Source organism: Nothobranchius furzeri, chromosome 12 (assembly GCF_043380555.1).
Source record: "Nothobranchius furzeri strain GRZ-AD chromosome 12, NfurGRZ-RIMD1, whole genome shotgun sequence".
Lineage (NCBI taxonomy): Eukaryota > Metazoa > Chordata > Actinopteri > Cyprinodontiformes > Nothobranchiidae > Nothobranchius > Nothobranchius furzeri.
This window is the reverse complement of record NC_091752.1, coordinates 33,477,467-33,759,165: the sequence shown is the minus strand read 5'-3', so window position 1 is coordinate 33,759,165 and position 281,699 is coordinate 33,477,467. Positions and strand designations below refer to the sequence as shown.

The 281,699-nt window shown below is 42.4% G+C and overlaps 6 protein-coding genes across 11 annotated transcripts in view; 2 read left to right on the top strand and 4 right to left on the bottom strand.

The window, feature by feature from the left end:
• Window positions 1-28,767, top strand: part of col17a1b (collagen, type XVII, alpha 1b) — a 38,908-nt gene extending 10,141 nt beyond the window's left edge. For both annotated transcript variants that reach the window (XM_015944886.3, XM_015944888.3), the window contains 43 exons: window positions 1-79; window positions 169-231; window positions 331-489; window positions 581-673; window positions 749-793; window positions 1,015-1,158; window positions 3,238-4,014; window positions 4,164-4,214; window positions 4,313-4,330; window positions 4,429-4,455; window positions 4,558-4,602; window positions 4,690-4,794; window positions 4,889-4,951; window positions 5,606-5,641; window positions 5,761-5,814; window positions 5,893-5,928; window positions 6,016-6,078; window positions 6,222-6,257; window positions 6,411-6,482; window positions 6,568-6,594; window positions 6,699-6,734; window positions 6,835-6,870; window positions 6,943-7,023; window positions 7,134-7,169; window positions 7,264-7,356; window positions 11,415-11,495; window positions 11,633-11,674; window positions 11,750-11,809; window positions 11,892-11,951; window positions 21,873-21,899; window positions 22,042-22,080; window positions 22,167-22,283; window positions 22,358-22,477; window positions 22,555-22,665; window positions 22,802-22,933; window positions 23,000-23,119; window positions 23,206-23,376; window positions 23,570-23,719; window positions 24,077-24,304; window positions 26,058-26,222; window positions 26,308-26,388; window positions 26,457-26,540; window positions 28,365-28,767. The exon at window positions 1-79 is cut by the window's left edge and continues 5 nt beyond it. In XM_015944886.3, coding sequence (XP_015800372.3) covers window positions 1-79; window positions 169-231; window positions 331-489; window positions 581-673; window positions 749-793; window positions 1,015-1,158; window positions 3,238-4,014; window positions 4,164-4,214; window positions 4,313-4,330; window positions 4,429-4,455; window positions 4,558-4,602; window positions 4,690-4,794; window positions 4,889-4,951; window positions 5,606-5,641; window positions 5,761-5,814; window positions 5,893-5,928; window positions 6,016-6,078; window positions 6,222-6,257; window positions 6,411-6,482; window positions 6,568-6,594; window positions 6,699-6,734; window positions 6,835-6,870; window positions 6,943-7,023; window positions 7,134-7,169; window positions 7,264-7,356; window positions 11,415-11,495; window positions 11,633-11,674; window positions 11,750-11,809; window positions 11,892-11,951; window positions 21,873-21,899; window positions 22,042-22,080; window positions 22,167-22,283; window positions 22,358-22,477; window positions 22,555-22,665; window positions 22,802-22,933; window positions 23,000-23,119; window positions 23,206-23,376; window positions 23,570-23,719; window positions 24,077-24,304; window positions 26,058-26,222; window positions 26,308-26,388; window positions 26,457-26,540; window positions 28,365-28,417 — 4,116 coding nt within the window. In that variant the 3' untranslated portion in view covers window positions 28,418-28,767. The remainder of the gene's footprint in view (window positions 80-168; window positions 232-330; window positions 490-580; window positions 674-748; window positions 794-1,014; window positions 1,159-3,237; window positions 4,015-4,163; window positions 4,215-4,312; window positions 4,331-4,428; window positions 4,456-4,557; window positions 4,603-4,689; window positions 4,795-4,888; window positions 4,952-5,605; window positions 5,642-5,760; window positions 5,815-5,892; window positions 5,929-6,015; window positions 6,079-6,221; window positions 6,258-6,410; window positions 6,483-6,567; window positions 6,595-6,698; window positions 6,735-6,834; window positions 6,871-6,942; window positions 7,024-7,133; window positions 7,170-7,263; window positions 7,357-11,414; window positions 11,496-11,632; window positions 11,675-11,749; window positions 11,810-11,891; window positions 11,952-21,872; window positions 21,900-22,041; window positions 22,081-22,166; window positions 22,284-22,357; window positions 22,478-22,554; window positions 22,666-22,801; window positions 22,934-22,999; window positions 23,120-23,205; window positions 23,377-23,569; window positions 23,720-24,076; window positions 24,305-26,057; window positions 26,223-26,307; window positions 26,389-26,456; window positions 26,541-28,364) is intronic.
• A 1,089-nt stretch (window positions 28,768-29,856) lies between these two features.
• slka (STE20-like kinase a) lies at window positions 29,857-58,961 on the bottom strand. Of its 3 annotated transcripts, none has more exons than XM_070542016.1 (19): window positions 58,882-58,961; window positions 51,066-51,230; window positions 49,492-49,540; window positions 48,956-49,105; window positions 43,526-43,598; window positions 43,186-43,380; window positions 42,922-43,003; window positions 42,659-42,790; window positions 41,179-42,375; window positions 38,754-38,884; window positions 38,266-38,389; window positions 37,801-37,980; window positions 35,240-35,332; window positions 32,014-32,143; window positions 31,711-31,835; window positions 31,427-31,621; window positions 31,013-31,138; window positions 30,727-30,840; window positions 29,857-30,630 (listed from the first exon to the last, which is right to left on the bottom strand). In XM_070542016.1, the coding sequence occupies exons 2-19, from the start codon at window positions 51,150-51,152 to the stop codon at window positions 30,484-30,486; spliced, it is 3,330 nt and encodes a 1,109-aa protein (XP_070398117.1). In that variant the 5' UTR covers window positions 51,153-51,230; window positions 58,882-58,961; the 3' UTR covers window positions 29,857-30,483. The 3 variants fall into 3 exon arrangements, with proteins under 3 accessions (XP_070398117.1, XP_015800376.3, XP_015800377.3); XM_015944890.3 differs by lacking the exon at window positions 58,882-58,961 and adding an exon at window positions 58,045-58,397; XM_015944891.3 differs by lacking the exons at window positions 35,240-35,332; window positions 58,882-58,961 and adding an exon at window positions 58,045-58,397.
• Window positions 58,962-85,899: 26,938 nt separating this feature from the next.
• Window positions 85,900-256,140, top strand: LOC107376010 (SH3 and PX domain-containing protein 2A). Of its 3 annotated transcripts, XM_070542551.1 has the most exons (15): window positions 85,900-86,236; window positions 148,386-148,466; window positions 194,921-194,996; window positions 196,196-196,272; window positions 196,843-196,934; window positions 199,465-199,563; window positions 202,778-202,809; window positions 216,125-216,253; window positions 234,639-234,752; window positions 237,911-237,994; window positions 247,700-247,817; window positions 247,900-248,228; window positions 250,665-250,714; window positions 251,084-251,203; window positions 251,338-256,140. In XM_070542551.1, the coding sequence occupies exons 1-15, from the start codon at window positions 86,165-86,167 to the stop codon at window positions 253,258-253,260; spliced, it is 3,396 nt and encodes a 1,131-aa protein (XP_070398652.1). In that variant the 5' UTR covers window positions 85,900-86,164; the 3' UTR covers window positions 253,261-256,140. The 3 variants fall into 3 exon arrangements, with proteins under 3 accessions (XP_070398652.1, XP_015800369.3, XP_015800371.3); XM_015944883.3 differs by lacking the exon at window positions 199,465-199,563; XM_015944885.3 differs by lacking the exons at window positions 199,465-199,563; window positions 237,911-237,994.
• Window positions 104,601-106,051, bottom strand: LOC107375806 (N-acetyllactosaminide beta-1,3-N-acetylglucosaminyltransferase 3). Its single transcript, XM_054750340.2, has one exon. The coding sequence runs from the start codon at window positions 105,670-105,672 to the stop codon at window positions 104,728-104,730; it is 945 nt and encodes a 314-aa protein (XP_054606315.2). The 5' UTR covers window positions 105,673-106,051; the 3' UTR covers window positions 104,601-104,727.
• On the bottom strand, window positions 120,511-123,774 carry LOC129166832 (N-acetyllactosaminide beta-1,3-N-acetylglucosaminyltransferase 3-like). Its single transcript, XM_054750339.2, has one exon. It carries the CDS (start codon window positions 122,348-122,350, stop codon window positions 121,253-121,255), a length of 1,098 nt encoding a protein of 365 aa, XP_054606314.2. The 5' UTR covers window positions 122,351-123,774; the 3' UTR covers window positions 120,511-121,252.
• On the bottom strand, window positions 137,552-140,483 carry LOC107376009 (N-acetyllactosaminide beta-1,3-N-acetylglucosaminyltransferase 3). Its single transcript, XM_015944881.3, has 2 exons — window positions 140,019-140,483; window positions 137,552-139,752 (listed from the first exon to the last, which is right to left on the bottom strand). The coding sequence occupies exons 1-2, from the start codon at window positions 140,024-140,026 to the stop codon at window positions 138,567-138,569; spliced, it is 1,194 nt and encodes a 397-aa protein (XP_015800367.1). The 5' UTR covers window positions 140,027-140,483; the 3' UTR covers window positions 137,552-138,566.
• Window positions 256,141-281,699: the final 25,559 nt, after the last annotated feature.

Genomic DNA, 281,699 nt, shown 5'->3' with positions numbered 1-281,699 from the left:
GGCTTCCAGAACAACCTGGCACCCACCTCATCGGGCGTGCTCACCACAGGTGGCACCAACATAAACGCACACCTGGCAGGTACTGCAGCACGTCTGGACGTCACCAAGTACTTTTAAAGCTGTAGTAAAACAGCAGTTTGATTATAAACGTTGTGTTTGTATTTGCAGGATACGGGGTGCAGAAGAACGTGTCCAACGGTGGAGGTGTCATCAGCTCTGGAGTCTCTACAAGTATGGAAAGTTTCTTCTCTTTTCTGGAGGAAAAAAACAGTCAAATCTTGTAACAATCGTCAAACTTAAACAACTCCTGTCTGGATCTCCTATCATCAGTGACGAGATCCCAAACTGATGACATCTATAAGAGGGACTACAGGTACGCGGCTTCTGAAAAGGAGAACGCTCCAGCGAGGAGAGATGGAGAGATGCTCATTCTGGCCAAAGACAGCGGAAAGCAGTTCACCACCAGCAGCGGTGTTCATGTCGGAGGAGGTGAGTTGTTAGGTTTGTACGTCCCTCTGTGGTAAACCCACCTGTTGTGGACTGTACCTGCTGCATGGAGAATTGTCGTTTCCCACTGCAGGCTCACTGTCAGGAGATTCCCTAAAGAAGGAGAAACTTATTTCCAGCTACATCGACACGGGCACACTGAAGACAGACACCGGCAACGCGTACTGTGAGCGACCGTGAAGCCTTTTGTTTTGTTTTGATTTAAACAACGAAGGGTGACATTTTTCTGTTTTTGTGTCAGATGGATCATCTGGTGTTCTGATGAAAGACAAAGCGACCTATGCAGGTACTTTTTTTTGTGCTTTTATGAACAAATCACCCTTTTTTCCACTAAAACACCAATAAAGACCCAGATTTGCTGTTTTTCTTTAAAAACTGAATATTTTGAGGATTTTTTTTGGAACTTCTGATCAAACCATAAAATAAAAAGTTTCAGATTCGTTTGAGAATGATTGACAATATTTTAGTATTTAGTTTAGGGGTTTGACTTTCCCCTCTGTTCCTCAGAGATTCACCGGGACAGCGGCGTCTGTGGAGGCGGGGGATTCTGCTGCTGCTCCGACTCGTGCTGCTCCTGGTGGAAGTGGCTGCTGGGGTTGCTCCTCCTCTCTCTGCTTCTGCTGGGGCTCCTGTTTGGCCTCATTGCACTGGGTAAGGCCGATTAATACGACGTTAAAAGATTTGCAGCGACAGGAGGGATATAAAGTTCTCCCCAAAGATAACACCTCAGCAGTCCCTGCGGGTTGGAAGCAGGAGACTGGGAGTTATTGTTTCTTAAATCATCAAACTGCATTTCAGCTTTTTCAAGCTACTGAGAATTACTTCGCTGTGATTTGAGACAGTGCATGCAGTCGTTTCCCTGGAAATATGATCTCTGCAGGCTCTCTCACTCCCATAAAGTCTGGCTTTCATTGTCTGTGGAGCAGCCTGGCAAATTGTTGCCTGATGACATCAGATAAATCTAGTTTTTTACTCCCTGCAGAGCGAGACTTGTTGATATGAAGCGTGTTTGTAAATGCACGGAAGAAGATCTGTAATACAGATGTAGCAGTGAATCTATTATTTATTATTTTAAGGATACTTTTTAGTGAAATAGGTTTCTCTACGGACATAAAAATCATTTCAGATCATTACTTTTGGTACCTTTTGGTCTGTTTTTCCTGTGAAGAATTAATGTTCCCTAATATTAGAGCTTTAAAGTTTGCAGAAAGCGAAGCATACCAGAGTTTATAGGATTAAGAGAGCAACAAGCCATAAAACAAAAGTCTCTTTCAGAATCACACACGAAAACAAAATGTTCTAGAACACCATAAATTCTACTCAAAACAGAGTTTTCTCAAAGAGTCTATTTCATTAGTTGCATTAAAAACATCATGTTATAAATATTCCCCAATGGGAAAGTTTTCCACCGATAGTAAATAAGCGATGGTTAAGTTGCAAACAGAAACTCTAAAAAAGTCAAAGTGTAGCTAAAGCAGGAGAATGGGTTTTGAATTTGACAGAAAGGATCCCACGGGCCCTTTGGTACCAGTGTCATCACACATCCACATCTCAAATTATTATTTTTGAGTGAAGTGTCTTGAAAAAAAAAGATTAATTCTACTATTTTGACATTTAAACTTACTGTTTTTTAGCTACGGTAGAGACAGCATTGAAGAAGGTTAAAAAACCAGTAGTCAGTTTGACTTTAGAAAGAAAATATTATTTAAATTTTGTTAGAAATGTCCAAATTAAATGCTAAAATATACATTGGGAGCAGTGCCCCCCCCCCCCCCCCCCCCCCCCAACCTGAACCCGAATCTCCTTTTGTTTTCGGACGTGTCTCCGTCGTTGCAGTGGCTTTCAGGAGCTTTGGTTGCCGGGTGGTCGAGCCTTTCACAGCGGAAAGCCCTACACTTGCCGGTGGACAAAATTTTGTCCCCTGCACTTTTTATCATCCAAAACAATATTATGCTAAATTAAATAGTCACTGGTTGAGCATTGTGTTGAAGCCTGTTTCCCATTAGAACCATCCACAAGCTCATCTATTGGCTCTGCTGATACGTGCTTTTTACGTCCATGCCTGTGGGACTCCAGAGACAGCTGATAGATACCGGCAGTCTTAGCTGAATGAGGTGACTTAGGTATCTGGTTAGGATGCCCTTGGACCCATCTTTGGTGCAGTTTTCCGGGCATGTCCAACTGGGAGGAGACCTAAAGGAAGACCAAGGACATGCTGGAGGCACAATGTTTCCCAGCTGGCCAGGGAATGCCTTATTCCCCCAGAGGATCTGGCCCAAGTGGCTGGTGAGAGGCAAGTCGGGATCTCTTTGCTTAGGCTGCTGCCCCCGCGACCTAACCCCGCATAAGCGGATGAAAGTGGATTAAAAAAATGAAAATGGGTAGATGGATAAATGCTAAAAATCGTTTTATTTTCCTCTCTGTTCACGGGAGCCTAATGACACGATGCCGTACGTTCTATAAACGCCATGCGTAATTTATTTAATCCTGTTAAAACAAACATATTTGTATGTATTTGTAGATATTTTTATGGTTTGTTTGCAGCCAAAAATTGTTTTGATGAATATTTATAAAACAAGATGATGCAGGACAAGAAGGTGCAGGCCCGAGTGAAACAGGACAAAAGAGAATGTCAATGAAGATTAACGTTTAAGTAAAAAGCAAGGGTTTAAGACAACATTTATAGTTTGTTTTGTGTGAAATTGTCCAATAAAATAATTTTTTTTCCAGCTGAGGATGTGAGGAAGCTGAAGAGCCGAGTGGCGACGTTGGAGTCCTCAGCCGCTGCTGCTCACACCAGCCGTCTGTCAGGAACAACTAATGATATCACTTATGTTGGTGGTGGGGGGGCTGGTGGTACTGGAACAGACAACACACTCATCCTGGGACTGGGAGGTGGAGGTGGAGGCTCAGGCTCGAACACACGAATCATTGCTGTTGGTGGCGGTGGCTCCTCCGGTGGGAACAGGGTCGATGATGGCACAATTCTTGTAGGAGGTGTTGGAGGGGCTTCAGGAACGGGTACCAGTGTGGGTGGTGGTACTGGTACCAGTGTGAGTGGCAGTGCTGGTGGTACTGGTACCAGTGTGGGTGGTGGTACTGGTACCAGTGTGGGTGGTGGAGCTGGTGGTGCTGGAACCAGTTGGAGCGGCAGTGCTGGTGGTACTGGTACCAGTGTGGGTGGCGGTGCTGGAACCAGTTGGAGCAGCAGTGCTGGTACCAGTGTGGGTGGTAGTGCTGGCGGTGCTGGAACCAGTGTGGGTGGCGGTGCTGGTACCAGTGTGGGTGGCGGTGCTGGAACCAGTTGGAGCGGCAGTGCTGGTACCAGTGTGGGTGGTGGAGCTGGCGGTGCTGGAACCAGCTGGAGCGACGGTGCTGGTGGTACCCGTTTTGGTGTCGGAACCGGCCTGGGGACCAGTGTAGGCGAGAGATACATCGATGATGCCGTTCTTATGATGACCATGAGGCGTTTGTTAAGATCTGAGATGCACTCACAGGAATTCAGAGGTACTGCATTAACACACACACACACACACACACACACACACACACACACACACACACACACACACACACACACACACACACACACACACACACACACACACACACACACACACGTTAGGTTTACTAAGAAATCCCGTTTTCTCTTTCAGCCATCCTCACATCCTCGGTGCAGGGAGAGAGAGGACTGCCTGGACCCAAAGGTAAATCAAAACAGCATTTTTATGAAAACCAAACACATGATTGATTGTTACTGTGAAAGAAAAGTGTTTCATTTGTTCATCTCTCTGCCTTTTCTCAGGTGACTCTGGATCTAGAGGTTTGAATACGCAATAATTCACCGTTTTAAAACTAAGTTTGCAGTCAGATTAAAAGAAATCGTCACAATGAAATTATCTCATGTTTGTCTTATTGCAGGAGATCCTGGCATTCCTGGAATTCCAGGTGGGCGCTTTCTTTAAGTCACCAGACACATTTAATGATTTATATATTCGTCATCACCAGCATCCCTTTCCTGACTTTAACCTTTGACCTCATGTACAACAGGTTTGATGGGTCCTGAGGGTGCTAAAGGACAAAAGGGAAGTCAAGGTAGCGGGAGTTCTTCAGTTCAGATTCTGTGATGTCATGTGTCCGTTGATGGGTCGTGTGTAAAAGGTGTTTGTGCTAACTGATCAGGTGAGCATGGGCTGGAGGGTCCACCAGGTGTCAGGGGTCGTGAGGGTCCACCCGGGCCTAGAGGTGACCCGGGACCTTCAGGTTCTGCACTTAAAGGAGAGAGAGGTAAAGTCGGACTTTAAGTAGTTTTCTGAGAAGAGAGTAACCTTGATCGGAAAACAAATATGGAATCTCTTGTCTTTTTTTTTTTTTTTTTCAGGCGCTCAAGGAGAACCTGGACCTCCTGGACCCTTGGGACTTGGTGGTGCTCCCGGGCCAAAAGGTGACCCTAACGGTCCGATCAATGAATGAATAAATAAACTAAAACATTTATTAATGGGAGGTGTAAACCCTAAAATTAACACCAGATGGCAGTGTTGCATCAGTGAGCGTGGAGTCCAGAAGGTGGAATCAAATGACAGCATGTATCCACTTGTTCCCCACTTGTTTTAAAAATGTAAACTGTTTTAATAATGTTTAAAGGTGTGGAACACTGATAAACCTTTTTTAAATAAACAAAAAAAAAACATTCATAGTCTCCCCCATCTTGGGTCACGACAACGAGGAAGGCTGTTGTTGGTTTAGCGTCCAGGAAACAGCAGAGAACGTGTTGACTAATAGAAGCTAGCCATTAGCATTAGCAACCCCACCACACCACAGAACTCCTCCAGGCTTGTGTTATTTGTGGAGATAAAACACCAATGTTGCAGAGCAAATGGAGTCAGTCTAACAGAGTGGGATGCTTCCAAACCACGGCAGCATAAAATAAAGATGCATTTCATAATTTAGAATGTTCTTGTGGTAAAAAAAAACTCATTTTAGGGCCTAAAGGAATTAAAAGCATTCTCAGTTAGCCTTTTGAAATACATTTTATTTCATAACTATTAGAAGTGTATAAAATACAGTGATTAATGTTTGATTATTATTATTTTTTTAGGTGCACAAGGACTTCCTGGACTTTCAGGGCCACCTGGTCTGTTTATTTACTTTTAAATTTTTTTTAAAGATTTCTGTTCATTTTAATTAATTAATTTATTTATTTATTTATTTTATAAACAAGCTAAAATACTAATATTTGTGTTGGTTTTCCAGGTCAGCCAGGTCCTCAGGGTTTCCGTGGTGAAGCAGGACTTCCTGGGCCTAAAGGTGGGTTGTACACAGACTTTGGTGACCTGCTAAAGTAGTTTGATGTTTTGAGTCACTCACACGAACCCATCTTTACAGGCGACAGGGGGCTTGCAGGATTTCAAGGCCTTAAAGGTTTGTTTTAGTTCCATCCAGTTCTCATGAGGATTTGGGGTTCAAAGTGTTTGTTGACCAGATTTATAATATTAATACTTGTTTTAGGCGAATCTGGTTTTCCAGGTCTACCAGGACAAGCAGGAGAGAAAGGCTCTAAAGGATCAATGGGTGAGTCCCTTTATTATAAATGTTTTTAAATGATAATAATATCATCGTGACAGAATATTTCCTGGATCTTATGAGTTCATTGGAAGCATTAAGATGGCGATGACCAAACATCCTTCAGTAGCTTTTTTGTTTTTCATCATCAGGACTTTCTGGGCAAGATGGTGAAAAAGGATCTCGAGGTAAATGACTCTAACAAGTCTAACTTTAAAAATAAGAACACATAATTCAAAGATGTGTTATTTTAGTGCTAAACCAAGTTTACTGTTAACATTATTTTAATCCCAAAGTATTATTCTCAAATAATTTATACTGAAGTTACTTTTGAACCTCAGGTGATCAAGGACCTCCTGGACCTCCAGGACTCAGAGGTCCTACTGGGCCTCCTGGAGATGCTGGGCTTCCAGGTAATCCAGCTTTTAGCCAATGGTATTGTTTGACCCTAACAATGAAATCAAATACGTGATTAAACGTATTGACACCTCTCCTCAGGTACAGCCGGGATTCAAGGACCACCAGGTGAATGTTCATTCATAATTGACCCTCATATTTCACTTTTCACTGATTTCTTTCTCTTTTTTGGTTCTTCTCAAACTGATGACGTTCTTTCTGTCTGTTATTAGGAATTCCAGGGAATCCGGGTCAACCAGGGGTCAAAGGTACAGCTGCTGTCCACACACATGTGCTTTTTTTTTACATGAAGCATTCTTATTGGTGTGTTCTGCTGCTCTGGATCTGACATCTGCTTGTGTGTTCAAGGTGATCCAGGCCAGCCAGGAAGAATCATCAATGCAGGTGAGTGAATGTTGTAAAATGTGTGTTTTGACACAACTTTGAAATGATAACTCATGAATTTCCTCCTCTCAGCTGGTTCCACCTCCATTGGTATCCCGGGACCACCTGGGCCCTCTGGTCCACCTGGCCCTGCGGGACCTCCAGGATTATCAGGTCTGACTCTTTATTAGGAACCTCAAATATTCATTTTGCATCATATTCCTATTAGAAGTACATCATTGCATTACATTTGAAGCTATGATTTTTATAAATGACCTCCTCAGGTCCTATTGGCCCTGCTGGTCTGCCTGGCCCAGCTGGTAGGTTTCTTAGATTCTTTAAACTTTAAACTTTGATTTACATATTTTTATCTGAGAGGCTGATTGATGCTGTGTCTTGTTTGGGTCTTTGTAGGACCTAAAGGAGACAGGGGGTATAAGGGAGACCAAGGAGAGTCTGGAATAACCGTGAGAACTAGTGGAAGTATAACCTCGTCCACAGCAGAGAGTGAGTCCTTTTTTAAAGACCTATTTTTTACTTGAAATGTACTTGATCGGTCACTCTGAGTTTCACATACAGGCTAAATGTGAAAATAGTCTTCGATCCCTTTTTCCTACATTAGCCGCTAATAGAAAATAGATGGGGAAACATTCACATACCAGTTGTTTGTAAAATGAGCTCACCCATCTTGACTTGCCACGGGCAAGGCTGTCCAGAACACAGCAGAAAACGTCTCTACCATAGACATAATACTCTTGGACCTAGCACCACCCATGTCTCTCTTAAAGTCTAAATGAAGCCAAATGGGCGAGCTATTTCCGCCATCTTGGCCGTGTCACACGTCTCGTCACACCCAGACAATCCAAAAATGGGAAAAGATGGGGAGGTAAGAGTGGGGCTGTGAGGGTGGGAGCAAATGATTGACACCTAAAAGCTCTGAACCAATGTAGCTACGAGCTAACTGAGCTAACCCTCAAAGCTAACACAGAGCTAGGAGCTAATATTGATTGTTAAGTTACAAGCACAGCCACCGCGATCAGAGCCGGGTGCCCTGGCTGCATACACAAGCTCATGTTCAACTCCTTCGCCATGGTCAAAGATCAGCGAAGGATTAGCTACATGTTAACCCAAAGCTAACGGAGGTTTTTGGGTGCAATTAGCGAGAAAAGCATGGTTGAGCTACTCTAAAGTGAAGCAGCATCAACTCAAAGAGCTGCAGTGTTTCTGTGGTCTGTTTCAGAGAGCTCCACAGGCAACCACTACAACTTCAACCTTGCAAGGAAGCCCCGCAGTTTGGATGCCCTGGGAGACGGGAGCAGGCGGCCGGCTGGGCTTAGCAGCTGTTCCCGGCTGGGAGACAGGGGAAGCTGGGCACTTGCGTAGCTAGGCTGCCTCCAGGAGGCTGGAGTGGCATATTCACAGATCTCAGATCACAGGATTGATGATGCCAAAGGGACAAAAACATTACCAAATCTCAGCAAACCTCCCTTATGTAGCGGCGACCTCGCAGATCTTTGATCGCATTGGCCCAGCGAAGCCAGGAAGCCCCCATTAGCCTGTCCAATCAACACTTTATATTTTAACCCATCTTTGACCAAGCAGGGCTATGTTACATGCAAATGAATAAACAGCATTTTCCCCTTTTCAACCAGAGAAATAAAGTACAGATGTGCAATTTTACTTACTGATGAAAATGTAGCAGACTTCTTGTCTGACTCCATTCTTCTTCCGGCTCTCGGAGGGTGCAGACACCTTTTTCCTCCTCTCCGCCATATCTTACACTCAAGGCCCTTTGTCTGTCTCTGTGTGCTGGGTGCATGGCTGCTTCTGCATTTTTTCTGGAAACTGGAAACTGAAATCACTAAAATGGATCTCGTCAGTAGGTCATTCAATGCGATTGATAACATTTTTTCAACGATGAGAACGGGAGAAGGGGCTCCCGGATGCCCCTCCGGGACAGACCCAGTTGTACACATCATGGACTCCTGGAAACAGTGAAACTTGATTTGTTTATCTCAGCTGTCTGTGGAGGACTCTGAAGACGTGTGGATATTCATGGTGTTGGTGTCAGGTTTCTTGCTCATTGGCCTTGGAGGCTACCTGGCTTACCGGAAAATTAACGAGCTGTCGAGGAATATTGGCCTGCTCCCGGAGCTTAGAGATGGTTTGCACCGCGCTGTGAATTCACAGACTCACATAATTGTTGAGATGAATCGTAAGCTTGGAACTTTGGCCGAGATTCATTCATTGGCACAAAAGATGGATGCCATCAAGGATAGAGTGGACGAATCAGCACGGATTGGGATAGCTTAATGTCCATTATTGGGATTTCGAGAGGTTGAGGACCAAGGAACTTTAAGAAAGAGAGGAAATTATCTCTGTCTGGCCCCAAAACAATTTCTAATCAGAATCTGGTGCCCTTGAGCCTACAAGGCTCCAACGAAAACTCCCCCATCAGAAAATATGTGGAATGTGCCATTGCTATGGCAACTCAACTCTGTCTCCTATCCCAGCCTGGGCGGGACTGCAGGAAGGCCACTGAATCGTTCCAGGGTCACTGCAACCCTCCAACCCTCAATGCTCCTCCCCCTGTTCAGACTGGGGTGACAGGCACTTCTTGTAGTGGCTGCAGGAACTGAAGTGTGGATAGTCCCAAACCCACCACCCCTTCTAGTGGACACATATGTTGTGTGATGTCTGAAGTCTGTTGCATATTTGTCTGAGGTGGGTTTTTTGCAGAGCAAAGCCGCTCTCCCGGTGGAGGGTAACTCTGAAGTGCCTTTTTTTCCTCCTCCTGAACCAATCCTCATTTACAGCTGGGCGGACACTGTGCAAATTTTTCACTTTTTTGAGCCGATTTTCCACTCGTGCGAGAATCCACAAGATCGGGGCGAGTTTTGTGCTGAGCGTCGTGTAGTATACAGGGGGTTATGAGAAGTGATTAACACCACGTGAGCAGCTACCGATCAGCAATCGTGAGCTCGCATGGACTTCTGGAGTGTTTGATATTTTGCTCATTCCTCGTAAGGGCGCAACTAAAGTTCAGAGAGTGAAAATAGCCAAACAGCTATTAACGTGAGGCCCAGACTGAGGCCTTTCCCTGAGCTAGCCGCTAGTGCTAGCTCTGACACTCATGCTACCTATCAATCAAATCTAATTATTCAAAATTTCAAGCATTTAATTACACTTAAACAGAAGAGTTACAATAAACTCACCTCCTGCAGAGTTGAAATTAGATCTAATAAACCTAAAATTTTATTTTGAGCCAGGCTGTAAATATGTTTATTTCTGCTGTGAAGTTGGCATTTTTAACATGGGAGTCAATGAGAATTAGCTTGCTTCTGGTGCCAGCCTGTAGAAGATGAGGGTGGAACTGCAATTTCGTCACTTTCGTGTTGGGATCAGGTCTGGGTCTTTGTAGTTCTCCCTGGGTCTTGACTAGTAGAAGCTAACTGTGAGCATTAGCATCTCCACCACACAGCAGAGCTCCTCCAGGCTTGTGTTATTTGTGGAGATAAAACATCAATGTTTCAAAGAATACAGAGTAGAGTTGTGTTGCCGTTGTCCAAACTTCAGGAAATAAGACTCCAAAGCCTATCGTCTGGTAACTTCTAGCTCCCAAAACAAGAGTGCCAAAGCCGTTCCCAGCATAAAAATCACCTCATAAGGCATTAATTTGTACTGAACTGAGATCACTTTAGATGAATTGAAAAAAAATTAGTGAACTTGGTCTTTAAGGATTTTCACAAGTGTGCAATTTTTGAAATATCTATTTTGCACAACATGATCTGATACTACTACTTAAAGCAGATGTGATTTGGAACAACTGACCCCAAACTAAAATACTGGTTTCCAGGTACTCCTAAATGTCTTGTCCACAAAGAAACCATAGTAGTTTTTTTTCAGGAATACAACCAGTCACTCTGTATATGCATGCAGCTCGTCAGCAGCAGAAAGGAAATAGATGGGAAAACGATCGGGTCAGCAAAAGCCAGAAAGCTCTTTGTCACAGGGAGAATTAGTATTCATGACTTAATCTACCTTGGCTTGTGACCACCCATGGGATGTTTTTTAATTCATTTAGGAGCCAAAAGAGAACAGAGGCCATCTAAGCTAGTATGAGCTAACCATAAATAACGGTACTGCATGTTATCAGTAGAGATAATCCATCAACGTTGCATTTTTTACCCAAGAAAATATATTTTACAGTAGTCACATTACTGTTAGCCAATCAGAAGTGAGATGTTTTTTATATCACTAATTTTAATGAGTAAAACTTGTAATCCTGTCGTTTATTCCCACTCCTAAAACAAACTTTAATCCCCTGAAACAGGAGTGCCAGGGCTTCTTACAGTCAGACATCATCTCACAAGACATTCCTTCATAATTGAGACCACAGGAAAATACTGAATGAGACCTTTAAACTGGCATCAAGACGTGTAAAACCAAAGAAAATCAAAACTCACACCATGTGGGTTACAAGACATTTAAATTAATTGAATAAATTTGACTTCTAGAGTTCCTCAGTGGAACTGATGTGTCTTATTGTTGTTTATCTGCTTTAGGACAGCTCAGCTCTAGTGGAGGCTCATTGTTGCTCGGCCCACCTGGCCCACCCGGTCCACCTGGGCCTCCAGGACGTCCAGGTGAGAAAGACATAACCCTCTTTTTAAAGCCTGCTTAATCAAATAAGACAATTATTTGAGACAGTAGAAATAACCCACTCACTTATAAGATCATTTCAATATTTAGTTGGGTGTGTTTCTGAAAATGCATTTATTAGGTGATTCGAGGCAAGGACCTCCAGGACCACCTGGGCCTCCAGGCAAGTGTCAGTTTCAAAAACAAATTCATAGTATTTTATGACAAGAAGCTCATTCTTTGACATTTTGATCCTTAGGTTATGGAATACCTGGACCTAAGGGAGAAAAAGGAGATTCAGGCTTTGCATCCAACTCTGGTAAGATCTAAAGACGTGATCTGTTCTGGGTCAAGCTTAGAACATGGTCACAGAATGGACTTTAACTCCACTTTTGTTATAGGTACAGCTTATCCTGGACCACCAGGACCACCAGGACCACCTGGGCCTAAAGGATCAACAGGTGATTGAGATTGACGTTTATGCATTGTCATCAGTGAGAGTGACACACATTTGACTGTCTTCACACACTTTCACAGCACACATCCAGTTTCTCTCTCTACAAAGAAAAAAAATGTTTGTCTATTTGAGTTACACTTTGCATTGTCCCACTGCAGCTCATTCATAAGGAACACAGGGGTGCCGCCCTCCCCGACTTAGGAAGAGAAAAAATTCTAAAAAGTAAATAAAACTAAAATATTTATTTATATATTTACTATAAATGAGCCTGATACTTTTACTGTGCATGCCCACATGCAATCTGAATTATTTACATAAAATTTTCACCAGCTGTTTTTCATTAGACACTCAAGTTTCTTTCCTAGGGTGCTGGAAAAAGCGCCCCTTAAATGCAGCTAAACAGCAAATCACATTTGGTTGCTAGAGACGACTGGTGAATTTTAGGCTAATCAGTGCTGATAGAGTGGCATATGAGTGCACGTGTTATTAGATCAAAAACCAATAAATACCCATCTAGTAAACATACACAGACATTGATACACATATATTTTTTTTCAAAAATTATACACTTTGCTTCAAACAACACAACACAACAAATGCCAATACCGGTATATATATTTTTTGATCTCTATCTCTCTCTCTCTCTCTCTCTCTCTCTATATATATATATATATATATATATAAACAAAATTCAATTAAAGTAACCAGTAAGAAAATAGAAATGCAGATCTTGTCATGACTCGAGGTAAGTGCTTAACCCAAGACATGCAGAATCATCACACATAGTCCAAAGCAGTAAAGTAAAAGGTCTTTATTATAAAAACGGGAACTGAAACCACACAGGGAAGTCCTGTGGGATGAGCAATACGGCTCGAGTCTCTGAAATGCTCAGGTTGATGAGGAGATGAGGAAGCCAGGAAGGACGCTGGGCAGAGGGTGAGAGGTCCAGGAGAGGCGAGGTAGCAGAGGGAAGCCAAATAGGAGCAGCGGAGGAGGATGGGACGTGATGTGTGTTATCCAGGGAACAAAGACAGCGAAGGTGAGTAGATGAGGAGAGGATCCTGAGTGGAACAAAAACTAGGCGTGAGGGATAATCCAAATCGTAATCCAAAAACACAATCCGAGGTCATAAATCCAATGGTCAAACACGAGTCAAAACACGAACAAACTAGATCAAGGTCAAAGGCTGGTGCTACCTAAACTGGTGCAATCATCCGGCAAAGTGATGTGTCTCCATCCTCCTTTTGAACCCGCGTCCCTGATTGGAAAATCTCCTGCAGCTGCCGCTCCCCCTGCTCCTCACCTGTGGAGAATTAGCTTAGAGTCTGGTGAGAGGAGAGGGTGTGACTCACCTCTGCCCAGGAACATGACAGTGTTCCCCCCCCAACCCAACCCACCCCCCCCCCCCCCCAACCCCCCCAACGGACGCCCCCGGCGTCCTAGCACCGGATCTGGAGGCCTCGAAGTCCGAGATGAGAGAGGGGTCCTCGATGTTGGACCGAGGAAACCAGGAGCGTTCCTCCGGGCCGTACCCCTCCCAGTCCACCAAATATTGAAGACCCCGACCACAGGGGCGAGAGTCGAGGATGCGCCGAACCTTGTATACCAGCCCCCCTTTGTAGAGCTGAGCAGGAGGAGGCGGAGCCGGAACCGGGCACAGAGGGCTGGAAACGACAGGTTTAACCAGGGAGACATGGAACACGGGATGGATCCGAAGAGACGACGGGAGTTCCAACCGCACGGTCGTCGGGCTAGGGACCGCCGCGACCTTGAAGGTACCAAGGAACCTAGGAGAGAACTTCCTGGTGGCCGCCTTCAGCGGGACATCTTTGGACGACAGCCAGACCATTTGACCGGGAGAGTAGGTGAGAGCAGGACAACGGTGTTGGTCAGCCAGTCGCTGATTCCTTTCTGCGGTCCGCTGAAGAGCCGACCTCGTGGTGATCCAGGTGCGGCGGGCCCGACAAAGGAACTGAGGAGTGGTGATGGTGGCATCTGTATGAAGGGGGAACAGAGAGGGCTGATATCTGAGGGAGGACTCGAAGGGAGACTGACCTGTGGCGGAGGAGACATGGCTATTATGGGCATACTCGACCCAAGCCAAATGCTCACTCCAGGTGGACGGGTTGGTGGCACAGACGCAGCGAAGCATGGCGCCCAAATCTTGGTTCATCCGCTCGCATTGTCCGTTGGTCTGTGGATGAAACCCCGAGGTCAGAGCCACCTGGACTCCCAAGGCGGTGGCAAACTCCCTTCAGACACGAGACACGAACTGGGGGCCTCGGTCAGAGAGGATCTCTGTTGGGATCCCATGCAGATGAAAGACATGTTTAATTAAAAGCTGGGCCATGATGGCAGATGTAGGGAGGGCCTTTAATGGCACCAGATGACAGGCCTTGGAGAACCTGTCCACAACAGTTAAAATGACACTAAAACCATGCAAAGGTTGCAACCCACAAACAAAGTCCAAGGCAATATGGGACCAAGGACGGGACGGCACTGGTAGGGAACAGAGTAGGCCTGCTGGAGACTGATTGGTACCTTTCTGTTGGGCACAGACGTGGCAGGCCGACACATACTCCTTCACATCTCTGTAGAGGGAGGGCCACCAGAAAGATCGCCTGATCAGAGCCACAGTACGTCCTACTCCAGGGTGGATTGAAAACCTCCTGGTGTGAGCCCAGTGAATAACCTTTCCTCGTAGTGCCTGGGGAACAAACAGTCTGTTGGAGGGTCCGTTACCTGGGCCAGGATCCACCTAAGGGCCTCCAGGACCTGGTCTCTTATGGGCCAGGTTACTCCAGCAACGGTGCAGGAGGCAGGCAAGATGGTGCTAGGAGCCATCTCATCTTCAGAGGAGTGCTGGCGAGACAGAGCGTCAGGCTTTGTGTTCTTTGATCCCGGTCTATAGGACAAAACAAAGTTAAAGCGGGAGAAGAACAAAGACCACCTATACTGTCGAGGGTTCTGTCTCTTTGCCTCCTTGAGATAGATCAGGTTTTTATGATCAGTCCAAATGATAAATGGTAGTTCAGCCCCCGCCAGCCAATGTCTCCACTCCTCCAAAGCCAGTTTTACTGCCAGTAACTCCCTGTCCCCCACGTCATACCTGCTCTCGGTGGGTGTCAAGCGCCGTGAGAAGAAGGCACACGGATGAAGTTTGTGGTCTTCTGGGGATACCTGAGAGAGGACTGCACCAACCCCGGTGTCAGAGGCGTCCACCTCCACAGTGAACTGCTACTTGGGGTCTGGTCTGGAGAGGACTGGGGCCTCGGTGAACCTCCTCTTCAGAGTCCTAAATGCGGCTTCGGCTTCTGGAGACAAGGAAAAGGGCTTAACAACAGAGGTTAGAGCTGTCAGAGGGGCTGCGGTCTGGCTATAATTGCAGATAAACCGTCTGTAAAAGTTTGCAAAGCCAAGAAATTGCTGCAGTTGTTTCCTGGTGGCAGGGGTAGGCCACTCCATCACTGCTTGGACCTTGCCTGGGTCCGCCCTCAGCCATCCACTTTCTAAAACAAAACCAAGAAACTTAACTACTGAAACATGAAATTCACATTTCTCGGCTTTTACAAATAGTCTGTTCTCCAACAGCCGTTGGAGTACCATCCGAACTTGTTTCTGGTGTTGATCAATGGACCTAGAAAAAAAAAATCAAGATATCAAGATATACAGATACAAAGTCATTAATGTAGTCCCCCAACACTGAGTTCACAAGTCTCTGAAACACCGCTGGAGCATTAGTGAGGCCAAAGGGCATCACCAAATATTCAAAGTGCCCCAGGGGCGTCTTAAAAACTGTCTTCCATTTGTCACCTTGGCGGACTCTGACCAGGTGATATGCATTGCGGAGATCCATCCGCGTAAAAACGGTGGCATCTTGCACAGGTTCAAAGTTAGACGAAAGTAGAGGGAGCGGGTACTTGTCCTTCACCGTTATTTGATTTAAACCCCTGTAATCAATACAAGGGCGAAGCCACCCGTCCTTTTTGGCCACGAAGAAAAAAACAGCTCCCAGAGGCGAGGTGGATGGCCTGATTATGCCATTGGCCAAGGCCTCAGTAATGTATTTCCTCATACTGTCCTGTTCAGGTTTGGACAGACTGTAGAGGCGGCTGGTTGGGAGCGGAGCTTCTGGCAACAGGTCGATTCCAATGTCAAATGGACAGTGAGGTGGCAACGTGGCTGCTTGATCTCTACTGAACACTTACTGTAAGTCATGGTACTCACTTGGTATCTGGGTGAGATCGGGCAGCTCCACATGAGTCTTTTCAGAGTCCTTAGATCCAGAGGAAGCAGAGGTCAGGCAGGTAAGATGACACTCCGGACTCCAGATCTCCACACGGCTTGATCTCCAGTCCAAACACGGGTTTTGTACCCTAAGCCAGGAATGGCCTAGAACTACTTGGTTCTGCGGGGAGGGAAACACAAATAATGAGATCATCTCCGTGTGGTTACCTGAGACCTGGAGCTGGAGCGGTTGGTTCCGGTGGGTGATTGTGGCCAGGGGCCTCCCATCCAGGGATGACACCGTTAAAGGTTCCGGCAGTGGATCAGTAGACAGTCCCCAATCCCGCACCAGTTATGGGTCCACCAATGACTGTTCACATCCTGAGTCTACTAGAGCAGTCGTCTGGTGGCGACGACTGTTAACAGTCAAAGCACAGTCAAGAAAACGGGAGGTTTCTTTACCTGAAAGACTGCCCACCAGAACTCCCGGAACTACTGGTGGGCACGCCCTTTTGACGCCGCAGGGCAGGTGTGCACCATGTGTCCCGGTTTTCCACAGTAAAGGCACAAACCTTTACTGTAACAATGTTGGCGCTCCTCCGGAGTAAGGTGGGTACGTCTCACCTGCATGGGCTCCTCGGGTGAGTCCAGAGGAGGAGACCAATGGGATGGACGATGTGCTGCAGGTGGTGAATGATCCCTAAATGGTGTCTTCTGAAGCTCCCTATGTCTCTTGTCGATAGAGATGCATAATGAGATCAGTCCGTCCAGGGTTGATGGCTCGGGGCACAGAGCCAGCTGGTTCTTTACCCGATCGTTCAGAGATTCGATGAATGCCGCTTTAAGGGCATCGTCCCCCCATGATGTCATTGCAGCCAAGGTCCTAAACTCCAGAGACATGTCAGCCACTGACCTTCCCTGCGAGAGGTGCAACAGTCTTTTTCTGATGTCAGTGGTGGTCTCGGAACTGCAAAAAGTCAGTTTAAAATCCTCCAGAAAGTCTGGGTAAGAACAGACAGGAAATTGGGATTTCTACTCTTAGCCTCCGCCCACCGAAGTGCCTTGCCTCTAAGAAGTCCAACAATAAACGAGATCTTCATTGAGTCAGTAGGAAAAGACCTCGGGGAGTCTTTGAACGCTAGGTGGCACTGTAGCAGAAACCCAAAGCAATCCTCGAATTCACCGGAGAAAGTCGGACATTGCCGAGGAAGAGCCCAACGGAAGTGCGTGATTTCCAGAGAGCAGAGCGCCTCCGGTCCAGGTGAAACCACACCTCCCGAGGCGTGTGCGTGTAGTTCTGTTCCGAACGCCGGAGCGGCAGCTGTCGCTGGAGCGGGAACGGAACTCGAGGCTGTAGAGGAGAGCTGCTCCTGAAGCTGCTGCAGGACGGTCTCCAAACGTTGATAACGTTGGTTGATGATATTCAGCTGCTCCATGAGGACGGGAAGTGTCTGCTCTTGTTGGGACATCCGGGTAGCCAGATCCGCGAGTGCTGATTCCACTGGGTTAGATGTGTGGCTGGATGATTCTGTCATGACTCGAGGTAAGTGCCTAACCCAAGACATGCAGAATCATCACACGTAGTCCAAAGCAGTAAAGTAAAATGTCTTTATTATAAAAACGGGGACTGAAACCGCACAGGGAAGTCCTGTGGGATGAGCAATACGGCTCGAGTCTCTGAAGTGCTCAGGTGGATGAGGAGATGAGGAAGCCAGGAAGGATGCTGGGCAGAGGGTGAGAGGTCCAGGAGAGACGAGGTAGCAGAGGGAAGCCAAATAGGAGCAGCGGAGGAGGATGGGACGTGATGTGTGTTATCCAGGGAACGAAGACAGCGAAGGTGAGTAGATGAGGAGAGGATCCTGAGTGGAACAAAAACTAGGCGTGAGGGATAATCCAAATCGTAATCCAAAAACACAATCCGAGGTCATAAATCCAATGGTCAAACACGAGTCAAAACACGAACAAACTAGATCAAGGTCAAAGGCTGGTGCTACCTAAACTGGTGCAATCATCCGGCAAAGTGATGTGTCTCCATCCTTCTTTTGAACCCGCGTCCCTGATTGGAAAATCTCCTGCATCTGCCGCTCCCCCTGCTCCTCACCTGTGGAGAATTAGCTTAGAGTCTGGTGAGAGGAGATGGTGTGACTCACCTCTGCCCAGGAACATGACAGATCTTTACTGTTTTACTTTTAAGTTAAGTACTTGTAATCAGTAATTTTATTTCAATGATGGCAAAATACTTTTTCTATCAATGATTTAGGGAAACTTGATGAAAACACAAGAACTCATTCCCTAAGTAAATGGCTTTCGAGGCTAAGAAATCTTTATATGTGTTTTTAGGTGTAACTAGTTAGCTAGTGAGCAAAACATGCATGCCACTAGTTACCTAGTAAGGTCTGCAACACCCTCACTAGTTTACTAGTGGGCGTTTTGGGTCCCTTAAAGCAGGACTTCTCTGACCTAGAGAAGAAATTCTACCATTTCCCGACTCAAGACCATGGTCTCGGATTTAGAGGAGCTGATTCTCATCCCAGCTGCTTCACACTCAGCTGCAAATCATTCTGGAAAAAGATCACAGTCTGATCAAGCCAACAGGACCACATAATCTGCAAAAAGCAGAGACCTGATCCGCCACCAAAGTGGATCCATTCAACACCTTGGCTGTACCTAGAAATCCTGTCCATTAAAGTTATGAACAGAATCCGTGACCAGAGGTGCAAAGTAACGAATTACATTTACACACGTTACTATAATTGAGTAGCTTTTTTTGTATATTCATACTTTTTAAGTTGTTTTTAAAAGCTGTACTTTTACTTTTACTTGAGTAAGTTTTTAAAAAGAATTGTAATTCGCTACATTTTAAATAATATCTGTTACTGAGTAAAAATAAATTATGGGCTTAATAAATTAAAAACATTGCGTGTAGCAGCGTCGGAACAGAAAGAGACACCTGTACACACTGCACATACAACATTCCTGACAATTACATTCACGCACTGTGGTCCTGTCCGGGAATTTTGGGGAAGAGTATGTGAAGACCTGTCAAAGTGTCTGAAATGTCATATCCCAACCACCTCCTCTCTCTGTTTATTGACCTAGACGATGTCCCGATTGAAACATCTTAGGCTCACGTGGTTCTGACTGCCATATGCATCGCTAAGAAAACTATCCTCTTGAATTGGAAAAATAGAGATACTCTTTGCATCAACCAGTATAGAAATCTTTTATTAGATCATATTACACTTGATATAGCCTCTGCTTCTACTTCAAATCAATCTCTCTGGGCTCCTTTGATCGGTTCCATCACATATCGGCTGGAGGGCACTTAAAGCACTGTGATTTATTATCGTGTGATTGTTCAGTTAAACAATGTTGATTATATATTTCTTCATCAAGTTGACACAGTGATAGCTTGATCTTGTTGTATTGTTGTTGTGTCCCATTTTTTTGTTTGTTTTTTGTTTTTGTTTTTTCTTCTCTCTTTCTGCAGGTCTAGAAGCAGACTCTTGTTCATTATTGTTTATTTTTGTGGAACCCCTCCCCCCCACCCCACTTTTTGTCTCTTCCTTTCTCTTTCATCTCTGTCTCCGTGTCTGGTCGGAATTAAAAAGCATTCAAAAACAATAACAATAAAGTTTTAAATATCAGGCATGACATTAAAAGCAGACGCTTTGATGCCCCACCATTAGAGTAAATCTGTAAGGCTTGTCACCAGCAACCAGACATCAATTCTGTTAGCTTCACAGCCAGAGAGGACACGGGCGGGGGGGGGGGGGGGGGGGGAATGAAAGAAAGAGACACCTGCATGAGCACCGCGTCTAAACCGTGGGGGGTGTGGGTGTACAAATTTTGCTCAAAAACATCAGTTCAGTCCCTGTGATCCACTCGCTGTTCACCTCCTCTCTCCATCCTCTCCTTCGGGTTGCAACCTTCATGCACCGGTGCTAAGTCATCAGAATTCTGCTCGGTTCGGACTCTGTTCCGTGCTTGAAATGTGTTTCCTTACCGCTCCGCTCGGCAGCAGCAAAATAACGTTTAGCGCTCATAACAAGCGGATTCTCAGAGCTTTGCTCATAAAACAGAAGACCTGCAGGCCTCTGTGAGTTAAAACTTCCTGATACTATTCAGGTGTAAAAATGGAGCTCCATCCCTGTGTTTGAACTCAGAAAATGCTTCTTGATGCCACAGATATGTGATGATTTAGCTTGTTTCTCTATTTTACTCCAGAATAAGAGATTAAATTATTACAAAAGCAGTTCAATGCAGTTAAATTAGTCATGACGTGTGTGTGTGTGTGTGTTACACATAAAGAACTGCATGAGACAGCATGGTTTCATCAAACCCATGCATCCTTTATCTTGGCTGAAGTAATGGCTCAGAAAAATAACTTATATTTCATAAATAATGACATCTCTGCAGTGTTTTTGATAATATTTTATCTTATATTGTACCGATCTTTGGTCTGGGAGGTGTAACTTATCATGATACAAGCCTTTTAAAACATGTTAAAGTTTTACAAGAGGAGATAAATGCATGAATTTAAAGTTCATGTTTGGAGACCAACCTTCACAGTTTGAAGGCTCACGCTGGTGAGGAGACACCATTAGTTCTAGTAACATCTGGGCTCCCAAGGCCTATTCTGACAGGATGGACGTTACTGGACCCTTAAGGATTCCAGTTGGATGATTGGAGGACTATTTAGGAGGATTGGAATGAACAAACTGATTTCAGTGGTGAAGGGTTAAATGAGTGAGTGAACCCACTACCAAGGATGAACTCTGCTAACTTTAAAAATCAGCTGCTCTAAATAAGAATGAAGGTCAGAGAGGAGCTCTAGGATGGACATGGATAAAGGAACTGTAATGTAGAGGTAAAGTAGGGCAGGGCCTTGGTTAGCATCTGTAATACGGTCCATTTGAAATGTTTGAATTTCATTTAGCTTGTTATGTTATGCTACAGGTTAGAGCACAGTCTCATGTTAGAGTTTGTCATGAAAACATTGAGATGTCTCACATAATGATGGCATCTAAAAATTAACTTTTTTTCATAATTATGAATAATTTTAATCACAATTGAAATGTACCATCCAAGAAAAACCTCGTCCAATCAATGTGCACGTCCTGTTCTCACTGTTGAATAGAAATCCTTCCATCAAACTGTGTGTGTGTGCGTGTGTGCGTGCACACACGAACATTTTGTGAACTGGTGTTGTGGTTTTGCACTGATGTAGCCATCTTTACGCTGATAAAAATGTAACTAAGTAATTTTTACTTTGAGTACATTTAATTTACGACACTTTTTACTTTTACTTGAGTAAAAATTTAGGCAAGTACTTTTACTTGTACTTGAATAAAAAATTATCAAAGTACTGGTACTCGTACTTAAGTAGGAAGTTTTAGTATTCTTTCCACCTCTGTCGGGTGACAAAGGGCAGCCTTGGCGGAGTCCAACTCTCACCGGGAACGAGCCAGACTTACTGCCAGCAATGCGGACCAAGCTCTAACACCGCTAACAGCTATCAGCAGCTAGCTACATCGCATTCACATCTTACGCAAAAGTGACTAAAACTGAACTTTCTCTCCTAGAATGTGTGTGTGGTTATTGCCACACCTTAAAAAAATATCACTGAAGATTTTGCAAAAGTTGACAGCCCTGTATTTGTTAATTCTTCATTTTGACATGTCTGTTATTATTTTAGGTGCTCCTGGACCACGTGGATACACAGGTATTATTCTTTAATATGTGGTTTATATTTAAACCCAGATTTCTTAATGGGGTTATGAATAATTTATAAATGTCACAATCAAAGCCTTCCATGTACAGATATACTTAAAACTGGCAATCAGAAATTTCTTTTTAAATCAAAGGAGACACTGGAGCTCCTGGAATTCCAGGCACGTCAAGAGGTATGAATACTAAATGTTCTTTTTTGCTATGTGATTTGACAAATGCTATTTTTTTCTTGCTCAAATGGTTCATGATCTTGTTCCAGGTTCAGTCTCAGTCACCTCAGGTCCACCTGGTCCACCAGGTCCTCCTGGTCCTCCAGGCCAGCCAGGCTCTTTTGCTTCTTCTAGCGAGATGCGGCAGTACATAACAGACTATCTGAGTAAGTGTCTTTCTAAAGAGAGGTTACAGGTTAAGAGAACAGTTTATTGATGTGTTTGGATATGTTCCATACAGGTAGATACAGACTGAGTGGTATGCAAGGTCCTCCAGGTCCACCCGGACCTCCAGGACACCCTGGAACCTTCTCAGGGTCTCTGGAGGACATTTCTGCTCGTGTCATTGCGTACCTGCAACGTAAGAACTTGTATTAATACACGGGTGATAATTACAGTGTGAATGTTGCAGCTTACATCTGTATTTTGTTAACACAGGTTCAGATTCAGGCTTCCGTTTTGGTGTTCAGGGTCCTCCAGGACCACCTGGTCCACCTGGACCTGTCTCTGGATCTCTCACAGTCAACGCTCTGATCACCATGCTTCAGCGTGAGTACAGCACATTTCCTAATGGGGCAGGACAGCATGAGATTCATGTGGATCCACCACATCTGGAAGTTCTTCATTGGTTTCACTTTGAAGAAGAACCGTCCTAAACTGTGTTTCTCTGCCGTGATACGTCTAGGAGACGATGTGAGACGATATTTGTCTGGACCACCAGGGCCGCAAGGACCCCCAGGACCACCAGGGGGTCTTTCAAAGACTGCAGAACACACAATAGAACATGTTGCCACGTATATCTTTAACATCATGAATGGTAAGTACAGTTTTTAAAATGAACATCATAAGTTGTGTCAATCCATCAACTCATTGTTCTTATCAGAGAAAGGGATTGCTAGAGGTCCACCAGGGCCACGGGGTCTTCCAGGGCCTCCCGGAACTCCAGGTGCTGGAGGATCTGGCTTCACAACTGCTACGATTGACTATTCAGCACTGATCAGAAGTAAGATCCTCTTGAATTGAAAAGTTACCAAGAAACGGTTAACATAAGCTAGCTCTGTTGTCTTTGTTATATCTTTATCTTCTTAGATTCAGATTTCCGATCATGGATCACTTCTGCTGTACAACAAGGCCCTCCTGGTCCTCCAGGTGTTCCAGGTCTGCCTGGTCCTCAAGGGCCCCCAGGAGTCTCAACTTCCACTGTGTTTGGGTCAGGAGGTCGTGGCTACAGCTTGGAGGAAATTCAGCGGTACTTGCAGAGTGAGTTTAGAAGGAACTAAGAGGAACGTATTTATTTAGATCAAAAGATCTACTTTGCAGTCGTTTTTTTTTAAGGTCAGATTAGGATTGGAAAAGTTTGATTTTCATATCTGGAGATAACGTCAGCAAAAACAAAGGCTAAAGTCAATGATGAAATTCTTCTTCATCATTTATTTGTTCTGGAATATTTCAGGTTCAGGATTCAGAGGTAATCCAGGCCTTCCTGGCCCTCCTGGTCCTCCAGGTCCACAGGGTCCCCCGAGTACTCTGACTGGATCCGTTTCCTACAGTGGAAACTTCCCACGGGAGAGCATTCGCACCGAAATTCAAGAGTATTTGACCAGTAAGCTTCTAACACAGAGACAAATAAAGTCCTAAAAAAATGTCCTTTGGACGAACACAACCAATGTGAAGATGTTTGACCACGATGCAGAATTTAGGCATAAAAACTGTTTATGAGCTTTCTAACAGCAGTCAGGCACAGTGGTGGAAGGCTAATGATTTGGGCTTATTTTGCAGTTAGATGCTGGGCACCATTGAAGCATTAATGAACTTTCTGTTTGCAAAGTAACTTCAGAGCTAAATAGGAGGGTATTTCTATGACAAATGAAATAATGTCCAAAAAACCTCAACTAAAATAAAACAGGTCCATGCACTTGATTTTTTTGACCAAACCTAAGAAGTTAACTGTATCCTTCAGGTGATAATGTTCGACGGGCTATTGTTGGCCCTCCAGGACCCCCAGGTCCTAGAGGTCATAAGGGAGAACGTGGAGAGCCCGGTTATGCCCAGAGCTACACGCAGAGCCAGAGCTACTCACAGAGCGACTCTCGCTACGGCCATCATCGTACAGACATCGATGTAAGCAAGCTCGCTGAGACTCTGGACTATTCCAGCGTTGCCACGAAAGTTACAGACTACATCAAGAGTGAGTCAAGATTCATCAAGAGTTTGATTAATGTTTTTTTTTTTTTTTTTACATGGGATCAACTCTGTGGGGAAGGACATTATTAGATCTGATTTAATGTTTTGATTACAGGGAGTGCAGAATTATTAGGCAAGTTGTATTTTTGAGGAATAATTTTATTATTGAACGACAACCATGTTCTCAATGAACCCAAACAACTCATTGATATCAAAGCTGAATATTTTTGGAAGTAGTTTTGTTTGTTTTTAGTTTTAGCTATTTTAGGGGGATATCTGTGTGTGCAGGTGACTATTACTGTGCATAATTATTTGGCAACTTAACAAAAAACAAATATATACCCATTTCATTTATTTATTTTTACCAGTGAAACCAATATAACATCTCCACATTCCCAAATATACATTTCTGACATTCAAAAACAATACAAAAAAACAAATCAGCGACCAGTATAGCCACCTTTAGTTGCAAGGACACTCAAAAGCCTGCCATCCATGGATTCTGTCAGTGTTTTGATCTGTTCACCATCAACATTGCGTGCAGCAGCAACCACAGCCTCCCAGACACTGTTCAGAGAGGTGTACTGTTTTCCCTCCTTGTAAATCTCGCATGTGATGATGGACCACAGGTTCTCAATGGGGTTCAGATCAGGTGAACAAGGAGGCCATGTCATTAGTTTTTCTTCTTTTAGACCCTTTCTTGCCAGCCACGCTGTGGAGTACTTGGACGCGTGTGATGGAGCATTGTCCTGCATGAAAATCATGTTTTTCTTGAAGGATGCAGACTTCTTCCTGTACCACTGCTTGAAGAAGGTGTCTTCCAGAAACTGGCAGTAGGACTGGGAGTTGAGCTGGACTCCATCCTCAACCCGAAAAGGCCCCACAAGCTCATCTTTGATGATACCAGCCCAAACCAGTACTCCACCTCCACCTTGCTGGCGTCTGAGTCGGACTGGAGCTCTCTGCCCTTTACCAATCCAGCCACGGGCCCATCCTTCTGGCCCGTCAAGACTCACTCTCATTTCATCAGTCCATAAAACCTTAGAAAAATCAGTCTTGAGATATTTCTTGGCCCAGTCTTGACGTTTCAGCTTGTGTGTCTTGTTCAGTGGTGGTCGTCTTTCAGCCTTTCTTACCTTGGCCGTGTCTCTGAGTATTGCACACCTTGTGCTTTTGGGCACTCCAGTGATGTTGCAGCTCTGAAATATGGCCAAACTGGTGGCAAGTGGCATCTTGGCAGCTGTACGCTTGACTTTTCTCAGTTCATGGGCAGTTATTTTGTGCCTCGGTTTTTCCACACGCTTCTTGCGACCCTGTTGACTATTTTGAATGAAACGCTTGATTGTTCGATGATCACACTTCAGAAGCTTTGCAATTTTAAGACTGCTGCATCCCTCTGCAAGATATCTCACTATTTTTGACTTTTCTGAGCCTGTCAAGTCCTTCTTTTGACCTATTTTGCCAATGGAAAGGAAGTTGCCTAACAATTATGCACACCTGATATAGGGTGTTGATGTCATTAGACCACACCCCTTCTCATTACAGAGATGCACATCACCTAATATGCTTAATTGGTAGTAGGCTTTCGAGCCTATACAGCTTGGAGTAAGACAACATGCATGAAGAGGATGATGTGGACAAAATACTCATTTGCCTAATAATTCTGCACTCCCTGTAAAGCTGGGAGAAGGGGCTTCTTTCCCCCCTGGCTAAAACTGATCACAGTTAGGTCACAGTTCATACCATTTGTCCTGCAGATCAAGGCCTCCTGCAGCAGTATATTGCTGAGGGTCCTTGGAGGGCTAGCGTGCGAGCAATTCAAGGCCCTCCTGGTCCACCAGGTCCTCCTGGCCCAGTCGGTTACAGTCGTGTCATTGGCACTTATGGCAATGTCACAGCTGACCTCATGGACTTCTTTAGAAGTGAGGATACTTTTTTTTTTCAATTTCAGTAAGCTTAGCTCGAGATTTATTTGCTAAATTCTTGCATGTTTTTGTTCCTGCACAGCTTATGGCACCATCCCTGGCCCTCCAGGCAGCCCTGGACCTAGGGGAGACAGGGGGTACCCAGGGCCCAAAGGAGACAAAGGTACATAGAACAGAACTGAAACAGTTTTCATTTTAACTACCATCACTGATCTCTTCGCTTGATTACAGGTGATGCCGGACCGCCAGGTTTACCTGGAATACCAGGAGCTTACACTGTCCAGATTCCCCACAGGGTGCAGAAGAGGGAAACAGGTGAACTCCGTCACATGACACCATCAGCTCACATCAAAATATTCCTTATTTAAAGCTTCAATAGCAAATGTGCAAAACAAGCTAGCTTTTTAACACAAATGTGGTCCCAGAACTCTCACCCCTCCCGTTGGCCTGACACCAGAACCTGCATTTCCAGAGTAAGCGAGAGAGAACAAAACACCAGTTGTCGTTTTCTAGGTCCAAACGTCTTTTGTTGTCCATGACTTCAAATGGTGTTGTTCTTTTTGGGACTCTGGTAGTTTGTCCTGAAGTTGAAGTGGTCATAGCCGGCTGTTTCTCTGGTATTAAGTGGAGAAAATCTCACACGTGGTGTTCTGTTGCTAAATACGTAATTGCATAATGATTGAAATACCCAGGTAAACGCATAAGTGTGGTGCTTTGATGAGGCTGACAACTGGATGGTACAATCGTTGGTTTTGGACAAAATCCACCTTTTGGAGCTTTTTACCATGTAATATTGTTATTTTCTCATGAAAAATACCCCCAAACCCACTTTTGGCTGCATTCATGCACTTTTCTTTCTCAGCTGCAAGTTTTCATATTCTGAGGTAGGACCTGCAGACACAAAGATGGAAACTAAGTGTGTCATCAGACCTCTCTTCCCCATGAAACTAGTTTCAGATCTGAAACCCGACTCCCCTGGAAGTAGGCCACTTATGCCCACTTTCTCAGAGTTGCGAGTACTGAGCGGTTGATTTTATGCTGCAGTTAAGATTGTTTATGTTTGACCGTCATTTCATAGATGACTGCTTTAAACCTCCACCAGTACCAGATGGAATATTCTGACAAATTACTTCTGCACTGGGTGATAAAACACCACCGACAAAACATGCGTTGTCTACAAAAATGCACGGAACGGCCAGCACAGAAAATGTGTCTTAAGCCTTATTTAAACTTCTCCGTCTGGGTCGGTATGTAGACATGCAATGCCATAGTGTGTCTGCGTTCTCCGACGGGCTCGCAGAGGCCGACGGAGACATGCCCACCTTTTCAACTATCCATCAAAAGTGACCGAGATCGCAAGCTTGTGATTGATCAGGACGCCGCTTCCTTTAAATTCAACAGCAACGCCATTGGCCCCTCAAAAAAGATATTTAGTGGGAGACACAAAAAGATTGAAGAATGCCTCGGATGAAAAAGTCTGAAAATATAAACGTTCATCCACCCGTGACTGAAGGAGTACAAAGATATGCAGCAAACATTTTATTTTTGGATGGAAATAACGAGAAACGTGGGTTTAGAGGTACCAAACGCATGAAGAGGTGGAGGAGAATTAGGAACAAATTTGTCTGTGTTAAAAAGTCTCTGAAATACATTAAAACAATGTAAACTTAATAGTAAATACAATATTGTGGACCAGACATGTGACTAATTGTGGCAGGATACCCCAGATTAGCGTTATGCCCTCTGTTGTCCTGGCAGGGGATTGCTTTGTAACACTCCCCAGGTGGAGAAGTCCGAAAGAAAAATATATCCGTCAATGTGTGTGCGTCTCTCTTGCAGAGCTGACAGAGAATTATAAATTAGGCTTTAGGCGACTAACGTTTGTAATAGATGATGGAGCACCTGCTTTGCATGCTGATTTATCATATATTGGGCCCACCTTTGCTCTCAAAGGTTTAAAAAAGCCAGATCTAGCCCCTTGAAGACAAAGACAAGATAACCACTTCATCCCCACAATATGTTTCTTGTTGTACTAAGTTAGATTGTTAAGAAATGTTGAAAAAGAATGTTTTAAGATAGATTAATTGGCAGATTTGCCATTGTAGCGTTAACATTGTTGCACCTTGTTTTCTTCTGCAGGTAACAAAGTGGGTCGCCGCAAGGAGCTTCGACGTCACACCAGTGGTGGCTGAAGTGTTTATTATGGGATGGTGCCAAATTCTTCTTCAGCTTTACTTCCTTTTTCTTTTAGATGTTAAACTGTACCAAAGTGGTTAACCACACTCCATACTTCTGACCTTCCTTCATCCAAAAAGTTGATTTGAAACAATAAAAATGCATTTGTCTCTTTGAAAAATGTTATTTTCTGAGGTTAGTCTGTTTGTGAGTTAAACTGTTGTTTTTACATGCGGGGTGTAAAATGTTTACTTTGCTTAGACACTTGCGTTGACTCTACCAGGGGCAGCTTTGTTCAAGAGATTATGTATCATCAAGCAATAAGTAGCACTTGCTTTTCATTTTAATGACATCTTTTTAAGATGGTGTTTATATATATATATATATATATCTGAGATGTGAGGATTAGGCTGTATTGAGGACTATATAACATTTTATTTTGTATCCATCATGCTTTTGCCCCATATCAAATTCTAATTTCCACATTAAACCCATAAAGTGTCCTTATTTGAACTCGACTCAGTCTGTCAGAGGGAGAGTCATTTTAAGAAGGTTATTGAGATTTACTTGAAAGGTTTATGATTAAAAGCAAGATATTAATGATGTATTTGAGATGGTGACTCAGATGATCAGTAGGACGAGCCTGATTCAATTGTATATTTTTGTGTAAGAGCACTGAATTTGATAAATATTTCTGTACTGCCTTTTGAGTTTTGAAATGAATAAATTATAAACATGATTTAAGTTCTGATCACTATATTTGCTAAACAATAAATCTATTTTCTAGACTTGTGAGTCTTGATATTTTTATGACTAATTTGATCTTGAAAAATAAATAAAGTCAAATAAACAGTGAATATTTTATTTACAAGAAAATGTATAAAGATTCATTAAATGCATTTGACCTGACATCTAAAATGCATAATATGCATAACGGCAGGGTGACAAATCAAAACGATACAACAAATGAAACACATGGACTAAATGGTGCCTGGCAGTTCAAATGAAAATCCAGCATCCATAAGAAAAATGAAGTTGATGTTAGTGGATAAAAATTAAAACATGCTCTGATGATATGTGGAGACAAAATAAGCAGACATACAGCTGAGGGCTTTTCCTCGTTAAACGCTGAAGTTCAGAGATCAACAGCACTGGACTTCAGCTCAGCATCAATTACAGCATTGTTGTTTCAGCAATAAACATTCAAATATCAAGACGAGGATGTAAAAGAAGTACTAAAAATCTGCCCAGTCTAAAGATGAAATGATGAAAACTTACAGCTGCGTACTTCTTAGTTAAAGCAGCACCTTAACGTCCAGGAACTCAAACTTATAATTTTTATAAAACGTCTGTAACCACTCAGCATGGATTCATCTAAACAATAGGGATGATTTAAAAAGGGGACTGAAAAGATTGTATTTGTTAAATAATTATTAGATATTTAATCTCATAACAGTTTTTGGTAACAGTTAATAATTGATCTTCATATGTATGCAGCACAGAACTCGGTACATTCTATTAGACATCTTATGATGCTTCTTTTTTTGGACTTTCATAACATTAAACACAGCGCACAGAAGATCAGACGTCAGATCTACAGCTTTTTCTGTTCATCTTCCTTCACAAGATCAACTTTACATGCAGCCAAACTAACTCTCACAGTCGGTTTTAATGTGAAATGATAAAAAAATAATCTTAGCATTTTGTGAACAGGAATCATAACCAGTTATTGGAGTGCAAAACATTCAGTTTTTCAACAGCGAGTAGTTAAACAAGAAAGGACCTAAATGCTGGAAAACAAATGCACGAGGCACTGGAGATAATTCACAGGCGTGACTGAATTCAGCTTCCAGTTTCAGATTTCCCCTCATTATAAAAATCTGAACATGCTCAAAAAGTGCACAATACATTAGGTATTTCCCAGAAAGCTGAGAAAACCTCATGATGGACGGTGTGTAGGCACATCATGCTCACTAATGGTAGCAGAACTGACATTCTTATCTTAACCGGTGACCTTAAGGAGGATGCAGTGAGCACAGATGAGTGGGACAGCAGTTTGTTTACTTGAACATTTACACGAAGGCTATAAACCGGAGTTCTGCAGGTTTGGGATGGGGTAAAATTTGGACACTCGACTCTGGGTGGTGGGGTTAAGGCATTCGGATTCACCGCTCATTTTGAAGAAGACTTCCTGCTCCTGCAGCTTTCTGGTGAACTCCTCCTCCAACGCCTGCAGCACAACCAAACAGCAGAGTCAGACACCGAAGGCCAAATGCAAGAACTAAAATAAGTTCTTCATTAAAAATCACATGGACATTAAACACACCTTCTTCCTAGGTCTCAGCTTTTCCCTCCAGTCCTTTATCTCCTGGCTGTGCTCTTCATCCAGCTCCTTCAGCTTCTGAGTCTCATGCTCGATTAGAAGGTGGCACTTCTCATTCTGAAATAAGAGAAAGAGAATACAGTAATAACCTATTTCCCATGAATGTTTATTAGGCATCAGGTGTGTGTGTGTGTGTGTGCGTGCGTGTGTGTGTGTGTGTGTGTGTGTGTGTGTGTGTGTGTGTGTGTGTGTGTGTGTGTGTGTGTGTGTGTGTGTGTTGTTTCCAAACCTGCAGCTGCTGCAGCTCTCTGATGTTGGAGTCACACTGCAGCTGCAGATCTCTCATCTGGTTCTCGTGTTTCTGTTGTTGATGAAGTCGCTCGTTCTTCTGTCTCTTGTCCTCTTGTGATGCAAACTGGAAACACAAACAGCTGTAAAAACACTCCACCCCCTGAAAACACCACAGCATGTAGGGATTATGTTGTTCTCCAACACACAACTGCTCTCAAATAAACAAACCTAAAACAACATTTGGATCAATAAAACCCTTAAATCTTGTAAAACAGTAAACATAATTTAATCTTCCACAGGTCAAAATAAGCAGTGTGACTTTTAAAATGTGCAGACCAAATCCTAGACGTGGCCCTGAGCCAGGAGGATGTTCTGTGGTTTGTTACAGCAGCAAACCTAGAACAACATCCACCTGTTTGACCCGCTCCCTCTCCTGCTCCGGGGTCATAACTGCTGTGACGGTGATGCGGAGGCTCTTCTTAAACATGGCCATGCGAGTCTTTGCATCACTGCGTTGGATCTTGGGAAGACGAACCCTCTCTTGGTTTTGTTTGTTCTTCAGCTCCTCTATCAAACGCTGGTTGTAGCGCTGCATCTGCTCCATTTCCTAAAAACGCACACCAGGAAGAACAACTATGTAGTTAGACCTGTGTGTGTGTGCGTGCGTCCGTGTGTGTGTGTGCGCTTATGCTCTACCTTTTCATGCCGCTTCAGAAGCTGATGCCTCTGCATGAAGTACTGGTCCTTCAGCTGCTGTTTGAGCAGCTGGTGCTTCTCCTGCAGATGGCGCTCCTCCAACTCCCACATTGCTGCCTCTCGAGCTGCAGGATACATGGAAGCACACAGTCACTGGTTGGCTAACCAGGTGTGTGTTAGCTGGTGATGTATGCATGGATAAAAACAGACGCAGGCTGTGACACATCTGTAATTAAAACAGCAGCGACTTCCTCTACTGACTGATAATAACTCAGACCCAGCTCTTCTCTGATCTTCTCTAACCTCTCAGCAGCTGCTGCTTGTGATTGAGGCAGTCCCTCTCGATGGTGGCTATCTCCAACTTATGTTGTTGGATGATTTTCTTCAGAGCTCCATCCAGCTCCTGCTGCTGCTTCTGTAGGAACTCCTGCTCCTGTGGAACCAGACAGAGAGGACCACCAGTCAGGTACGTCAGTATCAACGTGTCCAGAAAACAGTAAAATGTGCCTGGAATAAATCCAGATTAAGTCAAAATAAATAAAAACACTTCAAGCTCAGTTCAACACAGCACCGGAGCTTCACACCATCCACTGGACTCAGAAGAAGAGACACTCAGATCATGGATGGTGATGATCCACAATGAAAAGAAACGAAATGTAGCAGTAGCTCTGATGTCAAGACCACGTTTAGCTCCACAATTAAACTTAGAGTTCATGTTAATGTACAAGTGCCTCATTTCTAGGACTGTAAAAATGATAGACGTATGAAAAAGAAACGCTAATCCTTCTGTCTCTTAATTCTAAATGATTCACAAATATGTGGAGAAAAAAAACAGTAATCATGTCAGGGACACTCTGACTAGAAGCTACACTATGGACAAATGTTAAAACTTTTTATGAGAATCCAGAATTATTTGCAACTATTAATTATTTTTATAGTTTAACATTTTATATCCAGTAGCAAATTATAGGTTTTACTCATGCATGAATAAACAGAACTACATTATAATGACACAGTTCAGCTAAATGTCACGAAGGCATTTGAGCATCTTTATGTGAATAATAAATAGCATAATTTACATTAATGTGCTGATTTTGCACTGGAAGGCTCTTGCCTCTTCAACATAATTCTTAATAAAGACATTCCAACAGAACTGACTTAGTGATTTTCAGGCACCCTGGAGGACGGAGATATTCGGTACGAACACGGATTCATATAGGAGTGATAAACAAGTGCAGCTGATCCAGTGTAATGCAAATGATCCCAGGTAAAACACATAGACCATTTGTAGACTGGTGGAGGAAAAGTACTGAGCAGGAGCGGAGAGGGGATAAAAAACAGATCCACTGCACAACAACAGCGATAACGACTCGGTAACAACAAAAGCGCCCATGCTTATGTGTGTGAGCCATCATCAACCATCCTGTCACTTGACTTCACACACATCTAAGCATGGGCCAGAGACGAGGAGAAAACGGGGTGGGGCACTTACATCCTGCATCTGAGCGTTGAAGAGAGCACATGAGGATAAGTGAAAAGACTGTATCATAACCTGGGTCACTGCCTGTGGAGGAGAGCACACGGCGCACTCGCCCTGATCAGGGTCAGAACACACACACACACACACACACACACACACACACACACACACACACACACACACACACACACACACACACACACACACACACACACACACACACACACACACGCGCGCGCGCACACACACACACAGAGCAGTTCTTCCTAAGTTACGTAAGACATGGGTGTTCCACTCTGGGTCAGGCTGAGTTTGTTGGCTAAATGTTAGGAGGAAGTAACTGAGTTAGTTATTAAGACACTTCTGGTCGTCACATGCATGAGAGCAGCTCAAAAGAGCAAAGAGCTTCTACTCCACTGGCTTGGCGAGGTTAATAACTGAAACAGCCCTTTTTAGAGGGCAGAAAAATAACTCCTAAAGGTTGGAGTGCAGATGTCCACTGATTTATCTGCTCCGTTACTGTCCTCTGTCCTGAGTAGATCCCATGTGGACGCTTTGTCTTCAACACACACTTCACTCAGCTCTCCTCTGACTGGTAACTCAAGAGTTTTAAAAAGATAAAAGTTGGTGAAAGGTAGAAAAACATGAAATGTTTTCTTTTTTTGCTTTTGTTCCATGAATACAGAATCAAGCTAATCAAAAGCATTTTTCTATATCAGGTGATAAATAACTTAAGGTTAATGAACCGTTGTGGTTGTGTGAATTATACTTCTTATCTAATCTACTCACATAATCACATGATTAGCACATAAACATTTATGATGTCATTTGGATTATCTGACTAAAGAATTTTAAATTTATACCAGAACAAGTCAGACCGAAATGTTTCACTGATTTAATGATTACATCTGGAATTTCACTAGCCTAGACATCTAGATGGACAGCAGCCAAAGCAAAATGATTTTCCTCTGCACGTCGGAATAACCACACTCCTTTAGGTCCTCCATAGCCCTGGCCAGTCTGGTGAACACATTCTCACACCCAAGGCGTCAAATATGATGCGTGTGACCAAGCCTCAATATATGATGAATCGGGACGGCCCAGCGCGTCAGGATACGGCGATCAGGGACAAACTGCTGACGTAGCGTCCCAGAGCGTCGGTATCCAACGCTGGTGCTGAGACGGACATTAGAACTACTTGTGAACTACTTAACCTTCCCCTCACCCCAATCCTAACCTTAAGATCACAGTTTATGGACCTTAAGGTTAGGATTGGGGTGAGGGGAAGGTTAAATAGTTGAATAATGCCCGTGTGACTGCGCACGTCAGTGACGCCAGTGGAGCCACGTGACCCAGCGTGTCCCTGATCATTGCATCCTGACGGGCTGGGGCATCCTGATTCGTCATATATTGAGGCTTGGTCACATGCATCATATTTTGATGCCTTGGGTGTGAGAATGTGTTGGTCTGGTGGCCGGCCAATCACAGCACTCTATATTACCGCGACCGAGCGAAACAAAGACGGTGTCGGCTCATTTGAAACGGCTTTGGAATCAACTTTGGACTATTTAGATTCGGGCTCGTCTTCAGGGCCTGGGGCAGAAACAGGTACTCACGTCCTTTCTTTAGAAAAAGGACATATTTTGAGTATGGCAGACTGCCCCGTTCACCGACATCCATAGCGCCGAGTATGTCACGTCGTTTGTTGTCCAATAGCATACGGAGACAGTTTGAAAAACAACCTTATAGGATGGCTTGCCAGGCTGGAATTTCACATGAAAATCCATCTGCCAAGGGTACGCAATCCTTTCATCTAGAAAAGTAAACGCAAAACAAAAAGACAGAAATAATAACTCTGTATATAAAGCTGCTCTGCACAGCACTTTGGATTGTGTCCACATCAAACTGAAATGCATAAAATGTGAAACTCTCCTACAAAACTGAATATAACTAAGAAGCTAAACTCAAAGAAAATGGAAATGATTGGTTTAAATAAGTCAGGTGGAGAGAAGAAGAGAGAAAGTTACATCTGAGACTGTGACGCTTTACCTCTGAAGCCTGGAGAAGGGACAGGTCCTCTTTTAACCGTTTCATGAGCTCTTTTCTCATGTGTCTGGGTGTCTGTCCAGCTTCCTGAAAGGCCTACAGTAACGTAGAAACTAGGTGATCCTGTTCCCTCTGAAAACCGGATAAAGCTGGCCAACAGGAGACATGCACAGCCTACTTTGAGAGGACAGCTACGACATCCAGCCACCAACGGATTTCACCTCGACATGCGCGTTTTTCCACAGCCTCCCTTTGATTCTCCCCTTTCAACCATTCAAAATTTAAGGAACACCAGGATGTTGTGACATCACACCAACACACAAATTTCACTGAAGCATTGCAGAAGATGTTAGTCTCAAAAGCAGCTTTGCTACCTCAAATTTAAGTCTCGCAAACACTGATGTGATTATTATGACAGGAAATTAGAGAAGCAGAGTAACTGAGCTGGAATGTTTACCAATTTGTCCAATTAGCTAATTAGTTAAAGTAGTACTTTACTCATATTTGTTATTCATTTGCAGCGGTCTAGTAGAAAGTGTCTTGTTAGTTGTACGGGGGTGTGTGTGGGGGGGGGGGGGTGTTTTGAGAGATCGGGTGCACCAGTTTCAGGAACTAGAATTTGGATTCTTATTTCCTGATATTTGGACATCTGGCCTCTGATTGGCTAACAGAAACGCGTCTCTACCACTGACTCTGCTCTGCAACGTTGATGCTTCATCTCTGCAAGTAACAAGTCTGAAGGAATTCTGCTGTGTGATGGAGCTGCTAATGCTAACAGTTAGCTTCTACTAGCTGAGACATTCTCTGCGGTTTCCTGGACGCTAAACCAACAACAGTCTTCCCCATCACGAGTCAGGCTGGGTAAGTCCATGAATGTTAAGTGACAGTTTGACGTTGTTCTGTCAGCCTTTTCAAATCCTAGAGTTTCACCGTCTATTTTCTATCAGAAGCCAGCGTTCCCAATAGAGAATGGGGGAGGGGGGTGTTCATCACTGTGCGGTCAGCTTTCATGTATCTCATGTGAGTGTGTGTGTGTGTGTGGGGGGGGGGGGGGGGGTGCACACGCAGAACGTTTAGCTTCCGTGCGTCTACCGTGAGAGCGATGCTTCACTTGCGCAGCGCCATGCCTGTGTAGCAGAAACGCTGGAAGCTAACGCAGGAGACAGAAGTGGGAGACCATGTTCATAGTCTGCTTGCATGAAAAACTCAGAGTGACCCATTGTAATCAGATACAATATTTAAATAAATGTTTTTTCAGTGAAGTACCACTTTAAAATAAATTATGTCAAAAAGGGTTTATATCACAATTAGTCCAAAGCACAGTGTTAACATATTTAATGAACATTTTGCATGGAATAATTATGAGAAATAACCTAAGAGGATAATCATTTTCCCTAAATAAACATCTTGAGACAAGTCCATGTCAGTTACTCTGTTACAAGGAACCCAAAAGGAACCCAACAGCCCTCCAGAAAAACCGTACTCAGCCACACATGGCCAACCCAAACGCATTCATTCAAAAAACAAAAAGACAAGATTACTTCACTACATCGAGTGAATTTCAACAATGAATGTAACACTGTAACTCATTCACTGCCACTGACGACTAAAGTCGTCATTTGCATTTTTTTACAGTTTGAGCATCGGAACGAGCCCCCGTGCTGAGAGAACAAACATCTCAGCTCTAAAGCCGATCTTCATCCACATACGTCACATGCCACGTGATCAGGAAGCAGAACATCCGTGTGTTAGGAGATCGTTTTGGGTCGTTCCTGTAAAAAAAAAAAAGTGAGGCGCGAACCGGAAAAGCGTCTGCCTATCACAATTCGACAACGGATTACAAAAGAACGGATAAGGCTCGAAACACACGGATGCTTCCTGATGTAAGAGGTGAGTCTCCTCTTTGTTTTGGTTGTTTTGGCATCCACATCATGCTAGCGCGCAACGTTCTGTGACTCTTAAAAAAAAAAACAGTAAAAACGGTGAGAAATGCTGGCAGCGAAGGCGGTTAGCGATCAGGAAACGGCTGGCAGTGAATGAGTTAAAAACAGACCTGCACACACAAAGGCTCAATTAGCTACAGCTTAAAGCAAAAAGGTGCAATGGTTATTTGTCTTGCAAGAATTAAATAAATAACTGAGCTTAAAACTGAATAAGCAAAAGCACAACACTCAGCAAATGGCTGCAAATGCGCATCAGAAGCCAAAAACGTCAACTGCCTTTGAAAAAGATGCACACATACAATCTTATAAACTGTAAATAACACCAAGTAAAGCATTTAAAAGGAGAGAGGTTGGAAATTCCAGGGATGAGCAGAAATAAAAGTTATGGGACAGAAAATTATTTGTCAGGAGGAAACCAGAAGGAGAAGCTGGATTAAGCAGCATCATGGAGAAGAGATGGATCAGGCTGTAGACACAGGGTCGAGCACCCCCACAGAATCAGCACAACAAAACACGTTAAGCCAGGTTTTAAACACCAATGAAACAGATCAATAAGACATGCAGCCAAAATCAGACAACTAAAGACACACCCACGCAGAATCGGCCATGCCTGGACTGTACCTCCTTCTTCCTGTTCTTCAGCATGTTTTGGAACTTGGACAGCTCTTTGTCTTGGTCCGTTTTGATGCGTTTGGCTTCGTCTCGGAGCCGGCTGGTATGATCCTGTTCCAGACGCTCAATCGTCTGTTTCTGCTTCTTCTCCAGGTTTTCCACCTCTTGGTCGTACTGACGTTTCTTTGCCTGTGAAAGCAAGAGATACTTTAAGACGTACAGACCAGCAGACCAAGTTGTTTTGAGAGGCTTTTATATTTCTGAAGTCTAAATATCTGAAATTTGCTTCCAATAACTTATTAAAACGTAGATTTCCAGTGGAAATGCAGAATAATAGAAAAAAGATGTGCTTTGCCATTAATTTCCTCTTAAGTCCTCTTAAAATCAGATCAGCTGAGATGAAGTAGCTCATTTATGAAGAGTTGGGTGGAGGTGGGGGTGTTACACCACAGCGATACAAAGAAAATGACTCACAGTTGTTTCCTGTTCAAAGCGCCTGTAGATCTGCTCTTTCTGCTGCTGCAGCTTGTCGCTCAGCTGCTGCTGGGCCCTCTGCTCCTCTTTCTGAAGGAGGCGCAGCTCTCTCAACTCCTGACGCCTTAAACAACAAACACAGATGTCAAGAGGAGCACACATTCACTTCTTTATTAGCAAATTTCTGTTTTACTCCACATCCTCTTCCTGCTATGCCAGGTTTGAGCGTTTCTTCACTGTTGCTTACTTAACCCTTTACATTACTGGGACCAGTTCATGAACCAAACAGAAAACTGAAGGACAACACTTGCAGCACGGCGTCTTTAAAAGGTAACAAAGGAAGCCAGTAACAGAATGTAGAATCCATCATGGCCAATAACCCGTCTGGCGTTTGTAAAAGCAACATGGACTATTTTAGGCAGGCGTGCTAAACGGGTCACTCTCCATATTTAGACCAACTGCAGATCAAGCAGACTGGATAGACATACCTCAGGAACCTCATCTCCTCACTCTTGGCATCGTTGTCCGTCACGATCTTTGACGTGGTCACACTGACTTCCACACCATCTACCATGAATTTGCGAGTCTTCTTCAGAGTCTTCTTCTGACGTTTTGACTCCTACCAGAACACCGGTGTAGGTTTATGAGATAATAATAATAATACATTTTATCTAAAAGCGCCTTTCAGAACACCCAAGGTCACTTGACAGAAAATACTTAATAAAATACAATAAAACAACAATAAAACGCAAACAAGAAAAACAAAGAGAGTAACAGTTCAATAAAATCAGAGGTCATAGGCACATTTAAACATGTGTGTTTTGAGTTTGGTTTTGAACAGGGTAAAACTGTCGATGTTCCTGATGTCTGGGGGAAGTGAGTTCCAGAGACGAGGAGCAGAGCGGCTGAAAGCTCTGCTCCCCATGGTAGCGAGACGGGCAGAAGGAACCACAAGATGGATGGAGGAAGAAGATCTGAGAGAACGGGGGGGGGGGGGGGGGGGGTTAATCTTTATAAGGTCTGAGATATGTGGAGGAGAGAGGTTATGGATTGCTTTGAAGGTATGGAGGAGAATTTTGAAGATGGACCTGAATTTAACTGGGAGCCAGTGAAGCTTTTGGAGAACCGGGGTGATGTGGTGAAAGGAAGGGGTTCTGGTGATAATACGGGCTGCTGAATTCTGGACCAGTTGCAGTTTATGAAGGAGTTTGTTGGGGAGACCATAAAGAAGTGAATTGCAATAGTCGATACGGGAGGTGACGAGGCTGTGGATGAGAATGGCGGCAGTGTGAGGGGTAAGGGAGGGGCGGAGACTGTTTATGGAACGTAAATGGAAGCATGCTGACTGAATTATGTTATTAATGTGAGCTTGAAAAGAAAGTGAGCTGTCGAGGATGACACCCAGACTCTTGACGTGAGGGGAGGGGGAGACTATGGCGCTGTCAATAGTTAAAGAAAAGCTGTCAGATTTGGAGAGGGTGGATTTAGTACCAACTAGAAGAAGTTCAGTTTTATTGCCGTTGAGTTTGAGGAAATTAGAGGTGAACCATGATTTGATTTCTGAGATGCAGAGTGTAAGGGAGGATGGTGGGAGAGTTGAGTTGGGCTTACTGGAAATGTAGAGCTGGGTGTCATCTGCGAAGCAGTGAAACTGGATATTGAATTTGTGGAAGATGTTGCTGATAGGAAGGAGATATACTATGAAGAGGAGGGGCCCCAGGACAGAGCCCTGGGGCACACCTGACTTGACAGGGGAGGGTTCTGAGGAAAAGGATTTTAACTGGATGAACTGAGTGCGGCCAGTAAGGTAAGATTGAAACCAGCGGAGGGGAGTGTGAGTGATGCCTAAGGAAGAGAGTCTATTGAGAAGCATGGGATGAGAAATGGTGTCAAAGGCCGCACTCAGATCGAGGAGAATGAGAATAGAGATTAAACCAGAATCAGCAGCAGTGAGTAGGTCGTTAGTGATCTTGATGAGAGCTGTTTCTGTGCTGTGGTGGGGACGGAAGCCAGACTGAAACTGTTCATAAAGGTTACTGCGGGTGAGATGGGAGTGCAGCTGAGATGCAACAGTTTTCTCTAGGACTTTGGAAATAAAGGGAAGATGGGAACTGGGACGGAGGTTATTGAAATCATTGGGATCTAAACCAGGTTTTTTTTAGAATAGGGCTGACTGAAGGGGACTTGAATAGGGAGGGGACCGTACCAGAGGATAGTGAGGAATGAATAATGGCTGTTATAAAGGGGAGCAGGGAGGAAAGGCAGGATTTAACTAAAACTGTTGGAAGGGGGTCTGATGGACAGGTGGAAGGTTTTGATTTTGATGTAATCTAATAGTTCTGAGGGACGGGGAAGTTCAAAGGAGGAGAACGGAATGGAGGGTTCAAATAAATCAGGAGAGGGAGGAATGAGGTAAAGAGAGATGGATTCTATTGACCTTATCATTAAAAAACTGAAGGAGAGAGTTACACGTTTCTGAAAAGATGGATGGGTAAGGAGTCGGGAGGCTGAAAAATGCTGTTCATGATGGAAAATAATGTCTTAGTATTGCTGGAGTTGGAGGAGATGAGACCGGAGTAATACTGAGATTTGGCATGGGAGATGGAGTCCTTGTAGAGAGAAATCTGAGCAGAATATAAGTTTTTATGGATGGTGAGACCGGTTTTCTTGTAGTCTTTCAAGACTCCGGTTAGTAGCTTTCAAGGAGCGTAGGGCAGGGGTGAACCATGGAGCAGACCGAGTAAAATATACAGAGCAGGATTTGATGGGAGCAAATGAATTAAGGATAGAAACCAGACCGTTATTGTACTGAATGACAAGATCATCAGGAGTAGAGGACAAATTTGGGGTGATGAAAGGACCAGGACAGTGTTGATATTTTAGTAACATAGGCTGGAGTTCAGACTGGGTTACCTGCATAGATATGGAGCCTCCTTCTTTGCTTTTGGACAGGAAGCTGGAGATGGACAGGTTAAGGTCAAGGCTGTTGCTGTCGGCAGCAGAGCTGCTTCCAGAGTCAGAGTCCTTCTCCACATCTAATTTGGTCACACTAGGACTTCCGTGCTCCATCTTGGTTTCTGAACCGGTTTCACTCTCTTGGACAGAAATGGCATCTTGGGAGGTGTCATCTGTGCTAGAAGCTTTCTCCTTATCTTCCTTGACAGAGTCGTCTTTAGAAGTAACCGCTGGCTCAGAAACCTCAGATGCATCTCTAACTTCTTCACTGACTGTGTTGGCTTCACTTGGTGCTTGTTCTTGTACTTCACCCTCCTCTGTTGCATGATTCTCTTGTGAAGGTTGCTCCGGCTCCTCTGGGACATCACCCTTCCTCTTTTCCTCTGACTGACTCATATTTTCTGATTCAGCTTCAGCGGAGGACTCTTCCACACTTGTCTTGATATCTGCATCTCCATTTACATTTGTGTTTAATAAATTTGATTGTACATCCTCAGAGTCTACGTGTTCAGCTTCGACACGGTTCATGTCTTCCATTCTGTCCTCTGTCACTTTGGGTATAGAAGTGTCATTATTTGAGTCTTCAGGTTCTTCGTTAGCCTGAGTGTTGTCCTCTGATTTTGCTTCCATTTGTGTTTGTGTCTCTTCAGGCTTGTCTTGTGATTTTTCTACACATTTGTCATCTTGAACTTTTCCTTCTTCGCTTACTTGGCTTATTTCTCCCTCCACTACTCTGTCCTCTGTCTCACTGTGTTCTTCTACATCTTTAACACCTGTGGTAGGTTTTTGGGAATCTACGAGTTCTTTTGGCTCAAACAACACAGTATCGATGGAAACCTCTTCAGTTTGAGCTCCTTCTGGTTCAGCACTGGACAACACTTGTGAGCCAAGGTCCTTGCTAGTCTCTATTAGTCCAGAAGCCAAGTCTTCATTACTGGCATCAGACACCTCATTGAGCTTTTCATCCTCATTCTTATCTATTTCGCTTGCTCCAAGCCCTTCATCAGAGAGCTTATCGCTGGTTCGGTCCTCCACCGGCTTGGCCTCTGTCTTTTCTGTAACCGATTCAAGGTTGGAGGGAGTTGGTGGGACTTTGTCCTCCTCTGAGCTGGCCATGCTGACATCTGAAGGTCCTCGCTTGTGTCCAGGAGCCATCTGATGTTACAAAAGCACAAACAAAGGCACTTCATCAGACACTGACAGGAGCAGAAAAAAAGTTTAGCAAAATTTGCCACAGCTAATCTCGTAAAGGAGGACAGTTCAGGCTTTTTAGACACTGAGCAGTAATAGCAAAAAAACAAACACAAAAGGCCGCTCTGTACCAATTCCAACAGAAGGGCATCAAATGCATCTACCGCTTGATGGCTACATCCTGCATCTTGACCCAAAGCAACTGACTGGTGTCCTTTTGAGGAGGATCACAGCCCCTCCTACCCACCACAGGTGTATCGGGCTCTTCCTCCTCCTCTTCCTCTTTGCTGTCCTCAATCTCCTCTGTGACTTCAGCTTTGGCCTCAGCTATAAGCTCTCTGAGAGGTCTGCTATCAGTTACACTAGTGACAAAAGGATGCTGCAAAGACAATACAGAAAAAATTCAATTTGCAAAATAAACACAAGCTTATGTTTTTGAAAGATTGAATGCAGGTACATAGCAACCATGTAGATTGCACAAAAACCCTTGTATTGTGAGATAAGACCAACCTGTAGGAGCTGTGCTGCGCTCGACCTGTTGTCAACATTCTTGTCCAAAGCTTTCCTCAAAAAGTCTCTAAATTCTGGAGACCTTCCAAGAAAAGAAATCACAAGTGTTGTTGGCACACTTCATGCTTTATGAAATCATATTTCTGTTAAACATCAGATCTCCACGTTAAACACTTCACACATCCTCATCTCAAACCTAAAAAAAACAACAAAAAAAACCATCCCACTGGCCCCTCTCTCATCATGATTAGCACACATTCTCACCAGCGAGAGGGCTGCATGAGAGTGGGTGGCTCGGACTTGGCTATTTTCAGTAACACTCTCATGGGATTCATCTCGTGGTTGGGTGGCTCGATCTGTGCCAGCTCGATGAGTGTGACCCCGAGGGACCAGATGTCGGCCTTGTAGTCGTACGGACGGTCTTTGGACGTTTCACACATCACCACCTCTGGTGCCATCCTACAACAAACAATTATAATCCGTTTGTTATTGCACTAACCAGAATTTCAGTTGCAAATGTATTATTCTGTAGGACTGAAAGAAGGCGATCCAACAATCAAGTGCATACTAAGACATTGATGTAAAGAGAGGTTGTTTGACTCACCAATAAGGCGTGCCGATGAAAGAATGTCTTCTTTGTAAAGAGTTGGTGTTTTTAGCAGACACCCCAAAGTCAGCTGGAAGTAGAAATGAGTAAAACTACTTTATTTTAGTATTTAGAAGACAAACCTGCTTCACTTGCTTTACTGTTTTCTGCCTCCTGTGTTCTTCACTGACTACTAGTTAGAGGGATAAAAAACATCCATCCTAGCTTGATAATTATTGTTTGCCAGGCTCTCTTGTGACCCTCTGCCTACAGAGCATGAGTCATCAGGGAGAAAGCAGTTATGAATGCTACAGCAGCAGCATGAATACTTCTATAAAGTTATGTAACCAAACCTGATGCATCATCTTCCACAATAGGTAAGAAATGTATAAAAAACTCAGTACACAAACAGCTTCACTTTGATTTTATTAAAGGTGTGGTTCACTCATTTAATCAATACATTTGCAGTGATCTCTAGTAGGAATAAATGCCTTATAAGTCATACTCTGGATTAGGGCTGGACAATAATTCAACAATGATATCTTTATGGATGGACGTGTGGTGCGATAAAAAAAACGGGTCGATAAAAAGTTTGATCAAAAGAGTTTCCTTTCTTTTTTTCATTAAAGCCTATTAGGTAGCTTAATACTAGACTCCCAACCAATCAACATCAGGGTTATTCCTGGCTCAAACTGAGGCAGAGGTGGTACCATCCAGACCATTCGCCAGCACATGCATACTCTATGCATTCAACTGCCTCACTTTTTAAAAGACTAAATATTTTCTCGTTAAGTGTTCTAATCTAAGCTTCTGTTGATTAACTGAATATTCCATTTGACAACGTTTCAAGTGAAACAAAACTGGTTTTCTGCTAAAAAATATGAAATAAAACAACAAAATTATCAGGCTGAAATAACAGACTCTTAGTATAAAAGGCTAAATAATATGCATTAGATTGGTGTTTAGTTCCCTTTTTCCCCCATCTGATATTTATAGTTTAAAATATTTTTAAAAATTTGACCTACATTTCAGTAACATTTTAGGTTTGTATTAATAAAACTCATCTTAGTCAACATGGATCCAGGCATGCTCCATCATCAAGCCCTTCCCTCTCAAACTAAACAGACAGCACAGGACTTAAACAAGACAGGCAGCAAGGAGAGGCAGAGGAGATTGTCCTGAAATAATAATATGGTTTTACGAGTCTTTTACTAAATTTGTTATGGGAGTTGAGGACAGTTCTTCAGCTGACAGAGCTGTACATTTGTAGGCTTTCTCGTTTTTTCTTCCCATTTCGTAGCGCTGTTACAGGGCTGTGGCCGACTGGCCGGTCTCTGCCGCTAACCCTTAGCAGTAGTGATGTATCGGTCCTGAACGAAACAACTCTTTGTAGAGTCGGCTCTCGAGAGTCTCGCTGACGGGGAGGGTAGGAAGCAGCATCCTTCATATCAGAAGTCTCCAAAAGGATCACTGCTCACGCCCGCCTTTGTTAAAATAAAAAACGACAGAACGGACTTCTCTGCATGTCTTTTGCCCACATGCTCGAAGATTTGTGTTCCCGAGAAGTGTGTGAACATGTGGAAAGCCAAATGTGACCCACAGTTGAAGGAGCCGAAGTGAGTGACACACACACACACACACACACACACACACACACACACACACACACACACACACACACACACACACACACACACACACACACACACACACACACACGCGCGTGTGTGCTTCCAATCACCGTGAGATGGGGGTGGCGCATGCACAGAATATCAGGGGCATTTATTATATTAATGTGAAGGGACATGTAAATATTGGTGGGAACAAATCTTTCAAACAGGAAAGAAATAAAAAGCGCTACAGAAAAGTGAGGAAATGAGCGAAATGATGATATGAAGACATTTTCAGTCATGTTTGTAAATAACACTGTATAATTGTGAATAATGTGCAGCAGCTGAACCTTCAATTGAAGAAAATCATGAATTGAACAGAAATCCTACTTTCTGCTAGAAAAACTAACACAATTCAGTCTTTTTCTGAAACCGTTCGGTCCCAGTAAAATAAAGATGTTTAAATAAAATACTGAAGTTAAGTCAGTTTTTTCTGTTCTTTATTGAAACTAGTTAATTGAGGATTAGCATAAAGTGGCCAGGGCTGCACCTAAAATAAATTTTCTACATTTAAAACAATAAAAATTTTCAATAATTATCGATATCGATCAGTATGAATCATTTTTTTATCAATATGCTATTCAGGGTTTCCCCCAGAAAATGAGTTAAGCCTGGCGGATTCGGCCGTCGGGGGGTGGGGGGAGGTGGGGGTCGCACGCTCCCTCCTGCAGCGCTCCTCCATGAGGGGGGGTTTGCACACGTTCCGCTGCTGTTTCTCACCAGTATCAGCTGATGGAGGGCTCTAGTTTCGTTGCGCCGTTCATGTCAGCGGACACGGTAGGGTCGGGGAGGGGCATGATGCTTAGCCTGGCGGGTGGCCAAGCAAAGCATGGCGGGCGCCAGGCTTATAAAGCGCTGGGGGAAACCCTGCTATTTTTCTACATTGCCCGGCCCTACTCTGGATACAAGAAGTCTAAATGCTGACAGTGTTTGTCCTGAGGACGTTTATATTTCAGATCACCATTGCATTTTCTTTAACTTGTCAGTTTCTGCATTCCCACCTCCTGCTCGCCGTATGGTTAGTTCTCGTTTTCTTAATGAGAGCACAGCTAGCAATTTTTCTGCTGCTTTTGATCCACCCTGTTCTTCTGATACCGACCCAGATTCCTTAACTTCTCAGTTTAACGAGCACTGCCTCTCCATTCTGGACAACATCTGTCCTGTCAGAACCAGATCAGTTCCTGCAGTGAACCCTACTCCCTGGTTTAATGACAGCCTTCGCAGCCTAAAGCGCCAATGCAGAAAAACTGAGCGTTTGTGGAAGAAAACCCATCTCCACGTCCATCTGCTGCACCTAAAGGATCTTCTGACATCCTTTAACTCTGCAGTCAGAGACGTTAGGGTTTCCCATTTCTCCAACCTGGTGTCCCAGAGCAAAGGGAAACCCAAGGTGCTGTTTAACACCATCAGCAGCATCGTCTCTCCTGCCACTCCTAAAGCCTCCATCCAATCTGTTGCAGACTGTGAGAACTTTCTGTCTTTCTTTTTGGACAAAGTCAATAAGGTTAGATCTAGCATCTCTCCTTCAGCCTTATCGCTGCCTCTCCCAACTCCAACCAGGCCCATCATCCTAGATAGCTTTGCTCCTGTTTCTTTGCCTGAGTTAACCAAACTAGTTAACTCTATGAAGACCTCTGCATGCCCCCTCGACATCTTACCCTCATCTTTGTTTAAAAGTGCCTTTCAGTCCATCGGTCCCAGCGTGCTCTCTATAATTAATGTTTCTCTGGTTTCTGGTCAGGTCCCTGCTTACTTTAAGAACGCTGTAATCCACCCGCTTCTTAAAAAACAGAGTCTCGACCCCTCTCTCCATAGCAGCTTCAGACCCATCTCTAAACTTCTGTTCATCTCCAAGATCTTGGAAATGGTTGTGGCTAAACAACTCATTGCTGCTCTTGATGAACATAACATCTATGATAGCTTCCAGTTAGGTTTTCGTAGAGCTCATTCTACTGAAACAGCTCTTCTTGGGGTCTCCAATGACCTTCTGACCCACAGTGATGCAGGGGACTGTTCTGTTCTGGTCCTGTTGGACCTGACTGCAGCCTTTGACACTGTTGACCATCACCTGCTACTGGAGAGGCTGAGAGACTGGGTAGGCCTATCAGGATCTGCTCTGGAGTGGTTGTCCTCTTATCTCTCTGAGTGCTCCTTCTCTGTGGCCGTCTCCAAGTTTAGGTTCTCCACCACCACTCTTACCCATGGTGTCCCACAAGGTTCTGTGCTGGGGCCTCTACTCTTCCTCCTCTATCTGCTTCCTCTTCAGCACGTCCTGAGCTCCTTCAAAGGAATCTCCTATCATCTTTATGCAGATGACATCCAACTGTACATCTCCTTTAAGCCCCATGAGATGTCTAAGCTGCAGCTGTTACACACCTGCTTAGACTCTATCAAAACCTGGATGGCTGGGAGCTTTCTTCAGCTGAATGAAGATAAGACTGAGATCCTCATCTGTGCTCCAGACAAGCTGGTTCCCAAAGTCAGAGACTCTCTTGGTTAGCTTGCTTCTCACACCAAACCTTCTGTCAGGAATCTTGGCGTGACCTTTGACCCAGCTCTTACCCTGGATTCTCATGTCAGTTCTCTTGTTCGCTCTTCCTTCTTCCATCTCAGGAACATTGCTAAGCTGAGTCCCATTCTGTCTCGCTCTGAACTTGAGACAGTTATCCACACCTTCATCTCCTCACACTTAGACTACTGTAACTCTCTTTTCACGTGTCTGAGCAGAACCTCCCTGAACCGTCTACAGGTGGTTCAGAATGCCTGTGCTCGGCTTCTGACCAAGTCCTCCAAACACACCCACATCACCCTGCTTCTCCTCCAGCGTCAATGGCTGCCAGTCAACTCCAGGGTTCATTTCAAGATCCTGGTTCTGGTCTATAGGGCCTTACATGGACAAGCACCATCTTACATTGGTGATCTTCTTAGTCCCTACACCCCCAGCAGGTCCCTGAGGTCCAGTGATCAAAGCCTACTGGTTGTGCAACGCACCAGGCTAAAGACCAAAGGTGACAGATCATTTGCTGCTGTGGCCCCCAGACTCTGGAACTCTCTCCCCCTGAGCCTGAGATCAGTGGACTCAGTGGTCTCCTTTAAAAAGCAGCTGAAGACTCATTTGTTCAAGCTGGCTTTTGTATGACCTTCTTCACCACTCTCTCTTTATTCTGCTCTCCCCAACAATTTCACCTTCCTCAGGATCCACTGATTTCCCTCTTTCCTATTCACTCTCTTTCTTAACATGTTTTCTTTTAAATCGCAATTACTTATTCTTGCTCATTTTGAATATATTTTTAAATATTTTCTAAGTGCTTTTTTATATTTTTACAATTTTTTATATTTTTTGTTTTTGTGAAGCGCCTCGTGATTTTTATCTTGAGAGGTGCTATAGAAATGATATTTTCTTCTTCTTGGTTTCAGGATCTGGAAGACTGCCAGATCAAAGTTGAGCTCCAGAAAGCAGGATTTGGAGTCTTACTTCCTGATATTTGGACATCTCTCCTTTGATTGGCTAACAGCAACGTCACTCTACCACTGACTCTAATTACTTTGCAACTCTGATGTTTTATCTCCACAAATAACACAAGCCTGAAGGAGTTCTGCTGTAGGGTGGAGTTGCTAAGGCTAAAGGTTAGCTTCTACTAGCCAAGACGTTCTCTGCTGTTTTATGATGATTAATTCCTTGCAGTTTCACAAAGCTTGGTGTTGTGCACTTTTACTGCATAAATTATTCACAAACACATAAACACCAAGAGATCCAGTTAAATGACGATTATTTTACCTAGTTTTACATCTCCATCCAAGGAGAGGAGAATGTTTCCAGCTTTCAGGTCTCGGTGGATGACTTTGTTCTCGTGAAGGTAAATCAACGCCTCCAGCGTCTGTCTGCACACCACTCGGATCTGAGGCTCAGTCAGGGGCCTCTCCAGTTCTGAAGACAAATATGAACATTAAACAGAGCTATATTGGCGATACATCCTCAATAGAATCTAATGGCATGTGGAATGGCAAATTCTCCCCATATCAAATGTTAGTAAACAAACTGAGCCAAGTCAGACTGACTTTTCATGTTAACAATAAAATTGGCATTTTCTCTTCAGGATTTACAGAAAACAGTCACTGAGGGCATAGGACTGGGATAATCATGCTATGAAACATGAGATGCAATAATTACACAGTAGGAATGGCTTCTCAAACTGATAAGGGAACAATTCCCACTGTGGAGACTTTGGGATGGAATAGAAAGAGTTGGCTCTTCTGAATGGAGCAGAAAGAGTCACTAAAACATAAGTTTCATTCAGCTCATGAGGGACATACCCAGCATGATGGCGTCGACCGCACCACCGGCACAGAACTCGATCAGAATCTGCAAAACAAAACCATAAAAAGCAAGTTAACATACTGCAATGAAGTAAGCAACATGACCTTTAATACACAAGAAATGCCATTCTGTTATTGATCACACCACAGAGACATCGAAAGGAGCCAATCAATCAGATGCTAAACATGCACTCTGAGCAGCTTCACACACGTTTCCATTTTAACACAATCAATTGTGTCCGCTCCCGTGAGATTAAAACATCACCAGGGATCTTATTACAAACTAGGGGAAGGTATAAGGATCATTTTCCAAGCTTTAGAAATGACGCATGAGAAGGATCTCAGGGTTACAGAGAGTTTTAGGAAAACAACCCCAAACACTGATCTGATGGAGAATGTGAAGTCGACTTCATGCCTTGTTTGTTTATGTGTTGTGCTGAAAGAATCCTGGATGGGACAGCTTCATGCTGCCTTTTATAGAAGCAGGTATGACGTTATCGACTGCAGTCAAAAGTCAGTTACTGGTGCCAAAAGGATGGAACAAAATAATCAAAACCATGATCAGGTGAAACCTATGGGTTCAAACAAAGAAAAGAAACAAACCTGTTCTGCAGAACACGTTATTCATAGTCTCTAATCACACCATGGTAATCTAATCAAAAACCTGACTGTCTTGTTTCTACAATACACACATATTTGCCAGAGCAGAAAAACTCAAATATATGATAAATTATCTGACCAAAGAAGAGGGAATAACACATTAATCACGCTGCTTAAAGACAAGAGGCCAGAATTATGACCCGCTGCACACAGCCATGAATTATTCATACGCACTTTCTCCGGCCACCAAACCCTCTCCATTATCTCCCTATAGTTGTGGCCAATTCACAAGGGGCGGTCACATGACACCACCTGACAGGACGTAATTGCTCTGGGGCCTCTTATGCCTCATTCCCATCTGTACCTGGTCGGTCCTGCCCGGATAGCTCCAGTCGGCCCCAGCCTGACTCGGTCGATTCCACACATCCTTGCTTGGATATGCAAGGAATGCGGTCAGAGACATTTTCAGTTTCTAAGTAATCAGCATGATAATGAATGATAATGAATTGAGCATACCTTAAGCCCATGTGAGCTGATTCTACCCACCAATCAGAGCCTTGCTCTAATGGAAGGTGTGAATTTGCTGACTGATAAGCCGGCTTACCAGTCAGCAGTGGGCGGGCTTGGCCCTGGTCAGCCTGAAGCAGACCACTTCAGAAAGAGAGCTGAAAAAGAGTCTTGTTGCACCCTGAAAAAAGGCAGGCCACCAAGATATGTAAGCAAGCTATGCTATCTGGGCTGGGCCGACCAGATACAGATGGGAATGGCCCATTTGTGCCCTCAGAATGAGACCATGTATTAAAACTGAGCACTCGGCTCAGAATTAAACTGCTGGATTAGTGAGGAGAGGTACAAGTAAAATAAATGTTTGCAACCATTTGAATGGAGTCTGAGGGCTGAAACAGGGTCAAAGCATTCACAGTAAAGAGGTGAAATAAACAGTTCTCTCAACTGAGAACTGGGTCACTCACCCAGAGCTTGCCTTGAAAAAAAAAGGCATCCAGCAGTTTGACGATGTGATGATGGTTGCAGGAGGCCAGAATGTCGATCTCCACCATGTAATCCTCCAATTCATCCTCTGTCTTTGTGTCGATGACTTTAGCAGCAGCCAGTGTCCCATTCTGCTTGTTCTGCGCCTGAAAAGCAACATAAAACAGTAAAACATGGTGTAAAATCTGAAAATACACAAGACAGGAAGTGGAATCTAATGGTAAAGATTACTTGGTAGACAAGACCACAACCCTGTGTGACGGGTCAATCCTGGTGCATATTTAATACAATCATTTTACAAAGTTATGATGTCTTTGTGGGTGATAATCCAGCTGCCTTTGGTCAACAAAAAATTAAAGGTGCAGTGTGGATATTCTTCTAGAGCTTGTTGCCATTTGGCTTGAAATGCTCTTCACATACTGATGGAAAAGTCGTTGTCGTCTTCCTCTGCTTATCCGGGTCCGGGTTGCGGGGGCAGCATCCCAACTAGGGAGCTCCAGACCGTCCTCTCCCCGACCACCTCCACCATCTCCTCCGGCATGATCCCAAGGCATTCCCGGACCAGATTGGAGATGTAACCTCTCCAACGTGTCCTGGGTCGACCCGGGGGCCTCCTGCCAGCAGGACATGCCCGAAACACCTCCCCAGGGAGGCATCCAGGAGGCATCCTGACCAGATGCCGAAACCACCTCAACTGACTCCTTTCGATCCGGAGGAGCTGCGGTTCTACTCCGAGTCCCTCCCGAATGTCCGAGCTCCTCACCCTATCTCTAAGGCTGAGCCCGGCCACTCTATGGAGGAAACTCGTTTCGGCCGCTTGTATCCACAATCTCGTTCTTTCAGTCATTACCTAAAGCTCATGACCATAGGTGAGGAATGGGACGTAGATCGACCAGTAACTCGAGAGCCTGGCTTTCTGGCTCAGCTCCCTCTTCACCACGACAGATCGGCTCAGCTTCCGTATCACTGCAGATGCTGAACCAATCCGCCTGTCGATCTCCCGATCCCTCCTACCCTCACTTGTGAACAAGACCCCAAGATACTTAAACTCCTCCCTCACTTGTGAACAAGACCCCAAGATACTTAAACTCCTCCACTTGAGGTAGGACCTCTCTCCCGACCGGGAGTTGGCAAGCCACCCTTTTCCGGTCGAGAACCATGGTCTCAGATTTGGAGGTGCTGATCCTCATCCCAGCTGCTTCACACTTGGCTGCGAACCTACCCAGCAAGAGCTGAAGGTCAGAGCTGGATGAAGCTAGGAGGACCACATCATCCGCAAAAAGCAGAGACGAGATTCTCCTGCCACCAAACTCGACACACTCCACACCACAGCTGCGCCTAGAAATTCTGTCCATAAAAGTAATGAACAGAACTGGTGACAAAGGGCAGCCCTGGTGGAGTCCAACCCTCACCGGGAACAGGTCCGACTTACTACCGGCTATGCGGACCAAACTCACGCCCATCTGGTACAGGGACTGAATGGCCCTTAACAGAAAGCCACCCACCCTATACTCCTGGAGCGTCCTCCACAGAGTGCCCCTGGGGACACGGTCATAAGCCTTCTCCAAATCCACAAAACACATGTGGATTGGTTGGGCAAACTCCCATGCCCCCTCCATCACCCTTGCAAGGGTATAAAGCTGGTCCACAGTTCCACGGCCAGGACGAAATCCACATTGTTCCTCCTCAATCTGAGATTCAACTATCGCTCGGACCCTCCTCTCCAGTACCTTGGAGTAGACCTTTTCAGGGAGGCTGAGGAGTGTGATCCCCCTATAGTTGGAACACACCCTCAGGTCACCCTTCTAAAAGATGGGGACCACCACCCCGGTCTGCCACTCCACAGGCACTGCCCCCGATGACCATGCAATGTTGCAGAGACATGTCAACCACGACAGCCCTACAACATCCATAGCCTCGAGATACCCAGGACGAATCTCATCCGCCCCCAGGGCTCTGCTGCTGTGTAGTTGTTTGACTACCTCAGCAATTTCTGTCCCCAAGATTGGACAGTCCATCCCCAGGTCTCCCGGCTCTGGTTCTTCCTCGGAATGTGCGTAGATGGGATTGAGGAGCTCCTCAAAGTATTCCTTCCACCGTCCGACTATAGCCCCAGTTGACGTCAGCAGCTCCCCATCCCCACTGTAAACAGTGTGAGCGAGATGCTGCCTCCCTCTCCTGAGGCGCCGGACAGTTTGCCAGAACCTCTTTGGAGCCGATCGATAGCCTTTTTCCATGACCTCACCAAACTCCTCCCACGCCCGAGATTTTGCCTCGGCAACTGCCACTGCTGCACCCCGCTTGGCTATCCGGTACCTGTCTGCTGCCTCCGGAGACCCACAGACCAGCCACGCCCTGTAGTCCTTCTTCAGCCTGACGGCTCCCAGAACCTCTGATGTCCACCAGCGGGTATGGGGGTTTCCACCACGACTGGCACCGGCCACCTTGCGACCACAGCTAGCAACAGCCCCCTCAACAATCGCAGAGTGGAACAAGGCCCACTCGGAGTCAATGCCCCCCACTGCTCTCGGGACGAGGTCAAAGCTCTGCCGGAGGTGGGAGTTGAAGACCGTCTTGACAGGTTCTTCTGCCAGGCGTTCCCAGCAGGCCCTCACTATGCGTTTTGGTCTGCCAGGTCTACGCGGCATCTTCCAAAACATACGGCCGCAGGTCAGATGATACGACTACAAAGTCTATCATCAACCTGCGACCTAGGCTGCCCTGGTACCAAGTGTACCGATGGGCATCCTTATGTTCAAACATGGTGTTCGTTATGGCCAAACTGCGGCTTGCACAGAAGTCCAAACACGTAACACCACTCGAGTTCAGATCAGTCGGGCCATTCCTCCCAATCACACCCCTCCAGGTCATGCTGTCATTGCCCACGTGAACATTGAAGTCCCCCAGAAGGACAATGGAGTCCCCTGATGGAGCACTATCTAGCACCCGTCCCAGGGACTCCAAAAAGGGTGGGTACTCTGAACTGATATTTGGCCCATAAGCACAAACAGTCAGGACCCGTTCCCCGACCCGAAGGCGCAGGGAAGCTACCCTCTCGTCCCCCGGGGTAAACCCCAACACACAGGCAGAGAGTCTTGGGGCTAACAAAAAGCCAACCCCAGCCCTCCGCCTCTCACCCGGAGCAAGTCCAGCAAAGGAGAGTGTCCAACCCCTCTCAAGGACTTGAGTTCCAGAGCCAATGCTATGTGTCGAGGTGAGTCTGACTAGATCTAGCTGGTACCGCTCAACCTCTGCCACAAGCTCCTGCTCCTTCCCTGCCAGCGAGGCAACGTTCCATGTCCCAAAAACCAGTTTCCTTGTCCGGGGATCGGACCACCAAGGCTCGCCGCCTCGGTCTACCACCCGATCCACACTGTACCGGACCCTTCATGTTCCTCCTGTGGGTGGTGGGTCCACAGTTGGATGAGCCCATATATCCGGTTCGGGCTGGGTCCGGCCGGGCCCCATGGGCGAAAGCCCGGCCACCAGGCGCTCGCTCACGGACCCCAACCCCAGGCCTGGCTCCAGGGTGGGACCCCGGTAACCCTCCGGGCCGGGTACTCCGACACCTTGATAGTTCATCCATGAAAGATCCACTGAACCGTTCTTTGTCTCACCCTTCACCTACGACCAATTTGTCATGGGACACCCTACCAGGGGCACAAAGTGCCCCAGACAACATAGCTCCTAGGATCATTAGGGCACTCAAACTCCTCCACCACGATAAGGTGACAGGTTCAAGGAGGAAACCAATAAATTAAATGCTTTGTCAAAAAAGGTGTACATTTAATCGCCTTTTACACTAATAATCCTGGAGAAACATCATCCAGTAGTTGTGGTCTCATTCTTAATGATTGGATCATGATTCATGACCCATCCATTAAAGGGAGACTAGGCAGTTTTGGCTTGCTTGTAGCAACCCCTTGTGTCTGTTTAGTAGTACCAAAAGTAAAACTTATCTCCTCGCTGTTCATTCATCTTTTTAACACCTTAATCTAACAGCTGAAACATCTCAGTAGCTCTGAAGTTGCTACTTACAAGTAGGGTTGCCAGGATTAACAGGTTTACCTATTAACCACGGTGTGAAACGCTGTCGTTAACCCACCATAAGGACGTCTCTAACACCGCAAATAAAAAAAAGATATTAGCGGACCAAAGCAAAAGTGAAACTGAACAAATGCATCCAGCTGAACTAGGATCAACAACCACCGGGACTGCACGCAGACAAATTAGCTCCAGCTGAGTCAGATTACGTTAGTGACTGAAAAGATTTAACAGCAATAGAACAATCCAGTGAATGACAGTCCCTATTGTGTTTTCTACGTTCCCCCCTGTATCTGTCTACAACAAGCCTGTACGGCAAGCCATTTAAATATTTAATCAACTACACATCAGTAATTCCTGCTCTACGTAGCAATAATATAATTTATCCTTGTCCAAATAATATTCTTACTGATTAAATTTGAAACGATATGAACAAGTAGAAGTTACATTTAAGTAATAAGTAATATTCATAATAACAATTGCAATGGTAGGAATTTAGCATCTTAATTAGTTAAGGTGTCTCATTCTTCAGTGCTAACCCTGACCAGTTGTCAACAATTAAACCTTTTTGTCTTTTTACAGAAACTCAAAAAAGGTTATTAGGCTAATATAATTAAAAGGTGTAGTTCACTGAAAAAAAACATTTTTAATGATTATTTGTGATAATCAGTCATTCTGCGTTTTCATGCGGGCTGAACATGAAAATAGTCTCCTACACCTATCTCCTGCATTAGCTTCTAATAGAAAATAGACGGTGAAACTTTAGGATTAGAAAAGCCCGACAAATCTACGCCACACTGTAGCATTCATGGATTAACCCATCTTGACTTATGATGGGGAAGGCTGTTGTTGGTTTAGTGTCCAGGAAACAGCAGAGAACATCTCGATTCTCTGACTATATAATCGTACCACTAAAATTTATAATCATTGCAACTCTACTTGCAAGTGGAATATTCCAGACACAGGGGGCAATGGGGGTGAGTGGCCTTTCATTTACCTTGTAAATAGTTATTTTAGAAACATACTGGCTCAAGAAAATGATTCATAAATGTATAGAAGTTGTATCGTGTCTTTTTAAACTCCCCTCTTGCCATTTCTCTCATCTGCACATACCACTCACTGAATGAATCATGAGATTTTGTCTCAGAGCAGCTGAACAGGAATGAGGCTAGAGAGCCAGGCTGCCTAGTGTAATAAAAACTGTTCAGTTCTTTTTGGAAATTTCAATTAAGGAGTTGTTTTATATGATGTTTAGAATCTGGACCTGCTTTTGTTGGTAAATGTTTAGGTGACAGAGCTGTTAACTGTGAACGCAGCCTGACCTCATTTGGCTGGCAGAGCCATCGGTCAGTTTGTTACCTCGACAACAAATGTGTGTGTTTAGGAAAAGTGAGTAGGAGGAGGTTCAGGTTGGGTTCTGGAAGTTTTGACCAGTTGTCTGGGGTTTCCCAGATTGTTGGTAGCATTGAGCAGCTGTAATTTTGAAGTCAATACAAAACCAAGAAAGCTAAAAACAGCCTAATTTTTCATTGCAACGCCATATTAGCATTTAGCTAGCATACTAAACTGTTACAGTGGTTTCTGTCCCTCACTATAAGGCAGTTCACTTTTCACTGCCTTGCTGATTTTTTTGTGCAATTTTGCATGTTTTTTTTTGTGACTAATCTACATGTGAGAATATGTGGGAAAAATGACACAGCTCTCACTAAATCACCAGTAAATGATTTACTAAATACTGCCCAGGAACACTGAGATTACTCACTGTGTATACAAACTTTTATGCAGCCAGAGTGAGGTGGTAAAATTAACACACCTCTTTAGTTTTAAAACACAATACATTATGTACTGCAGCATGTCAGACCTATGTGGAAGTTAAAAACAACCTTTTCCACCATACCTAAATGCAGCCACCTAATGTGAATTTTTGCGTTAATAAATACAATAATAAAAACATGACCCAATAGAAAGTATCTTCCTTTTACCACTTTAATGCAGTCAATGTAACATCACCAAATTTATTTTGTCTATTTTAAAGCTTAAGCTGGCAGAAAACTAAATTGTGAGTCGTCTGATTTCCATTACAGCTAGTCAAACTGCTTAAGAGACTAGAAAACAAATGAAGGCAAATTAAGATTTATTTGATTACAATAGTTTACACAACTATAAGACGTTATTTAACATGGACACAACACGAAACCACCAAAAAGTGAACCAATTTCTTCAAATTCATAAAGAAAATGTTTCAGGAAAAGAGGAAAGCAATAACAGGTGTACATATGATGACATTAGGTCTATTTGTTATCAAATAACAGGCTTTTGTTATGATGAAACACATTCTCAGGTTAGCAGAAGTCATCAGTTAGCTATATTTACAAAACACCTAACAGTATGGGGATCCATAAGCTACTGAACAGAAAGTCCAGAGGCATAGAGAGAGTGACTACTTTAAACAAATGCTGTGTAGTTTTAGAGAACGGCTCTGTGTCCTGTGATCTCTGGGAGGCGGATTTAACAATATACTTTGACATTTTGAGGTCACGTTTCATTTGTTGCAACGAACCACGCCTTCGGCATATTTTTTTCTTTACCAAAGGCAAGTGAAACACATCAGAAAGTCACGTTTAAACGTGAAAATAACTGTTGTAAACAAGAATGTTAATTAAAATGTAGAATGCTGTAAATTTGTTATCTTTTTTCACATTTCCACACATGGAAAGTTTACACGTGACTGTTTTAGTGGAATGAATAAAAGAAATTTAGTCATGGGCCTTGACTTTAGGCTGAGGCCTGACCAAATGTTGAGACATCTTTGTTGTCATCTTAACATCAAATGACTTCCAAAAGCAACGCAATCGAGTTTGTTCATAAATGGGCGAGAAAGCTAGAAGGCGGATGTAACGTAACACATCAACTTACCTTGTACACTTTGCCAAAAGCGCCATCTCCTAGCTCCCCAATTATTTCCCAAATGTCTTCTGGATCGACGTCTCTGTGAACATGTTCATACTGCTTCTTCTTTTTTTCGGGTAACTTAAACATCTTCCAAAAATTGAAGAAAGACATGTTTTCCTTCTGACGTGAAGGACTGTGGACGCAGTCAACGAAATATAGCGGACCCTCCAGACGCGGAACTCGAGCGACTATCAGAATAAAAGCATGCGAGCGCTAAACGAATGCTGACAGGTCGATATCAGCTTTGATAATGTCAATTATAACTTCCCTCGACAGCAGTTATTTACAACCACATCATGGCTAAGCCCGTCACAGACTCAAGCGGTGCTGGAGTCGTGGGGTAGGGGGAGGGAAGCTAGCGTTTCCGTTTCATTCAAACAAGAATCAACTGAACCCGAAAAGAGCTAAAGCATTACAGCTATCATGGCGACATTTATGTCATTTAACGGTACCCGGGTTAAACGGACAGAACACCGACCTCATGCTTCGGTTGGCTAACCGCACAGAAGTTAACGGACTAGCATCAAGTTAGATTCCAAGGAAGTAAGCTTTTCCGCTGGACTTTCAAAATAAGATCAAAACTCACGGATACTTTCAAGCGTAAAATGAAATCGAACTGAAACGTTTTTTGATTTTAAAGCGAACTTAAACTGTATTGGAAATTAGTTTGTAAAAGCACAAATAAGTTTTCCAAGATGTTCTGCATTTTGAGGTTTAAATGTTGGAAACAAAATTCATTTGCTCAAGTATCCACAACGTTCCACCAACGTCATTATAGTCTTTAAATTAAAATGTACTCACTGAGACAGATTTTCTGCATTTTTAACGAAATTTGAAACAGAACAATTTGCTTGCAAAGACAAGTATGTCTGTTTCCGTTCTAATCCGCCCTCATACTGGTTAACTTGATGCACAATGGATCTATTTCCTGGATCTTCTCTGTGTTCTAGGGGTATGATAAGCCGTTGTAGCATATAATGAAACCACACAATCGTTACCGTTACTGTATCAGTCATTCTGTCTGTTAGGAATGTCATTCATACTATTAAAATTTGGAATAAAAGCTAATCATCTTTTATTGTACAGAAAAGAAAAAAGATGCTCCTTAATGGGAAATATGTAATAAAATCTCTGCATGTGAGACTAGGGAAATTTAAAGCTACAGTGTGTAATATTTTTACCAGTTTACTATCAAAATCTGTGTAACCCGTTCACATATTTGTGCTTTTTCATTAGCATTTCTCACCAACGTCAATTCTAAATATTCCTCTCAGCTTGAAAATTTACATTTTAAACATATAAATTGTGGTCGACGCTTCATTGTCATGTGCCATCTTGAAATACAATAGCTATATAGGGATATAAGCTTGTTATGCTTTTGTGCTGAAAGAAACAGTGGAGGGCAGCAGTAATCCATGGAAACATGGGGTCTGCCATTTCAACTAAGAAGAAGACAATTGTTACACTGTTGCTGTACTCATGTGACAGTGTGAGTGTCCTGTCACAGTGTCCCGATAGATCATGCGCCCTGGCTACTTGGCCAAGGGGATGTCCCTTTGGCTGACTGGTTAGAGCGTATGACTCTCACCCGGGAGTCTGGGAATCGAATCCTGCCCGGGCCCTCGTTTATCCACCTTGCCACATTTGGCGTTGTTGGCAGGATCCATGTAGTACTGTCAAGTAGGTCCATGGATGTGAAGTTTGTGGCACCCTGCGCGGGAGCACGAGGACGTGCTTGTGGAAAGAGGGGGGAAGATGTGACAGTGTGAGTGTCCTGTCACAGTGTACCGATAGATCATGCGCCCTGGCTACTTGGCCAAGGGGATGTCCCTTTGGCTGACTGGTTAGAGCGTATGACTCTCACCCGGGAGTCTGGGGATCGAATCCTGCCCGGGCCCTCGTTTATCCACCTTGCCACACTCAGTTAGTTTGAACAACAAACAACAAAATCGAAAGACACATCAAATTTGTCAGGTTGTCATCATGTCCAATACTCGGCAGCCGTATGAGATTCCTGCCTGCTATTAACTCGACACCAGCCTCCAAGTGGTGTCCCTAACTATAAGTCCCCTCAATGTGCTAATTTTTCTTTACTTTGTATTAGAACTCCCAATCTCAATGTATCAGTTCTTCTTCAAGATGCCTCATAAAGTTCCTTCTACTCAAGTCTCTTCCCCTTCCGCAGTCTGCCATCTCTCTCCCAACATGCTCCAGCTCTCCTTTGCTAGCCGATGGCTAACAGGCAGCCATCACCACTGCGCCTCACACCAGCATTCATCCGTTAAGTAGTGGCTAACAGGCAGCCAGTGATGTCTGCTCTGTCTCTACTGTGGCTCACGCCAGCGTTCATCCGTTAGCTGGTGGCTAAGCGGCGGCCAGGGTTGATTACTTCACAGCTGCTCCCAGATCCATGTGACACCAGAACCCTTGGCTGACGCCACCCCTCCTTTGTGTGTGAATTGGTGATAGATTCAAGGCCCGACAGAAATTACATGCTTCCTGCAGGACTGGTAGGTTGATATATATCGTCATAATTCAAAAAAATGTAAACTGCTCAATCGTAGTTATATGCTTTGTTTGGGTTAAGCTAGAGAGATTCGAAATTGATTATACTATCAAACTTGTGCTATAAAGAATGGACTAGAATGGCTACAGTGAAAGCTAGATGTTGTGGACATGTTGCCTTTTTGATGTGTGTGGGCTACCATAGCTGCAATGCTTACTCCAAACAGCATATGGTGCTAAAGACTTGAATGTTTTTTGCCATGATGTCAATGGATTTCACACATGGTCTTTAAAATATCTAAGCTTCATATGAAAACGCATTTACATCAACCCTTTCACATAAAATTGCCAACCCTAAACTTTTTCTAGTCAAAAATAGACTGTAATTATGTCCCGAAATAGTTTCATTCACAAACAACATATTAATAGCGTTGATACTGTTTTGGGCACAAGCTTTCAGTAAAGGAACACAGATTTCTAGAACGATTATCATAAAAACTAAATTCTAAAAGGATGAACTGAACTCTCATTTTTGATATTTAAAAAGGACAATTTAAAATGCATTATTTAAATGCAGTCAGTATGAAACAATGGCAGCAAACCAAGATGTCCCAATATATATACTCTAAAACATGTGATGACATTTTTGCCACCACTCAATACTTGACATCTGAGTTTAGCTTAGTAATAACTCTATTTTTAAACAAAATAAAATTTCCTTTAAGTTGAAAAAAGTAAACATCTGAAAGCAAACATTAAAAAAAATGAGCAGACTTGTAAAGATTTGGTTATCTGAAATGCTGATCAAAACTCGGACAGAAATTATTTTTAAGCTACCTGAAACATTCTTTCTAAATTCAGAACAGCTGAAACGATAACACATATGTCATACTTTTATAGGATAAACTGTCTTGCCCTACACCAGACCCTTTTGTCACCACCACGCATGCGCCAACCCATACCGCAGTCATCGTGAAGAGGAAGTTTTCATTTTTTTTATTTTCATTTATCCGTGTTTATTTAGACAAATAGTTCTGGCAGAATTGCAATTTAATCAGAATAATCTCATGCATTTAAGTTAATTAATATCAAAACAAACATTTATAATTTTTAACTATAAATGTGAAAGTGTAAATAATTTTTGTTAACATAACGCAGCTAAATAATGGCATTTATGCCTGGTGTGATTCTTGGAATGTTCGTGAAAAGTTTTGATTATTTCTTTTAGTTGTTTTTTTTTTTGTCTTGACATTTTAATGATATTGTATGGCCTACTTGAGCTTTCCCCCATTACTTACAAGAACATGTTTTCCCACTTCTTCATGTTTTACAGGTACACTGTTCTATGATTAAATGGGTCTGGATGGCATTTTTGAATCCCTTGTCTTACAACTTTTACTATTGTCCTACATTTTGTTTAGGTTTGTTAAAAGTAAACTGTTAATTACTTCCAAAACCTGGATGAAGAACAAAAATCACAATGCAAACAGTGCAGAATTTAGCGGAACATCAAAAAATCCCAGAGATTATGTGTAAATTAGCTTTGCGTAATTCCTTCTCAACCCAATAGAGGGCAGCAAAATCCTTTGCCACAGGCCAGATGAAAGAGTCAAATTTAAATGTAATTCTATGTCTGCTGTGTTTTTAATTGGTACCTGAACATGTAGTAAATAACCCTTTGGAATCAACAAATATTTTTTTCAATGCTCTTTATAGGAAATTATTTCATGAGAATCGATATGATCAGGTGATGAACAATACATTTTTTCTCCTAATCCACTTTTAGGCTGCTGTAGCCTTCGAGAGCACAGGGGATGCCTTTGACCTTTGTACAGAGATATAGTAATCTTTAAAGTCTTTGTGAAACAGATTTGAGAAAATACTTGCTCTTGTTTTGAATTTATGTTTAAATGAAAATGGACCAGTGACTTTTAAATGCATTTCTTAAACGTTAAGCCATTTCACAACCTGTTTTCTTTAGAAAAAATAGAAAATATTAATATTTTGTTTAGAGTTTTTTTAATTACACACTTCCTAAAAATGTCAGTTTTTCATCAGTGTTGTCAGTTTAGTTTTAGAAAACATCAGGAGTTTCCGAGCACCTACCAGACCAGTACTCAGAGGTAAAATGAGAACAAGATGTCTGCATATTTTGCTTTTTGTTAATCTGACATTAAAATGTAGGAGAGGCCTTGTGAGTCGGGTTCTTACAAGAAGCACACTGCAGTTTAAGGAAGACAAGCAGGTTTTGGGAAATTAAGTTGACTGACAAGTTTTATGTACAGACTGTCAAAATGTTAATCTCTTTTTCTTGTTACTAGAAATTCCCTGCTATCTTTCTTTAGTAATGCCTTGAAACACCCTCTGTAATACACTGTACTAGTTTAACTGTTTGGTTTACATTACATCTGTTTTATTTAAATTCTCTTGTTCATTTTATTTTATGATTGATTTTTGTCTGTGAAGCACTTTATGATTTCTGTCTGTGACAAGTACTATATAAATAAACTTCTCTTTCTTATTTACCCAACCAATATTTGTTTATTTGACCATAGGGCAGGTCAAACAGAATATTCATCATTTAAATGTAAGGAAAAATAAGGTATGCCGGACATTATTATTGTTCAATGAGCTAACATATAAAGTACACATGTTCATACTCACATGGTGCAAGAACATATTTTTCAGAGACATTTAGATTTGGTATGTTCAGATCATACGGTATAACACTAATCCTTATTTTGGGATTTGCTGTGCATCAATTTCACATGCTTCTGTCAAATCACATCATGTCATCTGTTCCAAGGCTGATTGAAAAGCTTTCAGATATACAGTAGTCACTGACCGCAGACAGGTAACCTGCTGTAACATTTCATGTGTGTAGTAAGCTGAGGCAAATGTTTGTCAGAATTTAGAAATCTTCAAAATGTTTCTTATTTTGCCACCTTTTAATTTTTCTAATCAAATAATCAGTAATTAATGTTTGATGGTTTATCTTGGTAGTTGATGTTACTTTCTCCATCTGTTCGAACCACCAACCGCCATAATGATTAAAGGCACAATATGTAAGAATAATAGCCTGTGGTCAATTTAGGTTACTGCAGTCCATTTTCCTAAGCAATAAAATTATCGATTTAATCACTGAGTCAAGTGTGTTTGAGCAGAGAAACCACTAAAACGTGATGCAATTTCCCCATTGAGGGACAAATAAAGGTATTCTTATTCTTATACCAGCCTTCCAGAATCAGCATTGAATACCCTGATCTTGTCACGCTGAGAGCAGGAGGTTAGGACCCAAGATGCAGAACACCCAGAACAACACGAGGCAGAAGCGGGTGTAAAAATAAAAAGTCCTTTTATTAGGATGGGGAACAAAAATAAAATCCAAAAGGGCAGGAAGCCAAGCCAAAAATCTAAACCCGACAAAACCAAAAGCTCACTTTCCGAGCAGATAACTAGAGACCAGGTGGGGGAACAAAACAACGCTGACAAAGACAATGGACCAACAAACACTGAGGGACAAGACAGGGTTTTTAAACACAGAGGGAAGCAATCAGGGGAACAGGTGACAGGTGTGAGGAGTGAGGTCAGGAGGGAAGACAGGTGCATTAATAAACTAAATGGGGAAAGAACTTAAGCAGAGGGGGAGATAGACCATAACCTATAAAACACTAAATAACTAAACCTAAAGACTAAGGGCAAAGATAAACAACTAATGACTAGAGGGGTGAGGCAGACGAATACAAACCAATAGGAACTATAAGGGATGAGGGAAGCCTAGAGGGAGCTGGGGAACACAAGGAGACACATGAGGAGAACCTGAAGTGGGCTGTGGAAGTATAAGGACACACAGAGCACAAGGGGACACATGAGGGGAACGCAGAGGAAGAACAGGAGGGGGCTGGGGACCAAGGGGACACAGAACATGACAGATCTAGTGTGATGTCTTTGGCAGACGCAGGACCCCAGGCCAATCTGGCAGCCTGAGCAGATCTGGTACCTACACCCCATCAGAGCCAGAAGATTTTAGATGACAAGAAATAGAATTCATATACAGTAAGTTGATAAGTATATAAATACATTGTTATATCTGGTGTTAGCACTCTTGGGTGTTTTACAGTTGGAAGTACTTACTACGTGGTAATACTGTAAATCCTCTAATACAGGCCCGGGCCTGTATTTGACTCAAGCTCATCAAGCTCCAGGCCTTTATTGGAAGGAGGGCCAGTATTAGAGGCAGGCCTCTATTTCTATTTGAGCAAAATGAACTAATGGTTCGTTGGAGTTTTTGACAATTAATATTGCGCCCACATTTTCAAAGTTAAACACATTTCTTTTAACAACGGTAGTTCCTGCTTCGGCCCTCTCCCCCCTCCCCCTGCGCAGCGCCGCAAACTCACTGATGCGCCTGCAGCCTCTCGGAGTTCCTGCTGCTCTAAACATTAAAATAATTATTTCATTTTCTGTTCCTCACTTCTGATTACCTTCAATGGTGTCTGTTTGTTGCAACCACCAGGTACAAAAACTTACTTGTTTTTATTTGACTATTTTTCTGTCCTGCCTGTTTATTATCTTCCTGCATCTCCTCTCAATCCTAAAGAGAAACTGCTACCTGGGTTCATATATATTCACCTTATGAGTTACCTTTGAACTGCAGTTCTAAAAGATCTACTGACCGCAAAAACAGCGGAGTGCTTGCTGCTTGGCGGCCGCATCAGTGATCGGTGCGTCACCGGATGACAAGGTGATGCGCCCTGCTCCACAGCGAAACGCATCAGGCGCAAATAAAAGAGAAAACATTAAAGGAAATGAGCCGACATGAACGATCGCGTGTAAAATTAGTTTTTGAGGTGGCGACACCTGATTTGATAATGTTACTGTGGCCGTGCTCAGGACGCAGATCTACCGACCGCAAAAACAGCGGAGTGTTCGCTGCTTGGCGGCCGCATCAGTGATCGGTGCGTCACTGGAGGACAAGGTGATGCGCCCCACTCCACAGCAGCGAAACACATCAGGCGCAAATAAAAGACAGAAAACATTAAAGGAAATGAGCTGACATGAATGATCGCGTGTCAGTACCGACGCTCTGGCACAGCGCGTTGCCCCCCCCCCCCCGAGCGCAGGAGCTTGTCATCTGCTGACAGCAGGCTGCTATCTTGTCCGAGGACTGCATCTTGCCGGTCATTATCACGTGACAGCGACTAGTCGATGACAGGCATAAAAAGTCACTATAGTGAAGTCGACTAGTTCATACAACCCCTATTGCTCCCCAGTGTTCTGCAGCATAATCAGCACGTTCTCTTTGAACTTGATATCAAATTTTCGCCGCCTCTTCGTCTCCGCACCTGCCAAATCGCGGTCTGTCACTGGCAAATCAAAAGTGAGACAGATGACACAACCACCCCCCTGTGGTACATGCTTGTTACCACATTTCACTCGGCCACAATAAAATACCGGCCATTATTCGCCGACTCCGACACCGGCCAACATGGACGTAATTTTGGGGGGGGGACAGGGGGGACATGTCCCCCCCACTTTTTCCAAAGTCAAGTTTTGACCCCTGCACTTTTTACCATCCAAAAACAATATTACACTATATTAAATTGACACTGGTTGAGCTCTAGGACCAAGCAGAAAACAACCGTTTGTGCTGAAGCCGGTTTCCCATTAGAACATACTGTAAAGATACCCCCCACCCCCGTGTCCCCCCCACTTCTAAAGTGAAAATTACGTCCATGCCGGCCAACATATGATACCCGGCCATTAATTGAATACAGGCCTGTATTAGAGGATTTACGGTATGTCTAGAATTAGAGAAAATGTGGTTGTTTGCTCTTTGCTGTTAGCTTGATGTAATAGTTCTGAATGACTCATTAAAGGAAGTAAAACGTCACAGTTTACTCATTATTTACTTCACTCACACATTTCACAGTAATATTGAGTGGTTGGTAATTAAGAAAGTAGCTTGCTTCACCTGATATTAGAGAAAAACAAAAAGATGCCGTGGCTTCTTAAAGGTACAAGTCATAACTGGGTAGCTCCTGTTTACTGGCTTTGGCTCTTTAAGCAACTCTGGAGCTTTTTGTCTGCTGGTGTTGAATTACAAATCCGAACATTGCAGCTTTCATTCATCAGAGACATGGCAACCTCACAAACTCATAGATTTTAACCTTAATATGTCCCTCTTTAAATTTTTTTGAAAGGAGAAAAACTTACAGCCCCCCAGCCAGCTGAGAATGTAATCTCTTTCAACATTACTGTCTTCAATATGATTGAGACATTAGATTGTTCTGTGTTTATTTCATTGTATACTTCTTATATATTGCTCCTTTAACTTTGAGCAAGGTCTAATATGCAGATAGATCTAAAGGTTTCCTGGAACCTTCAGTACTATTACAGCGTGCTTTCACAGCTTACTTCTGATTATTATTCTTTTCATTTTATTTTAGCCATCATTTTGCAACGTTCTAAGTTCTGAAATAACGGTAAAAGGTTAATTTGCAAACACAGATAAAAGCCTTTTTAAAATCAAAATCACCTAACTTTATTTTGATTGATATCAGCTGAAGTAAATAATGAAAAGATGTACGTTTTGATAATGTATAAGAACAGGCATCTGTTTTTGCAATTGAACTCTTCAGCTGATAACAGCTTGTCACAGCAGGTCAAAGATGCATGTCAGAGATGATGTTCCTGCAGGACGTGCTGCAGCTATTTGTGTTTGTAATCATAATTATTTGTTAACAGTGAAATGATAATCAGAGAAACGTGTTCATCTTTGCATGCATGACTTACTTTTTCATGAACAGTGTCTCCAGTTTGTTGGTCTACATGTTTTAGCTTTTTCCAATGTTCAGCCTTTATAGGCAATCTTTCAGCACTGTGTAATTGCTTTTACGGTCCTTGATCCAAACTTTAAAATGTTTCACGTCTTCAGAACGCATTCAGATGTTATAGCTTTCTTTGTGTTCAGATTTTCATGCAACAAATTACAAAAACGTCAAAAACCTAAATAAAAACACTAAATTGGATGTTTTTGTGGGGGAAAAAATGTGTTTGATCATTACAAAATTTTCTAATGCTTACCACTGAAGCAATCATAACACAACAGGTTGTACTCTCAAAAATGTACTTTTGCTTAAAATTTTCTACTTAAAATGATACTAATGTGGTGTATTTACCTTTGTTTAAATCTGCGTCAAGATTAAATTGTTTATGACCAACTCGAGTGACTGGTGGAGTTTAATGAGTCAATCAACTTTTATGAAACAATATCTTTTTTTTTTGTTTGGTCTGAAATTGAAAACCAGCATTGCAGGAAGCAGAGTTTCGTGAGAAGACAAACACAGGTTTAGGTGATCACAGCGGTAATTTGAACTGTTGCTACATAGATATGTATTTTTCGGGACAGGAAGTTAATAATTCCAGCTAGTGACACACTCAGTGACCTTTACTTTACAATAAAGTACACAAAACTGTGCTTTGCTACTACGAAATGACTTAGAAGGTAATGAGCAATGAACCAGAGACTAATGGGTAGTTAACCAGTATTATTGGTAAAAACACCCACCAGTCTTATTCATGGACTAATGGGTAGTTATCTAAAGAACAGAAGAGGAACGAATCATTACTTACTCAGTACCTAGCCATTACCTACTTTTGTGTCCCTGGGATGTCATTTTTTCACTACTTGCTCATCCACAGCAAAACACAATGAATGTTCTTCAGTTCACCACAGTAAAAGTCTAGACCAAGGGTGGACAATCCTGGTCCTCAAGGGCCACTATCCAGCAGGTTTTAGCTTTTTCTCTGCTTAAACACACCTGGTTTGAATCTGCTGGGGATTAACAGGCTGCTGTAGAGGCTGATAACCTGCTGAACAAGTGATTCACCCAGGAATCAGTTGTGCTGAGGCAGGAAAACCACTAAAACATGCTGAATAGTGGTCCTCGAGGATCAGGATTGCCCACCCCTAGTCTAGAACAGTGGTGTGACCTGCTAGACAAGGGTTTGTAACCTGCTGCTCTGGAGCTCAAACAACAAATCTCTTAGTAGATATTGACAAAGAAGGATTTGTCTTCTGTAGAAATTTATCAAAAATTAGAAAATGTTTTTTTTATAAAGGGTACCATAAAACATCTTAAGCTTTGCAAAATATTTGGTTAAAAACGATCAGTTCACCAATATTTCTATAACTTAATCAATATCTAATGTTTTTGTATCTTTATGGAAACACTATTTTGACTAATGACTAATGACAGTAATGAATTTATGGGATTTTTCACAAACAAAATTTATTACATTAGAAAAAGAATCTTTAGCATCCTCCCTAATGCAATTTCTTTTTCCTCAGTAAGTGAGGCAGCATCAGAGATAACTCTAGAACCTCATTTGTATTTGAACTATTTAGCTTCATCTAAACCTTCAACTTCTATTTTAGATCCAATCCCAATCAAATTATTTAAAGATGCATTTCCTTTGGTTACTGCCCCCATTTTAGATATGATCAATCTATCCTTAGTAAATGTATATGTACTGCAGGATTTTAAGGTTGCTGTAATCAAACTTCTACTTAAGAAGCCTTCTCTGGATCCAGATGACCTCATCATCATCATCATCATCATCATCATCATCATCATCATCGTCATCATCATCATCATCATCATCAACCTTTATTTATGAAGCATATTTAAATGGCGACAATGCCAACCAAGGTGTTTTACAAGACAACACATCATATAGACCAATAGCTAACCTTCCATTTTTATTGAGGTCATGCTTAATAACAACATCGTCTATCATAGCTATGCTGATGACACCCAGATATATAGGTCCTTCTAAAAAAATTAGCATATTGTGATAAAGTTCATTATTCTCTGTAGTGTACTGATACACATTAGATTTTCATATATATTAGATTCATTACACACAACTGAAGTAGTTCAAGCCTTTTATTGTTTCTAATATTGATGGTTTTGGCATTCAGCTCATGAAAATCCAGTACTCCTATCTCAAAAAATTAGCATATCATGAAAAGCTTCTCTAAACGAGCTATTAACCTAATCATCTGAATCAACTAATTAACTCTAAACACCTGCAAAAGATTCCTGAGGCTTTTAAAAACTCCCAGCCTGGTCCATTACTCAAAACCGCAATCATGGGTAAGACTACCGACCTGACTGCTGTTCAGAAGGCCATCATTGACACCCTCAAGCAAGAGGGTCAGACACAGAAAGAAATTTATGAACGAATAAGCTGTTCCCAGCGTGCTGTATCAAGGCATCTCCTTGGGAAGTCTGTGGTAAGGAAAAAGTGTGGCAGAAAACCCTGCACAATGAGAAGAGATGACCGGACCCTGAGGAAGATTGTGGTGAAGGACCGAGGTGCCGCATTCCCCAGGTCAAGCCACTTTTGAACCAGAAACAGCGGCAGAAGCGCCTGACCTGGGCTACAGAGAAGCAGCACTGGACTGTTGCTCAGTGGTCCAAAGTACTTTTTTCGGATGAAAGCAAATTGTGCATGACATTCGGAAATCAAGGTGTCAGAGTCTGGAGGAAGACTGGGCAGAGGGAAATGCCAAAATGCCTGAAGTCCAGTGTCAAGTACCCACATTCAGTGATGGTCTGGGGTGCCATGTCAGCTACTGGTGCGTCCACTGTGTTTTATCAAGGGCAGGGTCAATGCAGCTAGATATCAGGAGATTTTGGAGCACTTCATGCTTTCATCTGCTGAAAAGCTTTATGGAGATGAAGATTTCATTTTTCAGCACGGCCTGACACCTGCTCAAAGTGCGAAAACCAATGGTAAATGGTTTACTGACCATGGTATTACTGTGCTCAATTGGCCTGCCAACTCTCCTGACCTGAACCCCATAGAGGATCTGTGGGATACTGTGAAGAGAAAGTTGAGAGACACAAGACCCAACACTCTGGATGAGCATTAGGCTGCTATCGAAGCATCCTGGTCCTCCATAACACCTCAGCAGTGCCACAGGCTGATGGCCTCCATGCCACGCAGCACTGAAGCAGTCATTTCTGCAAAAGGATTCCCGACAAAGTATTGAGTGCATAACTGAACATAATTATTTGAAGGTTGACTTTTTTGTATTGAAAACACTTTTCTGTCATTGGTCGGATGAAATATGCTAATTTTTTTAGATAGGAATTTTGGGTTTTCATGAGCTGTATGCCAAAATCATCAATATCAGACACAATAAAAGGCTTGAACTACTTCAGTTGTGTTTAATGAATCTAATATATATATATGAAAGTCAAATGTTTATCAGTACATTACAGACAATAATGAACTTTATCACAATATGCTAATTTTTTGAGAAGGACCTGTACCTAGCCTTATCACTTAGTGACTGTTGGCCACTGGACTCATGTCAGTGCCTAGAGCAAGTAAACGTCTGGATGCAGTCAAACTTCCTTCAGCTAAACAATGGCAAAACTGAAGTTACTGTCTTTGGCAACAAGAAGGATAAAATGGATGTTATTGCTCAGCTAGACTCCAGGGGAATAAAGACAAAAACCCAGATTAGAAATCTTGGTGTTGTTATTGACTCGGACCTGAGCTTCTCTGGACATATTAAGGCTATAACTAAATCAGAATTTTATCACCTTCATCACATATCAAGAGTTAGATGTCCCATGTCCTGACTCCTGACCAGGCTTAGAGAAACTTATTCATGCTTTTATTTCTAGTCAGTTGGACTATTGCAATGGTCTCCTAACTGGTCTTCCCAAAAAAGCTGTGAATCAACTGCAGCTTGTTCAGAATGCTGCTGCTAGAGTCTTCACAAGAACTAAGAGAATGAAGCACATCACTCCTGTTCTTAGATCTCTACACTGGTTACCAGTAAACTACATAATAGATTTCAAAGTGCTCCCACTAGTTTATAAATCAATCATTGGCATGGGACATAAATACATGTCAGATCTCATTCCTGTATATACACCCAATAGGGCTCTGAGATCCCTTGGTAACAATCAGCACGTAGAACCATGGGTCAGAAGAAAACATGGTGAAGATGCATTTAGTCACTATGCTGCTCACATATGGAATCAGCTTCCCCTTGACCTCAGATGTGCCCCAACCCTAGTGTTGTTTAAAACAAAACTAAAAACCCTAATTAGCTCATCAACATTTTAAAAGCATTGTTTCTCATGTTGCATTATCTCCACTGCAATCTGCGCTGTAACTTTGTCTTCCCCTTTAGCTCAAAACTATATTTTTATCTATGTGTATTTTTATTGGTGTTTTTATGTTGTTTTCATATCATATCCTCTGTAGGATTTGGTAAATTGAGTGCTTTAAGAGCTCAATATATTACCTCTACTTATGATAAATAAGCTGTGATGTTCTATATAAATATAGAATATCAACCTGCTTGGTCTTAGGATATTTAATCAGAAGATTCTAGGATTCTTTGTTTTATTCAGGGATTGTAAACACTTCGTTTTGATTTAAGGAACGAGTCAGGTTTGTAAAAGTAAGAATTTATTTCCCAAACAATTAAAACATGACACGTTAACTAATATTTACTGTGATGGTTGAATCTAGATGGAGGAGATGTGGTATATGTTGCCTATGTGTGAATGTGATGTTATCAGAACTTCCGCATCTAGGAAAGCTGAGTTCTGGGTGTAAAAGAATTTGGTTTGCGTTAAGCTGTGAAGTTGATTCTTATCAAAAAGCATCAGACGCAATCACGCTGTGTTCTACCTCACCCTTCGGAGCCCCTCTTCACGGATCCGGAGGTCATCGAGGTCGGATGATCTCTGAGCACCCAGGTCCAGTAGATTGACCACAGCGCCAACTTCTCCAGTCCGGAGATGTCGCCAGGCACACAAGTTGGATGGAACCGTTTGCGTCTAGACTCTTAAGGAGTCGGAACAAAATCAGCTTTGTTCTGCAGGAACCGTTCGCTGTGTCAGCTTTGCAACAACCTTGACAGAGTGTCAGAGGCTGCTTCTTAGTTAAAGAGACTTTACCACGGACGGCCGTTTCCATAGCTTCCTCTAGAACTCTGTAGAGCTGGAACTCGAACGAACGAACTGCTAAATCACCAGAGTGATTCTGTTTTACAGTTTTTTCGATTGCTAAAACTCGTTTTTCAAAACTGTGCGTTTCTTTCAAAACTGCACACACAAAACCCCAAAACCCCAAACATAACACACAAATTCCTAAACCGTGGCTTCCCTTTGCAACAAAATGTCACGAACTCCTCCAGCTGACTGCATTCCATTCATTCCTGCCACTAACGTGGCGACTGACGTCATCACGCCGACACTACTTAAGGAAGTGCCGGCGTTTCATTCATTGCTCAGTCATCGTTTCTCACCAGACTTTGTATCGAGTCTCCAGGCTTACCAGCCCTCTAAACCCTCAAACTACACCTTCAGGAGATAACCACGCCGGCTATCTCCATCTCTCCGCGTCTGGGCAACAGAACTCTCAGTCACGCTTCAGATCTGCCAACGAACCTGACAGGATGACTGAGCCACAAGTTGACCCAGCGGAGTTCGCGCGTCTGCGTGCCGAAGTGGCTCAACAGCGCGCAATCTTGGATCAGCATGTGGCAGACATGAACCAGCTCCGTGCCATAGCTGATCGCCAAGCCACCAAGATTGAGTCACTCACCGAGCTAGTACTCCAGCTGACCACCGCTCTGCAACGTCAGACCGCAGCTGTTCCTGACAGGATGGAACCACGCCTCAGCCTTCCAGAGAAGTGGGACGGAACCAGGGGATCCCCGGAGGGCATGTTGGCGACCCTGGCCATGACTTTCGAGTGCCAGCCGGCACGTTACCCCACATCCTGCTCTCGCGTCGCCCTGCTGACCTCACTGCTGACAGGTCGAGCCGGTGAATGGGCGGCGGCTCTTTACAATCAGAAATCTCCTGCCTGCAATGACTATGAGACTTTTGTAAAGGAGATGAAAAAGACTTTTGTGCACCCCAGCAGCGAGGTCTCGGACGAGACGCGGCTGCTTCAGCTTCGCCAGGGCTCCCAGACGGCGGCTCAGTACACCTCTCGCTTCCGGACGACAGCAGCTCGGTTGAGGTGGGATGACGCCGCCCTAAAGGCAGTTTACCTGGAGGGACTGTCACCGAGAATCCGGGAGGGCATGATCGGGCACGAGGTCCCAACCTCCCTGGACCTGGCAGTGGATCTGGCTCTCCAACTGGACCGCTGCATCCTGAACCGGCCGAGCACCATGTCAGTCCCCGTACACACCAGGACGTCACCCCGCCGGCCGGCTCATCAACCGACGGAGGAGCCGATGCAGCTGGGACATCTTCCCCCTGAGGAACGGGCACGGCGCTACCAGGAGGGAAGATGCGCTTACTGTGGGGATTTGGGTCACCACCGTGGCACGTGCCCAAAACGACCGGGAAAAGGTCCCTCCGGGTCGGAGTAGGAGCTGTCCCGCCCGGAGTCTCCACTTTTCCGGCTCCACACCGAACCACTCTCCCGGTCTCCCTCCACCTGGACCAAGGCCCGACCAGACTGGAGGCACTTTTAGACACTGGTGCTGCGGAGTGTTTTATCGACCACGGACTGGTTACTCGGCTCAATATACCCCTCACCGCCCTCGACCGACCCATTCCCATGACCTCTGTGGACGGCCGGCCCATCATGCCGTACCCTCTCACCCACCGAACCCAGGGTCTCCACATGACTATTGACCAACACCGGGAGACCCTCCACTTCCTGCTCATCCAGGCTCCGGCTACGCCTCTCATCCTGGGTCATTCCTGGTTCTGCCGCCATGAGCCTCACATCTCCTGGTCCACCAGTAAAGTCCTGGCCTGGGGCACGGGTTGCCATAACCACCGGGACTCCCCTGCACCTCGGACTGGAGCAGCCCCTCCCACAGACGTAGACCTGACGCTCATCCCTCCTCAATACCACGACCTCGCTCAGGTCTTCGCTAAAGAACCCACTACCAGGTTATCTCCTCACCGACCCTACGACCTGGAGATCAGGCTCCAGCCCGGCACCACCCCCCCTCGGGGTCGCTTGTTCTCCCTCTCTCCGGCGGAAACCCGGGCTATGGACAATTATATAACTGATGCCCTGCAGAAGGGATTCATCCGTCCCTCAACTTCCCCCGGGGCCGCGGGGTTTTTCTTTAATAAAAAAAGAAGGAGGGGGATCTCCGGCCCTGCATAGACTATCGAGGGTTAAATAAAATAACGATCCGGGACCGTCACCCTCTCCCTCTCATGGGCACCGCTCTGGACGCCATCACACAAGCCGCAGTGTTTACTAAACTGGACCTGCGCAGCGCCTATAACCTCATCCGTATTAAGGAAGGCGAGGAGTGGAAGACCGCTTTTATCACGCCCACTGGCCACTATGAATATTTGGTGATGCCTTTTGGACTCTGCAACAGCCCCGCCGTCTTCCAGCGGTTCATCACAGATGTGCTGAGAGACATGTTGGGTCGCTGGGTCTTTGTCTATCTAGATGACATCCTCATCTACTCCCGCACGGCCGAAGAGCACATCCGTCATGTTCGAGCTGTTCTGTCCCGCCTCCTGGACCATGGACTTTACTGCAAACTGGAGAAGTGTGCGTTTCACCAGGAGTCCACCTCCTTCCTGGGTTTTACCATCTCCTCCCGGGGCCTGAAGATGGACCCCCAGAAGGTTCAGGCCGTAGCTCAGTGGCCTCTACCCACGACCCTGAAGCAGCTGCAAAGCTTCCTGGGTTTCTCGAACTTTTACCGGAGGTTTATACGCAACTTCAGCTCCCTCGCAGCACCACTGACCTCACTCACCAAGACCACCAATCAGCCTCGCCCGTTTCGCCTTACTCCAGAGGCTGTCCGTGCTTTCCATGAGCTGGTCGGACGTTTCACTAAGGAACCCATCCTCCTCCACCCGGACCAGACCCGGCCCTTCGTCGTGGAGGTGGACGCCTCAGATGTGGGAGCGGGGGCCGTTCTCTCGCAACGGGGTCCAGACTCTAAGCTCCACCCATGTGCCTACTTCTCCCGGAAGTTTTCCCCCACACAGCAGAACTACGGGGTCGGCGACAGAGAGCTGCTGGCAATAAAATGGGCGCTGGAGGAATGGAGGCAGTGGCTCCTGGGGACCACCGATCCCTTTCTGATCTGGACCGACCACCAGAATCTCATTCATCTACAGACTGCCCGCCAGCTCAACCCACGTCAGGCTCGGTGGGCTCTCTTTTTCGAGCCGTACCACTTCCATATCGCCTACCGGCCCGGCTCCAAGAACCTCAAGGCGGACGCTCTCTCTCGGCGTTTCGCACCAGATGCCGCCCCCCCGGAGCCTCGGACCATTCTGCCGACTCAACGCTTCCTGGCCTCCCTCCAATGGCCGTTGGAGCAGTCCATACAGGCGGCACTTCCTGGCGATCCAGCGCCGCCGGAGACCCCACCGAACCGTCTCTACGTTCCCGCCTCCTGCCGGCAAGAGGCGCTCACGTGGGGGCATTGTTCGCGGCTCGCGGGACATCAAGGACAAGCCCGTACCCTCCAGTTCCTCCGTCGGGCTCTCTGGTGGCCGTCCATGAGGAAGGACGTCTGCGAGTTTACAGCTGCATGTGATGTGTGTGCTCGCTCCAAGTCCTCCAACCGACCCGGCGCTGGAGAGTTGCAGCCTCTCCCTGTGCCCAAACGGCCGTGGTCACACATCGGGCTGGACTTTGTCACGGGACTGCCGGTGGTCGACCACCTGGACACTATAATGACTATCACGGACCGTTTCTCCAAGGCCGTGCACTTAGTGGCCCTGGCCGGCCTCCCCACTGCCAAGAGAACGGCCGAACTGCTCCTGGAACAGGTGGTGCGGCTCCATGGTTTCCCTCAGGACGTGGTTTCCGACCGAGGACCCCAGTTCGTCTCACGCTTCTGGAAGGCGTTCTGTCGCCTGGTCGGTGCTTCCACCAGTCTGTCCACTGGATACCACCCGCAGACAAACGGTCAGACAGAGAGAGCTAACCAGCAGCTTGGACGCTACCTGCGCTGCTTCGCTTCGTCCCAGCCGACCTCCTGGCCCCGCTTCCTCCTGTGGGCGGAGCTGTCACACAACCTCCAGACCTCCTCTGCCACGAGTCTGTCTCCCTTCGAGACCTGTTACGGTTATCAGCCTCCTCTGTTTGATCATCAGGTGCCGGAGGTGGAGGTCCCTGCTGCCCAGACGCTGGTCCGCCGCTGTCGGCTCACCTGGATCCGGGCCCGTGCGGCCATCACCCGGGCCAACACGGAGTATGCCCGTCAGCATCGCCGCCGCCACCGGCCTGGCCCCGTCTTCCGGTCTGGCGACCAGGTGTGGCTCTCCTCCGCTAACCTGAGGATGCCGGCTGGCTCCCGGAAGCTCACTCCTCGCTTCCTGGGTCCGTTCCCTGTCCTCAAGGTCATCAATCCAGTCACCTGCCGTCTACGCCTCCCGGCTACTCTCCGGATCCACCCGGTCTTTCACGTCTCCCAGCTTAAGCCGGTGATCTCCTCTCCTCTCCACCCTCCACCGGTCCGGCTGCCTCCGCCCCGCGGTGTTGAGGCGGATCGCACCTACACGGTCCGCAGGATACTGGACGCCCGCCGCGGCAGTACCTCGTGGACTGGGAGGGGTACGGGCCTGAGGAACGCTCTTGGGAGCCCACGAGCTCGTTTGTCGATCCTGCCCTGCTAGCAGACTTCTGGGCCCGCCGTCCTGGGACTTCGGGTGCCGTCCCTAGAGGGGCGGGTCCTGTCACGAACTCCTCCAGCTGACTGCATTCCATTCATTCCTGCCACTAACGTGGCGACTGACGTCATCACGCCGACACTACTTAAGGAAGTGCCGGCGTTTCATTCATTGCTCAGTCATCGTTTCTCACCAGACTTTGTATCGAGTCTCCAGGCTTACCAGCCCTCTAAACCCTCAAACTACACCTTCAGGAGATAACCACGCCGGCTATCTCCATCTCTCCGCGTCTGGGCAACAGAACTCTCAGTCACGCTTCAGATCTGCCAACGAACCTGACACAAAACCCTGCCATCACATATCGTAACATGTTCCCAAAATGGAACACGTGTTTTCATTTGGTAAACACAGCCACATTTTCACATGACACACACATACCATTCATTGCTTAAACACAAGTAGCCTTTGGGTGAACACTACCAAGCATGGAAAGAACACTGAAGAGCAAAACTGAACACACAATTGTCTAAATGGAACACAATGAATTACACACTGAAAGTATGACAGTGGCCACTTTTCTCTGAGACAAACATTAGACATCACACACATTTTGGGACAAAACATTTTATTTTTACAGTCCCCCCCCCCCCGGCCACCCCCACCCCACAGATTTTGACAGCTGTGTTTTGACAGCATGGTGGTGTGAAATTGACATCAGAGTGTAAGGGAGGACAATCAGAGAGCTAATATGATAAGGCAATCTTAAGTAGTGATAAATGGAGTCAGGCGATTGGGAATTAAAGTAGAGGTTGTGAAATTCGTGCCTCATTTTTGATTTTTGAGTTTTAGCAATCGAAAAAAACTGTAATATTCTCATGTTATGATTTTTGTGGCCAACCGGAGGTTGAAATGTTGAAGACATGTTGGCTCTCACCCTGTTTGTGACCTTTTAACCCTTAACCCCAAACAGTGTGTGACGAGTCTCGGGGTCAAGCTGGATGCTGGACTCACGATGGCCACACAGATAAACTTCGTAGTGAGGTCTTGTTTTTATCAGCTTCGTCGCCTTACTCACCTCCGGCGAATCCTGAAACGGAGGCATTTGGAGTCAGTCATTCATGCCTTCATTACCTCTCGCCTGGACTATGCAAACGCCCTCCTCGTTGGTGTTCCGGACTCTGCCCTGAATCGGCTGCAGGTTGTTCAGAACGCTGCTGCCAGGTTCTTGACGGATACACACAGACGTAGCCACATTACCCCTGTCCTGGAACATCTTCACTGGCTCCCTGTCATTTTCAGAGTGCAGTTTAAGTTACTGACTTTTGTTTTTAAAGCCCTCAATGACCTGGCACCTCCCTACCTCTCTGCCCTTCTCACTCCATATGTGCCCACGTGCACGTTGAGGTCGGCTGACCTTTTGTTGCTGTACACGCCTGCGGCTGAGACTCTAATCGCGGGGGGATCGAGCATTTGTCCATGCTGCCCCAAAGCTATGGAACTCATTGCCCATTGGAGTTCGGCAGGCTCCATCTCTGGTGGTTTTTAAATCTCGTTTAAAGACCCACTTTTACACTTTGGCTTTTAGACAGTGACTCGTTTTAGTGTTTCATTGTATCATTGTTTTAACGTGTTTTTAGTATTCATCATGGTTTATCTGCCTTTGTTTGAGATTTTTATCCTTTGTTTTAGCTCCTTGTAATGGTTGTGTTTTGTTTTAGCCTGTGCAGCACTTTGGGCAGCTCCCATGCTGCATTTTAAACATGCTATATCAATAAACTATGCTATGCTATGCTAATATTACCAAGACAACCTCAGAAAACACGCCTTCTTTCAGATACCGGATGCTCTGATCTGGGGTAAAGAAATATCTATGTGTCACGCATTTAACTTAACTTTACTTTGTCCTAAATGAACCTTGTGTGAGTGTAGATGATGATGGCCTTGTCATACTGATCATGGACATAATTTGGGGGGGGGGGGGCATGTGCCCCCCGCCCCACTTTTTCCAAAGTCAAGGTTTGACCCCTGCACTTTTTACAATTCGAAAACAATATTACGCTATTTAAAATTGACACTGGTAGAGCTCTAGGACCAAGCAGAAAACAACTGTTTGTGTTGAAGCCTCTTCCCCATTAGAGCAAACCTGGGCATTTTACGGCCCGCGGGCCACATACGGCCCTTTGGTTGACTTTGACCGGCCCGCGTAAGGTTAATTGGAAATAACAAAATAAATGTATTTTCTCATTTTACCTCATGCATGGACTAAGGCTGCATTGCTTTTATTTTGAAGTTGTTTTTTACGTGCACAATGACGCAATACGTATAGCAACAAGTGCCCGCGGTTGGTGATTGTAGCCCCCAGAAATGTCCGCTCATGCAAAAAAAAAAAAAAGAAAGATGCCGGCAGGATTTTCAACAAAAATTGGACTGCTAAGTATTTTTTTTTTTACTGAAGTCGGAGGTAAAGCCGTGTGTTTCGTTTGCGGGGAGGAGATTGCCATGTTTAAGGACTACAATTTGAGTCGGCATTACAACAAGAAACACTCGGAAAAATACAAGAACTTGTCTGATGCTGAGAAGGCACGGACATCCGAAGCTTTGCTAGCAAAGTTGCAAAAGCAGCAAGGCTTTTTTACTAAGCTTCACACATCCAGGGATGCAGCAACCAGGACCAGCTTTGTGATATCCCACAAAATAGCTAAAAACAGCAAGCCGTTTTCGGAGGGAGAGTTTGTGAAAGAGTGCATGGTGGACTCTGCCGTAGGGTTGTCACGGTAACCGGTATAGCGGTAAACCCCGGTAAAAAAGTTGACAATAAAAATAACCGTCCAGTTTTTAAAAAACTAAATTATCTCGGAGGGTTTACCGTGGCCGCGGTTTCGGCGCGGTGACCCTTACCAGCCACCGTCGCTTCTGCTGAAGTTCCCGCGGCGCGCACACGCACTTTTTAGTTCGCAACGGCACCAAAACTTTGAAGCTGAAATAATGGCCGAAGGAGGAGACGGCAGCGCCCAGGATATCCATCAGCCCTCAAAGAAGACTAATTCGGAAGTATGGGCATATTTTGGATTTCTGAAAAATGCTGAGGGACAGTTAATAGAAGACGGCTATCCCGTTTGCAGAACGTGCAGGAAACAAGTGTCTGCAAAAGGCAGCAACACTTCGAATCTAATGGCACATCTGCGTGACCATCACCCACATCTCTACAGCCAGTGCAAGGTAAGTTAACATTAACATTTTAGCTTAAATGCATGACGCGAGGACTTTTGGTTGAGGGAGAATGCAACGAGTCACTATATACTGCAGCCGCAGCGCCCTCTGCCAGCATTTAAACCGTGTCACGGACACCCTGTTGCTGGATGAAGCATCTTATTTGTTGATGATGAAGAGAAATATACAATTAGTTCCTTGTCATTGATTTGTTTACTTATTCCATGCCATTTATACTTGAACATTTGGATTTGATTACATAGTGTAGTAGTTATTTTAGTCATTTGTTTAAAGTGGCTATTTATTTTAAATACATATTTTTTAAGGTTGACTTGTACAGTGCTCAAGTCAAGTGTGGACTGGAGTTTTAGATTTTCATTTTGATAATGAAGAAAACAAGTATATGAGAAAACAAGTGGTGTTTCTTTGATTTGTTTACATATTGTTTATGTTTTGAATGTTTGGATTTGTATAATTTAAACCTGCACTGACTACTGTAACATGTTCCAGAAAAAGAAGCTATTTGTTCCTTTACTTGTGAAAAGTTGCACTTTTGCTAAGGCTTTGTGTTATTTTAGGTTTAATAAACACTGTTAAACCTTTTCAGAACTATTTCAGTTTGTGTACAGGACTATCAATGCTTTCTGAACATATGCAACACCGTTTAAAAAATACCGCGATAATACCGAAAACCGTGATAATTTTGGTCACAATAACCGTGAGGTTAAATTTTCATACCGTGACAACCCTACTCTGCCGCACTAATATGCCCTGAAAAAAGGCGCATTTGAGCAAATCCCGCTATCCAGGTGAACCGTGACCAGGAGGCTCGAGGACATTGCGGGGAACCTGGAGCTTCAGCTGCAACGTGAAGTGGAAAGTTTTGACTTTTTCCTCATTGGCCGTAGACGAGAGCTGTGATGTCCGCGACACAGCCCAGCTGCTCGTATTTGTCCGGGGGATAACGGACTTCAAGCTCACAGAGGAGCTGGCAGCAATGCGGTCGATGAAAGGGCCAACGACAGGGAGTGATCTTTTTACAGAGGTAAATGCGTGCATGGACACTCTGGGATTGAAATGGGAGAGAATGTCAGGTGTCACAACAGACGGTTGTCCAAATCTTACAGGGAAAAATGTCGGACTTTAGAAACGCATGCAAGATAAAGTGACAGAAATCGATGCAGATCAAAAATTGGTGTTTTTGCATTGTATTATACACCAGCATGTGTTGTGCAAGTCAGTGCTAAAAATCAACCATGTTACTGATGTTGTTACTAAAATGATAAGCTTCATCAGGGCGTGGGCAACGAATCACAGACAGTTTGTGGCTCTTTTGGAGGACTCCACACAGCTGTCAGATGGCTCAGCCTGGGGAAAGTGCTGCAGAGGGTTTGGAACTTGAAAGCAGAGATTCGAGAGTTTTGCGAGAGGAAAGGCAAAGACATTCCAGAGCTCTCAGATGAGGATTGGATGGCAGATTTTGCATTTGCTGTTGATGTGACTGCACTGTTGAATGAACTGAACACCAAACTGCAAGGCAAGGGCCTTTTTGTTCATGAAATGCACTGCCTCGTGAAGGCCTTCATGAGAAAGCTGCAGTTTCTTTCAAGTCAACTGGAGAGCAACACTCTCACTCGCATGCAAACCCTGAACGAAGTCACACCATCAGCTGATCACCTCAGCAGGTACTCATCCATGTTAGGAGCATTACATGGTGAGTTTTCAAGGCGTTTTGAAGATCTCAGAACAATTGAGGATGAAATGCACATGATTTCCTCTCCCTTTACCTGCAGTGTGGATAATGCACCCAGTGATGTGCAGCTGGAACTCATTGACCTTCAGTCTGATGCAGTACTGGCAGAGCACTTTAAGTCAGGATCTCTGCTGGATTTCTACTCTTCTCTTAAGGAGGAGAACTTTCCAAACCTGAGGAGACATGCTGAGAAGATGTTGGTTCTCTTCGGCTCTACCTACATTTGTGAACAAACATTTTCAATGATGAAGTTTACAAAATCCAGGTATAGATTCTCTCTCAATGATGATCATTTGTCAGCTGTGCTTCGCATCTCCACCTCAGACATTCAACCTGACTTTGATGCACTCGTTAAAGCCCAGCAGAGACTAGATTTTTCTCACTGAATAAGAAAAAAAATCACTTACACAAAATAAGGTGTTTGGACCAAAAATGTAGGCAACTAGCAGTGAACTGGGACACTTTTTTTTAAACCTCTTTCTTAAGATCACAGTTCAGTGATTTTATTTTACAGACGATACTGTGTGTCTGTAGAATGCTAAGAACCTCTTTCCAACAATATTTGAAATTCAAAATGTGTTTTGGAGTGAATGTGACTGAAACTGTTAACTAATATAAGTCACAAATGTTTAACAAAAACCAAATGTGCACACTTTGTTTACCATTGCCTTGGGAAATTTGAATAAATCACATTTTTGTAAGCCAACCTCACTTTTTCCTTTTAGCTCATTTATAACTACTCTTACCAGCTTGAAAAAACAATGGTATTTACTGCTTTTTATAAAGAAATACCATTAATATTATGCATAATTGACTTCAGCCTTTTGGCTTGGCCCTCCACAGTATTTTCTGTTTCTCATGTGGCCCCATGGAAAAAATAATTGCCCACCCCTGCATTAGAGCATACTGTAAAGATACCCCCCCCCCCCACTCCCACCCGCTTCTAAAGTGAAAATTACGTCCATGTTACTGATCCATATATAAATTCATTTCACAGATTAATGAAAGCATTTCATTTATATTATAATTATTATAAGTGACAATGAACAAACATTTATTTATTGATTATTTAACTTATAAGTTTCAAAAGTTCTTCTGTCTTGTGCTGTGAATAAAAACCAGTCTTAGATAAGAGTGAGCCTGGAAGGGACTTGAAGCTACAGTCGATTTTAGCTCCAGTTGGAGACTTGTGTCTCCAAATGACCGATACTGAAGAGGTGACCTGTAGATTGAAAAACAGACCATTTCCGGAGGCTACACCTGATAATTGCAAAGCACATTCAATTGCCTCAGTGTTTGAAATGTGCTCTATAAATAAAGCTGCCTTGCCTTTATTTTTTCTCTAAGTGTTTTTCTCCCCAGAAGAAGCTACAATGGTGATCTGCTGAGCTGTGGTAGCCTCATGGAGGGGGGCCATCGGCTAGCACACTGCTACTAACCACTTAAACATTCTCCCTCTCCTGATAACTCTCTTTGACATGGACTGTGCTACTACTAGTTGACTTGCTGAATTAATTATAAATTCACTAAGATAAAAATGACGAAGTTTCTCTTACTGAATAGAATATTTACTAAGAATCATAATATAGCCCAGGGGCGGATTTAGGACTGAAGAAGATCCGGGGCTTAACACACGCGCGCGCACACACGTAACACGCACTAGTCTTTTCATTAAACATTCGGGGCTTGAGCCCAAGTAGCCAGGCCTAACGCCACCCCTGATGTAGCCATAGAAACACTACTTGGTATATATGTTGTGTGTGTATGTTTGTGTTTAAGGTCATGTGGGTGTGTGTGTGCGTCTGCTCTGCCTTCTTGATCCCAAGTGAGTCATGGCGGATGGCTGCTTATGCTGGGCCAGAAGCCTCTGGAAGTTTCTTCCTGTTAAAAGGGAGTTTTCCTCTCCACCGTCGCTACATGCTTGCTGAGTATGAGAAATGCTGTAAAGACTCTGACACTGGTTAGTGACTTGATGCCATCTGCTGGGTTCCTTAAATAGGAAACATTTTTCTGACTGGCTTAATGTTCAGGGGTCTCATTTATCAAACATTGCGTAGAATCCTTACTAAAACCATACTTAAGCTCAGCAAAATAAATGTACTTACGCCAAGTAGGTTTGTGATCTATCAAACATGGGAGTACGCACAGCTGCACGCAATCTCCGCTTCATAAACCTGAGACATACGACAATGTTTCTCAGCTGCTTTTTAGTCACATCCCGCCCTCACCACGCCCACTTACTGCCGTAAATAGTCAATGCAAAGTGCCTTGTGGATCTCATGCATATACATAAGCCGGCTGTTGCAGCATTCCACCAATGACGATGGCGACTGTAGATCAAGGCAGATCAAGGAAGCGCAATTTCACAGAAGCAGAAATTGAGGTACTTGTGGGTGAGGTGGAGAAATGAAAGGAAATTCTTTTGCAAAACAAATGAGAGAAAATCCACGGAGTGGCACAGCGTTGCTGAAGCCGTCAATGTTGTGAATTCTTAGGAGAGATCTGTGGTGGATATAAAAAGATGGTCCAATCGGGATTCAATCCCCAGACTCCCAGGTGAAAGTCATGCACGCTAACCAGTCAGCCAAACGAAGATCTCCCCTGTTCAACTAGCCAGGGCGCATGATCAAGTGGGTCACAGTGACAGGACACACACTGTCACAGACGCATGACATTCTGTCTCAATCTGTCCCCCTGCTGATATTCTGCTTTCTGTATTCTGCGCTTCAGGCTGTGTGTGTGTGTGTGTGCGCGCGCGCATGCTTATGTACGTGTGAGTGTGCATGCATGTGTGTGTATGCGCGCGTGTGTATGCATGTGGGGGGTTTTGTTCTGTGTGAAAACGAAGCAGTACAAGTGATAATGCTGCAGGATTTCATAATTTTATCCTTCTCAGCAGCAGCACTGCAGGTGTTCTCCATGTCCAACATGTGCGTAAGCAATGTTCTTAGTCAACTTATAGTTGCACACATTTTCCTGCTAAATTTTATTTCATAAATCCCAAAGTTTGCGTGGAAAGTTGCTTATGCAGTTTTCCGACCCCGTTTGGTGCGTAAACAAGCTTGATAAATGAGGCCCCAGAACTGCACTGGAATGTTTACTATGTGAAGTGCCTTGAGACAACTCTTGTCATGATTTGGCATTATATAAATAAACTGAATTTAATTCACTATATTTGTACTATTATTAGAATTCCAACTTCTCAACATTTAGACAATAATCTAGAAATTATAAATAAGTTTTATCTTGCAGCTGGGATGAGAATCAGCTCTCGAGAATATGAGACCATGGACTTGAGTCATTCTATGGGTCAGGAATTAATTGCTGCCCCATGTGGATGAGTTTAAGTATCTCGGGGTCTTGTTCACGAGTGAGGGAAAGATGGAGCACGAGATCAGTAGGCGGATTGATGCTGCTTCTGCAGTACTGCAGGCATTGTACCAGTCTGTTTTGGTGAAGAGGTAGTTGAGCTGGATTAATTTATGAGTCCTCAATTCAAAATGGATTAACATAAAAAGCACAGCAAACATTGGCTCATACTGAATTTTCAAATATTTCTAAATTTACATTTGGATCATTTATGTTTTTTCCAAGGGGTTTCTATCAGACTGAGGCTCTTCACTGAAGCAGCTTGGGTCACTTGTAACTGAAGGGTCCTCCTGGGCGTGAAGTGTGCCCGGGTCCAGCTGAGGAGGGACCGCCCCTGTTCCCCTCCTGAGTTCAGCCGCTCCCCCGGCTCTAGACAGCCCCTCGTCGGGGGGAGGAGATCTTCGATCACTTTTATTGTCAGATTTCAGGCTTCAGAAGCTCCAGATCAGAGACCACAAATTCGTGGACTTGGATGTCTCTTTTAAACCAGTTTGAGCTATATATGCATTTTGACCGTTTTTATGGGAAAACGTCGTCTGCAGACTTTCTGGATTTAATTTGAAGTCCTGTTTGAGGTGTGAAGATGCAGTTCCGGACCGTGCTGGACGTGAATGTCGTTGACGTGCAGAAGAGAAGGAATCCCTCCAAACACTATGTAAGTCTTTAAGCTCTTGTTTCGCGTTTCTGTTGCTGTTTTTCGTCCTGCAGCCTTTATCAATGCGGGTTAATCGTTTTTTAATCTCTCTTACTAAAATAGAAGCGATTTCGCTTTGTTGATTCAACTCTTTCTGCATAATCAACAGCTAGAATGAACCGAGTGGCCTTTACAATCTGAAGAACATGTTTCCCTCAGACTCCACCTCATCCCGAATCCTTCTGTCCTCATAGACTGGGTTTCCTGCTCTGGAGTATTTTATTATTATCTGTTTCGACCCGCTGTACTTACCCAGAGACTTGTTTTCAAAGTAGCATACAAAAACAATAATTATAGCAACACATATTTACCTTTTCAGAATAGTTTGGTAACAAAGATGCACACCAAACAAGAGCAGGTTTCAGGATTTAAAGCTGTTTTGAACAAATGTCACCAGTAGCCTACCAGCATTTTTTGATATTTAACTTTTATTCTAATAACTTAAAACATTTATTTTTATTCATACAACGCAGTTCTTAATAGTATTTTACATGCATTGTCTTTGAACAACAAGGATGTCCAGTGGCGGTCCGTCCGCCTGGGGCGCCATCCAGAGAGGAGCGCCAAACTGCGCCCACACCACTAGGGTGGCCAGAACCCAACTTGCTAAATGTGGACAGAGACTACTCAATGTGGGACAACGTGAAGTTCCTATGTAATGAGGAAAAACAAACAAAACATATATTCTGCCTTTTAGCCCTAACATCACTGTTACATATACATACAATTAGTATCCTTCTTATCATCATATATTTCTTGTATATATTTTATTTGAATTCAACATGAACAAGCATACAGCAAACACTTTACTATTTCACAGTTTCTCTCACGTTACCACAACATAACTCAGGCTCTTTGGGCCTTCTGCAGTGGCTCTGATCATTTTAATAATATAGATAGACCCAGAATAATAAAAAAAAAATGCAGGTTTAAGCAGCTTTTCAGAGTTTTCATTGAATGTTTTTCACAACAGAATGACAGTAAAAGTAATATTTTTAAGATCTATTCATGTTAGTTTTTAATTAACTTTCCACTAAAATCTGCATCTCGTAGAAAAAATATCTATACTTTTTTGCTATTTTTTCATAATTCAGAAACAAAACGTTTTTTTAAACAACACATCTCTTCTAGATTTTAGGTTAGAGAATAAACATCAAATTCTAATCACTAAAAAAATTCAGATCTAATCTAATAAAAATTACTTTTTGCCTAAAATTTCTGAGAATAAGAGATCAAAGCTTCCATTTATCCTCTCATTATTTCTTCACTGTGCTTTAAGGGCTCAGCATGTATGTAGGTATCTGAAACCGCAGCACCTTGTCTGTTAGAACCTCCACTCAGGGCCGGCTTATCATTGCAGGGGCCCCTGGGCACAATGTGCTTAGGGCCCCTAACCCCCACACCCCCACCCCACCCAGCCTCCTCCAACATTACTGTCACCCAGTAGCACTTTTTAGACATTTCATAACATTGCCAGTATTAAAAATCACTTACTTATGTTGATACAAAAGCATTTACCTCCAGGTCAAAATAGTTTTATAACGTAATCACAAACACTCATACCTGATGATTTTCCTGTTGTGCCTCACTCATTTGTCTTTCTTCCTCTGTCCTCTCTCCTTTCTCCTCTTTTTATGTCTCTCTCTTTCTCACAGCGCTCATGTCTTCTCTTCTGTCTGTACTAACAAAAATGTTGTCAATCTGTGGGACAGTGGGTGCGAATGAGTCTGCTGTAAAACAGATCCCACTGTCAAACTACAACAGAAAGTAATGCAGGATTATTTAAAAGATTATACAGTTATTGAAAAGTTTGCAAAGAAGTAATATCTGCATGTTTTTTGTTTGTCTCCTGCCTCCTTCCTCCTCTTTTTGTTTCCTATTGTTGGTCTCCTCTCTTGCCTTCAGAAAACTGCTTTCTGGCCTTTCTATTAGTAAATTCATTTACAATGTCATCAAAGTCCAATTTCCTGACAAGCTGAGATTCAATAGCCATCAGTGACAGTGCACTGAGGCGCTGTTGAGTTTGTGTTGTTCTCAGTTCATTTTTTATTCTTGCCATTTGTGAAATGATTGTTCCCCTTCTCAATTTGTAACTGGTAGAGTTTGAAAAATCTGCAGGGCCACAAACACATTAGAGAAGCTGGACTGTAGACTGTTTTTTAGTCCAGAAATGATCCTGGTTATATTTATATTACATAATTCACGTGGACTCTGCTGGTATTATTTTGAGGTGAGAGGCACAGATCTCTGATCGTTGACGTGCTCCAGACAGCTGCGTCCTGAGCACGGCCACAGCAACATTCTCAAAGTGTTGCCACCTCAAAAACAAAGTTAACATGCAATCGTTCACGTCGGCTCATATCCTTTCATGCTTTTTGACTTTTATTTGTGCCTGATGTGTTTCGCTGCTGCGGAGCGGAGCGCATCACCTGTTTCGTCCTCCTGTGATTTCACCTCACTGGTGCGGCCGGCGCGCACTCCACTATTTTTGCGGTCGATAGATCTTTTTGATCTGCAGTTCAAAGGTAACTCATAAGGTGAATATATATGAAGCCAGGTAGCAGTTTTTCTTAAGGATTGAGAGGAGATGCAGGAAGATAATAAACAGGCAGGACAGAAAAATAGTCAAATAAAAACAAGTTAGTTTTTGTACCTGGTGGTTGCAACAAACACCATTGAAGGTAATCAGAAGTGAGGAACAGAAATTTAAATGATTCTTTCAATGTTTAGATCAGCAGGAACTCTGAGAGGCTGCAGGCGCATCAGTGAGTTTGCGGCCGCCGCGCAAGGGAAGGGGGAGAGGGCTGAAGCAGGGGAACAGTATGCAAAACCTACTGTTGTGAAAAGAAATGTGTGTTAACTTAGAAAATGTGGGTGCAATTTTAATTACTTGTCAACTTTTTTCTCCAACGTTAAGACTGCTGCACAAAAAAAAAAAAGACTGCTGATTGTGTGTGCCCCCTTATGTCTGTGGGCCCCTGGGCCTGTGCCCAGTTTGCCCTTATTATAATCCGGCCTTGCCTCCACTGTGTTTAACATGGACCTGTCTAATTACTGGAAAACCTGCTTTTGACCTCTCATATCAGACTCTGCGCCGAAACATGAAAGAATGACAGAAACAACAAAGACTCTGTCGAGTATTTCTGAACACGTTTAATTCACGAGTTTGCAGCATTTTCTCCTCCGTGCTCACTCATGCTTGTTTTGGTGGTTCGGGCGTGCTCCACATACGCTCCGAATCTGCGATAAAATCCCGCCTCCGTTTGATTGACAGCAACAGGCAGATTTTTCCACAGTTTCTTCTACAAGGTTGAAACTCGAAACGGGAAACTGTCAATAATGCGGGACATGAGTCTCAATTTGCGGGACATGTGAAAAGTAATGAAAGTGTGGGACTGTCCCGCACAAAGCGGGACATCTGGTCACCCTACACACCACCCCAATTTAGCCAAAGAAAAAGAAAAAAACATAACGTTCTGCTGTCCATTTATATCTGCATTCTGCAGTATAAAAAAAAATATAAAAAGAGATTACTCCAATTTACTGAACCAAGCTAGTGATATTCCCACCCAGCTCTTTTCAATCCTATTCTGAGCTCGGCTGCCTGCCCTGTTCTTATCAGAACCTGCTAGCAGACACATGCGGGAGAATGGTCAGGTTCTGTGTATGAACCAAAGACAGCCTGACCAGCCAGCCCATGGGTCTGGGAACACTTCTATTCAAATAACCCCACCCCCGAGAATTCTAACCAAGCCAATCAGCGCTGAGCAGCATAGACTACATTTACATGCAGCCAATATCCGGGTTATGATCGGGTTAAGGTCGGTATTCGGGTTTCTGAGTTGATCAGAATAACCCGTTTACAAGCATAAATAGAAAGAGTTACCCCTAACTTGCATAACCCGATTTAAATGCGGACGTTGGGGTAGCGTCAGGACGTATGGACTACGTCCAGACGCAATATGCGTCATTTCCGGTTCTTCTTGTTCCGGTATCCGTGAAAACAACAACATGTTTCCCAGTTCGGAAGAGATAGCGACCGCGTTTGTTTGCGCTTTAGTTTCCTCGTCACTCCAAAAGTGTGGTGCTGTGCCGCGACTCGCCATGTTGCTCCCAACTTGTTGTTTACTTCCGGTGTTCTGGCGCATACAAGACATCTCGCTACTCAAAAGACCAAGATTCCTTGCAAACAGAGCATGTGCAGAACACACGCTTTGATGGGGATATCCCGATATGTGTTTTCACAACCAAACATTCGGGTTAGAAAAGGGTTACCCCAGGTGTATGAGCATATCCGGGTTTTTGGCGGTGTTTACATGAACCTGCGGAACCGGGTTATTGTGAATATTCTGGTTTTAAAAGGGTTACTGGCTGCATGTAACTCATAGTCACACACCACAAAGCTGAGTTTCAAATAAACATTCAAGATGGCGTTTGAAGCAGAGTTTGCTGTAGCCCGTTTTAAATGACTTGAATATGTCTTTAAAACCACAACAAGTAGAAGTGCCACAAGCCTTTTTGTGCGTTCCAGTTGTCCTCAGAACTTGGAATTTCCGAGCAGCAAATGACGTAACAGGCTTGTTTTGCATTCCAGCTTCCAACTCGGAAAACATGGATGCCACCAGTGTTATTGAGTACTAAACCAAAAAAAATTTTTAACCAAGTATTCTCTGCATCTAAATAATAGTGACACACATGCCCTTCGACAGTTGCCACATACAACCAAAAAAACATTACAAAACAAAGGTTAAAAATATAAACGCCAGGAAAATAAAAAACATAAACACTGGCGGCAATGCAAAGTTTTTCAACAACGTAACTATTGATAACAACAATAAACAACTTATCGGTGCTGTTAAATAGCAAAAAGAAAGAAAACAGAACATATAAATGGGAAAAACATAAAGATAATAATTACTTCCTGGCAGCACTGGGCTCAGTCATCTTTAAATTTGGGGTCTCTGTGTCTTCTGAAACCTACGAGCTCGCAGCTTGGAATTCCAAGTTCATTGCGTCATTTACGGCTAACTTATCTTGGAAAAATTTGTTCCCAGGACAACCAGATGTTGGTGCCAGACACCATTTTTGACTACAGCTAAAAAACTACAGCGTCGCGCGGTACAGTCGGCATTCCCGCCTTTTTTCTGATGAGTTATTTTTGAGTTGGCTAGTCCTGCCCCTCATGCGCCTCTCTGCCTGTGAGTAACCAGACTAAATCTCTGTGTAGAAATAAACAGAGGACGAGTCTGACAGGCTAGGCTACCAAAAACGGGTATAAACGGCTAAACCACCGAGGACGATGCAGCAGCAGAAGTCACAGACGTCATTTTGAGAGAAAGAAGAAGAAGAAAATAATAATAATAAACAAAGGTACAAAGGAGAGAGGTATGTACTTTTGATTAGATTTTTTGTACTTTTCAAAATCTCCGATTAGCATAGAACCGTAGACTACTAGCCAGCAGTAGCTAAATTATCATCATGTCATCGAGTTTAGTAGCAGTCAGGGTGTCACGTCACAGTCTGTTGTGTCTCACACCAGTTTTTCCGCTACCTGCAAACCTGCCCTGTGTCCCAATTTTTTTCCCCAATTTTACCCCCTTTTCCCTATCCTTTCCCTATATTCTCCCTGGAAAATCCCCCACTTACTCCTCACAGAGACCCGACAGACAGGAGGAACTGTCAGAGCGCTCTGCACCCTGACACCGATCAGGGGCGCAGACGGTAGCTGGGTTCATCGTGTTGCTGTCTGGATAAAACACGTTCTCCTACCACTGATAAAGAGCTGCTGGTCAGCGTGCAGGAGACTGAGAAGACGTTTCTTCTGATGTTGACATGTTGGAACTATCTTCAGCACTTTGAATCTTCTTTCTTATGTTCCAGGAAATTAAAACGACAGAGCTATCCAAGTCAGATGTGATAGTCAATTTCCAGTTCCTGTCAAATGTTTTATTATATCTACCCCTTAGTATTTGAATAGGAATAAAAAAAATTAAAAGATTTTAGCAGCTAGAACAGCTTTGTACACTCTCTGCATCCAGATTATTTCCCCAGATGTCCCCTGGTTATCAGTGAGATATAGTTTTATAGCTAACTGCAGAAGAAACTACAGGTAAAACTTCAAAAAGTAGAATATGGTGCAAAGGTTAATTTATGTCAGTAATTCAACTTAAAAGGTGAAACTAATGTATGAGACAGACTCAACTTGCAAAGCCTGGTATTTCAGTCTTAGTTACAATTGTGACGATTATGTTGTACAGCTGATGAAAACCCCACATTCAAAATTTCAGACATTTAAAATATTACATGAAATCAATAAAACAAAACTAAAATAGAGAAATATCAGATCTCTGAAAAAGTGTAATCATGCATCAGTTCTCGGGGCCCCTTTTGCTTTTAATGAATTAAATTAACTTTTGCACCATCTTGTAATTTTCTGAGTTTCACCATGTGCTAACCTCAGTGCAGATAAGGGTATCACTGTGTGGACTCACTAGAGGCGCAGCTGAACATGTGACAGTGATGAGCTGTCACACTCTTCTTATATAATAGTCTAGGACCGCCCCTGAGGATGTGAGTAAGCAATAAAAAGTTTAAAACATAATTTTTAACATTTATAATAGCAAAGAACATGCTCCGTAAACATAAAAACTATTATATTACTGCACAGTTAATGACATGCTATTTCCTATTGTTAATGTACAAGTGCAAAATCTTGGTGATTTAATTTACATATTTGCAAATATTAATCTACAACATGTGTTTCACATATTAATCTACTGTCTGTCAGTTTTTCAAAATAATTTGAAAAAAGAAAGAAAAGCAAAACACCAGGACCCATTCAGCTCTCAAATCCCTCACAGTGCTCTCATAAAAAGAATCCATTAACCATTCATTGCAAAGCCATCAAGTGCATTAGAACACATTGTGTCTAAAGGGCTGCAAATTACAACCATAAAAAGACTAACTGTTACCCCTCCTTTCCACCAGAGCCGTCAGCAGCAACTTACTGCAGCAGCACGTCTTGCTCGCGAGTCGCGTACGCTGCTGCTTGGCCCTTCCCATGAGACGCGAAGCAGCAGGGGAGCAGCTGTCACCGACAGAGCACGAAGTCACGTGACATTAGCAAAATCACGTGTGACTTTGTCAGCAAACACAACAACAAGCAGGAGTAATCACTTCAGTAATCAACCTTTCGTCGTCCATTATGGAAAAACAAAGGAGACCGCTAGCTAGGTGATAACTTTTTTTTAAGTAAAACAACCAGAAGGCAGTACGTTTCTTTATTCTGAAAATCTCTGGAAGCTTCGCTCCATTTCCCGTCCGATTTCCTGTCTTTCCTTCCCCAAAAATGTTGAACTTGATCCGTTTCAGAGGCGTAGTGTGTAGGAAATAGAACCGGTGCGTAAGGGCCGCGACATGCTGCTCCTGAGACGTGGCCGACTCGCGCTGCTGACGGCTCCGGTGGAAAAGGTTCTGTTGACCACAGCGGTTCCTATCAGCAGCTATGACGTGCTGCTGACGGATCCGTCACAGCTCCGGTGGAAAGAAGGGGTAACCCCCAAATTCCACTACCTCCGCTCCGACACGAACGCCGGAGCAAAATCGGTCCCGTTGTAGTCAATCAGAGCAATTCCACTACTGGGGCCGTGCTCCGGCAGTGCGGCGCCGTGCGCTGCCCTCTGTTCCGGCGTCCGGCAAAAATAGAATCGATCCTATTTTCGCCGGACGCCGGAGCACCTCCGCAGTAAATGGACAGAAATCACAACTGCCCAACTGGAAAAGGAGCAAGCACAACTTCCGTTTTTCACAATAAATCGATAAACAAAAGGCGTTTTTTGTTTCATATGCACAGGTTTAACAACTTTTAACAACTATCAATGGCGGCTGAAGTTTAAATGCATAAAAGTAAGCCATAAATACAGTTTCTACTATCAAAGTAGTCACACTTTGTTGATCCAAACACTGCTGATCTCTCAACACAAATGATGGGCAGATTAAACAGTTCATGCCGATGCTTCTCCCACACAACGGGTGTTTGGATCTAACTTCCACGTTTATTGCTTGGACTGTATCGCAAGATCTCGAAAATCCCACGCATGCTTGTTTGCCCACCTCAGGTCTCCGCACCGGAGCGGAGCCGTTGTAGAGCGGGTACCAAGAAAAATTGAGTTCGGAAGCGAGTGGCTGCGGAAGGCGGAGCGGAGCGGAGGTAGTGGAATTTGGGGGTAAGTCTTAGTGCAAAGTGTCATCTTTAAGTGACATTTGCACAAGAGATCATACATTTAATGTACTTAGAAAATGTGCAAATAAACATTCTTATTGCAAAATACAATTTTATACAAGTAAATCTCAAGCTTTCAGTTTTAATAAGGTTTAGTGGTTTAAAGTCAAAAGTACACTAAAAGAAGGCGTGCAAAACTGAGCTACAATATTTCCACAACAGCGATCAAGATGGAAATTGAAAAACAAGCAGAAATCAGATTAGAGCTGTTGACGGATAAATGGGGAGAGAAAGGCTCAACACTACAATGGCAAATTGGGAAAACAAATTAGCTTAAACCATTTTTTTCATGCCTCTTAACAATGTTATAACATATTATAGCTTTACATATATTGTGTTGATAAGAAAAAAAAGAGGTTCTCTTGCATTTGCCTAAAAATCTTTGCCAATAACACATTTTGGACCAAAAGCACCTATTGGACCATCTAGTTGTCGGTCTCCCCGAACCACCACTCTTCCCCTCCATTCATTACTAGATTGAACATTTAGCAACAGAACACCACTGGTGTGAGACGTTCTCAGATCAGTAATACCAGAGAAGGAGAAGCAGCCGGCTACTACCACTCCAACTTGCCGTCACGGACAACAAAATACGTTTATACCAAGAAAACGGCAACTGGTGTTTAGCACTATCTGGTATTCTCTGGCAATGTGGGTTTGCAGTTCCAGCAGAAGCATTTCAGGGAAGATACCCGAGAGGAGGTGCGAGTGTTCCCTGACCGTATTTCCGTTCAAAACCTAGCTGTTTGGCAGATTTGCTATAACAGTTTTTATCTGAAAGATTCACCAGACAAATAGCCCAAAGCTTCTGGGAATCATTTTGTCTCACTTTCTAAAGTCTCTGTGGTTTTAAAGTCCATATGTATTGGTTAGTAAACTGTTTACTAAGAAAAAACAAAAAATAAATGGAGTGATTCTCACATTAAAAAAATCCAGCCAAAAACATGGCACAGTACAAAACCGATTGGACCATTCGGTTGCCTGTATCACCACACTTCCACATTTATGTGGGTCCTCCACTCATTACTCGCTTGAACATTTAGCAACAGAACACCACTGGTGTGAGAGGTTCTCCGCTCAATAATGTCAGAGAAGGAGAAACAGTTGGCTGCTACGATTTAAACTTTAGGACAAAATACTAGAATCCCAAAACGAAAAACACAGTTTGAAGTCAGACAACAGCGACTGGTATTTAGCACTTTCTCTTTTAGACTGGAAATGCAGGTTCTGGTATCAGGTGGGATGATAACCGACAGGAGGGGTGAGTCTTCCGTGACTGTGATTAAACACTAGCTTGTTTTTGCTATTGCAGCTTTAAACCAGGCTGAATTCTGTTGGCTCTTATTAAACACATGCTTTAGGGGTAGAGTCATGTGTCTCTGCCCCAAAACCCAACAAAACATTTCACTAGGACTTAACAAAATGCATGCTGGCTTGAGATAAAAAGCATACATACTACTTCATGTTGAGACGTTGAGATGTAAGAGTGAATTGATCATCAAGTCATGAAAATTTATAAATGGCTCACAAAATCGTAACCAGTCTTTTCCATAATTGTCAAATTCTTGACAGATTTGCCAGATCCTATGTTTCCGTTCTGTCATTGTGGTCTAGTTACCAACAAAACGACATAAGGTTAAAAGCAAATAATATAGTTTAACACCTCTAATTTCTTTGAACAATTTGGGAAAAAGTCTCAAAGAGTAAAGTTATTTTACTTGGGACATCTGGTATTTGGCTTTTCAACCGATATCAGACATACTGTCATGTTCTGTGTCCCCTTGGTCCCCAGCCCCCTCCTGTTCGTCCTCTGCGTTCCCCTCATGTGTTCCTTTGTGCTCTGTGTGTCTCCTTATGTTCTCCAGCTCCCTCTAGGCTTCCCTCATGTTTCCTCCTAGTCACTTTATTTGTATTAGTCCTCCTCACCCCTCTAGTCATTAGTTGTTTATCTTTGCCCTTAGTCTTTAGGTTTAGTTATTTAGTGTTTTATAGGTTATGGTTTATCTTCCCCTCTGCTTAAGTTCTTTCCCCATTTAGTTTATTAGTGCACCTGTCTTCCCTCCTGACCTCACTCCTCACACCTGTCACCTGTTCCCCTGATTGCTCCCCTAAGTGTTTAATACCCTGTCTTGTCCCTCAGTGTTTGTTGGTCCATTGTCTTTGTCAGCGTTGTTCTGTCCTCCTCTAGTAACTCAAGGTCCTTGGCTTGGTTTTTGTCTTGGCTTCCTGCACTTGGAAATTACTCATCATCCTAATAAAAGGATTTTTTCATTTATTCAACCGCTCCTGCCTGAGCCAAACCTCCTGCTCTCAACGTGACACATACTAATACAATCTTGGTGCTTCATTTCCAAAACTGATTTAAACCAATACCAGTATATGTGGGGTCCCTATATGAGTGAGAAGAGAAGTAGCTGAAGAGTTCGTAGACTAATATCTGCATGGTATGTAAACGTTGAGTCATTAAAACAGTAAAAACAGATCATTTCTAATATTACATTTTAATACCCTTATTGGCCGCTAATAGTAGTAGGCCAATAATATCGAACATCCTGAAAGTGTACCAATAAAATATTAGATACCACATTTGAGTTTAGGGAAAATCTTTCTAATAAAGCACTGCTCTACCTGTGACAGTAAAACTGTATGGCTTGTCTTTGGCACTCAGACATCAATTCTGATTGCTTTACATGAATGGGACACAAACAAAAAAAAGGTCATTTTACCATTACAAAGAATTAGTATATTTACTAAGTCTTCCAAGAAGAATATAATGTCAGCATCTTGAATTATTTATGTTACTGCAAATGGCTTTCTCATTTATGTGTAAAATTACATCAAGCCTTTTACTTCCTGCTTATCACATGATAGTACTTAACCTCGGGAAAGTTACCAAAGTTGTGCTGTCATACTAACATTTTTATATAGATAATTAAATAACATCTGAACTGTTTTGTGAGTGATTAAAATAAGTTTAACACACATTATAATCATTTTTGTAGAAGTTACCTAAAAGTGTGAAACAATACAACTGTTAATGTATATTTGTTATAGTTACCTTTACATGATTGTATAGTGATGCAAGGAGATGTTGAAAATCCTGATTATTGCAAAAATAAGTCTGTAAAGACTAGTGACTTCAGAATTTCAGTGAGCCTGACAGTTACTATCTTTAGACTGTTTTATTCCACAGCATAGGAACTTGATGCAGGTAGAGTAGGAAGCATTAAGTCACAGCTATACTTTATTTACTTCATTTACATGAATGAGTTCCATGCTTTAGAGCAGGGATTCCCTAAGTGTGGTGCACTCTTGAGGGTGCACGAGGTGTATATATATATATGGGCTGCATGGTGGCGCAGTTGTTAGCACTGTTGTCTCGCAGCACGAAGGTTGCAGGTTCGAGACTCGGCTGCGGCCTTTCTGCGTGGAGTTGCGTGTTCTCCAAATGCATGCGTGGGTTTCCTCCGGGTACTCCAGTTTCCCCCACAGATCACAACATGCCCTATAGGTTATAAATTGTAAGTCACTTTGGATAAAAGCGTCTGCCAAATAAATAAACATAAACATATATATATATATATATGTGTGTGTGTGTGTGTGTGTGGAACTGTAATGGTCTCAAAGACCATTTTGCAATATGCAGATGCAAATAAGAGAATAACTTTTTCCAATGAACTCTGAAAAGAGTCATGGCCAAAGCCAAAGACAATAGAGACAAAACAAAACAAAACAAAACAAAACAAAACAAAACAAAACAAAACAGTAGATTCAAAGTAACATGCAAATGACTTGGGTGTGTCCTTGTAATCTTTGCATATTATCGGTTTTCATACTTTTATTTCCTGTAAATCAAGTTCAACTTTAGCTGGTTTTGAGAAACACTTAAAAAAAAGAACTATCTTAAAGGTCAGCTTTGAACATTGACATCACATATATGATGATTCAGAGAAGAAAATTTTAACCACTTTTTTTGGTTTTTGAAAAGGCATCAGTTGTCATGAGAGCTCACCTTGACACCTGACACTGTTAAGTACACACTTAAGGTTTAAACATTCAACGACATCTAAGGAAATGCCTGATAGTTTCACTTGTGCAATAATATCTGGTGCTTCTGATTTAGATTGTTTGACCTTGAGGAAATGATAGGTTTCTCAATGTGAACTCCTTTATTAACCCTCCCACTGTCTTTATGGGTGACCCCGCGAGGAATGTTGACCATTGAGCAGGATTGATGGTTTATCCCTTGAGGTCCATGTGGCAGGGGTGAGGTGGTGCTCACTCCTCACCCCTGCCACATAGACCCAAGGGATTAACCATTAACCCTGCTCAACTGTCAACTTTCCTCGCGGGGTCACACCCATTAGGATAGTGAGAGGGTTAAAATATGAGTACTTCTTTTCTCCACCTTAATCTCAACAACACTTGAATTCTCAGAATCTAGGGTTGTTTCTCAATATGCATACTTGTCCAAACTTGTGTATGCAGGTCCTTATGAAACGTCATCAATGATGGCCCAAGGACTGTTCCAATCCTAAATATGCATAATGGCAAGTTTGCTCAATGTTCCCAGATGTGTTCGTGCTCCGCCCATTGTATCGAAGATGCATCCTCGCATCCTTCTGCGGACTTGGGACAGCAAAGTTTCCCATAATGCATTGGGTCGCAAACCGCGAACGTTAGAGGAGAAAGCTAATAACTGTAATGTTTTATATTAGAAACATAAATAAAATAATAAAAAGTTGTCTGTTATTGTAAATAATTGTGTGCAAACTGTAGATTTTGATGTGTGCTTGAGTTTCACTCTTCATGATCCTTCAAAATGCTAATAGCTAACCCACTATCAAAATAAAAGCACTGTAGCTCTGTTCTGATGAAAAAAGCTTTTTTCATTCAATAAAGAGCAGGAAATGGTAGTATTTTATTAGTTGTGATAAAAGTGGGCCAAGTATAATGCATATAACACGTTTTCATTGTTATTTTATTATTTAAGGAACAAACAAGACTTTTATTTTTTGTCAGGTCATTTTTTTAATTGTAGCAAGAAGCAACACGTGTTGCCAGGACACAACAGAGTACGGTTCTGTTCCAAATGTCGTACTCGTCCTCTCGTACTTGGTAGAACAGACTTTCTGGTGTCCCAGCCAAGAATGTACTTGTCTAGTACACAAGAACGTACTAGGGCCGTTGAGTATTGAGGAACGGCTTAGTGTTCTTGGACTTAAATGTTTTATTCTGCTCAACTGACCTGCTGTAAAAATTCAGGTTTAACTTTAACTTAACAGTAGTACTATACTGTATTAGGAAAACCTGTGTTGAGGGTCTGACCTCATGAGGAAATTACTATGCAGTGATTTTCTCCAAAATGACTGCGCTTAAATTGCTCTGAAAAGCAAATAATCACATCAGCGCCAAGAAACTTCATTTCCCATGATGCTTTGCACACGTAAGCATTGGGATGATGTCACCGCCTAATACCAGAAACACGTTCTGCGGGAGGCGGGAGCTCATGGACGCTTTCCCGCGAACTCAAGCTATAAATCATCAACGAAACAAAGAAACTTCGTTCTTTTGCCCAGGATACCTGGCGGTAAGGACACGCTTGTCGAACGCTCCGACTCCCTTGAGCACGCGGAAGCTCTAAGTGCCCAAGTTGAGCCACGCAACCGCTACAAAGCCACTCCAACTCCATCAGGATCTGACTGGGAACGAGCGGAGCTCCATCCAGCTCTCAGAGACGCTGTAAGTTGTCAAACTCAGCACAAAAGAAACTTCGTTCTCTTTGTGTCCAGCCCGTAGAGAAACACTCATGGAGAACGCCAAACACTCACGGAGAAAGCGACAACTCCATCAAACCGACGGACGACGCCAAACTGCGGAGAAACACGGAGAACCGTCAACTCAAAGAGTGAGGGACGCTTCGCTCTTCTGGTGATCAGAAACTCATCTCTTTCTCTCCTTCTTCTTCCGTTTCCTCTATAGTCCAGAATAAGCAATAAAACCGCGCTATTGCTTAAAAAGTAGCTTCATGTTTTCCTCTTTTGTTCCCAAACACGTCCGTCGGGTCATTTTGAAAGAATAAACTGCTTATTAATCATTGTTTGGTATCTTTAAATGTTTCCTACTATGGCCAAGTGGTTAAACTAAAAGATATTAATTCGTGATTAATCTTTGGTGAAGCTTCATGATCATTTTGAAATGTTTTGAGTGATTTTAAGGTTAAGTTACTACTGGTTCTAAGTGCTTTGGAAGTTAAAGTGCAAGTTGCCACCCCCACTTTAGCCAGACAAAGGGGTCAGCCATCTTGTATTCAAGACTCCATTTTGAATCCATACACACGCACACACACACACACACACACACACACACACACACACTCTACTCCTTTGTGAGAACAAAGGACCCCATTCATACATCCTCCATCACACGCAAAAACATCCATCTTCAATCATATCACGTGGTTATTATTCATTTGTTCCATTGTTTATTCATTTGACAAATTGTTAATTAAACGTTATAAAATTCAGAATTTTGCCTCCCGTAGCTTTGTTGTGTCGAAGAGAAGTCTCTGCTCCAAGGATTCTACGAACTTCAAGAAAGACTGATAAGAGTTTTGGATTCAATTTTTTCCCGTTTGAAGGGAATGGTGCCCCGTATATCTAAGAATATCTTAATTAATTAATAAATCAGTAAATATTCTCATATTTACAGAATTTATTGAAGAATCCAAAAGTAAGTTGAAGCTTACGAATTGTTCGCTCCTAATAACCCCAACACCTGCGATGATCAATAAGTGATTAATATTGTGATGACGATATGATTTGCAATAAATAAACAAATACTTAACTCAAAAACAAAAAAAATTAATAAATCAAAAACAAAGAAAACAATTTCTAATGACTAAAAATATCATAAAAAATGGGAAAAGCAAAAATTCTGATCAAAAGATGTGAGGAAAGGGAAAAAGAAAAAGAAATCAGTGGATCCCGGGAGAAGCAGAATGAGCAGAAAGAGCAGAACAACGCTAACTCAGCTGTTTACTCACCATCCAAATTAAGATCCGTCTGCATAGGGGGCGGGTATCTAACCCATAGGAGGATCTTTGTTGACAACCTTTTAAATCTTTGTGCGCACGCGTGAGGGGCTGGGTGGCAAAAAAAAAAAAAAAAAACCACACAAAATGACCTGCTGTCAATACGCGATGAAAACCTTTAAGAGAGTTTGCAAGCGAAATCCCTGATATATAAACATTTAACCTCCTAAAGACAGAAGGAGACTTAAAGAGAAGCTTAAAATCTGTATTAAAGACAAAATTAAAGTTATTATAAATTCGTATGAGCTCTGAGATGATGAAAAACATTGGTCCCATTCGCCTGTGTTCTTTTCACAAATCTACTGGGGAGACATTTATTCCTATTCAATTGAAAGCCCTGGAGCCTTGACTTACAAAAAATTAAAGGCTTTCAAACATCTGGAGGCCTATGATTAATTAGTTTTAAGGAAAGCTGAGCCGATCTCTCTTGAAAACAGAAAGCTGTGGTCATGCTAATAGCAGCAGTCAACTTCAACAAGCAGTCACAGCGTTGTTTACATCACCTGTGGGTGACAGCCAAAGAAAACGGATAAATCCTCACTACAACTACAAAGCCGTGTAAGTCTTCACTAATCAGTGTGTTTATATCTTTCTTTATTTTTATTATAATGATCGTGGGTTGAGACTCCCGAATCAGCACGGGAAAATAACATGACTCTGTGGATTTAACAATACACGAAGATGAATGTTTTTACAAACATCTTCTCTAGTTAATACTTAGTCACAAGGACAAATGAACAAAGAGCCTCACAATCTGTCTGCTGCTGCAGGAGTCCAGGCTTTCTTCGGACAGTTCTGGTGGCTTCTTATCATCTCTTACGTATTTTGCGATTGTTTACGAAGTAAATTCCAATAAAACTTTTTAGTCAAGCCTCCCACGGCCGAACAACCAACCACACAGCAAGAAAGATCCACCTGCTTTGCTAAATTCTCCTCCAAACATGCAAAACAACCAAATTATCGGCAAAATATGTTGTTTCTGGCCACACATTCTCGTGATGCAATGCGAGGAACATAAACATTGACGTTACCAAAGATAAGAACTCACCCAATTGGCCAAATGTGTTAAGGGCTGTATTTGATTTGTCAAAAACGTCATGCTTTCGTTTGATTGACAAAATGTGTTATGTGCAGCAAACATTTCAGCTGTTATAACATTCATTGCAGTTTTTTCTGTTCTTTGCAATATGCGTAATGCGCATGCTGATATTGCGATGACGATACATAAGCAATGTATTGTGCAGCCCTACTTAATAATGACAATAAAAGACATATTTTCTGTTATAATTCCCCAAAATAGTTTAATAAAAATACACACTATACAAAATCATGTGTCATGAAATTAAAATTTGTCATGTTCTGTGTCCCTTTGTTCCCCAGCCCCTCCAGTTCCCACTCCAGGTTCTCTTTTTGTGTTTCATAGCACCCTTTGTCCTTTGTCTGCGTCTCATTTATGTGTCTCTTTGTGTTCCTCATTTGTCCCCTGGTCTTCAGCCTTCCAAATATATCTCTCAGGTCCTGTGTTCCTTTAGTCTTCTCCAGTCATCCCTCTGCAGTGTTTATAGTTTCAGCTTTTCATTTTATTAGTCTCTTTTATATGTTTTGTCCCACCAGTCTTTGTAGTTCTTCTTCCCTTTAGAATATTAGTTATGTGGTTGCTTTTCTTGTTTTTAGGATTTTTCTTAGGTCATGTGAGTTCCCTCCCTGATTAAGTATTGCTTTCACCTGGTCCTCTCCCCACACACCTGCAGCTCATCTGCCTCCTATCATGCCCCAGTTTATTTAAGCCCTGTCTTGTCTCAGTGTCTTGTTGGTCCATTGTTGTTTATGTCAGCGTTGGTTTTGTCTCTCCCTCTTGGTCTTTGGTACTTTGCTCATAAAGTGAGCTTTTGGATTTATTCCTTCTTCATTTTTGTTACTGGGTTTTTGCCTCCTGCCCTTTTTGGATTTTTATTTTGTCATCCAAAATAAAGGATTCTTCTTTATTTAACATTTCTGCCTCGTGTCATCCTGGATCTGCATCTTGGGTCCTAACCTCCTGCTCCTCAACGTGACAAAATTATGGTGTTCACGACACGTGTATACAAAATTTGTGATATGTTAACTTTTATTGTAATAACTTAAAACAATGTAATATTTTTCAACAACACATACTTCTATAGTATTTACACATTAATTATTTCACAGCACAAAAACATACAACAGCAACAAACGCATATAAAAGCAATAATTTACAGTGGCCTCTTATTTATCGTGGGAGTTATGTTCTAAAAAAAACAACAACAGACAAAATCTGCTAATTAGTCAGCTTCATTTTTTACATTTATTATAAATTACTATTGAGGTCACACACACGCACGCACACACAAAAACACCAGAATGTCAGTTTCTCAGCAATTTTGTTTCCCGCATGCTTGCATGGGTAAACAGTTTTACATGCACACACTCACTCCAGCATTTCAGGCTCTCATTCACGTTGGTAGACTCTTGTCTCCTTCTCCTTTATACAAAGATGCAGGAGCACTGATTATTAATGTCCAAAAAACATTTCATTGGGACTTTGGGAAATTGTGTCAACTTGTGATTAAATAAAAGATCTTCATGATGAGACTGTGTGATGTCAGAGCGATCAAAGTTTGTTCAAGAGAATGTCTCACAAAATGGTTAACTAGTCTATTTCAGAATTGCTATGTTCCTAACAAAATTCTTAGTAGTGCCAGATTACATGTTTTGGTTATATCCCTCAGTGTTATTGTGCTTATGTCCATTTGAGAATAAAAATTACGTAAGTTTAAAAACAAAATAATTTATTGGATCGACATTTTTAACCCTCCCACTGACTTTATAGGTGACCCCACGAAGAAAGTTGACCATTGAGCAGGATTGATGGTTTATCCCTTGAAGTCCACATGACAGGGGTGAGGTGGTGCTCACTCCTCACCCCTGCCACATGGACCCAAGAGATAAACCATCAACCCTGCTCAATGGTCAACTTTCTTCATGGGGTCATCACACCCGTTAGGACAGTGGGAGGGTTAAAATACAACCAGGTGAAATGTCAAAAGAAAGAGATTTTCATTATTTTAACAGTTGAGTACCACACTTGATTTTGGGGTTGTGTACTTCATGCCACAAAATATATAAACTAGCTGGAGAGAATTTGTGTATCACAAGTACTTCTTTCAAGAAACAAGGGTGATATTTGTCAACCGTTCTGGAGGGAATGTACCATCCAAGTGTACTCACACCCATATGAGTGGTGGGTTTAAGTTTTGCTGCATCCAAACACATCCCCATGTAGACATCGTCAATCGGAAGTATTTCAACGGACTTTGACTTCTCATAAATGACTGAAGCAGTGTAGCCAGACATGAGGTAACCCGCACCACCGCAGTAAGCAGGGTATGAATTTCCATCATACACCTGAAGTGGAACAAAGTACTTGCTTTGCGGCCATCTGATAGGGCCAGCGTTTTCAATTACTTGCCCAGTAAAGAGATGCTTGGTTCCATTGTTGTCCTCGAGGCTCTGAAGATACTCCACCATGTTGTCCGTGTGGGCGAAGACATCATCATCACCATTTAGCAGGAAACAAGCATGTGGACAGCGTCTGTTCATCCACTCCAGGAAAAGGATCTGCTTTAGAGTCAGGTTGAAAAGTGATTCTTTGAAGTTCCACTGGAGAATGTCTCCATGTTGTTTGTGCTCCAGTGCAAGGAGTTTGTTCAGCCTTTCTTTGTCATATCCATAACCATCTGTTCCTGAAATGAAGATCGTTTGAATCTTCTTCCCATTATGTGACCTCTCCTTAGCCCAGGTCTTGCGCAGCACCTCTCTGTGCTCAAAGTTGTTGGGGGGACTTTTAATAACTAGCAGTAGAAAGATGTCTTTGGGCTTATCAGGTCGTCCACATTTGTGAGGGAGGTCCAGGATAATGGGAAAACTGCGACAGTGACGATAGTAAAGAAAATCCTGAATCTGATTAGAGAGAGATCCAAAGTTACTGACATTCTCTGCATTCATATTTGGCTCACATTTTGGTGGTTGTGTTTCTGGTTCTGGGGTGGTGGCATTTTTTTCTGTGAGTGCATATGTCTCCAATAGGCTGGTTGTGTTGAAATAATCATCAGGAAAAGCACTTTCAGGCTCCGTATAAAAAATAACTATTAAAAGAATTCCCAGCAGTGTAACTGTGGCGATGATGTTTTTCACCCCATATTTTCTGAAAAAGAAAAAGAATAAAACCTAATCAGTGTCTAACAGAAACACATTTATCTCTGCTTCTTTCATTCACTGGAGGGTTGCAGGTTCTCATACTGCTCAGTTTGTCACAGTCATTGTTTCTTTGGGCAGGGCACTTCACCTTCCTTACCCTCTGGCAGTGGTCGGAGGGAATGGTGGTGCCATTGTCTGGCAGCCCCCACTCTGTCAGCGTGCCCCAGGGACGCTGTGGCCAAAATGTAACTCAGCACCACCAGCATGTGAATTCACATATTTATACATGTGTGATATTTATACATGTGTGTGAATTAGTGATGCACCGATATGAAATTTTTGAGCAGGTACTGATATCCGATATTAAGATCACTGTTATGGCCGATAACCAATATTTGCCGATATCAATATACTGACATTAATGCATCTAAAATCAGCAGATTTTTGTACAGAATGAAATTTATTAAAGCTGTATTTACATTATGTACACACACCACACACACATTTACGCTTCTGAGATGGTTATAATCACTATTCACATGACTAAATATATACACATCACCCACCTCGTCCTCTGAAACAGATAAACAAATGGAGACGAGATGGAAAAAATATTGGTTCTTAATATAAGCTCGATTTTAAATATCAGACCGATACCGATATGTCAAAAAATGACTAACATCGGCTGATACCGATATTGTCCATCCCTAGTGTGAATGGGTGAGTGAGTGTTGTGAAGCATCATGGGAGGTCATATGACTCTGGAAGATGTTTTTATCATTTTAAAAGTTTAAAGGTATTCATGAATTGGAAAAGCAAAGACACTCTTTTTTTTTCTTGTAAAATACAAAAACCTCTTAGCTGAAAGCAAGTGTTTTTGTGCAGCCGAAAAGACGGGACATCCGTAGCCCACATCGGTCGGTACTGGGACAGGGAGGTCCGCGCTGGGCTCCGAAGACCCGTGGTGGGGTTTAAAAAATTAAAGGCAGGTTTCTGGAACTCAGATCACAGTCAGAACCAGGTCAAAACCGACCACCAGAAAAGACGCGTGGCTCAGCAGGCCAGTGGAACTGGTGTCTGGGTCGGAACCAGATCAGAACCACCGCCTGGATCACCAGGAGAGGATGCGTGGCTTTTTAAAAATACCTGTGAGCCAGCTGAGCTAGTTTCTGGGTCAGATCCAGCTTGCAGAAGCCCGCATGAGCTCCAGAACCGGATGACAGGCGTCTCTCTCCCTCTCTCTAAGCACTAAACTACGTTACGTGAACGGATATTAATGAGTATGAGATAGCTGACAGATGCTCATTAGTTTATTATTGTCAAGTATTAATATTATATTAACTGACCAATGCTATTTTAATTGTCTGGTACATGTTAGTAATCTGTATAATATTGTGATGATAGCACACAAGTTTGAGGTAGCATCGTTAATTCACCTGCTGCTCCCCTGCTGCTTCTCCTCACATCGCAGCATAATCCCTCTGTTTTGGCCGATCTTTTCTCCCTCTGGTTTGTCTCTCTGCTCTGTTCTCTGCTCTCTGGGGCATGCAGCAAACTCATAAGCTTTACGGCTTTGGTCCATCATAAGCAGAATTATAAACATTTAAAGTTTCCTCTGTGTCAGAGCCGGCATTAGAATTCACATTTTTCTCTGATTAGGCTGACAGGACTCCCTCAGCTGACGACATTTGGTTTGGCAAAAAAAAAAAAAAAAAAAAAAAATCTCACAAAAATGACTAAAAGCCTAAGTGATTTATGTATGTGTACTGGAGCTGAAACGATTCCTCGAGTACCTCAAATAATTAGAGTATAATAAAGCCTCGAGTCAAATTCTCTGGCTCGAGGCTTCGTTTTAAAGGGACTTTTTGGACTTTTGAGTTTTTATCCTCGCGATTGCCCCTTCAGGCCAAAAGCGTAATGGCAGCTTCAATAGTAGGCTTGTGCATGAGGCGCGCATGCTGTACGTGCACACTCCTTAACGAAAATAACATCTGAGACAGTCAGCTCCGTGTGTGTGTGTCCTGGACAGAAGAACACAGCAAATTAATAAAAATAATGTGCTTCTATCTCTGCAGCTGCACTTTCTCGTCGGCCAGCCGAACATGCAGTGTGTGTGTGTGTGTGTGTGTGTGGCCTGGAGGACAGAGGACAGGAGAACACACAGCTAATTAATTACATAATTTGGTTCTGTACCTTTCTCTTCAGCACAGCCGACAAAGGTTTATGATGGGCGACGGTCAGTCCTCCTGCATGCTCAGATCATTCCCTCTCCTTGCTTGAAAAATTGTTCCAAAATGAAAGTTGAACCCACAACTTTTTTTATCCGTGAATTCAATGCCTTTCGGCGAGTCTCAAATAAAAATTTGGGCGGTGTTAAAAAATTTGGGCGGTGTTAAAAAAATATCATTAATGTTAAAAAGAAACTCCAAATAACAAACTGTGTTTACACCCGGAATCAAACCCAGGTCTTCTGCTTGAGAGTCAGACGTTTTACTAGATGAGCTAAAGCACCAGTGACATTCATTGCATCTGTAACATTTATATCCTTAATGACAGCTGAAACAACGTCAATCCAACGAAAATAGCTATTTTGTTGTTAATTTGCAGGAAATATCTAGAAGAAAGTTCTACAGAAAGTAGCTAAGGGTCCTCAGAAATGTAGCTAGGTTCATCACTAGGCGTTTGGAACAGCGACAAAGTCGTTGAGTTGGCACTACCTCACTCTCTGCTGCTAAAGCTACGGATAGCAAATGCTACGGGCTATGCCTGAGCGTGAACGCGCATGAAGCAGCCTGCTCGACCCGAGCATCTCTCTTTTTCTGTGATTTTACAGAAAAATGGAATCACAGTAAAAATGCCAGGGCTCATTCTACAGGACCAGGGCATTGCAGGAGAATGTATGAAGAAGAAATTTATTATTTCTATACATGTTTTGACTGTCAAACTTCCTTATAGTCCCTTTAATTCATGTTTAATTAATTCATGGCTTTGCAATCGCCCCGGGTCATGTTTCACCCAGACCGAAATAAGTGATGCACATACACACTGCACTGAATGCACACGTGAGTAGCGAATATAACTTGACTTTCTCTTAAGCCATGGCAGACAACGTGGACCCTGGTGGAGTGCGAAAAAGACAGAAAATGTCAAAGGTGTGGGACCATTTTTCACGTCGTAAGGCGGAAAACATAGTCCAGTGTATATACTGTAAAATGGATTTTGCCTACCACAACACCACATTCCTCGATGCTGCAGCACCTGACCAGGAAACAAGCACATGTAAATGTCACTTCTGCAAGCGGACTCGGAGGTCCGCTATATGTTCTGCGGACACTGTGCGACTTTTTCATTTGTAGCACTCAGTTTCAGCTCACACTGCTTGTCTGGTAGCAACATGTCGGACCTAAAAATGTGCTAAAAATAGCATTTGTTACACAATAAGTCAGACTTTTTATTGTGTTGTTATGTCTGTTGTCCCTCGGGATTGCTGCAGGAGGACACAGGTATTTATGAGAGTGGTGGAGGAAAACGAAAGAAAGTAAATAAATGTTTTGTGATCAGTATAATTTGACATAACCACAGCAAACATGCTTTCTCGACAATCCTTGTTATTGTGTGAGAAAAAAAGTGTAGAAATTAAAACGGACGTGTGTTAATAGGGAAGTAGCTGGCGAGCTGTTTGCGCATGTGCCGTGAGCGGTTCTGGTGCCGTTTGGGCCGCAGCCGCTCGCAGCTAGGGATGTCTCGATCAGATTTTTTTGCCCCCTAGTCCGAGTCATTTGATTTTGAGAATCTGCCGATACCGAGTCCCGATCAGATACTTTCAATACATAAAAAAAAAAGAAAAAGGAAGAAACAGTTTCAGAATGTTCCTTATTTTTTGTTTAATTACCTTTTTATTTTAAATTTTAACAACAGATCACTTCTGTGAGGTAGCCTGAATAATCAAGTAATAAATAACATAAATTTTTCACTTTTGGACTTTATTGCAAATATAAAAAGTCTAAAATAAAAACAGATAGCGCTTCAACTTAAAATACCTGGCAGGGGTCTATTTTGCCTCGGCCCCCAAAATGCTTAGATACGTCCCTGGTCATGGGACGGAGCTTTGAAGATGATCTGAATTGTATCAAATATATAATTACTACATGCTGATAAATTATTGCTTTATACAGGTACAAACCATGGTGCAAACATGTAGTGGGATCAATCTACCTACATTTTATTTTTTAAGAACTTTGTTTTATTTTCTTGGTTTTTATTTTCCTGTCGTGTCTGTCTCTGATCTTCCTGCATCTCCCAGTCCTCCAGAAAAACTCCTGCCTGCATCCTTCTTTTTCACCTCACAAGTAACTTTTTAACTAGCAGATCAAATTGATCTATTGACCACAAAAAAAGCGGAGTGTGCGCCGCGCTACCCGGCTGCGCCAGTGACGAGCGCTGCAGCGGGGTTAGCGCGAGCGCGGCCACACGTCATGCTCAAATACAGACAGAACTTACCAGAGAGAAAATGAACGGACACGAATGACTGTGTGCTAATTATATATTTTTTGGTGACGCCACTTAGAAACTTAGAAAATGTTACTGTGTGCAGAACGCAGCTGGAGTTCATGAATAATCAGCGGTCTGCCTGCCGCTCTCTGCATCTCTGCTCAAAAGAACTACGCTGAGTCCATATAATATAGGTAGAAACTGGATCTCTTTTGTGCTCCTTCTGGATGTGTAAGTTAAGGGCATCAGGGGAGCCTGACAACCTTTAAGCAGAACCAAGTTGCTCTCCTGTAATTTGAACCCAGTATCCAGTCCGGATCGGGGCTTGGATCGGGAAGTAAAGCCCGAGTCCCGATCATCCGATCAGTCTGAAACCACGTGATCGGGCCGATTTCCGATCATGTGATCGGATCGGGACATCCCTACTCACAGCGCTACTTCAGCAGTTATCCTCCTAGTTTTTCTGGCTTGCCAGGCTAGTAGATTCTCGCACGAGGGGAAAATCGGCTCAGATTGTATACTTATTTTTTGCACAGGTATTTGTTTACTGTGAAGTTGAAGTTCTGAAGTTTTGAAAACTAATTTTGAATAAAACTGGAAGAATAACTGGCAATTGCTTGCTCATTTTAAGAGGTTTTCATATTTTATAACATGCTATTTGATATAATGGTTTACAAACACAAAAGGGTAATTTATTAGAGTACTTGATTAATCGATAAAAGATTAGAGTACTCGATTACAAAAATATTCGATAGCTGCAGCCCTAATGTGTACATAAAAAAAACAAGTTTCTATTATGTTTCTCTAAACATTGGCTTATGGGAATCTCTAACTTGCAATTTGCTCTTTAAAGAAAAAATGTCAGCTAAACAAGAGAATGAATCAAAACCAGAAAACACATCAGAGGAACACCAGTGGAGGGCAGTTTTGTAGGGGGACACAGGGAACTGGTTTTGCAAGTCAGAGCCACTAAAGAAAAATGAATAGAAAGGGCTAACAGGACGGAATATTTTTAATAATGTAGAGGTTAACATGTAACAAAGCGGCCACAACAGCTGAGTAGATGCAGTCTCGATTTGTTCATTTCATTAGCAAATTACTTTACCTTATTTCTGTATGACACGGCAAGCCTTTTGAATCCTTCCCACTTTATGACTCTACTCTTAATTTAATTTCTACAACATATGCATTTTTGTGAATACCAAGATCATTTAGACACTTTACTTATCCTGAAGTAAGACTTTGCTTAGAAAAAAAACCTTTCAATCTGCAACCTCGATGAACTCACCACAGTTACGTTTATGCACACACATGTATATACAGACAATTAACAGCTGAACAGTTGTGAGAGGTATTAAAATAAATGTAACTGACATAAAAATTTAACATGTTAAACTTTTTGTAAAAGTCTCCCGAAAGGGAAAAGCAATAAAAGTAATAATCTATGTTTACCTTAGCATGATTGTACAGCGATACGAAGGGATGGTGAACATCCTGCTGATCATCCCAGATAAAGGTCTATAATGACTTCAGACGTTCAGGGAGTCTGGCAGCTAGCTTTGTAGGCAAACAGTTTTATTTCACAGTATAGGAACATGGAACAGGTAGAGCAGGAAACATGAAGGCTGAGCTGCTAGGTAATGGTTTTATTTACGTGACTGACCTCCATGGTCTAAAGATTGTCATTGTGTGTGTTTATTTCCTTTGGTATGTGGTCTTACAGCTCAAGTGTGTGGTGACAGTGCCATGCCTCAGGTATCTTTCTGTGAGTCAGCATCCTTCTCCTAAAGAAGGTGGAATGTAGATGTAGGATATGACAGATATATTCTACGAAGAATATTTTAATTACTCGGAAAGGGAAAAATTTTGTTTGCGTGCAGCGTTTCAAACCAAACTGCTTCTAAAATGTTCTTTTCAAAGGTTCTTTCCAAATTCCTAAACAATACATGGAATTTACTGCATCTAACTTACAAGTTAAATGTTAAACATTTACTCAAAATTAGAAAACACTGTTTTACATCAGTATAGGATTTGCATAAAATAGTAATAAAGTCCTGGAACCTTGAAGAGACTATTTGTAGTTTTTACCATTATTCTCTGAAAACATCCATCGAAAGGTTGTTGAAAATGAATTAAATGATACCCAGTTGTTTAATTATTGGCAGTTTAGTAACAAATCGGGTCTAAACTACATAGGAGATTTTTAATTTGATTTTTTTTTAAGTAGCACAAACAGCAACCGGCAAGCGTTGTAGTCAATGACACAATGTTCACTGTCCCAATTCAGCAATTATTTGCACACTTGTTTACTACCACTTGAAGCCTTTCTTGCATGCTTCCTCCAAGTGCAATGATTTAGGTATGTACTGCCCCCTAATAGGGGCGCAAATAGGATTTTCAAACTGGAGGGGGACAAAGTTCCAATGTACCCTCCCCCAAACACATATACACACACCACATACACATACACAAACTATTATTGCAACAGCCTTAACAGAGCTCAGTCAGTTTGTGTAATTTCATCCAGTGGTTTACGAAAAACCTAACACTTTTATATACGTGTTTGAAGCCATTGTGCAATGGAACGCTGGCAACAAAGCTCTGCCTGATCAACACTATCCAAGTCAGTCATTTGTTATTCCCCCAATCGATTACTAACCAAAACCTCATGCTTTATGCAAAACATTAAATTATTTTCAACATACCAATCTTTACAGAAAACATAAAAGCCCTAAAAAACTGCACATAAAATATATTTAAAAAACAATATTCACTTATAGAATTGGCCATCGTTTGAATTTGAACAATTTCGATTCCAATTCCCATTCATTCCTTGTTTCAATTCCGGTTCCTATCGATTCCCGATTCCGATTCTTTCAAGACATGACGTGCTAACCACAGGTCCTACTTGATGAAATAATCTTAACTTCAACATGAATTTTAATTCTATGAACAACATCACTTTCATTTAGACAAAAACATGTTTTGGAGAAAAAAAGACTTGCAGCACAATCAGTGTGTTTGTTTCTGACCACAACCAAAGTCTGGAAGAAGCCTCTGGGATGAGAGGCTAAATGTCTCCAACATATCCAGAAACGTCCAGCTGTTTTCAGCTAAAACTCTCAGGATGATCATGTCCAGGATGACTGAGAACTACACCTCCATGCTGCAGCAGCATTCAGTCAGAACAGAAAATGAAACTTAAATGTAGCTGCTGTCAGTAACTATCTAACAGATTTTAAACATTAAAACTCTCAACAGAAATAGTTCAGAAAGGAAATTAAAATGTTCACAATGTTGTGTGTGATTTAAGCTTTGGAACGAGCTTCCTCTCAGCATAAGGGCCTCCACCTCTGTTGCGGTTTTCAAGGCAAGGCTAAAAACCTACTTTTATGATCTGTCTTTTAAAGGGGCATTATGGAAGTTTGACAGCCAAAACATGTATAGAAATAATAAATATCTTCTTCATACATTCTCTTGCAATGCCCTGGTCCTGTAGAATGAGCCCTGGCATTTTTACTGTGATTGCCTTCACAGAAAAAGAGAGCTGCTCGGGTCGAGCAGGCTGCTTCATGCGCGTTCACGCTCAGGCATAGCCCGTAGCATTTGCTATCCGTAGCTTTAGCAGCAGAGAGTGAGGTAGTGCCACTTTGTTGCTGTTCCTAATGCCTAGTGATGAACCTAGCTACATTTCTGAGGACCCTTAGCTACTTTCTTCAAGATATTTCCTGCAAATTAGCAACAAAATAGCCATTTTCGCTCTGAACCGTTCTTTGAACGTTGTTTCAGCTGTCATCAAGGATATAAATCTCACCGATACAAAACACGTAACTGGCGCTTTAGCTCACTTATTAAGACGTCGGACTCCTGTGCAGAAGACCCAGGTTCGATTCTGGATGTGAATATAGTTTAGTTAGAGTTTATTTTTTACATTAATGGTATATCTTTTACAGTTAAGCCTGGTTTATGCTTCTCCGTCAGCTCCGCAAGGGACAGACACGCACGGATTGATGGAAGCTTTTTGCTCTTTTACTTCTCCGTCTCCTGGAGAGTGTTGCAAAGCAATTGCCCGGCAGGACCACAGAGGGCGTAGCGCTGTTCTGTGGTATCATGTCATGTATCGGTCCAAGATCGTGTGTTTATATTGTGTTTTTTGTGTATATAAGAGACTTTTAACACAGACATATTTGTCTCTCATTCTCCCACCGCTTCATGCGCTCCCCACCTCTAAACCCACGTTTCCTGTCATTTCCGTCCACAAATAAAACACTTGCTGCTCATCTTTTCACTCCTCCAGTCACGGGAGGATGAAACGTTCATATTTTTAGAGTTTTTTCGCGAGGCATTCTTCAAGCTTCTCCGTGTCTGCCGCTAGTTAAACTCGGCTCTCTTTGCAATGGCGGCGCTGTAAACAACAGCGGCGTCCTGACCAATCACAAGCTTGCGTAATCCGTTTCGTTCGATGGATGTTTAAAAAAGTGGGCTCGACTCCGTACGTACTTGCGTGCCTGCCGGATCCCTACTCAAGGATGGATAATGGCGTTGCCTGTGCTCCGCACTGACACAGACGGAGAAGCATAATTCAGGCTTAAGATGCCCAAATTTTTATTTGAGACTCGCCGAACGGCATTGAATTCACAGATTAAAAAAGATATGGGTTCAACTTTCATTTTGGAACAAATTTTCAAGCAAGGGAAAGGAATGATCTGAGCATGCAGGAGGACTGACCCATCTTAAACCTTTGTCGGCTGTGCTGAAGAGAAAGGTACTGAACCAAATTATTTAATTAATTAGCTGCGTGTTCTCCTGTCCTCTGTCCTCCGGGCCACACACACACACACACAAACACACACACACACACACACACACACACACACACACACACACACACACACACACACACACACACACACACACACACACAAACAAGGGACTGTCTCAGCTGTTATTTTCGTTAAGGAGTGTGCACGTACAGCATGCGCGCCTCATGCACGAGCCTCCTATTGAAGCTGCCGTTACGCTTTTGAACTGAGGTGGCAATCGCGAGCATAAAAATTCAAAACTCTGTAAAGTCCCTTTAAAAGGATTTTTAAATTAATGTTGATTTAATTTTTTTTTCTGCCATAAAATTGCACAGGGCACAATCAGGACAAAAATAAATAAGAAAAAGAAAGAAACAAGATGATCACAAAAACAACTCTTGATTCCTAGTAGGGTTGAGCCGGATACTCATTTCAGACGAGTATCCAGTACGGATGAGGCAGTTTTTTACGCGTACGAGCATAAAACGAGTAAAACCTTTGAAATTCTGTGTGAATATCTGTGTTCGTGCTGAAGGAAAATCCTCATTGGGTAACTGACGTATTCACGCTCAATGATTGGCCAGTCACATAGAGCAACCGCCCCACCCTACAAACAAAACCATCAGACGGCGCAACTGCTTTCCCACCCACACGCGCGCACGCACGCACGCACGCACACACACACACACACACACACACACACACACACACACAAAACAGCGCTCCGCCACTGCCACACAGTTAGAGTGGATGGTTTTACATGAGCCACAGATTTAAGTTGTGTGTTTATTTATGAAAACTATGTAGAATCCAGTTGCACTAATAAGCGCCAATGGAGCCCAGTTTTGGTGAGAGTTAACGTGATGAGCAGCTCCTGTCTATCGGGAACGGCAGGCGAAACCAGGACCTGACTGGGGAAATTCCCAGTGGGCCAGTCTGTTTTGTGTTTTTTTGGTCCTGTGTTCAGTCACGCCTCTGTTGATCACCTGCTGCTGATGAGAGGATTTCTCCTGTCAGTGTGGAAGGAACAGGTAGGCTGCTGAACAAGCTTTTGTTCCTAGAAACACTTTCTATGCCCAGACTGTAGTGACCTGTTATTTATACTTTTATAATTAATATTAAGTGAATGCAAAAAACCCACAGGTGATGGAAATGAAGATTAAATAAGCCTGAATATTTTCTCCCACAGACCAGGCAACATTTTTCCTGTCTTCAACTGTCCAATTATGGTGAGCTGGTGCAAATTGTAGCCTCTCTTTCCTATTTGTAGTGGAGATGAGTGGTACCCGGTGGGGTCTTCTGCTGTCGTAGCCCGTCCGCCTCAAGGTTGTGTGTGTTGTGGCTTTACAAATGCTTTGCTGCATTCCTCGGTTGTAACGAGTAGTTATTTCACTCAAAGTTGCTCTTCTATCAGCTTGAATCAGTCGGCCCATTCTCCTCTGACCTCTAGCATCAACAAGGCATTTTCGCCCACAGGATTGCCACATACTGGATGTTTTTCCTTTTTCACACCATCCTTTGTAAACCCTAGAAATGGTTGTGGGTGAAAATCCCAGTAACTGAGCAGATTATGAAATACGTTATTTTTTTTATTTTGTGATCAAACATTTTTTTCTAACATTCTTGGCATTTTTCCCCACACAAAGTTAACAAGGTGTGTGTGTGTATGTGTGTGTGTGTGTGTGTGTGTGTGTGTGTGTGTGTGTGTGTGTGTGTGTGTGTGTGTGTGTGTGTGTGTGTGTGTGTGAAGTACACAGCAATGCACATTTTCCCGTTTTTTAGTGGCTCAGGAGCGTGCAGGTACATTGTGTGTCACCCACGGAACTGAGGCTGAGGAAATGTCAATGGTGGTTATCCAGAAAGTAGCTAAGAGTTACTAGAAATGTTTCTAGGTTGTTCGCTAGGTACTTTTAGGATTTAAAATGTCAAAAGGGGGTCTGAAAAGCAGGTAGAAATAGCGACAAAGTTGCTAAGTTAGCAAAACTGTGGGAGGAGCGCTTGATTTGCAACTCGAAGCAGCGCAAGAGGGAGGAGCAAATACTCAGCTTGCTTTGCTTTTATAATCGTGCAAAACTCAGATCTTAATTGTGATTAAAATTCTACTAATTGAGTAGCCCTAACAAGACCAACAATATCACTGCTCTCTCACCCTGCTCACCCCACCTGTGGGTCCAGTCTTTTGCCAGTTCAGTGACGGTAAAGTAGCGTCTCACTCTCTGAGGAGCTCCAGAGCGAAAGAACCAAACTCCGAAAAACACTATAACTATAATAATAATAATAATAATAATACATTTTATTTAAAAGAGCCTTTCAGAACACCCAAGGTCACTTGACAGAAAATACATTCAGAAAATACATTAAAACAGCAATAAAACCACAATAAAACACAAAGAAGAAAAAAACAAAGAAAGAAACCGTTCAATAAAATCAGAGGTCATAGGCAGATTTAAACATGTGTGTTTTGAGTTTGGTTTTGAACAGGGTAAAACTGTCGATGTTCCTGATGTCTGGGGGAAGTGAGTTCCAGAGTCAAGGAGCAGAGCGGCTGAAAGCTCTGCTCCCCATGGTAGCGAGACGGGCAGAAGGAACCGCAAGATGGATGGAAGAAGAAGATCTGAGAGAACGGGATGGGGTGTGAATACTTATAAGGTCTGAGATATATGGAGGAGAGAGGTTATGGATGGCTTTGAAGGTATGGAGGAAAATTTTGAAGATGGACCTGAATTTAACTGGGAGCCAGTGAAGCTCTTGGACAACGGGGTTGATGTGGTGAAAGGAAGGGGTTCTGGTGATAATACGGGCTGCTGAATTCTGGACCAGTTGCAGTTTATGAAGAGGTTTGTTGGGGAGACCATAAAGAAGTGAATTGCAGTAGTCGATACGGGAGGTGACGAGGCTGTGGATGAGAATGGCGGCAGTGTGAGGGGTAAGGGAGGGGCGGTTTATGGAACGAAGATGGAAGTATGCTGACCAAATTATGCTATTAATGTGAGCTTGAAAAGAAAGTGAGCTGGGAGACTATGGCGCTGTCAATAGTTAAGGAAAAGCTGTCAGATTTGGAGATGGTGGATTTAGTACCAACTAGAAGAAGTTCAGTTTTATTGCCGTTGAGTTTGAGGAAATTAGAGGTGAACCGTGATTTGATTTCTGAGAGGCAGAAGGTAAGGGAGGATGGTGGGCAAGTTGAGTTGGGTTTACTGGAAATGTAGAGCTGGGTGTCATCCGCGAAGCAGTGAAACTGGATAATGAATTTGCGGAAGATGTTGCCGATAGGGAGGAGATAGACTATGAAGAAGAGGGGCCCCAGGACAGAGCCCTGGGGCACACCTGACTTGACTGGGGAGGGCTTTGAGGATAAGGATTTTAAATGGATGAACTGAATGAACAGTAAAGCATGTTCTAGTTTTAACCTGGCCTACTCCACCACACCTGATTTCAATCAGCAGGTGATTAACCAGCTTCTGCGAGCCTGAGCTGCTGCAGTTGGTTCAACCACTGAATCAAGTCTGCTGGAACAATAGTGCGCACAGGGAGAGCTCACTGTCATTTACGGGAACATTTAATTTAACCCAAAAGGGTTTTAGACAGTAACTATTTTTCATATCAAACAAATATCAGTCCGCCTGTCGGCTAATCCCTGCTGGAACGAGTCTGTGTTTTGTCACAACTGTTGTTCTCCGACAGGTGCACCTCTGACCGTTGTGCAGTTTATTGGTTCACAGATGTGCAGTTGCACGTGTCACAATTAGTACACCAATAAGTACAAAATATATGAAAGTACGCTAGTTGCTACAATGCAACAAAAGAGAGGACATAAACTTTATTTACAATGTCCGTCTGTCCATGATGCTGAAATAAAAAGTTGCATCACCTGCATTATTGGATGATTTGATTAACTAGATAAAACAACTAGTTATTATTTATCAGTGACTTTATGATAAAACCTAATGTTAGCTAAAAGTTAATGATTTTGGGGCTTTTAAGAGGAGATTCTTTCAGGAAAACCGATCTCTGGAACACACGCCTCGCATTTATAAATAGGTATCTCGTAAGAATGCATTAAGTATCTCGTTCCCAAGCATTAAGTATCTCGTGGGAACGCATTAAGTGTCTCGTTCCCACGCATTAAGTGTCTTGTGGGAACGCATTAAGTATCTCTTGGCCACAAGTTAATTTTTTTCCTCAAAATCACCAGACGAGCTCCGTAGATTTCTCTACAAGTTGTTTAAAGCAAAAGTAAAATGTAAGGTTTCATATAAAATAACTGCTGAAGCAAATAGTGGCTGATGTAAACAGAATATGAAATGCGGAAAGAAAGAGAAAAAAACACCTGAAGTTGCAGTTTTCCAGTTTTTGCATTACATAAATTAAAATGGGAGGAAATTATGAAAGACAAAAAAAATGCAGCAGATGTCAAACCAAAGAATAATTAATTACAGTGAATAATATGGCTTTTTAAATAATTACTTTTACTGTGATTAATGATTGTACAGATAAATAAAAGATTTTCACGAATATCAAAGTCAAAGTCAAAGTCAGTTTAATTGTCACTTCTGCCACATGTACAGGACATACAGAGAAATGAAATTACGTTACTCTCAAACTCTCGCTGGATAGAAAATAAACATTTAGTATAAAATATTGATCAGACTGATCGTTCTGTTCTTGTTCCGTGTTTCTGCTGCAGCTTTTCTCTAACCAACCGACTTTAGCAACGTGGATTGTTTATTTTTCCACTAAAATTGAAGCAACTTGACTGTTGATCCTGACACATTAAATTTCATATAAAATGTAAAGCTACCTTGCCTCATATTTGCACAGATTTAAAATCTCTACATCGGATAGACTTCATCAGTGTTTAAAAAACACTTTTTTTCAGACTTCACCATAACCTCCTCAGACCCTGAATACTCCTAATCTGGGGTTCCCTCACTCGAATCTTTTATTCTGCTCAACCCAGACCTGCTGTACATATTCAGATATTTGCTTTTAATTGAAAATAAATAATAGTAATAATATTAACAACAAAATAAAGACATATTTTCATGTCACATTTTCCCAACACAAAATGCAAACTAAAGCAATCTCATGAGGTTAAAGTTGTGGTTTTGAGTGATGGAGACATACACTCAAATCTGATGAACTTTTATTGTAATAACTTCAACAATGTAAAATTTTTCAAAACACAGTCCTTGTTAATATGTTCTACGTTCAGTGTACATGTTTCTAAAAAGCAATGAAATAAATAAAAATTATTAAAAATAATAAAGTTAAATCAAAGTTTAAGTCCCATTAGTCATTATTACATACTGGTGAAATGACATCTCTGCATTTGACCATCCCCTTGGGGAGCGGTGAGCTGCAGCAGTGGCTGCACTCGGGAACCATTTGGAGGTTTAATCCCCCAATCCAACCCCTTAAAGCTGAGTGTCAAGCGGGGAGGCACTGGGACCCATTTTTTAAAGTTTTTGGCATGACCCAACCATGGAAAGAACAGGCTTCTTACTTATTTTTGTTGTCACACATTTATGACACGACTGATGACACAACTTTTAATGGCTAATGTAAAAGTGCAAGTTTGATATTCACTTCTATGGTCCACCACTTTATGTTTTATACAAACTAACCAGATTGCTGGCCAACAGAGATTAAAATGATGGCTTTATCTGAATGATTAACTTTGCAAATAAAGCTTTTTCCCTCAGTTTTAAAAGTCTGTCTTTGTTTTAAAAGTCTTCATGTTTTGGTTAGTAAACTGCTTATTTAAACCATTAATTTCGTGCCTCATAAAGAAGAGGAGAGGAGCCATGTGTCACACTACCTGCCAAAGTAAACTTCACAAAACATTTCACCGTGACTCCGGAAAATCGTGCCAGCTTGCAACGGAAAGCATAAAAACGTCTTCTTGTTGAGACTGTGTGGCAAAGGAGGCATGGAAGTTTGTTCTAGAAAATGGCTCAAAAAATCTTTCTCAGTCTTTTTCCAAATGATCAAATTACCAGATTACATGTTATGGTTAGTAACATCCCTCTGTTATTGTGATGAAAAAAGTAATAATTTTATGCATTAGCATTTAAAAATTAACAAAAAGGCTTTTAAAAAAGTGATTTTAACCATTGAACACCACACTTGATTTTGGGGTTGTGTACTTCATGCCACAAAATATATAAACTAGCTGGAGAGAATTTGTGTATCACAAGTACTTCTTTCAAGAAACAAGGGTGATATTTGTCAACCGTTCTGGAGGGAATGTACCATCCAAGTGTACTCACACCCATATGAGTGGTGGGTTTAAGTTTTGCTGCATCAAAACACATCCCCATGTAGACATCGTCAATCGGAAGTATTTCAACGGACTTTGACTTCTCATAAATGACTGAAGCAGTGTAGCCAGACATGAGGTAACCCGCACCACCGCAGTAAGCAGGATATGAATTTCCATCATACACCTGAAGTGGAACAAAGTACTTGCTTTGCGGCCATCTGATAGGGCCAGCGTTTTCAATTACTTGCCCAGTAAAGAGATGCTTGGTTCCATTGTTGTCCTCGAGGCTCTGAAGATACTCCACCATGTTGTCCGTGTGGGCGAAGACATCATCATCACCGTTTAGCAGGAAACGAGCATGTGGACAGCGTCTGTTCATCCACTCCAGGAAAAGGATCTGCTTTAGAGTCAGGTTGAAAAATGATTCTCTGAAGTCCCACTGGAGAATGTCTCCATGTTGTTTGTGCTCCAGTGCAAGGAGTTTGTTCAGCCTTTCTGTGTCATATCCATAACCATCTGTTCCTGAAATGAAGATCGTTTGAATCCTCTTCCCATTATGTGACCTCTCCTTAGCCCAGGTCTTGCGCAGCACCTCTCTGTGCTCAAAGTTGTTGGGGGGACTTTTAATAACTAGCAGTAGAAAGATGTCTTTGGGCTTATTTGGTCGTCCACATTTGTGAGGGAGGTCCAGGATAATGGGAAATCGGTGACAGTGACGATAGTAAAGAAAATCCCGAATCTGTTCAGGAAGAGAGCTAAATTTCCAGAGTTTCTCTGCTTCCATGTTTTGCTCACATTTTGGCTGGAGGAGTTCTTGTGCTTGGGTGGTGGCATTTTCGTCCTTTAATTTATTTGCATACAATTCCTGGTTGGTGTTGAAATAATCAGCAGGAAAAGCACTTTTAGGTTCTTTTAAATAAACAACCATGAGGATTCCCAACAGGGAAACAGTGGTGACGATGTTTATCACCTTAAATTTTCTGAAAAAAGAAGAAAGAAAATGAATAGTGCCTAATTATTATTTAAAAAAAAAAACTTTTTTGCAGTTGCTTTCATTTGAAGGCATCTCAGTACATACGTGGAGCAATGATGCTCTTGTTTCCAGCTGCTGGCTGAATATCTTGGTGCATTTAGTGAAAAACAATGTTGCCTTATTGCTATGTTCTAAAATTAAAAATAAAATAATGAATAGTGAGGGCCAACTAGATAAATCTTTTTAGTAATACATCTTTATGTAAAAACTGACAAGTTCACCTACCATCACAACTAGATTCACTAGGTAAGTTTTAGTAAAAGTAGAACAAGCATCTTGATTTATTTTTATTTATGCAAATAACTCCACCATAATTTTATTTGACATTGCAAGCCCTTCAAATCCTTCTTATAATTTAATGCATCTTTAATTATTTTATTTTTATTTCCACAATTATGCTTCCTTTTGTGAATGCTAAGATCATTTGAAAAGTGGACTGCTTTCTTAACCCCTAAAACCCGAGGGTCCCCCAGGCGGGGGACTCTGTGACGTTAGTTCCTTAAAGCTGCCCCCAAAATCAGGATCAAATGCCACAAAAAAGTCCTTCTGGTTGGAAGAAAACTTTTTCTAGCAACAATAGCATTTTTTTTTCTAATCTCAACTAATTTCTCTTGGTTAATTTTTTATACAAACATCTGTTTAACAGTTGAACTGTTATTAAGGGTATTAAAATAAATGTAACTGACATAAAAATAATTAGAACACATTTATTATCTTGCTTGTAGATAAAAGTCACATCAAAGGGCATAATAAAAGTAATGATTTGTAGTAATTACCGTAACATGATGGTAATGATGTGATGAGAAGATGGTGAACGTCCCGTTGATTATTCCAGATATAGATCGGTAGTGACTAGTGACTTCAGAGGCTTGGTGAGTCTTACAACCACTAGACGCTGACAGTTTTATTTCGCATCACAGAACCTAAAACAGGTAGAGCAGGAAGCATCAGGGCTGAGCTTCCTGTCATTGTTTGAATAAGATGAATTCTCTGGAGCATGCATGTCCAAAGCGCAAGCTGGGGACTGTGTGCGGCCACTTGCATTTCTAGAATGATGAATTTAATCTCTTCTGTAGGCTACTATAATGTTTCCCCATGCAAAGCAGGTTGAATGTAAGTGTAGCATTCAATGAAAAGATACATATCAACAGATGTTTAATGAATCTGAAAAGGGACATTTTTGTTTAAAAGTGAATACTTGTTTGACAAACTGGTGATTTTAATGTCGAAATAACTCACTCACTCGTTCATGATCTGAAATCTTGCGAGGGTCAGCGTGAGCTGATGCCCAACTTCAGCAGTCTTAGTGAGAGACTGGAGACACCCTGGACAGATTGCGAGTCCATCACAGGAACAATCAGTCACACACCCTCTCACACCTGGGGACAGTTTAAATTCTCCACAAAACCTGAAATGCGTGCATTTTTTTGTTTGTAGGGAAAAACTCAGGCATTCCTGAAGAAAACATGCAAAGAGCGAGTGAGATTTGAATCTGCAACTTTCTCACTGCAAGGCAGCAATGCTACCAACTGCTTCACCATGCAGCCTACGAGAAAGTAACCGTAAATCCTCTAATACAGGCCCGGGCCTGTATTTGACTCAAGCTCATCAAGCTCCAGGCCTTTATTGGAAGGAGGGCCAGTATTAGAGGCAGGCCTCTATTTCTATTTGAGCAAAATGAACTAATGGTTCACTGGAGTTTTTGACAATTAAAATTGCGCCCACATTTTCAAAGTTAAACACATTTCTTTTAACAACGGTAGTTTCTGCTTCAGCCCTCTCCCCCCTCCCCCTGCGCAGCGGCTGCAAACTCACTGATGCGCCTGCAGCCTCTCGGAGTTCCTGCTGCTCTAAACATTAAAATAATTATTTCATTTTCTGTTCCTCACTTCTGATTACCTTCAATGGTGTTTGTTTGTTGCAACCACCAGGTACAAAAACTAACTTGTTTTTATTTGACTATTTTTCTGTCCTGCCTGTTTATTATCTTCTTGCATCTCCTCTCAATCCTAAAGAAAAACTGCTACCTGGGTTCATATATATTGACCTTATGAGTTACCTTTGAACTGCAGCTCAAAAAGAGCTACCGACCGCAAAAACAGTGGAGCGCTCCCTGCTTGGCGGCCGTATCATACAGTCCGAGCAATAAACGCGGAAGTTAGATCCAAACACCCGTTGTGTGGGAGAAGCATCGAAATGAACTGTTTAATCTGCCCATCATTTGTGTTGAGAGATCAGCAGTGTTTGGATCAACAAAGGGCGACTACTTTGACAGTAGAAACTGTATTTATGGCTTATTTTTGTGCATTTAAAGTTCAGCCGCCATTGATAGTTGTTAAAAGTTGTTAAACCTGTGCATATGAAACAAAAAACGCCTTTTGTTTATCGATTTATTGTGAAAAAAGGAAGTTGTGCTTGCTCCTTTTCCTGTTGGGCAGTTGTGATTTCTGTCCATTGACTGCGGAGGTGCTCAGGCGAAAATAGGATTGATTCTATTTTTGCCGGACGCCGGAACAGAGGGCGCCGCACTGCCGGAGCACGGCCGCAGTAGTAGAATTGCTCTGATTGACAACGGGACCGATTTTGCTCCGGCGTTTGTGTCGGAGCGGAGCGGAGCGGAGCGGAGCGGAGGTAGTGGAATTTGCGTCGGAGGACAAGGTGATGCGCGCAGCGCCCCGCTCCACAGCATGCAGCAAAACGCATCAGGCGCAAATAAAAGACAGAAAACATTAAAGGAAATGAACTGACATGAACGATCGTGTGTTAAATTAGTTTTTGAGGTGGCGACACCTGATTGTGGCCGTGCTCAGGAGGCAGATCTACTGACCGCGAAAACAGCGGAGCTCTCCCTGCTTGGCGGCCGCATCAGTGATCTGTGAGTCGGAGGACAAGGTGATGTGCCCTGCTCCACAGCAGCGAAACACATCAGGCGCAAATAAAAGACAGAAAACATTAAAGGAAATGAACCGACATGAACGATCGCGGGTCAGTACCTACGGTCTGGCACAGCGCGTTGCCCCCCCCCACCCCCCCCCCCCCCCACGAGCGCAGGAGCTTGTCACCTGCTGACAGCAGGCTGCTGTCTTTTCCGAGGGCTGCATCTTGCCGGTCATTATCACGTGAAAGCGACTAGTCGACGACAGGCATAAAAAGTCACTATAGTGAAGTCGACTAGTTCATACAACCCCTGCTACTGCTCTCCAGAGTGTTCTGCAGCATAATCAGCATGTTCTCTTTGAACTTGATAGTGTAATGACCTGGCTGGGGTTGTAAGCCAGGTGCATTCTGGGTATTGTGTTATATGTGTTTCCTATCGTTCTGCTAGTTCCTATGTGCTGATTTGCGTGTTGTGTGAGTGTTATGTAAGCCACAGGGAAGGTGATGTGTGTTCTGTGGAGTGGGTTGAATTAGCATGGTTAACTGACACCGTGACTCTGTGTGGTAGGAGCATGATAGAGGATCGTGTCTGTAGCGTTACAAAGCGTTGAAGAAAAAGTCTAATAAAGGTCTGTGTGAACCCCTACTGCCTCCTGCTGGTTGATTTGGGGACTATAACCCTGCCGCTGAGATGCTCGTTTTTACTTGTTACTACATTCCACCCGGCCACAATAAGAGACCGGCCAATATTCACCTCCGCTGACTCCGACACCGGCCAAAATTGGAGACCCGGCCTCTAATTGAATACTGGCCTGTATTAGAGGATTTACGGTAAGCAGACATACTAAGCTGTTACTGCACCATATTTAAAGCTGTGGAGCACCATTTAGCAATTTCCAGATATAAATAAATAACTTTCACTTTGAACTCTGAAACGACACAATGTCATGGCTAACTGAACCAAGACTCCTATTTTGAGAGAGGTAATGGATAAAAGACTGAAGAAAAATGTCTGGAGCTGGCTTGCCTGAAGACTGCTGGAGATAAGCACCAGCCGCCCCCCCAACTCTGTGGACAAGTGGGTAAGAAAATGGATGATGGATGCTGGTTGCTGTCATTTCTGCAACTCATCAGTTTCTATATTTTTGTTTCCTGTAAGTCAAGTTAAGATTTTGTGGTTTAAGCAACGTTTCATTTTTTTGAACTCTTAACTGTTTTCTTTAGATCTGTGGTGAATCATAGAATAAATCTTGAACTGATGGATAGGCATGACATTTTTTTTTCATTTTATAAAAGGCATCTTCATTAAATGGGAGCACACCTGACACTTTAGTGCATACTTCAGGTTTAAGCATTCAGCTAAGGACGTAAAAACACTTTTTTGTTTGTACAACAAAGTCTATTGCTTTTGGTCTTGGCTCTTTTAAAGGTGTGGATCACTGGAAAAACCACTAATACTGTTCTAAATAAATGATCTATACATTATACAGACTATAAATGCTGTGTTTAATATGCAAGTGTAAATGTTATTTTACAATATTACCACAACCAAATCATCTTGTGGTGCATTTCCTGTTCCTTTCGGGCGCAGCAATCTCTACCATAGACCTATATTAACTGGCGCATGCGCGCTGGATCCCCCCCCCCTCCAATACAAAGAATAGGAGAGCCTTTGGTCGCAAAGGTATTGCGACTGAAACCGGGTGGTGTCTCAGCTCAGAATGTTCACCCAGAACTGGAAGCTCTCCACAGTTCACCATTCTTTTTTAATTCATATTTTTAGCTCATTGGTCTTTCTTTGTTTTAGAGCAACTGAGAGCACCTCGTGGAGTTTTTATTATAGAGAACCAAAATAATGATAGAATGTGGCATCAGAGACTTGTAAACACACTCCAGCAGGTTAAAAAGCACAAAACAGCTAGGAGTCACTTCATTGTAATATTCAGACATTGGATTACACAAACCAAGTTTTTTTTACTATAACATGGATTATTATGACCAAAAACCAGCAAAAGTAAGACTGAATTTACACTTTTGACTTCATGAAATTGGCATTGTTTGTTTTGCTGCTGAGTTTCTTGAGTTTTGCAGATAGAGTAATGGTACTTACAGTGGTGTAAAAAGGAGAGTCAAGAAGGAACTGGCTGCAGCACGCAGAAAAGGGGCGGTGTCGGGCCAGTTGTCAGACTCATACCATATTTGGAAAATGCAAAACTTACATTCCAGAACTGAAGGGGGGGCGCTATAACTAACACAACCTAATACGCACAATGGAGGACGGAGAGGTTCGTTGATTGAACAGTTTTTGTGAAGGTTCCATATCATGAAAAATCAACTTTTAGAAACTTTTTACCATGGGATGTTGTCATTTCCGCATAAGAATATTGGTCAATGTAAAGCATTTTCCTGCAAATGGGAGATAGTAGCCCACTACCTGGCATTTCTCCTCCCCATGAGGCTAGTCGGGTCTCGGTTCTGAAACCTGGATATTCTGTGGATATTTTGACAAATTACTTCTGAAATTAATTCTACTGGAACACCGCCGTGAAAACAATACATCCCATCTACGAAGACACACACGATGGCAAGGGGTATGTGTACTAGACACCATTTTCATTGTGTCAGATTCAGTAGTGTAATGGTTACAGGGTCAGACTGGAGCTTAGTTTTGCAGATTGTCATCTCCCAGTCGCGGTAATAACTATTTTTTTTTCTATTTAGCAACACTTGACATTATTATGTTTTCAATCCTTTATTGGTAAATTGTTTAAAATATAAGGACTAATCTGTTTGTTCTTTACTTTTTTGTCTATTTAGCCAGTGTGAGTCCATGTGTGAACAGTCTCAACTAAAATGCTGCTTGGAAACGACCAAATTCAAAGATCTTTAAAGACATAAAATATTTAGCAGAAAAAAAAACTAAAATATAAATAAATGAAATCTGTTTCAGCTAGCTAAATGAATTACTGCTGACACCACCTAGAGTTGAACCAGCGTCAGCAGAGGGCGAAACAAAACAAAAGTCAAACAATAATGCCACTGGACTACCATTGACAATAGAAATGTATGCTTGGAGCGGCCATTGGCAAAGATTCGCTGAAAGGGACCTTTTCAGTTTGGGATATTAATTCAGACCTTGTCTTGTAGTAAATTATATTTATCTTGCTTAATTTGAACATAGAACAGAGTATTGACAATTGTAAACTAGTAACAGCCGTAGTTCATATGGGTCTGACAACTGACCCAACAGCACCCCTTTCAGCTTCGGAACGTAAGTGTTGCATTTTCCAAATATGGTATGGGTCTGACAACTGGCCCGACACCGCCCCTTTCTGTGTACTGCAGCCAGGTGTATTTGGGAGAGTCTGGGCTTTATTTTTAATTGCTTTGATCAATATGATCATGTTGTATATTTGCCACTGTGTGTTTTTCTTGATATGTGTTTTTAGCTTTTTTCAGCCTTTTTATTTTAACGCCATTGTTGAGGTATCAAACGTGGATTCAATCATAAGAACGGTAATTTGGCTTCCCCGGAGGTGTTATGTGTTTAGTGCATCTAGCATCTACAGACGGCACCCCCCAAAAAAAACCGATCTCCAGCCGCTACTGGTACGTATCATGGCATGTTCGCTCAACGTTCCTGGATGTGTTCTTGCTCCGCCCATTGTATCGAAGATGCATCAATGCATCCTTCTGCGGAGTTGGCACAGCAAATATCCCACAATGGATTGCGTTGCAAACCATTATACTCTCAACATCAGAGTAAGCTCGTAACTGTAATGTTCTATATTAGAAATACAAATAATGAAAATACAAAATTGCCTATTTAACTAGTGTGTGTAAGCTGTAACCTGTATTTGGGTTTTACTCTTCACAATCCCTCAAAATGCTAATTAGCTAACCCACTATTAAAATAAAAGCAACGTAGCTCTTGGTTTAAAGAAAAAGAAACATTTTTTATTAATTTAACATGCTTTAAAATGCTGGAATTGAATCAGTTTTAATCAAAAGTGGGCCAAATGTAATGCAAATAAAGTTTTCATTGTTATTTTGTCATTTAGGAACAAATTAGACTTTCATTTTTATGTCAGGTTGCTTGTTTAACTGTAGCAACAAGCAGCACTTGTTGCCATGACACATCAGAGTACAGTTCTGTTCCAATACCTTCCTTGCTCTCCCATACTCGATAGATTTGTACCTTGGAGCCTGGTGATTGTGTAGATGTGTGGCATAGAATATGAGAGCCAACCTGATGACGTTAGAAGTACGAACAACCCAGGTGTCAAATGGATGAATGGATTTTAACCCGGTGTGTGAGTTGAACAAAAATAACCCAAAATAACCTAAAATAACTAATATTGGGTTAAACAGTTCATGGGGGAGCATTTGAACAGTTGTGCCTAAAAGAGCATGCCTGCCGAGATTTGCATGCCCTGTTATGGGAAGATGCATACGAGTAACAAGGCAGCTTTTTAATATGTTTCTTATTCGTTTGCTTCCCTACAAAATGACGACTATTGGCAGATAAATAAAATAAATTATGGTTTATTTAAAAATAATAATAATAATCTTTAAAACATTTGTAATTTTGAATCGCATTCCTGGTTTTTAAACAAACATCAAAATTGTTCAAGCAAGCAGACACACACACACACACACAATCTAATAATGTGTGTGTGGGTAATGGTATGGCTGTGCCAATGCTTTTAATTGGTGTGGGAGGGATAGGAATGAGGGTTATTTAGGGTCATTTTAATCTGAAAAGCACTTTGAGTTGCATTTTTGTAGGCGAAGCACTTTATAAATAAAGTTTGATAGATTGATTGCAGCCGGGGTATTCAATTCCGGTCCTGGAAGGCCGATATCCAACATGTTTTAGTAGTTTTTCTGCACTTGGTTCAGTGGTTGAATCACCTGTGCAGCAGTTCATCAGGCTCTGCAGAAACCTTTTAATCACCTGCTGATTAGAATCAGGTGTGTTGAAGCAGAGTTAAAACCAAAACTTCGTCTTCGTCTTCCTCCGCTTATCCGGGTCCGGGTCGCGGGGGCAGCATCCCAATTAGGGAGCTCCAGGCCGTCCTCTCCCCGGCCTTGTCCACCAGCTCCTCCGGCAGGACCCCAAGGCGTTCCCGGACCATATTGGAGATGTAACCTCTCCAACGTGTCCTGGGTCGACCCGGGGGCCTTCTGCCGGCAGGACATGCCCGAAACACCTCCCCGGGGAGGCGTCCAGGAGGCATCCTGACCAGATGCTCAAACCACCTCAACTGGCTCCTTTCGATCCGGAGGAGCAGCGGTTCTACTCCGAGTCCCTCCCGAATGTCCGAGCTCCTCACCCTATCTCTAAGGCTGAGCCCGGCCACCCTACGGAGGAAACTCATTTCGGCCGCTTGTATCCGCGATCTCGTTCTTTCGGTCATTACCCAAAGCTCATGACCATAGGTGAGGACTGGGACGTAGATCGACCGGTAAATCGAGAGCCTGGCTTTCTGGCTCAGCTCCCTCTTCCCCATGACAGATCGGCTCAGCGTCCGCATCACTGCAGACGCCGAACCAATCCGCCTGTCGATCTCCCGATCCCTCCTACCCTCACTCGTGAACAAGACCCCGAGATACTTAAACTCCTCCACTTGAGGTAGGACCTCTCCCCCGACCCGGAGGTGGCAAGCCACCCTTTTCCGGTCGAGAACCATGGTCTCAGATTTGGAGGTGCTGATCCTCATCCCAGCCGCTTCACATTCGGCCGCGAACCTACCCAGCAAGAGCTGAAGGTCAGAGCTGGATGAAGCTAGGAGGACCACATCATCCGCAAAAAGCAGAGACGAGATTCTCCTGCCACCAAACTCGACACACTCCACACCACGGCTGCGTCTAGAAATTCTGTCCATAAAAGTGATGAACAGAACCGGTGACAAAGGGCAGCCCTGGCGGAGTCCAACCCTCACTGGGAACAGGTCCGACTTACTACCGGCTATGCGGACCAAACTCACGCTCCTCTGGTAAAGGGACTGAATGGCCCTTAACAGAAAGCCACCCACCCCATACTCCTGGAGCGTCCCCCACAGGGTGCCCCTGGGGACACGGTCATAAGCCTTCTCCAAATCCACAAAGCACATGTGGATTGGTTGGGCAAACTCCCATGCCCCCTCCATCACCCTTGCAAGGGTATAGAGCTGGTCCACAGTTCCACGGCCAGGACGAAAACCACATTGCTCCTCCTCTATCTGAGATTCAACTATCGATCGGACCCTCCTCTCCAGTACCTTGGCGTAGACCTTTCCAGGGAGGCTGAGGAGTGTGATCCCCCTATAGTTGGAACACACCCTCAGGTCACCCTTCTTAAAGATGGGGACCACCACCCCGGTCTGCCACTCCCTAGGAACTGCCCCTGATGACCACGCAATGTTGTAGAGACGTGTCAACCATGACAGCCCTACAACATCCATAGCCTTGAGATACCCAGGACGAACCTCATCCGCCCCCGGGGCTCCGCCGCTGTGTAGTTGTTTGACTACCTCAGCAACTTCTGCCCCCGAGATCGGACAGTCCATCCCCAGGCCTCCCAGCTCTGGTTCCTCCTCGGAATGCGCATTGGTGGGATTGAGGAGCTCCTCAAAGTATTCCTTCCACCGTCCGACTATAGCCTCAGTTGACGTCAGCAGCTCCCCATCCCCACTGTAAACAGTGTGAGCGAGTTGCTGCCTTCCTCTCCTGAGGCGCCGGACAGTTTGCCAGAACCTCTTTGGAGCCGATCGATAGTCTTTCTCCATGGCCTCACCAAACTCCTCCCACGCCCGAGATTTTGCCTCGGCAACTGCCACTGCTGCACCCCGCTTGGCTATCCGGTACCTGTCTGCTGCCTCCGGAGACCCACAGACCAGCCACGCCCTGTAGGCCTCCTTCTTCAGCCTGACGGCTCCCCGAACCTCTGGTGTCCACCAGCGGGTACGGGGGTTGCCACCACGACTGGCACCGGCCACCTTACGACCACAGCTAGCAACAGCCGCCTCGACAATCGCAGAGTGGAACAAGGCCCACTCGGACTCAATGTCCCCCACTGCTCTCGGGACGTGGTCAAAGCTCTGCCGGAGGTGGGAGTTGAAGACCGTCTTGACAGGTTCTTCTGCCAGGCGTTCCCAGCTGACCCTCACTATGCGTTTGGGTCTGCCAGGTCTACGCAGCATGTTCCCTTGCCATCTGATCCAACTCACCACCAGGTGGTGATCAGTTGACAGCTCCGCCCCTCTCTTCACTCGGGTGTCCAAAACATACGGCCGCAGGTCAGATGATACGACTACAAAATCTATCATCGACCTGTGACCTAGGCTGCCCTGGTACCAAGTGTACCGGTGGGCATCCTTATGTTCGAACATGGTGTTCGTTATGGCCAAACTGCGGCTTGCACAGAAGTCCAATAACAAAACACCGCTCGAGTTCAGATTAGGTGGGCCGTTCCTCCCAATCACACCCCTCCAGGTCAAGCTGTCATTGCCCACGTGAGCATTGAAGTCCCCCAGCAGGACAATGGAGTCCCCTGATGGAGCACTATCTAGCACTCGTCCCAGGGACTCCAAAAAGGGTGGGTACTCTGAACTGATATTTGGCCCATAAGCACAAACAACAGTCAGGACCCGTTCCCCGACCCGAAGGCGCAAGGAAGCTACCCTCTTGTCCCCCGGGGTAAACCCCAACACACAGGCAGAGAGTCTCGGGGCTAACAAAAAGCCAACCCCAGCCCTCCGCCTCTCACCCGGAGCAACTCCAGCAAAGTAGAGTGTCCAACCCCTCTCCAGGTCTCGGGTTCCAGAGCCAATGCAATGTGTCGAGGTGAGTCCGACTATATCTAGCCGGTACCGCTCAACCTCTGCCACAAGCTCCGGCTCCTTCCCCGCCAGCGAGGTGACGTTCCATGTCCCAAAAACTAGTAAAACCAAAACGTGCTGGATAAAGGCCCTCTAGACCTGGAATTGAATGCCCCTGCCTTACAGGCTGTACTCAGAGAACAAAAAAGCCCACAAACCCCTGGCCCAGCAGGACCAAGTCTGTGACATCAGATCTGTGCTTCAAATGGCAGGATGTGGTGTCTTATTTCCTGACTTTTAGATATCCTGCCTCAGATTGGATCATAAAAGCAACACAACTCTACCACTAACTCTCGCTGCTCGGGGACATTGATGTTTTATCTCCACAAATAACATGCCTGGAGGAGCTTCTGCCATTTGAGTGAGATGCTAGCAGTTAGTTTCTGTTGACCGAGACGTTCTCTGCTGGTACTGGACACTAAAAACAAGAGCCTTCCCCAACGTGAGTCAATATGGGTAAGTCCAATTCAGGGTGTGATGTAGAACTGTCAGGCTTTTCAAATGCTAGATTATCACCTTCTAATTTCAATGAGAAGCTGAATGCAGGAGACAGGTGTAGGAGACTATTTTCCTGTTCAGCCTGCACGAAAAAATCTGATTGACTGATTATAATCAGAAATAATTGTTTTAAAAATGGTTTTTCAGTGAAGTACACCTTTACCTTTATATTTTTATTTTATTTAACCTTTATTTAACCAGATGGGTTGATTGACAATTTACACGACAATGTGGCCAAGAAGCAGCAGCAACATAAGGAACTTTATATCAAAGAACAACAGTCAGATAAGATAAATACAAACAAGAAAAAAACAAGACATCGTCATCGTCTTCGTCTTCCTCCGCTTATCCGGGTCCGGGTTGCGGGGGCAGCATCCCAACTAGGGAGCTCCAGACCGTCCTCTCCCCGGCCTTCTCCACCAGCTCCTCCAACAGGACTCCAAGGCGTTCCCGGACCAGATTGGAGATGTAACCTCCAACGTGTCCTGGGTCGACCTGGGGGCCTCCTGCCGGCAGGACATGCCCGAAACACCTCCCCAGGGAGGCGTCCAGGAGGCATCCTGACCAGATGCCCAAACCACCTCAACTGGCTCCTTTCGATCCGGAGGAGCAGCGGTTCTACTCCGAGTCCCTCCCGAATGTCCAAGCTCCTCACCCTATCTCCAAGGCTGAGCCTGGCCACCCTACGGAGGAAACTCATTTCGGCCGCTTGTATCCGCGATCTCGTTCTTTCGGTCATTACCCAAAGCTCATGACCATAGGTGAGGATTGGGACGTAGATCGATCGGTAAATCGAGAGCCTGGCTTTCTGGCTCAGCCCCCTCTTCACCACGACAGATCGGCTCAGCGTCCGCATCACTGCAGATGCTGAACCAATCCGCCTGTCGATATCCCGATCCCTCCTACCCTCACTCGTGAACAAGACCCCGAGATACTTAAACTCCTCCACTTGTGGTAGGACCTCTCCCCCGACCCGGAGTTGGCAAGCCACCCTTTTCCGGTCGAGAACCATGGTCTCAGATTTGGAGGTGCTGATCCTCATCCCAGCCGCTTCACACTCGGCCGCGAACCTACCCAGCAAGAGCTGAAGGTCAGAACTGGATGAAGCTAGGAGGACCACATCATCCGCAAAAAGCAGAGACGAGATTCTCCTGCCACCAAACTCAACACACTCCACACCACGGCTGTGCCTAGAAATTCTGTCCATAAATGTAATGAACAGAACCGGTGACAAAGGGCAGCCCTGGCGGAGTCCAATCCTCACTGGGAACAGGCCCGACTAACTACTAGCCATGCGGACCAAACTCACGCTCATCTGGTAAAGGGACTGAATGGCCCTTAACAGAAAGCCACCCACTCCATACTCCTGGAGCGTCTCCCACAGGGTGCCCCATGGGACACAGTCATTAGCCTTCTCCAAATCCACAAAACACATGTGGATTGGTTGGGCAAACTCCCATGCCCCCTCCATCACCCTTGCAAGGGTATAGAGCTGGTCCACAGTTCCACGGCCAGGACGAAAACCACATTGCTCCTCCTCAATCTGAGATTCAACTATCGAGAAACAAGACAAAACAGTTAAACACAAAAGACATAAAAAAGGCAGTCCTCGTATACAATATGTACAAGCAATCAAAACAGACTTAAAACAATCTTTAAGCACTCAGAGTCAGGCACATTGATCAGAAACTACTGATTGTAATGAATTATTGAAGGTAGATAATGGAATGTAGGTAGTGAGCTTTAATGATTTTTGCAGCTCATTCCAGTCGTTGGAAGCAGCAAACGCCATTTGGGTGGCCAAAGTTAAAAAATGACAGCCTAAATAACAAGGGATGGCTTTGAAATTTGATGGCAAAGCGGCCCCTCTTTTCTGTAAAATCTAATCTAGAATTTGCATTTTCTGGATGTAAAATAAAAATCTGATTATTGCAGAAGTCATTCAGCAAATGTATTCAAGTTCGTACTATTGGAAATATGCAGAATCATTGTGGGGTTGTGGGGGTTCCCCCAGCACAGATCTGCATTTCTACAGAGCGGATGCAGGTGGAGTGGGTGGATGAAGACATGCTTGTAAAGAAAACGGAGTAACGTCGGTTATGCAGACCTGGTTTGGGTTTAAGGAGTCTGATGCTGAGCAGAAAAACATCCTCAGTCAAATATTCTGGGTGACAGAAAAGTCCCATTTGTGTTATTAGCTCATTAATGCAAATGACCTTCCAACCTTTCTGTACATCTTCGGTGATTTCGTTTTAACAAAATACCCTCAAGTGTTTCAACTTATTTTCCCATTTTAATAATAAGCCATAATATAGAGCTCTGTAATAAAACACTAGTCTTTTAGTGTTAATAATATAAATTTTATATAACAATGTAGGGTGTAGGAACTTGAGTGATTTAAGAGCTCAATAAATATATTACCTCTACTTATGACCAATAAGCTGTGATACTGTTTAAATGTAGAATCTAAACTCTGCTTGGTCTTTACTGTGTTTATCAGAAGATCTAGGATTCTTTTTATTAAGGAATTGTACACACTTTGTTTTGATTCAGAAAAGAGTCAGGTTTATTAATGTAAGGATTTATTTTACAAACAATTAAAACACGACAAGTTAACTAAGCATTTCCTGTGATGGATGGAACTAGATGTGAGGCATGAAAGCTATGTGTGAATGAGATGTCAGTCAGAACTTCCTTATCTAGGAGAGTTGAGTTCTGGGTGTAAAAGAATTTGGTTTGCGTTAAGCTATGAAGGTGGTTGTTATCAAAACACATCAGACGCAATCGGTCATGTCTACATACCCACTCGAAGACCCTTGTGATAGATCGGAATGTCGAAGTCCTCGGACTTCCAGGCACCCAGGTCCCTAGAAGAAACTGCGGCCCCACTAAACCTGTCTTAGAGTTGTCTCCAGGTCACAACAGATGGATGGAACCGTGCGTCTAGGACTCTTAAGGAGTCTAAACGATATCAGCTTGTTCTGCTGGAACTGTTTGCTGTATCAGCTTTGCAGGTGCAAACAGATTTTGACGACGTGTCAAAAGCTTTGATGGTTAAAGAGGGTTTTGCTTCAGCTGGACCGTCTGAAGCTTTCTCTAGAACTCAGAGATCACCCGAGAATGATCCAGTTTTGATGTTCTCATGTTATGATTTGTGTAGCCAACCAAAGGCTGACAAGTTGAGGAATATTACCAAGACAACCCAGAAACACGCCCTCTTCGATACGGAGGCTCTGACTAGGGTAAAAGACTATTTATGTGTCACGAGTTCAACTTAACCTTACTTGAGCTTGTGTGAGTGCAAATGGTGATGACCTTGTCATATAAACAACATAACATTCATTTCAAACTTCAATCACTGAGCACAGATTAATGAAACATCTCATTATATTATATTTATAAGTAGCAATAAATAAACATTTATTTAATGATTATCTAGCTTATACGTTGTAGAAGAAGTTCATATTGAGTTAGGATATCATTCTTGATTTAGCAACTGATCCGAGCTGGAGTGTTCCTTATATGGAGACATGAAGACCTGAAAGATTGGACCTTGAGGAGAGAATGTTATTGTTGACAATTGGTTATCACGTGTTCAGAGCTGCAGAGACTCTGAGCTCCAGCTGACGGGATGAAGGCAGGCCAATTTAAAGGGGACACATGCAGTCTTGTGTCTCCTTTTTGACCAGATGTTGAATGGTCAAACTGTACCTAAAAACTGACCATTCCTGGACGTTACAATAATATAGTTATTGTTAATAATTGTAATAAATTACTTGTATAATAAAATTGGTATTATTAGATAAAATGCACACCAGACAAAAGCAGTTGTTTGGCATGAATAATACTTGCACCCAAGTTTTATGATATTTTTACTTTTATTGTAAAATCCTGAACACCTTCCTTCTTAGTATAATATCATTAGTATTTTCTTCAAGCAATATACATTTCTCTTAACAATAAAAATAATAAAGATCTTTTTGTCTCAGTTCATAAATTCATTTTGGTGTTTCAGTCCACATATATCTTGTTGACATAGTTCAATTTTATAAAAAAAAAATTCAACATTTTTTTCTAAATTCTATTCCTTAAATCTCTTTGGCATTCTCATCCATTGTCATTGTGCTTCTGTCCATGTACACACAAAAATAACATATTGTTAAACACAAAATAATTAAATCAATCCACATTTTAAAGGTTGGGTATGGAACACAAAACACAAGCATGCCATCTAGTGTGTGGAAGTTGTAGTTGCAACAATACAACAAGGTTTCCTGCCATTGGGACACCAGGTTTGCTGCCGATAAGTGAAAATTTTTATTTGGGTCCATCTGTTGTTGGCTTCACCTAAAATCACTCTGATTTTAGATCTTTTATTGTTGCTCCTCTTCTCAGAATCAGAATCAGAAAAGCTTTATTGTCAATGCTCCAGCGTCCTGAAGCAAAGAAATTAGATGAATTCTGAGAAGGATAACGACATCTTCTGGGCTCAGAAGCGGCTGCTTGACTTGCCGAGTCCGCCATTTTCCGCAGTGCCATCCTTGATGTGGTGAGCGGACTGTTTGGCAACCCGCAATGGCACCCTCTCCAGGCTGGTTGATGTAAACAAAAACCCAGTGTCGTGCCCGTCGAAAGAAGTATTTGATTATTTTTTTTACTTAAAATAGGGCTTTTAAAGGAAATATTGTAATTTCATTCTGCACACCTCAAAATGCCCTGCGGAGGTATTATTTTTTTTAAATATAGCTTTTTAATAAAATGCTCCATATTCAACCTTCAACATCTTATGAAAATGTCTCAAAGATCAAGGTCAAATGTATTTATCAAGCACATTTTACTGTGGCTCAACCCAAGGTGCGGTGCAAGACACGGCATTAAACTACGCTCTTAAGAATAAAGGGATTCCACCAATTTAACAATTGGACTCCACACTTGAGTTTGGGGTTGTGTACCTCATCCCACATAATATATAACTTAGCTGGAGGGAATTTGTGAATTAGAAGCAGTTCTTTGATGAAACAAGGGTCATACTTATCAATCATTTTGGAGGGAATGTACCATGCAAGTGTTCTCACTCCAATATGAGGGTTTGGTTTAAGTTCTGCCGCAGCCAAACACATTCCCACGTAGACATCATCAATAGGAATAATTTCAACAGATTTTGACTTTTCGTAAATGACTGAAGCGGTGTAGCCAGACATGAGGTAGCCCGCACCTCCGCAGTATGCGGGGTAAGATCTTTCTTTATACACTTGAAGTGGAACAAAGTACTTGCTATTCGGCTTTCTGTTGGCACTTGCATTTTTGATGACATGTCCAGTAAAGAGATGCTTGGTTCCGTTGTTGTCCTCGAGGCTCTGAAGATACTGAACCATGTTGTCTGTGTGGGCGAAGACATCATCATCACCATTTAGCAGGAAACGAGCATGGGGACAGCGTCTGTTCATCCACTCCAGAAAAAGGATCTGCTTTAGAGTCAGGTTGAAAAATGATTCTCTGAAGTCCCACTGGAGAATGTCTCTATGTTGTTTGTGTTCTAGAACAAGGAGTTTGTTCAGCCTCTTTTTCTCAAATCCATCACCTTCTGTTCCTGTAATGAAGATCGTTCGAATCTTCTTCCCATTATGTGACCTCTCCTTAGCCCAGGTCTTGCGCAGCACCTCTCGTTGTTCATAGTTCTTGGGGGGACTTTTAATGACTAGCAATAGAAAAATGTCAATGGGCTTATTAGGTCGTCCACATTTGTAAGGCAGATCCAATATTATAGGAAAATTGCGACAGTGACGATAGTAAAGGAAGTCTTGAATCTGATCGGAAAGAGAGCTAAAGTTCCAGACTTTTCTCGCGTCCATATTTGGCTCACATTTTGGTGGTAGAGATTCTTGGTCTGGGGTGATGGAATTTTCTTCTTTTTCTCTATTGACATATATATATTTTAGATCGGTGTTGGTGAAATAATCAGTTGGAAAAGCACTTTGAGGTTCTTTAAAATAAGCAACCATTAAAATCATTCCCAGCAACAGGGTTACTGTGATAATGATGGTTTTCACTTTGAAATATCTGGAAAAAAAAGAGAAAATGAGTAAACCTTGGTCAACATCTAACATTTATGTCAGTTGTTATTTAGATTTTTGAAACCTTTCCTCTTAAGATAGATAAATATGAAACAAACAAACAAACAAACTGTTATTAGAATAATTAAAACAAATGCAACCAAAATAAAAATAAGCGGGACACATTACAGTCTTGTACAGCAAAGAGGGTGAAGTAAATAAAACAACAATCAAACAAGGCTATTAAGGTGTATTAATGCATGGAGTAATTACCTTGGCATGACTGTGGAGTGATACGATGAGGAAAAGTTAGCTGATGATCCCCCGAAACAAGATGATAATTGTCTAATGTTATCAGAGGTTTAGTGAGTCTGACAGTTACTGACTTTAGACAGTCGGTTTTCTTTCAGAACATTGTGAAACAAAAACAGGTTGAGCAGGAACGGCCAGGGCTGAGCTGAGAAGCCCGCATTTTCTTTGGCTTAATCTGTCACAAGAGTACTCAGAATCTTCTGCTTCAAGCTAGTTCCAGTCCTCAGAGTTTTAGTCTAAAACAGCTGGCACTCAAGAAAAGTATGTGCTCTTACAGCTCAGGTAGATGGTGGCAGTATTATGTAATTCCCACATTTACTTTTATGTGAATCAGCATTTTTCTAAAAATATAATAGAATAGAAAACCCCATTCATTGTTACTTGGTAGGTCCTTCCAGACTTTAGGAAACACTAACACTTGTTTAATCAATGTGTTTGTGTTCTCTAGTAGGATTGAAGGCCTTATAAGTTGTACTGGTGGGGGTGCACTGCTATACCAGCTTCAGGAACTAGAAGTGTGCCACACCACAGCTAAGTTTCAGACGGTAGGTTTTGGAGATTTATTCCCTGATTTTTGGACATCTTGCCCCAGATTGGCTAACCAGTGTTTGTGAAAACCTTTGAGCCGCACCTGCCAAACTGGCAGATGTGAGAGTGTTTCATGCTTGACACTTTTGAACTGTGAATGACAATGTTCTCGAGCTTAAGATTTGTAACTACTGGTATTTGAAATTGGGTTTTGACCTCTGACCTTTACTTACTATGCATATTTTTATTTCGACAGTAATCTGTTGAAATAAAAACAAAAACAAAAAACCATCAATGTGTTCTTCTGCCAATTTCAGAAAATGAGGATTAGACAGTCCCTCTGCTTAGAAAATAAACAAAAAGAATTTATCATAAAATTATGAGATTTTTTGAAGAATTATTATGAAACATCAGACTACATATGAAAATGTTTCTAAATGTTGTAATGGTTTATAAAGGGTTATTGTGAGTAATGTTGTAACGTAATGTTAATGTTTCTTTAAGAGATGTGGTGGCTGATTGAAGAGGGAAAGTGAAAGCTGGAGATGTGGGTTTATCTCAGCTGCTAGTGAAACTACTCTTATAGGCTGAAAAAGGAAAACAGTCTACTACACCTATCTTCAGCATTAGCTTCTGACAGGAAATGGATGGTAAAATGCTAGGATTTGAAAACCCTCACACTGTGATGCCACACAGTGAATTTGCATTCATGGCCTCACCCATCTTGGCTTTGCCGGCCCACTTGAAGGCTTTTTTTTATTTGCAGAGAGGAGAAAGAGCGGAGAGTATGTTAGTGGTGGTGACTTTGAAACATGGCAGAACGTGTTCCATTAGCCAATCAGAAGCAAGGTGTGTGCATATTGTAGCGAGATGAAGGTTCTCTGATTTGTGCCAAAGGTCACATTTGCCCACCTGGGTCAAACAGTACTTTGAATCCACAGATTAAACCCAAGGAGCCACAATGTCTAGCCAAGATCATAACATCATCTGCTGTTCCGTCCCAGAAGAAGGACACTTCAAGCCACGATGATAATAATGAAATAATAATTAATAAACGTTTGATTTTTTTACTGTTTAAATAATCATTAATACATGACCACTTGGTTCAGATATAAAGGTATTTTAATTACATGAAATGGATTATTATGCTTTGGGTATTATAATGATAATTATTATAATGATTAAAGATGTGTTCAGCAAAGAAGACCTTCACTGTCAGCTAACACAGAGTTCAGATAAACAATAACTGCAGCACATGTTTTTTGACGCATGACCAAGCTTTCTTCCGGAGAGAGAGGGAGGTGTTCTGAGAGAGTTTGGTAAAACTAACCATCACAGATTTCACGTCCAGTTCTTCAACCGACACCACGAGGAAAGGAGAACGGCCGTCTCCTTGACCCTCTGCAAGCTATTCTGTCATGCCGACAAGAATGGCTAAAGAACAAACCGTAAACCAGCTAATGCAAGACTCTCCCAGAGTCATTGATTTCTGAAGTTAAGTTAAAAGATGAAACGTGCATCTGCCAAACGCTTCGTACAGCCGTGTACCCAGGACATCTCTGGACCGGACCATTGGCACTTGCGTCTACCCTACCAGCCGAAGTGCCACCTTGGATGAACCCATCCTTCTGATGTCCGGATCCGCAAAGGGGTCCTGTTTTGGGTGAGGTAGAACACAACAGATGACGTTTGATGCTGTTTTCTCTAAAAATAACTCCGTTATCTGCAAAACATAATTTCATCCAGAACACCTTCCATTCCCTCTGAAAGAAACCTTCTGAGAACTTCATTCACGCATTCAAAACTCATCATTCTCAATTTTAGCTCCGCCCAACACAGGTTTGCTTTTAAACAAGTAATATCAAAGCTGTTAAGGATTGTTATAAAAATTGCCATTTACGAATTGTCCTTTTATGATTGTTGTTCCAAATTTTTCAGTTTAAAAATTGTTAGTAAATAAATTTCTTCATTTTTAAACTTGCCTCATTATTGAAACGAAACACAGAAAAGGGTTGCATTTCCAGTTTATCGAATGAAATGAATCTTACTGAATCTTCTGTTTAATAAATAAACTTTGCTATGAATTTAAGCATCTTAAATTAATATTTCACACCACAACAATATCATAATGGGCAATTCTGCTGTTTGCAGCTCACCTCTGCACCAGTTAATGAAGTTACAAGAAGGGGGATGTCGATCATAATGTCACAATTAATGTCACAATCACAATTTTCTGTTTGAAAATAAAACGTGTTAGTAAAGTGTAAAAACTGGCTAACAGCAACGTGACCACTGAAACAGTTTTCTTTGCAACGTTGATGTTTTATCTCCACAAATAACAGAATCTTGAGGGATTTCTGCCATGTGGTAAAGCAGCTAATGCGTTAAATGTTAAGTGACAGTGTGATGAACTGTAGATCTGTCAGGCTTTTCAAATCCTAGAGTTTCATCGTCTAATTTCTATCAGAAGCTAATGCAGGAGATAGGTGTTGGAGACTATTTTAATGGTCAGCCTGCATGAAAAACTCAAAGTGGCCGATTATAATCAGAAGTAATCAATATTTCTTAGATTAAAAAAAAAATCTTTTCAGTGTCCGCATCTTTGAGCTTCAGCCTGTACCTTTTCGGTCATAACCTATGTGAAAGTGTTTTGGCTCTTTTACAGGAGGAATCAGGAATTGTGTTCATGATTATCCTGTTCTGTTTTCTGATTGTATCCTGTGCAATGTTATGATTGAATAAAAAAATAAAGTGTTAATTAAGCATCTTCTTAAATAACCGAGATTTCAATTTCAGTCAAAATTATTGTCATTCTCATTTTGCCATAATCGAGCAGCCCTACAATTATGAAATGTTCAGAATCAAATAAATAATATCTTCCTTTGTATATTCATCCCGTGTTCGTCTTCGTTATTCATGTTCTTGTTCTTTTTTTACACAGTTTAGTAAAAAATAGTTTATTTACCTGACATGTTTCAGCTAGTATCTCTAGCCATCATCAGAGATCGCTGGTGTTGATTGCGCCACTTCCTTTTATCCGCGGGCAGCAGAGGATGGTGTTGCCCTCTACTGCCCATGTCCTCCTTGCTGATGACACTGTCCCATGCATGATCCAACATGAATACTCCTTTGTCTCTGTTCATGGTTTGTGCCCAGATCTCCTTATTTCTATCGCTTTCTTGATCCATCCATCAAAATAAAAAATATGGATCAAGGAACAAGAAAAAGAACATCCTCGATGGGAAAAAAGAAGAAAATGGATAAATAATATTTTCACTTTTTCTAGTTGAAATCGACTCATTGTCGAGGCTAACTGACCAATGATCAAAATATGTGTTTATATATCCATCCATCCATTGCCTGAACTCGCTTGTCCATGTAGGGTCGTGGGGGCACTGGTGCCCATCTCCAGCGGTCAATGGGCAATCAGGCGGGGTACACCCTGGACAGAGTGCCAGTCCATCGCAGGGCAACACAGAGACATACAGGACAAACAATCGCGCACACACACACACACACACACACACACACACACACACACACACACACACACACACACACACACACACACACACACACACACACACACACACACACACACACACACACACATACACACACACACACACACACACACCTAAGGACAATTTAGACAAACCAATCAACCTAACAGTCATGTTTTTGGACTGTGGGAGGAAGCCGGAGTACCCGGAGAGAACCCACACATGCACAGGGAGAACATGCAAACTCCATGCAGAAAGATCCCAGGCTGGGAAGCAAACCCAGGACCTTCTTGCTGCACGGCAACAGCTCTAACCACTGTGCCACTGCGCAGCCTGCTTTTATACATATTATACCATTTTATAAAGACAATAGACAAAATGTTGTTGATTCAAAACAATATTCAAATGTATTCAGTTGTTCACTGAGACTTTCACAGCTCTTTGGTTTCCAGTAAGTCACGTTTTTTTTTAATTTTTTTTCGAGGTGTAAACATTCGATCACATTTAAGGAAGTAAAATAATTATTTCATTTGTACTAGGGTTTCTGTGGTATGTCTGATCCTGGATGGTTTAAAATAGTTTAGATTTGGTGGTCTGTTGTTAATAATAGTCTTCTTAACATAGAGTGACGTTAAACAGATGTTTTGTTTATCACATTTTCACAGGTTTAACTTTATTGTCAAAGTGAAACAAAATAAACCATAAGGTGTGCCTCAGCAAAACTGGGGAAATAAATTAGACCAACCTCTTCCATTGAATTGATTAACCTGAGACCTAGAATCAATCACATCATCCATCTCCTGCTGATCTCTTGGGATTTGACCCGGATGAGAGGTTGAACTGGGAAATCCCCAGGAGGAAAAGGATGCAGAGAAAAATTAAATCTCCTCATCTATGAGGTAAGCAACCAGCAATGCGTGTCCGACTAAAGAGAGGAAAGAAGCAACCCTTTGTCTTTAGCTCATGCTGTTTAAGTATCACTTCCTGCCAGTGACTCTGTGGCACATGGGCTCTGAGTAGCACTGACATTTTGTTTTAGTTGCATTTTGAAGTCAAACAAATCTATCCTTATGACTACCTGTCCTGGTATTTGAACTCAATCAACAATTCATGTATTGTATTTAATTGTTATGGATCTGCAGTGAATGGATGTTTTACACATTGTAACTCATAACCTGTGGATTCAGTTCAGGTCAGGAGCGGTGCTAGGACACAGAGCTGGGCTTGGGCACAGGCATACGACATGCAACGTGTGCTAATACTGTAGCATATAACATTTGTCTTGAAACAGCCTCCCTGTTCCAGCATCTAATACCAAATGTCCCTAAAGGAGCTGATCAGAAACCTCAAGTCTCCCACCAAGTTTTAATTGAGTTGTTTTTACTGATAATGCAAATCTTTAATCTTAAAACTTGTCATGCTCTGAGAAAAGCAGCCGTACATAATGAGAGAGAGGTTTGTTTTCATGGGCATTTAAAGTGTAATTCTGTTTTTTTGGGATTATTTTTGAGTGAACTGACCTGGGTCACTTCGGCTCCATGTTTCTAATTAATCTGACAATCTGTTGAAATTGTTTTGATCTCATTCCAAAATCACACATTTAGGTGCAAACACCCAATTATTTCATCATCTTTGTCAGTTAGAATAAGATGTGTCATGCAGCTACATCTTTCACACACACAGTATTTCCTGCTTTTCATACAACAGGAAGATGCCAAGTTTTAAGCCTAAATTATACTTCTCCGTCTGTGTCGGGACGAATGCACGCAACGCCATTATCCGTTCTTGCGGGCCTGCTGGAGAGCCCTCGCAAGAACAGACGGAGTTGAGCTCTCTTTTCCAAACATCCGTCCGTCGTGACGGAGAACGCAAGCTTGTGATTGGCCAGGGCACCTCTGTCGTCCACACTGCCGCCATTGCGTCCTCAAAAACATAAAGAGAGCTGAGGATAACAAGCAGCAGACACGGAGAAGCTTGAAGAGTACCTCGCGAAAAAACTCTAAAAATATGAACGTTTAATTCCCCCGTGACTGGAGGAGTGAAAAGATGCGCAGCAAACGTTTTATTGGTGGACGGAAATGACAGGAAACATAGGTTTAGAAGTGGCGAGCGCATGAAGAGGTGGAGGAAGATGAGTGACAAATTTGTCTTTGTAAAAAAGTCTCTTAAATACAAAAAACACAATATAAACACACTATCTTGGACCGGATACATGACAGGATACTACAGAACAACGCTATGCCCTCTGTTGTCGTGGCGGGGAATTGCTTTGCAACACTCCCTAGGAGATGGAGAAGTATGAGAGCAAAACGTCTCAGTCCGTCCGTGCGTGCGTGTCTCTCCCTTTTGGAGCTGACAGAGAAGTATAAATTTGGCTTCAGGGGTGGTGACTCAGGAAGGGGTAGCTTATATTAGATGATGGTAAATGGCCTGTATTTGTTTAGTCATTCTTAGGGTTCTTCAACCCCCCAAGGCACTTAACAGCACAATCAGTCATCCACCCATTCACACACACACTCACATGCTGGCGGTGATGAGCTACGATGTAGCCGCAGCCGACCTCTAGTGCACAAAAGCAAGACTGCAAAGCATTGGCACAACCAGTCCGTCTGACCACCACCAGCAGGAAAGACGGGCTAACAGCACCACTCTGGCGGGAGCCAGGATCGAACCTACAACCTTCCGATTACCAGACAACCCGCTCTACCTGTGACTGCTGCCCACAGATTATGTCAGCTAATACTCTGGTTACTTTTCTGGAGGTGATCCAGGCCTGTTTATGTACTCTGTACCATTTTTCTGCAGAAGGTACAATTGGATGGCTGCCTCATCATTTTTACTGAAGTACAGTTGTGATAAAGTTAAAGCGAGTGCCGTAACTTGCTCTCCGAGAAACTCTCCCCTGTGAGGAAAAGGACCAGCCGAGTCACGGCCCAAAAACCAACAGCGATCACATTTCTTGTTTGCTGAACAGTAATACAAAACACATTTTAAAATAACACAAATTAGACAAAATACACATGAACATAAGAAAATACATTTACAAAAACTGTTCACGCACAAAAAGTTATGTTATACACACTGGAGCAGCCTGAGGTGACGGGCAGTCACTAAGCTTCCATGAAGTGTCCTCTTTGGGGGATTTTGGCAAATCATCAGCAACCTGATGCAGAAGTAGTTTTAGGAACTTTCTGCAATTTCAGGTTTGCAAGTATTATATGGAGAGGCCGACAAATGGAAATATGCTTTGCTTCCTCTGCAGGATTGTTGTGTTATTCCAGGAATAAAGTGCAGTGCAACTTCAGAGGCCTTTCTGACATCCCAACTTGCTCATGGCACGAGTTAACCCTCAGAAAAGTATAAATGTTTGTTCAGGAAAATGAAACATTTATCTTGGAAATCTTTCAGATGTGTTTTGTTTATTATGCGAAAGAAGTCTGCGGGTGAGATGATGATCTTTTTTTGTTTGTTTCATTACGTTCAGGGAAGTTTTCCTGAAATGCATCTGTGGTGTTGCAAAAAAGTGCTATAAACTGTTGACATAAGGGATGCCATTTGTTTCCTCGTTTAACAGTGCAGATTCAAGAGAATCGTGCTAAAGCGCAAGTGGAAAGGGGGAAGGGGAGGGGGAAGATGAAAAATAATAAGATTACAGGTAGACACACAAAGGCAGTAAGCAAATATTGTAACCTTCAACCACTGAAAACAATGAAACAAACGTAAATATTAGTCTTCTAAATTTCTGTGAAATATCCTTTTAGTTAGTTTATTTGAGCCCTGCAGATCTGTGAAGATCTGACCTTTGTTGGATTACATGTTGGGTCTCCTTGCAGCACATACCCCCAGCAGGGCTCTGAGATCCTTCAGCTGGTAGAACCCCAGGTCAGAACCAGGGTGAAGCTGCTTTTAGCTACTATGCTGCTCACAGATGACATCAGTTTCAAATGTGCCCCTACTCTAGAAACGTTTAAATCAAAATTGAAAGCTTTCATGTATTCATCAGCCTTTGAATGAATGTTTTGAATGTTTTTTATGCTGCACTAACAGCTCACCTTTCAACTTGACCTTATTTTTTCCTTACTTCTAAATTTCTAACTTTACCTGTATTTAAATTTGGTCTTAATTTTATTTGTTTTCATTTAAATTAGATTTGGAAGTCTGCTGTTTTATGTTGTCACGATGATTTTAACGTTTTATTATGCTGTTCGGGCTCCTGGAATTGCTTCAGTGCTATATAAACAAAGCTGCCTTGCCTTTGTTCCTAACATGCCATATCTGTTTGTGCTTTCTTTACCAGGTGTATCTTATCAATGTAACTTACTCTGACTCCACTTCCTTTGTCATCTACCGAAGATACAGCAAGTTCTTTGAGCTGCAGGTACGTCACATTTGTTAAACTAAAGAACGCCCTTAACAGACTGCTCAGCTGCGGCTCTCCAAAGCCATAAAACTTGACATTTTCTGTTTCACGTCATCTTGATATGCCTATTTAATAGTGCCGTATGAGGTCAGTTTGACCCCTTGGTCCCTTTTCTTAGCTCAGCTGCTGCAGACTGTGAAAGGTTTCTTTAGAAATGGGAAAATAGGGGAAATCCAAGCAGCAGATGCAGGAAAAAACATGACCTCAGTCAGAATGCATAATGTTGCATGAGGATAAAGTCTCCCGGATTTTGTGAATCAAAGCCTACGTGGATATATCTGCAATCCCAAGTTTTAGTCAATACAATAGGAGCCGTTTTGTCCCATACTTCATTCTAAACCTATGTGCAGCTCTTAACAACAAAACTAGGGGCTTTACATGAGATTTAGCTAGTACTTTTCTTCCAGACTGCTTTCTACAGCTCTGTGGCTCCGATGGGCTGGTTGCAGGAAACCCTTTGTTCTCTGGTCTCTTGCTAGTAGCCAGGAAAATCCAACACTGCTCTGTCTGTTTGAAGCAGAGCACCTCTCCTGTCTTCTCTATGGCTCCCTGCTGCTGAGCTGTGTTTGTCTGCTGATGGTAATTCCTAAAGAACAACAGTCTGCAGCTGTTCACACAAACCTGTGGGTTTTATTTTCTCTTATAAAAAAATGACTATGACACTGTTTAGGAAACTCCTTCTTCTTTTTTAATTACCTTTTCTTAATTATAGTTATCCACTACGGCATCTAGTAACTGACCAGAGTCTGACCACAGCTCCAAATCTCTAATGTTGACCTTTTTTCATTTTTTAAATACAGGTGCTGGCCAGTAAATTAGAATATCATCAAAAGGTTGAAAATATTTCAGTAATTCCATTCAAAACGTGAAACTTGTACATTATATTCATGCAATGCACACAGACCAATGTATTTCCGATGTTTATTACGTTTAATTTTGATATTTATAGGTGACAACCAATGAAAACATCAAATCTGGTATCTCAGAAAATTAGAATATTCTAAAGGCCAATGAAAAAATGTTTGTTTCTCTAATGTTGGCCAACTGAAAAGAATGAACATGAAAAGAATGTGCATGTATAGCACTCAATACTTAGTCGGGGCTCCTTTTGCCTCAATAACTGCAGTAATGCGGCGTGGCATGGACTCGATCAGTCTGTGGCACTGCTCAGGTGTTATGAGAGCCCAGGTTGCTCTGATAGTCGTCTTCAGCTCCTCTGCATTGTTGGGTCTAGCGTATTGCATCCTCCGCTTCACAATACCCCATAGATTTTCTATGGGGTTAAGGTCAGGCGAGGGATACCATGGTCCTTGAACCAGGTGCTGGTGGTTTTGGCACTGTGTGCAGGTGCCAAGTCCTGTTGAAAGGTGAAGTCTGCATCCCCATAAAGTTGGTCAGCAGCAGGAAGCATGAAGTGCTCTAAAACTTCCTGGTAGACGGCTGCATTGACCCTGGACCTCAGGAAACAGAGTGGGCCAACACCGGCAGATGACATGGCACCCCACACCATCACTGACGGTGGAAACTTTACACTGGACCTCATGCAACGTGGATTCTGTGCTTCTCCGCTCTTCCTCCAGACTCTGGGTCCTTGATTTCCAAAGGAAATGCAGAACTTGCTTTCATCAGAAAACATAACTTTGGACCACTCAGCATCAGTCCAGTCCTTTTTGTCCTTGGCCCAGGCGAGACGCTTCTTGCGCTGTTTCATGTTCAAGAGTGGCTTGACACACGGAATGCGACAGCTGAATCCCATGTCTTTCATGAGTCTCCTCGTGGTGGTTCTTGAAGCGCTGACTCCAGCTGCAGTCCACTCTTTGTGGATCTCACCCACATTTTTGAATGGGTTTGTCATCACAATTCTCTGCAGGGTGCGGTTATCCCTAGAGCTTGTACACTTTTTTCTACCACATTTTTTCCGTCCCTTCGCCTGTCTGTTAATGTGCTTGGACACAGAGCTCTGCGAACAGCCAGCTTCTTTAGCAATCACCTTTTGTGTCTTGCCCTCCTTGTGCAAGGTGTCAATGATTGTCTTTTGGACAGCTGTTAAGTCAGAAGTCTTCCCCATGATTGTGGTGCCTTCAAAACAAGACTGAGGGACCTTTTAAAGGCCTTTGCAGGTGTTTTGAGTAAATCAGCTGATTAGAGTGGCAGCAGGTGTCTTCTATATTCAGCCTTTTCAGAATATTCTAATTTTTTGAGATACCAAATTTGGAGTTTTCATTAGTTGTCACTTATGAATATCAAATTTAAATGTAATGAACATTGGAAATACATTGGTCTGTGTGCATTGCATGAATATAATGTACAAGTTTCACGTTTTGAATGGAATTACTGAAATATTTTCAACCTTTTGATGATATTCTAATTTACTGGCCAGCACCTGTATAATCAAATCTACATGCTTGCTAACCTAAAGAGAATACACACATTTTCTAAGGATAGAATAGAGGCAAATAGGATTACAGAATGCCTAATAGGGCTTGTGATCACACGTGATTACGCATAGCATTCTGGGATGTGCACAGACATGGTGGCGGCATGACGGGTGTAAACAAACCATGGAAAAAAAAGTACGTTGCAGAGAAGAAGCGGATTTGAGTGAAAGATGGTGTTAAACAACATGTAAAAATCCCCAAAAGGATGCGGAATATACAGGTATATGTTAAATAAAGACATTGAGGACTGGTATGTGGACAAAATCAGGGTTATAAATGGTTTGGATCCATGTGAAAGACCCAAGACTGGAGCACCGACGACAGTGTTGCCACCGCAGCTCTGCACAACAGACATTTTAGCCTTTCTTGTTTGTGGTGTGAGTGGATGTAATTGTCCTGATGAGATGTAAATGTTTCATTTGCTGGTTTTTGTAGTAAAGCAATCAAAATTATCATCCCGCAGAAGAATTGTAGTAGGAGAAGTTGTGTTGTGCGTCAGTGTGCCCGCATTAGCTTACCGGTATGCGTGTGTGTGTGTGTGTGTGTGTGTGTGTTGTGTGCGTGTCGCTGTTGAAGGAAAGAAACAATGTATAAAAAATCATACATCATCTGTAACTTACCAGAATGAAAATACTCCAGAAGGTGATGTTTGATCGCCTTACAGCTGCGATCCAGGTGAGCCGACGAGACTTTGTAATTCTAGATACTTAGTCTCGTGGCTGTGCCTCCAAGCAGGAAAATGGTGAAAAGTTAGCTAGTTTTCCATCTTTATGCCCCTGGTGATGACGTGCGTCACCCCACAACACAGCAGCTGTTTACCATTGTTGAGTAAAAGGTGTTTGAACTGTTTTCGTCCAGTTGAGCTTTCAGAGTTATCAAAAATATTAGTTTCATCTAAACCTTCAACTTGCATTTTGGAACCAATCCCAACCAAATTATTTAAATATGCATTTCATTGGTTACTGCCCCCATTCTAGATATAATCAATCTATCCTTAGTAAATGAAGACATACCACAGGCTTTTAAGGTTGCTGTAATCAAACATCTACTTAAGAAGCCTTCTCTGGATCCAGATGACCCAATGAATTATAGACCAATATCTAACCTTCCATTTTTATCCAAAGTCCTGGAGAAAATAGTGTTCAATCAACGATCTGTTTGAAGAATTTCAGTCCAGTTTTAGAGAGTTTAACAGCACTGAAACCGCATTAGTGAAAGTTACAAATGATAATCTCATGGCCTCCAATCTTGTGTCTGTTCTAGTCTTGTTAGATCTCAGTCCTGCTTTTGACACAGTTGATCACAGTGTTCTTTTAGAAAGACTTGAACATGTTGTAGGGATAAAAGGAACAGCGCTAGGCTGGTTTAAGTCCTACCTGTCTGATAGATTTCATTTTGTAAATGTACATGACTAGTCTTCATACTCCAGGGTTACTGGTGGAGTACCACAGTGTTCAGTGCTTGGACCAATTCTTTTTACTATATATATGCTTCCAATCGGTAAAATCATTAGACATCATGGGATAAACTTCCACTGTTATGCTGATGATACTCAGTTATATTTATCTATTAACCCTGATGAACCTAATCGGTTAGGTAGATTACAGGCTTGTCTTGTGAGACATAAAAAATTGGATGACTCAAAACTTTCTGCTTTTAAATCAAGACAAGACTGAAGTTCTCATCTTTGGACCCGAAATTCAGAAAAAGGAAATAGCTTAGTCAGTCACCTGACTTGAACGGCATTAAATTAGTCTCCGAGAACAAAGTAAGGAACCTTCGTGTTATCTTTGACCAGGACATGTCATTCAAATCCCACGTTAAACAGGTTTGTAGGATTTCCTTTTTCCATCTTCGGAATGTTGCTAAGATTAGAAGCATACATTTATTACATCACAACTGGATTACTGTAATTCATTACTCTCAGGCAGTCCACAGAATGTAGTTAAAAGTCTTCAGCCTGTCCAAAATGCTGCAGCTAGAGTTCTGATGAGAATTAAAAAGAGAGATCATATCTCTCCTGTCTTAGCTTGCCTACATTGGCTGCCTGTTAAATTCAGAATACAGGTCTTTCTCAAAAATTTGCATATTGTGATTAAGTTCATTATTGTCTGTAATGTACTGATAAACATTAGACATTCATATATATTAGATTCATTACACACAACTGAAGTAGTTCAAGCCTTTTATTGTTTCTAATATTGATGATTTTGGCATACAGCTCATGAAAACCCAAAATTCCTATCTAAAACAATTAGCATATTTCATCCGACCAATAAAAGAAAAGTGCTTTTAATACAAAAAAAGTCAACCTTAAAATAATTATGTTCAGTTTTGCACTCAATACTTGGTCGGGAATCCTTTTGCAGAAATGACTGCTTCAGTGCAGCGTGGCATGGAGGCCATCAGCCTGTGGCACTGCTGAGGTGTTATGGAGGCCCAGGATGCTTTGATAGCAGCCTTAAGCTGATCCAGAGTGTTGGGTCTTGCGTCTCTCAACTTTATCTTCACAATATCCCACAGATTCTCTATGGGGTTCAGGTCAGGAGAGTTGGCAGGCCAATTGAGCACAGTAATACCATGGTCAGTAAACCATTTACCAGTGGTTTTGGCACTGTGAGCAGGTGCCAGGTCGTGCTGAAAAATGAAATCTTCATCTCCATAAAGCTTTTCAGCAGATGGAAGCATGAAGTGCTCCAACATCTCCTGATAGATAGCTGCATTGACCCTGCCCTTGATAAAACACAGTGGACCAACACCAGCAGCTGACATGGCACCCCAGACCATCACTGACTGCGGGTACTTGACACTGGACTTCAGGCATTTTGGCATTTCCCTCTGCCCAGTCTTCCTCCAGACTCAGGCACCATGATTTCCGAATGACATGCAAAATTTGCTTTCATCCGAAAAAAGTACTTTGGACCGCTGAGCAACAGTCCAGCGCTGCTTCTCTGTAGCCCAGGTCAGGCGCTTCTGCTGCTGTTTCTGGTTCAAAAGTGGCTTGACCTGGGGAATGTGGCACCTGTAGCCCATTTCCTGCACACGCCTGTACACAGTGTTTCTGGATGTTTCTACTTCAGACTCAGTCCACTGCTTCCGCAGGTCCCCCAGGATCTGGAATCGGTCCTTCTCCACATTCCTACTCAGCGTCCGGTCACCTTCTTCTCGTTGTGCAGCGTTTTCTGCCACACTTTTTCCTTCCCACAGACTCCCCACTGAGGTGCCTTGATACAGCACTCTGGGAACAGCCTATTTGTTCAGAAATTTCTTTCTGTGTCTTAACCTCTTGCTTGAGGGTGTCAATGATGGCCTTCTGGACAGCAGTCAGGTCAGCAGTTTTACCCATGATTGTGGTTTTGAGTAATGAACCAGGCTGGGAGTTTTTAAAAGCCTCAGGAATCTTGCAGGTGTTTAGAGTTAATTAGTTGATTCAGATGATTAGGTTAGATGGAGTGTGCTGTTTACAGTAGTAACAAGCAGCACGTAAGGACTCACATTCCTCCAATGGGGCGGCCACATCGGTGAAGATGAGTGGGTATATGCTCTACCATCCTGGCACTAGTTTTGCTACATAGTCGTCATCTGCTGTAAACTGGACACACCAGCGCCTTGCAGGGTGTGGTATCAGTTGTTACATTTCGTTGGCAATTTAGATGTTTATTTTATGATGAAATTTAATAGAATTTGTAATATTGCTGCACTTTCCGGGATGAATATGAGGCTCTCATAGGGATTTATTTTCAATTTAATTGTATATCTGCTTGCTGGAAGAAAAAAGGAATCACATCAATCACAGCTGTCATGTCCTGTCTCCTGTCCATGTCATCCTGTGTCCTTTCCATATCCCCTTGCCATTGTCTCCCCAGCATCCATTTAATTTTTTCTCCTAGTGTGTCCTTCACCCTTGACCCCCACGTTCTCCTAGATGTGTTATGCCCTTAGATTTCTTCATTCAGCCGTATTATTCATCCACAGTCGCAGTTACTTTTAGCACTGTTCTTTCACAGTCCTTTTGGTTTCTTCTGTCATTCCCTGTTCATGGTTTAGGTTATTCTCCCAGCAATCTAGTTTAGTTGTAGTTATGTTTTACATTTTATTTGTGTTCTGTTCCCTTAGTCCAGTGCTGTTTTACTTAGCCATCTATTAGTGTATTATGTCAGCATGCTTGTGAAGGTTTTCAGTCATCCAGGTCATGGTAATCCAAAGGGTTCAAATGACGGCAACTGGACTTCTTTGGTTTCTTGAAGACTTTTCACTTTTCATTTGTCAATTCTAACTGGAATATGGGAGAGTCGAGCTTATAAGCTGTAGCTGTCTGTTGTCGAGCTGAAACTACTCTGCGTACCCCACCTCCCCATCCCTTGATGAGTCGTTAGCCTCTGTTGAGAGGGAGTCATGTTGATTAGATGCAGGAAGGTGTGACCTAGACTGAAGCTGCTTAGAAATGAATAGAATTTCATTTGCAGACTCATGGTCCATAACTCACTAAAAACATACAAAAATGAGAACAAAGGCACAATAACAGGAAGAAAAGCAAAACTAGTATTTCAGGAGGCAGTTAAAACAATGTTTCCAAAGTACAGAAGTGTACCGCATAGCACTGTTTTCACTCAGTCAGCAGTGAGATTACACCATTGTCAGATGTATTCAGTTGACAGATTAGTACACAAAATCCCTTAAGACAGCGTTCAATGTGCTGATACCAACAGAGACAAAGAGTTCACTTGCACTAGTCCATCTGGGCTTTTTAAACATGAGTATCATTGAAAGCCACTTGTAGTCTCTGAAGGCTGGCTTTTTTATAGTTCCACCACTAGTGAGCTGTGTACAGCAAAGTGCAGTATGATCGAAACAAATGAACTTTTATGTCATTAGAGCAAAAACCTAACTTCTAAGAAAGTAGGTTTGCTTGTGCTTATGACACCCGGCACTGACGGTAAATGTCCTCATCATGCCAAGCAATCTGTGATCACATGACCCAAATATTTTACTTCATCTGCAACTCTCAACAGATTGTCAGACAACTTAAAACCTGGAAATGTCATGCACTTGTCCTCTTTGGTTTGACAGATCAGAATAACACTTTTAGCCGGATTGTACTTCACATCATGTTGTTCACTATAGACAGAGCACACATTAAGGAGATGCTGAAGACCAGCTGAACTTGGGCTAAACACCACTAAGTCATCAGCATACATTAGGTGATTTACTATTGCTCTTCCAATCAAACAGCCATTTCTACACGTTTAACTGCGTGGAGTGGTCATTCATGTAAAAATTAAACAGTACAGAGACAGACAAATGTGCAGACAAATCAGATTCAAAGCTGCATTACAGGTACTGAAATGGTTAAATCTAAGCCCCCAACCTTCATGTATGACATAGGGCTTGTTCGAGATGAGCCAGTTCTGTGCAGATTAGATCATCGGTGATCGGCGCGCAGTGCATGCCGGTTAGATTTGTGTCCGACTTGACGCCGACTTGCTCTGACGTCATGCATATGTAACCCAGAAGCTAGAACCTTAATGAGGTATTAACTAATTGGCTTACTAATATGATCCATCCTCAATTTAGATAAAATATAAAATATAAATTAAGGAAATTAACAATACTAATTAATAGATATCTAATTAACTAATAGATAATTTCATAATGAATTATTGGAAGGGTGAATAACTAAAATAACGAGTTTAATATTAAACATCGGTTAAAACAAGAATCTTGAACATCCCTAACAGAAACAGAAGAGGAAAGCTGTATACTATTGGTCCAGGTGGGAATCTGAAATTTCATTGGCTGAGAGAAATAAGTCCCGCCTCCGCGAAATAAAACCGTGCGACGCAGCTGAGCGAGAGGAGAGACAAACGGCTGTGCAGCACGCAGATACAGAAAGCAAAGACTGAGCGGTTAGAGAGAGAGAGAGAGAGAAAAAAAAAACAACGGTCGAGGCCGTGAAGAACCCTGATTTGGGTGCCGCATAGATAGAGGGAGAGGCGGACTTGACTCCTTCTAATAAGAGCTAGGAACTTGGAACCAACGCGGTGAGTAAAGAAAAAAGAAGAGAAAAAGCTAACGATGCAACTTAAAAAAAAAGGAAACTTAAATAGCTTATCAAATTAATTCCATTCTTATAGATTTGTGTGGAGACGACAGAGTGAACCAATCCTCTGTAGGAGGGAACCGTTGGAGCGCGTTGGTGAGTGAATGAGATTAAATTCAGTAAATTATTAAATTCAAAAAGCTAATTACAGCAACCGAGGTGACAGCAGTGGGCTGCTAGACGTTAGATCCCAGGAGTTAACATCTCAAACTACCAGTTAACGGTGGTAGGGCATATAGGAGTTAACGGCTCAAACCGCCAGTTAACGGCGGTAGGGCATATGGGATTCCCAGGAGTTAACGGCTCAAACCGCCAGTTAATGGTGGTACGGCCTAGATGTACAAGGTCCTCAGGGGCGTTATAGCTAACGCCATAGAATTAGCAATGCGTCCCTTAACCAAACATTTAATAATAAAAAAAAAATAGATAAATAAAAATAAATAAAAGCTAACTGATTAGGGAGGAATTATTTTACAAAGGTGGACCAAAGGACCAGAATTTATATTTTGTTGAGTTTTGTTATAGAACATTTTATTTATTTATTTATTTATTTATTTATTTATTTATTTATTTATTTATTTATTTATTGTGTTACAGATATACAAGGTGTCACAATGCTGTATAGAAACACAACTAAATGTATCCTTGTTGTCATGAATGTATTTCTTGTTGAATAGTGTAGAGTAATAGAATCTAACTGAGCCTATTGAGCTGAACAATTGTTGTCATATGTAATTATATTTCCAGAGCTACTGAGAATTATTTTAATAGACAATCAAATTGATGTTATGTTAGTTGAACTGTGAACCCAAACATGATTGGCTATGCCAATAGAGTGAAGCATTTGTTTAAGTCTGTAAGACTTTATGCTGTGATGTGGCGAGAAGGGTCGATGCCAACTCGCTAACAGTCCTGTTGTTTACAGGCTGGGTTTTTTTTTTTCTTGGGTTTGATCCCGACTCCTATGATCACTCACTTGGAACGAGAACTGGATTTCTTCCTGACGAGGGAGATGGCGAGCCTTAACCACTGAACGAACCAGGACATCTCAAGTAACTGAAGAGCAGACTGCTCTCTTCTGTGAACAATCTCAACGGTGTGGTAGGAAAAAATCGCACCACCGGACTCTGACTTTCACCCCAAGCGTGGGGATTTGACTTGACGCCGGCTGACTTGTGACTCATATGATCAAATCTCATACCGACCATTTTACTATTGTCGATTGTTTTCATCTGTTTTTGTGTGTTATCTTTATGTGTTATATTTCCCATTATTATTAAAATTTAGTATATAAACCGTTTCATGCTATACCCGTGACTCCAGTCATTCTTAAACAACCTCCAATTCTCCCCGAACCTAATTATTGGCCCATTTGTTTATTTTTTCTTTTAATTATCTTATTGTATCCTGTAATCCGGTTACATAAAACTTGGCGAGCCAGCCAGGAGAATTGTAGAGTTGTTACCTTAGCTAACCATTGACTGACATCATAAGAGTGCCTGGAGGTCACAGTGGTTTGCCATTTTGGCATTATTGGTACTTTTGAGTGTTTTAAAATGGAAGTTGTGAAAACAGAAAAGGTCAAAGTTTCAAATGCTGTTTTAATCAGTGGGTTAACTGATACAGACCTTGATAACGAAGTCTTTGGGTTTATGGAAGGATTCGGACCAGTTAACAGGCGCATTAAGTTACCAAACTGTGATCAGATTATTGTGGAGTTTCAACATGAAGCCACTGTTAAGGAATTAAAGAAACAATGTTTACCCTATGACAAACCTTGTACTAGGAACCCAGATGTTTTCTTTCATATTCAAGACCTAGCCAGCGCGTACAGTCTAGAAACTAGCACATCTGCCACTGATGCCTATCTGTCAGAGCTCAGGGACATAGCTGCGCGTAGCAATCAATCATTTAAAGACCTTCTAATGGAGGAACTGGCAAAAATTGGGGAATCTTTAGGAAGGGATACCCATGCATCTGAACCAGTCACTGAACTAGAGCCAATGCTCCATAGTGACCAAGTTACATATTCCCTGCCTTTAACACCAGAAGTTAACTATATGAACAACTCAAAGGACAATTGTCCACCTACAGAGACTGGAAAACAAAACCCTTGCATTCCACCAAATCTTTTAAACACACCTGAGGTTCAGCGAGTTATTGTGGAACACATTGTTAAAAGCAGTGAGGTTATCCCTCCGCCTACTTCACAATACAGACTAAAACCGTTCTCAGGGCGAGTTCCACACCCTTCTTTTGAAACTGACTATGATACTTGGCGTAGTAGTGTAGTGTTATGCATAAATGATCCTTCACTCACCAAGTCCCAAATTGTACGAAGAATCGTGGAGAGTCTGTCAGCCCCAGCAGCGAGCATCGTTAAAGCTCTTAGTCCAAAATCCGACCCGGAAACGTACCTTGAACATCTCGATTCAGCTTACGCAGCTGTCGAAGACGGCGACGAGCTCTTTGCTCGCTTCTTAAACACAAACCAGGACAGTGGTGAAAAACCTTCCGATTACTTTCAGAGGTTATACACCTTGTTAAACCTAGTTATTCAGAGGAATGGAATTTCCTCCAGTGACGCCGACCAGCAGCTGCTCAAGCAGTTTTGCAGAGGCTGTTGGGACAGCTCGCTGATTTCAAACCTGCAACTCGGACAAAAGAAAGACAACCCGCCTCATTTTACAGCACTTCTCCTCAAACTGCGCACTGAAGAAGACAAACAGGCTACTAAAGCAGCACGCATGAAACAACACTTAGGGGCACAACGAACTAGAGTGTATTCAAATGTGCAAACAACATGCTCTCAGAGTAAAAACACTTGTGAACTGGAAATAGATGATAACTGTGATGACTTACGCAAACAAATCGCTGAGCTCAGGAGCCAAATTGCACAGCTTAAGGTTAACAACACAGATAAAAAGGCAAAGAAAACTCAAAAAGAGTCAAAACCCCGTGTGGGGACTAAAATTCCAGATGAGCCCAAACAGATTCAGCAGATAACAGCAGTGGTGCCCAGACCAAAGCCTGGATACTGTTTTAAGTGCGGAGAAGATGGGCACATAGCTTCTAGCTGTAGCAACGAGCCAAATCCAGCACTAGTTGCAACTAAAAGACTTGCTCTTAGACAGAAGCAGCGCGAGTGGGAGATGTCAAAGCCAATTGCTCAGTCTCCTCCTTTAAACCGGTAGAAGCTCCTATCGTGGGACAGATAGGTGCTAAAGTAGAACCAAGTCCCTCTAAGGAAAGGACAGAGAGACTTTTTTGCAAGCCAGTTCATGCTCATTCAGTGCCAAAACTTCCCAAAAGATTAGTGGGTGGGCGATGCACAGCTACAGTCTCAGTTAACAGTGTTGAATGTAATTGTTTACTGGATTCAGGGTCCCAGGTAACCACCATTGCCAATTCTTTTTACCAAGAACACTTACCTGACCTCTCAATTAAACCCATCAGTAATCTGTTAGAAGTCGAGGGCGCAAACGGTCAAGCAGTTCCTTATTTAGGATACATAGAGATAAGTGTCACATTTCCAAAAGAGCTCGATCAGTCTGGACTTGAGTTACCTACCCTTGCGTTAGTGGTTCCGGATATAAGCTCAAACTCTGATACACCACTACTCATTGGCACAAACACACTCGATCCTTTGTATGAGCAATTGTCTGCCAATAACTTACCTGATTCCAAGGCACTCTCTTATGGGTACCAACACGTGCTAAAAGCCTTAGCAGTCAGAAAAAAACAAAGCAAAGATGGACGAGTTGGTGTGGTGAAGCTTCGAGGGAGAACCCAAGAAGTTCTCCCTGCAAATAAAAAACTGTTACTAGAAGGGTTTATGCAACCCAGCCAAAACAAGCATGAGCCTTATGCACTCATTGAACAACCCACCAATGGTTCTCTACCAGGGGGTATAATTGTAGACTGTTGCCTCATTTCCTTACCTTCACATGGTCCATACAAAGTACCTGTTGTACTAAGAAACGAAACTAACCATGACATCACATTACCCACTAACTGTGTGATCGCTGAGTTAGTTAAAGCCGATCGTGTTATGCCATATCCAGAACCTGACAAAAGTGATCAGAAAGTACTTGCGGCGTGTAGTTCGCAGCAACAGACTTCACCTTCAAACCCTCCTCTCAGTTTTGACTTCGGTACTTCGCCCTTGTCCGAAGAATGGAAAGGGAGGATCACCAACAAACTTAACACTTACTCCGATGTGTTTTCGCACCACGATCTTGATTTTGGTCATACACAACAGATAAGACATCACATCAACTTAAAAGACGAGACCCCATTCAAACAGAAATCTCGGCCGATCCATCCACATGATTATGAAGCCGTGAGAAAACATTTGGAAGCCCTCTTGGAAACCGGTATAATAAGAGAGTCGGAGTCTCCATTTGCCTCACCAATAGTGGTAGTTCGGAAAAAGAATGGTGAGGTACGTCTATGTATAGACTATAGAAAGCTTAATCTGCAAACCATTCGCGACGCATATGCCCTGCCTAACTTGGAGGAGTCCTTTTCTGCTCTCGCTGGATCACAGTGGTTTTCTGTGATGGACCTCAAGTCAGGTTACTATCAAATAGAGATGTGTGAAAAGGATAAACCTAAAACTGCTTTTGTTTGCCCGTTTGGGTTTTATGAATTTAACCGTATGCCACAAGGAATAACAAATGCTCCAAGCACTTTCCAACGGGTTATGGAAAAGTGTATGAAGGACATTAATCTGAAGGAAGTGTTAGTTTTCCTAGACGACTTGATCGTCTTTTCCAACTCCTTGGAAGAACACGAAACCAGACTTTCTCACGTTCTTGAACGGCTTAGAGAATACGGACTCAAGCTATCACCAGATAAGTGTCGTTTTTTCCAGACATCTGTGCGTTATCTTGGACATATAGTATCTCGAGATGGCATAAAAACCGATCCAGATAAGGTGGAAGCACTCAAAACATGGCCGAAGCCTCAGACTTTGAAGGAACTCCAATCTTTCTTAGGATTTACCGGTTATTACCGACGCTTCGTTAAAGATTACTCAAATATTGTCAAGCCACTAACATCTCTCACGGCTGGTTATCCACCCAAACGGAAAAACTTTAAAACACCACCATGTAGATCAAAGTACTTGAACCCCAAAGAACCCTTTGGGAATCGTTGGAGCCAAGACTGTGAGAAGTCCTTTCAAACTATTATTGAAAAACTTACCACTTCGCCAGTTCTTGGCTACGCTGACGCAAAACTCCCATATCTAGTACACACAGATGCTAGTACGACCGGACTCGGTGCAGCGCTATACCAAGTGCAAAACGGTGTCACACAGGTAATCGCTTATGCAAGTCGCGGTTTAAGCTCTAGTGAAACTAGGTACCCTGCGCACAAGTTGGAGTTTCTAGCCTTAAAGTGGGCCATAACAGATAAGTTTCATGACTATTTGTATGGGAACACATTCACTGTCATTACTGATAATAATCCGTTAACTTACCTCTTAACAACGGCAAAACTCGATGCAACGAGCTATCGTTGGCTAGCTGCGTTGTCCACCTATAATTTTGACATCAGATACCGTGCAGGTACACAGAACGTTGACGCGGATGGCCTGTCTAGGAGGCTGCATGATAAACCTGAAGACAACTCAAAATTCACTGAGGAATGCCAACGACTAGATGAGTTCCGATCTCATCTTTTATCCTCTGTCAAAGAAGTCGAGCTTCAACTTCAAGCCGAAGCAGTGAAGGCAACATGCCAAAAGCACATGGTCTTGGATGAGACTGATTCTCCTTGTGGTTTAGTTCTGTTGAGGGTCTGACCTCATGAGGAAATTACTATGCAGTGATTTTCTCCAAAATGACTGTGCTTAAATTGCTCTGAAAAGCAAATAATCACATCAGCGCCAAGAAACTTCATTTCCCATGATGCTTTGCACACGGAAGCATTGGGATGATGTCACCGCCTAATACCAGAAACACGTTCTGCGCATGTGCGGGAGGCGGGAGCTTGGAGCTTTCCCGCGACTTCAAAGACTATAAATCATGAATGAGACAAAGAAACCTCGTTCTTTTGCCCAGGATACCTGGCGGTGAGGACACGCTTGTCGAACGCTCCGACTTCTTTGAGCACGCGGAAGCTCTAAGAGCCAAGTTGAGCCCACGGGACCGCTGATCTGCTCGTTTCTGCTCCCCTCCAGCTGATGTTTGAGAACAAAGGACCCCATTCATACATCCTCCATCACATGCAAACACATCCATCTTCAATCATATCACACGGTTATTATTCATCTATTCCACTGTTTATTCATTTGACAAATTGTTAATTAAATGTTATAAAATTCAGATTTTTGTGTCCAGTAGCTTTGTTGTGTCGAAGAGAAGTCTCTGCTCCAAGGATTCTACGAACTTCAAGAAAGACTGATAAGAGTTTTGGATTCAATTTTTCCCCGGAAAAAGGGGAATGGTGCCCCGTATATCTAAGAATATCTTAATTAATTAATAAATCAGTAAATATTTACATATTTACAGAATTTATTGAAGAATCCAAAAGTAAGTTAACGCTTACGAATTGTTCGCTCCTAATAACCCCAACATTTTAATTGGTGCCCCGTGTGAGGCTTGGATACACAGAGATTTCTATCCGGCACAAACAAACAAATAAATCCAAAGAGCTTGAATTAAAAATAATCCGTTGTTCAGCCTTGAACCAGCAACAGAGTGGTGCTGATTTTGCTGAGCAGGAAGCTGCATCGAACTCTCACCAGTAACTCAGTGCTTCTTTAAAGGTGCAACGTGTAATTAATTCTGGTTAACCTTTTAGGTTAAAATTCAGCTTTTCCTTAAAGGTGCAACGTGTAATTAATTCTGGCTAACCTTTTAGGTTAAAATTCAGTTTTTCCTTAAAGGTGCAACGTGTAATTAATTCTGGCTAACCTTTTAGGTTAAAATTCAGTTCCTCATTAAAGGTGCAGCGTGTAAGTAATTCTGACTAACCCTTTTAGGCTAAAATTAACTGCTAATTTAGCGACTTTAACTCACAGTGGCTATTGTAACTAACTGAAACCTTCACTCAAAGACTGATAACACCTTGTTTGCTAATATTCTGAAGGAATAACTAGCATATTTAACACTGCAAGTGTTGTAAGACGTTGCTACGGCAACGCACCAGCTTTTGCTAAAATACTGAAAGGAATAGTATTTTAAGCGTCAGTCACGGCATTCCGTGCAATCTTAAAACGCTAAAACCTGTGCGCACAAAGGTTAATTTAGTGTTTTTCTGCTACAAAGCTAGCAGTTGCTGCCCAAAAGGTGCAGCTTGAGCTATCTGCAGAAGCTCTACTAGGCTATTTTTGGTTCGGTTGTTAAAATGGAGGGACAGAGTAGTGACCTGACCAACTCCCAGCAACCAGGTGGCGCTGCGGCCCACGACTATGAACCTGGCCTACTTTCTGGACAAATATTGTCCAAACTGGTCGCGGTTGCTCGAGAACCCGACTACCCTTCTAGGGATTTCACTGAAGAACAGCGTAGCGTCGAGCTAGAAGCTGTAATTGATCAAATAGAAAACCTGGATGGTACAAAACCAATCCAGGTTCACTTAGCTAAGTTAGCCCTGATCCTCTATCAGAGAGGACTCCAACGTGGTCAGAAGATCATGAACCTCCAGAGTATGCTAGCTGAAAAACAGCGAAATGGAAGGCTGATCGAGGAAGACGACACCCGCACCGATTCTGGGGAAGATGGGGAGGAGACCCCGCCCCCCTCTGCTGATGACAACAGACAGTGGGAAGGGGGGAAACACCATGACTCTCTGGACGGACGCACGCCGCAGGGGAGAGATGAAGCTTATCTGTCCCAACCTTCGGCCCCGTTCCCTACACACACTATAGGGCATTCAGGACCACCTAGGGGCCGAGGGCAATTCGCCCTCGAACCCCAGGTTGGACCACCACCCTCATCTTCACGGCCTTCTCAATCAGTGAGAAGTCGACCGGCTGAGCGGCACCTCTATTTAGACCGCTCCCCCAGTCCACGAAGGGTGCAAGGTGCCGATTGGGGTTATGCACCCCAAGCTGCACCTCAACCATCCACCCATCCTAGCTACTCCGGTATTCGGCATGCCGGTAACCAGCTGCATGACAGAGCATACTACGCAGACGTGCCCCGGGAGGAGGACCTCCCAAGACACCCACGTGACGTGCCAGCAGCCCGCCACAACATGCCGAACCCCGATTTGGGCCCCAGGAGTCAACATTGGGAGCCCAGAGCACACCAGCGATATCCAGCGCCTTCTGAGACAGACCGTGGGTCAGAGTCAGAGGATGACGCGCCGTACCGTGAGTCAGGGCTCCGTGTACGTCAAATTGAATCGCTAGCTAAAGACATAGAACGCTTTGATCCTAACACCAATGAATCCAACGTCGACGATTATCTCAGGGAGATAGAACGTTGTCTGCTTGATCTTCCAGCACCCTCTTCAAGGGAAAAGCTCAAGCTAATTTGGAAAACCACATCTAGAACGGTGCACGGTTTCATGGAAACTCTACCACCTGACATTCGTGATCGGTACTCCTCGCTCTGCCGAGCGTTGAGAGATGAATACGCCACGTATGCAGACTCTGCGTCAGCTACAATGGGGGCCTTCTCCATCAAACACGGGAGGAACGAACCCCCCAGAGAGTATTATCGCCGACTCAAAAGTGCTTATTTCCAAGGTCGAAACGGCCCTGGGCTCGAGGAAGACCCTGCCTTCAGATCCCTGTTCATTCACAACCTGCACGAGTGTGTTCGCTCCGAAGTCTCAATGTATTGTCGGATGAAAAAACTGACAACTCAGGAGATTAGGAGATACGCTCAACAGGCTTGGGAAGCCGGCGGAAAGCCCCAAAAGCCTGACGCACATCACCGCGTCATGCACCTAGCTCCCGACGCCGAGCCGCGTTTGGAGCTTGAAGGCACAGAAGCTCCACCCACTAAGCCAAAATCTGCTAAACCTAGACCTGTTAAACCGCGAGAGCAGTCCCAATCTCCTCAACAGGGGAAGGGGGGTGCTGATTGGCCGCCTAGGTCTGGACAATCAGACAGGAAGTGGCCCAACCAAAACCAACGGCAGGCAGGTCGGAACAGTGGAAGGTTTAAGGAGCGCCGCCCACAGGTAGGTCCCGAACACAAGTCCGCAGGTGAGTACTTGACCAAAGCCGACCTCCAGGAGATGTTTCAGCAGTTCCTAGCTAAACAGAAGGAACAGCTGAGATCTGCAGAAGAGACCCCTGCACCAAAGTCTTCTTCTAAGAAGCCAGACCCAGAGCCAACGTCCGCATGACTAGGCGTGGCTCAACCTCCCAGCGTGGCCAGGACCTACCTGATCAGCTGGGGGAACACTACTGATAGATCACAGGAGTCTCCTGAAATCTACCCCCCAGAGAAACCTGATACTAAATTTCTGAAGTTCCTTGGTGACTTAACAAACCATGATCATGCTCGCCGTTTGTACTGTAGCACCAACGTAGGTGGATGCATACAGGTTGATGCTCTGCTGGATACCGGCTCAGAAATCACCCTGATGTGCTCCACGCTGTTCCATCGCGTGTCTGACACCATGCGGTCACTCGGGAAACCAGTCCAGGTAGAGCCCTGTGACCTGAAAATCACCAGCTACACCCAGACCCGGGAGTGTATCACTCACCGGGCGTGGCTGGATATCACCTTCCAAGACATGACTCTGGTTCACCCGTTTTATGTCTGCCAGCTAGACACTGAACCACTTCTCATTGGTCAGGACCTGCTTGAACGTCTAGCTCCCCTCATCGACTGCCAGAAGGGTCAACTGTGGGCCCAGGTGGACACACCTAAGCCCTGGAACCCAGATAGCAGCCGACCATCCTCCATTCTTGAAGTCAGCATAAGTGAGCCGCAAAACCCTTGTTCCAAGGTCATGCCCCTCCCTACGGCTCCCACAGACGATGTCCGCCTGCAAAGGCATGAAACCGCTCCTGGAACTCCGTTCCGCACACATTCATCTTTTCTCTGCTCGCTGAAGAACGTCAGCCTGCAGCCATATGCACCACACATAGTTGGTGGTCTTACCATCAACTGCACCCACATCTCAGATGCTCGCCTTGCTCTTTGGTCTGAAAAGTCAGCCATCAGCCAGCAGACGTTGGAACACCTGCGTCAGAAGGACCCCCTTCTGGTCAGTGTGACACGTAGCCATTGGCTCTTGTCACCTACTTGGCCGCAGAGGCTCCTGAAAGCGCCAGAGGTCTGCTCTCTGACTATCCAACTTGGAGCAAGACAGCTCACACATACATTCAGCATCATACCACAGCTTGATCCACCTGCACTCATTGGAGCAGATCTGCTGGTTCGACTAGGTGCCCAGCTGGACACTTGCAATCAAGTCCTTTGGGCCCGGGCCACACCTTCCTCTGAGCCTCGCTCAGAAGGCCGTGAACACTTGCTGTCCGGACAGACCATTCCACAGGCCTGCCGTGCAGTGGTTGAGGCCAGCACGGTTCTGCCCCCACTGGTCAAAGGAGTGCCTGTTCGTCTAACTCTGATGAAGCATCAGAAGCTGCCAGGCACACAGGCCTTCTTCCAGCCATCACCACACTTCTTGGAGCTCAACTTAGCCGTCTGTGGCACGCCACTCTTGGAGCTGAACAATCGTTCTGCCTACTTGTTGGTCGAAAATCCGACCCGGAGTCCTATCCACATGCCGGCAGGAAAGCCCTTGGGCATGCTGATAGATAGCTCATTCCATGACTTCGAACTTTCAGTCCCCGTGATCGGACAACTTCCGTTGTTCTTGAACGACAGACAGGTTGGTGTAGACACATTCAGTACTTTCCCTTCACAAATGATTACCATCAAGCGGCATGAAGCCCTTCCTGAGGAACCCATTTGCAGTGCAACCTTAGATACTGACAGCGGTCAGTGTCTAACGGTTTTTGCAATAAATACTCAACCCTCTGAGTCACCGGTTGAAAGCCCGGAACACCAGAGACCCTCCTCCTCTGAACCTTATGACGGCTTCGAGGCCGAAGTCAGCCAGCAGCTTGACAAAGCGGATGCGCTGGAGTCAGAGGAGCAGAGAGCAGAGCTTAGAAGCCTGTTCTATGAGTTTCAGTCCGTCTTATCCAGGGACTCCCTGGACTGTGGACTCACAAACCTGCATACGGTTCGCATTCCGACGAACCCGAATGCCCCTCCTACTTTTGTACGTCAGTACAAGATTCCCCTCGCTGCTTATGAGTCGATCCAAGAGATCCTCGATCAGCTGAAGGAGAAAAACATCATCAGAGAGTGTAACTCCACTTACAACTCTCCCATCTGGCCGGTTCTGAAACCGACTGGAAAATGGCGTCTCACCATAGACTATCGTGCACTGAACAAACAAGTACCTCTCTCCAGGTGGCCTATGATCCATTTAGATCAGGAGCTAGCCAGAGTCAGAGATGCTCGTTTCTTCTCTACGGTTGACGTAGCCAACGGCTTCTGGACCATGAAGGTTGAGCCGGCGGACCAGTATAAACTGGCTTTCTCCTTTGGAAATCGCCAATATACTTGGAACCGCTGCCCCTTTGGCTACTCTAACTCACCTGCCGAGTTCAACATCTTCCTCCACAAAGCCATGTCAGATGCTGCTTCCAGAGGGAACCTCATATATGTCGATGACATCTTGATGAGGAGTCGAACCTTCGAGGAGCACCTGGCTGAGCTCCGTCATGTGCTGCAACAGCTCGCTGACGCTGGAGCTAAATTGGCGATTCTCAAGGGACAGTGGTGTCGAACCAAAGTGGAGTATGTTGGACTGCTGGTTGGCCCTAATGGAGTCGAGCCCCAAGCGGGACGCATTAGAGCCATTCAGGACATCAAAGCCCCAGCTAATCTGACTGAACTCAGGAGCTTCCTCGGAGTCTGCAACTACTCCAGACAGTTCATTGAGGAGTACGCTGAAACAGCGAGGCCCCTCACTGAGCTGCTTCGGAACGACACACCTTTCGTGTGGGACAGACCCCAAGAACTCTCCTTCCAGTTCCTAAAACAGAAGTTGGCGTCCGCACCCTGTCTGGCTTACCCAGACAAGGATAAAGAGTTCTACATAGAGGCTACTTTCTCCTCTCACTGCCTGAGCGCTGCTTTGAAGCAGAAACACGATCAGGACATGAGAGTTGTGGCATACGCCAGCAAGCCTCTGAGCAAGGTGGAACTCCAGTTCTCAGACTGCGAGAGAGCTCTCCTCTCTACAGTCTGGGCCGTCGAACACTTTCGTAGTTACATCGGTGGACAGAAAGTGATCATTGAAACGTGTCATCAGCCCGTCACCTTCCTAAACAGCCAGCGTCTGCGCGAAGGAAGAGTGTCAAACAGCCGCATTGCGACGTGGATGATGGTGCTCCAAGGATACAACATTGAGGTCAAGTATGGTCAGAACACCAAGCTAGCACTAGGACAAGGGCTAGCAGGCTGCCAGCACTGTGACTCTGACTCCGTCATGGCCCCCCTGGACACACCTGCCGCAGTCTACCCAACCGCATCCAATCATCGCTACTTTGATGAGAATGTTTGCCAAGGGCTTCCGAAAGTTTACACTGACGGATGCGCCTACCTTCACGAAGGCCAGCTCCGTGCCGGGGTTGGAGTCGTTTGGGTGGACTGTGACACTAAGCAACCAAATCACTACCGGTTGGGCCAAAAGTCTAGTCAGTACGCCGAAATTGCTGCAGTGTTGATAACCCTCCAGCAGGCGGCAGCCTTGGACATCACTCAAATCGTCCTTTGCTCTGATTCAAACTACGCTAGACACAGCTTCATCTCTCACTTCCCCATGTGGAAGGAGAACCACATGAAAAACGCCAGGAACAGAGACGTGAAACACTCGGAGTTATTCCTAGCGTGTGATCTGCTCACCACTGAGAAAGGCATAATGGTCTACTGGAAAAAGGTCAAAGGTCACTCCAGGACCCTAGGTCCAGAGAAAGATGGTAATGACGAAGCTGACCGCCTTGCTAAGCTCGGTGCTGACCAGGGAACCTGCTGGGAATTCAAAGACGAGTGGCTTCCACCCAAGGCCGTTCACGAGGTCTGCGCGATTACTCGTCGCCATGCTAAACAGGCAGACGAACCTCAGAACGTTGGGGTACCCGTGTTTCTAGGCAGACAACCACAGGACGCGGACTTAGTCACCATGCAGGAACAAGATCCTGACCTGAAGCTCATCCGCGAGCTTCTCCAAAAGGGCCCGATGCCTGAACAACCGTCACCACCTACTGGCGCAAGCCGAGATTTGGTAACCCTGCATCGTCAACTCGCGCACCTGAAACTACAAAACGATTTGTTAGTTTACATGCGTGACGATCACAGCCCGCCGCGCTGGGTTGTTCCACTTGACCACAGAGGAGTCATGCTTGCCTACGCCCACGACACTCCGGTTGGAGGTCACCGCGGAGCAAAAGCTACCCTCGCGTCACTGACAGAAGTAGCATATTGGCCGTCGATGTCCAAGGACGTACACAGCTATGTCCAAGGCTGCCTCGTCTGTGCCCAGTTTCAACCCTCCCAGCCGCTTGCTAGAGCACCACTGCAACGCAGGGGAATAACCTTCCCTTGGTCCCACCTGCAGATCGACTGGGTTGGACCGGTTCCCAAATCAGCAAGAGGAAACAAATATATGCTAACTGTAACTTGCAGTTTCACAAAGTGGGTGGAATGCCTTCCAGCGCCAAACGATACAGCCGTCACAACCGCTGTACTGCTGATTAACCACGTTTTCAGTCGATGGGGACTTCCACTCTGCATTGACTCTGACCGAGGAACTCATTTCACATCCAGTGTAATGACGTCCCTGTTTGAACTTCTGGGAGTGGAAGTGAGATTCCACCTTCCCTATCACCCACAGTCATCCGGACAGGTCGAACGGATGAACCGCACGGTCGTCTCTATGTTCAAAAAGTACGTCTGCTCCACTGGGAAGGACTGGGACGTCAAGCTCCCTCTGGTCCTGATGGCCATACGGTCCACTCCACAGAGATCCACGGGGGTTACGCCCTTTGAGATGATGACCGGCAGACTGATGACTCTACCACTGCACCTCCTGTATCACCCAGAGGATGTCAGTGTTGCCACTGCCTATACCGCTCATCAGTATGTGGCAGACTTGAAAACACACCTCAGAGCTACGTTCGCGCACGCTCAGAAGAAACTGGAGACCAACGTAGAAGGCGCTAAAGCCTACTACGACCAAAAGACAACCAGCCGCGAATACGAGGTGGGTGACAAAGTATTCTACTTTCGGTTCGCCCAACCGGCACGCAAAGCTAAGAAGTTCCTGCCCTGCTGGTCAGGACCATTTGAGATCGTGGCAAAACTCTCTCCAGTTGCATACAGGTTACGCATCACCAAAGCGAGACAGGAGCCTGTCTACAAATGGGTGCATGCAAACCAAATCAAACCCTACGTCAAACCATCCCCGCGGGTACAGAGACCAGACTCCCCGCAGGAGGTAGACGTAGTCGCTACATAGTTCTATGCATGGAAATGGAAAAGGGGGGAAAGTGCACGTTTAACCCACTAACATGTACTAACCGACAAAGAACCAGGCCCCCCCCCCGCCGTCACTTTCACTAACCAAGAGAAACTCCTTCCTAGACCGCTAACAGGATGTACCTACTAAAACCTTACAGGGTGCTCTGGTACCTATTCTAGGCTCTGATTAATGAATCTCTACGTGCAATCAAGACTTTGTCTGAAACCATACCTCAGGATATTGTGTACACACGAGTGGTGAGAGATTTGATGTAGGACCTGCTCAGGGAAGTAAGTTCCACGCTGGACAGCTTGGTTGAAAGTCGTATTTCCCCGTACTTACCCCTCTACTGTGCACCTTTCACAAATCCACCTAGCGTACAGCCTAAGTAGTGCAATGCCCATTCACGTTAAAAAAAATTAGAACTCGGTTTCCTGTTAAACGTTCCCATAATTGTGACACCTCACATCTATAGGTTTAAGTCGATGCTGAACATTGGTATTTGAAAGGACGGTAGGCATTTCCACTTTGAACTAGAAACCTGACACTCCATCACCTCAACCTCGAACAGCATGACTCAGAGTTTGAGATCATGGACGCTTTCCTGGGTTATAACTTTGCCTTCGATTTAGAAATTGACCAACAATTACTGATTGAAGGAACCAAATTTGTTAAGTTCACACAAAACCCGCGTGAACTTACTTTGACGCCCAAGACGCTACATTGACAAATTATACGACTTTAATCTGCACATTGGTCGCCCTGGGGAGGGAATGGCTCATCACGGCCGTGATAGCTTATTCCGCCTACAGGCGTGTTAAGAAACTCCAAGATAAGATGCACTTGCTCACCTACGGTGTGCCTCGTGACCGCGTTCTGGGAGACTCCAAGCGTGAATGTACCACACCTGTCTAAAGGGGGTGAGCAACATTTTCTTTGTTATTCTGTAAACCTAAGAGTAGTTCTCAATTTAGTCTACCTCACATTTTTATCTGAGTGTTGCATTATGTCACATTCTTTATAAGCTACACACTGAATGTATGACCTAAGAATGTATTTTATGAGACCTCAAGGTTGCTATGAATTTTCTTGGATGTTATATGTTACATGTTTTTTTTTGGGGTTTTCTGTATTTTTGTTTCTTACTTGGTCACATATTGACTAGTGGTTATGTGCCGGCCCAGCTCAGTCTGTCAATGACTCTGTCTGACACACCAGCACATTGTAGTACCTCTTAGTTTTATGGTCCTTGTTTTAGCCCAAAGACTGTCCTGATCCACCCTTTGGACCAAAAAGGGGGGAATCTTGGGACCACATAGGTCAATGCGCGTTTGCGAACTATGGACCTCGTACATCACCGCGTGATCCATAAACTGAACTGTATGGCCGGCGGTGAGATGCCTTTGTGTCCACTCGTGGAGTTAACCGCCCACCGACCTTCCTCCTTCTACACTACTACCTCTCGCATGGACGACATCATCATTGCGTACCACCTGCGTGAGTGGCTTCTTCTCGTTATGCGCGTTGGGGACTATCCCGTTTCCTATCCTCTTTGTGCCTGACAAAGACAAAGACCAAAGGCGCCAGGATCCAAGACAAAGACCAAAGACAAAGGCGTCCAAGGAGACCAACGTCCTAAGGAACAAACCCACCTGTGCTTCCGACAATCAAGTCGACCTACGTTCATGAGGAACAAACCCATCTGTGCTTCCGACGATCGAGCTTTGGGCGCGATCCCCGAAACCAAAAGGGGGAATGTTGAGGGTCTGACCTCATGAGGAAATTACTATGCAGTGATTTTCTCCAAAATGACTGTGCTTAAATTGCTCTGAAAAGCAAATAATCACATCAGCGCCAAGAAACTTCATTTCCCATGATGCTTTGCACACGGAAGCATTGGGATGATGTCACCGCCTAATACCAGAAACACGTTCTGCGCATGTGCGGGAGGCGGGAGCTTGGAGCTTTCCCGCGACTTCAAAGACTATAAATCATGAATGAGACAAAGAAACCTCGTTCTTTTGCCCAGGATACCTGGCGGTGAGGACACGCTTGTCGAACGCTCCGACTTCTTTGAGCACGCGGAAGCTCTAAGAGCCAAGTTGAGCCCACGGGACCGCTGATCTGCTCGTTTCTGCTCCCCTCCAGCTGATGTTTGAGGACACAGAACCCGCGGAGGGAAACAACAACTCCATCCAGCTCTCAGAAACGCTGTAAGTTATAACTCAGCACAGAAAGAAACTTTGCTGTCTCTGTCCAGCCCGTGGAGAAACACTCGTGAACGCCAAACAACGGAGAAAGCATCAAACCGACGGATGACGCCGGAAACTGCGGAGAAAAACGGAGAACCGTCAAGTCATAACAGCGGGGGACGCCTTGCTGCTTTGGTGATCAGGAAACTCATTTTTTTCTCTCCTTTTCTTCTCCCGTTTCCTCTATAGTCTCAAATAAGCAATAAACCGCGTCTATTGCTTAAAAAGTAGCTTCGTGTTTTCCTCTTTCGTCCCAAACACGTCCGTCGGGTCATTTTGAAAGAATAAACTGCTTATTGATCATTGTTTGGTATCTTAAAATGGTTTCTGTCATGGCCAGGCTGAAACTAAAAGATATTAATTTGTGATTAATCTTTTGTGTTGTTTCATGATCTTTTGAAATGTTTTGAGTGATTTAAGGTTAAGTTACTACTGATTCTAAGTGCTTTGGAAGTTAAAGTGCAAGTTGCCACCCACACTTTAGCCAGACAAAGGGGTCAGCCATCTTGTATTCAAGACTCCATTTTGAATCCATACACACGCACACACACACACACACACACACATACACACTACTCCTTTGTGAGAACAAAGGACCCCATTCATACATCCTCCATCACATGCAAACACATCCATCTTCAATCATATCACACGGTTATTATTCATCTATTCCACTGTTTATTCATTTGACAAATTGTTAATTAAATGTTATAAAATTCAGATTTTTGTGTCCAGTAGCTTTGTTGTGTCGAAGAGAAGTCTCTGCTCCAAGGATTCTACGAACTTCAAGAAAGACTGATAAGAGTTTTGGATTCAATTTTTCCCCGGAAAAAGGGGAATGGTGCCCCGTATATCTAAGAATATCTTAATTAATTAATAAATCAGTAAATATTTACATATTTACAGAATTTATTGAAGAATCCAAAAGTAAGTTAACGCTTACGAATTGTTCGCTCCTAATAACCCCAACAGTTCAGTCACTTGCCATGTCTGCAGCGGCCATTCCAGACCTATTCCAGTTGGAAGACAATAGTGACAGTTTCTTTGCTGTGCCCAAGTATAACCATGCTGACCTTGTCTCCTTGCAGAGGAAAGATCCAACCATTGGCCGAGTCATTCAGCTGCTTATGACTGACAATAAACCGCCAACTGATACTATTGCAGAACCCCCGGTGGTTCTTAACCTTTTGAGAGAGTGGAAACGGTTTGAGTTTCAAAATGATTTACTGTACCGGAGACGCCAATTAGGACCAGAGACATCATTGCAGTTAGTCTTGCCTGATTCATTACGTTCAACAGTCATGCAAAGCCTACATGATGATATGGGGCATCTTGGGGTTGAACGTACGACAGATCTCATTCGGTCCCGTTTTTACTGGCCAAGAATGGCTAGTGATATCGAAATCAAAGTTAAAACTTGCGAAAGATGTATCCGTCAGAAGGCCCTCCCTGACAAAGCTGCTCCAATGGTGAGTATTACCACCACCAGACCTATGGAGTTAGTTTGCATGGATTTTCTCTCCATAGAACCAGACAGTAAGAACACTAAAGATGTCTTAGTGATTACAGACCATTTTACAAAGTATGCAGTGTCCATCCCAACCAAAGATCAGAAAGCCACCACCGTCGCGAAGAACCTGTGGGAACATTTTTTAGTCCACTACGGGTTTCCTGAGCGTCTTCATAGTGATCAGGGACGGGATTTCGAATCACGTACAATCAAGGAACTTTGTTCTTTACTTGGTATCCGTAAAGTCAGAACGAGCCCTTATCACCCTCGTGGCAACCCCGTTGAACGGTACAATCGTACATTACTCAGCATGTTGGGAACTTTACAAGCCACTGAGAAACATCACTGGCGCGATTTTGTAAAACCACTTACTCACTCGTACAATTGTACAAAAAATGACGTGACGGGATACTCTCCCTACGAGCTAATGTTCGGTAGGCAGCCTCGGTTGCCTATAGATATTGCCTTTGGGTTACCGCATTTGAACAAGCCCTCTATAACTCATTCTCAGTATGTTAAAGAACTGAAGAGTCATCTGGAACAGAGTTATGACATTGTCATAAAAAACTCTCAAAAAACAGCGAGGAAGAACAAAGAACGGTTCGACAGAAACATTCGTGAGTCCACACTAGGTGTGGGAGATCGTGTTTTAGTCCGAAATCTTCGCTTAAGAGAAAAGCATAAATTAGCAGACAAATGGGAGCAAACAGTGTATATAGTTCTCAAACAGATGGAAAACTTGCCAGTATACACTGTAAAACCAGAGAACGGAGAAGGACCCAACAGAACACTCCACAGAGATCTTTTACTGCCTTGTGGTTTTCTCTCTTCATTAGAAAATGAAACAGAACGCGTTACGAAACCTAGCAGACCTCATACAAGACAGAGTTCAGCCTTAGAACCTGACCCAGATGAGCCACTTGACGAAGAGGTAGATGAGTTTTATTACTCTGATCTTCCACAAGTGCTAAACCGACCATCCTATCAAATAGCGGTCACCTTGCCAAATAGGGAACTCATAGCAGATTCAGGACCGGTAAATAATATTCAACAACAAAACACACTATCCTTACACACAGGGGATCGCAAGGAACCAACCTTAGCTGGTAATGAAATTGCTGAATTGTCCTTACTTGACAAAGGCATCAACACCGAAACATTCTTACCTGACAGAATGAGTGAAACTGCGACATTCTTACCTGAAAGAGTGAAAGAAGCAGCAACATACTTACCTGAAAAAACGAAAAAAAACGAAGTATACTTACCTGACGTAGAAACGGGGGATGAAACTAACACAAACCTACCTCAATTGGATGGTGTCCTAAAGTCGCAGCAACGTGATGTAAGTTTTGAACCCATCATACACGATCAGACACATACATCTGAAAAGACCAAAGTCTTAGAGAATAGCTCATCAGCTCTGTCGGAAACAGAGAGCTCACTTCGTCCTGTCTCAGTTGAGAATCAAACCGAAACGGATGAGCATGATACTGTGCAACCAGAGATGTATGTCAGGAGATCTGAACGAAGTAGTCAGCCTCCTCAAAGACTAACTTACTCTCAATTGGGCAATCCACTAGTGACCGTAGTTAGGTCCCTTTTCCAAGGACTTAATAAAGCTTTTATTGACTCTCTTACTCAAGAAGTTGTGTACCCCGTAGAAACAATGCACAGGGACGTGCATGATATTTAATGGGGGAGGATGTAACCCAGAAGCTAGAACCTTAATGAGGTATTAACTAATTGGCTTACTAATATGATCCATCCTCAATTTAGATAAAATATAAAATATAAATTAAGGAAATTAACAATACTAATTAATAGATATCTAATTAACTAATAGATAATTTCATAATGAATTATTGGAAGGGTGAATAACTAAAATAACGAGTTTAATATTAAACATCGGTTAAAACAAGAATCTTGAACATCCCTAACAGAAACAGAAGAGGAAAGCTGTATACTATTGGTCCAGGTGGGAATCTGAAATTTCATTGGCTGAGAGAAATAAGTCCCGCCTCCGCGAAATAAAACCGTGCGACGCAGCTGAGCGAGAGGAGAGACAAACGGCTGTGCAGCACGCAGATACAGAAAGCAAAGACTGAGCGGTTAGAGAGAGAGAGAGAGAGAAAAAAAAAACAACGGTCGAGGCCGTGAAGAACCCTGATTTGGGTGCCGCATAGATAGAGGGAGAGGCGGACTTGACTCCTTCTAATAAGAGCTAGGAACTTGGAACCAACGCGGTGAGTAAAGAAAAAAGAAGAGAAAAAGCTAACGATGCAACTTAAAAAAAAAGGAAACTTAAATAGCTTATCAAATTAATTCCATTCTTATAGATTTGTGTGGAGACGACAGAGTGAACCAATCCTCTGTAGGAGGGAACCGTTGGAGCGCGTTGGTGAGTGAATGAGATTAAATTCAGTAAATTATTAAATTCAAAAAGCTAATTACAGCAACCGAGGTGACAGCAGTGGGCTGCTAGACGTTAGATCCCAGGAGTTAACATCTCAAACTACCAGTTAACGGTGGTAGGGCATATAGGAGTTAACGGCTCAAACCGCCAGTTAACGGCGGTAGGGCATATGGGATTCCCAGGAGTTAACGGCTCAAACCGCCAGTTAATGGTGGTACGGCCTAGATGTACAAGGTCCTCAGGGGCGTTATAGCTAACGCCATAGAATTAGCAATGCGTCCCTTAACCAAACATTTAATAATAAAAAAAAATAGATAAATAAAAATAAATAAAAGCTAACTGATTAGGGAGGAATTATTTTACAAAGGTGGACCAAAGGACCAGAATTTATATTTTGTTGAGTTTTGTTATAGAACATTTTATTTATTTATTTATTTATTTATTTATTTATTTATTTATTTATTTATTTATTTATTGTGTTACAGATATACAAGGTGTCACAATGCTGTATAGAAACACAACTAAATGTATCCTTGTTGTCATGAATGTATTTCTTGTTGAATAGTGTAGAGTAATAGAATCTAACTGAGCCTATTGAGCTGAACAATTGTTGTCATATGTAATTATATTTCCAGAGCTACTGAGAATTATTTTAATAGACAATCAAATTGATGTTATGTTAGTTGAACTGTGAACCCAAACATGATTGGCTATGCCAATAGAGTGAAGCATTTGTTTAAGTCTGTAAGACTTTATGCTGTGATGTGACGAGAAGGGTCGATGCCAACTCGCTAACAGTCCTGTTGTTTACAGGCTGGGTTTTTTTTTTTCTTGGGTTTGATCCCGACTCCTATGATCACTCACTTGGAACGAGAACTGGATTTCTTCCTGACGAGGGAGATGGCGAGCCTTAACCACTGAACGAACCAGGACATCTCAAGTAACTGAAGAGCAGACTGCTCTCTTCTGTGAACAATCTCAACGGTGTGGTAGGAAAAAATCGCACCACCGGACTCTGACTTTCACCCCAAGCGTGGGGATTTGACTTGACGCCGGCTGACTTGTGACTCATATGATCAAATCTCATACCGACCATTTTACTATTGTCGATTGTTTTCATCTGTTTTTGTGTGTTATCTTTATGTGTTATATTTCCCATTATTATTAAAATTTAGTATATAAACCGTTTCACATACGTAGGCAACGATAACCTCATGAGATCAAGGTGGCTGCAGATTTTGGAGCAAGGTGCTGCAGTTGCTCTCCCTCGGCTGCAAAACCTAGGGGATGACGGGAAACACCTGGCTCTCACCTGATCTAAGATCTGATTGGTTCACATTTTGATCCAAACATCCAGTGGTAGAATGCAATTAATTGGTCACATGTGTTCTGTAAATCATGTAACGTTGATGATAACTATATAGGCCATAAGGAGAAATGATTTGTGTTCTTTTGTCACGTTTCCTATGAGCACACTAAAACTACAGCTGATAACCTTTACTTATTATTACAGTCATGTCTCCATATGCATTATATTATCCACAAGCATGTGAGGATGTGTTTCGGTTGCTAACAGGCACCAGAATTAAAATAAAAAATTAAACAAGAATGAACTCTAACGCAGTATCTTCATCCGTCGTCACCCGCGAGATACACTTGTAGGGAAACGCCGACTTTCAGCCACCCCCTCTGCTGTGTCCGTCTGCTCTCGTCTGTTTTCCAGGCGAGGCGCTGCTCAACTCGAACAAGCCCATAGATAACTTCTTTTACTCCTTGGATGAGAAGCAAAACGTCTTCAAGAAACCAAAGAAGTCCAGTTGCCTTCATTTGAACCCTTTGGGTTATTCTTTCAGTATTTAGTTCTAGTGTCTTAATGTTTTATCTGATTCTGTACAGCCCTCTTGTGTTTTTGTATTGCCTCCATTTCCCATAGTTCTGTTCTGTCTTTCTGTTTTCCCTCAGCGCCTGTTAAACAATCACACCTGCAACAATTCAGTAATCATCACACCTGTTCCCTTTTTCTCATCGCTGCCTCACTCTATTTAAACCCTTTCAGTCCTCCACTCATTGTTGGTTTCTTGTGGTTGCATCCTCATGTCTTCATCTTCCTCTTCATCTGCCTGCTCGTCCTCATCCTCATGCTCTTGACCACAACTTTAAAATAAACGTTTGGATTTTTGAACCTATCTGGCTGCCTCCTGGATTGACCTGCATTTTGGGTCCTGCTACAACATCCACCAATTAAATGACAACAGTGTTCTTCCCTTTATTGATAACATTTAAAACAACTTGACAAACAATATGAACATGGGTTTTATTGTTGTTTTAGTGTATAGTTTACAATATGTGCTTGGAGGAAAGCAACAGTTTGCAAGACTGAGACTCTAGTAGCAGATAATAACTGTTAGAGACAGTGGGTGTTTCTCAATGTCAAGGCGCCTGGCCTTCTTGTGAGGCCAGGCGCCTTGCTTACGAGGGCACTGTCCTTCCTTGGTCAAAGAAAGTGGTTAAATGGAACAGGCTTGCATCATGTGACATGAAGACGTTATTTTTTATACGTATTAGTTTCAAAATAAATATAAAATGAGCCTTTTACTTTTTAACCCTCCCACTGTCCTAATGGGTGACCCCGTGAGGAAAGTTGACCATTGAGCAGGGTTGATGGTTTATCCCTTGACGTCCATGTGGCAGGGGTGAGGAGTGAGCACCACCTCACCCCTGCCACATGGATGTCAAGGGATAAACCATCAATCCTGCTCAATGGTGTAATGGTGTGAAAATTAATTTAACATGCTTAAATTAATAGGAAAGGTTATTTATTAAAAAGAAGATTCATTAAGATTCTTTTCATTTGATAAACTGGAAATGCTACCTTTCTGTGTTTCGTTTCAATAATGAGGCAAGTTTAAAAATGAAGAAATTTATTTACTAACAATTTTAAACTAAAAGATTTGAAACGACAATCATAAAATTACATTTCATAAATTGCAGTTTTGATAACAACCCTTAACAGCTTTGATGTTACTTGTTTAAAAGCAAACCTGTGTTGGATGGAGCTAAAATTGAGAATGATGAGTTTTGAATGCGTGAATTAGGGCTGAAACGATTCCTCGAGTACCTCAAATAATTCGAGTACAAGAAATCCTCGAGTCAAATTCTCTGCCTCGAAGCTTCGTTTAATTCATTTTTAATTAATTCATGGCTTTGCAATCGCCCGGGGTCATGTTTCACCCGAACTGAAATAAGTGACGCACTTACACACTGTACTGAATGCACACGCGAGTAGCGAACGCAACTTAACTTTCTTTTAAGCCATGGCGGACAATGTGGACCCCGGTGGAGTGCGAAAAAGGCACAAAATGTCAAAGGTGTGGGACCATTTTTCACGTCGTAAGGCGGAAAACGTACTCCAGTGTAAATACTGTAAAATGGATTTAGCCTACTACAACACCACATTCCTCGATGCTGCGACCTGGCCAGGAAACATCCACATGTAAATGTCACTTCTGCAAGTGGACTCAGAGCCTCTACAAGATAATGCATTTTAGCCTGTATTTCTATATATTCTGCGGACACTGTGTGACTTTTTCATTTGTAGCACTTGGTTTCAGCTCACACCGTACATCTGGTAGCAACACGTCAGACTTAAAATGTGCTAAAAATAGCAGTTTTTACAACATGGTGGACTTTTTACTGTGTTGTTATTGATGTCCGTTGTCCCTCAGGGTTGCTGCAGGAGGACACAGGTATTTATGAGTGGCGGAGGAAAACGAAAGAAAGTAAATAAATGTTTTGTGATCAGTATAATTTGACATAACCACGGCAAACATGCTTTCGACAATCCTTGTTAGTGTGAGACAAAAAAAAAATGTGTAGAAATTAAAACGAACGTGTGTTAATAGGGAAACAGCTGGCGAGCCATGTTTGCGCATGTGCCGTGAGCGGTTCTGGTGCTGTTTGGGCCGCAGCCGCTTGCATTTGTTTACTGTGAAGTAAAGTTGAAGTGCTGAAGTTTTGAAAACAAATTTTGAATAAAACTTGAAGAATAGCAACACCTAGTTGCAGGTCAATTCAGGTGGAGAGCAGCACACCGACATCTTTGCCTGATGATCTCAGCTCTTTTTATACTCGGTTCAAGTCTGATAATCACGTCCAGCTCCAGGAAATAAAATCAAAATTAAACCCTGGGAACCCTGCATTCAGATTCAGATTTACCATGCAGGAGGTTGTGAAAGCTCTTAAGCAGACTAAGGAGAAAAGTGCACCTGGCCCAGACCACATCAGCAGCAGAGTTCTCAGAAAGCGTGCACAGCAACTAGGGGGTGTGTTTCAGACCTTGTTGCAGAGCTTCATGGATAAAAGCACAGCTCCCCAGCTTTGGAAACACTCTACGGACATACCCATCCCCAAGACCAGCAGGGTTAAGGCTCTTAATGATCTTCGACCTGTGGCTTTGACCTCTTTACCGATGAAGGCTATGGAGAGGATCCTGAAACATCACATTATTGGAGCCTTACACCCTCAGTTAGATCCACTTCAGTTTGCGTATCGGAAAGGGAGAAGTGTTGTTGATGCAAAAACATTCATCTTAGACATTGTGCACAGGCATCTGGAGATCCCAAACTCTTCAGCTAGACTCCTGTTTGTTGACTTCTCTTCAGCGTTTAACACCCTGCAACCTCACATCCTGGCTGGCAAACTCGCTTCTCTTTTTCACCTGGATGATCAGATAATCCTATTGATCCTGGATTTCTTAACTAACAGATCACAAAGAGTTCTGGTTAACAACACTCTCTCGGACCTTCTTTACACCTCTACTGGCACCCCACAAGGCTGCGTGTTGTCTCCTCTACTCTTCATTCTCTACACAGATGACTGTAGATCCATCCAGTCTGACAGTTATATGGAAAAATACACTGATGACACTGTGCTCCTGTCTCTTCTGTCAGGCCCTACTGTTTACCATGGGCAGGTCCTGCAGGAGTTAGTGGATTGGTGTGACACTGCATGTCTGGAGCTGAATGTGACCAAAACTAAGGAGATGGTAGTGTCCTTCTCAAACAAACAGAGAGCGCTGGTTACTGCTGCCTCCACTATCATTCATGGACAGCCAGTGGAGCTGGTTGAAGAGTATAAATATCTAGGGACCACCTTTGATCACCTCCTGAAATTCGCTTCCAACACTGAGGACATCCTCAGAAAGTGCCAGCAACGACTCTACCTCCTGAGGAAGTTGAATTCATTTGGAGTCAGGAAGGACATTTTACTGACTTTCTATTATTCTTTTATAGAGTATTATCACATTTTCCATCCCCTGTTGGTTTTATTCTGTCAGCCTGAAGTATAGAAACCGTCTACAAAGCACCGTCAATGTATGCTCTCGGATCATTGGACTACCACTGCGAAACTTAACTTCTCAATGTGACCAGCATACAGGAAGTTTAGCACAGAAAATCATTAAAGACCCATCACACCCTCTTCATACTGTTTTCGAGTGGCTGCCCTCCAAATGCTGACTTCGATGCCCATGCTGTAAAACACAGAGGAGGAGAAGTTCCTTTGTTCCCAGAGCTGTGCTTCTTCTTAATTCTCAGTGCAGATGGGGGCGTGTGCATTACTTGTATGTGTGTGTGCATGTAGTTACGTGTATGCATGTGTATTTGTGTGTGCGTGTGTGTGTGTGTGTATGTATGTGTGTGTGTGTGTATGTGTGTGAGCCAAAGGTTTACTCATTGTTGGTCATTCACATGTGAGGTTATGAAATGAATGCGTATATAGGTTTTATGGGTTTTGCAAATGTGTAAATTGGTTGTGTTTTTAGAATTTAGAGATTTTAGTGCCGGCTGCTTCTCAATGCTGTCTCGAATTGCCCCTCAGGGACTAATAAAGTTGTCTTGAGTTTTGAGTCTTAAATAGTTTGGACAAACAAATCCAAAGCGTGGCGTCTGTGGGTCTGAATTGGCAACTGCTAACCCCAGCACTGCAAGTCCAAACTTGGCGGCCAATCTCAGATTGTTGAGCAGAGTTGATCGATCCGGTGAATAACACTCTCGGGTTGGAGCTAAAAGCAATCACATAATCCGTTTCTGTGGTTCAAGTAAAGAGAGTTGTCACAACAACTGGTTGCTGGCTCGTCGGCTCCTTTGCACGGCTGGGCGCGGCTGCCATTTTTATTGGAAAATACACAGGTTCAAAGTTCATTACATTGAGTGTTGATTGGCTGATCCATCAACAAGTCTTGTTTCCTTTATAAATAAAAGCATACACATATACAAATATTCAAATAAACATTGCGTCAGAGCACACAACTCAACACTCCCACTTGCTCTGTGGTTAGTGTCCAAATAACAAAACAGTAAACTTTGTCAGCTTTGATGTTGTAACTGGTTTGGTCATGATATCAGCGACCATCTCTTCTGTTGGACAGTAGATTATGTCAACCTTTCCGTCTTGTAGAGTTTTCCTTATAAAATGATATTTGATATCAGTGTGTTTACATCTCTGTCTTTGAACAGGATTCTTTGCTAGTGCCATAGTGCCTTGATTGTCCTCATGTATTACAGGTGAGATGTATACACACTTGTCCATGTGTTCAAGAAGCTGTCTGAGATACAAACATTATTTTACAGTTGCTGCTAGCGCCATATACTCTGCATCCATGTGATGCAATAACAGACCTTCATGTACTGCTTTTTGCATTAGGATTCTTACACTTGTTAAGTGGGCAGTAGGTGAGAAAGTTTCACTGTAGCTTTCTCCCTTTTTCTAGCTGAAACCTTTAGCTACGTATCTAGCTTTGAACTTATCAGTTCCATCCACGTTTTTCTTTACATGATATACCCACTTGCCCCCCACTGTCTTTTTATCGTCTGGTAGATTCATCAGGGTGAATGTGTTGTTTTCTGTTAATGATTCCATTTCCCATTCATTGCTGTTATCCATTTGTCTGACTCTGGTGACTGTATTGCCTCCTCGTAGGTCAGAGGAATATCAGTCATCCTGTAACAATAATCTAGGTTACACAGTATTTGATCATCATCATCCTCATCATCATGATTCTTTGTTTTGTAGTTAGTTTCGTAATCTCCCAAATGTTTTGGTTTTCTTCTCTCTCTTTGTGGGTATCTAGGCATCTCTAATGTCTCCTCATCTGGTTGTACTGTCTGACTACTTCCCTATCCTGGGTCTTGCAAGGTTGGTGTCGGTTCACTCTCCCTTTCCTTTCTCTCTTAACTCCTTTGAAGGTAGTCCATCTCTTCATCAGAAACCGCAGTCGGATATGGCTCTGGTTTTGTTTCTCTTGTTCCAAACTTTATTAGTCTATGTCTCCCTACTTTGCCTGTCTGAGGAAAATAGATCAGGAATGCAGGGCTGTTTTTATCATGTCCTACAAATTCTTCTTCTTCTCTAGCATCAGGCTTACTTCCACCCTGTTTGTATACAAAACATGGTGTGCCGAATTTGTGCATCCTTGACAGATTAGGTCTTCTGCCTCTCAACAGTTGGTAAGGTGTGGCTTTAAAGCACTTGTTGTAATACCTGTTCCTAATAATAGCTGCTTCTTGGACAGCGAAAGTCCACAGGGTCTTGGGTAGGTTACTTTCTATCAACATACATCTAGCCATGTCAAAAATTGTACGCCAATTGCGTTCTGCTGTACCATTCTGGTGTGGGGAATAAGGGGCTAAAGTTTCTTGCCTTATGCCTCTTTCTCTGAGCAATCTCTCATATTCTCTTCCTGTAAACTCTGTTCCATTGTCTGAACGCACACACTTTATTTTCCCATAAGATGCTGTGTCAGCTAGGAATTTTTCTGTTGCTTGTACCGTGTCACTCTTCCTCTTTAGGAAATACACAAAAACTGCACTTGTATAGTCATCAGTAAATGATAATGCAAACTTATATCCTTTAGTTTCTGGACTAATCGGTCCAGCTAGATCTGTATGCACCAGCTCAAACACAGATTCTGCATTTGCATCAAGCTCTCTATTCCTGGTTTGTACAAATTTTCCTTTTATGCACACTTCACAGTCTTTTTCTGTTTCATCACTTATTTTCATCCCATCTACTACATTCTGTAAGTTCTTTATGTCATTAAAATTACAATGTCCCATTATTTCATGCCACGTGTTAATGTCATATGAACCGCTGCAAATGCCATTGGCATTGTTACTCACGGTTTGTAGATAATACAGTCTGTCTTGTTTTTTGATGGGAAATCTTGTACCACCGGGATGTCGTAGATCATTGCCACCTCGTCTGAAGATAACAGTTGCTCCACAGGTGGTTGCTGCTCTCACTGAGAAGATGTCCTGGGGGTACGAAGGTACATATAAGGTTCTCCTTAGCACAGCCTTGTGGTGTTTTCCGTTTCTGTCAACCAAGGCCACCACAGCTTCTCTTCTTTGTTCTGCTAGCCCTTTGCATCATGTTCCGTCTGCCAACTCGATGTGGTGTGACTCAGCCCTGAAGTCCTCATTGAATTTCTGGAACCTACTGAGATCAGTGACGATATGTGAAGTCACTCCGGTGTCCACCATCAGGCTCCCCTTTCTGGCTTCACCCGTCATTCCGTCTGATTCTCTCGCTTGGAATGTGTATTCCTTTTCATCGTCATTCTCCACAGCTTTCCTTACGTCATCTGGTTTGTTTTTCTTTCTGCACACATCGGTTTAGTGGGTAGAAGTTCTGCAGAAGCTACACCACTTCTTTTGTCTGCAGGTCCTGGCTTTGTGACCAGCTCGACCACATTTAAAACAGTTCATATTACCACCTCCGGCGCTTCGTTCTCGCATGTCCGTTCGTGTAGAACACTCTCTGGGTTGCATGCGGATCTTCATCACGTTGTCTTCAGTTGTTGTTGTTCCTCGCAGTTTCTCGGTCTCGTCATAGCTCCTTAGCTTACATTTGAACATGGTAAAAGTCATGTCGTCGTCACTCTGCATGGTGTGGATGATAAAAGGTTTGAAAGAGTCAGGCAAACCTTTCAGGACCTTTGCTATAAGCAAACCATCACTCAATGTCTCTTCAACGTCTCTTAATGCTGTAATGTGCCGCTGGAGGGCCCGCATTGTCGGCGGAGGGAGGACAAAGTTCATTGTTACAGCCGGCCCAGATGGCCATGTTCGGTGTGGTTGGAGAGTTTGTGGAAGGAGACGAGGACTGGACTGAATATGAGGAAAGGTTGGGACATTTTTTCTTCGCAAATGGTATTACGGAGGAGCAAAAGAAGCGTGCTATCCTTCTGAGTGTGTGTGGAACTACAACTTATGAGCTTATAAGGAATTTAGCAATGCCATGGAAACCAGGAGACATTTCGTATGAGGAAATAGTCAAGCTCGTTGGGAACCACCACAATCCAAAACCGTCTGTGATAGTGCAGCGTTTCAAGTTCCACAGTCTGTTCAGGAAAACAAGTCAGTCAGTTGCCAATGTTGTTGCGGATTTACGATAATTATCAGAGCATTGTGAGTTTGGAGCCGTTTTGGACGATATGCTCCGTGACAGACTTGTTTGTGGTATTAATGATGCCATTCAACTCCATTTATTAGGAGAAGCTCCACCTCTAACTTTTAAGAAAGCAATGGAAATCGCTCAAGGAATGGAAATGGCAGCAAGTAATGCTAAAGACATCCAAAAGGGACAGTCAGGGTCGCAGCCGGCGGCAGTGCATCAGGTTGTAAGAGAGGCTACAGGTTCTACCAAGAGAGTGGAATGCTACAGGTGTGGAGGCTCACATTATGCAAATGACTGTAAGTTTAAAGACATGATTTGCCACGGGTGTCATAAGACAGGACATCTATTGAAGAAATGCAGAAGTGCTAAGTCTAAATCTAAGCCAGCAAAGAAGGTTCACAAGCAAGGAGCCGGTAACCATCATGTGCAGGAAGTAGAGTCTGATGCAACTTGTTCCTTCAATATGTTCGGGGTGGATGAGGATGAGGGACCACCAAGTCCATATTATGCAACAGTTTGTCAACGGGAAGAACATCAGGTTCGAGGTGGACTCGGGCGCTACAGCTTCAGTTATCAATGAGGACACCTACAGAAGTATGTGGAGTAACAACCCTCCACCACTGCGTTCATCAAAACTCAAGCTGAGAACGTACACTGGTCAGCCGATACCTCATGTTGGAGTCCTGCAGGTGGACATCACAACAGGAGATCAATGGTCGGAGGGAAGACTGGTGGTAGCTAAAGGTGGTGGTCCTAACCTTTTGGGGAGGGATTGGTTGCAGAAAATAAAACTGAACTGGCATGAGATTAAGTATGTACAGACAACAGAAAGTCTTTTGCATAAGTATAAGGATGTGTTTAAAGATGAACTGGGTGCTCTTAAAGGTGTAAATGTAAAGTTGCATGTTGACCCAGATGCTAAGCCAAGATTCTTTAAGCCAAGGGTAGTACCATATGATATGAAACAAAAGGTGGAAGAAGAACTGAATCGGTTGCAAGGTTTGGGTATCATTGAATCTGTTCATTTTTCAAGATGGGCAGCTCCCATTGTTCCTGTCATGAAACCTGATAAGTCAGTAAGAATCTGTGGTAATTATAAGCTCACAGTGAACCAAGTTTCAAAGCTGGAGGAGTATCCTCTACCGAGAGCTGACGATTTGTTTGCCATTTTAGCGGGGGGAAATGTTTACAAAGTTAGACATGAGTCATGTCTATCAGCAGCTCTTACTGGATGAAGAGTCAAAGGAGTATGTTAGGATAAACACACACAAAGGGTTGTTTAAGTACAACAGGTTGGTTTTTGGTGTAGTAGCTAGTCCTGCTATTTTTCAAAGAACAATGGATATCCTACTGCAGGGTATTCCACATGTGGCAGTGTATCTAGACGATATCCTGATTGCAGGTACCACTGAAGAAGAACATTTAAGCAACTTGGAAAAGGTGCTACAAAGGTTTGCTGAAACAAGGTTTGCTGATCTACGTTTAAAAAGGGACAAATATGAGTTTCTGGCCCTGAGTGTGACCTATTTAGGACAAAAGATACGTGCAGAAGGTCTGGACCCGGTTGCAGATAAGGTGAGGGCTGTCAGAGACGCCCCAAGCCCAAGAAGCATTGCAGAGCTCAGGTCGTTCTTAGGGATGGTGGTGAATTATTATGGAAAGTTTTTGCAGGATCTTTCACAGGTTCTGGCCCCCTTGTACAAACTGCTCCATCATGAAACGGTGTGGCACTGGGGTGTGCAGCAGGATAAAGCTTTTCAGGAAGTCAAGGAGCTTCTTCACTCAGCTCAGCTTCTTGTTCATTTCGATCCTGATAAAGAGATAACCCTATTGTGTGACGCCTCGCCATACGGGGTAGGTGTAGTGTTTTCACACATTATGGAAGATGGGTCAGAGAAACCCATTGCTTTTGCTTCACGCACATTATCCAAGGCAGAGAAAGGTTATTCTCAGCTGGATAAAGAAGGGCTAGCGGTGGTGTTTGCAGTAAACTGTTTCCATCAGTATTTGTATGGTCATTGTTTTTGGATTTATACAGACCATAAACCTCTTTAAGGCTTGTTTGGGGAAACTAAAGGTGTTCTGCCATTGGCCTCGGCTCGAGTGCAACGCTGGGCTTTAACATTGTCGGCACACCAGTATGTTTTGATGTACAGAGCTGGTAAGGATAACGCCATTGCGGACACATTAAGTAGGTTGCCGTTGCCGGAGGCACCTTCCACGTCACAAGGGTGTCCAGAGACAGTGTTTGTAATGGAAAAGTTGTTGGAAACCCCAAAGCAGGCAGTCCACATTTTAAATGGATTGGCAGGGACCCGGTTCTGTCAAAGGTGAAGACCTATCTCTTACAGGGTGGGCCTGAGGAAGGGGTAGAAGATGATCTTAAGCAATATGCTAAGAACAGGTCAGAATTGAGCCTGCAGGATGGTTGCATTTTTTAGGGGATGAGGGTCGTGATACCTCCTCCAGGCAGAAAACCGATAGTGGAGGAGATTCATGAGACACACCCTGGAGTGTCAAGAATGAAAAGTTTGGCTAGATCGTATGTCTGGTGGCCTAAAATGGATTCAGATCTAGAGGACAAAGTAAAAGTGTGTCCTCAATGCCAGTCTCACCAGAAGATGCCGGCACCAGCACTGTTACATCCATGGGAGTGGCCGAGTAGTCCATGGTTGAGATTGCATTTGGACCATTCATGGGACACATGCTGTTGGTCTTGATCGATGCCTATTCAAAATGGATCGAGTGTCACATTATGAGCAACATCACAGCTTGTGCTACAATAGAGAAGCTGAGACAGATTTTTGCTGTTCATGGTTTGCCAGATGTGTTAGTAACAGATAATTGTTCTACCTTCACGAGTGAACTGTTTAAGGAGTTCATAGACCAGAATGGCATCCGACACATTCGCACTTCTCCTTTTCATCCATCCTCAAATGGAATGGCTGAGAGAGCGGTTCAGACAGTGAAAGAAGGGTTAAAGAGAATGGTAGGAGATTTTTTGAGTACTAAACTGTCTAGATTATTGTTTAAGTACCGCTTGACGCCACCAACAACTACAGGAGAGAGACCAGCTGAGTTGTTGTTTGGGCGTAGACCTAAGTCAAAGCTGGATTTGCTATGTCCAGATATGAGGGCGAGAGTAATAGCAAAACAAGAGAAACAAAAAGAACGTCATGATTTACATGCAAACGAGAGAAAGTTGGGTCCAGTAGTACAGGTTTTTGTAAGAAACTTCAGTTCCAAATCAAAAGATTTGTGGTTACCAGGGGTGATCCAAGAACAGACAGGTCCTATATCTTTTGTTGTTAAGTTGGAAACAGTAAGTGTGATTAGACAACATCAGGATCATGTTTGTCTCAGACCAGTTGGGGGTTTAAATGTATCCTACATACCATTGTCCAATGTTCTGGAACTGTATCCAGCATCTATGAGGCAGACAGATTCTTCTGAGCTGGAAGTGGTTCAAGAAGAGAACATATCTGAGATGGGTAGACAAGAGGACATCGCTGGGAAGTCAACAGAGGTGGAGATATCAAGGGCATTTCCAGTGACACCAGAAAAAGAGGTACAAGATGAGATACCAAGCATGGTTTGTAGATCTCAACGCACTCGTAAACCACCAGAGAGACTGAATATGAAAGGTCTGTTTTGAACTTTATGGGGGAGGAGTGCTGTAACCTGATTTATACGCTAGGGGGAACCATGTACTGGGTCTGTGTATTGTGATTGGTCTGCTCTGGTTATAGGAGAGAAGGTTCTGGAAGAAGCTAGGAGACCAAAATGAGGAGTTCTGTGGCAAGTAAGGAGGTTGTAATGTTCAAGGCTTTGAGGTGCTAAATAAATAGTGCTCGGTTACCAAGTCTGTGGTCTTTTCCTGAGTGGGATGACCGCACCTTGGGCATCTTTAATCTACTCTTATATTAAAACTCCAACACATAGACTCTTCAAACCTGGACTAAATAATTCTACACTAATAGCAGAATCCATAAAATCTTGCTTTGTAAAAAAAAAAAAGGTGTGTTGGTTGTGAAATTGTGTTTAATGTACAAAGCTTTAAAATTCTCTTGCCTGGCCAGTCAGCGTTCTGGATGCTCAGTTCCCCTAAACCTCCAATCCTGGTTTCAAGGTGAAACTTTTAGAATGCAAATTTTTTCCTTAAACCATGTTGCCTTGAGCTGGATTACTGGAGTGAACTTATATTAACCTCACAGCAAATCTGCTGAGGCAGAACTTTGGGTTTGTGAGGAGAGGATCTGCTATTGAGAAAGTTGAGCAACATGGTTTTCCACAAAAACTCCTTCTTCCCTGTTTAGAAAAAAAACCTTTAAATTCTAATTTTCCTTCAATCTGTCACCAGCTCATTCTCTGAAGCCTCAACAGATGCAGTCTGGAGCAAATCTGCAAAACTAATTGCAGAAAATGTTTTGTCACTCTTAAGTGATGAAGCTGATTGTTTTGAAGTTTACATCAAATTAATCCACAATTAAACGTAATTATCCCGACATACCATCATAGTTTTTGTAACAATAGATGATTCTCTTCAGCTAAATCTTGGCAGAGCTGCTGCATATCTCTCTGCAATAAACAACCACCGAGTAGGTGTCAGATGGCAAGATAGAGATGAAATCAGAGGCATTTCCCCTCTAACATTCCTACTCCTCCTTTCTCAGAATTCTTTCAGAACACTTTGTTCTTTGCAATCTTTGTTTGTTTGTTTGTTTGTCACTTGCTCATGTGAGTTTCCAGTAAGCAGTGTCATTTTAGCCCTGATTGTTATGATTGGATAAGATGAGGAGGTGAACACATCGGAACACCTGTTGCTATGTGAGTTTCTTTTTTCCCAGTAGGAAAATTGAGGGGTTAATACATCAAACTTTTCTGGATGTAATCAGGGAAATAAATATGACTTAGTTACATTTTCTCCTCTCTGAGTTCAATAGATGAAAGATATACGACACATAAAAATGTTTATTTTTAATACGTTTTGTTCCAAGTTATGAGGCAGTTGCTGCACAAACGACGTTCACACCTGCCTTGTGGGTCTGTGGTCAAATCCAGGGAGGTCCTAGGAGGATGAAGCGTTTCTGTTAGCGCCGTGTGAACTTTCGCATCTAAGGGTGTGTATGTTGCTAATTCAAGCTGTGAAGCTGAGTGTGCAGCTTTATGCATCATAGGAAAGTTGAAAACCTTTATCCTTTCCTATGAACCTCTTGTATTTTTCTGTTTGACAAAATTTTAAGAGCAGAAACTTTTATCTTAAGATTGAATTTGTCACCCTGCATGAGTTTAGGTGTGGTTTACTAAGATTATTCACTACGCTCAGCCCTTTTTCGTTCCTGATGATAACCATCTTTTTTTTCAAGGGAACTCACTTTCCTTTGGCTGTCTATAGTTCAGAGGAGAAGGAAATGCCATGCTCTGTGAGAAACTCTGACATTTAGCAAAACTAGCAGAGGAGTTTGGAAAAATACCCTACAGAGCTGCAAAGTGGGACACCAAACCACCTCTTCCAGAAGTCCTGCAAACAACTCCTACTGGCCCAGACCGACTGGATCCAGCTGCAGCTCCAGTCTGTGTCTCCACCTTAGACGGAGGCGGTCCCTTCCTCGTAGTTCATTTTGTTTCAGTTTGATGCTCGATTACTTTTTGACAAGAACACATCTAGAACAAAATAAAGCAGAATGTAAGAAAGAGGTTCGAAAGGCAGGGCTACATCTGGAATTGTCTTACTGTCTGTGTATTGTTGATACTTTCTGGGTGTGATTTATTGAAAAGGGAAACCTGGTAGTTCCCCAGTGTCTGCACTGCAAAAACTACTTTCTAAGAAAGGAATTAGACACATTTTTAGACATTTTATCTCATTTTTAGTCTAAAAAGAAAACTAATTCTTATTTAGAAAAACTACATAACTTTATAGGTGTACTTTGCATCTTTTTTATATTTTTAAATCATTTTCTTGAGCCATTATTTGCTAAAATGACTCTCTACAGGGTTAATGAAAGGCCACCCAGTTCCCACCAACCTCTGTGGCCAGAATACCACACTTGCAACTTAAGGGTGCCGGTCCAGTCCCTGTTGGACTTAGTAAAGTGGAGCTGACATACCTGGTGCAGCAGTCTGCTTCCAGCATGTTTCCTGCATGTTTCATATCATGAACACAGCTGAATTGATTGATTTAGTGATGAATCCCTACTTTAGACACTAAGGAAGGCTGGGGAGACATTTCAGCCGTTAGATTAAGGTGTTAAAGAGACAAACGCACAGCAAAAGTTATGCTTTGACTAAAGCCGGGCGTACACTGTGCGACTTTTTCACTCGTAGCACTCAGCTTCAGCTCAAACTGTACGACTTCCTCGCAGGGCAGATCTCACGAGTCATGTGCTCACACTGCACGACCCAGTTCTCGGATGCGACCTGGCTGCTCACACTGTACGTCTGGTAGCAACACGTCGAACCTAAAAATATGCTAAAAATAGCAGTTTTTACTCAACACGTCAGACGTTTTTGTCTTGTTTTGCCTGTTGTCCTTCGGGAGTGCTGCAGGAGGACACACGGGGATTTATGGGGTTGGATGAGGAAAACGAAATAAAGTAAATTGTGTTTTGTGATCAGTTTAATTTGACATGAACACGACAAACGCTTTCTTGACAATCTTTGTGAGTAAAAAAACGTGTAGAAACAAAAACGAACAGCGTGTGTTATTAGGGAAATAGCGAGCGAGCGGCGTTGATGCAGGATTGCGCATGCGCCGTGAGCGGTTCTGATACTTTTCGGGTCGCAGCTGCTCGCAGCGCCGCTTCAACAGTGTGATACCCTCATGAGGGACGAGCAAAATATTAAACACGCCAGAAGTCCGTGCGAGCTCACGATTGCTGATCGGTAGCTGGTCACGTGGTGTTAATCGCCTCTCGTAACCCCCTGTACACTACACGACGCTAGGCGCAAAACTCGACCCGAGCTCGTGGTTTCTCGCACGAGTGGAAAATCGGCTCAAAAAAGTGAAAAAGTCACACAGTGTACGCCCGGCTTAATGGACACTAGGGGGTGGTAAAAGCAAGTCAAAACTGCCTAGTTCCCCTTTAAAATAAGGTAAATATTCTTAAATGTGATCCAAATATTCTGGTATTGAGTACAAAATCTGCCAATAGGTTAAGTTGTTTGGCTAGAGTTCTTAATAAATCTAACAGAGTATTTTAAAATAAAAGGTCTAAAGATTTAGCTTTTGCACATTTCCTGTTTTTTTAAAGGGCAACAATAGCTCAAGAGGTGGAGGAGGTTGTCCAGTAATTGGAAGGTTGCAGGTTCGATCCCAGCTCCCACAGAGAATGCTGCTGCTGTGTCCTTGGACAAGACACTTAACCCGCCTTGGCTGGTGGTGGTGGTCGGAGGGACCGGTGGCACCAGCATATGGCAGATCTCGCCTCTGTCAGTGCGCTCCAGGGCAGCTGTGGCTACATTGTAGCTCATCCCCACCAGCAAGTGAATTGGTGAATGGCTGATTGTGTTGTGAAGCGCTTTGGGGGTTGTAGAACTCTAAGAAGGCGCTATACAAATAGAGGCCATTTACCATTTTCTATAATCAGTTTTTGCAGTGTCATTGTGAGCTCTGTAAAAACCTACCCATCAACAGGATACGCTGCATATGAACTTCTACTTAACGGATGGATGACAAGTCTGACGTTTTGCTGTTTGTAACCCTTACTGTCTTTTGGATCCTTCACAGATGCGAATCCTCGACAAATTCCCAATTGAGGGAGGACAAAAGGACCCCAAAAAGAGAATCATCCCCTTTTTGCCAGGTGATAAGTGGAACCACATGAAGCCTTCCAGTATTGGTGTTCCCATCTGTTTGAGGTTTAACCAGAGTTTTTCCAAATTCCTGCTCGGCTTTGCATTTAGAAGCTGTTGTTTGTTGGTCCTCCCACACGCTCCATAGCGTGGCCTACTGCATTCCACCGTTTTATCAACTTCCAAACTCCTCCCAGGCCAAATCAGTTTGGGGTTAGCCATGTCAATAGGAACTCAGCAGAGCAGAAATGGTCTTATCTGATAAAAAGGAGTGAAGAGATCCTTTGTCAGACGAGCTTTGTGACTCGAGCCTGGTCTGGTGCTGTTTTTGTCTTGTAAACCTAGCATGAGGAGAGCTGTACACCTTTGGCCAAAGCATTTGAGAATGAAAACATTAACTGTCCCAAAGTTGGCTCCTTTAAGGGGCACAAGCACAATGAAACATCTAAAAAGTGTGGTTGCACAGTGAGATGAAGACTATTAGAGGATGGTCTGGTGTCAGGAAAGGCAGCAGAGAAGCCCTTCCTCTCCAAGAAAAACATTTTTGACCAATTGATTTTCTGTAAAAGATCCAACTTTCCAGCTGATTTGGAGCATCTGGAGAAAGGATTGTTTGCAGAAGAAAAGGTGAGGTCTCCCATTAGACCTATGTCCTGCCAACAGTAAAGCATCCTGAGATCATTCAAGGGCGTAGCTTCAGCCTGAAGCAGAACACAGTCCCCCCAACCAATAAAGAACAATCTGGGGACGAGCAAGACCTTTTTCAGCTTGACGGAGCACTAAAAGGCAAAAGAAAACACACCTACACAAGTGGCTTTGCAAACGAAGCAATGACATCTCGTGTCCAGTTCTAGGAAACTCTCCAGACATTGAATCCCCTTTAGAGCCTCTGAGCATTTACTTTGGCCCAGAAGTTGTTTGACAACAAGTTTAGATGTTTAGGCCTACATTACCCCTGATATACAAGTTTAATGCAACTCAATAAAATCCTTTGAAACTTAGGGGAAACTTGTTTCTTTTTCAGAAAATCTCTGAAATAGCAACATTTTTATTTAAAAAAAACCCCGAAACACGTCTGTCGTTCTCAGTGTGTTTAAGACAGAAAACAGTAGAGCTGTTGGAGAAAAATGTAGATACAGGCTTATAACTGAACTTATCAGTAACAATTCACCCGAAAATGTGTCTACATGTATGTTTTATCCCTTTTCAGGTAAAGTCTTGTTTCGCCGCAGTCACATCAGAGATGTAGCGGTCAGAAGACTGAAGCACCTGGACAATTACTGCAAAGTAAGGATGGATAATATTTGACAAATTAGTATTTTTTTTATTATTTTTGTGCAGCCCTTTGTGCTGAGACCTCAGAATGTCCTGGATGGAAGGGCCCTTTTTTGCTTGCCAGAGGTTTCCCTTTATAAGTTCAAGGCAGGCCTTGGCGTTTATCTCCCCCCACCAGCCTGAAACAGGAAAGCCAGTCCTCTTTCTGCAGCAGTCACGTCCTGTCAGTGATGTAAATATGCAGCCGCAAAAGGAAACGAGGGATCTGGGGCATGAGAGAATGAGAATGAATCAGCAGTGTGGTGTGGTTATGAAAAAAAAGTGGTTGAAAGGAATGCAGGCAGGTTAGTCACAACCTTTTTGCCATTCACCAGAAGCTAATGTTACCTGGAACCCTTTACCTTTTTAAGTAGGTGTGTTTACTTTTTGAGTGTGTTGTCCCAAGATCACAAGCCTCTCGTCTCTTCACAACTGCACATCTCCTGCTGGTCCTCTGATCAGCAGGAAGGCGCAGCTACATTGAAACAAATGGTTGATATCTGAATGCAACCAGTAGCATTATCTCTCCCTTCTTCCTCACAGGCTCTGATGAAACTCCCCTCCCAAATCTGTCAAAGCGAGGAGGTCCTTAACTTCTTTGAAACAAAATCCGAAGACCTTAACCCTCCCACTGAGTGAGTAACCGAACTAAATTGTCCAAGAGAAAACTCTTCTTAAGCAGAGCTATAAGATATTAAACTCTGCTGTTGTGTGTTTGTGTGCTTCAGCAGCCGGATCATTTCATGTCAATCTTTGATAGCGTTGCTTTGAAGACTGATAGTCTTGTGAGTTACTGTGTTTTTGAAAATAATGGTCTTGTGACATGAGAAGCCAGAGCTAATGAGGAAGGATCAGTGGTGTCATGGAAGTTCAGCGGGTTCAAGTCTCATGGTGGAAAAGGCTGTCAGCTGAGTCATTCATCTTAATCGGTTCAAAGTGAGAGTAGGAGTCATTACGCAACTGGCAGACCCACAGCAGGTTTCAGCAGACATTCTGTGCTTGGTTTGACCTGTGCATGAAGAATTTTTTTTTGCTCAGTAAAATGCAAATTCTTGAAGATATCCATCTGGCTTTTACTTAAGAAAAAAAGACACAACTTTTAACCTCCAATACTCATTCAAGTTAATCCCACTTCCAATTGAGTCTCCTGCAGTGAGACAATCCGGTGCAGCCTAAACGGATAGGCTGAGGTCTAAAGGCCGCACTACCCGTACACTCCCATTCACTTCCACTGGATCTGCACTGTTTCAAAATCACTCCCCTGGAAATCTCATCTTTATGTGCCAAAAGGCCTAGAGGTGAGCTCAGTTTCTAAATAAACAAAACAAACAAACAAAAAAATTGCCGGCATGCCTGCTGATGCACATGACTGATAAGAAATGACAGAAGAGCTTTTCTGACTAGAATGAAACAGTCTTGTTTTATCAGCCCTCATCCAACACTGCCATCTAATGTTCATAACAGGTTTGCAAAGAACTCAGATCACTTGTTTTAACACAATTTCACCACAAGAGGGAGCCTTTCTGCAAGCTTGTAAAAAGGCTGAGGGTTTGTTTCATCTGGAATTTCTACCTTCTTAAGGTGGTGTCTATTATCCATCCATCCGTTTCCTGAACCCGCTTGTCCACGTAGGGTCTGGTGCCTATCTCCAGCGGTCAATGGGGCAATCAGCAATCAGGCGGGGTACACCCTGGACAGAGTGCCAGTCCACCGCAGGGCAACACAGAGACATACAGGACAAACATTTATGCACACACACACACACACACACACACACACACACACACACACACACACACACACACACACACACACACACACACACACACACACACACACACACACACACACACACACACACACACACACACACACACACACACACACACACACACACACACGAGAACAATTTGGACAGAGCAATTAACCTAACAGTAATGTTTTTGGACTGTGGGAGGAAGCCGGAGTACCCGGAGAGAACCCACGCATGCACAGGGAGAACATGCAAACTCCATGCAGAAAGATCTTAGCCCAGGAAGGCAAGAGCTCTAACCACTGCGCCACTGCATAGCCTCGGTGTCTATTATTATTATTATTATTATTATTATTATCCACCCTTCACAATAAATCAAACTTTTAATGCCAAACAAAACTGAAATAAAACAAATTTAGCCAGCAAACAAAATGGGAATAAACATCATAATTAAAGCAACAGTTCCTTGACTTCATCTTTTTATTGATTCAATTATTATTCTATTATCCACTTACTATCTAACCTGAAGCGAAACTTGAATTTTTTCAATGTATCTTGTTTTAAAAATTTAAAAAAATCGACTCTTTTCGTGCAAAATCTGACACCTTACAAGCATTTTATTAACCAGTTTATTTAACCTGATTTTTACAATTGCTTGTCTAACCTCAACTTTATCCAAGGCAAAGTATTTTTCCTCAAGTCTTAACATAAAAACTACATTTCATATTAAATAATATCAAATGCATTGAAACAAACTAATGCACATTAACGACTAATCTATTTTAAACTATGAGTTGCCGTGTAGTTTTTCTGCAGAGCTTTTTCTTTTGCAACCTTTAGTGTAATGCGAGCTCAGTGTTTTAGCACAAGCTAAGTGATTAGTGGTTGGTATTTGGTCAAACAAGCGTTCTTTGACACTGACATCAGTGTCCAATCATGGCCAAGTCTTGCTGCAAATTTGAGAAAGCGTACTCAAGGTTACTGGGTTTGTTTGTGCACACATTACCTTTCACACAAACCTACCGCACATCTTCCATGCACGCGTGGAACCTTTGCTTTATTACAGTGATGATGCTAAGCCTTTGACCTCAGAGCCAGAGGTTAATCCAAGTGTCTCTGTAATGTGGACACAAAGCAGGACGGAGATGGCTGTCCTCCTGGCTGGCTGCAAAAGTGTGAGGAGAACTAGTACTGCACACATTTCTTCACTACCAGGCCCACCTACAGAGAGTTCCAGAGCAAACTCCCATGATTATAAAGGATCCTTTGATTTGAATTTTAAGTGACATACTATTTTCCACCTCTGACTTGGACCTACTTGGTGAAACTAAGACAACTTTTCTTAACTAGATGTTAAACCCCCCCCCACCCCCAAAATGGCCCTAAACATCGGATTTTACTGGTGACAGGAGGGGAGTGTACAGAGCCAGAGCTGTGTGCTCAGTCTCCTCCTGGGAGGAATATAACTCCACCTCTGGGTTTGTGCTGAGGGTCACGAGCAAGCACGGCAGGTCAAGCATTTACTTTATCCTCATTATTTCTCCCCGAGCCTCAGTTTTCATCTCCACCCAGTCAGGCTGGAGCAAAAAACACACAATTCACATTGTATTCTTAACAGCTAAACAGTCAATATCTAATAATGTGAAGAGAAAAGCGTGAGCATCAAGTCTTTCCTTAAATTATAGTATTAAGGCATACTATGCAACTTTTTCAAATATTAAAATCATTTTCTTGAGCTAGTATGTGCTAAAATGACCCTTAATAAAAAGTCACCCTGACCCGACTGCCCCCTGTGGTCAGAATACCGCACATGTAACTTCAGAGTTGGTGGGCCACTACCTGTTAGTCACACTTTAGTCTTGGAGTGTGCTTCCAGCATGTTTTAGATCATGAACAGAGCTGAATTGTTTGATTTAGTGATGAGCCACTGCTGTAGACACTAATGAAGGCTAAGCAGTTATTTCAGCAGTTAGATTAAGGCGTTAAAAAGACGAATGCACAGCAAGTAAATACGTTTCACATGTTCTTTTATAACAGTAAATAAATAGCTGACTTTAGGGGGTGCTAAAAGCAAGCCAAAACTCCATATTATCCATTTAAATTTGAACCAGCTTAAGCTGATTTTACACATGTAATTAAAAACATTATAAAATTCAAATAGGAACTTTCAAAGTTAAACTTATTTTTCATGCCTCTGTTGCAGCTGCCCCATAAACTCTTAACCATCCTACATATGTAAATACATAGCCTGGCCATGGTTTTTTGATGGTTCTCTGTTGTGGGGCGGGGTCTACAGTTGTTTAGCAAACTGTCATCACATGCCATTGGATAACAACCAGCGAGATGTACTCACCGCTACGGATGTCGGTCAGTGACATTTGTCAAAGAAGATGCAAAACAATGCTGAGGAGGTTCCAATAGAACATTGCTAGACCATCATGCAAAGCAAAATTATTTACCTTTGGCAAATGGTGTCTGGTCCCAGATGAGCCCCTACTTGTTATGACCATGATTGTTGGGCCACAAAAAGAAACAACAAAGGATGAGACGCCATAATTGAAGTTCAAAAGGATTTTGTTAAACAATATAACACAAAAGCAAATAAGCATGGTGCCAAAGCTCCCACACCTTACAAACAACTAACTGTAACCACACGCAGGGAAGAGAAGCTCTCTCTCCCCCAATAACTACAGGTGAAGTGGAGCTCTTAAATGAGAGGACCGACACCGGGACCCAGGTGTCTCCAATCACCATCAGCAACAGTCTGGAACTCAAGGAACTTGATGAGTAAGCCTTCTTAACATTGTTGCTGTTAAGCAGCTTGAGGTGTCGAATGTAGCGAACCAAAAATCCTGTAGCACCTTCGACCTGCTTTCATATCCAATTTTGTAATGTTATGAGGGCCGTGGAGAAAGGGTTCATTCTGGGAAAAGATGGTTTAACACATCACAAGCTTGAGAGCACTAGCCCCGAGCAACTTTCAGCTCTAGGCTGAGCTACTGCTAATGCTAGTTTGAGTTTATGCTAGCCAGAGCTAACGCTAACGTCCTTGTTGGACTACAAAAGGAAAACAACAAATTAATGGGAATATCCAGACTATGAATGATAACAGAGTATGGCTGCAAACTTTATTGTCTGTGCCACACACACACACACACACACACACACACACACACACACACACACACACACACACACACACACACACACACACACACACACACACACACACACACACACACACACACACACCTTGGTCCATTTGAGTTACCCAGGTTCCACACTGCAACCCATATTCATGACAAAAATATGACTTTTACAATTAAATGTCACAAAAAGATTCACCCTGTTTATTTACTTATTAAATATCGTAGACGGTGGTCATGTTTTCATGGTGAAATTGTCTTTTAAACGTAAAAGCTAAACATGAAACATGCCTATTAGCACTGCAGGATAAAAAATTGGCATAACATTTTGTAAAATATCCATCAGAAGTTTTCCTGATGAGCAGATTGTGAGTTCGAAAATGTTGGACAAGATTCATCCATTCATGCTCTCATATCCACGACTGGCCATGGCTCCGGTCCTGCTGCTGGCCTCTCCGGAGAGCCAGGCGTCTGTTTCCATCTGTGTCAAAGCTTGGCTCCTCATCAGTCTTCTCTGGCTCAGTTACCTAAATGAGGACAAGCAGTCAACCCACGCTTCCTAAAAATGGTCTTGCGGTTAGAAATATTTACTCATTTCCTTCTTCTGAAGTGTCTTCATTTACATGTCTGCAGGACAGACGATGAAGAACGATCTCCCGTATTAAACTGACAGCACCTTAATGAGTAACTCGTGATGAATTCATCTCGCATTAATTTTGAGTTTCTGATTGATTTTATTTCACATTCAAACTAATCTATTATTTATTTGGCAGAATGCAAGAACATGAAAATCTTTTGAAGATTTTGACCATTAAAACATATAATACATTACTAAAATGATCATTTATTTGCAAAAAAAAAAGGAAATAGAGCTCCAGACTGAAAATATCTACAAAGACTGTGCCACTACTTAGTATAAAACAGGACTCCAGCAACTTCATGACTCATCACAAAAACCGGAGTACACATCTTGAAACATTTTCATTGTCATCTTTGCCATTTTACTTTTACGTGGTTACAGCTACAGTGTTTTTTTAATTAACCATTCAAAAAACTTTTATTATCGTAAAAACACATGCTGATTTTAATTTGAGTAAAAGTGAATGGAAAATGGCTGCTTTGTGACTGAGAGTGGGTCAATGCACAGGGCAGGTTCTTTGACACTAATGATGTCCCTCTCAGTGTTTTGCTTCAGTCTGGGTTTCAGAAAGACGCCTTTCACATCTCAACATGACCAGGACTTCACTGTGAGATATGATCCTGTTGTTAAGTAAATAACTGGTTTTCTGCTAGACAAAGACCGCTGATGTTGAGGAACTGAACAGATTTACTGGACACATTAGCCAAGGCTGAGTTTTATTCCTGCTCTTCCCCAACGTGGGACTCATCAGTATGTGTCCCACCCAGTCTCCCCCCTTTGGTCGCGGGTCAGGTTCTGTGTGCATTCTCCACCAGGGTTCGGCTAGTAGTCGTGTGCCAACTGTGTTTGAAAGGTCTGGGGCAGAGATTCAGCTGTAATCAGACTCATTCATGTACACTCACATGTGACCATGCTGCTCTGGTGTTGTTTCTTTTCCAGAGATTTTGGTGGCGCCGGCAAACGGAAGTCAGGTGAGAAAGTCAGTCACTTCTAATGGAAATGATTTCTGTAACATTGTGTGTTAATTGTGTTTGCTCCTATTTATGGTTTTGTTCAATATTAAGTAATTAAATCTGTTTTTAGAGAATGTATTCAACCTTAGATAAAATTTAAGCATCAAACTGTAACTGAAGATTCAAGTATTCAAGCATTCTAAAAAACGATACACACCAGCGGTTGTTGAGTTGCATTGTGGGTAAAGACTGCAGCTTCTGATCTCTGGAAGCACTTATTAAAGAGACAATGTGTAGTTTTCAGTTAATCTCTGGAAATATCCAATATGTTGTTGAAAAATATTGGCGGATTCGTAACATATAACCATGAAATCGGGTCTAAAATTCATGGGAGCGGGGTTAAGTTTCAGGGCGACTCCGTATTAGACACGGTGTTTCCTTCTACAGGAGCCTGTGAGGACAAAATATATTATATATTTACTGATTTGTAACTAATGGTTAGAAAACTTTCCCGACTAATAACCATTGTTGTTTTACACATTTACCTCTTCACTCGTTGCCAGTGATGAAAGGGAGTCTGATGTGCTTGTCTTTTTGCTGGAGGTTGCCCTCCCAGGGATATTTGACCCTAATGGCCATCCGTTGGTAAGGTCTTACTCAAACACTAAAATACCGCTTGCTTGCAATGATTTAGGTATCTACTGCCCCCTATCGCAAGGGAAAATACACTTCGTCGCTTTAACAAAGACATTTGTTCACTTTAAAGGGACTTTACGGAGTTTTGAATTTTTATGCTCACGATTGCCCCCTCAGGCCAAAAGCGTAACGGCAGCTTCAATAGTAGGCTCGTGCATGAGGCGCACATGCTGTACGTGCACACTCCTTAACGAAAATAACATCTGAGACAGTCCCGTGTGTGTGTGTGTGTGTGTGTGTGTGTGTGTGTGTTAGGGCTGCAACAACGAATCGATAAATTCGATGAAAATCGATTACTAAAAGCGTTGGCAACGAATTGCGTCATCGATTCGTTGTGTCGCACAACTCTTCCAAAAGCGCCCCCCCCCCCCTTCCCGAATCCCGCCCGCCGTTGCGCGCAGACCAGAGCAAGTCAGATCAGCACGAGGGAGAGCCGCAGATCAGCGCGAGGGAGAGCCGCAGATCAGCGCGAGGGAGAGCCGCAGATCAGCGCGAGTGAGAGCCGGCAGATCAGCGCGAGGGAGAGCCGCAGATCAGCGCGAGGGAGAGCCGCAGATCAGCGCGAGGGAGAGCCGTCAGATCAGCGCGAGGGAGAGCCGCAGATCAGCGCAAGGGAGAGCCGCAGATCAGCGTGAGGGAGAGCCGGTAGCGGCAGATCAGCGCGAGGGAGAGCCGGCAGACTTGCGCTGCTGCGAACCGGTTCCGCATTGTTGCACAGCGATCCAGGCAGCTGCTTCCAGCGCACGGTCCATTCTCAAAGTGGCGCAACCAAAAAACTATAATTAGCACACGATCGTTCTTGTCTGCACATCTTCTCTATTTTCTGTCTTATTTGTGCCTGAAGCTCGCTACTGCGGAGCTCATCACCTGTGCTGTGGTGATGTCACCTCACGCAGCATCGAAAACGCGCTCTGCGCTTTTCGGTCAGGAGATCCCTTTGATCTGCTCAAAAGTAACTGATGAGGTGAAAATGTAAGAATCCAGGCAACAGATTTTCTGGAGAATTAAGAGGAGATGCAGGAAGATGAGAGACAGACAGGACAGGAAAATAGTTCAATAAAAACAAAAAATCAATCAATCAATCAATCAATCAAAGCTTTATTTATAAAGCGCCTTCCGCAACCCTGTCAGGAAGCCCAAAGCGCTGAAAGTGAAACAAAGCGCTGAAAACAAAGTGTTGAAAAGTAAAATGTAGGTAGATTTATCTCCACTACACGTTTTTACCAGTAAAAAACAATAAGTTATACACATGTCATATTTATACATCTGATACAATTCAGATCACCTTCAAAACTCAGTCACACACCCAGGGCCGTTTCAAGACATTTTGGGGGCCAAGGCAAAATGACCCCCCCCCCCCCCCCCCCAATAACTGGGCTCCCCAGAAGCCTCTGTGTAATTCATGCCCTCTCCAGTAGTGTTAGTTATACGGTGTTTATAAAAGCCCCTCAGACATTACTGACATGTTCTAATATTATCAGATGAAAAACTAAATTATCAGACATGCTGTCTCATCTGCTTCTTTTATAAACTTGCAAAAAGTAACAAAACCATTTGAAAGCCACTATTTGTGGATTCTCTGAAAGTTTCCATGGAGTGTGTGACTAGTTATTTTTTCATTGATCCTATCGTCTAATCTCACAGCTGAAACAAGCATCCTTAATAATCTGCACAGGAAGCGTACCAATGCTGTAGTAAAACAAAAGGTATAATAATTTATTATTAATAAAACCTTGTTGCAGCACTAAAGCAGAAAAATTAGATTTTGCATTAAATATGCAAAATATTTATATATGAATTGTTTTAGAGCCCTTTAATTGGCAGAATCTGATATTAATTTAGTTCTTACAAAAAATGGGTCCCAACATGGTTTGTGTGGCGTTGCCATAGTGTGACGTCATAGGCACAGATCCCCTGTCCTCTTGTTTGGAAATGGAAATATGGTCACCCTACATTAAACAAACTGTCCACCCGGGCTTTTGCGCTGCACAGAGACGCTTCGCTGCCTACGACTGAACGTCAGTTGAGAGTCAGTCTCATGCAGAATGACCAATGAAGAGAGGGCCTCAAGTTAAGACCCTCTCCTCATTGGTCAGTCCACACGAGGTGGGTCAAAGGTTACTCTGGGCGGGTTACGTGTTGTCAGGCATTCAAGTATTGAGTATATTTACTGCATATTACAGTAAAATATTCTGTATGTGACCACATTATGGTGATCCTCGGGTCGTGATGATGGAGCCCTTGAATATTGTTGCCCAGGGTACAACAAAGTGTTAATCTGGCCCTGGTTCCGCCGTCACATTCCCGCAGAAACTGGTTGATCACACCGGGGCCAGACTACTAGCATGTGGTTTTACAACCACAATGTCCTCAGAAGCAAAAACGCTTTTAAAAGGGAGGGAGGAGTCCTAACTGTTGCTGCAGGCGTGTTGTGTGAGAGTGCAGTTATATACTGGTTAATATATTTTTGGGTTCAGTTGCTTTCATGTGGCCTAATGTGAGTCTATTTGGTATCATTGGAATGATCAGCAGCATTTCTTGATGTGACTTTATGGCAGTTGCCCAGGGCATCATCACAAGGAGGATGGCATTCATTTACTTTTGTTTTATTTGGTATTTTTTCAGTCATTTTTGGAAATAGTGATCAATTTTGATTAATTCACAGCCTATGTTTAATTACATTTAAAATATATGTCAACAGATGAGATCAAACAAAACAGATGAGAATTGCCCTTAAGCTGTTTAACTTGGACCAAGCATTTTAGGTCACAGATAGATGTAGCTTAGGGTCTCTGTCTATACACCTTATAAGACAATTTAGGTGATGGCATGTTGTTTTTCTGCTATTGAACTGTTTTCTAATAATGTTGTGTTAAATAAAGTGAAGGAAGGAGAGAAATAACGTTTCCCTAGCAGTTTTTAAAAATTTCCCCATGTAATCCGATTAATCGATTAATCGTGTCGAGACCCCATCCGATTAATCGATTATCCAAATAATCGTTTGTTGCAGCCCTAGTGTGTGTGTGTGTGTGTGTGTGTGTGGCCCGGAGGACAGAGGACAGGAGAACACGCAGCTAATTAATTAAATAATTTGGTTCTGTACCTTTCTCTTCAGCAAAGGTTTAAGATGGGTCAGTTCTCCTGCATGCTCAGATCATTCCCTTCCCTTGCTTGAAAAATTGTTCCAAAATGAAAGTTGAACCCACATCTTTTTTTATTTGTGAATTCAATGCCGCTCGGCGAGTCTCAAATAAAAATTTGGGCATCTTACTGTAAAAAAATATACCATTAATGTAAAAAATAAACTTTAAATAAACCATTTTCACTTCCAGAATCGAACCCGGGTCTTCCGCACGAGAGTCCGCCATCTTACTAGGTGTGCTTTAGCACCAGTGACATCATCTGTATCTGTAATATTTATATCCGTGCTGACAACTGAAACAACGTTCAAAGAACGGTCCGGAGCGAAAATGGCTATTTTGTTGCTAATTTGCTGGAAATATCTAGAAGAAAGTAGCTAAGGGTCCTCAGAAATGTAGCTAGGTTCATCACTAGGCGCTAGGAACAGCAACAAAGTCGCTGAGTTGGCACTACCTCTCTCTCTGCTGCTAAAGCTACTGATAGCAAATGCTACGGGCTATGCCTGAGCGTGAACGCGCATGAAGCAGCCTGCTCGACCCGAGCAGCTCTCTTTTTCTGTGATTTTACAGAAAAACAGGCAATCACAATAAAAATGCCAGGGCTCATTCTACAGGACCAGGGCATTGCAGGAGAATGTATGAAGAAGAAATGTATTATTTCTATACATGTTTTGGCTGTCAAACTTCCATAATGCCCCTTTAAATATTATATTTAATTTTAAAATTAAAAAAAGGCCTAAATAAATAAATGTCTCAAATATAAATTTAAATAATACATTTTTGGAGAATTTTCTATTGCATAAATATATCAGGGTTTTGAATAATTATTGTTTGCTTTTATGCAAAAATGTGTCATTTTTAAATTAAATATACACCAGATTACGTAATAATGAAGATAAAAGTCTGACTAAAACCAGGATTTTTTTTAAATGTAACTCTTGACCATGATGTCATAAGGGCATAACCTGATATTGCACATGTTTAAACTGTCATTTACCTTTTATACTCACTCAAATGCTGCCATATTGTGATGAAACGGGTGACAAATCAATGCATGGATGACTAGAACACCTGTTTGTGCCTTTGCATGGATTAACGTGTGTGTGTGTGTGTGTGTGTGTGTGTGTGTGTGTGTGTGTGTGTGTGTGTGTGTGTGTGTGTGTGTGTGTGTGTGCAAAGAAGACAGAATGACTCAGCTGAGCATGGGGAAACTAGCACAAGAGGCAGAAGGAATAGTATGAGAGGGACTTAGTGAACAGCTGTGTAGTTCTTTGTGTATTCGTATGTGCATGCCTGCAGTCTCAGAATAGCCATTACTGAATTACAAGCTGCTCCGGCAATCAGATTCAGCACGTTCCTTTCTACAATTTGCTACTGTTAGGCCTGTATCAAAACTGGACCACAAGGTTTTGGAAAATGATAAGTAAGGCATTTTTTTATCCTCCCTGAGTGGAATGCTCTGAGGAGAAGCTGCACCAAAGTGAGCTGCCTCCAAATGAAGCGAGACTCTTACTTCAGTACATACCCCATGGTATCGAGGCTTTATGTAACAGGGAATTCCATCCACATAGAGAAATGGAAAAATTGTCTTATTTCAGCTGCATGTGTGTGTGTGTGTGTGTGTGTGTGTGTGTGTGTGTGTGTGTGTGTGTGTAGACCTACATTCAACTGTGCAAGAAATTAAGCTGATTTGTCATGTAAAGCACCATCCAACTGATTATGAATGTTTTAAATGTGTTTTCAGCATCAAAACAGTCATGAAAAGTAATAAATATTTTACTTACACACATTAATTTGCTGTTCCCGTCATGGACACTTGTGGTTAAACTCTGATGTGTCTCTTTTATAGCAGGACAGCAGGAACAAAAAAGTGCTGTGAGATTGTGGTGAATTTGTGCTGTACTTGCAGCTTACGGGCTCCATAATTACATGGTGCAGGTCTACCATAAGAGTTTCCTGAGCCTCTGTGCCAAAAAGAAGAATGTAGCTTTCCACCGCACAACTGCAAGCGGTTAGAAGTTCAGCTATGTTTACCTGGAAGGCAGAGGAACATCACACGCTTACACCGGCACAGCTAATTACTTGATCTTGGATTTCTAATAGCTTTTTGTGTGGATTTTTTTAAATGCAGGAATGTATCTGTCAGAAATTTAGAGTAAAGATTCAGTCAAGATATATTTGCCATTTAAGATTTAAAATTGACCCCCATGTGACTGGAACAGCCCATATTGGCTGCCTCACATCCATTTCTTGATGATTTCAAAGAGAGGCGTAATATCTCCTCCCTAGTTTATAAATAGGCTGTCTGGATTGACTGCTGATAGTCTGCTTGTGATTGCAAATTGCTGTCAGATGACAGCGACAGATGAAGAGACATGTTGTCATAACAAACCCAAACGCAAACAGGATCACCTGCTGATCCCAAGGTTCAGGAATCTCATATCGTCGTCAAAGCCCTGGATTTGATTTGTTTTATCTCTCTCTCGGCATGTCAAGCTCAAAGTTAGATGAGCAGAGGACATTTGGAAAGTTACGTAGGAGAAGAGGAGGAAGAGGAGTGCTCGGGGGTGCAGTGCATGTGAATAACAGCTGGAGAGGAGAGGGGGTTTACGTGGCAAGTGGAAACCATGTCAGTGCATGGGCCAGAGGAGTGTGTTAGAGTGTGTAGCCTTTATTAGAGCTGCAGGTTTTATGTGTGTGTGTGTGTGTGTGTGTGTGTGTGTGTGTGTGTGTGTGTGTGTGTGTAGTGCAGTCAGTAAGTCAGGTTTAGTGCTCTGAATGAGGTTATAGGTTTGTCTAACAGTAAGGAGGCCGAGCATAATCTCAAAAAAAAGTCAGAGGGTGGGTGAAGAAGTCTGTGTGTTTGTTTTTATTTGCAGATGGAAACAATTTCAACTGAAGCAGGAAACCATTAAAGCAAATCAGCGTTTTTAGATCACTTTGACCGATCACAGCTCAGTAGCATCTGTCTTACTGAACAGTTAAATCCAGCTTTTATTAAAGCAAGAACCTTAGAACCGAGCACATCACTCTGGTTCTTACATCTCTACACTCGTTACCAGTTCAGTATAAAATCGATTTCAAAGTGCATCTACTACTTTATAAATCACTCAGTGGCATACTGCCAGAATACTTGTCAGATCTCCTTCCTGTATATACGGCCAGCAGGGCTCTGAGATCCTTCAGCTGGTAGAACCGCAGGTCAGAACCAAACAGGGTGAAGCTGCTTTTAGCTACTATGCTGCTCCCAGATGGATTCAGCTCCCTCATGACCTCAAATGTGACCCAACCTGGTAACTTTTAAATCCAAACTTTCATGTTTTCATCAGCCATTGAATCAATATTTCACACGTTTCACGTTCTGCACTGTAACTGCTCACCCTTTAGTCTTTTTTCTGATTCTTAAATCTGAAATTAACTTGTTTATTTAGTTTGATCTAAATGTATTTGTGTATACTTGTGCTATCACGTTGATTTCAACGTTCATGCTATTCTTGCTAATGGAAAGCACATTAAATTGTCTGTGTCTGAAATGTGCTATACAAATAAAGCTGCCTTGCCTAGAGGTGTCTTTGGTCCAGATCATGTTACCTCACTGGTTCTTTTGCAAAATGGAGTCTTTTTATTTGCTGACTCGTAAAAGCTGAACTGATAACATCAAAATCCCTGATGAGTTGAAGAGGAAACCCAACCAGGGATTGGTGGTGGAGGAAGTTTGAAGCATGAGGATGTGATATTCTACAAGATAAATGAGAGTAATGTGGGACGCATGTAGATTATGACTTTTATTGAGAGAAGGAAGCAAAGGAATATGCTGGATTCTGGTTGCTTTGTTACAAACCTCCAGAGTTCATTAGCAGACAGAGCAGCAGATGCATGCAGATTATTCTTCTGCTTTGTTATCTCGGCTGAATGAATTACAGCACAGGAATTCACTCTTGCCAACTCCTTAGAGATGCATTTTTTGGGTTAGCGCATTATTAAATGAAATTTAGGGCATACATTGTAACATGTGTGTTAAAGTGCATTTGAACTACACTGAGCTGTAGTCAGTAGATGTGTTTTATTTTATTTTTTTTACTCCTGTTACCTCTGAACTCCGGCTGTGCGGAAACTCTACCCCCCTGCAGCCGAGAGCAGACTGAATACAGGCTGCTCTGTTTCTGATAAGAGACCATTCTGTCACTCTAATCTCCACCCTGGAGGCAGAACTGGAGGTTCTCGCCAAAAACAGTGCTCGGAACAAAAGATGTGTTGTGTGAGAATTAGAGTGTAAATTAGCATTTAGGAATTTTTTTTATTTATTTTTGATTTAGTGAGATAAGAACTATTTATGCATTGATATTGAGTGATGTGCGACATCTTTAACTTTCTGGTGAAGTTTCATTTTTTTAAATTGTGGTCCAATTTATTGTAGGAATTCAGACATTATTTTCAGAGAGCACCACCTAGAGGTGGAAAAAATGCATTTCAGTTTTAAGCCTCTGCCTTTTTCCGTATGTCAGTATCAACAAAGCACAATTACGTTGTGGTCAGCCAATTTGAAACTTAAAAAGTCAGATTTTTTCAGTTGTGGTCCATCAACACACTATAGCCAGTTGATAATCTCATTTAGCAGTAGTTAAGAACAGAGCGATATTTAGAAGTAGAAACCCAACTTTGAATGCCAACTATTTTCCATACCTCCATAGGCCTTTGATGTATGAGGCAATTAGAAGAAGATTAGCAGGAAAGTAATGTGTTTATTCAATAGTTCTTTAACTGCAGTCTGAAGACTAAATTCGCCAGAATGATTTTGGTTCTGTTTACTTGTGGGCTACCTCTTCTCCCACCGGGTCACATACTGATTCAGTGACATGAGTACATCTGCACTACATTGAACAGCAGTTCAGTGTCCCTCTTCTAATCCAGCTCCACATCTGCTGCTGATAAGCCAAACAAAGGCATTACACTTAGCCAAATTGCAAATTGTCCTCTCATCTAAGGTTTGCTTTCATGAAGATACACCAGGGTTCACAAGGTAGCATCAAAATATCAAAGCTACAAACAGCTAAATGCTACAAAGCAGAAAGTGGAAATGTGATACCCCCCACCAAAAAAAAAAAAAGGACAAAAACAACAACTTTGTTGTAGGTTTGCAGACAACCCTTCCAGTTTTCTTTGTCTTGGTGATGAATTTTTGCAAAGTTCAGAACAGTCGCCCTCTCTGGTCGGAGCTGATGATGGGTGAGACTGCATGGGGGTGGGGGTCGGGTGGAATTAGGACGTCTGGGAGTGCATGGGTGGGAGCAGGAAGCACATGTATAAATCTGAGTGAAGACAGATAAAGACAGAATGTGGCTCAAAGCAATAGAAGCCAGGATAAAACTAATAAAACGTCTCCAGATTTACATTCTGTTAAATTCAAACCGATTCAAAGATAAATGAAAAACAAGTTCTCAACTTATTTTTGCAGCAATATTTGTATTCTGCTGGTTAATAACATTTTAGATGTTCAGTATTTAATAAGTCTTTCTATTTGCTTTTAAAATGTGACTAAATAGAGTTCAGAGGCGTTTACCAAAGTGCTACAGTCAGTTGAAACCCTTATTTGTGCTTTTTTCTTCCCTAAATAATCTTTTAGTACTTGGCTGTCGTTTGAAATTGGACCTATGTCCCGTCCAAGGCTGTTTCACCTCATTTTTCTCACACATGTTCTACTTGTTCAGACTCCATCTTCCTGCTGTTGCAAAACATTTCATTTCCTGAATGAAGCAGAAATATTAGCTTTTGTTTTCAGGTCTACTGACTTTGCTGACAGTCTTTATTCAACTCACCTCAGGCCCCATCTTTTACTTTCTCACTCGGCTGTGAGGAATAGAAAGTTACACTTTTATTATTTGACATGAGCTGTGACGTAATGACATAATAACCCCACAGGTTGTGTATTTTTTTAACTTTTAGTTTTTTCCCAAAAAGCTAAATATTTATTGAATAGTTTCAAATTTGAACATTAAAGGTGCATGGTGTAAGAATGATGCTATAAAAGGCCTGTTTTTTTATATAGCACCTTCTAGAGTCCTAAAACCCCCCAAGGTGCTTTACAGCACAGCAGAACCTACTGGGTCACACTTATAGGAATTGAAATACAAATAAAGTGGCTAATATATAAAGACATACGAAAAATTGATTGATGGTTGGAAATTTTACTCAAAGGAACCTTAATCCAAAAGGGTTCAAATGAAGGCAACTTGACTTCTTTGGTTTCTTGAAGACTTGAATATGGGAGAGTCAAGCTTATAAGCTGTAGCTGTCTGTTGGTATTTAACGAGCTGAAACTACTCTGGATACCCCTCCTCTCTACCCCCTGATGAGTTGTTAACATCAGTTAGAATTGACAAAGCTCCTTGGATGAGAAGTGAAATGTCTTCAAAAAACTAAAGAAGTCCAGTTGCCCTCATTTGAACCCTTTGCATTACCATGACCTGGATCACTGAGAATCTTCACCAGCATGTAGGAACCTTACAGTGAAATAATCACAAAGCAGTCTAATGTCTCAATCCCGGTGGAAGGAAGGACGGTTAGAAACCAATTTCCTTCTCAGCCAGCTGAGGGGTTGCCCATTGTTCTCCTTTTAAATAAGCCAAAGAGGGATGTAGTCTTTGTTTACAGCCTGTCCCGCCTCCATACTCCATACCTAGTACTTATCAACTTACTTTGAGCCCATGGAATTGCCAAATCTGCTCCAGCAAACAGTGCTGTGCTGCCATTTGTAATTATAACCAGTAAAAGGAGCGATCCAGAAGAAAGTTCCTGTAACTCTAAAAAGCCACAGCATCCTTTTGTTTTACTCAAATATCTGGTAAAAATAAATAAATAAAACGGTAAATGGCCAGTATTGGATATAGCACCTTTATTGGTTTCTACAACCCCACAAGAGGATTCGCAACACAATCAGTCATCTACCCATTCACACACACACACACACACACACACACACACACACACACACACACACACACACACACACACACACACACACACACACACACACACACACACACACACACACTGGTGATGAGTTACAATGTAGCCACAGCTGCCCTGGGGCGCACTGACGGGAGCGAGACTGCCAAACACTGCTCCCTCTGACCACCATGAGCAGAAGGCTGAAGGCTAATGTTGAGCTAACAATGCTAACAGTGAATAAAATAAAAATTGTGGGCTCTAAAAATATCTCAAGCTACTTTTTTCAGTGACCAAATACTCAATATTCCAGTGAAATGTATTCATCTACTTATCAACATACTGTGTTTGATTACTCTTTGCTCATTATCTAGAATCTTCTGGCACGAGTGTGTGACTGGAAGCAGATTTTCAGAGCGGCCTCGTTTGTTTTGATAAATGGACTGCAGTACCCACATTTGACCACAGGATGTCTTTTTTACTTTGCACACCTGTAAACACATTCAGTTTTTGCAGTACTTGCGATACGCTTAACAACCCGATAACATGATAAAATAGTGGAGCACACTTTGAATAAACAAAATACCGCATAGTTTTACTGTGGACTAAATAAAGGGCATGGAGGGGTATGCCACCCAACATTTAAATTGTTACCAACTATTTTCACTTCCAGTCAGTCTGAATATTTAGGTCACCAAGCAAAATTGGGATCACCACTGAGTTTTAAGGACGTTTTTACTCACAATGCTAGTTGGATCCATTCACTTACTGTGTTTTATGCTAAACTAAAGCGCATGGAGTACAGCTGTGTCAAGAGAATGAGTAGACTGGTTAAAAAATTTTTTCCCACTTATCTAACTCTGGGAAATATGCCAACAAACATAATTTCAATTTTAGGTGGAATATCCCTTTAACTGATTGGTCAGATCCAACAAACAACCCATGTTATCACATGGTTCTGTTAATCGTGGCAAATAAAATTGTAAACATCAGAACTTAGTGCATTAGTGTTGTTGTTTTGTTATACTTGCTCTCGACTTTGTGGTTTGTCAGAACAATTTGCACAGATGAGCTCTCAAAAACTACAGTCCAGCCAGAGTAATCCCGTTTAAAGCGCTTTGGCAGTTTTAGCGTCTGAGATGCTGATGGTGCAGAGTTCCTCCTGGTGAGTTATTAGTTCCTTGAATTTAAGGAACTTGTTTTTTCCCCCATTTAAATAAATCCTAATCTCTCGTTTGTGGAATTGTGTCCACTTTCTTTTTTTTAAACCTGAGTTATAAGGTCCATGCCTTCATTTTATGTTTTTTCTCCCAAAGCTTTACATTTATGCCCCAGTTATATTGATTGTAGCTCTTTCAGTTAATAAAAGCTGTTTTTTGCTCATGCATGACCAAGAGCAGAGATTATGATCTCAGTAATGTCTGTGGATGCTTCCTTGTTTGTCAGACTCTGGAGCTGCTGCAGCATTGGTATAAACAAAGAAAACCTCCGCGTTGAAACAGTAGCTGCTTCTGTTCGCAGCTTTGAACTCAGCGGCCAGTAGAAGCTCTTATTTATGTGGACTGAGCATCAGCTGGTTTGTGTCTCATTTCCAGCTGACACTTGTTAGATCTGTTTTAGGCAATTGAGCTTTGATCATTTTTAAAGATTTTTTTTATGATTAAAGCTTTAGCCAGGATTGCTTAATGAAGCCCAATGCCTGCAGAAACAAAAAGGTCGTGTTGATGTTTATAAGAAACTAGCGTGAAAAATTTTCTTTAAAAGAGCTCTTAGAAAACGCACTGTTTTGATAACAATTCAGTTGTTTTGTTTATGAAACAGAACCTGAAAGGTGTTGAGCCTGTTGAGCATGCAGCCATCAATACAAGTCTTCGTTCTGGTGCTTATATGGTTAATTTAGTGAAGCAGTAAGAGGAAGGGTTTCATTTGCTGGGGCGGCATGCTGTAGTCAGAGCTCTAGTGTTTCATCCAGACGTGGGTCCATCCCTCTGAGCAAAACTCCAGCCCCTTCATCTGGTTTTATTTAAGGCCCTGAGTGCCGACTCTTACGATTGGCGTACACAACCCCCCTACTCTCCCTCCAGCTCCAGCCCCAACTGAGGAAAAGGAGGCTTTTAGCAGATGGTTTATTTTCCAAGGGAAACTATTTCTTTCTCTGACTCTTCTGTCCTGTCCTCAACTGGCTCCAGTTCACTCCTTAGCTTCTGCTACAACTCCTGCTCTGCTGGTGTGCTTTCTCCTTAAACACTGCTCACATGTCCATCGTCTACTTACCTGACCTTACTGAACATGGATACATTTACTTCAGTAAAACAGGATGGATTTTGATTTTTCTATTTTTGGAGGATCTTCCTTAAGCTTGTAGCATCTCATTGTTGGGCTGGATGGGGATGCAGCTCTATGGCTAGACTGTGGGGAAGATGCACTGAATCTTGTGATTGGCTGAGCTCTACAGACAAAGTGGCCTATGGCACAACGAGTGACCAGCAGTCGTTCTCGTGGACCTATGGCTGGCAGCTGGCTGACAGCATGTTTTTTTCCATCGACTCCAGGTCTGGATGCTTCGGACCCCATGCTCCTGGAACAATACGTGGTGGTGGCCAATTACCAGAAACAAGAGCCTGCAGAAATCAGTCTCCAAGCAGGCGAGCTTGTCGACGTCATTGAGAAGAGCGAGAGCGGTGAGTAATCAAAACAATCAGCAGCGTGTGTGCTACGTGTACATCAGACATTGATAAGCTTGATCATAAATAAGTCTACTGTTATTCAGTTGTCTATTTTTGACTTCAAAACTCTACCCTACCACCTTTTCTGTGCAAAGCTTGCTAGCTGTGACTTAGCCCCATCTGGATTCTTGCTTTGGCCTAAAGTCAGCCCTGTTTTTCACACTGTTGGTTTAGGCTGTGAGCCAGGTTGTTGCCTCTAGCAAGAGGAATGTCTTCCAAACTCGTTTTTATTATTCAACCTCACTTTAATGGAAAGCCAGGAAGACATGCTGGGTTTACAAATGCCAGCTGCAGAGAGCCCTTAGTCAGCTGTTTAACCTCTGGAAAGAGCTGGGAGACAGGGCCCAGTTAGTGTTTAGGGTGTATGTAATTCCGTTTGACAATTGTAAATGGATAATGCATCACATGCATGTTAATTTAACCCACATCTAAGCCTAATTTAACAGGTAAACTGTAACATTTTCAGTCACATGGGAGAAACCCTCAATTGTTTTTCTACCAAACATTGTGTGATGTCTACATTCAGAAAAGTCTGTCACAACCTGGTTAAGACGCCAGCCTGCCTCACTTTTCCATAAGGGATTTTTAGTAAAATGGCTGCAGTCTCAGCAACAAGGTCTGATGTTCAGCTTTAGTGGTGTGCTGAGACAGTAAAACAGTAATGGAAGTCATATGTTCCTCAGTGGGCGAGGAAGGAGCAGAAGAGATGGAAGAGGAAACTGTGACAAGTAAAGTAGTTTGACTTGGGTTTCACGATGGATGTGACTACCACACCGGCCTTAAGGAGGGTGGATCTCTTTGAAGTGTTCTGCCAGAGTTCACGGATTTGTTTTCCCTTCCCTCCAGCTGAACTGTAGCCTGATGGGGAGCCACAGTGAGGCGGATACTCCAACACCTTGAAGTCTTTTCATCAGGGACCTTATACAAGTTTTTTCCTATATGATTCTGAACTCCAAGGCCAAGTGCTTTCAAGTAGAGGCCCTTTGACCTTTGTGTATCTGCTAACCCTTGTGCAGCCTTGGTTGCAGAATTATGATTTGCAGACGTCCTTTTGGGTATCATACACCCGTGATTTGGCTTTTTATCACACTTTAGAAAAGCAAAATATGATGCACGACACTTTTGAAAGAGCCCATTTTTAGTCATTGTGCTGGATTTAGCAGCACAGTTAACATTCAGCTGAAATCTCTGAACCTCCTGCAGTGGAAGTCAGCTGGAACGGCACCATTTGGCTGGGTGACATTACTCCATATCCCTCTGCCAATACTAACAAGACCAGGTGTGAGCTAAGAAGATTTCAGAGCTCAATTGATTTAGCATCCCTTTTCTTGACAAAGTACAAATCCTGTAATGGCTTCTGACGGATTGATCGGTGAATTACACACCCAGAGTGAAGAAGTTGAATTAGAGGTACTAAAAGTGTCTACTTCATTTGAAGAACTGTTTAGATTTTCAAGCTGCACAGAATAGAACCAGCAATGTATTTAGATTTATTAGGAAGCGTCATTCTGTCATTTTATTCAGTGCTAGAGCCGTGCTCCATTACAGCGTATTGTACAATTGATTTATTCATTACTTTTAGCAGAATTGCTGCTGTTAAAGCTACTGTAACCATGGACAATGGCTGCCATCGGCAACATTATCGATTACTTTTCCTTACTTTGGGTTAGATAATATATGCCTTTAACAGCACAGCAAATCTAGGTCAGCGCTTAAAGCAAGCTCAGCTTTCTCAGCTTTTTTCTATCCTGCCAACCGAAGCCAAGCAAGTAGTTTCCATTGCACTGTCTTGACAGTACAGTTTGTGTTTTGGTCTGGTTCAGTTGGAACTGTAATCCATGCAGCTTGCTGGTTTGTTGGGTTTGAACAAGGTACACCAATGAGTGCTAATATTTAAGAAAAAGAACAAGATTTTATTAAAACAGATGATAAAGAATTATTTGGTGGAATAGCATGGAAATAAAATATGTCTCTTGCAATGAAGCTTTACTATATAGTTTTTTATATTTTGTCTCCTCTCTTTTTGCAGCCATATCGTCTGTCTGTTTTATCAGCGGTAGTTGCACGCTAAGGAGTGGACTTGTGCATAAAGAAACTCACAGAGAAAATGGAAAAAAGCTATTTGCTGCCAAAGTTAGTGGTTCAGAGAGGTTAGTTCGTTATATCGGCTTAATGGATCCTCCAGGATGCCTCCTCAGTTTACACTCCATTGGGCGGATGCTGACCAAACTTGAGCTAGCTGCTTTGCTGATCAGTGTAAATAGGCATCTATATATTTAGTGGTTTACACTTTGTCCTTCTCAGAGGCTGTTGGAGAAGGAAAACATGTACATTTACTACTTTAAATACTGGTGAATGCTATAATTGTCCCTCCACCTTGAAGGCAGCATTGGCCATTTTGTTCATTATCTCCCTTTTTATTTGATGCAGACCCAGCTTTGACTTTATGACGTTACTCCTATTTCTTCCTTCTCAGTGGCCTAGTGGTAGAGTGTCCGCCTTTGAAGGGAGATCGGGATTCAAAGCCCGATCGGGTCATACCAAACACTTTAAGATTGCGACCCAATGCCTACTGGATTGTTTTGTTCCAGACATGATATTATGGTTTATTAATAGTTTGTAATAAACCAATAATTAGCTTATAAATCACATTAGAAAAATGCTTGACACTCAGCTATAACCCTCCCACTGTCTTTATGGGTGACCCCGCGAGGAAAGTTGACCATTGAGCAGGATTGATGGTTTATCCCTTGAGGTCCACGTGGCAGGGGTGAGGTGGTGCTCACTCCTCACCCCTGCCACATGGACCTAAGGGATAAACCATCAACCCTGCTCAATGGTCAACTTTCCTCGCGGGGTTACTCCCATTAGGACAGTGGGAGGGTTAAGGGATTGAATTGGGGGGTTAGATCACCAAATAGTTCCCGAGCGCAGCCGCTGCTGCAGCTCACCGCTCCCCAGAGGGATGGGTCAGATGCAGAGATATAATTTCACCAGTGTGTGATGATGTCGCTTTAATTTTCACTTTTGTTCAGCCATCAAAAAAGCCTGTTTGACCAGATCATGCCATCATTTTTACCCAATCTCTGTACAGTGTTCAGTTCAGTTCAGTTCATTTTATTTATAAAGCACTTTAAAACACCATGCACAGGAACAAAGTGCTGTACATACAGAAAACACATTAAAACAATAGAATAAACAGAAAGCAGCAAAGCGAAATAAATAAACCACATGAGACATAAAATTAAAACAGCCCAATAATAAGAATAAAAACTAGATAAAAACAGCATTGAAACACACAAAAACAGCTAAAATAAGTCAAAAATAAAAAAATATATATAGTAACCAACATCTCACATGGTGTCAAAAGCAAGGGTAAAGAGGTGTGTTTTCAAGAGTGACTTAAAAACAGGTAAGGAACTGGCCTGTCTTATCTCCAAAGGAAGCTCATTCCACAGTTTAGGAGCTGCTACAGCAAAGACGCGATCTCCTCTAAGTTTACGCCCAGTCCTGGGTACATTCAGGAGCAGCTGATCAGCTGACCTGAGAGAGCGGGAGGGTGTGTAAGGCTGTAACAGGACAGAGAGATAAGAAGGTGCAAGGCCATGGAGACATTTAAAAGCAAACAAAATAATTTTAAAATGAATCCTAAAAGAAATGGGCAGCCAGTGAAGTGAAGCTAAAACAGGGGAAATGTGCTCAAACTTTGGAGTGCCAGTTAAAAGACGGGCGGCGGCATTTTGCACCCTCTGTAGATGACTAATATAAGATGCACTGACCCCAATATAGAGTGCGTTACAGTAATCCAGCCGAGTGGTAACAAAGGCGTGGATCACTGTCTCGAAGTGCTGCCGTGAAAGAATTGGCTTTATTTTCGCCAGCTGCCTGAGGTGAAAGAAGCTAGATTTTACCACCAGTGTTATTTGTATATTCACCATTAGACTTAATTTATATTAAACTGAATGGAGGGAGAGCTTTCAAACTTTTTCTGGCCCCAAAAATTAGCTTGTTGGTTCTTACAGGTAATAATCCTACATTTTGACCAAGTAGTGAGATAAATAACAGCAACTGTTGGATTTTTGCTTTATCTTCATATGGAAAACAATTTCTCACGATATATCCCGTCTTTGTTTTTAGCTAATTTCAATAGGACTGAATTATATTCAAGAACCCAGACCTAATTTAATATAATGTTAAGAAAGCACCTGTATTTCTCCTTTTTGTTTCCTTTTTAACTTACCCCTTAAAGCCAAGTTCACTGAAGAACCGTTTTTTACTTGTTACCTTTGAAATGCAATCAGTCACGCTGAGTTTGACATGATGGCTAAATGTGAAAACAGTATTTTATTTCTTGCATTTAGCTGCCAATATCCTGACAGAACTACGTCACACGGTCACTTAGCATTCATGGACTCGCCCATCTTAGCTCAGCAGAGAAAGCTGTTGTTGGTTTAGCATCCAGGAGAAAGCAGAGGACGTCTTGCATTAGCAACCCCACCACATGGCAGAACTCCTTCTGGCTTGTGTTATTTGTGGAGATGAAACATCAACATTGTGAAGCAAACAGAATCAGTTGTAGAGTTAGCCAATCAGAGGTGGGATGTCCAAATATCAGGAAATAAGACTCCCAAATCCTGTCATCTGAAACTCAACTCTACTCTGGCTAACTTCTAGTTCCTCAAACGGGAGCACCAGAGCCTTCTTCCCACAAAGATCAAATCACAAGTAATTTATTCATACTAGAGACCATTGCAAACGGGTTGAAAAAACAAGTGAACTTGGTCTTTCATTAAGAACCATTTTCTATTACTCTTCTTAGTGTCATCATGACTTGATGTGCAGTGTGGGCCAAAATGACGCTGAAACAATTGAAAATAATTCTACAGTTTTAGGTATTTTTCTAAGGTTTTGTAGTTTATGTATGTTTGCTCCTCTCTTAGCTGCCCCTAATTTTTCTATCGGCAATGTTTTCTTATTATTCAACCAGTGCAGATACATATTCCTGGGTAGGGATGCAACGATACCACTTTTTTCCAAACCGATACGATACCGTTACTTGGATCTGAGTACTCGCCGGTACCGATTACCAATACCGATACTTCCACCACACTAAAAAATGCAATGATTTGGAATTCAGATTTTATTTTCTTCTCTGTTTTCAACAGGAAAAGACTGTGAGGTAGATAAAAAGTAAAATATATGAATGGAAATCATCACAAAACTAAAACATTAGGTGAACAGAAATGACAAATTACGTTGAAGCCATTTTTTATAGCAACTGCATTGGTATCGGTTCCTGGTATCGGTTAACTTTTACCGATACTGGTATTGGTATCAGTATCGGCACCGATACCAATACCAGTATCGTACTGGTGCATCCCTACTCCTGGGCCCTCATTTATCAACAGTACTTACTGACAGATCTGTGCCTATTTTGTGCATATGATTTCACGCATTGTGTGGTATTACCAATTTGTACTCATGGGTAGAAATGTTCCTAGCAGCATGGCCTAAAGCTTGTAATACCCATTAAAGCAACCATGGAGTCCATAACCCTGGTAAAGATAATAAACTCTTGTCTCTCCTATCTTGTTGCTAACAGTCTACAGTATTTATGATCTCCCCTGGGTTTTACTCGTACGTCTTCACATCTATTCTGCAGAGCTTATTAGAGTGACGGATGACTTTGTTTTGTTGTGCTAAATAGCACCTTTTCAAGGAACTTAGTTAAGCAGTAATGCTGAAAAAAGTGGCAAAGTTCATCTTTGTCCTTACTGGAACTTGAGAGTTTAAACATAATGATGTTTACTCCTCTCTCACTGTTCAGGGGAATATAAAAAGCAATGTCAACACTGAGCTTCAGGCTCTGCTTTCGCCGAACCTTCAGTTTACCAGTTTGGTATGTGCAGTTTCAGCAAAAACATGTTTCCTTGTATAATGGAGGCAAAAAGCCCTGTAATTCTTGTCAACGAACCACCAAAGACATATGGAAAGCTTGCCAAATGTTAAATGTCTTTCTTTGGTTGCTGCAACAAATGGAGGACACGTTATTGACTGAATCTTTCACAATTTTTCACCCCCAAAACAGACTCACAGTTGACTGTATTGATACAACCCTAACCCTACACTTAATCAGTGTTTTTGGAGAAATAAAACAGGAGGATTTCTGATTTTAGTGCTTTTCATCTTGTTGTGGCACAGAAGATTTAAAGCCAGGAGCGGTGGAGGTACTTAGGTTGTGGCAAAAGTGATAATGACAGTGTTCAGGAGGGTTAGGGTTAGTCAGCAAACCAAAAACTGTGTTTAACCCTCTGGAGGCAGGCGTTCCAGATTTGCAACATTAAAACCTACCTACCTGGTTACTCCACATACGTATTTCATGAGCATTTTTAACTCAGAAGTACCCCTAAAGGACTTAGTTGTTCGTCCTTTTATCAACACTTATTTTGAGCCTGGGGGTTAAAAGAAATCTCTTTCAGATTTAAAAGAACCGCTGTGTTTCAGTCTATAGCCTATAGCACACATGCTGTGGACCGCAGCATCATTCAGAGCATGAGGGGATCCTTTCAGAGGCTTGCATAGAGTGAAGGTTGTTCCTTAGGTCAACATTGCTCTTGAAAGTAGTTTTGTGCCCGTTTCCCCCTGTACCCCTTCTAGCACTAGAGCCTCCCAGGTAATAGAACCCCAGTGTTTTATAAAAACTGTGTGTTTTGAGCTGAATGCTTTCCCCCTTGTGCTTTGATACAGAACCTACTGTTAATAAATACAGACGCTGGAAATGAATGGGGTTTTCTCCTGCTCCGCTCAACAGTGGTGTCAGGTATCTGCAGCACTGCTGAGCTCCTGCATTCCTCATCATTTCAGGTCATGAAAAAAAGCTTTCTTGTGCTGCTGAATTCTCATAATCATGCTAGGAGGAAGGATTTTTTTAAAAAGATTTTCTGTGTAAGTAGGATGTAAGGGAACATAGCAGTGTCACACATCTTTTGTTAAGCCATTGCTGAAGAATCAGGGAGGATGGATTAGGAGATTTTGGACTGTAGTTTATTTTTTATAGGTTTTTCACTTACCTTAAAAAGGTGCATAGCTACAGCTAATAATTCATTATTGGATACAATAAAAATGATTTATGTCCTGAAGCTGAAAGACTTTTGGGGATTCCGGCAAACAGGCATTAGGCCTAGTCCACACGTAGCCGGGGTTTTTTGAAAACGAATAACCGCCCCTCCAAAAACTTGCATCCACACCACCTCGTTTTAAAAAAAAACTCTGCCCACACGTACCCGGATAAATACGTTGTTAAGGACATGCCAGACCTGTAGGCGGCAGTACTTCCCCCGTTCTTAACCTCGTCCTTTGTCTGTGGTCTTCCGCAAGGAGCAGTAACTCCGCTTGCAAAAACAAAAAAGCAAAAAGCGCTTGGACAATTGATAAAGCGAGCGCAGCTCTGAGGGCATCCATGCTGTCGGCTAGTGTAAACACAGGTCGCACACGTGATGTCAGCATTTTTTTGGCGCGGAAAGTGACGTTGCGGACCTTAAAACTCCGGTTTTGTCCGTCCACACGCAGACACCCAAAACGGAGAAAACGCAGATCTTCACTTTGGCCGGAGTTTTTAAAAAGATCCGTTTTCGTGTGAAAAAACTCCGTTTTCGTGTGGATGACAGGCCAAAACGTAGAAAAATATCTACGTTTTGGCAGATCCCCGGCTACGTGTGGACAGGGCCTTAATCTGCCCATGCAGATGCTGGATTTAACAACGGTTAAAAGACTGGAGAAAACACAGTTTTACATAAATACACAATTAGCCTCATTTGAAAACTTTTATTTTCAATTACCTACACTTTAACAAACGCCAGTTTTTCCCCAAAAATAGTTAACACATGATACATGTAAGATTGCAAAACTATTCATTCAAAGCTTGTGTACTTAAGGTGGAACAACATATTGCTCAAACTTAATAACATTTTTAATCAATTTACTGGTGGGATGTTGCATCAAAAATTTATTTGTTTTGTATAAAGCTACACTCCGCTTGGTCTGGCTGCTAATCATTTTGGCACAATTAGTTGTTGCAATCACTAACATTCATTTTGTTTAGGGACCAATTCTGTTACGATCCAGTCACATTGTATTCTTCATATAGACATTGAATATCTACCACCCCAGCAAAGGTGTGGGTCAGTGTGGTTTTTGTGTTGTCTGTATCCAAAGTGGAATTTTGATGACAACGACTGCATACATTTGACTAATGGTGATTTAAAAAATAACATCTCTTTTTAAAACATTGCATATGTAGGCATATGGAGCTTGGATTGGGACAATATTACATGTAACTTGAACCAAGTTTTGTAACCGTAACTTTTGTTTTGTAGCATGCACTGTAATTCATGTTTTTCATGGTCGTGAACAAGTACAACAGGCCTCTGCCCTCTGGCCATGATTGTACAGGAATTCAAGACTCATGATTGGCTGGTCAGACAAAGTCTTTGGTTCTTTGGGAAAGGAAGCTAGAATTGGGACAAAATGTTTTGTAACACTAGACTGAGATGTTTGTTTTTTGAGAGTTATTACTTGAGACTGAAGCCGTCAATGTTGTGATTCAGAGAGATCTGTGGTGGATATAAAAAAATGGTCCAATTGGGATTTGATCCCCAGATTCTTGAGTGACAGTCACACACGCTAACAGTCAGCCAAACAGAGATCTCCCTTGTCCAAGTAGCCAGGGCGCATCATCAATCGGCACACAGTGACACAAGTGGTGCTCGCTGCAGAACCACAAAGGCGGAGCTGCACCAGAAGGTGGAGCTGCACCAGAGTCAGCCCCGCCCATTCTATCAGAGTCAGTCCAATTCCTTCCAGTTGTCAGACTTTATAGCATTCTGGAACCAAAGAGGGTGTTATAGCTAAAAAATGCAGGATTGGGGACGGAGTTGAGAAGTGAATTGAACAGTTTTTGTAAAGGTTCCATATAATTAAAAATCTAACTTTTGGAACTTTTAATCATGTTATATTGTCATTTCCTCATACGAAACATGCCAAAGCCATTTTTGGCCTCATTCATGCAGTTTCTTCCCATCTCAGCTTCAATTTGGTCTCCTCCCCCGAAGTGGGTCTGGTCTTGGTTCTCAAATCTGGATATTCTGTGAATTTTCTGACAAATTATTTCTGAAATGACTTCTACTGAGACACCGCCAGAAAAATCATACATCCCGTCTACAAAGACACACTGAATGGCACAATAACATGCAACACCACACAAGTATTACAAGATGTGGTGGTGTAGTGGTTATGCTGTCAGGTTGACATGCAGTTTTGCGCAGGTTCGCCTCCCAGTAGTGGAAATATTCTATAAGCCCTTTTCCTCATTTCTAGCTACACTTGCCAGTACTATGTTTACAACAATTTATTGGTATGCCGTTTAACATATAATGACTAATGTGTTTTTTTATTTATTCATTCGTTTATTTAGCCAGTGTGAGTCCATTTGTGAGCAGAGTTTCAACTAAAATGCTGTTTAGGAACGACCAAATTCAAATAACTTGTAGAGACATAAATATTTTGCTGAAAATGAACATTACAACTAAAATATGAACAAATTAAATGTTTCAGCTGGCAAAATAGATTGTTGCCGATCCCACCGAGAACCGAACCAGCATCAGCTGAGGGGAAAGCAAAACTTAAGTTAAACAATCTTGCCACTGGACTACCAGAACTCACATAATAAAGTCAAATGTTGTTGTACAGGAGTTTTGTTGGAGCGGCTGTGGGCAGATATTCGCTGAAAGAAACCTTTTCATTTCAGGATATATTCAGACTTTGTCATGTAGCAAGTTATATTTATCTTGTTTAATTGGCGCACAGAACATAGCATTAACGACTGTAAACTAGTAACAGCCGTAATTCATGAGTCAGGTTAGTTTGCGATAAAGTTGAAAAACAAGAACGGAAGTCAGTGGGCTAGGCTGAGTTTGCGTGAATGGGCGGGGCTGACTCTGGTGCAGCTCCACCTTATGGTGCAGCTCCGCCTTTGTAGTTCTGCAGCGAGCACCCTCTCCAGTGACAGGACACACACACTGTCACAGACGCATGGCATTCTGTCTCAATCTGTCCCCCTGCTGATATTCTGCATTCCGTATTCTGCGCTTCAGGCTGTGTGTGTGCACGCACGTGCGTGTGTGTGAGTGTGCGCGCATGTGTGCATGTGAGGGGTCTTGTTTTTGTGTGAAAACGGAGCAGTACAAGTGACAATGCTGCAGGATTTCATAATTGTATCCTTCTTAGCAGCAGCACTGCAGGTGCTCTCCATGTCCAAAATGTGCATAAGCCATGTCCTTAGTCAACTTAAAGTTGCACACATATTTCCGCTAAGTTTTCTTTCATAAATCCCAAAGTTTGCGTGGGAAGTTGCTTACGCAGTTTTCCGACCCCGTTTTGTGTGTAAGCAAGCTTGATAAATGAGGCCCCTGAGCTTTAGTAGATGTAATTCTACTCACAGCAAAAAATAAAAACTTTCCCTATTTGTTTCAAGCTTTATTCCAGACAAGTCCAACAAGTTGCTGCTGCCGTAGCTTTGTGTAATAGACAGGATATGTAGTTATATTTATTAACTCCCCAAAAATGTGTTTTTGTCAGATGTTTTTGTTTCCTGGTGTCTGGATTGGGCTTACATGCCAGATTTCTTTCTTCCTGGGCAATTATTGGGCTTGAGCATGCATTTATGAGCAGAGTTGTACTTCTCACAGCAGGCAGCTGGAGCATAAACTTGATTATATCTTGTCCTCCACACATTTTTTTCTTAGTGTCCTTGTACTGCAGTGCAACCCTGTTGTCAAGACAGACCATTTGGTTTCTTTTTCAGAGGCTATGATATTTGAGCTTGATCTCTGTGGTCACAGTCTGTACTTGAGGGAATGTGGGTTTAGCCATTGTCTTACGCAAATACTGACCCCAAATTAGTGGGGCTTTCAAAAGAAAACACTGCTGAGATGCTTCAGGACCTTTTTGATTTAGCAAGGGCATTGACTGAGAAGCTGTTATTGTAATACAGAATTGTGTGGTTAAAATTTTAGTAGTTTCCCAAGATATTTAACTGTGAGGGAATGAGATATGGAATAACACAGAGATCAGATTATCTCATTCACTGCCAGCCATTTTCTGAACAAAAAGCCCCTGAATGCCAGTGCACTTTATTTTATTCTTTTTTTGCCTTGCCTCAGGCATAGCGGCGTCCCAAATTGATCTCCTAAAACATGGACTGTCTGCGTCACGATCACGTGACGTATGACACACACGGATGGAAATCAACTTCAGAGATGTGGTATTTACTTTCAAGTTGTGGACGCTTGATCCTTCGCCCCCCCCATTAAACACTCACCTTAGTTTTAGACTTTAGTAGTCAATTGCAATGAATGAGTTAAGATGAGGGTAATGTTTTTTACTGGATTCATTTTCCTTAGAAGTGATAGATCACAATGAAACTATTGCATTTATGGGCATTTTTCTTCTAAATTTGTCGAAATTATCAGAAAACATGAGGATTCTGAACATTTCTTACTCCATCTAAATTTCATTACCAAACATTTTACCCTTTTGTCTGTTATTTTTAGATTAAAGTGAAAATGTGTGGTGCTATGGGAAAACACATACCTAAATCATTGCAAGCAAGCAGGGTTTTTGTGTTCGAGTAAGACCTTACTGACGGATGTCCATTAGGGTCAAAAATCCCTAGGAGTGCAATCTCCAGCTAAATGACAAGCATGTCAGACTCCCTTTCATCACTGGTGACGAGTGAAGAGGTGCATGTGTAAAACAACAACGTTCATAAATGGTGAAAGTTTTGTAACAGTTTGTTACAAATCAGTAAATGCATCTTGTTCTCACGGGCTCCCGTAGACGAAAACATGTCGTCGCCCAGAGACACGGTCCCAGTCCCAATACTCGCATCGCGCCCTACGATCTTCTGTGACGTACACTTGGAGTAAGTGCACAGTAAGGTTTTGAGTGTGTAGTGCTCGAGTGTGCAAATAATCGGTGAATTAGGACAGCGACAGTTGCGTCAGCGACCACAACTCATGCCAGATTGCTGGTCGTTGTTTGTGCTACTTTTGAAAAAATTCTTAATTAACAACTTTCAAACAAACAATTGACAAAATTTACATTCATTGCTGTCTACGTTATATTTTACTCAAACATTCAGAGCATGAATAAATATCATGAATCATCTTAAAATGAACTTCTTTCTTTTGAAAATACATATTTTCAGAAAAGGCACTTGAGCCTTCTCAAAATTCCCATGCAGTAATGGATTGTGGGTAATACCCTTGGTGCAGAATTGGGCAAAGTACAGATCAAGGGAGCAAAGGGGGCGTGGACAACTTTTGCACTTGTGGATCGGGAAGCCCTACGCATTCGCACCCCTGAACTGGAATGCGCAATTGAAGAGTGCACAGGTGGAATTGCGAGTACTAGGATTTGGCCTTAGACCCACTTCCATGTATTCTAAACTGGATTTTTATTGTTATTTTTCTCACAAAACAGCCAATATATTTCAACAACTGGGCATATTTAATTCATTTTCAACAACCTTTTGACTTTCCAGAGAATAACGGTAAAAACTACACATTGATGTTTGTGATAAAACTCAGCATGTTTAAAATCTGTAGGATATTAAAAGCTCTGTGGTCTGAAACATTAATACCTACCCCCTTGGCTCATGCAACACATTTACATGAAGGTTAATGAGTTCCATATATCCATGCACACTAAGGAGTGTGATTTCATCAAAATCCGAGGGTTGTGTAATGCTGCAAAATTGCTATATTGGCAGCAGGAGACCCACAAAACAGCTGTTGCTTTTATGGTGACCTCAGCTGAAGTTTTGTGTCTCTGTAAAGAACCTCCAAATTTTGAATCTGAAGCTGGCATCCAAACATGAAGGATCATATTTTCCTCTTGGACAGCAGGGAGAAATATGCCAGAAAATTAGCATAGCATCACGCAACACATTTGGCACAGAGAGGTGCTTTTTTTATTAGAAATAAGAAGCTTTGACCGCTAAACTGACTAAAACCGTGAAACGTTCTCTAAAAGTTATCATTTCAGATGTTGATTGTGGAAAAGTTTCTGTGAACGATCCAAAATGTGATGCAGTTTTTTCCTTTTCCTACCAGCTGATGAAACCAACAGTTGTGTAATATATGAGCACTTTTAGATGCATTTTATTGCTTCTCTGAGGTTTAGTGAACTCAGACTTGCCATCTGGAGGGATGGTCAAAGATACAAGGCCCTTTGCATAAGTAACAGCTTATATTTGCTCAAACTTTTTTAATGAACAGCATGTCTATGATTTGGGTGTGCACTCACATTTTCTGCCATGTTTATTTAATAAAAACACTCATATACTTTATTCGTATGTTATACCATTCCCTCAAGTGTTATTTTACTTAAGTGAACATGACATTTCCTTCTTGTTTAAATGTCAGCATGAAAATGGCACGTAACCGCTGTTACAGTCCAGATGTTTGTACCCTCCAACTTAAACTTTATGTATAGTGGTTGGTTTAATTTGAAAGTTAAAGTCCCATTAGTCATCATCACACGCTGGTGAAATTAAATTTCTGCATTTGACCCAACCCCATGGGGAGCTGTGAGCTGCAGAAGTGGCTGTGCTCAGGAACAATGTGGCAGATTACCCCCCAATCCAACCCCTTCATGCTGAGCCTCAAGCAGGGAGGCATTGATTTAATTTTTAAAGTAATTGGTTTACCCGACCGGGATTCGAACCTTGATCTCCCAGTCCCAGGGCGACCCTGTACCTCTAGGCCACTGAGAAGGTAATGAAACAAAAAATAATTGAGTTTGTTAGCAGTTTAGATTAATCAGATCTAATTAGATCATTTACTTGATCTAATTGCTATATTTTATGCCAGTAAGACTGTGATTAAAAACACTAATTAAAATGAAATTAATGATAAAAGTCATCAAGCTTTCAAATTTACTGTGAAGACACAAAATCAGTATTAGAAGTTATTCTGTTTTTATTGCTGTAGGCCACATTTGGTGTTTTTTGTGGTTAAATGACCTGGTCTGATTTATTGGCTGGGGGGGGGGGCATCTTTGGTTCAAAGACTGAACCCATTACATGGCTTTTAACATCTCTGACCAGCAGCCATCAATGTTTAACACTTTCCTATCTGGACCCACTGAACTCTATAAGAAAAGGCTCCACTGTACATGCATTTGTCTTCTGTAACTTAACGAGCTTTTCATTTTAAAAAGTAAACTTTAACACAAATAAACTAACTGCATGTAGAAGCTTTAAGGAAAAGCTGGAGTGAATTTCTGTTTTATTGCTCCCACAGAGAAACACACGCATTAGTCTGTCATCGGGGCGTCTGTTATTCATCTATGTTTTGGTTTAATTTAAAGGACAGGCGCAGAGACATAAAGTCACTTTAAATCAGTTATCTTAGTCATCAGAATTCAAATTGATTGAAGCAAAATTGTTTTTGTGTTTATGCCAATAACTGCGTAAAACAGTTAAAATAAATAAATAAATGGAATATATATATATATATATATATATATATATATATATATATATATATATATATATATATATATATATATATACTAGAATTAGTAAAATTGGAATAGTGGCTGGTATATATATATATATTTATAAAATAAATAAATGAAGAAAAAAAATGTTTCTTTTTCTTTTCACATTAACAGGTTAAATGGATATTTAGTTACTGGTGTAAAGGTTGGAGTATTAATTCTATAACCGTGTTTCCACAACAGGAGTTCTGGGAAACTTCTGGGGGTGGAAAAGTGACTGGGAGATATGATGGCTTGGTCCTCTCAGCTATCTTCATACAAAATTGGCCCTTTGAGGACTTAGTCAAGATGTTAGCGTAACAGCGTAGCACCACTGCTTCAGCAAAGAATGCCATAATGTATTCTATTCAGTGGCCTGGGAGACTGGCTGTTAGAAGTAATGAGCGTTCAATAACCAGATGAACCTTTTTTTTTTTGCTCTGAGACCAAAAAGTGTTCTGGATAACAGCATTGGGGGTGGGGAGGGTTTTGCTTCAAACTTCTAGTGTTGGAAGTTTAGAAATGGCGACTTTCTTTTTCTTCTATTGTGCTTCACCAGCCACTCTTCCAATTTTACTAATTCTAGTTGTTAGGCGACGTCTGCCGATATCATTTCCTAATGAGTTACAAGCAGTCAGCATGAGGTCCTGCTACAAGTCCTGCCAAGTAATTTCCAATTACATATCAGTTCAGGTACTCTGTTGGCTCATAAAATAGACCAGAAAATGGTCCTTTTGCAGCAACCTGGTGAAATGGACACATGCCTGTGCAGCAATGGTCTGGTAATATTACCCAGAAGTTCCTGTAGTGGAAACGGGCCATATATAGTGAACCAAGTACCTTTCCTTGTGAAACCCTCCGCCCAGTTTGATGGAGTGAGGTGTCTTAGTGATACAAAATGAGTTTCTCAATCCAAACTGAAAGAACTCCAATGTGATCTGTTGGTTCTACCAAAAGCTGAGAAGTCACTTAACAAATTGTTGGCATAGTTGTCCATTTGCTCCACATGGCATAAGACTATGCAGAGCATCTGTGACTGCATCATCCGTGAACCAGTTGACATGATACACAAACTGTGGGACTCCAGAGAAAGTGTGAGGTTTCCCATGACAAGTTATTGGAAGCACTTTTTTTATGATAGAATACTCAGTCATATGCTGTTTTGTCCAGCGCTGATGCATGGTCATAAAACGTTGCTTCCTTTGTGTGTTTTCACTTTAGCATTCATTAATTTAGCTTATTTTGTTGTATCATTAGTTTTTATGTCTTCCATCTGTTCTTATCATAATTCACTGCATTAATCACATCCAACCACATTGCTTCATAATACAACATTTTCATCAAAAGTACACACTGGAGGTTTGGACCAGCTGTGAAAGTGTCATGGAACAGTCCTATTCTCTTTATGGATCGTCCTCCCAGCTGTCAGCCATATTGTATTTCTGTTGCCACAACAAACACTGAGCATGTGTGGCATGTCGTGTATGGAACAATTTTCATGCCATCTATGTCTCTAAGTTCTCATGCAGAGAGACAACAGGAAAAACCCTGTTAGAATGATATATTTATAAATAAGTGACATGTATTGGTGTTTACCCTATTTATTTAAAAACCACGTTTTATCACATCGATCTAACAAATCAAGTCTTAGCTGGTTTAACATGCCAGTGGACAATTTGGCATCTTTGTAACCTCTTTAACTGTCATTTTGGCAATCAATTGGCCTAGCAAGCCATCCATTGTAGATGTGAATATATAGTCTGGGCATGGGCCATTGGGCTCTCAGTCATGGGGCGGTATCTACGGTTATCTTTCAGACTACACAGGCTGTTGGATAACAAACAACGTAAGGTACTCGCCGCTATGGATGTCTGTCAACGGGGCACTTTGCCATACACTGCCGAAGAAGATGCAAATACATCCATTTTCAAAATAAACATGAGAAGGTCTATCTGCTCTTGACTTAAAGAGGCCCAAGTCAAAATAGTCCAAAGTTGATGCCAAAGCCGTTTCAAACAATCAGTCATCATCTTTGTTTATTTTTATTTATTTTTTGCTGAGTCGCAGTAACATCTTGCCCACCAACAGAGTGCTGTGATTGGCCCGCTACGGAGCCATCATCTCCGTTGTACTCACTTCCTGCCCACCTGGCTGACAGAGCGCTGTGATTGGTCCACCAAATCAATAGGGCACTGTGATTGGACCTCTAGGGATGTCAGTGAATGGGGCAGTCCACCGTACATCGTTGAAGAAGATGCCAGCCAAACTGATAGAGTGCTGTGATTGGCCCGGCACTAGATGGCTGGAGCTGCGGAGGTTCTAAAGGAGCGTGGCTAGATCCTCCCTTTGCTAAGCTAGCATTAAATAGAAACTGAATTACCTAAAGATGTACAAAAAATTGCCATCATTGTATTCACATGTGCAAAGACAGAACATTGCTCTTTCTGTTGTTGTTCTGAAACATTATGGTTTGTTTTAGCCATTAGATCACTTCTTTAACTGTTAATATTTCCGGTGTGTTGGCAGTAATTTACGTTGGACGTGCCCGGAAAACCTCACAAGGGAGACGTCCAGGTGGCATCCTGACCAGATGCCCGAGCCATCTCAACTGGCTCCTCTCAACGTGGAGGAGCAGCGAATCTACTCCGAGCCCCTCCCGGATGACTGAGCTTCTCACCCTATCTCTAAGGGAGAGCCCAGCCACTCTGCTTAGAAAACTAATTTTGGCCGCTTGTATCCGCAATCTCGTTCTTTCTGTCTCTACCCAAAGCTCATGACCATAGGTGAGGGCAAGAATGTGGATCGACCGGTAAATCAAGAGCTTCGCCTTCTGACTCAACTCTCTCTTCACCACGAGAAATCGGTACAACGTCCACTTCACGGCAGATGCAGCACCAATCCGCCTATCGATCTCACACTCCAGTTTTCCTTCACTCGTGAACAAGACCCCGAGATTCTTAAACTCCTCCACTTGGGGCAGGACCTCATCCCTGTGATTAAAATGTTTATGTCTGACTTCTTAAATACAAAGGAGACTGAATGTGGCATACATTTCAAGCCTTTCTTCCACATCATGAAGTAATTTAATATCATTTATAATGTTTTCTTATTGATATGCTACTATATTTTGTTGACAAACACAGAATATTGGAACAAGGTGTTACAATAACGATTTTTATGTGGGAACCTCTCTCACTGTTTAGAACTGTAGTTACTAAAGATTATTACCACATTGGTCATGATCCATCAGGCTTGACCTGACTTGGTAATTAGCACAAATATGGACCTACATATTATTGGCATCCAACTTTAAAGTTAAACACCTTGCTCACTTCCTTAACTGACGCAATTGTTATAAAGTTTTCATTTAAAAGCTGACCTGCTCAGAAAAAACCAATAGAATCATTGTCATCAGTGCCTGTTGAGATTTTGGCTGGCAAAAGCAGCCCATCGGTGTCTTGCCCGTGGAATTCATGACTGATCCTGGTGAAGTGCAGGTTTAAGGAGTACTTTGTTATAAATGGAGCCACTGCCAATGGATGATGCCATTTTATTTGTGTTTTAAGGATCAATAAAATATCTATGGTCTTACTGGAGCAGGTCTTTTGTTTTCCTAACTTTGACATAAGAAAACCTTTTCCTGTCCCTCCACTTTGGGTTTTGAATACATTATTATTATTATGTGGATGATGTGTAATTATCTGTCCTGATGACATTCAGCCACTTTTTTCATCACCAGGTTGGTGGTTTGTCAGCACAGCAGAGGAACAGGGTTGGGTCCCCGCCACGTATCTCAACTCCCACAGTGGAACAAGGGATGACTTGGAGGTAAGCGCCTCCAAAGCAGGGGAAGGTAAGTCGAAGCAAACACTCCAGTGTCCACCCACCCACCCCGTAGCACAAAAACATAGCTTCTCTTATAAATCCAAACACAAATACACATCTTGGCCCTCAAACCTAGTCTTTGATCTGTGACAACGTGGGGAAAGCTTCCTCGCCACAGGCGGTCTGCACCGACAGCCGAAGCCCAGCCGCTCTGAACACCTCTCTGTGTCTGCCTGCAATTACAAGCACAGAGCAGAGATTCAGACCTGCGTAAACAGCTAAGTGCCAGGAAAGACCAAGCCACTGAGTCTGAAGGGATGTGTATCACAGTGGTGCAGTGTGCAGGAGAGGTACAACGCAGGTATTAAGTGATATTACCACCCTAGAGCGAGCTCGGGAAGGAGTTACATTTTTATCAGCAGTATTAGTATTTCATAAGCCATGACATTAATTTGAAAAAGCCAGCTGTTATGCTCAGCATCTGGTTATTATTTCAAATTGACACTGAGTACTGATGTGTAGTTGTGGAAGCCTTTAGAAGTCCAGAGATATATTAAAACTTTGGCAGACACACTAGAAAAGCTGAAGATGAAATTTCCGTAGACCCATTACGTACTATCTCTAGCCTTTCAAATAAAAATAGTTTAATATTAAATAAATGAAGCAAATTTAATCCATAAAGTAACACTAAATATTTTCCTGCCTGGTGTAGCTAGTGTTAATAAGCTAACGCTAACACGAGCCAACTGATACTAAACAAGTCATAAAGTTATTTCACACTCATGGGCAAAACATATAATTATTTACAAGTCCAGTAATCTTGTACATCGCTTTGAGTTGCACTCGCTTCCATTTGATTTGATTTGAAGAAGGTCATGCTGGTCACCATTAGTCTTTTGTAGCCTCCTTTGGCTTCCTCAAACTGGCTGCGCTGATGTTTGCTCTGGTTTGAGCTCTTTTCGTCTCCAAAGACATTATTCTGTTAATTTTACTTCCAGGCTCCAGCATGATACCAAGGAAAAAAGCAAAAAAACGTCATTTGCTTGTGCTTTTTATTGACAGTCCACTAACTGAAACAGCTAACTGTTAGATTATTATTATTATTATTATTATTATTATTATTATTATTATTATGTTAGACCGTTCGATAAAAACTTTGCAGTTTCTTATCAGCAGAGTTCTGTCCAATGTAAGGTTGATAAAATCTCCTCCTCAACAATGTCAGAAACGCACTTTGAAGTGTTGAAAACAACTTTTGCTTTAACTGGATGCAAATAAGAAAAATCAAAAATTTCTAATTTTGTAGAGTTCAGGCTTTAGTTCTAAACATGTGTAGACCCAAACTAATAAAAATTATTACCTATCCATCAATCTCATGAACAAATAATGGACAGATGGTGTTGCTATAAAAGCAGAGAAGAGCTGGAGCAGGTCAGTGAGCATAAAATGGTTTTATAAACATTCATTTCCAGAAATAGATAAATTTGAAAAAGTATTGCTGGACACCTCACTAGAGAGCGTGTGGAGGTCAGGTTAGAATAATTGAGTCATATCTTTTATTTATGCCTTACTCTGGCACTTTTATGTCTACTGATTTTCATAAAGCACCACCATGAGTTGAACCTTAAGAAGCCAAGGGAATTATGTGTTGAGAGCTGAATATACCAAAATATTTAATGATAACTGTATTACTTTTTCCAATAAAAACGTTTTAGTGAACAATTAGAGTAAAATTCAAATGAGCTTTTTTTTTTAAATAAAAGATGAAGTTTATGGCTCCAGTTCTTTGATTCACTGGGTGACATTTGATCCACAAAAGATATAAAGCAATTTACATTCCATAAATTTATAACCACACGCACACACACCTCCCTAATGTCTGTGCCCAACACTTACTCAGTTCTGCTGGAGATAGCTGGAGTAATCTGCTGTGGGCTTCTGGGAGGGACAATCTGTCAGTATAATTAGTGTTTATGTGTCGGCTCAGTCATAGGAATGGCATGAATCTCATAAAGATTCCCTTTGTCATTTCTTCAGCTGTTTGTGCCATGGCTTTATCACTGAAAAGAGATACATAATTTAAATATTTTAGAAAAACTGGAACTGGAGTTTGTGTTCTGCTTCATGCAACAGAAAAGACATTAAAAAAACTACATGATTTTTCCTCTTATGGATCTAAATAACATATAGAGTTTAGAAATTGCCCTCACTTCCCTGCTGATAGAGGCATAAACTGTGTCTGTGAATAATTGAACAAAAGTTTGAGCATCAACCTTATCTAGAGATTAAAATTAGAAGGTAAAGGAACAAGCCGATGCCATGTGGATGTCCATAAAATAAATAAAATAAAAGTAATACCTAAACAGACAGTTTGGCAACTTATGCACGTTTACATGCCAAACTATTTCTGTCCTCTGAGCAGTTACCATGGCAACAAGTGGATGGAGAATTAGCTTGGTATGTAACCCAGCCACAGAATGCAGAAATTCTGTTTTCACACTTTGGTTTTTGCTCTTCGTAAGGTGTTGAAATATGTTAATTATTAAGACGATAAATCTTTGTTCCTTTTTTTTTTGACAAAACAAAGTTAAAAAAGTTAGTGTTTTTATCATTTAAGTACAAGATATTTTATTCCAATCAGAAAGCCATGCTTTAAGGACTCAGAGGCTTAGAGTCACATTTTCATTCATTGTAACCATAAAACATCTGCTTAGAATAAATAGTTTCAGTCTTTTGAAGTTCTCACTTCCTAATTTAAAACTGCAGCCATGCTGTATGTGACACAAGTTCCCTTAGGTAACAAGGATACTTCTAATTACTCCAAATGTATCAACAGCATGTTTCTCATCACCCAGCAGGTGGTGCTCTCAGTTGTCTGTGTGTTAATTAAAGTGCATTCCTGCATCTGCAATGTGTGCCACAGATGCTCACAGACAACAGGATGAGAAAGTCATGCTAACAACATCCTAATTACAGGCCAGAGAAGAAACGTCTTGGTTTAACAGTCCTTTGTAACCATCCATTCGTTCTAACTGTCTTCCATGTTTTGTTCTGTGGTGTTGTTTTCATGTTTTCCATGTAGCTAATAACGAGTCATTTGTTTGTTTGTCTAACATTCACGCCTGCTCTTCATCTCTCCATGTTTGTTTGTTGTGGTCTGGTCATCGTGCACGTGTCGTGTGTCAGTTACTAAACGACATAAGGCTCATCTAAAGAAGCTGGACCGGAGATGGACGTTGGGGGATGTCATCAGCCGGCAGCAAAGCCGAGGTGAACTGAGATGGATGATGCATCTCCTCCCTCTCCCTTTGGTTTATTGTTCTCTCTGCACCTTTTTATTTACGGACAAGCTTTCTGACACTGGCCAGCACATTTCTCTCTAGAATCCTTTGATAGTCTTGAGATTTAATTGTACCCTGCACAGACTCCAGACTCCCTTTGCCAGATGCAGCAAAGCAGCCCCAGAACATAACATAGCCTCCTCCATGTTTCACAGTAGGGACACTGTCATGAATTTTATCAATATGTTTATCAATAACCCATTTCCTATATTCGGAGAGAAAAGGGAGACAACGAACAACAAGTCAAACAGTCATAACTGTGTCGGATGCACGAGGCAAAATGCACCGAACATCCGGTCACAGAGTTTATTTATAGAGAGGGAGAGATTGTGTGTGTGTGTGGGAAGTCAAGAATGTGTGTGTGTGTGTGTGTGTGTGTGTGTGTGTGTGTGCGTGCGTGCGTGCGTGCGTGCGTGCGTGTGTGCGTGCGTGTGTGTGTGTGTGTGTGTGTGTGTGCGTGTGTGTGTGTGTGTGTGTGTGTGTGTGTGGGCGGGTGTGTCTGAATGAGTGAGCATGCAGAGAGGCATAGAGCAATAGAGCTCCGGGAGTTGACGTCATTTCTCCCGGCATGCAACAGTTCAAATCGAAACGGCGCCATCTTGGCAGGCAGAAGCCGGCAGCGGGACTATTTGTTATTGTCAGAAAACTCAATCAAACGGGAAATGTGGTAGATTCCTGTTGTTCCCCAGGAAGCAGAACAGACGCAGACTACATAAGGGATGAACCATCTACAGGATTCCCCAAGATCCGGAGCGCCGCAAACGTTGGATCATTGCAATAAAACTCGCTAGTGGCCGGGCTAAAATGAAACTGTGCGATACCGAGAATAAAGGTTTTCGCTTATGCAGTGACCACTTCATGGTACTTAAACCAACGTTTCCTCAACTGTGTATGGTATTTATTTTAAATGCTTTTAGTACAATTCTTAATGGGCTTCCTTAACTTATTTTGGCGTGGCTTTTTCTGTCGTATTACTCATAGCAACAAGTCAACGTCACGTAAAACGGTGCCTCGTGAGTTCTGCGTGCTGCCGTTTACGTGTTTTAGGATCACAGCAATTAACCGGCTAAGCTGTATTTAATTTTTAAGCAATGGTTGGTCAATTGTCGGACTCAGATCACACATAAAAAGCACTTTGGATTGCTATTATCTGTCTCACCGAGACAGATCTCAGACAGATCCTGAGACGCTCCTGCCTGACATATTTATTTTATTCACGGAAAAAAATTAAACTAGTGATTTCTCTTGAGGTTCAGTTTATACATTCAAACAGCACAGCACTCTATTTAAACTACTTACGTGTAAATCTGTTATTTGTCCATCTATCCATCCATTTTCATCCGCTTATCCGGAGTCGGGTTACGGGGGCAGTAGCGTCGAGAGGCCCAGACTTCCCTCTCCCCAGCCACTTGGGCCAGCTCCTCTGGGGGAATCCCAAGGCGTTCCCCGGCCAGGTCCGGTAAGAAGTCCGCTCCGACAGCTTCTGGCATTTTTAAAAAGTATCCCAGGGGCACGGTAAGGGTCAGAGATGTTTAGTCTGTTTAATTTCTGACTATATAAAATGATTTCTTCGGTTTTAAAGTGTGAAGTAAACTCCGACGAAGTAAAATCCAAGCCGATCCCGTTCATTTTGTTTACCTTTGTTGCCTGCCAACATGGCGTCTACTCTTTGAGAGTCGCGTGACGTCCGGAGCTCTATACATTTACATTCAGTTGATTAAGTCCATGATCAAGAATTAATAAACATAAGTTTTTCCATAACATTCCCTCCTGTTCATCCGAATAGGATAGCCAAACAAAGGGATGCAACAAAACAAAACAAAACAAAATAAGGAAAACAAAATAAGTAAAGTAATAAGGAATATTATCCACTTCCATAACTTGTCACCACTAACTATGAAAGCTACATCAATCACAAATAAAGTAATAGAAAGGGGTAAACCAGGAAAGGTGATCATCTCAGTAGTCACAAGGGCCAATAGGTTTCAAATTAATTAACTCAAGACAAAAATGATAAGCATCAAAACAAGAAAAATAATAAGTAAAGTAATGAACACTATGATCAGATATAAAAGATCAGAATCAACACGATAAGGCAAACACAGCATGAGGTGCTGCAATCATTTGTCTATTGCGGATCGTAATCCCAATCCTGTTAACTTGTCCAAAGAATCATTCCATACAAAGTTCAATACAAAAATCAGCTAAATAATAAGAACAAATAGATTAATAAACACAATAAGTCAAACACAACTGACAATAATATCTTACAGCAGTTCACAGACATGGAGAATAGAATCAGCTAAATCAACACAATTATAACCTTAAGAAAAACTATTTCATACATATGAATTTACTGTGATGCACAATTCTACGACTTATGGCAGTTCCTGATTGGGAAGGGTTAGCAAAACCATATAATACACAGAAAACAGTTTGGTGTATTTAAACATCTGGTGAATTTAGTTTAAAGCTCCAAGTTGCAGACAAATCGTTTCGTGAAGGAGGAAAAATGAAGGTGTAATATTAATTTATGCAGCTCTAACCATGGCAGAGCTGAGGCAAACCAGGTGTTCATCAAAAGGCCTGTCCGTGGACTGAGTCCCATTTGGAGAATAGGGTTTGGAAGTCAGGGTCTTCTTCCATTGATCAGGATGGTTTCAGTCTTACGTTGATAAGTATCTTGATGTCCAAGTCTGGAGCGTAATAACGTAGTTCGGAACATGAAGCACAAAGTTCAACTTCTCAATAGAAAGACTTCAGGGTCCTTCCATGGCTTGTCGAGGCAGTTGTCCAATTGTCAGGGAGCTGATCCTGTCCCCAAAAAGTCCTACAGGTCCTTGGCCATGAAACCAGTCCAGAGATTTGGGTGCAGGTGCTTGAAGTAGTTATCCTTCCCAGCATCTCTTCTTCGCTGTGTCCTGTTGTAGTTGCGTCCAGGGGGTGTTCAGCCGAGGTGGATGCAGGTTATGTTGTCCTGTAGGTGCGTGGTCAGGGAGGAACCCCAATCCGTAGTTCAGCTCCAGTTCTAGCACCCCCTCAAATGCTGCTGTCTCAGTTGTTCCATCAGGTGCTGAGAGGCGGACCAAGTGCAGGGCCATGAGTACGACCACCAACATCAACAATGTGGTGAACCCAGCAAGCTCGAAGCAGATCTTTATCTTATCTTATCTTGATCTCATCTTCACCGGATTTGAGAGACGGCACCCTAGTGGTGGTCCACCCCTTTGTAGCCGGACTTCGTTGCCGCGCTAGAGCGGTTAGTTGACATTGACGAGCTTGCAGTGGGATAGATGAATCCAAGATGGCCTCTCAGCAATCTTCTCAGCAGTAGGAGTAATGAGGAGTACTTCGAATTGACCTCTGGCTGCCCCATCTGTTTCGCTTCAGCACCTTCATCAGAAACCATTTTCCTGGTTTCATGACCTGTGGCGAAAAAGCACACGAAAATTCTGGGAGATCACTGTTGATTTTGAATTGTTTTCAGCAAAAATCCTTATCATCCAATATTTATAGTAATTCCATCCAGGCAGTGTAATAATGTGAGGAAATTGTCATCAGCCTTCCCTCCTTTTGAGGCATGAGGCAACTCAGGGCTCACCAGAAACAAAACATAAACAAAAGGGTCCGATATTGGCAAGCATTGCGCCAACCCGATGATAAAAGTGGACCTCACATACATGTGAAAAACACCCATCCCAAGGAACTTGCAATTACCAGTTCACGTCAGCAAGGAGCAGAGTTGTGCAACACAGTGTGCATAAAACAACAAAGAACCCAAAACAAACTAAACAACTAACAAAAGCCATAATCCGTAATTTAAAGCATTTACTTTTTTTGTTTTATATTTCATTCAGCAGTTATTTCTCAAAACCTTTCTGATTTCTGCTTCAGCCTCTTGGCTGATAGAATATTGTCTTACTTGAGACCAAGGTCTGTTATAATATGTACGTTTTTCTGATACAACCTTGCTGTTTAACCCAGACACAGAGGAACGTGAAATTCTGTGTCAAAGCATTTGAAAGTTCCCAAGCTGGGAATACATGAAGAATTAAACCAATTTAAACTTTTTAAATGTAAATTCCCTAGAGCAGCTTTAATCTGCTGTCTCATTTAATTTTACTTCCAGACTGTTTCTCCCCATGTTCCAATCACAAAGCCCGCTAATCGGAGATCTGAACAAGTTCCTACATTTGACAGACGCCAGAAAGATTCAATTAATGACAAACGATATTTTTAGAGTGTTCAAAATGCAGTTTTGAATTCAACAGGTACTGCCCACCAGTTCATGTTCACCCGGGTGCAATTGTCATCCGCTGAACTCCCTTGTCTTTTAAAATGTCCGAGACAAAGATTTAAAAAACAAAAATAAGGAGATAAAATGCAATTTGACAGTAGTCACTAGTTTTGTAATGTCATAGTTTTGTTGGTCTGGAATTAATGTTAAATCACACAGTCAATTTCCCAGCCCAAGGGTTGCAACTAAAAAAACCTACATACTTAGCTATTATTTGGGCTCCCTTTCTACTACCAAGTACTGATAAACAGTCAATGTCCCAAATTGAGGGGTTCCACTAAAACCCTTTCCCTTTCAGCCACTAAAAGTGACACCGTTTATAGTTCAATTATTTTAATCACCAGATACCAGAAATTAAATATTTGTGTCGTGTCTAACCTTTTGATGCACGAATTATGAAATCTTCAACCATGATTTCTTAACAAATATTCTCAATCATTTTTTGGTGTGAATGAAACAAATTTCAACAAATATTGTTTATAACCTTTAATCATTTGCAAATAATTTATTACATGTTCACCTCAGTGGACAGCATGTATTCTGAACATGAAATATATTGACTGGACTTACAGAAGTCCACACGGAGGGTCTCAATGCAATAAAGTACTCAACAGCTGTGCTTAATAGCAAAAACAAATAAGTAAATCACAATTTTGAGAACCTGTTCAAATTATATTTTTCATCTTTATTTCCTAGTTATAACCATCAGGCCGCAAATGACCTTGGTGGCTCAGACTCAGAGAACAGCTGCGGTTGTTTTGATTTCTTAGGCAGGCCTTGCCTCCTCTCTGTTTCACATTTTCAACCCTTTTTTCTCTCCACCGCTCTGTGCTTCCTCGTAAGCATAATACATTTGTGACTCAAAAGATATTTTGTGAGTTCTTTTTCCCCCATATAGATACCACACTGTCTCTTCATCGGCATGAGGTCTGATTCAGGCTTACGAATCCGCCCTCCAACTGTGTCTCTAAACACAGTGGGACTCACTTATCAGCCAACCAGTTTAAAACCTGACCACCAACTTGAAACGTGTGCAAATGATTTGTCATATCCTTCTTTCTACATGAATAAGCAAGTCCAGACACTCTCTCATTTATCCAAACAACAATTAAGCAGACAACATCTAAGACACAGATAACCACAGAGTTGCATTTCTATTCATGGCAAAAACGCTCAAAAACCCAATTTAACCTCTTAGTTACCACACTGGTCCATTGATTTAACGTTCATTTCACGTTTGAAATGACTTCATCACACCAGGGTTGCGTTTATATTTCGGCAAAAATGCCCCAAAAAACAAGCCAATGGAGCATTTCCGCAATCTGTTTATCTTCCTCTCTGACTATACCAAAACAGCATTCCAGAAATCTGTCAGCGTTTATATTTTCTGGCTAAAAGGCCCCAAAACCAATTTAACCTTGGATTTCTCTCGGTACCACAAAACAACAACAACAATAACAACAAACTTGTCTCACCGAATCTCTCCATTCGGACTTGAGTAGTTCGTGGATCCGCAACCCTCCCAATGACATCAAGACCCTCACACCAACCCCCAGCAAAAGCACAGCGCCGGAGGAGATTTAGGTTGTCGACAGTTTTCCGGCGCCAGGAGCTGGCGCCGTGAGATGATGGGACCCCGGCTTTCGAAGGACCAAAGAATGTCATGGATTTTATCAATATGTTTATCAATAACCCATTTCCTATAGTCGGAGAGAAAAGGGAGACAATGAACAACAAGTCAAACAGTTATAACTGTGGCAGATGCACGAGGCAAAATGCACCGAACATCCGGTCACAGAGTTTATTTATAGAGGGAAAGATTGTGTGTGTGTGTGTGGGAAGTCAAGAATGTGTGTGTGTGTGTGTGTGTGTGTGTGAGCATGCAGAGAGGCATAGAGCAATACATTTACATTCAATTGATTGAGTCCAAGATCAGGGATTATTAAACATAAGTTTTTCCATAACAGATACTGTTGTTTTCTTGATGTGTTTCATTTTCCATCTGTGAACATAGAGCTGATGTGCCTTTGCAAAAAGTTCCTTTGTTGTCTCATCTGACCATAGGGCTTCTCCCAGAAACTTTGTGGCTTGTCAACGTGTAATTTGGCTTATTCCGGTCTGACTTTTTATTTGTTTTAAGCAATAGTGTTCTCCTTGGTCCTCTCCCATCTAGTTCACTTTGGCTCAAACAGCGATGGATGGTGTGATCTGACACTGATGTTCTTTAAGCTTGAAGTTTACCTAGGATCTCTTTAGAAGTTGTTCTGGGCTCCTTTGTTACCATTTGGATTATTCGTCTCTTTGATTTGTCATCAGTTTCCTTCTGCAGCCACATCCAGGGAGGTTGGCTACAGTCCCACGGATCTGAAATTTCTGAATGTGCAACTGTAAGTCACGGGGACATCTAGCTGCTTGGAGATGGTCTTTGGCCTTTACCTTTAATTATCTAAATTTTCTTTCTAATCTCCTGAGACATCTCTTTCCTTCACTTCCTCTGCTCCATGTTGAGTGTGGTACACATCATGCCACTAAACAACACAGTCACTACCTGGAGCCCTATTCATAGGCCCACTGACTGATTACAAGATTGTAGACACCTGTGATGCTACTTAGTGGACACATCTTGACTTAACATGTCCCTTTGATCTCATTATTTTCAGTCTTTTCTAGAGAAACCATCATTTTTGTCAAAGCCTGTTCTATGAGTTATAATATTTGTAATAATTCTATTGAAGCATGGTTGAAAAGCAATGCCTGACTTTAGTTTAATGTCATAGAATTATTATTTATTATCACTCTTTCGAATGTAAGTTATTTCTGTGACCATTGTGGATTTCTTTCATTGACCGAAGAGTACCAATAATTTTGTCCATGTCTATATAATCTACTCATCACATGACTAAACGTTTCCCTCTCCACATGTGCATATTTGGTCTGTCTTGCATCTCATGTTGTCCTCCTACAAACACTTTTATCACAAGGCAAAGACTAACCACTAACTGATGTTTATTCAAAAGAAAAACAAATAAATGAGAGCATTGTACAGCACGCATCTTTACAAGCACCTATTATTGATTATTAGCTTCATTTATGTCACACAGTTGGTCCTTGTAAGTATTTTATTGTAGGCGTATATGAGCCAAAATCACTAATCTTAATTTCCAGGAAAAAAGAAAGACAAGGAAAAAAGAAACCATTACCCACTCACCTGAAAGCAGTTGCATAACAGGCTTTGGATTTGGAATTTGTTTTCTTTATAAGGAAATGAAGCGTAGATACGGTAGATGAGTATGTTTTCTAGCAGAAACAGACATTTGCCTTGCTGTTATCCACATACTGTAGCAACCAGTTAGGAGCTCTCTAGATGTCTGAATCAGTTAGAAAGGAAATCATATTTTCAGTGTAAACCCTCCCAACACTCTCCCTGCAATAGTCACGTTTTTTTTTTATTCTAAGAAGTTGCATTTGGACTAGTGTCAGAAAAAAGTGGATTGGCCAAACTTAGCTCCTGGTGGTGCACACTTCTCTCTGGAGTGGAGAGAGTTGTTTCCATACATGAATAAAAATGTGCTTAGATGGTTTTGCTGACTTCATGTGAGTGATTTATATCACAGATGCAGATGGTGCGTGCTCTGGTCAACAAGACATCTGATTCAGACGTTTCCTTCATGAAACAGCTGAATTTTTTTAAACAAAGTGTTTTAAAGAGATAAAAAATAATAGATCCATCAGTCTTGACAAAAACAGGCAACCAAGTTAAACAAATTAAAAGTTTAAAAATCTGTTTGTCTAAATGAATGGGTTTACTATCACATCATCATTTTTTGTCCAATCCCTCTGTGTTTAGACTGGGAGTGCTATAATAACAGGAAACAATGACTCCGCTCTGCCTCTTGTCCCCATGAGAATGCATAAATCAGCACTATGTGCAGAGTTAGGAAATGCTTCCTGTCACAAGGCGTTGGATGCTGCTAGTGTGGCCCCTGAGCATTCGTTTCCCTGGTGGATTCATGAAGTTGCAAGAATGACATCTATGTTGGTCCAGAAAATTTTTTGATATTTTGGGAATTTTTTTTAGCAAAATCAGTAGCAACAAATTGACTGCAAATCAGTGCAGTAACATCCACGTAAATGAAATAATTATAGACAGAGAATTATTTTGGTTGGTAATTTTTAATTGATTATTTTAATATTTTATTTTTATTCTTTTCATTATAGTCAAACATCTCTTCATAGAAGAACAAATAAAAAAAGGGACGACATTCTGCTTTTGTGTCTTTAATTTATGTTATCTATTTTCTGCAATGAGAAAAAGACACAATAAGCCCTCATAACTTCCTCTGAAAGACTGTTTGGAACACTAGGAAAAATGAGGCACCAGCAGTGCTTCGAATGTAAAGAATATGACAGAAGTATTATCTGTTTCCTTTTTTCTTCCTCAATCAGAGCCCTCTGAGGCTTTTGGTCTGTGTTAGAAATCAGACTGGAGATCATTCCATTGTGCTCACAGTTCTGCCCAGCTGCATTATTCAAAATAGCAATTTTTTATGCAAATCAACACTAAACAGAGAATTTATAGCCAAGGCCATCTGTGTAACACCAGGAAAATACATGCTGTGATGACAGCATGTTTTTAAATGCTTGGATTCCTGTGTGCTGTAATTTACTTTACTGCATCATAAAGCCCTCCTGGCTTCATAAAGAAAATCACAGACAAATCCCAAAGGCCCAAGAACATTTGGTAAATGGCCTGCATTTGATATAGCACCTTCTAGAGTCCTGGAACCCCCCAAGGAGCTTTACAACACAACCAGTCATTCACCCATTCTCACACACATTCACACTGGTGGGGATGAGCTACGATGTAGCCACAGCTGCCCTGGGGCGCACTGACAGAGGCGAGGCTGCCGAGCACTGGTGCCACCAGTCCCTCCGACCACCGCCAGCAGGCAACGTGGGTTAAGTGTCTTGCCCAAGGACACAACGACAGAGACAGACTGAGCGGGGACTCGAACCTGCAACCTTCCGATTATGGGGCGAGCACTTAACTCATGTGCTACCGTCGCCCCATTTAAACACACACACAAACACACACACACACACACACACACACACACACACACACACACAGTCATCTGCTGAAAATATAGATTTATTTATTTTTTTCGTTTTTGTTAAATTCCAAAGTTGATGCAATTCTAAAAATACCTTATTGTATAAATGGACAACCTCTTCAGATATAATTTTGAGCATTTAACCTTCTTGTTTTGCGACATTTGTTTTCAGAAATCCCAAAAATGTCAAATCTTAGCTTTGTTTTCTTCTCTCGTCTGACAGAAGAGAAGTATGTCACCGTCCAGCCTTACTCCAGTGAGGGAAAAGATGAGATTGCATTTGAGAAAGGAGTCATCGTGGAAGTCATTCAGAAAAACCTGGAAGGCTGGTGGTTTGTTAGGTAGGCCTCGGTTCTCTTGCCTTGGATATCTCAGACTTATATCTATATTTATAAAAAATTATCTTTGTCTCCTTCTACACAGGTACCAAGATAAAGAAGGTTGGGCTCCAGCCTCTTATCTCAAAAAGGTAAAGGATGTCTTATCGCCCCGTAAAAAGCCTGCCACTGGCCCAGTGGAGATCATTGGAAACATCATGGAGATCAGCAACCTCCTTAACAAGAAGACTTTGAGCGAGAAGAATGTTCAGACTGAAGGCGTTCCAGAGAGTCCACAAATTGCCAGGAAAGAGATAAGTTTGCCAATCTTGTGTGCTGACTCCAGCCCTGTTAATGCGGTGCAAGATGGAAAAAGCAAAGCAGAGCCGGCTTCACCAGCAATAGCCTGTATAGCCCCACATCGGGTGGAAATCGGTGAGTTTAAATAGATTTTTTTAAATGACTTGCATATAAATATAATGTACATGAAAACTCATTCCCTCATTTGTGCATGGAAACATTTTGTCAATACCACCTTAATATGTGTTTGGGCTGAGGACAAACTATCATTTTTAAATAATGTCCCGTCTTTACTGGGTCACATTTCAAAGAAGAAATATACCTACTGGCAGAACTGACTACAGACCAGTAGCACTAATGAAATGTTTTGAGAGACTTGTACAAATCCACATTACATCTTTCATTTCTAGCTCTCTGGATCCATATCAGTTTGCATATAGAGCAAATAGATCAACTGAGGACGCTATGGCTCTAGTCCTGCATGACACCCTGTCTCAGGTGGAGTACTAGGGGAGCTCTCTACGTCTCTTTTTAGCCAATTTTAACTCCACTTTTAATACTATTCTTCCAAACAGACCGATGGTCAAGCTGCTAACCCTGGGTCTACCGTGTGCCACATGTGCATAAAGGACTTCCTGAAGCCTGCCGCACATGAGAGCAAACTGCTTAGCGAACAGTCATTCAAGACAGTTTGCTCAGCAGATACCTCGCTTTGAGAGAGAGAACACGCTTTGATTAGCAACTAGAATATTTCGCCTCAGCTGGCAGCTCACGTAATGCACACACGGTGAGTTTCTGTCACCTGTGAGGCGAAAAATATCAAACCGGTTTGATTTTCACCTCAGCTTCTCGTGAGGGAGGAAACTGTGAAAATTAGGTGCACACATCAAGGAATCTGCTGAGCAAATGGCCTCGAATGACTGCTAGCTCAGCAGTTTGCTCCTGTGTGCGGCAGGCTTGACAGAGCAGAAACAGAGTGAGGGTGGAGCCCCACACCTCCTCTCGCACTGGCACCCCTCAGGGCTGCGTGTTAAGCCCCTTGCTCTTCACACTTTACATCCACAATTAAGTCCCTGCCCTCTATAGCCTCTTTCATAAGACACACCATGCCGGTAAATCGGCGTAATATTACCACATTGATATATCTATAAACGTGCCATGCCGGCATGGCGTTGCGCGAATTTTGCGGCATTCTCGCTTGGTAGTAATATTGTGGTAATGGTCTGTCGTATGCACCCTGGCGCAACAGAGGCAGATGCCATGATGATGTGGGGGGTTATTGCTGAGCTCCGGCTGGCAAATTAATTGAAAATGAAAGTAAACACAGGCAATAAGGTTTGCTTTTTGAACAAAATCAGCTGAGATGACAAACTGGAGCGCCGCAGCGCTCCACGAGCCTCTCTTTTAGAGCTGAAGCTCAAATCACCAGAGACTGCACAGGGACTGATGGGGACAGACACCTTTAGGAGCTGCTTGTTAAAAAAAACTTAACGATCATGGCTTCAATCGCAATAAAAAGCAAGTTATGTCCAAGATAAACGGAAGTCTGTGGTAGCGCAGAGACTGCCCCCATACCCCCTTTATGCCACCATCACCTAATCCTTTATAAAATTGCCATGATTGCGCCACATTACCGCCACGGTCTGATCTTATAAACGACCTTTATCCTCCCCAGGGAGCCACGGCAAATCCCGTTTTGCAAACGCTATGGTCCTGTAAAAACAGCATATGTGACATTGTAGTGGTGGGGCTCATCTCCGGTGTAGAGACCCCATGATGATCAGAGAATAATCTGCTCCAGGAAGAAGACAACAGGCTTTCAGCCACTCTCTATTCAAGAGTCTATGTGGAGCATGAGTCCGTCTTTAGCTACCTGGGAGTTCACTTAATGGAGCTGACCTGGGACGTCAACACAGCAGATATAGCAAAGAAGGCCCAGCTGAGACTCTTCTCAGAGTTCTCAGGAAAAATAACATTCATCCTAAATCTGATGGTGTCCTTCTACCAGTGCTCTATTTAGAGCATCCTGTGTTACTGCTTGGGTGTGTGGTTTTCCAGCTGGACTATGGCCCATAGGAAGAGGCTACAAGAGATCTTTAACACACCACAGATCATTGGCTGTCCCTTGCCCTCCCTGGATGACCAGCACACAATTTGCTGCCGCCGTAAAGAAGTGAAAATCTCAATAGACCCCTACCACCCTGTTCAAAATCTGTTCCAACTGCTGCCTTCTGGGAAAAAATACTAGAGCATCAAAACAAGAACCAGCAGGCTGAAAGACAGTTTCTTTCCTTCAGCTGTCAGAGTTCTGAACGGTCGCTGAATGGACTTTAGCAGGTGCCTTGGTTGTAGTAGTTTTAGTGGTTTATGCATTTTAAAGTTTAACGTCTTGGTCTTATTTGTCTATATTTAGGGTTTAACGTTTTATATAATATAGGGATGTTTTATATATTTTAGTGTTGCACCTAATTTCATTGTATATGTTACAATGACAATAAAGCTAATATATTATATTTTAAAATATCAAATATCTACTATGAAATTTTGGCTTCATGGTTTTTGTCCCCACAGGTTCTCCTGTTCTCAGGCAGAAACCTCCTCCTCGAAGAGATGCAACCCTGGTGAGAGCTCATGGTCAACATGCTTCTGGTCATCTTGTTATAATTATTGATCACTAACAATCATCTTAGCAGATTGTGAATAAATTAAACAGTTTGGTTGTTTGTGTATGTTTCTGATTTTAAAAGCACGTAAATCCACCAAAGGCTAAACATTTGCATTGCTTTTTTTAACTGATCAATAATTGATTACATTTGCCACCAACAAATTTAAAACCAAAATATGGAATGTTGTGCTTCTTGTCAGTTGTATGTAAAAACTCCAATGCATTACTGTGAACTTAAGCTTTAAGTTAATGTGGCCTACTAAAACGATTGCGTCTTTTAATCTGTAAAATCATGTTTAAGGACAATCCTTTCCTTTCCACTCAGGGGTTTCAGTTGCCCTCCCCTCCAGAGCCACCTACAGTTGAAGCAGAGTACTACACCATTGCAGATTTCCAGTCTTGCATATCTGATGGCATCAGTTTTAATGGAGGGCAGAAAGCAGAGGTAAGCCCTTTATAAATAGAATCTTAGGAAAGAAGATCACTTCAACATCAACCATGAACTTCTTGCATCATCACTTAACTTGTTTAGGCATTGCCACATACTTGCCACTAAATCTTTAATTTTTGTGATTGTAGGTTATTGAGAAGAATTCTGGTGGATGGTGGTATGTTCAGATAGGTGAAAAGGAGGGTTGGGCTCCTTGCTCCTACATTGATAAACGTAAAAAGCCCAACTTGAATCGAAGAACAAGCACTCTATGCCGCCCAAAGGTTCCCCCTCCTGCTCCTCCTGTCAAAAAGCAGGACTCTGTCGAGACAGCACCTCCTAGCAGCCCTGGATCTGAGGCCCCAGAGTCTCCCGTGTCACCCGGAGGGATTTTTCATGAAGAGCCAGAATATGATGTCCCTGCCATTGGTGATCTGGATTTAGAGTCCGAGTTTGAGTTTCTGCGGGCAGGAGGTTCCCTGGTGGATGTAAAGAATGAGGAAACTGCATCTGAAAAGGGATCCCATCTTTCCTCCAAGCCCTCCCCAGCTTCATCATTCCACAGTGCCTCCTTTAAGTTGGGTGAATCGTTTGAGGATGGGCATGAAGCAGAGCGGGCGGAAGAGGGAGAAGAAGAGTGCATCTATGAGAATGATGGCTTCCAGCTCTTTACGGGGACTCCAGAGAGGCAGTGCAGCAGAGACTCAAACTCCTCCAAGACAAGTGTCTTGTCAGAAAATGGCAAAACTGCAAACCCTGTCTCAGGTGGATTCAGACCTGCTGGTAACAGGCTTAAGAGCAATTTGAATGGGAGCCAAAATTCAACAAAATCTGAGAAGGCATCATGTCAAAAATCTGTCTTCACTGAGACCACCCCAGACCCACTCAAACCTAAAAAAGACCACGAGGAGAGCAAGACTTCCTCCTCCAAAGCTTCCTTTAAGCCAAGGCCTGTAGTCAGGCCCAAACCACAGTTAGCCAAAGCTTCCAGTGCAGAGAAGATGGACATCAGCACCTTAAGGAGACAGCTCAGACCAACAGGTCAGCTGAAGAATGGCACGAAAAATAAAGGTGAGGACTCCGAGACAGCTTCAGTCATTTCCTCAGAAGACTCCTTCTCTTCTCAGAGCACATCCGATCTCTCCTCCATCTACTCCAAAGGCAGTCGAGGGGACTCAGATGTGGAAGGCTGCACCTTGTATCGCACAACCGATCCTTATGAAAAAGCCCAAGACTCGGAGCTCAGCTTTCCTGCTGGTGCGGAGGTGGAAGTCCTTGAAAAGCAGGAAAGTGGCTGGTGGTATGTCCGTTGGGGAGATGTTGAGGGTTGGGCCCCAACTTATTACCTAGAGCCTGCCAGGCAACAAGATGACACGGCAGAGTATGAGTCTGATGACACCCCAACCAAACCTGGAATTCTCAGCAAATCTAACAGTCTGGAGAAGAATGAGCAAAGGGTGCGAGTGTTGAACAACATCAACCAGAATCTAAAGAAGTCTCCACCAATCCCATCCAAGCCTCCAGGTGGTCTCTCGAAACCTACCAGCTTGTTCAGCTCAGTGAAGCAGAATAGCACCAAACAGCAGCAGGTTGTGAGACCACAATCAGTCTTCATTTCTTTCCCAATCAGAGATGGTACCAGCACTGTTGGCTCTCTCAGGAGAAACGAGTCCCTCAACTCAGCAGACAACCCACGCGCTAGTCCCACCGTGCGACGCAATGCCTCTTTTGGTACGGTGCCTCGCGGCCTGACACAGCAAAACATAGCATTACCCAGTAGGAACAGATCTGGTACTGGTAGCTCTGAATCTTTGGGCCTGAGCTCTCCGAAAAATACCCTCTCCTTATCCACGGTGAAACCAAAGCCTCACATCATCCATAACAACCTCAGAGAGGTTTATGTCTCCATTGCAGATTACCATGGTGACGAGGAGACAATGGGTTTTCCTGAGGGGACAAATCTGGAGGTTCTTGACAAAAACCCTAATGGCTGGTGGTACTGCAAATTTCTGGACAATGGCAGACCAAGAAAAGGATGGGTCCCCTCAAATTACCTTGAGAAAAAGCACTAGAAATGCCCTCATGTGTCTTGCAGAGTCAAACAGATGGAATTGTTTTGTGAATAAGTCTAATCTGGTACTTTCACTAAAACAAGCAGCAACATAAAATTGTAAGCCAAAATTGTAGCTAAAATAAATGAAATTGGGGACACTTTATGAAAATTACTTTGCATTTTTTAAATGTAAATTCGTTTGGTAAACTTACCTTCTACGAGTTCAGCAAAATAACCAAAGAAAGCCCCAGGAACAAGTAGAAACATTGAAAGGTATTCTCTTGTACTTAACTTGAAAGATGTCTTAATGTGTCTAATTGTTAAACCCTTTTCTGTACGTTTATAATGTATTTTTTTTTAAATGTTAAAAGAATGTTCAGTGTTATGCATGTTTGCAGTGACTCATTATATCGACTATGCCTTGAGCTGTTGAATTAGCCAATTCTACGTCTTTTGTTTTGTTTAAAAAAATCTGTTGTCAGTGCTGCTTTGTGTTATGGCTGGAATATACCATGGGCACTGAAAGTATTCAGACCCTTGCCAATTTTTCACTCTATTATATTGCAGCCATTTGCTAGAATCAATTACATTTTTTTTTCTCATTAATGTACACACAGCACCCCATATTGACAGAAAAACACAGAATTTTAGAAATGTATGTGGTTGTATTCAAAAAGAAAAACTGAACTTCACATGGTCCTGAGTATTCAGACCCTTTGCTCAGGATTTAGTAGCCATGAGTCTTCTTGGTAAGGATGCTACAAGTTTCATACTCCTTTGAGGATTCTCTGCCGTTCCTCCTTGCAGATCCTCTCCAGTTCTGTCAGGTTGGATGGTGAACGTTGGTGGACAGCCATTTTTAGGTCTCTCCAGAGATGCTCAACTTGGTTTAGGTTGTTGCCGTGAAGCCACTCCTTTGTTGTTTTAGCTGTGTGCTTAGGGTCATTGTCATGTTGGCAGGTAAACCTTCAGCCGTCTGAGGTCCTGAGCACTTTGGAGAAGGTTCTTGTCCAGGATATTCCTGTACTTGGCTGTATTCATCGTTCCCTCGATTGCAACGTCGTCCTGACCCTGCAGTTGAAAAACACCCCACGGCATGATGCGGCCACCGCCATGCTTCACTGTGGGCACTGTTTTGGACAAGTAAGGAATAGTGCCTGGTTTTTTTTTCCACACACTGCTTAGAATTAAGGCCAAAAGGTTCTATCTTGGTCTCATCAGATCAGATAATTTAATTTCTCTCCATCTCGGGGTCCTTCAAGTGTGTTGTAGTAAACTGATCATGGGCTTTTATGTGTCTTGAACTGAGGAGAGGCTTCCGACGGACTACTCTGCCATAAAGCCCTGACTGATTGAGAGCTGCAGTGACGGTTGACTTTCTACAACTTTCTTCTGACTGCAACTCTGGAGCTCAGCCACAGTGATCTTTGGGTTCTTCTTTACGTCTCTCACCAAGGCTCTTCTCCCCCGGTAGCTCAGTTTGGCTGGACGGCCTGATCTAGAAAGGGTTCTGGTCATCCCAAATGTCTTACATTTAAGGATTATGGAGGCCACTGTGCTCTTAGGAACCTTAAGTGCAGCAGAGACTTTTTTGTAACCATGGTCAGATCTGTTCCTTGCCACAATTCTGTCTCTGAGCTCTTCAGCCAGTTCCTTTGACCTCATGATTCTCATTTGCTCTGACATGCGTTGTGAGCTGTAAGGTCTTATTTAGACAGGTATAGCTTTCCTAATCAAGTCCAGTTAGTATAATCACATGCAGTTGGACTCCAGTGAAGGTGTAGGACCATCTCAAGGATGATCAGAAGTAATGGAAAACACCTGGCTTAAATGGGAGTGTCACATCAAGGGTCTGAATACTTATATAATAAATCTGCAAACAATTCTAAAATTCTGTTTTTCTGTCAGTATGGGGTGTTGTTTGTACATTAATGAAGAAACAAATTGATTTTAGCAAATGGCTAACAAGGAGTGAAACATTGATGGGGGTCTGAATACTTTCTGTATCCACTGAATTTGCTTTTAATTATGCATATGCGTGTCTATCATGGCTGCCTTGCATACTTTGCAACAGTTTGAAGCGTTGTTTTTGCGCTTCCTTCAAATTTAAAGCAAAACATGTTTGCAAGCTGCAATATGTGAGTAACCAGTAAGGGGAGCTGACCAAACAGGCGAAACACCCTTTCCACTGGTTTAGAGATGTTTCATACCATCTACGATACCACTTCTGTTTTATTTTATTATTTTTTTTCAGTTGTGAGCTCAAAATTAACCAGTTACTGACATCTTCTATTGACGGCCATGTTTGTTTTTGTTGTATCACACACACCCGGGACTCTGCCTGGTCTGAGTTCTCCACTCTGCCCCCTAGTGGAATCCTCCAGTACTACATGCAGTGCAGCAGCAAGTATGTGAATTAGACGCAACCTGATTAAACGCGATCTTAAAAAGCAAGTATATTACTGGCCTTAGTCTCATCTCGGTGCTGCATGTTTTTATATATATCTTTATACTGTATGCCATGTTAATGTAAAGTATTTTATCCAATTCCTTTTGCAATATTGTTCTGAGGAAACTAATTGTGAGCATCTCTGGTTATCAGTATTTTGATAAAGTTGAAACATCCTTTTCTGTAATTTTACCTTTTTTGTTCTAAAGTTAAAGCTTACTTCAGTGAAAATAATATTTATTCGTTGCTCCAAACTGTAGTAAAATTGACTTCTTTAACACCTCCGAACAGAACTGCTCTATTAGACACTAACGTTTTGAATTTCTGCTGGGCAGTAAATTTGACATAACTTTCTTTGGAATGCTCACTTTTGTTTTTTGTTAAAGGTGTGACCAGTTATAATAAGTGAAGTGCCAAATAATGAATTTAATAAATGCACTTTTTAAACAATTGTGAGTATTTTTTTGTCATTTTTCTCCAGTCACAGTGATCGTTCTTACACAAGTTAATTGGCCTCCAACAACTGTTTTTATCATGTCCGTTGACGGCAACACTAAGAATGGGTCCTGCCCCCCCCCCACACACACACACCACCCCACTGGCTGAAAGCAGAATTACAGCTGTTAACAATTCTACCACAACCTGCTGTAGCTAACACAAGACAACTGATACTAAATGAGCTACGAAATATAAAGATCCACACTGTTGGACAAAATATATAATTACAAGGCCAGGTCCCAATCAGTTTGTGATTTTGTTGATTCCTTCAGCTCCCTCAAACTAGTGTTGGCCACACCAATGTTCACTCTGGTTTTAGCTCTTTGCTTTGACTACAAAGAGATTACTGTCTTACTTTTACTTCCAAGCTTCACCATGATGCCAACAAAAATGCTTTTTATTGATGACTGGTGAACTGAAAAAGCTAGCTGCTAGCTTTTCTTTTAGCTAATTCCATAGTAATCTGCTATTGCCGTAAAGCAGATCGAGACCTCCCATTAGTGTTCCTACCTGTATTACAAAAATGGAAGGCACACAAGAAACATTTTCATATTTTTAAACAGGTTTCTTGCTGCTAAAACGACTATCCAGAGTGAATGAACAACTTTCAGTCTCTTCCGCTCCTTGTGGGCAGAATACGTTTGCAACTTGAGTCTCTCTGGACAGCTGCCCTGAAGTCTCATAAAGTCATGTATGTCACGGCAACACTTTATGGCTATCCGTGTTTCCACCTCAGAGCAGATGCGCTATATCCGGTTAGCATTTATCATATCACGTTCATCATGGCGGTCTTCGAAGATACAAAGACAACCTTTATCTGACTGAGCTAAAAAAAAAATGAAACAGAATGTCCGACCACAATAGGGGTCAACATCAGAAGTATTGTGAACTGCGAGAGCTCGGACTAAATAAGGGAATCAAACTGGACACAGACCTAATAATCATCCTATTGTGCTTATAAGTACAAATTTAGTATGCTTTGTTTTTGCATGTTTTCACTTTCCTTGTGGTCATAATTATTTCTAAATATGATTGTCATGCGTAACAGTCACGCCCCGCTCAGTCAATGACCATCTGTTCACCCTACAACCTATATGTGAATTCCCCTCTTACTGTAACTGTAAAACCATCAGTCATTGATGCTTTCTTGTCTCTACCCGATCTCCTCATATCCTCATCCTCAGCGAGTGGTGCTTCTGGCATTCTGTGCTATGGAAACTAGTCTACAACTGTTTGTTTTATGACAGTGAGTTAAAAAGGACCCTACGGGGTGTTAAAGCACGCTAAAACTTACTTAGTATATGTCTTTAAACCTGTAATGACAGATTTGGAAAACAAATTAGCTTAAAACATTTTTTCATGCCTCTTAACAATGTTCTAACATAGCATACCAATAATAATAATAATAATAATAGATTTTGTTTGTAATGCACTTTACATTTCAGTGAAATCTCAGATTGCTACAACAGATAGCTATAAATATATTGAGGAGATGAAAGAAAAAAAAACTGAAAAAAATTATTAAAGTGGTTTTCTCACATTTGTTTAAAAACCTGACGATGACACGTGCACTCTGGCCAAACCGCCAAACTTCCCTGGATCCTCCTCCATTTATAATGCACTTGCATATTTAGCACCAGAACATCACAGGTGTGAGAGGAGATCCGTTCAATAATATCGGAGGAGAAACAGCCGACTGCTACCACTTCAACTTTAGGACAAACTACCAGAGTCCCAAAAAGAAAAACCAATTAGAAGTCACGGAAAACAAAAGACGTTTGAATGTAGAAAATGGGGACTGGTGTTTAGTATTCTCATATTCTCCGACATTGTGGGTTTTGGGTTAGGGTTATCAAGGAAGATACACGAAGATACAGTGTTTGCGTTCAAAATTGCGCTAGCTGATTCGCTATAACAGCTTTAAGTGCAGCTTCAGCAGAGGGCTGCAGTCCAATGGAAATTTGCTCAAGTTAGGGTTAGGGTAAGCCCATCTACTAACATCAGTTTGAAAGCATTAGCTTAAAGTACTAAATACTTTTTAGTGCTGCTTTGAATAAATTACACACTAAACAAGTAGAAAATGTCTTTAAGACAATACACCTTTATTTATATAGCACCTTTTCTATACAAATGCAACTCAATGTGCTTTACAGCAATGTAAAATGTCACTCTTCAACATGCCTGATGCCAGAACCAGAAAAGAATTAACGCTTTGTTCATACGTCAAAGATTTAGAAATGATACGAACAAGATGTGTTAATCCTCTCAGTGTAAAGATGTGTAAAGGCTGAGATCTCTATTAGGATGAAAGTGATGTGTAAAGGCTGTAATTATCATCTGAATAATTGCAAATTCAATGTGCCGTGTAATTAGCACTATAATAACAACATATTACAAGCTGTAATTACTGCAAATGTAAAACCGCTCTAGTTTGTTTCTATGGGAAAAAGTGATAAATTCCAGGGTTGAAATTGTCCATATGTTTTACAAACTAACATCTATATTTAATTCAGAGGGAGCACTTTGCTATCTACGCAAAATAAAATGAAAATTTCCACACACAAAGCTTGCTTGTGTTTGGTGATCTACATCTTTGACTTTGTTCCGAAGTAATTTATTTGATTATTACACACATTTTAAATCAGTCTTTTAATTATAGAGCACCAGTTTGACTTACTAGTATAATGTCTTACACCGCTGTCTTTAAATACATAAACTTCAGCTATAAAAACAAATCTAAGAGGCGGGCAGTTTTCCAACATCAGATGCTGCATATTGCTCATCTCTGGATTTGATGCCTGAAATTAAATCATACTTATAGCCTGGAGGGAATTCGGCAGCTTCACCACACATATGTTAGCCTGGATATGACTACTGATGTAATCTCAGGCATCTTGTTATAAATACACACCTGCATGTGATGCTTCATATTGATTTATGTTAACCTACAAGTGACAGTTAACTCATTTAATCTCATCACACACTACTGGTGGCTTGGGGTGTTGCTGCAAGCATACGAGGTGCCGGGTATGCTGCTGGCCACTGGAGGGCAGTATTGCTCAGCATCTTTGAACAGATCAAAACAGCATCAGAGTAGCTTTCATCAGTGACTTTATCAGTTCAGTAGCTCACTAGTGGAAGGGTGGAACCACTCATTTGATATTTCAGACTGTTCTTCAATGCAGATGCATTTTTTCTTCACTGCTTGTTCCTCAACGCCATAGATGTGACAGAAAAAAATGATTTAAATCCCTCTGAAAACTAGAAGCAGCAAAAGCATCAAACCTAAAGTAAGAAACCCTGATGTTTGGTTAACATTTAAAATCTATACAGACCTAGATTTATTTTTAAATTGTTTGTAATGCAAAATAAGGTACCTTAATAAATTGTGTGTATGTGTTTGACCAAGCAGCTGTCTGGCAGAGATACTACAACGCAGCTCAAACAAGCCTTCCAGGCCTTTAAGCCTTCAACAGGCCGGCGGCCAGGTTCACAGAGAGGTCTGAGTGGAAAGTCTATGTACACAGACTCTAGATACACTGTATTCATGTCACTTTCACAGACTACGGTTGTGTATTTTCCTCTCAGCGCTGAGAAGACTTGGCCATTAGCTTCAGCCACTACTACTGCCTGCTTCATGTCCAGACGTCACAGGCTGTACCAGTGCCTGTTGGATTGCGCCATAAGAGAGGGCTGCAGCAGAACCAGGCCAACAGTAAATAACAAATGGTCTTCACTGGGGCCAGATCTGCATACCACAACTATAAACAGTTTCTCTGTGAGTTATGGTCGTTTACTAAAAGCCCTTGTCTTTGTTATTCATATAGTGCATGGGGCAATGTTAGTCAAGTATACTTGTGGGAAGAGTGATGATGGATTGCTGCGAGGCTTTTTGTTCTTCAGCAGTTGCTCAATTGGAGATTTTCTGCTTAAAATCTAAATGCATCATCAAGCATATTAATGCATATTTGGGGGGAAAGTTGTAACACTGAAGCACTTTTATCCCCCATCAGTGCTGGATTGTGTTGCGCAGACATCAAAGGAACTGCCACAATCAGATGGAAATGGTGAGTTCAGCTTTGTTATCATCTGGACAAAAGGGGGAGAAGCTGGAAATTTTTTTGACTATATGTGCATTTATATATATATATTTTTTGTCTACTTGACTTGGACCAAATTAAGTTAACAAAAAGTAGAGTTACAGGCCTTCATTTTATTTATGAATCACAATTCCTAAACTCACTCATAAATAGAATATTTTAAATTGAATTAGCAATCCTAGAAAATGCAGGATGTGAATTTAGATGTGTTTCTGTTCGAGCTATGTGAACTTTCCAAACTTGTATATTTTGTCTAAAAAAACAAATTTGCTAAAAGATACATATTTTTTATTAACATATTTGAATATATTATATATATTTATAAAAAAAATACTTCAGTCTTTTTAAGAAACACATGGATGAATAGAAAGATAAGGTTAGCTTGGCTCTGAAAAACCAACATTAATTTGCAGCACATATTAGTAGTGATAGTAAAGGACTAGTTAGCATTTGTACTTATATACCAAATGTTATTGGGTAATTATTTTGATCCAAATGTTGTTGCCAGGCAACAGGTGACAGGGTAACCAGAGTGCTGCTGATGAATGAAAGTCCTGTTTTTAGGGTTTCTAGGTCACTTGTTGCTGATCCTGTTGGTTGATTATTTATTATTAGTGGAATGATGAATAAATGAGTATCTATGGGGAAAGAGGAGACGACTGCAGCTGGAGGGTTGCTGGGTCAATTTCATGACTCTCTTAAATCAATAAGATCTTCCTGTTTGAAAGAGGCTAAGTAAAGAAAATGTGGGATGCAATATGAATATAATGACTTGCATCAGAAAGAAATGATCAAATATTCTTATGTTGAACATGACTGTTGGTGTCAAAATGAGTCAAAGGTTTTTCTAATTGGTAAGACTGGGCTGCAGGAAGTATAGCATTTTATGGACACACTGTATTATACAAGTTTAAAATGTAAAAATGTCACTGTGATTGTAAAAAAGCCCACTATTCTTTCCCAGATCATTCAAAAAGCGAATCAACGTGAAATGTTCCAGTATCTAAATTTAATGTTTTCCTCATCCACATTATTCTGAAATATGCTAATCCAGATTAGATTTTACTTTTGATATGTTGTTCTTAATATTGTCTTTTCTGTTAAATGTAATAAACTATTCCTAGCATACGGTTTCTGTTCTGGTTTGACAGGAAGGACGACATGATGGAAAGACAAGACAAGGATCAGACTAAGACAAGCACAAACAGAGGGTTTATGTACATGAGGCTAATCAGGGAAGCAGGTGGGTAGGGTAACGATGGGCAGGTGAGTCACATTGACTCGTGGGGTGACGGTGGCACAGGAGTTAAGTGCTTGCCCCATAATCAGAAGGTTGTAGGTTTGAGTCCCACTCAGTTTGTTGTTGTTGTGTCCTTGGGCAAGACACTTAACCCCCCTTTGCCTGCTGGTGGAGGTCAGAGGGACCGGTGATGCCAGTGCTCGGCCGCCTCGCTTCTGTCAGTGCGTCCCAGGGCACATCGTAGCTCATCCTCATCAGGGTGTCACTGTGTGAATGAGTGAATGACTGACTGTGCTGTAAAACACCTTGGGGGGGGGGCTTCCAGGACTCTAGAAGGCGCTATATCAAATACAGGTTATTTACCATTTCAACACGTAACGAGGGGAGACAGAAGAAGGCTGCATGGTGGCGCAGTTGTTAGCACTGTTGCCTCGCAGCAAGAATGTTGCAGGTTCGAAACTGGGCTGTGGCCTTTCTGCGTGGAATTGCGTGTTCTCCCCATGCATGCGCGGGTTTCCTCCAGGTACTCCGGCTTCCCCCACAGATCACAACATGCCCTATAGGTTATAAATTGTAAGTTGCTTTGGATAAAAAAGCATCTGCCAAATGAATAAACATAAACATAAAGATGAAACAAAAGTTAAAAGTGAAGCACAATCCAGCTCCACAATTTAACAAAACACTTTGTTTTGTTGATGTTTCAGCCAACAGCTCCCTTGAGATAAAAAACAGCAGGAATTTCCTAATGCAGGTGCTGGCCATAAAATTACAATATCATGACAAAGTTGGTTTATTTCAGTAATTCAATTCAAAAGGTGAAACATGTATATTATTCATCCATTACACACAGACTGATATATTTTAAATTTTGATGATTATAACTGGCAACTGACAATCCCAACTTCAGTATCACTGAATATTAGAATCTTGTGGAAAGGTTCAATATTGAAGACCCCCCGGTTCAACATTCTAATCAGTTATGAACTGAAAACACCTTCAAATGCCTTTAAATGGGCTCAGTCCAGTTCTGTAGGCTACACATTCATGGGGAAGACTGCTGACTTGACAGTTGCCCAAACAATGCATGTAATTGCTAAGACGCTAGTTGTTCACAGAGCTCTATGTACAAGCGCATTAACAGAGAGGAAAAGGGAAGGACAAGGTGTAGTAGAAAAAAGTGTACAACAATAGCGATAACCCCTGGAGAGGATTTTAAAACAAAATTCATAAAAAAATGTGGGGGAGATTCACAAAGAGTGGACTGCATCTGGAGTTAGTGCTCCAAGAACCACCACACACAGATGTTTGCAAGACATCGTTTCAGCTGTTGCATTCTTTGTGTCAAGCCACTGTTGAACAAGAGACAGCGTCAGAAGTGTCTCACCTGGACTAAAGACAAAAAGAACTGGACTGCTGCTGAGTGGTCCAAAGTTATGTTATCTGATCAAAGTAAACTTTGCATTTCCTTTGGAAATTGAGGTCCCAGAGTCTGAAAGAGAAGAGGCACATAATCCATGTTGCTTGAGGTCCAGTGTAAAGTTTCTAGTCAGTGATGGTTTGGGGTGTCATGACATCTGCTGGTGTTGGTCCATTGTGTTTTCTGAGGTCAAAGGTCAACACAACTTTCTACCAGGTTTTAGAGCACTTCATGCTTCCTGCTGCCGACCATATTAGAGAGACATAATAAGATACCTTTCGTCAAACATTTTGACAGGTCTATTGTTCTTTGACCTTTTTGACCTTTCAGTCCTATTGCTCATTTTGACCCTTGACCTTGCCCCCCTTTCCTATCATTAATCAAATGGACAGGTGTATTGTTCAATCCATGCCCCCCCTTCCGTATCATTAATCAAATGGACATGTGTATTGTTGATCGTCCAGATGGCCTAGACCCCCCACGCCGCATCATCAATGGCGTATTGTTGAGCGTCCAGATGTCCATGATCCCCCACGTCATAGGCTAATGTGTGTAATGGTGCGTGAAGTTTCTTATTGTGTTACCCCAGTGGTTCCCACAGCCCCCTCCCTTCTGAGTGTATTCCTATAGTGGATAACTCTTTAAAAGCTCAGATCTGTCCGAATGGTGAAAAGCCGAGCTCTAAGAAAAAATTATGAACCACGAGGAGATGCATGAAGCACCAAGCTGCGAGGAAGAGGTGTCTACTACTACTACATCCGACGCTTCAACTTCAACTCAAAAAGTGAAAGAAGAGAGCATGGATACGCCGCTGTCACAAACCATGCTTTGTGAAAAATCCATCGCTATACATCAGATGCCAGCTGGAATTGGAGCTCCCCGCAAATCTACATTCTACATCTGCAGAGTGCAGGTTCCTCCTTTCGGTGGTAAAGAGATCTTGGAGCAAATATGGCAGTTGGAGCCTTACGGCTATACCGGTAGTTTTGGGTACCGGTTCAGCTACGACACTAAGGAACTGTGTTTAATCCAAGATGTGGCTGAGGGGGAACCTCTTAAATCCTATTTATCAAACTCACCAGCGGTTCTCTCCTACAACGATTGGGCTGTGCTCAGGCTGGCTGTTCCACGCAAGGTGCACAGAGATGATCCTGAGAGACCTCGTCCGCCAGTCAATCGCAGCGGGCCGCAAGCTCTTCCAACGTTGGATGAAATCCAGAACGCTGTGACAGCATTCAGCGCTTCATGGGAGGGGGAAGAGGATGCTGATGGAGAGTGGATGTTCAAGGCCTCGGTCCGTGTGAGAGGATTTGAGCTCTTTTTTGTGCTGGAAAATGTGCATTCTGTATGCGGAATTTACCGCCTTCTACAGGTTGTACCTTTCGAAGCCTGGTGTGAAAAAATAAATGAAGTGGAGGATCGTATTACTTCACTTTTTCGTACCAGCCGCTGTTGGAACGACATTCTGACAGTGCGAAAAAAGCTGGAGTTCTAAGACCTGCCTTAGGAGGAGGAGGATGTCGCATCATACCACGCCCCCCCCCCCCCCCCCCCCCCCCCCCACCCAGCACTAGTTATAAAGAGCTTACAGTTAGAAACCATTTCATCCAGACGATCTAAGGCATCAGCATGACGGGGTTCTACAATCAGACAACCCTTAAAGACCTTTGGAGCCCACCACCGAGCTGGGTACTAACGGATTCATCACCACCGAGATACAACACCAGTCCGAGGTCCAGATCGCTACCATCACCACCACCGCCGAGATACAACGGCAGTCCAAGGCCCGCATCGGCGCCACCGTGTTTTCCAGATGATAACCTATCACGACTCCCCACCATCATGGAGGTTCCGGAGAACGTACCATTCAGGCCCTGGGTCAACGGGGCTGATCCACCTTTGGTGACATCAAACCCTGAGCCGCCGCCAGGTCATGAGGAGGAGGATGTGCAACCCCTCGACATCCAGAGCACCGATGAGGAGCCTCACCGTCTGCCTGACTGGGTGTTTTCAGAAGACAAAGTAGACCGTGTGAAAATGGGTCTTCTTCACTTGGTCAACATGGCGATCAAAGCTCACTTACCAACCATCTGCCACGGATGCAAGATCGATCACCCCAGTCAACGGCAACACGAATGTCTTTACGTAGCTGAAAATGAATTATTTTACGATTTTCACTTTACGGACATTATTCGCAGGGTTTTAACACCTAAACTGATTCCGGCTCTTCAAAGTTTTCTCAGTCTGCACGGCTTCCAGCCTCTGGACACTGAGATTCTGTTCACCATGGCTGTGACGCAGCTGCACGGATTCAGGGCTGTGATGCCCATTCACAAAGACATTTTTCCGGTGTACGATCGCCTATCCAAAGCTGACCTGGACGTGCTGTCCGGGGTGGTGATGGAGTGAGCAAGCTGCGGAGGGTCTCTTCTACAACTTTATTATTATATTTGATGACAGTATGATTAGATTTTAGTTCTGACTAGTGTTTAGATTATATTTGACGACAGTATGATTAGACTGTGTGATTTTATTCATTATATTTGACGACTGTTTTTAGTTCTGACTAGTGTTTAGATTATATTTGACGGCTGTTTTTTACAGTATGATTAGACTGTGTGATTTTATTCATTATATTTGACAACTGTTTTTAGTTCTGACTAGTGTTTAGATTTTATTTCAGACGTTAGCGTCAATAGATTTTAGTTCTGATTTTATTCATCATATTTGATGGCTGTTGTTTTTACAGTATGATTAGATTTTATTTCTGACGGTAGCGTCAATAGATTGTGTGATTTTATGAAATAAAAAGAACTAATGAAAACAAATATGCATCATTTTTACCAACCATTCATCACAGATGGAGGAGGTAATGAAAAAGGTTTATTTTACACCAGAACATCAGGGTAGTTACGGTGGTGTGGAAAGGTTTAGAACCGGTTTACAACAAGATATTGGGGAGAAAGTTTCATCGGATAAGGCTCGCGATTTTCTCTCAGAACAAGACGCCTATACACTTCACAAACCTGCAAGAGTTAATTTTCCGAGAAATAAGGTTTTTGTCTCAGGGCCGCTAAAACAGTTTCAAGCTGACTTATGCGACATGCAGGCCTTGTCAAAATCAAACGACGGCTTTAATTACCTATTAACCGTCATAGATGTATTTTCAAAGAAAGCCTATGTACGAGCCCTGAAAAAAAAATCGGGGAAAGATGTTACAGAAGCTTTTGCTTCAGTTTTGAAAGACAGCGGTGTCCCTAAAAAATTGCAAACGGATTCTGGTAAAGAATTTTTTAATAAGAAATTTGAAGCCCTCATGAAGAAACACGAAATTGTGCATTTTGCCACAGCCAGCAGCGTAAAGGCCAGCATTGTGGAGAGATTTAACAGGACTCTAAAAGGTAGAATGTGGAGATATTTCACAGCCAAAAACACCCATCGCTACATAGATGTGATTCAAGATTTGGTGAAAGGTTATAATCATAGCTACCACACTTCTATCAAAATGGCCCCCTTTGAAGTTAACACGGAAAATCAATGGCAAGTGTTTCGCAACCTTTACGGGACCACCGCACCGAAGCCTGCAAAGAAAATGAAGTTTAACAGGGGTGACGTTGTGAGAATTTCCAAACTCAGAGGTGTTTTTGATAAAAAATATGAGCAGAGTTTCACGCACGAGCTGTTCACAGTGGACGAGTGTCTTCATCGAGCACCACCGGTTTATAAACTCAAAGATTTTGATGGGGAAAAAATTGAAGGGTCATTTTACGAACCCGAATTGCAGAAAGTAAACTTATCGACCGAACGATCCTTCCACGTTGAAAAAATTTTAAAGCGCAGAACTTACAGAGGCCAGAAGCAAGTTTTTGTTAAATGGCTTGGCTGGCCTCAAAAATTTTCCAGTTGGATTAAAGCCTCAGACATGCACGACGTTTAAAAACAGATACAATAAAAAAAATGGATCTGAGACTAGAGGAGGGTTTTTATATCACATTGCCCTCTAACGCCAGTAACGAAGTGTTTAAAAATAACACGATTGCCAGTTACAGAACCGATCTAGCCCGTCACATCAATCTCAATGGCAGGTGGCAAGTGGGACTGTCTGAAATCACTTACGTGCACTCGTGGTTTAATTTACCGAACGATCGTGCGTTTGTTGAATGGCGACGAGTGAAAGAACCTAAGAAAATCAACAGAGCTCCGATTACTCCCGGATATTATAAAGCTATCCAAACACTTAGAATGGAATGTGAGACTGCTATGAGAAAGATTGATCCTGATTTCTATCTCATTCACAGATTCCCCGACCCCATTCTCAAATATCAGATCGGCGATGAAATAGAATTTAGATTTTTAGCGCCTCTGGCCTACCTGTTAGGTTTCAACGCGGGTGAGTGGTTGACGCCTGAAGGTACTTCAGGCCTCGATGAACCGATCAAATCGGCGCCTCACCCACCCGATTTAACAGGCGGTCTATATCAATTTTACTGCTACACGGATGTCGTGACCGAGCAGTTGGTCGGCGACGTCTTTGCGCCTTTATTACGTACGGTGAAAGTTGAAGGGACCTTCGGTCACACGGTCACTCATGTGTTTAATCCTGTGGATTACATCAGCGTTTCTACGAATCATATAGAAAGCATTCATATCGAAATAAAATCTGATCAGAATGAGCCGATTCACTTCTTATACGGAAAAACAACGGTGAGGCTTCATTTCAGGCCCGCACATCAGAGAAATACAATAATATAACGCTTGTGAAACAGGGTGAGAGAGTCAGTTACGCTCGTACGTCTTGCAGACATGATTTATCACCTGCAGAGAAACGATCCCAACCGTTTTATCAATTATTACGTCACTCAGGCCGGTCATGGTTTACCAGGTTTTAGCGGTGTTCCTTATATGTACGGACGTGGCTTTGGATCGATATTTTCAAGACTGTTTCGATTCATATCACCTTTTGTTAAAAAAGGATTTGCTCTGGCTAAACCGCATCTCAAAAAGGCCGCTACAGGAATCGTGTCAGATGTGTTGACGAGAGCCGTCGGTAAAATCAATGACCCTAATGCCCAAGAGGGGTCAGGCCTCATGGTTCTGTCGAGGCGTGTTCGCAAAAGACCCCCCGGCAGGCGTTTAAAGACATCTACATCACGAAGCGACCGACGCATCAAAGCTCCAGTTACAAAACGCAAGCAAAAGAGGAAGAAGTCTCGTCAGACGGGCTCTGATATTTTTTAATCATGTCACTGCTCCACAACAAATCGTCAGAATGTACGCTGAGTGAATTGGACCTCTTCACCGTACCCATGACGCAGTTGTCTATCGAAGATAAGATCTACAGCAAAATTTTACCCATAGCGGCCCTGACGGACGGCGGGCCTGTAGAATTTTTTTGTCCCCGGAGATGGAGAAAAATATTTGGATTTAAACGACACTCTTCTATTTTTGCGGGTGAAAATTACAAACGATGACGGCAGCCCGCTAGATGATGGTGCTGCCACCGGTCTGATTAATTACCCGATAAACACGATTTTCTCACAATGTGACGTGGTTCTCGGCGATCGTCTGATTTCACAGTCCAGCGCCACGCACCCTTACAGGGCGATCATCGAAACCCTGCTGAACTTTTCTGAAGCGAGTTTGAATTCTCAATTCAGCGCGGGATTGTTCTTCAAAGACACCGCAGGTGCGCACGATTCCACCGTTGTAATTAACGGACGCAATTTAGGCCTTAATCAACGAGCGACTTTTACAGAAAACTCCAGAGAAGTGGATCTGATAGGACCCCTGCATTCTGATATATTTTTCTGTGAAAGACTTCTTTTAAATTCTGTCGATCTCAGAATTAAACTGACACGCACGTGTGATGCTTTTTGCCTGATGGGGGCGCGTGATTCCACCTACAAACTGAAACTGCTGGGTGCATCGCTTTTTGTGAAGAAAGTTAATATTTCACCCGCCGTACGTTTGGGTCACGAGTCTGCTTTACTAAAGCAAACGCCATGTATCCGCTCTCACGAGTGACCGTCAAAACTTATTCCATTCCACAAAATTCGAGCATATGTAATCTGGAGAACCTCTTTCTCGGCGCCATTCCTAAATATATCGTCTTGGGATTGGTGGATCACGAGGCTTACACAGGACGTAGAGACCTTTCGCCGTTTAATTTTCGCCACATGAATGTGGAATATCTGGCGTTGTCCAGAGACGGAAAACAGATTCCATCGAAAGCCTTTCAACCTACTTTTTACCAGGGAACATCGGTCAGAGAATTTTATAATCTGTTTACAGCTACCTCCAGACAATTGAAAGATTTACCTCTATCGATTAATAGGTTGGAATATCAACAGGGGTATACACTCTTTGCCTTTAATCTGAACACAGTGGATGACTCGGAGGCGCTTTCAACCGTTTCCACCAGCAACCTGAGGATGGAGATGCGCTTTGGGGAACCTCTGAGAGCCACGGCTACACTCATTGTGTATGCGTGTTACGACTCCATTCTGGAGATAAACTCAAAGAGAGAGGTATTGGTGGATTATTATTAATGGATAATCACCAATTGGACGGTATATTATCGAACCTGCTGGGAGATTATTTTTGCGGCGTGTACGCGTCTGATCAGCTGTCTACCGTCCCAAAAAACATTCGACTACCGGCCTACTTTGTGGTAAACACTCATCCTGTCCATTTACCCGGTGAACACTGGTTGGCGCTAGCTGTGGAACAAAATGGCCTCGGGACATTTTTTGACTCTTACGGTCTATCGCCTGAATTTAAATATTACCCTGAAAACATCCTGAATTTTCTAACAAAATGTTGTTCACGAATACAATATCAAGATCATCAGCTACAGAGTTTTGCATCCGACCGTTGTGGCCAGCATTGTGTTTTTTTCCTGTGTCATAAGGCTTGTGGACTTTCTCTGAAACAAATTCTGTCTAAATATCATAAAAATGTAGATAAAAATGATGCTATGGTTTATCATTTTGTTAAAAAATTTTCAAATTGTATCAAACGTCATGATGTATACTTCACACAGGTGAATTGTACTTTTGAAATGTTTAAAGAATGTCACGGACTGTGAAATTTGTTTTGAATAAAGTTTTATTGAACAAACAAGAGAGTTAAGGTGTAAAGCTGATCCATTTCTTCAAAGTGGGGACATCACTCCAGCTTGGTGATAAAATGATATTTCTCCTCGGTTTTTTCTTTTTTTTCTTCAAAACACCGTCTTCAGAATCCGGAAGCACAACCCCTCCGTTCCTGAGTTGCGTAATCTGACGTTTCGCTAGCGGATTGGACACGATAGATAAGGGTACATTTTTTTCTACTAGAGTTTTTAGGAAAGGAGTCCAACCCGTCGGTTCTGATTGTGGATGTTTTTTTAACGGGTTGCTGATGCTTTTAATCAAGTCAAGGATGTGTGATCCTTTCTGCACATCGCCTTTATATTTAAATTCCCCCGTCGGAGTCCAGTTTAATCGTGTCATTTTCAGCAAGTACTCGGCGTTTTTTCTTCCGCGTACAGGAAGATTCTGTAGCGTTTCATTAATGAGTGTGTCAGCTGCTGTTTCTACAGCTGACGTAGGCTCAGCCGTCACAGCGGGCGGTTCAGTGGGAGGTGCACTTTCGTGTAAACCACCTCTCAACAGCTTTAAATAACGCTGTAGCAGCGCATTGTATTTTTTAATTTTCTCATACGGCGTTAATCCCGTCTCCTGCATAATTAATTTCATTTCAGAGTCAAGATTCTCTTCAGCCACGTCCCGTATCGTAGGTTTAACAAGCTGACGTAATTGTTGGGGGGGTCACCATAAACATTTTTTGAGAAGTCATCGTTTATTTCCTTATTAACCCACCTATCAGTTCGCCGATCAGAGGCGCTGCGGCAGCTAGTAGTATGGGTAGAAATCCGCCTTTCTGGCCGACTAAAAGCTTCTTTTTTTTTAAAAGGCTAGTTTTGTTATGAGTCAACTGTCTGAGCAATTCTTTGCTTCTAGACAACTTTTGAAATTGATGCGGCGACAGACGTATATTTCCTTTGATCACGTTTAAAGCTATCTCGCACAAAGCCTTGAGAACGTCCTCGGAGCACCCTTTTAAAAACTCCTGACGTTGGCGAGGCTTCATACGTGACAAAGCACGTAGAATCTTGGCGTTGCGTTTTATCCGGGCTGACATGGCTCTGTTTTAGACAGATACACCGCAGTGAGCTGATTCGGAAGTAAACCCGTGCGAAGACGAAAAGATTCTGGCGTTTCCGCTTTTAAATCCACAATTAAATAACCGTACGGTTCTGACGTAGCGTCTTGAAAACTCTCCATAAAATATCTTTTTTGGGTAGGATATATTTGATTTGCTAAAACATTGATTTGCAATTTATCTCGAGGGTTTTTAAACAAAATCAAATAATTGGTGTTTAAGCTGATGGAACGACTATGTTTTCCTTGATGAAAAACATTTTGAGTGATTAAAATGACGCTCATATTTCTGTGATGTCTCAGCTGCGTAAATAATTTTAACACTCCAGTATGGCTGGACGTTTGAGACATCATGTCATCCAAGATCACCAAGTGGTTTTGACCCGATGGAAATAAATCATCATCGTCGAATGAAAGCGGGAGACCTTGAATGAAACTAATACTTTTATTACAAAGATCATCATACATAGGTTGATAAGATGTAAAAAACCACACGATGTTTTTTGGCATTTCAGTTAAACATTGCATACAATTTTCCAAAATACTTTTTACAAAAAAGGTTTTTCCACAGCCTGACGGACCAGCAATTTGTACACTGAATGGAGATTTCAGTCTAGCGTCAAAATCAGTTTCCATTTTTAATACCCAAATGGTTCTGTACTGCCGTCAGCAAATAACCTCCGCTTATCAAAAATCACACGAAACCTTTTCACAAATGAAACATTCGAGAGAGTGAGGCCTTTTTTATCCCTCTTGACGATCTCCTGCCGAGTTTGCAAAAATCTTCCCCTTTCTCCAGCGATGTACCCCTCAACCAGCTGCGCCAAGCTGTCAAAATTGATGTGATCAGATGAAATGAATGACTGTGTGATACCCTTAGCCTTTATCACCACCTGCTGGCGGTCCCGGGTTTTGTAAGCATACGTTTTAGGACCAGCTGAAACAGAATCCATAATGGAATCGCCGTGCAGTTCATCGGTTAAATCCCCCAGCAGCGGTCCTGTTGGTAAAACACACTCATTCTCTTTGACAGAATAAATTATAGAATCTGTATCGTAATAAATGACGCGATTTCCCAGTTTGTTCAACGCATTTAATAATTTCAATCTGGCATAAGTTGTGGTGAAAGCGGCGATAAATATGTTGTTGCTTCTGCCAGGAGTCGTTAGGCATTTTTCTGTCAAACTGTGCTGCACCAGAACGGCTCCTGAAGTGACAAAGCTGAAGAATTTAACTTTGTATTTCCCTGAAAACAGAATGTCAAAAAATTCATCAGGTTTTTGAACAAATGTGGTTTGTACAAGATCATCTCTTTGGCCAAACTTTCCCCAGAGTGAATTGAGACATAATTTTGAAATGGCACGCTTAGCAGGATTGTGTTGAATCTTAGACTCATCTAATTGTATCCCCTGATGAAGTTGGTAGTCCTGAATGTATTTTCTTTAGACTCATCGTCAATCAATCCTTCAGGAAAACCAGACGCTTGTTGTTTTTGCTTCAGAAACGTGTTAATGTAACCTGCAAACACGTCTTTACTGCTTTTCTCAAAATCCCAGACTTCAATCATTTTCACCAGACGGTAACCTGACTCCAAAGCATAATTGAACTCTACACTCACCCAAACCCCCGTCAAAGCACGTTAAGACGCGCTGTGTGAACAAGAATCAGATTGATTATTCATTTCAGCACATGTACGACATAGTGTAAAAACAAGTTTACCTTTGGATGTTTTAAAAGGCAGAACAGGGAAAAACAGTTTTCTGGGTGGCAAAACGACAGCTTTAATCAAGCCAAAATAGTGACTTGGATCTCTGAAATTTTTAACATGAATTTTGGGATGGCTTATGGGATAAGTCTGTGTGGCATTTACATAAGGGTACAGACTCGTAAAATCCACATAGTGGATTTTTTTCACCGCTCTGAGCCGAATGCCTCAGCCGAACCGGACAAGTTCTGCCTCCATACAGGGCTTCACGAGGTGAGAGAGGAGCTGGCGGGGGGTCAAATCTTGAGACAAACTGTTTCACGTCCGGATCAGTTTTTACCATCTCCTGCCAATCATGTTCCCAAATGACATTCATTTTTAATCGATGCACAGTTTCCAACGACTGAAGCTTTTCGACGGTTTTGTCATAAATTTCACCAAAAGTGATTTTTCTCAGAGGACATATGGATGACTGTAAGAAACATTTTGGACAGCCGTGGAAAAAACAACCCATAAACTCAAACCCTTGTTCAACGCCTGAAATCACAGCATATCCGTCGATATAAAAATCTCCCACTTTATACTCCCCCAAAGGCGTTAAAGCGTGTTGAATGTCTACATTTTGACTGCGTGAAACCCATTCCAGCCAAACGATGCTTGAACTTGAAAATGGTTTTTGTTGCGGTCGATAGCCGAGCGGACAAGGGATGGCCAATGTATCTGGTTTTAGGAATTTTGATCTAAACACGCGCATGCAAGCTGAAGCGATCGTGACAGATTTCAGCGGATCGATACCTGTTTCATTAAAAAACTCCTCTCTGAAAATACCGCATGCTTTACGCAGAATTTCCACATCGTTTCTACAATAAAGCATGGCCTCCTGCCTGAAATCAAACAGCTGCTGTTTAGTCACATCGGTGTACCATTCTAAAAATATTTTTTTATGCTCCGGAGACATTTGTTCAAACCCATAATGGCTGACATCTGGATAAGGTCCTTTATAATTCAGATGTTCAAGCGATGAAAATCTGTGAGGAAAATAACCTTTAGTTTTATCTGTAAAGCCCAAAGCAGCTGGAAGGTTGGCTAATTTCATCATGAGAAAACTTAAGGAATCTATGAATCTCATCCCGAAATCTGGATCGTGAAAACTCAGGATTTTACAGCCTTGCATGAGTATATTTTTGGGAACAATTTTTAATTGACACATAGCTCTCAAAATTATATAAGCATCAAATCCGCGCGCATTGTGTGCAACAAATGTATAATTGCTGAATTTAGGACGACGCATCTGCATAATAAAATCTTTAATGCAATCTAAACCAAATTTCTCCCAAACGTCGCCTGAATCGGATTTTGCACAGATTAAAAAAGGTGTATGCACACCGTTCTGATCCGTAAACGTTTCAGTGTCGTAATAAATAACCTTTTCCGTTAAACCGTCATCTTTTTTTTCAAGCTGAATAAAACAGCGATGATCATCCGTGACCACCGACTGTTTGCAAACAATGCATTTGGTCGCTGAGCAAACGTGCTGTGAGCCATTTCCACCCATGGCGATGTAATAAGTTTGTTTACAAATGGTGCATTTTTTAAACATTTCGCAAGGAGAAACTGCCCTGTTTGCTTGAGGCCTGAAAACAGGTGTTTTGTGAGTTTGAAAACATATTACATTTTGGCATATTCGATTACAATCAGAACATGTGATGAGAGACGTTTCTGTCCGTTTGCATAAATCGGTATTACACACGCGACAGAACCATTTACAATGATGTCCGTTCATGTTATTATAAGGGGAAAAGCACCCAGAACAAAAATATTTGGCTCCTAAGAAACCTTTAATATTTTTTATGCCGTAATAATGTTGATTCAGTAGCAAAATGAACAACGGATTTGACCGATCGCTAAAATCTGTTTCAAATTTAGAAATGATTCTGTCGGATCTGTAAAAAATGATTATTTTTCTTTGAACAATATTTTCAAATCGAATCACGTCGCTAAATGAAATGGTTGATTGCTCCTGAAGCCCTGCCTGTTGATGAATATTTTTAGCCACATTCAATAATTCTGTATCTCTCGCTGAGGGATTTAAGAGTCCGGCTATGCTTAGCGCAAAACACAACGGCTGATTGGCCTCTGGAGGGCAAATGAGATGGTTTCGTTTTTTATTGACTAATTCGTGATCCAGAATGGTTTCGATTTTTCGTTTCCCGCCGCCAGAAGGGTTATTTATCACCTGCAGTCTGAAATTAAATTCGTTGTCGGCCTCTAATGCTTCATTTGATTGGACTAACAGATCCAGTAAATACTGAAGCTGATTTAACATATTTGATCCGTCATAATTAAAATTAACGTGGTGCGTCGTGTGTAAAGTATTAATTTCAAACTGTACTCTATCATTGGGACGTGCGATCTGGCTTCCTCTTTCAGCAAACCTGCTTAATATTTCCATCAGATTAATATAAAACTCGGCTGGGTCGTTGATTGCTTGAAAAGACACTCTCTCTCTAATTTCACGCTGGTTAAAAGCTGCGTTTACGCTCCCTCCGATCTGCCGTTGTTCTGTTTGTCTCAAAATTTCATCTACAGCTTGTGGAGATGGCTCATCTGAATTTGCTAGTATTTGATCGATCTCGTTTACGCGCTGCTGGTGTTCTATTTGTCTGAAAATTTCGTTTATTGCTTCTGATGAAGGTGGATCTGAATTTGCTAGAATTTGATCGACCTCGTTTGAAACGGCTTGGGATGCTAAAATCTCACTATCTGAAGCTAATTCATCTACTTCACTCAGTCCGCTTACATCAAACCAGTCAGTTAACACCAAATTATCGGCCTCCTCCTCTGAGGGATTTTGGCTGGCTAAAATTCTATCTAATAATTCATCATCTACGTTTAATTCATCATCTACTTCAAACAAATCTGAAAGGTCATCAAACCAATTTTCACTCATGATACAAAATACATTAAAAACCTACTAAAAATGAAGAAAAAAATCTGCGTCCTCCTTTACAGAGCCAGAACTTGTTGCACCACATCCACCAGGCCGGAGTTCACTTGTAGGAGCAGGTAGCCCATTTTCATCCTGTTTAATCGCTGAAGTGGCGTAAATCTGCCCCGCTTCTTCTTCTTCAATCGTTTTTCTGATGAAAAAATAAATAAAAATAAATAAAATGAACGAGCTTTTAAATAAATTATATATATATAAATTTAACTTACTCTGTACAGGTGCAGGAGGTGGGGCGTTCTCTTCCTCTTCATCTGAAAGGATAAAAAGCATCATATTTTTTACTTCAAAATTTAATATACGCTGCGGAGCGGTTTTGTGAAACAGCTTACCGGCTGGCTGCTCAGGAGCACGTTCAGCGGTTTCAGAGTCGCTGTCGGATTGATCTGAAAGAATAAAAACAAGGAAAAATATGAACGAATCATCTTTGAAGTAAATAACCACCTTTTTATATATATCTTACCCTGTGCAGGAGAAGGGGGAGGAGGAGGAGGAGGTGTGGGCAGAGATATTGAAGCGGCTGTCGGATGTTGTTCTGAAAGGATAAAAACAACGGTAAATGTGAACGAGTCATCTTTGACTTATTAATCAGTTGTTTTTTATCGTTACCATCCGTCTGCGCAGTAGAAGGGGGTGGAGGTGGTGGGGGCTGAGATATTGGGGGTGCGTAGGCCGTCGGCCGTTGCTCTGGAGAATAAAAACGATAAATATGAACGACACATCTTTGATTAATTAATCACTATTTTTACCAGCTTCGAGGATCGTCTGTGGTGTGATGGTCCTGTAACGAACAGCTTTCGCGTTCGCTTGTGATCTGACGGTCTGGCTGGGCTGATTCGAATGTAAGACGGTTCGGCTGGTGGATGGAGGCATGGTTGGGTAAAAGTTATCACTTCCGGGGTAAGGTTGAACCCCCTCCTTTTCTGTAAAATGAGATATTTCTCAGCTGAAGAAAAGAACGTTACGTATATATTTATAAAATCCACTCACTCAGATTGTCGACCGCACGGTTAATTTTAGACAAATCATCCAGGTGAAAAGGTACCGGTGTTTTACAAGTTAATTCCTCTATAGGAATTTCTTCCCACTCGTCGTCCGATATGACAATAGCGTCTGAAAATAAAGATGTTAAACCAGAAAGAGAAAAAAAAGATTTGCGTCTTAAGTTAAAAACTTACCCGTCATCTTAGCTTGTTACACCTCAAATCACGACTCCGAAAATGCGCTTTACATTTTATACCGCTGTTTAAAAAAATCTTGAATAGAAAACGGTTGCGATTGGTCGGAAAAAAAATGTTTATAAACAATACAGTCATTTGCTTTGTTGTATAAGTAGACAAATGATTGAATGGCTGATTAGAGTTGGTAACCCATAGAGAGTCAGACATTTTCTGAAAGGTGTGTGTGTGTGTGTGTGTGTGTGTGTGTGTGTGTGTGTGTGTGTGTGTGTGTTTAACTCGTATCCATTGCTTCTTCAAAACTCCCCAGAGCATAAATAAAAAAACCTTTACGATCCAAAAAATAATACCGGACCGGTTTTGTACCGGACATTTCTTCCTGAAATCGGTTATGTTTCCTTAATAATGGATAAAATGTAGCAGCTCCTTCACTCGTGTGTAAATCCGTTTACGACATGCATGTGCCTTAGTTTAACTATTCTGAGAGGTAAGACATTAAATGTTTGATAAAGAAGGTACGTCTGCTCTGAGACTTTACTAATCCACCCCTCCCAAAAAAACAAACCTCATAAACAGCTTTTTATTTAATTCAGCTGTTATAGGTCCTACAAAAAGGATCAAACCTTTCTCTAAGGCAGGAAGCAATGTGTGTGTGTGTGTGTGTGTGTGTGTGTGTGTGTGTGTGTGTGTGTGTGTGTGTGTGTGTGTGTGATTGACAGTGAAAATAAAAAGTCACAAAATGTGACACTAAAGGCAGGAGGCGATGGTTAAGCTTTCACTGCTGATGATGACGAACCAAAGATGCTGTTCACCTAAATAGCTCTTTGAAACAATAGCATGTCATTTGCTTTTGTGTGTTGTCGATTCAGCCAGTTCTTTGTTTTAAAACTTTCCCGCCACCTGCAAAAAAAAGGAAGTCAATTGCTTTGTCAGAAGTCGCCGGCCGTGCCAGCTTGGTTAGAATGAACTTTAAGAAAGCTCAACAGATCTTTGTTGACCAACTTCCTGGCACTCTTTCAAACAAACCCACCTGCAGAACAATACAGAGTCATTTGCTTTGTGAGTTGTCGACTAAGCGTCATGCTGAGGTAAGGATCAACTTTTATTCTTATAGGCTTGAGTATGCAGGGTGCTTTACAATAGAACCATAAATGGTTTAGGATGGTAAACCATTGCTTTTGTGAAGTGAGAGAAATGTCTGAATGGTGTTTAGAGTTGGTAAACCAGAGAGAGTCAGACATTTTCTGAAAGGGGGAAGTGCTTTAAGTGTGTGTGTGTGTGTGTGTGTGTGTGTGTGTGTGTGTGTATGTGTGTGTGTGTGTGTGTGTGTGTGTGTGTGTGCTTACAGCCATTAATTTGATGTGCTGCTGGACAGAGAGTTTTACACAATAGTTTTAGTTCTGGTCAAAAAGTGTCAGTGAGCTGCATGTAAATATTTACACATTTAAACACAAAGTTTAAGACTGAACATACGAAATCCAATGTGAACATCTGCCAGATGGCTGAGTCTCGAGAGCAAGCAAGCAGACCCACCCCATTCTACAGTCAGATTCTTTAACTTTGAGGAGACCTGCAACCATTTCATAAGTACTTGACCAGCGTGTGGGGCTGTCATTCACAACAGTTAGGCCGCACTCATCCACTGTCAGTGAGCCATGTCATGTTTGATATAAAAAGTCCACGAGGTTAGACTGATATGGTGTGCCAGTAAGGGCTGGTTGGTGCTTCATGCATCTCCTCGTGGTTCATCATTTTTTCTTAGAGCTTGGCTTTTCACCATTCGGACAGATCTGAGCTTTTAAAGAGTTATCCACTATAGGAATACACTCAGAAGGGAGGGGGCTGTGGGAACCACTGGGGTAACACAATAAGAAACTTCACGCACCATTACACACATTAGCCTATGACGTGGGGGATCATGGACATATGGACGCTCAACAATACGCCATTGATGATGCGGCGTGGGGGGTCTAGGCCATCTGGACGATCAACAATACACATGTCCATTTGATTAATGATACGGAAGGGGGGGGCATGGATTGAACAATACACCTGTCCATTTGATTAATGATAGGAAAGGGGGGCAAGGTCAAGGGTCAAAATGAACAATAGGACTGAAAGGTCAAAAAGGTCAAAGAACAATAGACCTGTCAAAATGTTTGACGAAAGGTATCTTATTATGTCTCTCATATTTATGGAGATGCAATTTCATTTTCCAACAGGACTTGGCACCTGCACGCATGGCCAAAGCTACCAGTACCTGGTTTAAGGACCATGTTATTCCTGGCCTAGCCTCCATTGATGGCTCTCGGTTGTGGGGCGGGTTCTACCATTGTCTTTCAATCGATCGCTGCATGCTGCTGGACAATGAACAATGTGATATACTCACCGCAACGAATGTCTGTAAATGATGCAGTCCGCAATTGAAGAAGGTGAAAAGACATAATTTTTTCTAAAAAAAATAACTTAAATGCATCTATCTGCTCCTGATTCTAATAAATCCTTAGTCCAGATAGTCCTAAATTGATGTAAAAGCCATTTCAAACTAGCTGTCACCATCTTGTTCCTCTATGTTGCATCATCCCACCCACCAGACGAACAGAGGGTCCTGATCGGCCCACAAAGTGGATAAAGCGCTGTGATTGGTCCACAAAGGATTGAAACCCTTATAGAGAGCTGTAATTGGCCAGCCAGAATGCTGCTAGGGGCTGCAGAGGCTCCAATGGAGCGTTCCTAGACCAAACTTTGCAAGGCTAATCCTTGTCCTTGATTGGCCAGGAAACTCACCTGACCTTAACTCCATAGAAAATCTATGGGGTATTGTGAAGAGGAAGGTGCACCAGACCCAACAATTCTTAAGAGTTGAAGGCCATTATCAGAGCACCATGTATGAGCAGCTGAGCACTGCAAACAGGCTGATCAACTCCAGGCCAAACGGACCTCAACTAACTATTGAGTGTTGTACATATTCATACTTTTCAGTTGGCCAACATTTCTAAAAGTGATTTTTTTTTGCATTGCTCTTAATTGATATTCAAATGTTCTGAGTTACTGAATTAGGGATTTCATCATCAAAATTTCAAAACAGTTAATATTTAAAATATCAATCTGTGCGTATTGAATTAATCTAAATATAAAAGTTTCACTTTTTGAAATGAGTTATTGAAATAAATCAACTTTGTCATGATATTCTAATTTTAAGACCAGAACCTGTTTTTCAAACTTAACATCAAAATAAGCAGACGACAAAAAGTCATTTGAAAGAATAAATTTAGTAAAGATTTTACATTCTAATTTACATTTTTGACACCATAACCACACATATAAAACACGCGGCGTAATTCTTTATGTTGAAAAATAAATACACTTTTAATGTACAGTTGCAATTACTAGCACATGTCTATAGTAAAAATACTACACAAGGTTTAAATTCTTTATGTCATATTTGGTCAAAAAGGAAAACCTAGGCAGGTATAAATGTATAAACAGAAGTTCTGTTGACACGCAAAATAAAATTCCAGTACTGTGCAACGCAGTGACAGAGAGGGACACAGCCACGTTCAAACATTGTATGCAAGATTTAAAAGAAATAAGCATATCTTTGTGTCTGGTTTCATCTACAGGAGGTTCAATCTGTGCATGCCAGAAAAACCACAACCACAAAAATGAGGTATTAGAATAATGCCCAGGGTTCAATCTCCTGAGTCAAAACCCAGAAACCTGATTCCCGTGTCACGAAACAAAAAGCTCTCCTTCTACAGTGATGAGATGACAAGCTTTGAAACTTAAAAGACCACTCACTATATTTAATTATAGCTTCACAGAAGAAAAAGATCTTGGATTTCTCATGATGTCATAAATGAATTAAGCCTATAATACAGAAATACAAAAGTGAGAGTGTGGGCTAGTTTCTACTGACCAAGCTGCACTCAGAAACTGATATGCAAAAAGAAATCTGAGTCACAAAACATTACATCTGTGTCACTGATTGTACACTTGTGAATTTTAATTAATAAAAAGATGCATTATTCATATATCGACTGTAACTGAATTAACTAGTACAGTTTTAATTCCACCAACACAAAACAAAACATATTATCTGAAGTAAGCAGAGGCCTGGGCTTTTATTGGATTATTAAAATGATGAGGAGTTGTGCTCTTTTAGCATTGAAAAAATACCCAACAGCTCAATAATCATCTGTTTCATTGATTTTTTGTGCAATCACAGAACTAAGAAGGCGGACACAGCTGCCAAAAAGCTAAACAAGCATTTTCTTTTCAACAAAACAGGCACATTCATCTAAAATGTCTCCTCCTCTACACTCATCGTTCCTCTTCAGCATCCTCACCTCTTCATTTCCAACATACATGACCTTCTAACGTAACATCCTAACACTTTCTTAAAGCGGCAGTGTGTCGTTTTACCTTTAATCTCTGGAAATATCCATCAAAATGTTGTTGAAAATGAATAAAATGATGTCCAGTCCTTGGAAATAACAGTGGCTTTGTGACATAACCATAAAATCTGTCTACTGTCTTTGGAGGACGCCATATTAGACGCCATTTTTCCTTCTGGCCGGCTCAGGGTCCTGCTCCTTTAAATGACGTCACACTAGATGATTGGCTGGATATACGACTTCACGACGTTCGAAAACATTTAGGT

Excerpts from the sequence above, each read along its gene's own strand:
- LOC107376010 (XM_070542551.1), top strand. The coding sequence starts at position 86,165 with ATGCAGTTCCGGACCGTGCTGGACGTGAATGTCGTTGACGTGCAGAAG. Across the intron at positions 194,997-196,195 it reads AATCATCCCCTTTTTGCCAG|GTAAAGTCTTGTTTCGCCGC; the intron begins GTGATAAGTGGA and ends ATCCCTTTTCAG. Across the intron at positions 251,204-251,337 it reads ATGGAGGGCAGAAAGCAGAG|GTTATTGAGAAGAATTCTGG; the intron begins GTAAGCCCTTTA and ends TTGTGATTGTAG.
- LOC129166832 (XM_054750339.2), bottom strand. The coding sequence starts at position 122,350 with ATGGTTGTTTATTTAAAAGAACCTAAAAGTGCTTTTCCTGCTGATTAT.
- slka (XM_015944890.3), bottom strand. The coding sequence starts at position 58,191 with ATGTCTTTCTTCAATTTTTGGAAGATGTTTAAGTTACCCGAAAAAAAG. Across the intron at positions 32,144-35,239 it reads CCCTTCTCCAGGCTTCAGAG|GAGCAGGAGTTCCTACAGAA; the intron begins GTAAAGCGTCAC and ends CTGGTTCCACAG. Across the intron at positions 31,836-32,013 it reads CAAGCAGCAGCTGCTGAGAG|CTCGAGAGGCAGCAATGTGG; the intron begins GTTAGAGAAGAT and ends TGTATCCTGCAG.
- LOC107375806 (XM_054750340.2), bottom strand. The coding sequence starts at position 105,672 with ATGAATGCAGAGAATGTCAGTAACTTTGGATCTCTCTCTAATCAGATT.